At 35.8% G+C, this 288,358-nt stretch overlaps 2 protein-coding genes across 2 annotated transcripts; both read left to right on the top strand.

Annotated features, from left to right (window-relative positions):
* The first annotated feature begins 58,326 nt into the window (after positions 1-58,326).
* On the top strand, positions 58,327-158,463 carry SLCO6A1 (solute carrier organic anion transporter family member 6A1). Its single transcript, XM_059919083.1, has 14 exons — positions 58,327-58,660; positions 70,132-70,392; positions 74,687-74,872; positions 76,551-76,647; positions 82,979-83,100; positions 83,953-84,065; positions 104,396-104,540; positions 111,333-111,528; positions 132,039-132,192; positions 138,848-139,035; positions 150,589-150,653; positions 152,705-152,842; positions 157,103-157,249; positions 158,434-158,463. The coding sequence occupies exons 1-14, from the start codon at positions 58,327-58,329 to the stop codon at positions 158,451-158,453; spliced, it is 2,166 nt and encodes a 721-aa protein (XP_059775066.1). The 3' UTR covers positions 158,454-158,463.
* Positions 158,464-181,781: 23,318 nt separating this feature from the next.
* Positions 181,782-243,545, top strand: SLCO4C1 (solute carrier organic anion transporter family member 4C1). Its single transcript, XM_059919402.1, has 13 exons — positions 181,782-182,210; positions 185,278-185,541; positions 216,640-216,822; positions 223,211-223,307; positions 224,816-224,937; positions 225,894-226,006; positions 228,061-228,205; positions 228,624-228,819; positions 234,176-234,329; positions 238,045-238,235; positions 239,515-239,579; positions 240,942-241,079; positions 243,043-243,545. Exons 1-13 carry the CDS (start codon positions 181,856-181,858, stop codon positions 243,201-243,203), a joined length of 2,184 nt encoding a protein of 727 aa, XP_059775385.1. The 5' UTR covers positions 181,782-181,855; the 3' UTR covers positions 243,204-243,545.
* The last annotated feature ends 44,813 nt before the right edge of the window (positions 243,546-288,358 follow it).

The following is a 288,358-nucleotide window of genomic DNA, read 5'->3' as shown; positions in this document are numbered from 1 at the left end:
TCCCCAAAACTTTAGTCACTTTATGTTTCCTCTGGATTTTATGAGATAACCATTTCCCATTTCAGAGAGTGGGCATTTTTGGGGGATGTATTTACTTGTATCTGGGAAATATATAAAAAGAAAAATAATAGAGCTTTAGAATAGATGAGATGTTTTCCCATTATTAATATTGCATTGCACTTTGAGGAAAAGAGCTGTGTTGAAGAGTATGCAGTTCATTCAGAGGATGTGCTAATGACTATAAGAATTTATATGGCGCTAAAGGGGAGAAAAAAATCACACATTTTTAATAGATTTGCCTTATATTATATCCACATGCAAAGAGATAATAGTACCCCTTTGTTTTATGTATACATGAGTACCTTTTAATGGATGAAATAAGCTCTGCTAAATATTGTAAACGTGATATATTAAAAAAAAGAGATTTGCTGTTTGCTTCAGAGCTATGAAAATGAAGAAATTTCATCAGTGGTTATTATCTGGCCTATATGAGGGGAATAAACCAGATATGAGACTATAAAAACTGGATTGCGTTAATGGGAAGAGAATAGCAAAATTAGTGTATTAATTCTCATATATGCAGTTCTGTTATAGACTGCATTTTAGTTTTAGTTTGGTTTACTGTCATAGAATATACTTGCCTTTAATTATTCAGTGCTCAATGTTGATAAACTAGAAAATCTTTCTTATCTTAATTTGACATAAATCAGTACTTACCCCACTTTCCAATTCTTATTCTATTGAAATAAGTATGGGAGTTGTGTGATGTGAGGCAGTAAAAAGAACCCAGGGGTTTAGAATCAGAAAGACTTGGGTTTAAAATTTGAACCTGGCATTTATTAACTATGTAAATTTGGTCAATTTCACATGCAAAAGGGCTCATTTATATACTTTTATTGTTTATAAATGAGAGATTTATTTATAAATGAGAGCTGATAAAGATGTATGAATCTTAATTGTTGCAAAACTACTATGTTACTCAAGGTAGGGTAACTGATACAAATTGAAAAAAATTTTGGTGACTTAATATAAGCTAATTTCTTGCTTATGTCACAGACATAAGTCATTGGGTTGGGGGACATCTATTGGTTCTGCCATCCCCCAGTATATCAGAGTCCTCTGCTGGCTGAGAGACCAGAGTGAGCATGAGGAGTCATATTGGAGATTTTAGTGGGCCAGGCCTGGATGTTGCATAAATCACATCCATCCACATTTCACTGGCCAAAATTCAGTTGTATACACAAATAGGCTAGCTGTGGGCTTAATAAAAAGAAAGAAAAAATTCTGGTGGCCATCTAGCCAGGCTCTGTTTACTGACCTAAGTGACCTAGGTCAGTTTAACTGATCTAAGTAATCTACGCCAATTGACTTAAATCAGTTTTGCTTTTCACAAATATTAGGGGTTTTTGTTTGTTTGTTTGTTTTAAATAGACATCATTAGACTATAATTATAGTGATGTCTACAGGTTTTTAATCCCTGTTATGCTTATCTTTGTTTTCCTGTATTTAACATGTCTTCTATCTGTCCATTTTAAAGATTTTATTTTTACATGACTAGTTTTCGAGTTTGATTATGATGTTCTCTGGTGTTATTTGTCTTGTTTTATCCTGTCTTGGGTTTGTTGAGCTTCTTGGATCTGTAGATTTATAGTTTTCATTAATCTGGACATTTTGGTTCATTATTGCTTCAAATTATTTTTCTTTGCCCCTATCTTCTCTACTTCCAGGACTGCCATTATATGTGCATTAAACTGCTTGATATCACCCCATAGGTCACTGATACTCTGCTGTTTTCCAGTATTTTTCCTCTCCTTCGTATTCATAAATATTTTCTATTGCTACATCTTTTAGTTCACTTATCTTACTATTGCAGTGTCTAAACTGCTATTAATCCTTTTCAGTTAAATTTCATTTTAGATATTAAACTTTTACCTCTAGAACTCCATATGGTTCTTTTAACAAATTTTCTATTTATCTCATTATATTGATGTTTTTCTTCAAACACTTGTAGATAATTATAGTAGCTATTTTAACATCTTTGCCTTCAAATTTTGTCATCTCTGTTGTTTGTGTAACTGTTTCTATTGACAGATTTTTCTCCTGGTTATGGGTCACATTTTCCTGCTTCTTGTAATATCTAGTAATTTTTTGTTGGATGTAGGAGATTTTGTATTTTTCACTATTGAATGTTTAGATTTTGTTGTCTTCCTTTAAAGAAAGTTTGATTTTTGTTTTTATAGGTAGTTAACTTAGTTCAGTTTAGTTTGACCCATTCATGGCTTGTTTTTAAGCTTTGTTTAGATGGGTCTAGGGTTTTCTTTGTCCTAGAATATTTTAGTCCCACCACTAAGGAATTGACCTTCTGGATCTTTACTGAATGTCCCAAGGATCTACACTCTAGGTAGTTGGAACTCAAACATCTCCCAGTCCTGAGTGAGCTTTGGAATGATTTAACTCATAGATCTGCAGCTTCTCTTTTCCAGCCTGTGCAGATTTCTTGGGTTTTCTATGTAGCTCTTTCTTCTCTGGAATTCTGCCCTGCAATTTCCAGCTGTCTCAGTCACTGAACTCTGATTTTTGATTTCTTGAATGAGCAAACTGATTACCTTGCTGGGTATCCCCCTTTCTGCTCCAATGTTCAGAATATACCTCTGAAAAGAAACTGGTCAATTATAGGACTTAAGTCATTTGTTTTCTTTTTCTCAGAGATCAGATTTTTATGTTGCCTGTAGTCCAATGTCTGAAAATCCTTTAAAATATATCTATCTAGTTTTCTAGTTGTTTATGGTAGGAAAATAATTAAGTTACTGTTACTCTATCATGGCCAGAAATGGACATCTCAATTCAATCATTTTTGTGCCCATTATCTGAAATATATTATTAATGTTCACTTTTTAAAAAAAAATAAGATTTCCTTGTCTCTAAGGGCAGTCAACATATTTTTCTTTATTGCATGCTCTTGTACATATTAAATTAAAAAAAACTATACCTGACAGATTTGTCTGTTTAAATCATTCTTTCTTATAAACTCCTTTTACAACATATTCTTAACATTCTCAATTTTAAAAATTCTGTCTTTAATCCTTTTCCTTCTGCTCATTTTCTAGTGAAAAGGTGAAGTCATGAATAATCCAGACCCTTCCTTAAAAATACAATAATTATCAATTTGAGACAGACTTCTCATGGGTGCTGTGGTTACAAATAACGAAAAATGCACACAATTTCAGCTTCTAGAGTAGAGGATTTGCTTGTTTCTAACCCCAGTAGCAATCATTGTGGCCAATTGGTGTTGCTGCAATTCTAATCAATCATAAAGGGGATTGATAAAAACCAAATCAGATGTGCAGATGATTTTCTGCCTACCTAATGCTTTAAGATACTCTTCCAGTCCCTAGTTCATAATATGTCCTCCTTTAGAGTATTATATTAAATGAACCAGGTTATTGGTATTTTTAATTAGTTCATGTGTTAAAATGTTTAGCTCTATTTCTTTTTTTGTTATTGATACTCTGTATTTGTGCATATACAATGGGGCAGGTACTTGTTTCTGAAAAAAATAGATGAGTGGATTATTAAATATGTTTTCCTTTAATGGCCTTAATTCTTTAAAAGTATGTATTTACCTATGTTCTGGTTACAATATTCTGGTGGACCTGATGCAGATAAAGATTTGCTAGATTATGTCTATTTCTTTACATTGCATCTACTCCCCAAATGATTTGAGGTGACTAATATCAGGTATAAGATTATCCAAATACTTTTTGAATTCACTGAGCCTGTCATTAGTTTTCTTTTTTTCCTTTTTAATGAAAGAATACATGAACAAGAAACATTAATTCTACTAACACCTATTGAGTGCTGACTGTGTGGTAAGAACTGCTTTATATGGTTAGCAATGAATAAGAGACAGATTTTTGCTCTCATGGAGCTCACATTCTATTGCCAGGAGATGGAAAAGGAAAAACACACAAGCAAGCAAGCACAGGAACAAATAAGAAATTAAAGTAGCAATAAGGACCATAATATAAAATAAAATAGGGTAGGTTTTAAAGTGACTTCTCTAGAAGGTAAATACTCATTGAGGAAGTGAAAATTAAGCTGAAATGTGAACGACAAGAAGTTAAGTATGTGAAGTTAGGTGCAGGAAAATCTAGTGCAAAGGCCCCAAGGCAGGTGTGTTCCAATAACAACCATCCCTCTCCCCAAGCAAAAAGAGAAAGAAAAAGTGAAAAAGTTAGTGTGGCTGGGTGGAGCATTGTAGGACATGTGAAAGCAGGGACTAGATCTTATGAGGTTTTGAAATCTATCATTCAAAAAACTCTTCTGGACAGTTGGACAGTTTAGAAAATACTTTATTTTTAGAAGATGTTAGTGTGGAGTTTTGACTTTTCCATATGTGATTTATGGATACCATTTTCTTCTTATGGCTGCATTTTCTTGGGTTATTAATCTACAACTAATTTTGAATGTCTGGAAACTCTGTGACCCAATGAACACACTTAAATGTCTTTCCCAGTCACTTCTTGGCTCATTTGCACCTGCCAAAAGATGGTGAGCATTGGACAGCCATGAACCTTACTGATACTTATTATCCTAATCATCTTTCACACTGGATTAAAAGGTGTGTGATGAGGGACTCCAAGTTCCTTAGGCTGTAATCAAAGTTTGGCTCTTGTACTTTAATGAGAGCATAGCCAGTTAGTTTCTCTGCATATTACATATGCCCATTTGCAGTTCTAAGCTTCTAAAGGATTGGGACAGTTTAGCTCTAACTACCCTTAAAATTGCTGCCATAATGGCAAGTGTGAAGATGCTTATTACATTGCTGCTGCTGCTGAAAAGCAGAGATGGTCAAAATCCCAACAACTGTAATACCAGCTGTAAATGATTCTATATTAAGAAAGTGGTTTTTTTTTTTTCCCAGAACAACTATGAATGGAGAAAATGGAACATATTTTTGTGTCCATCTGTTTGTGGCACAGTTTAGAAAAATATTTTAAAGTGATTTGAGGACTAGTTTCTGGTACTCCTCCACAGTGTTTCAAGAATTTCATAATTTGGCAGCCATTTAGAACACTTTGGACACAGTTGGCTTAAATAGCTCATTTATATTGGTTCTAGAATATTCAAATATCATTCCAAAGGGCAACATTCTATTCCTGCATGCATACTTCTTAACCCCTGTTGTTAATGCAAAGAAACAAATGCCCACACACAGACAGACCCATATGAGCTATTTGCATTACCATGCTCTGGAGTCTGTGGTAATTTTTCTTACTTTCAGCTGACAACTTTCAGCTTATCAACAGATAACTTTGTATTGATGATGTCAACAATTAAAGAGTTAAGTGAAATTAGAATATTTGAAAAGAATGTCACCCTCTAGATAAACCATTAACAAGGCTTTCATAAAATCTTTGGTCTATGAACATCATGCAAGATTGGACAGCAATCCTAAAAATTGAATCTCTCATTTTCAGCTGCCAAAGGTAAATATTGCCTCAAGAAAATGTATTTAACGTTTTACAAGGGCAATAATGTTTCTAAGAGAAATTCAGTCTCCTCTTAGTATTTCAGCACAAGTGTAAAAGCTCACAGTCTGGCTCTGTCAAGATTCCTCATTTGTAAAACTTAACTTAATTCTTCTGCACAGAAAGAACAAAAGTGCTTTCAAAAGGTTTATCTGTGAAGGATCCAAAAATATCTTTGAGAGGATTTTAATTTAACTTCTGAGATTAACATTCACAGCTGTGATTTGGCAAGTGTTTTTCTCTTCCAAATACTTCATCACCTTTCTAGGGTTATGAAAAGTGAGTTTGAAAAAGATCTTATATGTGAACTTTGCCACCTTTCTTTAGTGTTAAGAGTGACTTTATATGAGAACAACTGGCTGAGGCTCTAATACAAATTTATCCAAGAAACTAAAAGCAGTCAAAGAATATTTGTTGATTTCCTATTATGAGTTAGGCATGATGAACAAGATAATATTCCTGCCTTGAAGTAGTTAATTATGTATTGAGGGGTTGGAGCATATAAAAGAAAAATCCAATCAAACGTGTGTGTGTGGTGCAGTCAGAGGGAAGGCTTTCTGAAGGAAGAATTTCTAAGCTGAGATCTGAATGATATATAGGGGTTGGCTAGAAGAGGAGTGTGGAAGCTGAAGGGAAGGGTGTCTCAGGTAAGACCAGCATATGCAATAGCCTGGGGTTGAGACAACATGGTCCGTTCTGAGAAATGAGGGTAGTTCAAAATGACTGGATCATCAGGTGCATTTTCTTAAGACTGGTGTCTTAACTCAGCCTGCTACAACAAAATACAATAGACTGGGTAGCTTAAACGACAAACATTTATTTCTCACAGTTCTGGAGGCTGGGAAGTCTAAGGTCAATGTGCTGGCAAATTTGGTTCTTGGTGAAGGCCCTCTCCTTGGTTGGCAGACAGCTGCCTTCTCATTTTATCCTCACATGGCAGAGAGAGGAAGCTCTGATGTCTCCTCCTCTTCTTATAAAAGTATTAATCCCATCATGGGGGTCCACCCTCATGACCTCATTTAAATCCAATAGCTTCACAGAGGCCCTCCCTCCTAACACATCACATTAGTGGTTAGAACTTCAACATGAGAACTTTGGAGGGACACAAACATTCAGTCCATAACAAATAGGATTTTTCTCATAGATATCAAAACATGTTAAATTATTAATAATTATTAAATTATTAACTATTTGTTATTAATTTAACAATAGTGTATAAGACCTTATTGCTAAGTGCTCAGTAAAAATCTTTGAGTGGAATAAGAAATCTGTAAAACAATTTCTGTTCCCAGTTCTCCTCCCCAGAAAACTTAGAACTAGAATTTTAGATGTTTTAGGTCTTCTTAAAGTAATTTCCCAGTACTTTCTCTGGTTTAGTGAGCAACAAATAATATTCCATTTTGACTGGAAAAGAATGTGCAGAGTCTGGAGAGGAATGTTTTTTTGAACCAGTACTCTGGATAATGGGCTTAAGTGAAGATCGGAACAAATTACCTTCAACTGCTTAACTTTTTAATTGGTCAAATAAAGATAATTATCCTCAGCTGTCTCCTTTCCTTCCTCCTTTTAATCTCTATTTTCCCTAATAGTAAGGAAAGCCGCAATGAAATGTAACTAGGCAAGAAAGCATAGTTTAGATCTGCTTATATGAAAAAACAAGGTTAGAGATTATATCAGTCAGAGTCCAAACAGGAGACAGTAACCACACAATAACTTGAACAGGGAAAGTTTAATATACTAATTATTAATTATAACAGAGAACTGACTATTAAGATGTCGAGAGAACTCTAAAGACTATCGAGGGCTAATTGGGAGTACCAAAGAAGGGACAAACTTGAAGGGGTGGCTCCTCCCCAAGGCTGGGATTCAGACCTCATTAGAGAAGGGATGGCTGTAGCCCACTAGATGGTTGAGAAGTTCATGGGGTTGCCTGGGCCAGAGCTGGCCTACATTCCTCAGGCAAGTAGGCGGTGTAGGTAGCCTGAGGCTGGGAGAGTGGATACCTAAAGGAGTAGAAGTATGGGTGGCACAAATCTTGGGGTATGTTATGTCTGTGTCATGAGGGTCTCAGCAAGGTGGTCACTGGACTGGGTTTAGAGCTGTGAGTTTACCAAGTGGCTCCATGCTTTGGGCATGTGCCAAAGGCAGGATGTCCACTGAATGTCCCCACCCATGCACCTCTGACTGTGGCATGGTAGGGAAAAGAAGAAACAAGCAGAACCCATATGAGAACCAGAAGGAAAATCTCCCTTCTCCTGTAATATCCTTCCAGTCCTCTCTATTGAAAAAAAAAAAAAAAAAAGAGGCTTAACATTGTGTTCACTGCAAAGGAGAGTTGCTTAGAGGGTCTAGCTCCATTGTCACTGATCAGATAATGAAGGATATCTTTGGAACTGAGAGGCAATAAATTAATAGCTGTCACAAAGATAAGTGGAAGATAAATTGGCAAAGGCAAATTATAATCTTAATTTTTCTTTGACTAAGGGAAATACGTAGATGTCTATGTATGAGACTGCTATTCCTCTCACCATGGCACCCTCTAGTACAACAGGCCTGGAATTTGATCCTGAGAAAATATTGCTATGGTGAAAACTTCCAGTGACTTTGGTGCTATTTTTCTTTATTCTGCCCCCCACCTGCATGTACATATACATACACACTTCACCCAAATTCTAATCCCAGCTCTGAAGTTATTAGATTAGTAATTCTCTAAGACCCAATTGCCGGTTTGCCAAAGTAGGAATTAAATATGTCCTCATAGTGTTGTAAGGATTACAGAACAATGCTTGTGAAAACACATTTTAGGCACTTAAGTAAATGTTTGTCAAACTCAGATCCTTTGTAATTTCTAACTCGAAGACTATACAATAGTATATAAATTGAAAGGATTAGAGCTGGGTTTTAGCTTCTATACTTGGAAGAAACCACAGAAAATCCTAACGGAACTGGCTTCAAGAAAATATTAGGAGCATATCTCTGTTTTCCAATTAAATTGACTTAGGCTTTGTAAACTGATTGAAACCACAGACACGTTTTCTAAAGGTCTCAAACTTCTATAAGATAAAAATTATTAATTGCTATTCTATTTACATAGATGTTTGAAAGTTATAGTTTAGAGTTGATCAATCAGTCAATCCCTCAATGTGGTTATTTTTAATAAGGTTTCCCCGTTCTGCTGAGTAATTACCTCTCTCATTGAATACGTAGTCCTAGGTAAACACACGCACACATTTATTCCAGTGAGCAGAAAATATTCTTTGTTGAAAATTGAATGAAGTTGTTTCCCTTCCAAATTCCAGCATCAGTCATATTCTCTGTTTTTTTACATCTTCCAGTTCTTGGTGCTTCCCAGTAATGTACCATATTATTGTAATCAAATTGTGCCATCTCTTCTACTTGGAATGTCATTGAAACCTTATGCATCCATCAATCCTTCACTGACAGTGCAAGCCAGAAGTGATCCCTCAGGCTTTTGACTCCTCCCTCACCCCCTAGAATGTGGTCTGCACGCTTCTTTCATGGGTGTTTTCCTCATGCTTGTAGGCTTGTATATATTTGCTGTGTCCAATTAAATGCTCTTGAATGAGAGGGTCAGTATATCCTTTGTGTAATACACAATGTAATATGGTATACAATAGTTGGTACCCAATGATATTTGATTATAATAATAATAGTAATATCTACAAGGTAAATGATATCAAACTGATTATAATAATACTACTATTAGCTATATTTAAAATTTTAATTTCTCAAAGCTAATACTTTCAGAGGGTTCAAAATTCAAAAAGTATAAAGAGCTGTATGATGAAAATGCTCCCTCCTCCTCCTTCCACTCAATTCCCCTCCAGATAGGTAATAAATGTTATTAAATTCTTAGCTATTTATACAGAGAAATTTTATGTATATATAAGTTTAAACATATATATATTTATCATATTTTTTAGAGCAGCATTGCCTCCTGCTTGTTTTTTTAATTGAGATAACATTGGTTTATAGCATTATATTAGTTTCATGTGTGCAACATTACACCTCTGATTACACTACAGTGTGCTCACGACCAAAAGTTTAGTTTCCACCCATCACTGTACAGTTGACCCCCTTTACCCATTTCTCTTCCCCCCCACCCCCCTTCCCCTCTGGTAACCACCTTTCTAATTACTCTAATTTTTAAAGGTATTCATCACTTTGCTTTTTCACCTTAACAACATATTTAGGATACCTTTCCATATAGCATATAAATAATTATAACTAACGTTTAGTGTTTATAATGTACCAGATTTTGTTCTCAATGTTTTACATGTGTTAACTTATTTAATCATACAATAACCCTAAAAGGTAAGTAGTATTATTATCCCTCTTTCACTAAAGGAGAAACTGAGGCACCAAGAATTTAAGTAAACTGCCCAAGAACACATGGCTAGTAAATAGCACAACTTAATATTAGAATACTGACAGTATCAGCTCTTTGGTTCATGTTTTTACCACTATGCTACACTGAAATTTGCAGAACTTCCTCATTCTTGTTTACAAGAGAGGACTGGATTGGATATTGGATATTTAACCACTGCCTTTTTAAATGCTTACTGGCACAGGGCCAGTCACATTGAATGACTGCAGGAGGCACAATTCACATGGAATTCTCTATGGATGGATCACACTAGGTGTTGCGTGATGTGGTTACCCTGGAAGGCACCTTCTAATAACTCATGAAAAAAATTAGGTTAAGATTGGTAATTTGCCCAAGATTACATAGAGTACTAGTAAGTGGTAGGATTAGGAACTGAACAGTATCTGCCTGACATCACTCTGAACCACTATACCCAGCTTCCTCAATTGCTTTCAGGCTTCATATCCTTAGCAAAGAGAAAACTTGTCTTTTAGGCTGTAGGTGATGTTGTAGAAAAAATAGTGGTGCCATCTCTGCTGAGTTTCCATTAAGATGATCATACAGATTCTCTGAAGATACCTCTTTACATGTCCACTACTCCCTCCTCAAACTTGCTTTATCTATTCCATTCCTATACTTCAATCATAAGAGGAGATATTTGAGGGGCTCATCTGGTTAAGACAAATGTTCAGCTTAAAATATGGATTCTGGAAACACAAGCTTTAAATGACATATTAGACCAGATGGACTTAGTTGATATTTATAGGACATTCAATCCAAAAACAACAGAATATACGTTTTTCTCAAGTGCACATAGAACATTCTCCAGGATAGATCATATTTGGGTCACAAATCAAGCCTTGGCAAATTTCAAAAAATTGAAATCATATCAAGTGTCTTTTCCAACCACAACGCTACGAGACTAGATATCAATTACAGGCAAAAAACTTAAAAAAATACAAACACATGGAGGCTAAACAGTATGCTGCTAAAAAACCAAGAGATCACTGAAGAAATTAAAGAGGAAATAAAAAAATACCTAGACACAAATGATAATGAAAACATGATGACCCATAACCTATGGGATGCAGCAAAAGCAGTTGTAAGAGGGAAGTTTTTAGCAATACAATCCTACCTCAAGAAACAAGAAACATCTCAAATCAACAACGTAACCTTACACCTAGAGCAATTAGAGAAAGAAGAACAAAATAAAACCAAAGTTAGCAGAAGGAAAGAAATCATAAAGATCAGATCAGAAATAAATGAAAAAGAAATGAAGGACACAATAGCAAAGATCAACAAAACTAAAAGCTGGTTCTTTGAGAAGATAAACAAAATTGATAAACCATTAGCCAGACTCATCAGGAAAAAAAGGGAGAAGACTCAAATCAACAGAATTAGAAACGAAAAAGGAGAAGTAACAACTGACACTGCAGAAATACAAAGAAACACGAGGGATTACTACAAGCAACTATATGCCAATAAAATGGACAACCTGGAAGAAATGGACAAATTCTTAGAAAAGTACAACCTTCTGAGACTGAACCAGGCAGAAGCAGAAAAAATAAACAGACCAATCACAAGCACTGAAATTGGAACTATGATGAAAAAATCTCCCAAAAACAAAAGCCCAGGACAAAATGGCTTCACAGGTGAATTCTATCAAACATTTAGAGAAGAGCTAACAGCTGTCCTTCTCAAACTCTTCCAAAATAAAGCAGAGGGAAGAACACTCCCAAACTCATTCTATGAGGCCACCTTCACCCCGATACCAAAACCAGACAAAGATGCCACAAAAAAAGAAAACTGCAGGCCAATATCACTGATGAACATAGATGCAAAAATCCTCAACAAAATACTAGCAAACAGAATCCAACAGCACATTAAAAGGGTCATACACCATGATCAAGTGGGGTTTACCCCAGGAATGTAAGGACTCTTCAATATATGCAAATCAATCAATGTCATAACCATTTTAACAAACTGAAAGAGAAAAACCATATGATCATCTCAATAGATACAGAAAAAGCTTTTGACAAAATTCAACGCCCATTTATGGTAAAAACTCTCCAAAAAGTAGGCATAGAGGGCATTTACCTCCACATAATAAAGGCCATATATGACAAACCCACAGCCAACATCAATCTCAATGGTGAAAAACTGAAACCATTTCCTCTAATATCACAAAAAAGACAAGGTTGCCCACTCTCACCACTATTATTCAAAATAGTTTTGGAAGTTTTAGCCACAGCAATCAGAGAAGAAAAAGAAATAAAAGGAATACAAATCAGAAAAGAAGAAGTAAAGCTTTCACTGTTTGCAGATGACATGATACTATACAGAGAGAATCCTAAAGATGCTACCGGAAAACTACTAGAGCTAATCAGTGTATCTGGTAAAGAAGCAGGATACAAAATTAATACACAGAAATCTCTTGCATTCCTATACAATGATGATGAAAAATCTGAAAGTGAAATGAAGGAAACACTCCCATTTACCATTGCAACAAAAAGAATAAAATACCTAGGAATAAACCTGCCTAAGGAGACAAAAGACCTGTATGCAGAAAACTATAAGACACTGATGAAAGAAATTAAAGATGATACAAACAGATGGAGAGACATACCATGTTCTTGGATTGGAAGAATCCACATTGTGAAAATGAATATACTACCTAAAGCAATCTACAGATTCAATGCAATCCCTACCAAACAACCAATGGCATTTTTGACAGAACTAGAACAAAAAATTTCACAATTTGTATGGAAACACAAAAGATCCCGAATAGGCAAAGCAATCTTGAGAAAGAAAAACGGAGCTGGAGGAATCAGGCTCTCTGACTTCAGACTACACTACAAAGCTACAGTAATCAAGACAGTATGGTACCGGCACAAAAACAGAAATATAGATCAATGGAACAGGATAGAAAGCCCAGAGATAAACCCACGCACATGTGGTCACCTTATCTTTGACAAAGGAGGCAAGAATATACAATGGAGAAAAGACAGCCTCTTCAATAAGTGGTGCTGGGAAAACTGGACAGCTACATGTAAAGGAATGAAATTGGAACACTCCCTATCACCATACACAAAAATACACTCAAAATGGATTAAAGACCTAAATGTAAAGCCAGACACTTTAAAACTCTTAGAGGAAAACATAGGTAGAACACTCTTTGATATAAATCACAACAAGATCCTTTTTGACCCACCTCCTAGAGCAATGGAAATAAAACCAAAAATAAACAAATGGTACCTAATGAAACTTCAAAGCTTTTGCACAGCAAAGGAAACCATAAACAAGACGAAAAGGCAACCCTCAGGATGGGAGAAAATATTTGCAAACGAAGAAACTGAGAAAGGATTCATCTCCAAAGTATACAAGCAGCTCATGCAGCTCAATATCAAAAAAGCAAACAATCCAATCCAAAAATGAGCAGAAGACCTAAATAGACATTTCTCCAAAGAAGACACACAGATTGCTAACAAACACATGAAAAGATGCTCAACATCACTAATCATTAGAGAAATGCAAATCAAAACCACAATGAGGTATCACCTCACACCGGTCTGAATGGCCATCATCAAAAAATCTACAAACAATAAGTGCTGGAGAGGGTGTGGAGAAAAGGGAACCTTCTTACTGTTGGTGGGAATGTAAATTGATACAGCCACTATGGGGAACAGTATGGAGATTCCTTAAAAAACTAAAAATAGAACTCCCATGTGACCCAGCAATCCCAGTACTGGGCATATACCCTGAGAAAACCATAATTCAAAAAGAGTTATGTACCACAATGTTCATTGCAGCACTATTTAAAATTGCCAGGACATGGAAGCAACCTAAATGCCCATCGACAGATGAATGGAAAAAGAAGATGTGGCATACATATACAATGGAATGTTACTCAGCCATAAAAGGAAACGAAATTGAGTTATTTGTAGTGAGGTGGATGGACCTAGAGTCTGTCATACAGAGTGAAGTAAGTCAGAAAGAGAAAAGCAAATACCGTATGCTAACACTTATATATGGAATCTAAAAAAAAAATGTTTCTGATGAACCTAGTGGCAGGACAGGAATAAAGACATAGACTTAGAGAATGGGCTTGAGGACATGGTGTGGGGTGGGGGGAAGGGGAAGCTGGGACGAAGTGAGAGAGTAGCATTGACATATATACATTACCAAATGTAAAATAGATAGCTAGTGGGAAGCAGCTGCATAGCACAGGGAGATCAGCTTGGTGCTTTGTGACCACCTAGAGGGGTGGGAAAGGGAGGGTAGGAAGGAGGCTTAAGAGGGAGGGGATATGGGGATATATGTATACATATAGCTGATTCACTTTGTTATACAGCAGAACCTAACACACCATTATAAAGCAATTATACTCCAATAAAGATGTAAAAAAAAGATATATGGATTCTGGTTGATTCAGTCAATTTGCTTTTCAGACCACACTTGTCCAAAAGAAAGTACAAGAGATGTAATGACAAACTTCTCTTAGAATTAAAAAAAAAAATTTTTTTTTCCGATCTGGTTCAGCTCTGATGGTCTTTGCCCGCTTTGAGGTTAACTCGTCTTCGGGTTACATCTGAGTGACTCATGATTCTGGGAATCGATGGAAATTTGTAAGTGCCTGAGCAGCCTTTTTAACTCCCCCTTCAACTTTTGAAAGGGATTACTCTTCTTGGGAAAAATGAGCAGATGGTGCCTAAAGCATTTGGCCAGATTTCTGTAACAATGCTATTACTTGACTCTGTGTCATCGGCTGGAGCATCTGTCGGGAGAAAGTGTTATGCTTTTGTGCTTCTCTCCTTTGACAATTAATCACACCTCTCCTCCATTTCTCACTGTTCAGCGTGTTGTCTTTTTCAAAACCTGGTGCTAGAAGATTTCAGTGACTCTGACATAATTCAAAAAAAGATACTACAACAGAATGTTATTGAGAGTCCTATGAGACAAAGAGAGACTGCACTAGAAGAGAGGCTGACATTTGTTTAGTTATTTCTGACAAGAAGACTATTTAGAGCCAGTCACTTAATCTCAAGGGAATTATGATCTATGATGACCTCTTAGTAAACAAAAAGACCCTAATATGCTATGAAAACTTCACAGCATCATTCTCCTCCATCATTCTGACTTATTTCCAGTCTATATTCAAATGTCTACACAGTGAAGAAAATCCATCATTTATTCTTTTTTAAAAAAATTAATTAATTAATTTATTTATGGCTGCATTGGGTCTTGGTTGCTGCGTGCGGGCTTTCTCTAGTTGAGGCGAGTAGGGGCTACTCTTCATTGCAGTGTGTGGGCTTCTCATTGCAGTGGCTTCTTTTGTTGCAGAGCACAGGCTCTAGGTGCGGGCTTCAGTAGTTGTGGCATGTGGGCTCAGTAGTTGTGGCTCACGGGCTCTAGAGCGCAGGCTCAGTAGTTGTGGTGCATGGGCTTAGTTGCTCAGTGGCATGTGGGATCTTCCCGGACCAGGGCTCGAACCCGTGTCCCCTGCATTGGCCAGTGGATTCTTAACCACTGCGCCACCAGGGTAGTCTGCATCATTTATTCTTGCCATGTGTCATTATTACTACATGAGATGCCTGTGTCAGAGATCAGGTGTCCAAATACAACAGTATTTGTAATTTTGTCTGGATCTATTAAGACAGTGATTTTAAATGCCCATGACTATGCTTTGGCCACAATGACAGAAGAAAGGACACAAGACACACACAAAGTTGCAACAGTCATAGCCATAGCAATGAAACCATTGGTCATGGATGTAGACATAGTGTGTTCTAGTAGAATACTGTAAGGCTCTTCAAGGATAGAATGGATAACTCCATTCCACAGGTTAAAAACCGGCTTATGTTTTGTATCCTAGGCATCCAGCAGTTCCTACGGCTTTCCAGATACTATCTCAATGGCCCTAAGCTCTTTAGCCAAAGTCATAAATTTTTAAATGTTTCTGCTCAGCACTGGTCCAGTCCAACTGAGGCTATATATGGATTAAGCTAAGCCAATGGGCTGTCCCTCTACATCAGAATTAGAAACTCAAGTGCTGTCCCTGGGAATAGGGCAAGGCAGATGATTCAGTTTTATTTATTTTTCTTCTTCTCTTTGTCAAATCCTATGTTTATTGTTGTTTTTGTTTGCTTATTTTTTTGAGAAGGATTTGATTTTCTTGAGCTGATTTTGGAATAGAGAGGATATTTATGAGAGGAAAACAAGAACAGGGACTGTCCATGGAAAATGTGGAAAGAAAATCAAAATGGAGTTGATATTGCTAAGGGAGCTTTTTAAAATGGAGCCAGGAGGCCACTGAGTAAGTGTGACTTATGAAATCTGACCCTTTGACCACTTACTGTCCTAACGGAGGCATCCGGAATATCTGCCAGAAACTCAAGATACTTATAGGACCCTCACCCTAAAACAACCTGTGACAACCATCCCTTGAGGAAAAATATTTTCTTTTTGTGTCAGAGTATAGCTTCATGGCTTTTGCCTTTGTAAGTCCCTGACTCTTTCTCTTCCCTGGAACACTCTTTTTGTTTTACCCAAATGTGTGTCTCCTGAATTACAATTCTTAAGACCCCAAATAAACTCTTCTTATTTGCAGTCTTCTGCATTATTTTGGTTGACAAAAACTAGTCTAGCATGCTATGTTAGAAAGCAAATGGACTTGTCTCCTATTCCTTTGTTCCTCAGAGACTTTACCAAAATGATGTGGAACTGTATCCTCTTCTCCAAGAACAGTGGAGGCTCTAGATTTCTGTACCAAAGGGATTAGGGGCACAAACTGGTTGGAATTATTGGAAGTAGGAAGCTAGAGAGCTTGCCTTGAAGTTGTACTTGCTCACTCTGATTTACTTATATTTTATGTTACAGACAAATGTAGCAAAAATTCTTAGATGCGTTTATGTTTAAGATTAAGAAAATGTCAACTGTTTATATCAAATAATATTAATATAAAAATTATAATCATTGTTTTTATTTGGAATGATTTTCAGGGATAGTGGATCTAGCAGAGCTAAGTTTCCCAAAGTTACCCTTTGGTTTTAATTATCTTCATGAGATCTTCCATATTGTTCTCACTTCCATCCCAACGCTGTCACCTGCTCCTCTGTGCTTCCACTGTACTTAATATACTTTTCTGTTGTAGCTCTTATCACTTAGAGTTGCAATTATTTCTTTATACCTTCCACTAGATTATTTGCTCTTCAAGAGCAGAAATCTTATCCTTTTCATTTTTGCATTCATGGCACATAGAATATGCTCAATGTCAATGTTGATTGAATCAGATATAGAAAATGAATGAAAGTTTGGATCAATCTCTGGGATGACAGTGTCCAAAGCTCTGCTTACCCCTTCCTCAGTGAAATTCATAAAAATTTAAAAAAAGAAAAATCAACCATTTAAATATTCTGGATGTGGTCCTAAGGACAAATAGCAAATGAGGAAACATCTATTCAACATCTATCAACGTTCTGTAAAAAGAAGTGAGAGTTTGTGATATTTGAACCAAGACTCCTCCCTCTTTTCCTCCCTCTCTGCTCAGCAAGGTGAAGATTCCACTCTAGACTGCTGCACCCAAGAACAGAGGACGAATTCTTGCCCCAGCTTCTAGTCAGAGGGCTTTTTTACCCTGGAGGAGCATGACTTCGGTGCTTCTTATCCTGCCCCTGGCTACCTGTTGCTGAGGCTAAGCTCTAGGTGATTGCTAATGAGAGGTGGGACTCCCATCTTCCAACCCTTTCCCACTTACGGAATGGAGGTACTACTTTGAGTACAGAGTGCTGAAAATACTGGGATCCGGATGGTACTTGCCCCAACTCATAAGGTAGTGGTTCCATGCAAGGAGACGCAAGCTGAGAGAACCTTGGCTGCTGCCCACCCTTCACCCCCATACTGAGTACTCAGCTTCTAGAGTGGGGTGGTCGTGCAGAGAGAAGCTTGTCATTGTTACCACCCCTAGCTCCAGAGCCCTGGCTAAGAGAGTTTGCCTGGGGGAGAATCAGTCCACAAAACATATAGCTCCTAATCTCTTCCCAAAGGAACTGACTTCATTCGCAACAGCATGGAAAAGTTCAAGCCTAAAAGCACTGTAAAGAACAGTAGAGATCTTGGTGAAAGGCAGTTGGGAGGTGACTCTTGGATTTAATGATGATAAAGCCTAGACTGTTGGCTGAAAAGTTTGCAGGAGAGAACTAGAGAATAAGATAGCTGGGAGAAGCCTTCTGGGGTTAGAACAAACATCAGATACTGACCACAGACTCTATCTATCTCTTTAAAGGAGGCACCATTTAATTGGATTAGTTTGTAGAACAATAGAGTAATCAGCTTGCAATTAATGGCATTTAACAGCTGGGTGTGGTCAGTGAAAGAGAGGAAGAAAGCCATACAAATACTGTCATTGCAGAGTGACTGTGGGCATACCTAAAGCTGTGCCTTCCTGAAAAGCAGCAACAGAATTGTAACATTGAGTATGTGTATGTGTGTGGTGGTGGTGGTGGCGGGGGTGGGGGGGTGGGGGGGGTATGCATGGGGACTAGACTATATTAAAATAATCTAGCCAGTTACTAAACAAATAAAAAAAAACCAAATGACAATAACAAGCCCCGGAATGGGGGTAATCAGTACCCAGAGTTTGAGACTGACCAAATATCAGATTTCATATATACTTTTCAGTCCCCAAATTTCCATTTTGTTCTTTTTTATTATCATTTTTACCTCCTTATTGATATTCTCTATTTGATTGAACGTTGTCATCATGCCTTCCTTTACTTCTTTAATCAAGCTTTCCATTAGTTCTGTGATCATATTTCTAATGGCTGTTTTGAAGTCTTTTATGTGAAATCTGATGTCTTTGATGCTGTAGGTATTCTTCGAAAGATATAGAGCCAAGAAGACAAAGCACTCTTATTAGAAAATGACCAGAAGAACTCATAGACAGGCTAGTTTTCTGTTACTTTGTAGCTGTTCGTAATCCAGTTTTATTCCTCTATGGCGCTAAAGACTACAATTCTATTACAATTCTCAAGGCCCAATTCATTCAAAAATATTTTCATATGCTGTCACACTGTTGAAGCTTTCCTGCCAACCTCTTTTCTTGGCCACCTCATAGGCTACAAAATTTTGGGTTTTCTCACACATGAATTAAATATGTGATTTCACTGAATATATTTTAAAATGTACCAACAAAGCATGATTTTTTTCAGGTATACTGGATGTCTTCCCTCTAGGAAACCCAAGTCCCATTACTCCAAATGAAATACAGATGGAGATTTCTAAAAAATATATTTAAAGATGAGATTTACTCTATTTATAAATATTAGGTTATAATGGTAAAGCTAGAACTAAATGTATTTATTATGTAACTTCCAAGTTGATGATGATACTTTTATATGACAAGAGAAATATATAACTTATATATGTTTATATGTAGGTATATATCTCAGAATGCTCTTCTATCTAAAATACTTATTTGATTTCTCATCCTTAAGAGTAAGATTCTTTTCACATATATATGAAAGACAGTATCCAATTATAAAAGAACAATATATGGTGATACTTGATATGTATACATCACCAAGATGTTGTTATTTCCCAGTTTGGAATTTTCATTATAAAACAAACATCATCGCTGTCACTTTAGTGTCTTTGAGACTCTTAAACAAATACATTTTTATTAGAAGGCATCAATGCACATCCTTAAACTATGGTAGAACAGAGAAAAAAACTTAAGATTTTGATGTTAACAGGGACTTTTATAAAACCTGGCAGAATTCTTCAGCGTGTTTTTAATCTTAATTGCTTTCTCATAAGCAATTTTTTTGTATGTCCCATTAATCGAATATTAAAATATTCAATATTAAGAAAACAAAACCCAATAATAATTGGACAAAAGTCAGTAAAAGTCACCATTTTTGAACAGTAAAAGTCACCATTTTTAGGTGTATATTCAATGACTTTTTACAAATGTCCATAATCATATAACCACTAATACAAACAAGGTATAGCATAATTTAATCTCTTTTAATGGTTTACCAGTGCCCCTTGCACTCAGTCCCTTCTCCCCACTCCCAGTCCCTGACAACTACTAATTCAATTTCTGTTTCTGGAGTTTTTCCATTTCAAGAATGTCATATGAATGGAATCATATAGGGTTAGTAGACCTTTGGTCCTGTCCAAAATATCCAGGACCAATGTCCTGCAAGGGAGTGGCCAAGTGCTAATAAGACTTTGGAGCAACTGGAACTTTCATATGTTGCTGGAGGGAATGCGTAATGGTATAGCTACTTTGGAAAACACTTTCGCAGTTTCTTATAAAATTAAACATACACTATTCCAGTCAATTTTCCTACAACTAGTTTAAGCAAATGGTTCCACCTAGTGGAAAGAAATGCTTATAAAATCTAAATTTACATCTGATTTAGAAGAATTGCAGCATATCAATTTTATCCTGTTTTTTTATTTAGACATTCTTTTTTAAAAAAAATTAATTAATTTATTTTGGGCTGCACTGGGTCTTTTTTGCTGCGGGAGGGCTTTTCTCTAGTTGCGGCGAGCGGGGGCTACTCTTCGTTGCGGTGCGTGAGCTTCTCATTGTGGTGGCTTCTCTTGTAGTGGAGCATGGGCTCTAGGCGCGTGGGCTTCAGTAGTTGTGGCACGTGGGCTCAGTAGTTGTGGCTCACGGGCTTAGTTGCTCCACGGCATGTGGGATCTTCCTGGACCATGGCTCAAACCCGTGTCCCCTGCATTGGCAGGTGGATTCTTAACCACTGTGCCACCAGGGAAGTCCCTATTTAGACATTCTTATTTTATTCTGAATCATTTCTATGTGGTAGTTTATGAGCTCAAGGTAAGAAAATCCCAAAGATAATCAAGTGTATAAAATAAAATATTTCCACATATTTTCTTTTTTTAAAAAAATTAATTAATTAATTTATTTATGGCTGTGTTGGGTCTTCATTTCTGTGCGAGGGCTTTCTCTAGCTGTGGCAAGCGGGGGCCACTCTTCATCGCGGTGCGCGGACCTCTCACCATCGCGGCCTCTCTTGTTGCGGAGCACAGGCTCCAGACGCGCAGGCTCAGTAATTGTGGCTCATGGGCCCAGTTGCTCCGTGACATGTGGGATCCTCCCAGACCAGGGCTCGAACCCGTGTCCCCTGCATTGGCAGGCAGACTCCCAACCACTGCGCCACCAGGGAAGCCCCACATATTTTCTTTTAAAAAAATATTATACACATATTTTTTATTGTGCTAAAATATAAAATTCACCATTTTAGCCATTTTTAAATGTACAGTTTAGTGGCACTAAGTACCTTCATATTGATGTGCCACCATCATCACTATCCATCTCCAGAACTTTTCATCATCAATTGAAACCTGTACCCATTAAATATTAACTCCCTACTCCCTCCTCCCCCCGGCCCCGTGGTCAAAAATAAATAAATAAATGGGACCTAATGAAACTTTTGCACAGCAAAGGAAACCATAAACAAGACGAAAAGACAACCCTCAGAATGGGAGAAAATGTTTGCAAATGAAGCAACTGAGAAAGGATTAATCTCCAAAATTTACAAGCAGCTCATGCAGCTCAATATCAAAAAAACAAACAACCCAATCCAAAAATGGGCAGAAGACCTAAATAGACATTTCTCCAAAGAAGATATACAGATTGCCAACAAACACATGAAAGGATGCTCAACATCACTCATCATTAGAGAAATGCAAATCAAAACTACAGTGAGGTATCACCTCACACAGGTCAGAATGGCCATCATCAAAAAATCTACAAACAGTAAATGCTGGAGAGAGTGTGGAGAAAAGGGAACCCTCTTACACTGTTGGTGGGAAGGTAAGTTGATACAGCCACTATGGAGAACAGTATGAAGCTTCCTTAAAAAACTGAAAATAGAACTACCATACGACCCAGCCATCCCACTACTGGGCATATACCTGGAGAAAACCATAATTCAAAAAGAGTCACGTACCACAATTTTCATTGTAGCTCTATTTACAATAGCCAGGACATGGAAGCAACCTAAGTGTCCATCAACAGTGAATGGATAAAGAAGATGGAATGAGTACAATGTTTTACTGAGTACAATGGAATATTACTCAGCCATAAAAATAAATGAAATTGAGTTATTTGTAGTGAGGTGGATGGACCTACAGTCTGTCATACAGAGTGAAGTAAGTCAAAAAGGGAAAAATAAATACCGTATGCTAATAGATATATATGGAATCTAAAAAAAAAATGGTTCTGAAGAACCTAGGGGCAGGACAGGAATAAAGACACAGATGTAGAGAATGGACTTGAGGACATGGGGAGGGGGAAGGGTAAGCTGGGTTGAAGTGAGAGAGTGGCATGGACTTATATATACTACCAAATGTAAAATACATAGCTAGTGGGAAGCAGCTGCATAGCACAGAGAGATCAGCTCGGTGCTTTGTGACCACCTTAGAGGGGTGGGATAGGGAGGGTGGGAGGGAGATGCAAGAGGGAGGGGATATGGGGATATATGTATACATATAGCTGATTCACTTTGTTATAAAGCAGAAACTAACACACCATTGTAAAGCAATTATACTCCAATAAAGATGTTAATATATATATATTGTTTAGAACTATGGAATATATTGCCTAGGTTTAATTTTACATAACTATATCAAGTATCTAGAGCATATTAACATTTTAACTTGTTTATTAATTTACAGAATACTTCTTTTCTATGGCATGTCAATTTATATAATAAACCACTCAGTGCCATTTTGTTTCAACTCTTAAAATAGCTAAATAAAGAGATGCAATTCCAGGCTTTTTGGAGAATGATTTCCATAACCTATTAATAGGAGAAACTCTATGTACATCAAGCATGGTTAGTTATGAATTGTGCGAGATTTTAACCATAAACCTTTACCCTGTTGTATATAATAATTTGTGTCCTTTTTGTGGTAAAAGTTCTGTGTAAAAGCTATAAATGATTTCTCATAGGCTACAGACTTATACTTCCTATGTGGCTACATTGGTGATCTCTGCTCTTAAGAAGTACAACTTAATGAGGACTCTGTCCTGTTCCAGCTCTTCTAATGGAAAGGAGTTTGTAACCTAATGAATTTATGTTTTACAACTTTCTTCCTTCAAAGGAAGTCAATGTACATTTCATTACAACATGCTTTCAACATTCTGGTGATGAAAGAGTCAATACTTGCTTTTCACAACTTACAAATGAGGAAATTGATGTATGTTGAAGTTAAGTGGTTTAACAGAAGTCACCCAGAGGTGCGGGTCTGACTCTCTTACTTGCATTTCTTTTCCACTCGCTCAAACCATGTTCTTCACACATTATAGATCCATAGCAATCTCTTATTTCGCTTTCTTAGCCCCAGAGTTTCTGATTACTTAAATTCTACAAGTCAATGTGCAATAAAGATGATGCTGATGAAGAGATTGAGTTTTCTGCACCTGTTTTATAGTGCAGTGTTTTGGAGATAATCAGCATTTTACTAAAGCTGTATGTTTAAATTTGTCCTGCTAAATATGACTTTTCCTTTTATTTGTGTCTGCTTTGTCATCAAAATCATCATCTGCTTTTTCCTGCTAGTAACAGAGGAAGGACATCATCCTAAATGGATTGAGTAGGATAATTTTATCTGAAGAAAAGTTCTTAATTGCACAGATTTGTGCAATAGTGACAGGAACAGATAAAGAAGTTCATGAACAGTTGGTAAACTCTTTGTGGTTGAAGCAAGTAACCCAAATTCTGATTGGTAGCTGACAGAGAAACTGGAAACTCTCTTGTGTTGATAGGAAGAAAATGACTCAGCCAGTATGATCCGGTTATGGTTCTCCAGAAGAGGGCACCAACTTCCAAGAATAGAATCAGAGGATAAAAGAATCTAAATCTATACCAAGATAAGGATAAAGTCAATTTTCTGGCCTTTATTGACTGAGGCTTTTTTCTAGGAAGGAGACTTTGAAAATTAATACCAAACTATAAATTATACTGCTATAATTTACTTCAAGTTTATTAAAGCATTGGGGTGCTTTAATAAGCAAATTTATGATATTGTTTTCTTGTTACAAATATCAGTCCTTTGTTGTTGTTTCCAAAAGTCATGCATGTAAGTACTAGAAAACATAACTTACTTAGTCTAAACCAGGTAGACTAGGCAATAAAGGCTGTACAGCATTTTCCCAAGCACCAGCTTGCAGTAATCTCATCATGAAAGGAATCATTTCATGAGCAATTCCTTTGAGACTTAACACTTAGAGAGTCAATTTATAGGGGCTCTTGTCCTAGTTACTGAAAGTTCCTTTCATTAATTTTTCTCTCATTTTTAAAGATTTGATTATAATGAACAACTGAGTAATTACTATTTTAAAACTATTTAAATATTGTAAATATGACACTGGGATTATTTTTGGTCTTTTATATTCCAAAACTTAAAACACTTGATTTTTTTCCTAGCTCTTATTCAGAATGGATCTTGGTACTGACCAGGTACTGTTTGATATAACATGAAGTCTTTGTGCCAAAATTCAACAAACATTTATGGGGCACCAACTCATTTAAGCCACTGTCCTGAGAGCAGGGGTGAAGTGCTAAGATTATTAAGCAATTTGAATAAATTTCTCCAGATACACGTACTTCTGATGTGATTATTTTTAACCAAAATAGTCAATCAATGCAAACAATCGATTAGTTCAACCTTACAATCAGGAAATCTCTCTCTTTCTTTTAAAAACGAATTAACTATTTGGCTGACTGAATTGACAGGTTATTTTTAGGTAAGTAACTAAATTGGGCCTTATGTGTAAGCACAACCTCAGTTGTCAGAACTCTCATTCTCAGTTGAACCAGGCATGTAGAGGCATTGACAGTTTTCTCTTTTCCTTTATGTTCTATCAGCTGTTGCTTTTCTTTCCTACATGGTCTGTGGATTTTAGTTTTTCAACGGCTTAGCAACTATTATCTAAGTTTACAGACCATGTACCTGTGCGGAGAACTCAGGTTCTAGGTGGTAAATGCCATACTAAAAATACAGTGACAAACAGAAAATATGAAGGTTATACTATAATTTCAGGAACATCAGGGTGAAATTCTCCAAAGTATATTTTAAGTTAAGGAATATTAAAAGTATACATTTGTTGTGGTTTTATTTTTGTTTCTTGTGTGATATTCTGGGCAGGCTTTTCTCTTTTTCTTTCTAGTTCATGATCCATGCATGATACCTATTTTAGCTTTATCTCTTATTTTTATCCCAATAAGTCAGGCCAAATTGAACATGTCGTTAAATTCATAAGATATAGTCTGTGTATCTCATTGTAATTTCTTACAAGTCTTCTTAGCTCCTGTGCTACAGTCTTTTGCTTTGCAACAAAACAAAACAAAACAGTAAGACATAAATAAAAATAACCTATATCAAAATTTATTTCCTTGAGGCACAATTTGCAAGATGATAAAAATTATGACATGCAAGAGGACTTGGTAAAATCTCATATAATGCTCTTCTCAGTCCTAGTGAGGAACAGTAACCGTTCCATAAATTCACTTTGCTTCCATCAGCATCCTTACGGCAGGTTAAAGAGGAAATATGCTAATCTTTAAGTTCCACAGTTTGCCCAAATAATTTGTTAAAAGGCACAATATTATTTGGTTTAGGGTATAGACTATCTAAAATATCACAGAGTGGCCACTCAGTAAACATTCTTAATGAGCTTGTTTTGAGAATAAGAGTTGTGCAGCCCCTGTTGGCCTGTTGTTTTCCTTGCCCAGGAGATACAGCCTGACAGACTCAGGGCAGTTAATCAGGAGATTTGTTCAGCCATTTGTCCTTTCTTCTGGGAGATAATTCACACCGCATCTCTCCACAGCACTTGCAGTAAGGCATACCAACTACAATCAGGTTGGGAGGCTCCAGTGTGTCATTCTGGCTGCAAACATTTGTTTCTACTTGGGAACGCATGAGGGGCAACAAAGTAGGAACCCTCGTTTGATCCTTCCTCAGATTGGGCTTTAGGGAGTTTAAGTCCTCCCCTGCCAGTGACCAAGAGTCACTGATTCCCTGTTCCCCTTTTTTCCTTAGTGTGATGGTTCTTTCAAACTTGGTTTAAGGATTCCATGGAGATGAGAAGATCAAGATAAAGGACTGGAAATTATACTTGAAAGGGTCTAAGTGGAAGAAGGACGTTTTTAAGAATCCAGTATTTGTCCCACATACAGAAACGTGGACAAAACTTAATGTTGAAGAAATTGTAGCAGAGGCTTCAGTATAACAAAAGCAAACAGTAAGATAGCAACTGGTTACTTTTTTTTAATTTTTATTTTATATTGGAGTATAGTTGATTTACAAATGTTGTGTTAGTTTCAGGTGAACAGCAAAGTGATTCAGTTATACGTATACATATATCTATTCTTTTTCAAATTCTTTTCCCGTTTAGGTTATTACAGAATATTGAGTAGAGTTCCCTGTGCTATATATACAGTAGGTCCTCGTTGGTTATCTATTTTAAATATAGTAGTGTATATATGTCAATTCCAAACTCCCAGTTTATCCCTCCGCCCATGCCCTGGTACCTTTCCCCTTTGGTAACCATAAGTTTGTTTTCTAAGTCTGTAAGTCTGTTTCTGTTTGGTAAATAAGTTCATTTGTATTTTGTTTTTTAGATTCCACATATAAACGATATCACATGTTATTTGTCTTTCTCTGTCTGACTTACTTCACTTAGTATGATAATCTCCAGGTCCATCCATGTTGCTGCAAATAGCATTATTTCATTCTTTTTAATGGCTGAGCAATATTCCATTGTATATATGTACCACATCTTTATCCATTCATCTGCCGATGGACCTTTAGGTTTCTTCCATGTCTCGGCTATTGTAAACAGCACTACGATGAACATTGGGGTGCATGTATCCTTTTGAACCATGGTTTTCTCTGGATATATGCCCAGGAATGGGATTGCTGAATCATAGGGTAGCTCAATTTTTAGTTTTTTAAGGAACTTCCATACTGTTCTCTATAGTGGCTTTACCAATTTATATTCCTACCAACAGTGGGGAAGGGGACCATTTTCTCCACACCCTCTCCAGCATTTATTATTTGTAGACTTTTTGATGATGGCCATTCCGACCTGTGTGAGGTGATACCTCATTGTGGTTTTGATTTGCATTTCTCTAATAACTGTGATGCTGAGCATCTTTTCATGTGTGTCTAGATGAGTCACACAGAATGTTATTTTTTATAGAGAAGCAATGCGAAGCTGTGTGAAATCTATAGTTCAGGTTTTAGGATGGTGGTTCTCAACCCTGGCTGCACATTAGAAATATCTGGGGAGCTTTTAAAATTCCTGATGCCCAGATTACACCCCACACCTATTAAATCAGAATTTTTTAAAGCTCTCTAGATGATTACAGTGGTCATAACTGAGAACCACTCCTTCAGGAATAAACTGAGTTGCCTGCAGTAGTATGTCACTTAGAAAAACAATATAGTATTCCAGAATGTGTAAAACAAACAACCCCCCAACCAAAGAAATAGGTAAATATCACATCTTAGACTTTTTTGTTAAAGAGGCTATTTCTGTGTGGTGGTGGTAACGGTTACACTAACACATTTGAAACCATCTTAGTAGTCAATATTACATTTAATGCCTTGCCAGTTCTACATTTGCCCTTGTTCTTCTGCTAGAAATAGTTAGGTAATTTTGAGCTTCAAGTTTTGTGATATTTCTAACACATGAAACATCTACATTGATTAAGCATATTGAATAATCAGTATTGTTAAAGAACAGAGTTTTTTATTAATTTGACAGGATTTTTCAGCTTGTAATATTAGAATGCACTTCTAGTAATTATCACTGGGTTATTTTTCATTAGAACTTGTGTTGTCTTTAATCAATTAATAATTTAATAGTATTTATAAGTATCCATTTGGTTAAGCTTGGGCTTTTGTGTTGGACTTGTTTAGGTACTTCTTTTGCCCATGTAAAAAATTAATAAACAGAAACCTCAATTAAACAGAGTTGGGAGACCAGAAGGGGGAGCGCTCATGCCCTCTGTTGATAGCAGAGCCCAACAGAAAGAAGAAAGACTCCTCTTCTTTCCTGGCAAGGACTCAGCCAACGAAAAGCCATAGATGTTTTGTTTGCTATAGCCCTCCCAACTTCCTTTTTTCCCTCTATAAAAGGCTTCTTCTTCCCTGGTGCATGAGGGGACTTGCATGCGGCTTGCCATGGTTGTAGACCCTAAGTGGTAATTCTCTGCTGCTACTGAATAAACCCATCTTTGCTGGAGAAATATCTGGCAGCTTATTTGTTTTAGGTCAACACCTTTCCTTTATATCTGTGAAATCAGGATAATATGCGTGACTAATTCATAGATTATAGGATTAAATGACAAAGCACATGAGAAGTGCTTTGCACGGTGCCTGATAAATAATAAGCACTAAGTAATAGCTATTATTTAATTTTAATAATATTATGCACATTGGGATAATCAGGAGTAAGTAAGGTTCTCATTTCTATATATCAAAGAAAGGAATGAGTATTTATTACATATTTTGAGTAGCTAGAATATATCCAACTTTGGGCCAGAGAGCTTGTATAGATTTCTCATTTCATCCTCTTTGTGTGAAGTAGATCTTATTATCCCAGATTTACAAATGGGAACTCTGATGGCAAGGGAGTTTAACAATTTATACTAATTTTATTCCAGTGAGCACATTTATTTAGCAACCACCTTAATAATGAGTCCCCCAAACCCCTTGCTCTTATATTAATTTAAATAGTAGAAAACGGTCATTGTATTGTATATTGTGGTCATTGTATGTTGTGAATTTTTTTTTTTCTTTTTGTAGTTCTCTTTGTGATATTTAAACTTGGAACCCAGGACAAGAAAAGTCCAGCAAGTATGGGAATATCTCTATGAGTACCATTAGGTGTTTTTTTTCCCCCTTTGGGAAACAGAAGAGAAGGGGATGTGGAAATGTTTAGAATTCAGAAAAGGGGCACCATGTATACAATAGACCCAGGAAACCCTGTACTGGCCAGAATGACCTAATCAGAGAAGTAGTTTGATTTCTAATTTTAGTATTCTTTTTTCCTAAGAAAAGTAGTTCAAATGGACCAATAATAATTAGACCTGCTTGGTCTTTTAACTGGATCTTAAATGAGCAAAGAGAAATAACAGTCCCTTTGTGCTCTGGCTCCTTTTTTCTCTTTCTACTTTGTCTTCCTTAAAAGAGAATATCCATCACAAGCAGGCTTATTTTAAGTAATAGGAGCTAGGAGACAGTATGTGCAGGGGAAGCACAACATGTGTCTAGAAGTGGGGTGGTATGGAGAATATTTTACTTGACCTAATTATGCTTTGAGGCCCTACTTTTATGCCAGTAGATTATTCTCCGTAAAAACAAGGTAAATCATTACTATGGAAGCCCAGTGTAGACTGGTTTTTGCCTAAGAGGCTCATAAACGTGGTACTCGTCACTATCCCATCTATCCTGAGGAAGAATATCCAGATGGTGAAATTCATTCTCCTGTGACTCCAACCGTGAATACTTTCTGCCATTTCTATCTTTTTGTTTTATCCACAACACCTAAATAATGAGGCTCTTTTCTTTACTAGTGCTAGTACTTGATATTAAAGGTTCTTAATTTAGTTGAAATTTGATCTCATATAATTCTTCAGTTAGTCCATATCTTCATCTGAGACATTCTAGAAAGCAGAGCCGGAAAAAAAGGGTTTGTGTGCCAGTGGTTATTTAGAAGGCAGACTTGAGGGGAAGGTCAGACAGGGAGGCAGGAGAAACCAAGATGAAGGTAAGTCACTGAGATGGTCAGTGCTGTAGGTAACAGGGCTCCATCCTTCTGAGGAGGGTGTAGAATACCTCAGAGCTGTCCCCCTGAGGGTGCGCCTGAGGAAGCACTTGCCGTTAGCTCTCATCCCCCATTGAGTGAGGCTTACCCAGTGTTATTACTCTCTAGTTGCCCTTGTGTGTGTGTGTGTGTGTGTGTGTGTGTGTGTGTGTGTGTGTGTGATGGGATCCTGCAGAACTTTCAGGGCACAGAATTGGAAAGGCCTGGGACTGGCACTTGAGACAAGACACTGTCAGTACCAAGTGAGTCAAAGCAAGCCCTTCGCTGATCGCTAGTGCCAAGCATGGACTCAGAGGTAAGGCCTAAGGAAAGTGAGGTTGGGCATCTGAGTTAAGGCACACTGAAACATTTTTGTGACAGACCAACCTGGATTTGAATCTGGACTCCATCACTTGCTCTGTGAGTCATTCTGAACCAGTTATTTATCATTGCTATGTTTCAGTATACTCCTTGCAAAATGAAAAAAGTATGTGCTTCATAGCAAGGCTCTGATAATTAGCACTACTGTAGGAAAAGTGTTTGGTGCAAATTGCCTGGAAGATACTAAGGCATATAGAAGAGGTGTTTTGCAATCACATCACATAACTTTAAAAAAGACTGATCAGAATTATTTCTGTTAAACCATACAGCAATCTTTACATTAAATAGGGCAAGCATTGTATTTATTTCATGAGTAAGAACCTTGATACACAGAGAAATTATATGGTTTAACTAAAATCTCTTACCTGCTAAGGGACAATGCTGGTTTTCTGCCTCCACTTCTAAGTGTTTAATTTCTTTCATTAATTTTTAGCAAATATTGAAACAGCTAAGTTAGTCTTCAGTTTGCAAATTATAATTTACTTACAAATACGATTTATGGGTCAAGGCTTAATTGCAGTGGACTAATATCTGTTTACTTACTGAACTTGGTGAGTAGCTCATTTCCTATCATTGATTTTACTGTTGAAAATTGGGCAAGGCTTTGCCATGTCATTTGCCCATGTCAGAGTTCACTGTAAAAGGGCCAGTTTAATTATCTCCACTGACTTCTAGCTCTTAATTAAATTACTGATTCCTGTAGTCTTCCTTAAATAAAGTTCTTAGTAAGCAATTTAGTTGTCAAATGATTCGGATTAAGTGTTCACATTTTTTAATATAAATTTATTTATTTATTCATATTTTTATTTTTGGCTACGTTGGGTCTTCGTTGCTGCGCACCGGCTTACTCTTCGTTGCGGTGCATGGGCTTCTCATTGCAGTGGCTTCTCTTGTTGTGGAGCATGGGCTCTAGGCACGTGGGCTTCAGTACTTGTGGCACGAGGGCTCAGTAGTTGTGGCTCACAGGCTCTAGAGAACAGGCTCAGTAGTTGTGGAGCACAGGCTTAGTTGCTCCGAGGCATGTGGGATCTTCCCGGACCAGGGCTCGACGTGTCCCCTGCATTGTCAGGTGGATTCTTAACCACTGCGCCACCAGGGAAGTCCCTAAGTGCTCACATTTAGACGTTATTTTAAAAAATACCTAAGTAACTGAAAAAAGTATATAAAAATAGCTTATAATTCAAAGAATCAGAGACAGAGTTATATAAACTTCATTAATCCAAAATTCACCATTTAACATAAATGTTGTTAGTGACCACAATAACTTTATAAAGATTATTCTTTGCATTTGTTTATTTAAGAAAAGTATACTGCTGCTCTATACCACAGCTTAAAAATAGCATCATATTCTCCTTTAAACATTTGTGTAGTGTTTATCATACTCCCAGCACTGCTCTAAGCTTCTTGCATATACTAACACATTTAACCTTCATAATACCCTTACAAGATAAGAGCAGTTATTATACCCATTTTATAGAAGAGGAAACTGAGGCATAAAGAGGTTAGGTGACTTGCTCAAGGTCACATAGCTGGTAAGTGGCAAAACCTTGTTCAAACCCTTGTGATATGGCTCTGAAATCTACCACTTAATCACCTTGCCTATTTCCTCACATGATTTCCTGAAAGAAAAAATTAGAATTTATAGTGAGTCTACCAAGCACAGGTAATGCTAATTAAGGGTAGGAATTTTTACTTCTCCCAAGACCCTATTAAGTAAATATATATATAGAACTTTCTATTGAAATGTTTAACAAGATATATGAAATGACTACTACAGATAAAATGTTCAGAGATGCTTGTGTTTATTTTATTTTGTCTATTCAGTTGTCTTGATCTTAATTTTCATATTCTAGATCATCTGTGTTATATTTTGGTTGCTAGAGGCAGAAGTTCAACTAAATTGGTTTAACAAGAGAATGAAATTTACTGGCAAATATAACGGATAATCTTATTGGGTAGTGCTGGTTTAAGACTGACTCTATCCAGGACATTTTTTCTTTTTCTCTTTCCATCTTTTGGCTCTGCTTTCCTCTATATTGGCTTCAGTCAGGCTTTCTGTATGTGGCATCAATATCGACCCTGGAAACACCAAAGTTACATAATCTTTAGAGCTCCCAATATTAGAAGGAGAGCTCCTTTCATCTAGAGTTTATATTTATTGTCAGAAAAGAACTGATTAGCTCTGCTTGGGTCAAGTGTCTGCTACTGGACTAATCATTAATTCCAGAGGCATGTGGCCAACCTGGGCTGGTTGGGACTGACACATTGTTAGAATCACATCAAATAGGTGAAAAGCAATTCCCAAAAGAAAAAGAGGATTCAGTTACCAGAAAAGGAAAAGCAGTCTGTGTCACTGGTAAGTCATGGCTGCTTGAGATTACAAAATCTTCAGGTCCCTTCTGATACTTCATGACAATGGCAATTATAATAGACATGGCTGGCCCTGTGTTCTTATTTCCCCAGAGAGCAAGATACTTAGGATGAATCACAGAGATTCTGTTCATTATTTACCATCTCCATTACAGGGTCAAAATAACATGTTTTTTATTATTTATGATTGATCCTAAATTGCTTGTGGTGATCTATGAAAGTACGCCATTTAATTTAAAATTAAAATACTATAATATAACTCTTTGCAGCACATATAATACTGTATATAAAACATGCCTAATGATATGTGTGAACTCACCTCTTCTTCTCTAGTCTCATTTTTTACTGTTGCTTTAGACTCACTTTATTCTAGTCATGGAAAAGTTTTGGAAATTCCCCAAATGTGCTCTACCTTTTATACATTAGCATGCTTTTGTGTGTTGCTCTCTCTTCCTGCCATATCAATCTTTGTCTGCCACACACACTCTTGATCTAAGGAAATCTACCCAGTCCACAGCCCTTAGAGCCTTGCACTGACCTAACTCCTATTCCTATTCCCTCCCCCACTGCTCCACAATAGCTTTTTAGACTAGGAAGGATGTGTGTCTCAATTAATATGGCAGCCTCTCTGTGAGAGAGGCGTGAATGTTATCCTTAAATTACATTTGAGGAAACCAAGGCACTGAAACATTACATGGAGCTGGTATATGACGTAGTCAAGATTCAGGCTGATTAATGTCCAAACCTACGTTTTTAATCATTATATTATATTAACTCTTATTTAATGATACTTATTGAATGAATGGATAAATGTTTATTGAGAACCAGCCCGAATACTATGCCACGACTGACTGGAAAAAAAGAGTTAAAATTAAAAAGAAATAAACAGAGAAAATTATAATTCAAAAAGATACATGCACCCCAATGTTCACTGTAGCACTGGACATGGAAACAACCTAAATGTCCATTAACAGAGGAATGGATAAAGAAGATGTGGTACATATATACAATGGAATATTACTCAGCCATAAAAAGGAACAAAATTGTGTCATTTGTAGAGACATGGATGGACCTAGAGACTGTCATACAGAGTGAAGTAAGTCAGAAAGAGAAAAACAAATATCATATATTAACGCATATGTGTGGAATCTGAAAAAATTGGTATAGACGATCTTATTTACAAAGCAGAAATAGAGACACAGACTTAGAAAACAAACCTACAGATACCAAGGGGAAAAGGGGGAGTGGGATGAATCGGGAGATTGGGAATGACATATATACACTATTGATACTATGTATAAAGTAAATAACTAATGAGAACCTACTGTATAGCACAGGGAACTCTACTCAGTGCTCTATGGTGACCTAAATGAGGAAGGAAATCCAAAAAAGAGGGGATATATGTATATGTATAGCTGATTCACTTTGCTGTACAGTATAAACTAACACAATATTGTAAAGCAACTATACTCCAATTTAAAAAAAAAAGAAATCAAAATGGTTTCACTCAAAAAGAAGACGGAGAAGGCAACACTTTCACATTTCATTGATGTAATGTCTTTGGTCAAAGCCTTTAGAGTAACATGAGGATAGTTTTGTAGAGCAAGATATATGTTTCTGGAAAAAAATTTCAATCTGTTAGAATCATAGCATTTCATTTAAACACACACACACACATATACACACAATCACCTTTCCAGTATGTCCTATGAATTCAATATATACATTTAATATTTAATTTTTTCCTTGAGGCAACAGTCAAACGCATGGTAACCTACATGCATTTATTTTTTCTTTCACAAAATGTCACTTAATGTTTGTTCTTTGACATTTTAGGAATAAGGTCTTCTGACAGTGCTGCTGAATCTGTGTCTGCTTTGGCTGGAAATTCAACTGTGTGTGGTGAGGTGTGACACACAGCTGTCTGAAAACTGGCATGTGGTTACTTTTGCCAAATAACACTAACTTTCAAAGCAAACACTTGAAATGGATTGGATAATAATTAAGATTCTAAGGAGTCTAAAGCAGAAACTAACACACCATTGTAAAGCAATTATACTCCAATAAAGATGTTAAAAAAAACAAAAGGTTCTAAAGAATGGAAGTAAAGAAGAGATGATGGGTTCATGCAAAAAACAAAACAAAACCAAACCCATATCACCCTTAAAAGCAAGCCTCTGTAGGAGCAGAATTTTTGTCCAAAAGTCAATAAGCTTTAGACTCCAAATAGCAGAATTGTCAGCATATACCATATCCAGGAGAACTTTTTCCTGTGTTCATTTAACAATTATCTTTATGAAATTCTAAATTTAATCTCATTTAAAAGATCATTATTCATCTTGATTTGTTGGCTCTTCCACAGTTAATGCTGGATATTCCTATTTTTATCTGAACTTTGCCAATAACCTTATGAATCTTTCACTGTCATTTCAAATGTATTATTCACTACCAAGAACTTCATTGCTTTTTCTTTATTCTTTAAATAAATCACTGTCTATTTTTGACTCTTCATATTACATATTTTGAGGTAAATTGCAAATAAGTAGTTAAAGAAGAATAATTTTACTTAGGTGCTTTTTTCATCATCTTCATCAAACTTAATATCAAGTCCTTAGAATCATGGTTCTAAACCCTTAACTTGTTAAAACTCAACATTTAAGGTCTCCTCAATCTGTTCACTTCACATAAGTTAAGGAGATATGAGAGAGACCCATGGACAATTGTCTCCCAACACTCAGGGCTCTTTTTCCACTAAGTTCTCCAATGAATCCCTCATTATTTGGCTAATTCACCCCACTGCAAAGATATACTAGTACTTGGTTGTCTGCACTATACACACACATATATTCCTATTTCACTGCACTCACACTCCTTTCCCTGTAGCATCATGGGTTTGTCCAGGGGACCATAGCAACAGGTGACAACTCCAAGGATCCTGTTAAGGGTTGAATTTTATCCCACCCCTCACCAAATTCATATGTTGAAGTCCTAACCCGCAGAACCTCAGAATATTACCTTATTTGGAAATAGAGTCATTGCAGATGTAATTAATTAAGATGAGGTCATGGGCTTCCCTGGTGGCACAGTGGTTGAGAGTCTGCCTGCCAATGCAGGGTACACGGGTTCGAGCCCTGGTCTGGGAAGATCCCACATGCCACGGAGGAACTAGGCCCGTGAGCCACAACTACTGAGCCTGCGCGTCTGGAGCCCGTGCTCCGCAACAAGAGAGGCCGCGACGGTGAGAGGCCTGCGCACCGCGATGAAGAGTGGCCCCGGCTTGCCGCAACTGGAGAAGGCCCTCGCACAGAAACGGAGACCCAACACAGCCAAAAAAAAAAAAAAAAAAAATGAGGTCATACTGCAATAGGGTGAACCCCTAATCCAGTGTGACTGGAGCCCTTATAAACATGGGAAATTTGGACACAGACATGCACAAGGAGAGAACATCATGTGAAAATGAAGGCAGAGATTGGGGTAAGGCTTTTGCAAGCCAACAAATGCCAAAGATTATGAACAATTAGAAGCTAAGGGAGAGCCATGGAATAGATCTTCTCACAGCCTCAGAAGAAACCTACTCTGCTGACACCTTGATCTCAGATTTCTAGTCTCTAGAACTGTGAGAAAATATATTTCTGTTGCTTTAGTCATCTAGTTTATGGTCCTTCGTTACAGAACCCTAGAAAACTAATACAGACAGACCCACACAGACTTTTTTTTTAAAAATTAATTAATTAATTTATTTTTGTCTGTGTTGGGTCTTCGTTTCTGTGTGAGGGCTTTCTCTGGTTGTGGCAAGCGGGGGCCACTCTTCATCGCGGTGCGCGGGCCTCTCACTATCGCGGCCTCTCTTGTTGCGGAGCACGGGCTCCAGACGCGCAGGCTCAGTGATTGTGGCTCACGGGCCTAGTTCCTCCGCGGCATGTGGGATCCTCCCAGACCAGGGCTCGAACCCGCGTCCCCCGCATTGGCAGGCAGACTCTCAACCACTGCGCCACCAGGGAAGGGAAGCCCCCCACACAGACTTTTAGAAGACCTGATCCTAAGGGCACTGACACTTGATGGGAATCTTAAAGCTGTTCTCCAACCTGAGCTCATATTACCTCCCCACCGCCGCCCCTTGCCCCCTGGACTCACAGTGTTACCATTTGGCGAATCTCCCAAACTCAGCAGAGCCTGTACCTACAACCTAACAGCAAGAAAGTATATCACTAATCTCAAATGGCATTTTTAATGTTAGGATTTTAGTGCTGAAGCAACTCCTCAGACCTGAACTATTAATATTATTTATGTGCCTCTCCTGAATTGCTGACCAAGTTTCCTTTGCTCTCAGCTCTTGTAAAACTCAGTCTGTCACAATTCTTCGCACTGCCTTCCTTTCCTGCATTTGATCTACTGGACTGTTCCTAAACCTTGCCTTAGTCATACTGTCATCACTGTATAGTAAGATAGGTAGCCCTGGTTCTAGTGATCTGCACATGAACAAGAATGTGCACAGTAGAAAAATGACAAGGTGGAAGAGCTGGGGTAACTTTTTTCCCTTCACAAAAGAACAAGGATTACTAATACATGGGTTCATGTGTGACATACCCTGTGTGTCCAACTTAAATAACTTGAACAAGAAGTTCCCTGTCTCTAGAATAATAACAGCACCTTATGTACATTGAGTTCCAACTTTTTGTGTCATGTACTGCACCAGGTACTTTGCCTATGGATTTCTAGTTGATCCTAGTAATGTCCACCATTGTCATCATTTACTGAGTACCTACAGTGTGTTTGCACTGTAGTAGGTTTTAATACACTTAGTTTTAATTCATACCAAGTACAAAGTCAGCCAGGCATTATTCTCCACATTTTACAGATAAGGAAACTGAAGTTCAGAGATGTAAAATATTTGCAGTGGCAAAGTGGGAATTTTGACTGACAAGATTAACGCTCTGACAATCTAGGACAAAGTTATAAACATGAAAAGACTACCCCCTCCCCCTCAAAAAGGAAATTTAATGGACCATAGAAGTCTTTACTTACATCGTTTATAGTCAAAGAGATTTATTGCCCTATTGGACACACTAGTGATCAATACTATCTCAAATCTGAAAGTAATAGAATAATGAGCTTGATTCTCTCTGTATATAACATGCTAAACTTTTAATGACACAGTTTCTCCACTTCAGGCTCAAAATGTTGTGTTTATTCCCTCTCTCTATCCCCAAGCATGGGCATGGTCATGGCCTGAAATGCCATGACAAGGGCAGACAGAATGTATAAGCAGTACTCACCAGTATGTGGCTCATACCGTTACTGTCCTTTTTCTTTTTTTCATTATCTCTGACAAGTGAGTCTTTACTAGAACTCTAAATGAGAGCTGATTTCTACCAAAAAATTTACAGTAGCCTGTTGAATTACTATTGAAATGCAACAGACTGTGGCTAAATCTACTGTCTTTGAGACTGTGGGAAATGGAGTTTCCTAAAGCTCATAAGGTTAATATTACTTGCAGTAAGATGATTTTCCCAGAGATGATGTTTTGCTATGGAATACACTAGATTTATGGCACAGTTCCAATCTAGGTTTTGGATTCTTTCTACAGACACCCTCTTATAACTTTATGAATCAAAACACAAATTCAGAAATTAATGGAAGCATGAACCTGAAGATCAAAATTCCAGAAGCCAGCTTGTCTTTTCTTGTCATGCAGAAAAAAAAAAAATTACTCTCAATGGGAATTTGGTTTAATTTACTGCTCAAATATTCAATTCTAAAGATTAATGACCCTTTAAATGGATTCTTTCTAAAGTAGTTCATAAAAAATTTGTTGGGAGATTGTTAAGAAAAATCAATAAATTAGATATGATACAAATGTAAGTAAAATGGTCATTCCTTATTTGAGAAGGAAAAATAGCAAGGAGCTGATCTACTTCTTTTCTTGTGAGCAAAAGAAAAAAAAAAATCTTCCAAGAATTGCAATAATATCTATTCAGGGATTCATATCTCCCAGAGACACTAATTGCACCTTTTCTTTATTTTTGCTCTTGAGACAATGGAACAAATGTGAAACAAGAACTGGAAAAGAGAGATGCTGATTTGTGTTCGTGTTTTCCTTCCTGACAGTTTTTCCTGGTGCCAGCGGGGAGGAAGTGTAAAAGAAGTATTTTAGCAAATAGAAAAACTGTAGGTTCTAAAAGTTATTACCAAAGGGTAGTACTAGAAAAACAGAGAAAAGTAAACCAAATGACATAATACTCCTGGTTACAAGTTTCTATGAATTAAATAAATATTAAATACATAGTATTAGATATTTAGAACAAGTAATCTTTGAGATCATTAAAAATTTCCTTTACTCTCACTTAACATTAATTTTTCCTTCCTAAGTTTTTCTATGTGGCTTTAAAGCAAGATGTTGTATATATGTATTTATTTGTATTTGTGGTATGTGTAAGAGGTATTCAAGATAGTGCCTAAGAATGTGGACTTTAGAGACAACTTGGATGTGAATCCTGGCTGTGTCATTTGGTAAGTTTGTGACCTTGGACAAGTGATGCTACATCTTTTTGTCCAAATGGTCTCATGAATAAAATGGATTCATAATAGCAGCTACTTCATGGTGTTGTTCTAAGGATAAAATAAGTTAATATGGTGGCCTAAACCAGGTGCATGAACACTTCAAAGAGCGTGGGCAGTTTTAAAGGAATCACTTTCCAGACCCTGAACTCAACAGTGCTGTGCCTGAGAACTTGTGGCTGGAAAAGGGGTCGTGTTAGAGCATCATGCCTGTTTTCTTCTCTTTTTTCACAACTCTTCTTTACCACATTCCAAAATAAGTACATTTCTTACCCATCCAGAATCTTACTCTGCTGCTTTCACTTAAAGTATAAATCCTCCAGTGCCAAATAAAGTGACTACATGAAATAGTGTTAGTGTTCAGATAGTGAGTGGCACCAATGAGTAAAATTATGTTTTTTTGAAAGTCTGGTGATTTCCAGTTCTCTGTCTTCAACAAAACTGAAGGAAGACCTAATTGAGTTTTCAGCCGATACATCGTTAGAAATAATTAAGGATAATAAGAACAGAGGATTCTTCCATTCCTATCTACCTCTGTCCGTGAACAAGTTTCTTAGCTTATGTGTCGTTGGTCACAATTTTAAAAATTATTTTAAATAAATAAACATATTATTTGCGTACACACACACGAATATGTATCTATTGAATTGGGTATGGTAGGTATCAAATTGCTTTATGACCTAGCCTCAGAAGGCAGATGGCGTCCCTCCGTTGTAGTCACAGCCCACCCATGTTCAAGGGGAAGATACATAGATCCCAACTCTTGGTGGAGAGCTGTGAATATCACATTGTGATGGAGCTTGTTGGGTAGGATGTATTTTTGCAATCATCATTGAAAAATACCTCATATTATGAAGGGGGAAATTCTACAATTTTAAAGGTGCAAGCAGTTCTTTTTTTTTCTGTAAATGGAGAAGCTTGAATTTACCTTTGAAGTCAGCAATCTTTATTTTAGACAAGAAATCTAAACAGTTTAATAGGGCTTTTCCTATGGGAAGCCAATATCCCATTTTGAAGCAAAGAGATATAATACAGTGAGCAGTGAAATTGCTCTGCATTATAAATAAAAGTTTTTTTTTTTTTTACTTAAAAATGGAGTCACATCTCAGAAGTCTGTTTCCTTTCAGAATAAAAAATTCCCTGTTTTCTCCTTTTCTGTAGTCCTTGGGGAGTCGTAGTCTTAAATTCTGGGCAGGAGGGTCATGCTGAAGGACACATACATCAAGAGCTAAATCTAATGTGGCAGGGGGCTGGGGACTAAGAGATGTCCACAAGCACTTGCATTGGAATGGCTTGACCAGGGGATTCTAAGTAGTAGTTATATGTAATGTCTGGTTTTGAGTTCTTTGATAATTCTGTCTTCTGATATCCCAAAACTTCAATAAAATTTTGGTTTATGTTACATTATATTGTTTTTTTTTCCTTTGTAGAATTAAGGGGATGGGTTTGTGTTAGGATAAACAACTTGTCCCGATTTCCCCAGGATTTTCTGGTTCAATACTGAAGTCCCATGTCCCAGGAAACTCCTCAGATCCAGGCAAATAGGGATGGTTGGTCCCTCTAGCTGGAGTCTACACTTGAAATTACTTGTTGGGAGTGAAGGGTAATAGCTTAGAGAAAGCTGGTTACAGGTCAGTTAGTGGTAACCTTCAAAGAGGTATGCCATATCTTCTTTGCTTGAATCAGGCAGCAATTTAGATATCTAGTAAATGTTAAGAAAAAGTATCCAAATCTTAGAACTAGGTAAAAGAGATTACTAGGTATCTTTTCAGTGTCATACTAATTATTGTCTAGCTGGTCCACAGAGGTATTGAGTCTCTAGGAGTGAATAACTTTGTTTTTCTTGCTATTTTAATAATGATTAGGATATTTTATATCTCTGTAGAAATTATTAACTTGTAGAAACTGATGCAGATGATTATTTTCTGATAGCAATACAAATGAATTTTGTTTAAGGGATGAAATGATTTCTGTCTTGTAAAAAAGATGAACCTCAGAAGTTGTACTTTTATTGCCCTGTAGGATATTAACTAGTTTTGTATTTAAATTAGCATTCTTATTTTACTATCTTTTCTATAAACCACTATAAATACTCTGATTTTTTCCGATTCTTTTTCAACCAGCCTCACCATCTTGCCGGTTCCCTCATTGATGAGGTAAAAAATATTTGACTTTATTTGGGTGGGTGATGCTTTTATTTTTCTGAAAATCATATTTGGATATTAGAGATTTGTAGAATGTGTTAATATTCCTTAAAAATATCCTAGAAGGGACTTCCTTGGCTGTCCAGTGGTTAAGACTTCACCTTTCAATGCAGGGGGTGTGGGTTCGATCCCTGGTTGGGGAGCTAAGATCCCACATGCCTTGCGGGCAAAAAACCAAAAAACATAAAACAAAAGCAATATTGTAACAAATTCAATAAAGGCTTTAAAAATGGTCCACATCAAAAAAAAAAATCTTTAAAAAAAATATCCTAGAAATTCTTGGAGGGAGTGAACCTGTAAAAGTCTGGGTTTCCTACATCCTCTCTGCCTCCCAGGGTTGGGGAGACAATGAATATGATGAAGAGATGGGGTGTTCCTACAGTGAAGAAGCCTTTCTGTCCCTCCTTCATCTTCACTGTCAGTCCCCCCAGCCTTCTTCCATCTCCCCTATCTGCAGAGTCCCTCCTCTTAGTTAGTGGATTCTGTTAATGTGGTGGGGTGAGGGATGGTGCAGATTCTTCAGAACATTCAAATCAAAATATCTGCCAGTCAAACCTTTCTCTTACCAAGATGGACCTCTTCTTAATGCTTAATTATACCACATTATGATCCCCAAAGAGTCTCTGTTACTTTCCTCAGTCTCACCAAAGATGCTTTCCTAGCAGGAAGTTGGCAATGGAATCAGAATCAGAAGCAAACTATATACACTCACCTATATGTATATGCGTATATTGTATATGTTGTCAGGGTCCTAAGAGGAAAACATAATCCAGAGACCACTCTACAGTTTTTTTTTAAAGAAGTTAATACCAGGAATTGGTTAAATAGGTTATGGAAACTAAACAGGGGACAGTGAGACACTGCAGAAATTAGCAAGAGAAGGAAGCTGCTCCACCCCTGGAGGGAGACAAGGAGAAGGCAGTGTTCCTGAAGCCCAGGGGCTGGAGTTAAATGGCAGAAACTGGATCCATGGGGAAGATGCAGCTGTTGCCAGAGAACTACCAAGGCAGAGAGAGAAGGAGAGAAATATCATGGTTTCTTCCTTCCTCCCACCTTCCCACTGGCCAAACCTAACAGAGAGCAGTGGATTACAAAGCCTGAGACTTGCAGCCTGCAGGTCCAGCACCCTTGCGAGAAGAGAATAGCAGGCAGAGGAAGAAGGAGAATGAGAGGAAATGGGCCAACACCAGTGCATTGTGTAGTGGGACACATAATAGGCCAACAAATGTTATATTTCTGTTCCTTTCAATTTTGTTTCATTGGCCTCTAGGCTCTTTATCTCACTACTAGAAGATGTAAAGAAAAGTGCTTTTATAACATATTCCAGGATCTTGAATCAGGTCAAAAACTTTCTAAGAATATGAAGGTCTGTCCTGCTCTGAATTTCTTGAAAATATCTGTATTTGAGGACAGTCAGCTTGGTCAAGCTAAATAAATGGTCACTGTCTCAGATCCTGCATTTACTTCAATACTTTTTCAGTAACTCTCTCTCTTGCTTGGCCTCCCAAAGATCTTCTTTCTCTATTTATGACTCATCCCTAAGAAAAAGAGAACTTTTACCATTGATTACTCTTCCTCTAATTCAATTGCTGTCCTGTTTCACACATACATAAGGAAAATACTGGGTTTTGTGGTGGTACTAATTCCACCCCCCTTTGCCTTTGAGTTCTGAATACATTAAAAAAGATACAGAAGTGCAGTACAGAGTAAAATATCAGCTGTACTACTGGAAAAGCTATATTGAAGAGCATAATTGCAACTTGAAAGTGAAATATTCTTCTTGTTCTTCCCACTGAATTGAGCTTACCATGTCATCATAGGTAGAGAGAACAGATAACTGCAGCCCAGTGTCCTGCATGTTCAGTGTCCTTCCCCTATTTTCACCAATTTGATAAATTAATCCTCCTTCTTGGGGGATAATCAAATAATGTGGTGATGGGAGTGACCAGAAGTAATCCTCAATGTTTCTTTCTGAGGAATATAGGAGACTTCTCTTTTTGTAGAAATGAAAGAAGAAGAGTAATAGATGTTTCCCCCAGTCAAATTACCACCTACATAAAATGTCAATCAATCAGTTAAAAGCTAATTGTGGGCCAGTTTAGCCCCATTGGTTACCAATTTGTATGTAATCAATCCCTGCCTTAAAATTGTGCACATCAGGTATTCCTGATTAAAAGAATTTTAAAATACCGATTAAAAGAGTTAAAATTTTTTCTTTAAAAATGTTTTGCTTTAAAACTCAAGTTTTACAAATATATTATGCACTGTTATAAAAGTTAGCATGGTATAAACAAAAATATACTGTTGTACCCTGAGTATAATCAGTAAGTCCAATTCAGCTCTCACAGAGTACTGGAGACATAATTAGGAACATTAAATCATTTTGTGGTTGAAAGTGATTGAAAATATTTTCCTGAAAGAAAGGTAAGTAAACAATGTAACAGCATGTTGAAGTCTATTTTAAATGTCTAAATCCTTTCTTTTAAACTTAATATAAAAATGAAAGTATATGCCCACTAGATGGCGGCAAATTAAATCTTTTAAAACGGTACCTCTGTTAAAGTAGAGGGGAGAAGCCCCTGCTGGCAGTCAAGTTGTTAGGGAAGAAGTAGGAATTCAGACAGAAACCATGACTTGTAAAATGCACTCGCAAGTCAGATAAATTCTATCAACCAAATTGTGATTACAGACTATCTATATTGGTCTCCTAAGGTTAAACTCTTTTTAACACCAATTCCTTTGAACACATATGTTCTAAGAAAATAGCACAGACAAACTGATCCAACTCCCCACAGTCTTCTGAGTTCTGAAAATACAGTCATTGACTGTGACAGAGACTGGCCCAATTTACAGATTCTAAGTAATGTTTGCCAAGATCACCCATGACTAACTCTAGCACCCCAAACGCTTTCTGTACACTTCCGTACCTCCCTCCTTTTGGCATTCATTCCCTCTTGCTTCAGTTAGACTTATAGAGGTGTTCCTGGTCATACTGGCTGATGAGCTTAAAGCTCATGTATCAATGAGACATGCTATTATCAAACTTACTAAGGAATTATTTTCAAAGTTGCTATAATATTGAAATAGATTTATTTCAGTAATGTAAGTCAAATGTTGTCAGTAGGGAAGAAGCGAACCATTAAATGTACGTTCTGACGAAGACTCTCCTTGACCAAACTTTACACAAGCTCCTTTGTAGCACTCTTTTCAACTAGTCTAAGCCACTCTTAGTAAAGAATCTGCTAAGTCATCATCCTCTACCCTTGATATTTGATCACTTTTGGTATCTCATCAAGTTCCTCATCTGCACCTTTGATGCATAAGTCCTTGGCCTTCCTTTAGCAAGAATCTTGTTAACAAGATACCCTTGATGCCTCCTTGGTAATTTTCCATCCACTGACACCATTCGTCTACTCTTTGGCTATAAATTCCCATTTGTCTTTGTTGTATTTGGAGTTGAGCTCAGTTTCTTACCCCTATTACAAGAGTCTTGAATAAAGTCTTCCTTACTATTTTAACGATTGTGACAATAATTTAATAATACATTTTTATTTTTTAATGTTTTACTTGTTTTCAAAACTTTAACATGCGATCTAGCAATTATTCTGAATGGCTTTAAACCTAAGTTATTTTTAAAGTGCTTTATTTCTAACAGGCATACATTTCTTTTTCTTCACCATCTCTCTTCTCATTCAGCTGTATATTACTTCACTTATTGACCTCTTAAATGATCTTCTAGTATCTTCAACCCCAATCCACTCAATCATCTTGAATTCCTAGGCTTCACTAGCTAATTAATAAAAAATTATATTCAATTTAACATAACGCATTCTTTTTTTTTTAATTATTTGCTTTATTTTTTTAAAATTTTATTTATTTATTTATGGCTGTGTTGGGTCTTCGTTTCCTTGCGAGGGCTTTCTCTAGTTGCGGCAAGTGGGGGCCACTCTTCATCGCGGTGCGCGGGCCTCTCACTATCGCGGCCTCTCTTGTTGTGGAGCACAAGCTCCAGACGCGCAGGCTCAGTAGTTGTAGCTCACGGGCCTAGTCGCTCTGCGGCATGTGGGATCTTCCCGGACCAGGGCTCGAACCCATGTCCCCTGCATTAGCAGGCAGATTCTCAACCACTGTGCCACCAGGGAAGCCCAACATAATGCATTCTTAATCGAAGGATCTCAGCTCTCCCAGATACTTCTGAGCACCCCTATTTCCACAAAAATGTCAATCAGGGAGTCATTCCCGGGTATCTACATATTCTTTTTTTCCAGGTCCTTCCCTGTCAGAGTAGTTTGCTGTTCTTAAAGCTGCTTCAGGGGACTTCCCTGGTGGCACAGTGGTTAAGAATCTGCCTGCCAATGCAGGGGATGAGGGTTCGATCCCTGGTCCAGGAAGATCCCACATGCTGCAGAGCAACTAAGCCCGTGCACCACAACTACTGAACCTGCGCTCTAGAGCCCGCGAGCCACAGCTACTGAGCCCACATTCCACAACTACTGAAGCCCACACGTCTGGAGCCCATGCTCCACAACAGTAGAAGCCACCACAATGAGAAGCCCGCGCGCTGCAATGAAGAGAGTAGACCCCCACTCGCTGCAACTAGAGAAAGCCGGCGCATAGCAACAAAGACCCAACACAGCCAAAAATAAATAAATAAATAAAAAATTTTAAAGTAAAAGTAATAAATAAATAAATAAAGTCATCCAGTCTGTGTTTAAAAAAAAAAATCTGCTTCAGGAAACCTTAAAACTCATTGTTACAACTTTTAACTTTCTTTCTAAATGTCTTAAACCTCATCTGTAATGTCTCTCACAGAAAACATCAGTTTAGGCTGTTCTGCTTCTTGAGAACATTATTACTTGTTCTACCACTTCTTTAAGGATAATCTCAAGTGTTGTCCTCTCACTGTAGCCTTTTGTGAGAACATCTGCTCATAGATTCCCCCCTCAATTAAGTCAACTTCTATCCATTGATTGAGATCTAACTTACAGAGGGCTACACATAGTAGGTACTTTTTAATATAAATGTTCATGATTCTAGTAACTTGATAAGTAATTATCTTTGTTTGAATATCTACAATATGCCAAGAACTGTGCTAAACACTTTTAGTATGTTACTTTTAATATTCACAATAATCTATTAAATAGTATACTATCCTTGCTTTACAATTGAGGAACTAAGGGTCGGAATGTTTAAAAGACTTACCCCACACATAATAACTAAGCAGAAGAACTAGATCCAAAGTCTATGTTTCATTCACTACACATAATGCTTCTTTCATGCCACCTACCATTGTTTTCCTTTGGGTTTAAAAAATTATTTAGTGCTTCATTTGTCCAGTCGTCAGGCTTCTAATCTCAGAAAACTAAAGAGACTCATGGGAAGCCAAAAAAAAAAGTAAAATTTAAAAACCTGTAATCATTGAGAAAAGCAGTACTTATAGCACCTACATTTTTAATATTTTTAGCGGTATGTTGCATTTATTTTCAGTGCAGAGACTGCAGATCTTAAATTTTGTGTAGAATATGTAGTAAGTTTGATTACATAATTATGGGAGGCAACATATTAGAAACTGTAGCAAAAAGTCACTACTCTTAAGCAGAGAGGAAGCAAGGATCATTTACCAAGGCTAAGCTAAGCAAATGACGGCAATTTACTAAAGGAGCAAACAGTTCTATATCCCTTAATAACTAAGGTCATTTCTGTGTTAAACCACTTTACAGTAGTTTGTACCATCATGTATATCTGCTTTATTGACTCATTTGGCAAAAAGAGTTTTATGAATTACTCTTAACAGGTTACTTTAGTGAGTAGTTCTTCCTATATACAAGTTTAGAGGTTTTAGCTGAAATAAATATTATATGGGGGATATTTAACAGCACCTCGTAAACATTCATTGTTTAATTCAAGCTGGTCTCAAAATATCTTAAGCTCTTGGATTGCTGAATTTATCAGGGACTGCTTTACTTGACAGCTATATTTCAGCGCCTATATTGAAATTTTATGCAATAGTCACTTGTTAACTTCTAGAAAATATGCAAAAGGATTTTAATATCCATACTTTTATAGATTCAAAGACAGTTTTTTCACATTTAGTATTTCCAAAATTGGGATATGTTTTATAAGTCTTATTTACATTTTCTATAAAAAGCTGTTTTAAATCAGCGATCTGTCTTTTAGGAAAATAGTCTACATATGAAGATGTTCATTTCAGAATTGTCAGAGCAAAAATTGGAAACAAGCCAATTTCATCAATATGGGAGTGCTTAAATAAATTATATTAAATTCATACAATGGAATTCTATGTAGACATTGTACCACCATATAAAGAGAATCAACATGGATTGTTGAGTGTGATGTTTACTGAGGTTAAATGTGCAAGGCAAGAAAGAGCTACTATTTCTTCTTAAAAACTTCGGCTACAGTTCTTGTAACTGAATGGCAGTGCCCCATTAGGTAATAAAAACCTTGTGATTAGACACTTCTCCACTTGAATAAGCACTAAGATTAAAAAAGACACAACTAAGTAATTTAGCTTGGCTTTAAAAAACAAATTTATTTATGAAAATGGAAAAAGCCTCATTTTATAGTAAATTATAAAAGATATAGAACACCAAAGCATCAGTTAAATAATTAATAACTAAAAGAATTATTGTTAATTCTGTGATTTAAATAAATTCTAGCCCTAAAATTACTTACAGACTTAACTTTTTAAAGCTAAAAAGGAACCTCTGTCATTGCATTCTCCATTACAGTAGTCATCAGCCACATGTGGCTACTGAGCACTTGAAATGTGGCCAGTACAAACTGAGATATGCTCTAAGTGTAAAATACACACTAAATACTGAAGATTTAGTAGGAATGAAAGAGTATAAAATATCTTATTATAGTTAATGGTTTTAAAATATTGATTACATGCTGAAATGACAATATTTTGAACCTATTTGGTTAAAGAAAATATATAATTCAAATTAATTTGACCTGTTTTTATTTTTTATGGTGGGTACTAGAAAAATTTTAATTACACATGTGCTGACATTTTATATCTATTGGACAGCACTGCTCTATAACTTTTATTTCTTAGAGACTTAGAAACTTCAAAGGTCTTAGTTCTGGCTAAAAGTAAAAAGAAGTTAGTAAGGAATCATTTATTCTTTTTGACACTCCTTTGGACTTAAAAAAAAAATTGTGATCAGAATAACAACCACAAAAAAGCCACGTGCAGAACTTCCCTGAGGACTTCATCTTTCCCTCAGGATGCAGTTGTGCTAATAAGGTGTTATTGCAATGACCTTCTAACATATGCTGTCTCGTACAGTGAAACGACATATCACTTTGTGACTGTCACCTACTGCTTTCAGTAGTGATTTCCAGACTTAACATTCGTAAGGGGCTAAATCATTTTTTTTCTCCATGGATATTTTAAACATCATTGGGTATTTAAAATATGACTACATGATCATACAGTTGTATTCTTGCATAAAGGATTACTCAGATGACCTTGGAAGCAAGTCAAAGATCAATAAATCAGAATCAGGGGAGGGGAGATCATCTCTGTCAGTTTCCTTGATAAGGTACTAGTGCTACCCAAGTAAGTAATGCAGCTGAGAATCTAGAAATATGCAGCTATTAAAGGGTAAAATGTTATTTGTAGAATCATAGCTGGAAGTCTAATATTTCTAGCTAAAAATGGTTCTTATAAAATCTTCTGTTCATGGAATGAATGTTCTTTGTTTTCTGCATAGGTTTCCCAGGGTAAATCAATCCAAGGACAATATTTCTCTGGTTTTATCTTTACCCTAGTAATATGCTCCATGCTCCTTTAAAGATTTCCCTAAGTATTACTAATAGTTTCCATTGGTTGTAGTCATTGTCCTCCTGTAGCATCCAATTTTTAATTAGTTAATTAATTAATTACTAATCAAATCTTAATAAAATTCTTCAAAGTGCTAAGCACTGTTCCCTCAAGATGTGTTCAGTTTGGTAGAGAAATGTATATACAAATACAATGAGATGCTTGTTTTAATGGAGATTTATATGGTCAAGGTGAAATTGTAGCATGAAGTCTTTGGGAAGTCACAATGAACTGAGTAGAACTGGAACATGAAGACCAAAGTCATAATAAAGTCAGTCAGAAGGCAGTAGTCAAAGCAGGAAGAGCCTTGCAAATTTCATTCTGAAAAACCACAGGTTTCCAAATAGTTTTTGAACTATGGAAACCTTTATTCAAATAAAATATTACATAGAGTCTCAGAGGGTAAAACAGGTAAATAGATTGCAGTACTGGAAATCCTCTTCTAACACTGGGTCTGAAGAGTTCCCAGGAGTTAGGAAGAAAAATAAATTACAGATGACTACCAAGACTTCAAACTGAGAGGGTGTTGGTGACATTCACAGAGTCAAGGAATACAAAAATACTGGCCTTATAGTCTTCTCTTTTCTAGATCTAGAGTTATTGTTGGCTGCCAAACTTCTATAAAGGTATTTTGAAGCTACAAATTTTTGAACACTATTAAGCTCCGTGTGATTTGCTTCCAAAAATGAAGTCCTTCTGGTCCAAACTTAGGTTGGGGCATAATACTGCTCTTACTCATGTATCTGCATCATTTTTCAAGAGGCAACTCCAAATAGGAATAGTATTCTTTCCTCTCTTTGGTGTTATACTACTATAGAGCTTCCTAGTGCCTTAGAGTTTCATGAAAAACTCCTTTAGTGTTTGCTTCCATTTCTTTCTTACTAGGACACAGTGCTATTTGGTGGGGGGGAGTTGGGGGAGAGAAGGGGCCAGGGTGTGATCTGAGTAATATACCTACAGCCTTTCTCAAAATCATCCCTGCTCTCTGACCTTGAGTCATTTTCCTTGGACTGATAAGCATGAAATTTTTCCAGGAACCTTCTTTATTGTTTGAATGAAAAGATAACTTAGTGGGATCTTAAAATGGAGTTTCCCAGACACACTCAGAACACAGAGAGAGTACACCTTAGATTGAAGTTGGTACATCTGTGACAGCTGAATATTGTAGAATATTTAAACTTAGAAACAGCTTTTATTTTCGATATTACATGGTAGAATGAGCATGAGCTTTGAAATTTGACCAAGACGTTTCAACCTTGGCACTATTGACATTTAGAGCTAGATAATTCTTTGTTGTGGGAGCTATTCCTATACATTGTAGGATGTTTAGTAGCATCCTACCCCTCACCCTGAGTTGTGACAAACAAAAATGTCTCTAGACATTGCCAAATGCCCCCCGGGGGAAAAATCGCTCCTTGTCAAGAACCCTTGAATTAGATCGAATATAGAATTCCTAGCTCCCTCCTGATCCATGTGATATTTTAAGCAAAGGGCTTAACTTTCCTGAGCCTGTATATCTGAAAAACTGAGTGAAATGCTAAATACCTAGCACAGTGATTGGCAGAGAGTAGGCACACAACAAATTACAGTTCTCTTTGCTTCCTCATTTTCAATTTTGAAAATCCAACAGGGTTATCCTAGATTCTAGAAATGGAAACATATCGTAACAAAGCAGTTTACCCTTTGTGTGGTAAATAATGAGACTTTATTTTAAGCTAGAAGTAAATCCCTGCAGTAAACATTGGAGAAAAGAACTGTGGTAATTTTGTTAACATTTTAAAAAATATTTTAAAATTTAAATCATTTAAAAATTTTATTTTAATATTTACTTTATTTTTAAGTTTAAAATTTGTATATTTTGTAGTTTTAATTCATTTTCATTTGTATTGTCACCTTTGATTTTCAAAAAAACCATATGAAATAAGTAGGTTAGGGAGAATCCCCATTTTATAAATAAAGATTCTTGGGTTAAGAGAGTTTAAATGACTTGTCAAAGACATAAGGTTAATAAGTAAGGAAGACAGATTTTGACCTAAGTCTCTGATTCCAAATGTAGTACGTTTTCCATTTATAATAATTACCTTCTACTAGATTAAATATGTTATTTGAATACAATGCTGCATATTTAGTTGCAGCACATATTATCTTTATTTAAAGATTTTAATATTAACTTATCATGTAATACAGTTCAAAATTTGAGGGGGATGAAGAGCAGACTGTATTTTTTTTTAAATGTTTCTTTTTGGTTGTTTTTAAATTTACACAGGTTGTACTTAATTTACCATGTAATAAATGTTATAGTTTGTTGTTTTTAAATTTACACAGGTTGTACTTAATTTACCATGTAATAAATGTTATAGAAAAAAATCAGAGATGTGGAATGGACTTTGTCCAAATGTACAATTCTCTGTACAAACTCATAGACAGGTTTCCTTTTTTTGAAACCTATGTCTGTAAGACAAGACTCTACAACAAAAGCATGCTCTTAATTATTGGGAAGGAGCTTCCAAATCACTAGTTAAAAATGCTTCTTCCTCAAGGGAAACCAGTCGGTCACTTGCATAGTAACAACTTTTAATGTTTTATTTGAATAGCTCTAACTTTGGTATTATTTTTATAAATTACCATTATGACACACTTGAAAGTCTTAGAACAGGTTTTTGAAATCAAATGAGAAATATTAGGAAACGGAATACTAAGACATTATGTAGAAGTTCAAAAAAAATCTTAGGTAAAAACTGTATTCCTATAACTTTGAAAAAGTTATGAAGGATGGAAAATAAAATGATATTTATTCCCAAAATAAGGACTGATGATAAAGGTCTAATTAGTTAATCTCAAAACTCACTGACACAAGAAAAAGATTATTGTGTTTTAATTTTAGTTTAACTAAAGGATTTTAGAATTCCCTTTGTGACTAGCTTGGGATCTATGCTACTTCTTTTATTAGAGAGGGAAAGGAGAGAGTTCCTTAACCAACACTACCTGGGAATTTCAATACAATAAAGATAAATTTGACAACTCTTATTGTAATCTGCATAGTTACTGGACTCATCTTGAAGCTTCTGGAGCTGAATGCCTAGAACTCTTTCTAAAGATTACTGCTGTCAAATGAAAAATGATCCAGAAAAAGTAGAGAGAGGAAGAAAGGGAAGGAAGGAGGGAGGGAAGGAGGGAAAAAGAAATAATTAAGGGTCTGGGTGAAGGCAGCTGATCAGTTTAGTTCTGAAGGATATATTCACTGAGTGTTTTCTGTACACTAAGAGTGTTTTGATGACATGTCTTTATGAGCTAGTGCAACTACCAACCTCATTATTAGTATTACATGTAAGGACAACAAGTAACATTCTGAAAGCTGATATTTCACATAATTCTGAAAGCTGATATTGCCCATTCAGGAGCTGTCTTTACCTACATTTCATTACTTTATCCTTCCCTTTCCACTTCATTTTCACTTTGTCTCAACTAACCTGTGACCAAAATATCAAATCAGTAAGAAGTATGGACCAAGATTCTATTGAATACTTCTTATTGGGTTCTTTTAGGACTTTGGTATTCCAGGGTATAGGGTTCATATTTACCGTTCAAAGCACAGGAATCAAGACCACAGGAGAGGGAAGCAGGTTTGCATTATGTTACGTGTCATAAGTAAATGTTATCCTTGAGGCTTTTCACCCTCTTTTTCTTAACAGGAATATCTGCAGTCTGTACCACATTTCAAAGTGATCCATAGAGGTGGCTACATTCTTGTATCAGTGGTTCTCAAACTTGGCACCCCATTGGAGTCACTGGGGAATTTTTAAAAATAATGATTCCTGGGCCTCACAACCAGAGATTCTGAATTAACTGGCCTGAGTGTGACCTGGGTATTGAGATTTTTATAAGCTTCCTAAGTATTTCTAATGTGAAGTCAAGGTTATGTATTTATGGTTTAGCTGGTGATCTGATATAGACTGTAGAATTGATGGAAATTTGCTGAGGCACATGAAATTCTAACCGATTATAAACCAACAAAATATTGAGTGTGTTCTTAAACTCCATTAAGAATTGTCTCTTCAATTACATGTGATAGATCAAGGATAGAATCAAGAACCAAATTAGTAGTCAGTGTTTTACCAGTAATGTTTGTCAATGAGCTCCCAGTTAGGATTGCTTTGTACAGGTTTTTTCAAGTACTGCCTAATTCTAGACTAACATTAGCCATGTTATTATTACTTTCAGAGGAAAGAGGTGAAGGAAAGAAGTGAATACAGTACTGATTCAGACGATGACCTCATAACAAAAGTTATGTTTTATTAAACATCTATCCTGCAACTAGGCCATGCTAGAAGTCTTTCTTGCCATCATGGAACCTACATTATTTCCGTAAAATTTTAGGGCCTAGTTTTGTTTTCATAGCTAAGCTATCTTTTGTACTAATGTATCAACGGTTACTTGAAGTGTTATCCCCGACACGTTAAATCTCCTTGCAGCACAGGTGTGAGAAACCCTGCAGTTAACCATTTTTTCCCCACTAGATGTTTAATAAAAGTCTGTGTATCTGTCGTGAACAACATTGACAAAACTTTAATTGAGGGGAAAGGAAGTAAAAAGTGAATAATAATATTTTAATAAACTATGCAAATAAAACACTGGTAAGCTTTGGGGACTTTTCTGGAAGTCCAGTGGTTAAGACTCCATGCTCCCAATGTAGGAGGCACGGGTTTGATACCTAGTCAGGGTACTAAGATCCCACATGCCCCACAGCACCGCCTAAAAACAAAACAAAACAAAACAAAATACTGGTAAATTTTTTAAAAGGGTATGCTGTCTAAACATAACTAATTTAGTTGTCTCGACCTTAAACCCTAAGGGGGAATTGTGTCTAGAGCACATACTGTGTTAGAGTAGTTTTAAGTCTGCAGAACCTCAGTTTGTTGAAACTTTCTATTAAGAAAACTTTAGGAGAAAGAAAAATATTCTAGGCCTGTGTTTTTCATTTAGAAGGTTGCTACCAATATTAAAAATTAATTTACAATGTATTGTTTATGAGTTTTTCAGTCATGCGTATGTTTGTGCTTCAGTCATACACACATATGCACACATACATATATACACTCATATACACATTATGGGTGTGTATATGTGTGTACTGAGTTGCAGTGTAAAATATGCTTTTTATTATAGGCTGTGGTTTAAAAAATTTAGTATACTAGACAAGCAAAAACTAGATGCTGTTCTAGTGCCATAGTTTTCTGCAAAAACAGAATTTTATTGCATTATGATAGTGGAATCTTAGCATATAAACAAATTCATTCTATACTCAATTATCCCTAAAGTTTGCAAATACTAGTAATATAACTGTGAGAGCCCTTGGATTTATTTTCTTAAGAAATATTATGAACACATATAGAAACAGTAATATCTTGTTTTTATTATTCTCTCTCTTTCTTGCAATTACTATACTGTTGTTCCCTCTTCTGTTTTCTGGAAGAGTTTGTACAGACTTCATATTATTTCTTTTTATTTCCCAGTTTTACTGAGATATAATTGACATATAACATTGTATTAGTTTTAGGTGTACAACATAATGATTTGCTATATGTATATATTGGAAAATGATTATCATGATAAGTTAAGTCAATATCTATCACCTCACATAGTTACAAATTTTTTTTCTTGTGATGAGAACTTTAAAGATTTACCCTCTTAACTCCTCAGAGAGAATTCTCTGGGCTCTCTTTTATAAAGACACTAATCCTATTCATGAGGGCTCTACACTACATTTATGAGGGTTTGCATTCATGACCTAATCACCTCCCAAAGGCGCTACCTTTAAATACCATCACATTGGGAGTTAGAATCTCAATATGAATTTAGGGAGACACAAACATTCAGTTTATAGCAAATTGTCAGTACAATGTTAAATAGAAATGGCAGGATTAGGCATCCTTGTTTTGTTCCTGACCTTAGGGAGGGAAGCATTCGTCTTTCACCATTTTAAATATGATTTGGAAGTTTTCCACAGATACCATTTATCAGTTTGAAGAAGTTCCCTTCTATTCTTAGTTTCTTGAGTGTTTTTTATCATGAAAGGGTGAAGAATATTTTCAAATGCTCTTTCTGCATCTGTTAAAATGACCATGTAGATCTTGTCTTTTAATGACATATTGTATTACATTACATACACATTTTTGAAAGATATTTTGCTGAATAAAGGATTCTTGGTTGGATCTTTTTTCTTTTACATTTTAGAGATATAGTTTCATTGTATTCTGGCCTGCATAGTTTCTGTTGTTATAACTTTTAAAAAATGAATAGCTCCATAAGTTATGTTTCTATTTTTTCTGACTTTCTTTAAACATCCCTAATTAGGATTGATTTTTACCAGCTTGACTATGGTATGTTTAAGTGTGTTTTTCTTTGTATTTATCTTGCTTGGAGTTTTCTGAGATTATTGCATATGTGGTTCTATATCTTTCATTAGTTCTGTAAAATTTGTAACCATTATATCTTCAAATAATTCTTCTACCTCATTGTTTCTCTCTGGTACCTCAATTATACATATGTTAGACCATTTAATACTAATTTCCAGACATTGTATATAAAAGAATATTGGAGACTGATGTATTTATATCTAGAAACAATGATTCTTCTTTTGTTCGGCTATTAGTGTAGGTTTGTCAATGCTGACAGAAGTAGAGTTCGATTTGGGTTTTGTTTTTCCTATATTTATCTTCAGTGCACCACAGGGTTAAAATTCTTCTAATGGGGACTGCAGCTACCTTATGTATCATGTGAAACCTGGAGTACTTGAAGGTTTTGGTCAGTGTTACTACTCCGTCCTCAGCTTTCAGGCACCAAAGATTGGGCCTCCCTTTCCTCTCATGACCCACTTATATTGGTGGAATGCTATTGCTTTTTACTCACGCAAAACTCATAATGGAAGCAGGGGTTAAGTTCCCCAGTCCAGCCTCAATCTTAGGCCCTGAGTGCCTGAGCTTCAAGGGTTGGACTTTGCCTTGTTTTGGTGGCAGTCCTTGGGAAGGAATGATGTTCTTGTCCCTCCCTCTTTGGAAGATAGTTTTTATTTCTACCCTTTCTTCTGGTGGTAGCCAACTTCTGGGTGGACCACAGGACAGGATGGTTTCCTGCCCCTCCCTCAATGACAAATGGCTTTTGTTCTGTCCCTCTCCCTGTAACATCTAAACTTTACCAGGGGTTTGGGGGGCAGGAATCTCAGAGGCAGAACCGCTTTTGCTTTGCATTCCAAAAGCGTCAGGAATACAGAGCTGGAGGGTACAAGGATGAGTGAGTATTCCTGCTTCTCCCTTAGTGGCAACCTATCACCATTAAATGCATTCTTCATTGAGGAGAGCACATTTATCCTTTTGAATAACAAAGATCTGGTAAGTGGGTGTAGATTCCCCTTGTGTCTGAGGTTCCTAAGGTTTCTAAACTGTTGTGCCAGCCTCACTTAGCCTTTACGTATTCATTAAAATTTCAGGTGTTTTCTTCCTATCTTCTTTTATGGTTGCTATTTCTTCCTTCTGTGCTCTGCCAAAGGTGAAACAGTTTGTGAGTCTCATCCTTCTTCCAAGGTGTTTGTATCCTTGGAATCATTTCACCTGGTTGCTTTGGGCTCAAAAAAGTGATAATTTAAAAAATTATCTAGCTTTCTTTTTGCTTTTTTCCTTTGGTTATTGTTGTTGTTAGAGTGGGGGTAACATTCAGTTTGGCTCTCTGTATTTTGAGTAGAAGTAAAAGTACTCGTACCATTTATTTTGATCAGAGCTGTCTTTTTCATTCTGCTCTCAGGCAGTGCCCAGTCTGGTACCAAAGCACAAGAATAAGAGTCCAACCTCTTTCCTACCTCCTAGGCTTTCTGTTTCCTTTATGCTTATTAATGTCAGGAAGCAATATGAAGGGAGAATCCTAGTTGAGTATGATGAACATGGGAAAACTAGGGCATTGTTCCTCTGTATGTAGTTACATATATTTGACAAATTAAGTTTCTTAGTATAGGCAAAATAACATTTCCATTCACCAATGGGCATATAGCTCTGCTGAAGAAAGCCCAGCCTCAGGTCAATGGTGGTGTCTCTGGTACCTTCCTCCGCAGTTCTCAGTGATTTTTTTCCCCTGGTCTACCAGCCCCAGTACCATTTTAGCAGCACAAAAACTTGTTGAAGAGCTGGGTTGTTTTTGATAACACAACGTCTAATCCAGGGGAGGAAAGATAGTTTCATTTCTCCTGGAAAGTCATCCTCCCCATACATATGTCCTGAATAACTTGTATTTCTGCCTAAGAAAAGAAAACCAATAAGAAATTGCATTTTTACATAAAAACACACGTTTCATATCCTGGTAATATTCTCTTACATTCTTTCTTTTCAGAAAGATTTTTGTGCCTGGGAAAGTACATTGTTTTTTAATCTTGCTGGTTTTCATCCATTTGCTCCTCTAAGTGAAGTGTTTTACACATAGAAATTATTGTCCTGGAAACTCTATCCCTAGTTAAGAACAGAAAGGATTATTATTTTCCTCCCTAAATAGGGGAATGGGAAAGTGATTTACTTTCCCAGGTACAAAAACAACCCTACTCTAATGGAAAGGAAGTTTCTTTTTCATGTCTTCTGATTTCTCCTGGTCATTTAACAATTTTCAGGTTGTTTCTAGCGAGATCATCCAGTTCAAAAAACACCACGATAAAATAAGTCTGGGTAAACTGGGAGACAGTTCTACTGTCCCATCATTGAACATTTCTCTTTCCTTGCTTCCTAACGAGAAAGTATTAAATAAGTAGTAGCATCCTTTGATGCTAGTGGATCAAAATATCTAATGGATCCTTTCCATTAGAGTTCCTCTGGCGGCCCCTGTGTGAGCAGTTAGCAGAATCTAGTCGTACTAGCTTTCGCTCCACCCCCTCCCCCTCCCCACGTGGAAGCAAAGAAGGAAACAGCCCTTAAGCTCTCCCAGGGCAACTGTCAGCCTCCCCGCGGGACGTTTGCCTCCTGCCCAAGGAGAAACGTTCCCTCTGGAGGTTTGGGTGGCCACCAGTTCCCCGACGTCCGTGCCCGGCAAGCTTTTCCGCTGAAGCAAGGAGAGCAGGCCGCACCGCGCCTGTGGGAACCGCAGCCCACGGCCCGCCCCGCCTGCGCCGCCCAGCGTCAGCCACGACCCCTGCCTCAGCGGGCCGCGGCGGAGCCATGCAAGAAGACCTAGTGGAAGTGGAGCCCCGGGCTGCGCTGGCCCAGCCTGCCGAGAACACCGTGCCCTCGGAGGCCGAGGCCGGGAAAGCCAGGGGAAAATACCCGCGCTTCAGGATCTTTACAGCTAGCCTGATCAAGTTCGGAAGTTTCAAAAAAAGGGAAAGAGACCAGGCTGGGTCCACGGCCCCCAGTATCAAGAAGGTACGGGAAGAACAGAAAGAGAGTTTGGAGGGGCCCTGCGGCTTGGGCTGTATGGCTTTTCCCCGCTGTCAGCGTTTTAACAACATCCGTTGCTTCCTGATTTTCTTCTGCATCCTGGTCACCTCTCAATGTAAGCCTGAGGTGGGGCTGGGTGGAGGAGAGGTGGTTCTGGTGCGGGCCAATGCGGGGCGCCAGAGGGTTGCCTACGTTGGCGAGGCGGAAGAGGGACGAGGTGCGTGGGCAGAGCCACGTGTGGTGTGGCGTCCCCGCTTCGTGTGGCGGTACTCTCCAGCGTTCTCAAGGTACGTCTGCAATCAAAGCAGGTTAAACGGGCCACCGCCTGGTTTACTTCACCTCATCAGGCACCTGATGGACATAATCCCCCCTCCGTGTGCGAAGAGGGCCTGGCCTCCAGATAGCCTGATGGAGGGAGGGTGGCGTTGAGTCATTGAACCGTTGTTTGGTCACCAGCCCTGAGAAGCTCCGTCGTCATTCAGGGCTGAATCACTTGGGAGATTAAAATAAAGTCGAAAACAGTATCTGTGATCACCAGGTTGTTTCTGCTTCTACCCACAATTTTGAGACACACTGGCCAAGCCACTTGTCTCCTGGATCTTGTTTCCATATGTGTGGATTGAAGAGGTGGAGTGGTACCTCAAACTATATCAGAGAAACCAAACTCAGAGGTGTTTATCTTTGCCCACACAGTTTGAAGAAGAGTGTGAATTTGAATGCCTTTAGAGGAGGCGTATATTTTCTACTTGGCCACAGCCCTCACCACTCCCATTACACCTAGATTCTTTACCATCCTGTTTACACGGTTGATATTGGAGTTTGCCAAACATGATCTCTTTTTGCTCTAAAATGCTGTGACTAAGTAACTTCAATAAAAAGGCTAAATATGATAAGTACCATATGAGAGGAACAAATAAATAGTCATCAGTTTGTCTTGAGAAATCATCAAAGAAGTTTCTTTGAGAAAGAAGCATTTGAATTATGCCTTGACAAATAGGTACAGTGATAGCTGGGGATGTAGAATATTTATTGAATAAGGAAATGAATGAAAGAGTGTTCTGGTAAATAAACACTCAGATGCAGGAAAGCCTTGTTTCAGAATGGTGAGTGACAAGTTTGGCTGGATGATGGTTTCACCTAACCACCAAAACCGGTAATTATATTTATTTTATTCATCGTGTCTCCCCAGGACCTAATATAGAGACTGAGGCAGAAAAGACAATAAATATGTATTGAATACATAAGTAAATTAAAAAAGAAGAAAAAGACAAATTGTGGCCACATTATGGAGGTCTTTAAATACCAGACTGAGAATTCTGAAAGGATACTAAAAGTTGTTTACTTCCCATCAATGTACTGGGTTAATAAGTCAGGTGCTTTACAAGCATCATCTCAATATAATCCCCCTATTCGGTGGGTAATGTGGAGCCAGTGAATGTTTTTAACGAGTGGTTGCAGTGAATGGTTTTTAGCTCTACTGCTTATTAACTGACTTCATACAGATCATTAGCACAGTTTGGGTATAAATACTGAGTCCTTCATTCATAAATGAATTTATGAATTTATTTAAATGAATTCATAAATGAATTCTTCATTTTCCATTTATCAATTCATTTATTTATTGTTGCATTTTAAACAATTTCAAACATACAGAAAGGGTGCAAAGGCAATACAAAGAATTCATGCCTCCCCTTCACCCAGGTTCTCCAGTTGTTTACATTTTACCACATTTGTTCCTTCACCTTTTCTCTCCTATACTTATAGACTTTTTCAGACATGGTACCCCATCACTGCTAAATACTCCAGTGTGCATCTTCCCAAAGTGAGGACATGCTCCTGCATAACCACCTTACACCCCTCCCAGTCAGGAATATTAGTGTGACACCAGCATCATGTTATGAATTCGTACCCCCACTCACATATTGCCAGCTGTCTCAATATTGTCTCCTTTTCCTTTTTGGTCCAAAATTCTATCCAGGAACACATGTTGCATTTAGTTGTCATACTTTAGACTTCCTCTTTAATCTGCAACAGTTCCTCATTCTTTCCCTGTTTCTTATGTCCATGCCAGTCTTAAAGTATATGGGTCTTTCATTCTCTATGTTGAACTTTGACATGGGTTTTTTTGATCGTTCCTTAGGACCAGACTCAGGCCATACCTGCCTGCCTGCCACCCTCTCCCTCTCTCTCCCCAAACCTGTGGTTTGCCTTTTCATTTTCTAACTGGTGCCTTTTTGATGAAAAAGGTGTTCACTTTTGTTGAAGTCCAGTTTCTTAATCTTTTATGGTTCATTCTTTTTGGTTTCTATCTAAGAATGTATTGCCTAGCTCAACGTCATGAAGATTTTCTGCTTTGTTGTCTTCTAGAATTTTTATGGTTTAGCTCTTATGTTTAGATCTCTGATCCATTTTGAATGAATTTTTTGTGTGTGTATGGAAAGGGTCAAAAATCATTTTTCTCCATATGGATACTTTATTCCAGCATGATTTATTAAACAGACTGTCTTTTGACCCATTGCATTACCTTGACACTGTTGTTGAAATTCTAATCTCTAGAGTCTTTTTCTAGCCTCTCTATTCTGTTATATTGAACTAATATGTCTAACTTATGCAAATGCTGTATTGCATTGTTTACTCTGGTTTTATTATATGTTTTGGAATCAGGTACTTTTCTGACTTTGTTCTTTTTAAAAGTTGTTTTGACTATCCTAGGTACTTTTCCTCTCCACATTAATTGTAGAATCAATTTGTTTAATTCTGTAAAACAACTTACTGGGATTTTAGTTGGGTATTCTTTGATTCTATAGGTTTGGAGAAAATTCACATTTTTTTTTCTTTTGATTTATTATAAGAAAGAATAAAGAAATTACTATTGCTCAAAACAGTCATTCTACTGGAAACCTCAAATAGCAAATTAGAATTATATATATATATAATTTTCTTTTTTTGAAAGATAGTTGCTAGGAGAGTAGATTTTCCAGACCCCAATGAAAGATTCATTTTGCAATCAACTTAAGCCTGTATATATATTTTTTAACATCTTTATTGGAGTATAATTGCTTTACAATGTTGTGTTAGTTTCTGCTATATAACAAAGTGAATCAGCTATATGTATACATATGTCCCCATATCTCCTCCCTCTTGCATCTCCCTCCCTCCCTCCCTATCCCACCACTCTAGGTGGTCACAAAGCACCAAGCTGATCTCCCTGTGCTGTGCAGCTGCTTCCCACTAACTATCTATTTTACATTTGGTAGTGTATATATGTCCATGCCACTCTCTCACTTTGTCCCAGCTTACCCTTCCCCCTCCCTATGTCCTCAAGTCCATCCTCTACAGAAAATTGACATCTTAACAATACTGAGTGTTCTGATGCCTGACCATGGTGTATCTATTTATTTAGGTCTTCTCTCCTGCAAGTTTGCTGTATTAATTTATTAGTTTTAGGAGCCTTTTGGCAGATTCCTTAGGATTTTTAACTACATGATCATGTCAGCTGTGAATCAGGACAGTTTTACTTCTTTCTTCCCAGTCTGTATGCTTTTTATTTCTTTTTCTTGCTTTCTTGCACTGACTAGGACCTCCAGTACAATGTTGAATAGAAGTTCTGAAAAGAGATATTCATTTATTTTTCCTGATTTTAGGTAGAAATCATTTAGCCTTTCACAATTAAGTATGTTAACTGCAGGGTTTTTGTGGATACTCTTTACCAATTTGTAGATGTTCCCTTTTATTCTTAGTTGGTTGGGAATTTTTATCATCAGTGGTGTTGAATTTTATCAAGTGTTTTTTTTCCTGTATCTATTGAGACCATGATATGGTTTTTCTTATTTATTCTATTAACATTATATATTGTGGTTTTGATTTTTGGATGTTTAACCAACCTTGCATTCCTGGGATAAACCCTTATTGCTGGCCTATTATCTTTTTTAATAGATTGCTGGATTCAATTTGCCAAAATTTTGCTAAGAATTTTTTTTAATGAGAGTATTGGTCTGTAGTTTTCTTGGAATGTTTTTGTCTGTCTTTAGTATCAGTTTATACTGGCCTCATTACATTAATTTGGATGCATTCCTTTCTCTTCTTTTTTCTGAAAGAGTTTATGTATGATTGGGTGCCTACACAAACTCTTTCAGAATTAGTTTGTCGATTTATTGCCTCTCTATATCAATATTAGTATCAGCTTTTTGCCTCTCAGCTCCAAACTCGTCCTTTTTGCCTGCTCTGTGAAAATGGACCTGGGCCCTTTAAATATTTTTCTTTACCAGCTGTCACAATGTTAAATTTTAACAGTAGAAGGTACTGGAGAGCCATCACACAGGAAATTTTACTTCTTGGTTCCAGTGTGTTTGCTTGGCAAGCTCCTGCAGTGTATACAGGTTTCTCTGTCATCAGGCTGTTGCAGTGCTTGCATCTTCTCCAGTATCCCTCTGCTGTAGTGCATGGTGGCCAGAAGCACTCAGTGGCTGGCAGCTTCCTTTGGCATCCCCCATGAAGAGCTTTCCCCAGCACATAGAAGGAGAACTACCACAAAGTTTTAGAGTATAGATTTCCTGCCAGTTTTGTTAGCATGGCACCACAGTGACTTCTTGGTCATTCAATAAGCCATGGCTATGCTCTCTTCAGCAAGGTCTGAATTTTAGCCCTTGAGTGCTCCCTTTCAGCCCTGGGGGAGTGGTTGTTCCTTATATGGGCTATTTCTATATTCTTTAGCATTCTCTTTACATCTAACTAGCTAATGCCTTGTTACATGAATCTCCTGTTATAGTTAATAATTCTTTATATTAAACTTTTCTTGTTCAAATTACTGTGTGGTTTCTCTCTTCTGATTGGATTCAGACTGTTATGGAATCGGTATCAGGAGTAGTCCCAGAAGATATACTCATAAAATTGTAGTTTTAGGATTGGTTTTGTTATGCCTTTAATCTTGAGTGAAGTGCTGAGCTCTTTGCCAGTGGAAGATGGGTAGTAGTTCTTGGCATGTAGTGGTATCATAATTAATCAAGCTGTCACCTATGCTTGATTGGGATGAAATGCCAAATGAAGCATGTACCTTGAAAGCCGAGTGGATGCTGTAGTTTACCTTATGGTAGTAATGATGACTATAAGGACTCTGGTGTTGGATGGAATCTTTTGAATGCCCTGAAGCACTTATGAAGAGAAAATGACAAACTTAGGTTTGTTAACTCTCAGCTCAATTTATAGTCTGAGAATTCAAGGGCTCCCATCAAAGCCCTGAAATAAGCTCTCATTTCTTTTAACCACAGAACAGATATTTCTGGAAATCAAACACAAAATTTAAATGTATGGATTGATGAATTATAATGACAGTTGAATTCAAAATCTTCTCGAATTTGCCCTGTGTCTTCCCCTATCTTATGTATTCAAGAAGAGTGTTAATTTTTCAGTCTGTTCAGTTTGTTACTTATTAGGACATAGTGGTAACTTCTAAGCTCTTTACATGTGGAACTGGAACTGTGTGTAAGTATTTGTGTGGACACATATTTTCATTTCTCTAGATTTATACCTAGGAGTGAAATTGCTCAGTCATACGGTACCTCTACAGTTAAATTTTTAAGTGTGCTCTAGGTTTTCCATATATGTACTTCATCGATTTGAAGAAGTTGCCTTTTATTCCTAGTTCATTGAGTGTTTTTATTATGAAAGGGGGTTAGATTTTGTCAGATGCTTTTCCTGCATTTTGATGTTCATGTGGCTTTTATTTTTTATTATATTAATTTAGTGAATTACAATGATTCATTTTCATATATTGAATTGAAATTAAGGAGGCCTATGGCTTTGGGCACTTAAATTTGGTGAAACATTCAAAATAATCATAGAGACAACCTATTTAAAGAGCTTTGTCTTGTAAAGTATTTGTCAAAGAAAGATTCTCTGAATTGAGTATTTTGTCTGAAATATTTCAGTACAAAAATATAACTGAAGACATTATTTAGTAGTGTTTTCTTTGAGCTTATGGGATACTTGCACACTTATAAAGAGTGTTTTTTCAATGAAAATATTATGATCTGCAGTAAAGAGTCATTTGGAGGCTTTAACAACTTCAAATTTATTAACTATTATATTGGAGATCTCTAAGACCTCACTCAGGCTAAATGATTCACTAGAAGGACTCAGAGAAAGATGTTATATTCATGGTTATGATTTATTATAGTGAAAGGATACAGATTGAAATTAACAAAGGGAAAAGGCACATGAGACAAAGTCCAGAAAAAACCAGGCCAAACTTCCATGTGTCCTTTCCCAGTGGAATTGATACTAGGGATATGCTTAATACTCTCAGCAACAACGTGTGATAACACATGTGCAAAGAGTTGCCAACCAAGGAAGCGCATGTGAGCCTTGGTGTCCAGGGTTTTTGTTTTTGTTTTTGTTTTTGAGGGGGTGTCAGTCCTCTAGGCATGTAGCATCTGTGTGACTGACCTCAGCTACTCAGATTCTATTACCCCATCCCTCACACCCAACAAAGAATGCATTCACCATAAATCATGTTGTTAACATAAACTGTCTGACCAAAATGGGACTGTGTGGCTCAAGGCCTCCAGCATATAAAAGCACTCTTATATGGCAGAATATTCCAAGGGCTCAGAGTCATCTCCCAGGAGCCAACCAAAGACCAGTCTTGAAGACAGGCCTTTTTTTGAGCAACCCAGGCCTGAGTTAACTCTTTACTGCAAAACTATAAAAAGCAACTCTGAATTACAATTAATTTTATAAGAACAATTAGAGATAAGATCATATTAAAATATATTCTTCAGAAAAAATATGAATTAACATTTTATTAGAGGTAAGTATGGCTAAAAAATTGGTTAAAGTATCTGAGTGTATAACAAGAATAATATCCCTTTATTTTGTAAATATCATGATGCATAATATAAAGATATTTTAAAAGTTTTGGACTAAATTTTTAGCTTCACTAATGTAATAAAACTAGTTGGTTTATAAATTACAAAAATTATATGATTTTTTATGTAGTACTCCATACCAGGCATTGAACCAGGAAAAATACAAACAAAACAACCCTTAAAGATGGGAATCTGGAATTGGTTATCTGACCTGATTGGGCTTGAAAGCAATGAAAAAAGCAATATTTGTGCCTGTGGAAAATGGTACACTGGAAGTCAGTGGCATGTAGTGACTTAAAAGAGTTATTTAAAATGTTGCCTGGGATAAAGTTCTTACTAGAGGCAAGACTTTGGGAGACAAATAGCTTCTGCAATTGAGTCCTAAGGTGGAACTTTTGACTACAAAGATTTTGGGGTTGATTGCTTCTCACTGCACTGAAAAATTCACAGAAAGAAAATGAGAAGTTTAGGGCATGATTAGAAATGCATGAGCTTTTCTGATGGTTCTGTGAGAATCTTATCACTTTTAGGCACATACTGCATATTTGGAACAGTACCAACCCGTATTCACACTTTCAGAATTACAACATAAGTTGAATTCATAAATTTATGAGATCACTTATGTGAGAGTTGGGGCATTGATTGGAGAAGAGTGGAACCCTGAGAATTGGGACAAAGGCATTTGGGTGGAATTCTGTGAATCCAACAATTGTAAACTCTGAAATCCTGAACCTCCTTTCCCAGTAGGAGCAACTATTCCTGCTGTGTCTCAAAAAGAAGCAATTCCTTGCTTGGAGACACTGAATTTACTTCACCTGAGTTAAGGGAATGCTGATTGCCCTCATGACCCACCCTACCATCCCTTATTGCTACTAGACTCATAGCTAGAATCAGATTCCAGCCTTCCCAGAATGACTAACATAAAATCTGTCCTGGGAGATAATATCTTATACACCCAAAATTTGCCTGCCACTTCAGTGATGTCTCTAGGGACCAACTGGTATGGAGTATGCAGGGCTACCTCTTCTCAAACGAAGGAAAAGTTTTTCATTTCTACCACCCACTACTAAGAAAAAACATAATCTTTGGTCAACTTGTGGTTTTTGGAAGACGAAAGTCTGCTGTAGTATAATGCTATATGAAGCATTATAGCCCTGAAAAACAGAGGAAAAAGGAAGTCCTTCCAGTGGGCAAAACATTGGAGAGTACATCTGATTGTATTGCCTAGATATCAGGCTGCCTTTGACTAACGGTTTGACCATTTGGTGACTAGGAAAGGGTTGGGTAAGTGGTATGTGTCTCTGAATGGGCAAAGTTATCCTACGTGAATGTTCACCAAAAGAAATCCATTGCAGAGGAAGCTCTCAATAATGAAGTAGATAGACAACTATCCTGTGAATATTAATCAGCCTCTTTCCTCTGCCATTGTATGTCTTGTTCAGTGGGCTCATATTTATAGTGACAATCACATCAAAGATAAGAGTTTATATGAGAGCTGAATGCAAGGCTTTATCTTCACCAGAGCTGATCTGGCTATTGCATTTTGGAGTGCCTGAATTGCCACCAGGAAAATTCAACACAATCCAGGAAATAACTCCATTCCCTAGTGAAACCAACCAGCTATCTGGAGACAGGTTGATTATGTTATCTGCTTCTATTATAGAGTGGGCAATAATTTCTCATCACTGAAATAGATATATATTTTAGATCTGGGTTCTTCTTTTATCACCACAGTTCTGCCAGAACAACTATAATTGGACTTAATGAATGCCTCATACACCATCATAATCATCTTATGTAGTATCACATTGCTTTTAACGAAGGAACTCGTTTTACAGCAAAAGAAGTACATCAAGAAGTTCATGTTCATGGAATTCACTGGTCTTACTACAGAGTTCAATAACCAGAAACTCTTGGCGTTATAGATAATTTTAATGTCCTATTGAAGACTCAGATGAGGCTTCAGCTAGGAGACAACAGTCAAAAGTTTGGGTACTGTCCTGTAGAGTGAGGCATATGCTTTATGATAGTAACCTATATATGTTATCTGAGATCAAGAGGAAGAAGAGAGGGTGAATTTTGGAAGGAGGAAGTTATAAATATCAACTGTGGTCTCATAACCGTTTAGAGACATAAAAACTGTAGCAACTATGCATTTTTCTCTTGTTTTAAGTGTACGCACACACAAACATATATACATTTGTGTGTGTATGCATTTCAATTTTTAATTTTTTTCTCTTCCTCTTTCCCTTACTATTTTATAGAAGAGTATTGTGGAAGATAACTTTGCAAATTTGTCTCTACAGAATATTCCTGAATTAGAAGAGGAATTAATACCCCAACCCCAGAGACGGACACAGTTACTGACAGGACATTCCTTGCCTTGGCCAATATCCTCCTTGGCCACATTTAAAATGAGAGTTGACAAAGTGAGAGAGTGGCATGGACATATATACACTACCAAACATAAAATAGATAGCTAGTGGGAAGCAGCTGCATAGCACAGGGAGATCAGCTCAGTGCTTTGTGACCACCTAGAGAGGTGGGATAGGGAGGGTGGGAGGGAGGGAGACTCAAGAGGGAAGAGATATGGGAACATACGTATATGTATAACTGATTCACTTTGTTATAAAGCAGAAACTAACACACCATTGTAAAGCAATTATGCTCCAATAAAGATGTTAAAAAAAAAATGAGAGTTGAAGAAAATGCTTTTAGGTGCAGCAAAGTTTCTATATCTTGTTTCTTGCTGGTTTTGGTCTGTTAAACTGCTGTGGTCTGGGTCTGATTATGGTTTCTTCTGCAATACAGTTCCCTCACAGATTTAGTTAGGCCTACATCTTTGCTTAATTATTTATTTACTTATACCATTTATACCTTACAATTTAATTTTTATGTTAAAGAAAACCCATTCAGGTTTGTGATTCAACTAGAAGAAGGGTTAAAATTACATTGAAATGGATATGGTGACTGATTGGACTGTGTGTCTCCCTTTTTGGGGAAAAAGTGAGAACATCTTTGTTTGTAAGAATGATAATTGCAACATGTTTGGCAGAAGCATGATTATGTTGCTATTAATTTGGTATGGAAGTTTAAATATGGGAAGAAGGGTGAAAATGTGTCCTAAGTAGTCCAGAGGGTGAACTCTTCAAGTTATTTGTTGGCCATGCACTCCATTGTTGCCCTTCTGGACTCACTCCTATTTCCAAGGGGACTGGCAGCCTGTAAACTACATTTACCAGACTTCCTTGCCAGCTGGCTTCCACTTAGGTGTTGCCAGTAAGAGGCTGTGGCAGTACATTTGCAAAAGGGGCAAGGGGAAGCCTCTCTCTTTTTTCTCTTTCTATTCTGGTGATGATTTTGGCAGCAGCAGCAATACTGGGTAAGTGAAGGCTCCTGGATTTATAGACAGGAATAAATAAAGCTCCATCAGCAACAACAGTGGATGATGCAGCAGTACAGTGTTCATGGGCACTGGCTCAAGCAACTGCAAGAGCAGCAGAAACAGCAGGTGACTATGAGATAGCTAAATTTCATAGCATTAATAGGTGTGTGGGTCCTGGCTTCCTACAAAGAGGTAGTGATTGCAGTTCCAACAGCAGTAGCAGCAGCAGTAGCTGTCACTACTCCAGCAACTTTAGTGGCATTTATATCATGAGTTTGTTTTTTTTTTTTTTTTTTAATAAATTTATTTATTTATTTATTTATTTATTTATTTTTAGCTGTGTTGGGTCTTCGTTTCTGTGCGAGGGCTTTCTCCAGTTGCGGCAAGCGGGTGCCACTCTTCATCGCGGTGCGCGGGCCTCTCACTATCGCGGCCTCTCTTGTTGCGGAGCACGGGCTCCAGACGCGCAGGCTCAGTAGTTGTGGCTCACGGGCCTAGTCGCTCCGTGGCATGTGGGATCTTCCCAGACCAGGGCTCGAACCCGTGTCCCCTGCATTGGCAGGCAGATTCTCAACCACTGCGCCACCAGGGAAGCCCTATATCATGAGTTTTGATTAGTAGCTATTTTTTCTTTTCACTCCAACAAATGTATTACTTTTGTAACCAACACTGATACCAATTTCTTTCTGTTTCAAATATTCAGTATGTTTATTTTTCCCAGTTGGATGCTGAGTTATAGAAATACACATATATGATACCATTTACTTACTATTCAAGAACATGACAAATTATACTCTATATTGTTAAAGGATGTATATATACGTTGTCAAAAATAGTGTTAAAACGGCTCAGAAATGGTAAACTCCAAATATTGGATATGGGTTATAGAGTGAGAGAGAAGAATGTGTTTAGGGAGTGCATGTTGGGTTTCAACTATTTTGATAATGTTTTATTTCCTATTCTGGATGGGAGATAAACAAATATTCATTAGATTGTTATTTATTCATTTTTTAATAATTGAAACATCATAATTAAAATAAAGATCAGTACTGAGATGATTAAAAAGAGCATATTCTTCAGTATATTACTCATATAGTTTAAAAATAGTTACAAAAATTCAATTAGCAAATATTTCATAGAGGTTAAGACCTATTAGTGTTTTAGAAAAAGAATTATTATGTATTTATAGATCTTAAACATTCAGAGTAATGTAAAATAAACTTAAGTCATTGCAAATTGTTTTGTTTTTCAGTGATTATAATGATGATATATTTTGTCTTTAGAAAGATAATTTAATGCATATTATTGCTTTCTTTTTTTCTTTTTACATTTTAGGTATTGTGTTTGGTCTTGTAGATCTGAGCACTGACAATTTTCAGAAGGAGAATCATCTGAAAACCACTGAGAATTTAGTGTTGTCATTGACCTATGATATTTCATCTTGCCTGGTAGTAGTGTTTATAGCATATTATGGAGGGAAAGGAAACATACCAGGATGGATTACAGTTTCCTCCTTTTTAGTAGGATCTGGATCACTTTTATTTGCTTTTCCATACTTTAGTGGTGGAAATTATAAAATGACGGTAGAAACTGAAGGTAAGGTTTTAAAAGATACTATCATACATCAAATCATTATTCATTTAAACCATTGGCTCTAGGAACTTAAAATAGACTGTGATATTTATCTGTCTGTACATTCATTCATCTATATTTATATGATCAAGTTTATTAAGCTAACTAATGGTAGCTCCCTGGTAACATGTATGTCATTCTCCCATCTTCTCATGATCATATACCCTTTCATCTAAGAGATGGGCCTAGTAAGATGAAAGAATATTTTGGATGATATTTGGGATAATATTTGGGATAATTATTTTGTGAAATTGGTTTTCTTTTATCAATTTTCATATATATTATAAATCTTTTGATTTATGTCTTCCACAGTATACTTAAATTGATCCCTTTATTTTGACCTCAACACACATATACACAAGTACAAAGACAAAGATAACCAAACTTACACAGACACACACAAAAAGTCAGAACTTTTCTAGCTACTTCTGCCATTTCAAAATGGGTGCTGCCCTTTGACACAGGACTTCGAATCTGGAAAGATTAGAGGCTTCTTTGCTTTCTTCATTGTTTTTTTTTTTGATTTATTCCACAATTTTTTGCTACTCCCAGTAGATAAAAAGGCTATTTGAAGTTCATAGCACTATTTCTGACACTTTTGTGTCAGGGACTTTCTTGTTATGTATAGGCTTATAAGAGTGTTGGAATGCATTTACCAGTTTTGGAAACTTTAAACTGGGCTTTAGCAAGAAATGATGGAAAAGGCATGAGGATGTCTCTATATGTATGTATGTGTGTATATACATGTTTATGATGTTTAAAAGTATGTTTGTGATGTGTGTTTATGCTGTGTGTTTACAATATACATAAAAATAGTTCATATTAAATATAATTTATATAATATATTAAGATATTTAGCAATATATACTATGTAATTCATATTATAAATAATATACTGATATGTATATGATATATATCATATAATTTATGAAATATATAATATTCACATATTTATAATCTTTATTATATTTGTAGACTATATGTAGAATAAATACATTTATTAATTTGTAGAATATATTTGTAATATATTTATTATATTTGTATAATGGACAGCTAATTGAATTAGAAGATGACTTATGGGAAGAAGGGAATGGATAACACTTTACTCCTATTCTTCCCTTAACCCTGTTCTGGTCAGAAAGGGTGAAAAGTTAGGAAGCACTGCTTGAGACATTAAAAATGCTGCTTGATGAGTACTCAGGAGTAATGAGAGTAGAAATAGTACAGTCTTTCTTCCTTTGTGTTGTCTTTATAGTGTCTAGATTCTGCATATTTTATTTTCTGCTTGTGATTAGGAACACGTAATTTATCTAACAACAACCATTCCGTGTATTTACTGGGTAACCCTATGCTTGTTGTTAGAGAAGCAGAAATAAAGTAAATAAATGGTCTTTGCAGGTAGAAGTGCTTATTTCATACACCCATCTATGCAGATATTTCACTCATTTTGTTGAAAAGTTTAGTTCTTACATAACTAATTTTCTACTCTATGTACGCACTTCAGTTTATGTATGTATATATTTTTAATTTCTGTATTTTCTTCTTTCATCCTTTTTTGGGGGGGGATCCTTCTCTTATTCTTTTCTGAATATCTCTCCTATTCTATTCTCTATTTTCCCTAGTTACCTGCCATACTCATCTTCCTGTATGACTGGCCTGAACCTTGGAGCAGTCCATTTATCACCACCTTACACTCCCTTTCTCTGCCCCCTCTACCCCATCTCAGTTTTCTGTACTAATGACAAATTGGTCTTAAGTCCCTATGCATCAACTAACATGTAGAAATCATAGTAAACCAAATCCTTGAGAAGTTAAAACCAATTTTCTCCTCTAGTTCATGCAAACAGTTGTATCACACTCTGATCTTTAGTTTCTAGATCTCTTCATATAATTGAACACCCAACATATCCATGGTTGCAGTGCACTGTCACGTTACTAAGAACTTCCTAAATATCTGTTATCTCACTGTCTGATTATATCCACTGATTCTTCTAACTCACTCATATAACATCAGTTATATGTTCAGTTATATAAAGAAACATCAGTTCTTTCCTTTCATTGGAACCTTTAGTGTATTGACGTCTACTTTCTCCCTTTATCAGATTCTCCTTGTTGTTACTTTCTTTCATTTGTAGCTTCTTTTATGTTCCTTAATATGACATGTTAGAATATTTCAGATATACTCTAATCATTATACTAAGCTCTCTGTCCCATTGTCCTTTCTTGTTCCTGGTCTGGAAAACTTTTGATCCAACCGTATACCTTTCTTTTGTATCTATACCTGGGCTGCTGATGAGTGTTTTAGAGAAAAATCACACAAGAGGGCAGCTTAGTCCCACAGTGAATTTGTTACTTTCAACCTCAGTTATACTTTCAAATGGATCCATTCCCCTGATCTTTTTTTCAGTTCCCTTCTATAATTCACAACAAAGATTTTTGATTTTCCTCGTGTCTTAGTTAGTTTGGGCTGCTATAACAAAAATATCATAGACTGGGTGGTTTAAAAAACAGAAATTTATTTCTCACCGCTCTGAAGGCTGAGAGTCCCAAGATCCAAGTGCCCTTCTTCACTTTAAAAAATCCCTTGTTTGGACTATAATTTCAAGAAGGGCACTAAAAGCTTAGTTTTATCCTACTGGTAGAAGACATTTGTTTTCAGATGTTGGGCAGCAGGAATCTCAGGACCATGATCCTTAGGAGAAGGGAAACAAGTTGAATGCTTTTTTTCTAGAAGGAGACAAGAGTAGTAGATTAGGGATGTACTTGATTATCAGGAGGGTGAAGGACCTACCTGAGTTTAATAATCATTCATTCAAAGTGAGATTTGCATCGTTGTGTGTTTCCCTCCAGCCTCATTCAACTTTGAAAGCGTAGGTGTAGAGTAGGGAGAAGAGTTTAATTTGACCAGGGCTGAAGTTTTACTAAGGGATTGCATGATATGAAAGAGAACAAAGGATTTAAAAGTGTTAAGATGATAATGAGAGAAGTAAGGAGATGAAGGGGACATTGAGATAGTGAAAAGGAGCAGGATCAATGGATTGATTATAGGTCCTGGTGAGTTTTAAGGATTGTAGCAACTGGGTTACTGGAAGGAGTGATCTGGAAAAATAGAGAGAGTTTGAGTGTAGGATGCTTACAATTAGGGAAGGTTTGTAGTTTTTGTTTCCGAAAGTTTAAAATGAGTAGCTAGGGTAAGTGGAATACAAGTACATGAACGGAGAGGAGTTCAAGGAACTAAGAAGCTAGGGTGTTGGAAATATCAGATTGATACTGATTATCACCACAAGTTAATATGTCTATGTAAAATTGAATCATCAGTATTTTGGATCACAATTCTAGAGACCTCCTCCCATTTGACGTGGGATCAAGTTTCATTCTCTGTGGATACTGAACCACCTGAAAATTTCCATTTGTGTACTATTTTGCAATCTATACTATTACCAGTTTTCCACTAATATTTTAAGAGCATTTGTTAAATTCCAATCAAAATAGACACAGTCAGAATGATCTAATTAGCATTACCTGGATCTACCAATCTAATGACAAATGTAATTCCAACAAACATTTATTTACTATTGATTTACAACCATGTGAATTTGAAAAAGCATAAGGAATACACTGTCACCTAAAGGGAATTTAAAATCTAGTACATTACCATATAATGAGTAACTCTAACAGAGAGAAATTTTTATTGTATAATGCCTTGTCTTTATGCACCTGTATTCTAGAAGTTAGTGGGTCTAAAATGGGAAACTATTTAGTGACACAAAGTTAATGTGAAGATTGCTGAAGAAGTGGATCTAGAACTAAACTCAGAAGGTAATCTTTAGTAATTCAGATAATTTAGGACATTAGAAATACTTTTACCCTGGGGTCAAAACTCAGGGGTACCAGATGCTAAATTTAAGAGGAATATGTGTGTATGTGTGTGTATATACATATATACATATATGTATATATATACTTATGCACACATAAGTAATATATACGTATAATCATGCATACACATTTATATTTGGATATAATATGCGCATATTTTCCAGTATTCCCACAAATTTTCTTTTATCGTTGCTTTTTTTCTGAGAACATGATTGATTATAGAACTACTACATTCAATATAAATGAGTGTTAACTAAAATAAAAGCATAATGGTGGAAATAGCTTATAAAAGGTAAAACATTTCATAGAAGATGCTGCATATTTGTTGTATGTTTAACTTTTGACTCGTTTAACAAAAATATAATTATCTTTTCAAAAGATATTTGCCAAGAAATGAAGATGGTCAAGGCTTGCAAGAAAGCTTCATTATCATTCCGATCAAAATATATGACTTTCTTCATCCTTGGGCAGAGTGTGCAGGGGATAGCAGCTATACCTCTTTATGTCCTTGGAATAACCTTTATTTATAACAGCGTTGCCACACACTCAGCTGGTATTTATCTAGGCAAGTTATTTCCCCTTCTAATATGATTTTTATATATTTTCATCCTATCAACCTATTTAGGCTGCGGTTCATTTCGCTAGGAAAAAAAATCTCAAATTACCAGATTAAATTGCTCGAGTAGTTGTATGTTTTAACTTTAAGGATATAGTGGGGTATCACTTCTCGGCCTTTTGGCTAAGATCAAGGATATAGTGGGATGTTGCTGCCATAATGTCCATAAGGGAATAGAAACATTGTTTATGCTTCCTTAGAGCAAGATTCAGTGTGGTCCTGAAATAATCATTACTGTACTAAGCTCTTTACGTACATTGACACAATCGTTTGGGGGAGCTTTGATATTTTGAAGTTAATGAAAACATAATCTCATTCATCCTATCAAGGAGAGGAGTGATGTGCTATTTAATTAACTACAGTGTAGTATCCTCTCTTTATAATATTTCATGCTAGTGTATCACACAATAAGTAGCCCTGGGGTACAGTAATCTGTACCTCTTTATATTGTAATAGCTTCTGGTCCTGGTATGTCATCTTCTTATACAGGGTTATCTAACTATCATTTTTGGAAAAATATTTAAAGTTGTTTTTACATACTTATTGTGAAGGTGACTTAACAAAAAATAACATTTTTCACTAAAATAATAATTTTTCCACCAGAGGTAAGGAAAGTCATGTCAATAAACTAAAATAGATAATATTTATATTTATGTTTGTTTTTAGAAAATAATTGCAGCCATTCATTACCGTTGGCTGATGGTGGCAACAAATCTGTTTGTTTTACTTATGGTTCTACTGAATAGCAGTTAAAACACATGTATACACTACAGCGAGTAGCTTACTTTATTGCTACCTCCTGCCACCCTGGCAGCTAAAGTGAAGGATTCAAAGGTGATGTTTATGTTAGAGTATCATCTTGCTTTAGTACCACAAATTAAACTGAAATAAGATCCGTTGAATTTGTATTAAATATACGTATATTTATTTATATTGCATTAATATATAGATTAAATAAGGTACAGTGAATTACAAAATTATCTGAGTTTTTCTAATATGTGCATTGAATAATGTGTATGATGATAAATTTTATGTGTCAGCTTGGCTAGGTTATGGCAACCAGTTGTTTGGTCAAACACCAGTCTAGATGTTTCTGTGATAATTTTTAGATGTGACTAATATTTACAATCAGTAGACTTTGAATCAAGCAGATTACCCTTCATAATATGGGTGAGCCTCATCCAATCAGTTAAAGGCTTTCAGAACAGACTGAGGTTTCCCAAAGAAGAAGCAATGCTGTCTCCAGACTACAGTGTAGAAACTCTGCCTGAGTTTTCCCATGCTGCTGGCCTGCCCTGTAGATTTAAGACTTAATTATGGACTCAAGACTATAACATTAACTCTTACCTGGATTTCCAGCCTGCCAGCCTGCCCTACAAATTTGAATTTGCCAGCCCTACAATTTCATGAACCACTTCCTTAAAATCTCTGCCTCCCTCTCTAACTCTCTGTCTCTGTCTCTGTCTCTCTGTTTCTCTCTCAATATGCTATTGGTTGTGTTTCTTTGGAGACTAATAGAATATTCCATGAAGCTTTCAGAAATAATCCATTGCAGTGAGATAATTTTTATCTTTTTACAACAAAGTTGGGTTATTTAGTTGTTTGATGTTCAGTATCCATTTTATAGGCCTTGTGGAAGCTGCAGGAATACTTGGATATGCTTTGGGGTATGCAATAGGAGCACCCTTAATTAAGGCCTCTGTGAACAGTACTTTTGAGAAAAGGTAGGCTGTTTTTATTTTCTCTTTTTTTTCTGTTTTACATTGTATAAAATATTTATTGGATAGATACTGTAGCTTATAAATATATATTTAATTTGTAATAACTGTATTTTTAAAATATGTAAATGTGACTGATATGCACATATGCATACATATAAATATATCTAAAATACACATTTTATCTTTGCTGTTTGAAATATAATTCAAAAAACAACTTATAATGACAACCATACTACTATTTCCACATATAGTTTTTTTTTTAATTGTGGTATAAAACACATAATGTAAAATTTACCATCCTAACCATTTTTAAGTGTATGATGTACACTTTAAGTGTAAGTAATGTTAACTATATGCATATTGTTGTGTAACGTATCTCTAGAAATTTTTCGTCTTGCAAAACGGAAACTTTATATCCATTATACAACAACTTGCCATTTCCCCCTTTCCCCCAGCCCTGGCAGTGATTCTTCTACTTTCTGTTTCTAAGAGTTTGACTACTTTAGACACCTCGTATAAGTGGAATCATGAAGTAATTGTCTTTTTATGACTGGCTTATTTCACTTAGCATAATGTCTTCAAGGCTCATCCATGTTGTAACATATAACAGTATTTCCGTCTGTTTTAAAGCTAAATAATATTTCATTGTATGTATAAACCACATTTTCTTTATCTATTCATCTGTCAGTTGACCTTTAGGTTACTTCAACCTCTTCTTGGCTATTGTGAATAATGCTACAATTAACATAGGTGTACAAATATCTCTTTGAGACTCTATTTTCAATATTTTTGGAATATATACCCAGAATTGTTAGATTGTATGGTATTTCTGTTTTTAATTTTTTTGAGGAACTTTCATATTGGTTTTTTTTAAACAGCCATCCTAATAGGTATGTATGAGGTGATATCTCATTGTGGTTTTGATTTTCATTTCCCTGATGATTAGTGATGTTGAGCATCCTATCACATACTTGTGGGCCATTCATACATCTTCTTTGAAGAAATATCTATTCAAGTCCATTGCATATTTTTAAAATCAGATTTTTGTTTTTGTTGAGTTGAGGCAGTTCTTTCTATATTCTGGATATTAGCCCTACTCCAGATACATGGTTTGCCAATATTTTCTCCCATTCTATAGTTTTTCTGTTCACTCTGTTGATTGTTTCCTTTGCTGTACAGTTTTTAAGTTTGATGTAGTCCCATTTCTCTAATTTTTTTTGTTGCCTGTGCTTTTGGTGTCATATCAAAAAATAATTGCCAAATCCAATGTCATGAAGCTTTCTTTGTATGTTGTCTTCTGGGAGCTTTATTGTTGCAGGTTTTATGTTTAGATCTTTAATCCATTTTGAGTTATTTTTGTATATATTATAAGGAAAGGGTCCAACTTCATTCTTTTGCACATGAATATCCAGTTTTTCCAGCACCATTTATTGAAAAGATTATCCTTTCCCTGTTGTGTATTCGTTTCATCCTTGTAAAAGATTATTTGTCCATATTTATGAGAATATATTTCTGGGATCTCTATTCTCTTCCATTGTTCCATATATCTGTTTTTATATCAGTACCATACTGTTCTGATTACTATAGCTTTGTAATATATTTTGAAATCAGGAGGTGTGAAGCCTCTGTCTTTATTTTTCTTTCTTGGGATTGTTTTGACTATTTGGGATCTTTTGAGATTCCATATGAAATTTTAGGATTATTTTTCTATTTCTGCAAAACATTCTGTTGAGGTTTTGATAGGGATTGCATTGAATCTGTAGACCACTTTGGGCATTAAGGGCATTTTAACAATATTCAGTCTTCAAATCCATGAGCATGTAGGTCTTTCCATTTATTTGTATCTTCTTTAACTCCTTCAGCAATGTTTTGGAGTTTTCAGTGTACAAGTCTTTGCCTTGCATGCTGCTCATTGTTAGTGTATAGAAACACACTTGATTTTTGTGTTGATGCTGTATCCTGCAACTTTGCTGAATTCATTTATTAGTTCTAACAGTTTTTTTCTTTGGAGTCTTTAGCATTTTCTAAATAGAAGATCATGTCATCTGCAAACAGGATAATTTTACCTCTTCCTTTCCAATATGGATGCCTTTTATTTCTTTCTCTTGCCTGATTGTTCTGGCTAGAATATCCAGTACTATGTTGAATAGAAGTGGTAAAAATAGGTAGGTGTCTTTGCCTTGTTCCAGATATTAGAGGGAGAGCTTTCAGTTTTTCACCATTGAGTTCAGTGTTAGCAGTGGGCTTTTCATATATGGCTGTTATTATGTTGGGGTAATTTCCTTCTATTATCAGTTTCTTGAGTGTTTTTACAATGAAAGGGTGCTAAATTTTGTTGAATGCTTTTTCTGCATCGAGATGATCATGTGCTTTTGTCCTTCATTCTGTTAATGGGGTAAATCACATTAACTGATTTTCATATGTTGAACCATTATTGTATTCCAGAATAAATCTCACTTGGTTATGATGTATGATTCTCTTAATATGTCGTTGAATTTGGTTTGCTAGTATTTTGTTGATGAATTTTCATCGTTACTCATCAGGGATATTAGTGTGTAATTTTCTTGTAGTATCTTTGTCTGATTTTGTTTTCAGGGTAATGCTGACCTCATGGAATGAGTTTGGAAGTATTCTTTCCTCTTAATTTTTTTGGAAAAGTTTGAGAAGGATTGGTATTAATTCGTCTTTAAGTGTTTGGTGGTACTCTCCAGTGAAGCCATTTGGTCCTGGGATTTTCTTTGTTGGGAGGTTTTTGATTATTGATTTGCTCTCCTTATTGGTTCTGTGTCTGTTTAGATATTTTATATTTTTATGATTCAGTCTTCATAGGTTATATGTCTCTAGAAATTTTTCCATTTATTCTAGGTGATCCAACTTGTTGGCATAAAATTGTTCATAGTAGTTTCTTATGATCCTTTCTTATTTCTGTGACATCAGTTGTAATATCTTCTCTTTCATTTCTGATTTTTGTTATTTGAGTCTTTTTCTTGGTCTAGCTAAAGGTTTGTCAATTTTGTTGATTTTTTTAAAAAAATCAACTCTTAATTTAATTGATTTTCCCTATTGTTTTTCCATTCTATATTTCATTTATTTCTTCTCTAGTCTTTACTATTTCCTTCTTTCTGCTATATAAATATGTATTTTTAAAAATTAATTAATTAATTTATTTATTTATTTTTGACTGCGTTGGGTCTTCATTGCTGCACGCCGGCTTTCTCTAGTTGCGGTGAGCGGGGGCTACTCTTTGTTGCGGTGAGCAAGCTTCTCATTGTGGTGGCTTCTCTTGTTGCGGAGCACAGGCTCTAGGCACGCGGGCTCAGTAGTTGTGGCTCGCGAGCTCTAGAGCACAGGCTCAGTAGTTGTGGCGCACGGGCTTAGCTGCACCGCGGCATGTGAGATCTTCCTGGACCAGGGCTCGAATCCGTGTCCCCTGCATTGGCGGGTGGATTCTTAACCACTGCACTACCAGGGAAGTCCCTAAATATGTATTTTTAAAGTTATATTTAATTATGTATTGGGAAGTGGTACTATAAGTGACTTATTGCCTTTTTTAGTTCTCTCATTAAGATAACGGAGTTAATGAAGGAGATAAAAATGTACCACTACAAGAAAACAGAAAGGTCCACCCTCCATTTCTGAAACTCTGGTTTTATATAAATGTAGAACTAATTAAAACTGAGGTACAGAAGCCAACTAGCTCCTCTTATTTATTGCCAACTTGCCAACTATTTCCATAGTTATTTATTGCTACAGTTAGTATGTGGAAGCTCTCCTCCTAGCTCCCCTGCCAGCTCATCTGGGTTCTTACCTAGCCATAGTGAAGTTTTGGTAGCTGGAAGGGGCAGGGTGGGTGGGCAGATAAAGTATCAGAGAATATGTGTTGGATGTATTTTTTTTGATTCTCTAAATTCACTTCCACCTTTCTAAAACCTTCTCTAGTCTCTTTTCTTCCCCAGGAGGCTATATTGAGAGCCTCAACATAATCCCTTGAACTCTGGATTTCAGTTGGATTTGGCCAATGAGAGGCACTGGCAAATGAGAGGGCAGGAGCAAATTAAGGCTAGGGTATTATCCTTCCAGTTTCTGCAGGGGTTGTACCCAGATTGGCTGTATCCCTATTCTAAAGACGACGCCTCCTTTGAGGCTTCTTTTTCCATTTATTAAGCACTGTTCCACTTGACATTAAGGCTTGTCATAACCGTTTGCTACTGTACTGCTGACCCCATAATTTTGTGCTGTACCCTGTTCATTTTTCTAAACTCTGCCGACATCACTGGAAATAGTCTTCTTGTCCCTCTCTCTTCAAATTATCTCAGATGAGTATACCATCTGTTTCCTATCAGTATTCTGACTGATACTAAAAATAGTATCAGAAGTAGCTTTAGGATTCCAGAACTAGGTTGTATATTTGTATGCACAGATAACCTCCTTGCTGGGAGTAAATTAAAGATAGTTACTAAAATGATCATAGGTTGTAGGATGGGATTAAGTCCAGGGACGGCAAGACTAGGAAATTAAATAGTTGTAGCATTTAATCACTGGAGGGACAGAAGTTATTTTAAGAGTTCTGGGTCATATGGCTTCTTTTAACAATAGTAGAAAATATTCCCAGGGAAAAGGAAACATTTAATTGTGTGACTATTAAGTTCTCTCATTGAGATGAGAAAGGGGATAGCCACTATATTACAACTCCACTCAACAGTGGCCTTGAAATCAGGAGATCATTCTAGTGAGTAGAACTTCAGGCTGGTTGTCCACTTAGCATAGAAGGAGGGATGGCCTGAGGTATAAATTTATACTAATTTATGGTTGGGTAGCCAAGGACTTAGAACAAGATAAAAAAAAAATAGGTAGCCAGGAGAATATGTGGATGAAACTCTTAGAACTGGCAAATGAAAAGGGTATGTACTTTGGAAGAGGCTCTTTAATCAGCTGGACAAGATGACCCATCCTGTTAATGTTAGCCAGCCTCTCTCTTTTTTTCTAACCACCCTAATTCTTCCTCAATAAGCTCATGTGAAAAGTGGCCATGGTGACAGTAATGGTGGCTTTGCATGAGTGCAGTAACATGGACTTCTTCACACTAAGGACAATCTCTCAACAAGAATATTTACTAGGGTATGAGTAGTACTACTGCTGAGCATCCAGTTCATCAGTAGTAGAGGTCAACCCTGAATTCCCGATACGACACGTTCATTGGGAGACAAGCTGTCATCAGGTTGATTACTTTGTTATTAGGTTGGCCCTCTTTTAACATAGAGATTTGTCTTTATAGGGAAAGATACTTATCCTAGGCAGGAATTTTTCTTCTGTACTATCTTAGTCCATTTGGGCAGCTGTAACAGAAGTATTATACACTGGGCTTACAAAAACAGAAATTTACTTCTTGCAGTTCTATATGCTAGGAAGTCCAAGATCAAGGTGCTGGCAAATTCAGTGTCTGGTGAGATCTTGCTTCCTGGTGTCCTTGCTTCTCCCTGTGTCCTTACATGGATGAAGGGGCAAGAAGTCTATCTGGGGTCATTAATCACATTCATGCAGACTCTACCCTCATGACCTAATCACCTCCCAAAGGCCCCACTTCCTAATACCATTACATTGATACAAAATAATGTCACAGCTGAGAAAATCCCCCACAAAATTATGGCCTGAGCATTACTGAAGACAAAGAATGTTGAAACTGCAAAACAACTGTGAGTAAAAAGGGAAAAATCAACAAATCCCAGCAGAGGATCCTTCACATTTCCATCTCACCCTGCCCACTGCAAGGCTTTGTAGTTTGCAAAGGCCGACCAAGAAAAACCACAGGGAAGACAGAAGACAAAGTTCTATCAAAGCGTGATTAGGTATGATCACTAGACGGGTAATACACACTCAATCTGAGAGTTCAGAGAAGGGAATATAAGAAAAAGACTACCAAGTATATGTGATTTAAAGGGTCACATACCCAGATAAAGTGTTAGTTGTGCAACTTAAAGGGCCAGGCTTGTCCTAAAGAATTGGGCACATGATTTAAAGGGGCAGGAATGATTTCAAAAAAGAGATGAGATTTAGAGTGATAGTCTTCTAAATGCATAGCTTCTGTTGGAGAAACAAGTTAAAAAGGAACAAAGAACTACTCTTCGCCACCTGAATGGACAGGGGAAAAGTGGGGAAAGGAAAAAATTTAGTATCCTGCAGGATAAAAGAGAACCACATAATTGGAGAGCTTACAACCACTCAATTTCAGCAAAACAACAAATTAACAGAAAATGCTCTTTCTTTCTCTGCTTAATCATGGCTTTGTTTGTAATAAAATATACAAAGTTGAAAATTTTCATTTTCTCTATTAAAGTGTTGAAGACAGTGATGATAATGAACGCTGGCAGCAGAGTTGGTGGATTCATTTTGTTATTATTGCAGTGATTGCATGGTCTACATTAATACCATTTTCATGCTTTCCACACGGTATTCGAGGTGACTATAAAAATATAATTCATTAAATTAAAGGACAGTATATTCTTCATCCCTACCAATTCTCAGAATATGGCTGAACTGCATTTCTTTCTGTGTACATTTCATTCTGTCATGGACATACAGTGACATGTGCTAGTATTATTTGAACAAATAAAGCCGCATGTAGCCAAGTATTATTTTATTTATGTACCAGACTTTCATTAGTACATATTCTTTGCTTCTTGTCATTCCTCTTTAAAAATGCTTTATATCTAAAATTCAGAAGTTTTCTTAAAGAAAGAAGCATATTTAAACCTATTTACCTATCATGATTTAAGGCATGTGTTACCCCACAGAATTGTTATAAGATAGAGTAATAACTATTAAAATTCTTTTGGAAACACTAAAATATACATGTAACGTTAGAGAAATCAAATACTCTCCTAATGGTAGTACATTTCATTGGCACAAAATATTTTTAGTAATATCAAAGTTTGTGCTTTTATATTTTAGGGCTATGCTGTCAAATACTGTAGTCACCATATGTGGCTATTTAAGTTTTAAATTAAATTAAAAATCCATTTACTCAGTCATAAGAGCTACATTTCAAGTATTTAACAGCCACAGTACAGCTAATGGCTACAGTATTGGAGAGTACAGATATGGGAAATTTTCCTTATCACAGAATGTTCTTTAGGACAGCACTATTTTAGAAGAATGTGCCTTTTAGTTAGATTGACTTTAGCATGTTCAAAAACAGCTCACTTGCCATTTCAAGACGAACTGGGTGTATTGGGATGTGTATGTATGTTTATAATATGTGTTTTAGTTATTTGAACATGTCATAAGATTCTTTTACTTGTTAACGTACAGGCACAGCGAGGATAAAAGCCGGAGAACATAAACAGCCTCATTTGCTGGACAGAGATCAAACAAAAGATCAGGAATTTGCAGCTAGTATCAAGGATTTATTTGCTACTTTTGGGGTAAAGTAAAATATTTTACATAAACAAGCAAATTAAATTAATATTTACAATTCTTTTGTAGTGGATTTAAGAAAATAACTATAAAGTGTTCAGCTTAAATCTGAGTGGAACTTTTGAAGTCTTAATTAACCTACTCATTTTATAGGTAATGGAAAATAGGACCCATTTCACCTAAGTGGCATCACCAAGAACTTGATTAGTGTCAAAGACTGGTACCAAGTATTTTTCTTTCTTCTATTGCTTTTAATTTGACTTTTATATTATATTGAGTTTATTTTCTCCCTGCATAAATAAATAACCCATTTAATAAGATAACAGAGGGGGCTTCCCTGGTGGCACAGTGGTTAAGAATCCACCTGCCAATGCAGAGGACACGGGTTTGATCCCTGGTCCGGGAAGATCCCACATTCCGCGGGGCAACTAAGCCCATGCACCACAACCACTGAGACTGTGCTTTAGAGCCCGCGAGCCACAACTACTGAAGCCCTTGGGCTTAGAGCCTGGGCTCTGCAACAAGAGAAGCCACCGCAATGAGAAACCCACTCACCACAAAGAAGACCCAACGCAGCCAAAAGTAAATAAATTAAATAAATAAATTTTAAAAAAAGATGACAGGTATTAACATTATCTTTTTACTATATTTAAATAACTTAGAAAAGAACTTTAGAAGTTAACAAATCTTTTCAAAAACAACTTTTTTTTTTTTTTTTTCATTTAGAAATGTTTATCTTTATTTCAGAATGACCTATAGGACCTTACCCAGATAAAGGTCCTGTCAGCCCTTCTCACAGGTTATGACTGAGTTTTGCTTCTATGGACCCACCAGTCAAAGCAGCAAAACTAATGAACATCTTATTTTGTGGAAAATAATCTCATCTCAGTATCAAATGGAGAAGAACTCTTCATTTTCTGGGTGAGAAACACAGCCTACAGTACAGACATAGTGGGGTTAAAAAAACCCAACTTCTAAATAGTGATTCTATATTCAATTTAACCAATTTAACCACTTCTCCTATTCATAGCTTCATCCTTTATGTTGTCTGAAGAACTGTGTTTCTCACATGTAGGTTTTTATCAAGTCATTTTCCACAGTACTTGGCAGGTGAATTTCACACTCTTTCAGTGGAACTTTGAAGACCCTTCACAATACCATCAACTGAATTTTCCTACCTCATCTCAGAATTTTATCCCTATCTCCCCCACTTGCTCTTTCCTGGACATATTGGGTACTTTTATAATTATCTACCTTTGTAGATGCAAGTCTCTCTACTTCAAATGTTCTTCTCTCTCTTCTCCATTTGAGAAAACCACTTTGTCAAATCTTACCTTACATTCCTGGGCAAAATGAGTTTCTCTCTCCTTAATGCTTTCATAGATGTTTGTTCAAAATATCATATCATATAAATGTATATATTGGATGTGTACAGATAGTACTTTTTATTATATTAGTTTAATTCTTCTTAAAATGAATAGATTTGTTGTATAAAATCAGAAATTTTGTTTACTTGTTTTCATTCAAACACAAAAGTGTTTATTTTTTATCAAATCATGAACTCTTCCCAGTAATGGATTATATTTCATTCAGATTTTTATTTAATTCTAATTTTTACAAAATATTTCGTGTGTATATTTTAACTACTGAAATAAATTGGGTATAACTTTTTCACATTGTTAAAAATTAAAATACAATTGTTAAAGTACACTTTTCAGAAAATTTAAACATGATTTTTTTTTTTTTAAATTATTGCCAGGCAAGAAACAAAAACAAGCCAATTCCAATATTTCTTTCTTGGAAACAGAGTGCTTTGATTGCTAGTATTAGGATACAAAATAATATAATGTCCAGTTAACAGTCTTAGACTTCTGACTAACACCTGTCTGGGTGGGTAACTAGAAGATATCTTAATCTTTTTAAAAGTTTATTAGAAGGGACTTCCAGAATGTCAGAGTGAGGAGCTTAGAAATTCTTAAGCTCCAAAAAATAGTAATTGAAACTGGCAAAATTGTCAACAACCATTTCAAAACTCTGGAAATTAGGATTACACTTTGAAAATCACTGATTTATCAAAGATTTTTCTACTTACCCTAATTCTGAAAGCACAATTACAGAGCAGGTTCTGCATATGTCGTTGGCTTATAAACTTAGTTTCTGATAGGTGCCTGTCCTAGGACGAAGGAAGGTTACAAAAACCATAAATCACCTTGTGATATTCCTAACACACTGCCACGAAGTGGCCAAGAGCAAAACAGTAGTCAAAATGAAGTTTCCTTGCTTTGAGCCCACCTGGACTTTATATAAACAATAATTTGAGAAATTCTCATTTTCATTTATCAAGTACAAATTGGTGTGTAATTTAAATGGAATAACTTGTTACTCTTTTAAAAAGTTAAACTATTTTTTTTGTTACAACCTGATAGAACCATACCCATCTAATTTTTAAATGATTATAAGTTAACAGTTGTTGAACCCACCATTTAAAATGGTTCTTAAATAGTTTTGGGGACATTTATGTGCCTTAGTTGCTCTTCTATAAAATAATGGTAATAGTAGTGCATATCTTATATACATACTTAGAATTAAACATATTAATAGATGTAAGGCGCTTAGAACAGTGCCTGGTGCATAGTAGTACAATATAACGGATTGTTATTTTAGTTTTTCTTATTCATCTCTTTTTTTTTTTTTTTTTTAATGTCTGAAACATTTATATTAACATGTTTCCATACAAATAACCCAATGAAAGTTTAGTATTAGTTGTTTTGTTTGTTTTTTTATACTGCAGGTTCTTATTAGGCATCAGTTTTATACACATCAGTGTATACATGTCAATCCCAATCGCCCAATTCAGCACACCACCATCCCCACCCCACCGCAGTTTTCCCCCCTTGGTGTCCATATGTCCATTCTCTACATCTGTGTCTCAACTTCTGCCCTGCAAACTGGCTCATCTGTACCATTTTTCTAGGTTCCGCATACATGCATTAATATACGATATTTGTTTTTCTCTTTCTGACTTACTTCACTCTGTATGACAGTCTCTAGATCCATCCACGTCTCAACAAATGATTCAATTTCGTTCCTTTTTATGGCTGAGTAATATTCCATTGTATATATGTACCACAACTTCTTTATCCATTCGTCTGTTGATGGGCATTTAGGTTGCTTCCATGACCTGGCTATTGTAAATAGTGCTGCAATGAACATTCGGGTGCATGTGTTTTTTTGAATTACGGTTTTCTCTGGGTATATGCCCAGTAGTGGGATTGCTGGGTCATATGGTAATTCTATTTTTAGTTTTTTAAGGAACCTCCATATTGTTCTCCATAGTGGCTGTATCAATTTACATTCCCACCAACAGTGCAAGAGGGTTCCCTTTTCACCACACCCTCTCCAGCATTTGTTGTTTGTAGATTTTCTGATGATGCCCATTCTAACAGGAGTGAGGTGATACCTCATTGTAGTTTTGATTTGCATTTCTCTAATAATTAGTGATGTTGAGCATCTTTTCATGTGCTTCGTGGCCATCTGTATGTCTTCTTTGGAGAAATGTCTATTTAGGTCTTCTGCCCATTTTTGGATTGGGGTGTTTGTTTCTTTGATATTGAGCTGAATGAGCTGTTTATATATTTTGGAGATTAATCCTTTGTCCGTTGATTCATTTGCAAATATTTTCTCCCATTCTGAGGGTTGTCTTTTCGTCTTGTTTATGGTTTCCTTTGCTGTGCAAAAGCTTTGAAGTTTCATTAGGTCCCACTTGTTTATTTTTGTTTTTATTTCCATTACTCTAGGAGGTGGATCAAAAAAGATCTTGCTGTGATTTATGTCAAAGAGTGTTCTTCCTATGTTTTCCTCTAAGAGTTTTATAGTGTCCAGTCTTATATTTAGGTCTCTAATCCATTTTGAGTTTATTTTTGTGTATGGTGTTAGGGAGTATTCTAATTTCATTCTTTTACATGTAGCTGTCCAGTTTTCCCAGCACCACTTATTGAAGAGACTGTCTTTTCTCCATTGTATATCTTTGCCTCCTTTGTCATAGATTAGTTGACCATAGGTGCGTGGGTTAATCTCTGGGCTTTCTATCTTGTTCCATTGATCTATGTTTCTGTTTTTGTGCCAGTACCATATTGTCTTGATTACTGTAGCTTTGTAGTATAGTCTGAAGTCAGGGAGTCTGATTCCTCCAGCTCCATTTTTTTGCCTCAAGACTGCTTTGCCTATTCGGGGTCTTTTGTGTCTCCATACAAATTTTAAGATGATTTGTTCTAGCTCCGTAAAAAATGCCATTGGTAATTTGATAGGGATTGCATTGAATCTGTAGATTGCTTTGGGTAGTATACTCATTTTCACAATGTTGATTCTTCCAATCCAAGAACATGGTATATCTCTCCATCTGTTGGTATCATCTTTAATTTCTTTCATCAGTGTCTTATAGTTTTCTGCATACAGGTCTTTTGTCTCCCTAGGTAGGTTTATTCCTAGGTATTTTATTCTTTTTGTTGCAATGGTAAATGGGAGTGTTTCCATAATTTCTCTTTCAGATTTTTCATCATTAGTGTATAGGAATGCAAGAGATTTCTGTGCATTAATTTTGTATCCTGCAACTTTACCATATTCATTAATTAGCTCTAGCAGTTTTCTGGTGGCAGTTTTAGGATTCTCTATGTATAGTATCATGTCATCCGCAAACAGTGACAGTTTTACTTCTTCTTTTCCAATTTGTATTCCTTTTATTTCTTTTTCTTCTCTGATTGCCGTGGCTAGGACTTCCAAAACTATGTTGAATAATAGTGGTGAGAGTGGACATCCTTGTCTCGTTCCTGATCTTAGAGGAAATGCTTTCAGTTTTTCACCATTGAGAATGATGTTTGCTGTGGGTTTGTCATATATGGCCTTTATTATGTTGAGGTAGGTTCCCTCTATGCCCACTTTCTGGAGAGTTTTTATCAGAAATGGGTGTTGAATTTTGTCAAAAGCTTTTTCTGCATCTATTGAGATGATCATATGGTTTTTATTCTTCAATTTGTTAATATGGTGTATCACATTGATTGATTTGCGTATATTGAAGAATCCTTGCATCTCTGGGATAAATCCCACTTGATCGTGGTGTATGATCCTTTTAATGTGTTGTTGGATTCTGTTTGCTAGTATTTTGTTGAGGATTTTTGCATCTATATTCATCAGTGATATTGGTCTGTAATTTTCTTTTTTTGTAGTGTCTTTGTCTGGTTTTGGTATCAGGGTGATGGTGGCCTCATAGAATGAGTTTGGGAGTGTTCCTTCCTCTGCAATTTTTTGGAAGAGTTTGAGAAGGATGGGTGTTAGCTCTTCTCTAAATGTTTGATAGAATTCACCTGTGAAGCCATCTGGTCCTGGACTTTTGTTTGTTGGAAGATTTTTAATCACAGTTTCAATTTCATTACTTGTGATTGGTCTGTTCATATTTTCTATTTCTTCCTGGTTCAGTCTTGGAAGGTTATACCTCTCTAAGAATTTGTCCATTTCTTCCAGGTTGTCCATTTTATTGGCATAAAGTTGCTTGTAGTAGTCTCTTAGGATGCTTTGTATTTCTGCAGTGTCTGTTGTAACTTCTCCTTTTTCATTTCTGATTTTATTGATTTGAGTCCTCTCCCTCTTTTTCTTGATGAGTCTGGCTAATGGCTTATCAATTTTGTTTATCTTCTCAAAGAACCAACTTTTAGTTTTATTGATCTTTGCTATTGTTTTCTTTGTTTCTATTTCATTTATTTCTGCTCTGATCTTTATGATTTCTTTCCTTCTGCTAACTTTGGGTTTTGTTTGTTCTTCTTTCTCTAGTTTCTTTAAGTGTAAGGTTAGATTGTTTACTTGAGCTTTTTCTTGTTTCTTTAGGTAGGCTTGTATAGCTATAAACTTCCCTCTTAGAACTGCTTTTGCTGCATCCCATAGGTTTTGGGTCGTCGTGTTTTCATTGTCATTTGTCTCTAGGTATTTTTTGATTTCCTCTTTGATTTCTTCAGTGATCTCTTGGTTATTTAGTAACGTATTGTTTAGCCTCCATGTGTTTGTCCTTTTTACGTTTTTTTCCCTGTAATTCATTTCTAATCTCATAGCGTTGTGGTCAGAAAAGATGCTTGATATGATTTCAATTTTCTTAAATTTACTGAGGCTTGATTTGTGACCCAAGATGTGATCTATCTTGGAGAATGTTCCGTGCGCACTTGAGAAGAATGTGTAATCTGCTGTTTTTGGATGGAATGTCCGATATATATCAATTAAATCTATCTGGTCTATTGTGTCATTTAAAGCTTCTGTTTCCTTATTTATTTTCATTTTGGATGATCTGTCCATTGGTGTAAGTGAGGTGTTAAAGTCCCCCACTATTATTGTGTTACTGTCGATTTCCTCTTTTATAGCTGTTAGCAGTTGCCTTATGTATTGAGGTGCTCCTATGTTGGGTGCATATATATTTATAATTGTTATATCTTCTTCTTGGATTGATCCCTGGATCATTATGTAGTGTCCTTCCTTGTCTCTTGTAACATTTTTTAATTTAAAGTCTATTTTATCTGATATGAGTATAGCTACTCCAGCTTTCTTTTGATTTCCATTTGCATGGAATATCTTTTTCCATCCCATCACTTTCAGTCTGTATGTGTCCCTAGGTCTAAAGTGGGTCTCTTGTAGACAGCATATATATGGGTCTTGTTTTTGTATCCATTCAGCCAGTCTATGTCTTTTGGTTGGGGCATTTAATCCATTCACGTTTAAGGTAATTATCGATATGTATGTTCCTATGACCATTTTCTTAATTGTTTTGGGTTTGTTTTTGTAGGTCCTTTTCTTCTCTTGTGTTTCCCACTTAGAGAAGTTCCTTTAGCATTTGTTGTAGAGCTGGTTTGGTGGTGCTGAATTCTCTTAGCTTTTGCTTGTCTGTAAAGCTTTTGATTTCTCCATCAAATCTAAATGAGATCCTTGCCGGGTAGAGTAATCTTGGTTGTAGGTTCTTCCCTTTCATCACTTTAAGTATATCATGCCACTCCCTTCTGGCTTGCAGAGTTTCTGCTGAGAAATCAGCTGTTAACCTTATGGGAGTTCCCTTGTATGTTATTTGTCGTTTTTCCCTTGCTGCTTTCAATAATTTTTCTTTGTCTTTAATTTTTGCCACTTTGATTACTATGTGTCTCGGCGTGTTTCTCCTTGGGTTTATCCTGTATGGGACTCTCTGCGCTTCCTGGACTTGGGTGGCTATTTCCTTTCCCATGTTAGGGAAGTTTTCGACTATAATCTCTTCAAATATTTTCTCTGGTCCTTTCTCTCTCTCTTCTCCTTCTGGGACCCCTATAATGCGAATGTTGTTGCGTTTAATGTTGTCCCAGAGGTCTCTTAGGCTGTCTTCATTTCTTTTCATTCTTTTTTCTTTAGTCTGTTCCGCAGCAGTGAATTCCATCATTCTGTCTTCCAGGTCACTTATCCGTTCTTCTGCCTCAGTTATTCTGCTATTGATTCCTTCTAGTGTAGTTTTCATTTCAGTTATTGTATTGGTCATCTCTGTTTGTTTGTTCTTTAATTCTTCTAGGTCTTTGTTAATCATTTCTTGCATCTTCTCAATCTTTGCCTCCATTCTTATTCCAAGGTCCTGGATCATCTTCACTATCATTATTCTGAATTCTTTTTCTGGAAGGTTGCCTATCTCCACTTCATTTAGTTGTTTTTCTGGGGTTTTTTCTTGTTCCTTCATCTGGTACATAGCCCTCTGCCTTTTCATCTTCTCTATCTTTCTGTAACTGTGGTTTTTGGTCCACAGGCTGCAGGATTATAGTTTTTCTTGCTTCTGTTGTCTGCCCTCTGGTGGTTGAGGCTATCTAAGAGGCTTGATGGGAGGCTCTCTTATTCATCTCTTTTTAATTGTGTAGTGTCACTGTGTTTGGTATTTGTATGGTCAGGCCACTCAAGGTGGTTGTTCTCTGGCTCTCTGTACATTCCTGTGCTCTACCAGTGCCTGCTTCACCTAAACCCTACTCACCTGACTGACCTTTCTACACACTTGCCCCAGGCCCAGCTAGTGATTGTTCTTATCAAAGGGGTGGTGAGGGGCATGCCGCTCTGCTAGTTTCCATGGTAACCTGGTGAGCCAACCTGACTCCCCCTATAACTGGCAGTCCCCGCCCCTCCTCCCCACCCCCGCACCCCCCAGCAAAGCCTGCTACCATGTCTTGTCTGCTGGTCTGCTGCACACGATGAGATGTTGCTCCAGGACCTTGCCTCAGACATGTAAGCTCCCCCATCCATTAAACCATTGATGTCTCTGTCACTGACTCCAGGCTCTTTCTTCAGTCTTAAAGCTGGGCAGGCACTGGCCTTATAGGCTTGTGGGGTGCAGCCCAACAGTATTAAAGATAAACTAGTAACTAATATCCATGCCTTTATGGAACTTATGGGTCTCAGATTTAAAAAAAAAACCCACAGATTAAAAACAACTGATTAACAACTGAGTAGAGAAGATTGTGTGAAACCTGTTTTAGATGAGGGGTAAAGAAGGCTTCACTGAACAGGGAGCCTTTAAATGGAGGAACCTAAAGCATGAGAAGGAGTTAACCATGTGAAGAATGGTCGTTAAGAAAATTCCAAGCACAAGGTACACATGTGGAAAGACCTTGAGGAAGCAAAGATTTGGGTATGTTTAGTTTAGAGAAGACCTTTGTGTTGGAGCATAGTTACTTGGTGGGGAGAGTGATAGAATGATAGGTTGGAGAGACATTCAGGGGCTAACTCATGTCTTTGTGGGACAGGGTAAGAACTTTAGATTTTATTTTTAATGCAATAGGAAGTCACTAGTTTAAGTAGGGGAATAATATGAACATAATATAAATTTTGTTTTAGGAACTTTTAAACTTTGTGTAAAAAATGGATTAGAGTGGATTAAGAATTGAAAAGTCAGTACAATTTGAGTGTTGTTTCAGGAAGTTTTCCTTATGTGCCATAAAAAGTTGAATTTTTTATTCAGCTGTAGCATATGAGGACTCAATTTCAGGAGCCAATTAAAGAACCACTTGGCATTCATAAAATTCAGGGCTACTGATAATAATTTATGTAGGAAGAAAAAAATAGGCGTTCTAGGAAGCAACATGATCTGAGCTTCTGGAGCCATTACAAAGAAAGAAAAATAAAAAGCCTAAAATATGGGAAGCAAATGTTCTAAAATCCAGGTACCTTATAGACATGTAATGTTAAGATTCAATAGAAAAGCCCATGCATCTAGGCTCTTGCCTTTAACATTATAGCAGGCTTGAGTTTCAGAAAGAAAACAGATAACGGGCCTACTAGATTTTAAAAATTTGCAGTGTTTGCTTTCTTTCATAGTTTAGCACCTGCCAAAGATGAGTTTCTTAGTAGAACATATCTGTTAAGCCATGTTGGTGAAATTAAAGTAGAGCATGTCTTCCCTGATGATGCTTGTGTTTACTTGTGAGTCAGTCAAGCAATGAAGATTATAAAGGAATTCATGTAAGCAAGAGCAGATTTGTGCAGTGAGTAATGGTTATAATCTCTCATCAAGTAAGGGCTAGAGATTCTATGACTTTCTGGTAATGAGTAGAAGGTAGAACTAATTGTGAGTTTATGCTTCTCTGTGATAGATCTAATAGGCAGAGAGATTTTCCTTGTTAGGGTCTGTTACTTTCACCTAAGCCCAAAAGTCAGGTCGCACACTAGAGACTGACCACCAGAGAGTAGCATCCTAGTTTCCTTGGTGAAAAGCCTTAGAGAGAGCCAGCTATAGCCTTCTCTTTGTGTCCCACATATATATTCAAGAGTTAAGAAGGCTAATGGTGAATCAGGTCTCCCCTTATCCATAGGTTCTGATCTGTTAGCAGGCCTAACTACTAGTAGGACCACCCAGTGGAGACAGTATATAGCATTTACTACTGTTGAGACCTTATACTGATACAAGTATTTCTTTGATTCTGAGATACGCTTTTTTCCCCTTGACATTTTAACATCTTTGAAATTGGTAGGATCTTAAACTGATGGAATCTTGAAATAGCTGTAAGTCAGAATGTAATTGTGACATAGTAGATATTGCCTGATATAGCAAACTTGGTCATGACTATTCATATTATTATTACTTTGAGTTATATACATTAGTGGTGCTGTCCATATTGAAAGAAACTTCTCTTTAACTCTTCAAAAAGCTAATGCAATATTTAAGCATTGAATTTTAAAGTTAATATATATGTAGAAAGACAGAAACAGCAACAGGATATAATTTTTGATACTAGTAAAGCAAATACTTGCTGTTGTAGGAATGATCACTAGTTCACATTTTCTTGCAAAGAAATGGCCAAGTGTTTTGTGGGACTAAAGTAAAGAATTCCCACAAGTAGAGATAGCTTTATTGTTCTTTTATTGAGATATCTGCAAAAGGATTGCCTCCCACATGCCAAGTTGTGTAGCTGAGTCAGGAAAAATTGGCATTATTTGCAAATGATCTGGATGATAATGGGTTAATATCCAAAATATATAAATACCTCAGAAAACTCAGAAAAATTGACATTATATCTTCTTAATAGATATAATGTATTTCAAAAGCTGGTTAGACTGCAATCTGAGTAACGTAGGACTTTCCTTAAGGCATTGTACCATAATGTGAGTGGTAGTGATTTTTTTTACTTAGAAGTACATAAAATTATGGTGTCTCTTACAGTAGATGGCATTGGCATTTTAGATTCAATGAAATATGGTATTTCAACCTTTCTGAGCCTCACTTTCTTCAGCCAAGAAATTGGTACAATAACGGTGCCTTCCTCATAGGAATGTAAAGTGTACAGATCAGTGCATAGCCCATAGTAAAAACTCAATAAATGCATAAATAATATGAATTGAGATATTGAGATATTTCTGATTTTAGATTAGGGAAGGAAAATGCACAAAAAAATTAGGGGAAAATGTCATGACAAGATTTTCCTTTATCTTGATAAGAAATGTGGGTTATCAACTATAAAATAAGAAAATTAAAAAGACTAGTGTGAGGAACTTCATTTCCTAAGGCCTATTGTCTTTCTCCTCTATTAATCCTGTAGTTCAGTACCTCCTGGTTCATGACACTTAGTTGGTATTGTTTGCTTGAAGTCCAATGACTGTTTAGAAGCTCCTGATATAAGGACTAATGGAAAACCATTCCAGCAAACAGATCATTCCAGCCAGTAAAATATATCACCATCATTATAAGACTTACTAATAGTTGGTTGAAATACACACCTCCTGATTTTCTACACATAGTTTTTGGTTTTTTTTTAAAGTCTTCTTTACTTGTCATGAGTTTTTAATAAAGGGAGCCAGAGAAGTGGGTATTTTTAAATGGATTCTCCCTACTATTACTGTATTTCTTGCTTGGTGTGATATATTTTAGAAAATTCAACAAGTAAGGAAAGAAAAGAGTTTTATTAAAATGTCAGTAAAGATAATTTTTATAGCTTATTATTTTTATTGAAATGTAGTTGATTTACAATATTATATGGTTTCAAGTGTACAGCATAGTGATCTAATACTTTTATAGATTATATGCCATTTGAAGTTATCATAAAATATTGGCTATATTCCCTGTGCTATATAATATATTCTTGTAACTTATTTATTATATACATAGTAGTTTGTACCTCTTTATTTGCTACCCCCTCTTGCCCCTCCCCCTTTCTCCTCCCCACTGGTAATCACTAGTTTGTTCTATCTGTAAGCCTGCTTCTGTTATGTTATATTCATTTGTTTGTTTTAGTTTTTATATTGCATATGTAAGTGATACCATACAGTGTTTGTCCTTCTCTGTCTGACTTATTTTACTAAGCATAATATCCCCCAGGCCCATCCATGTTGTTGCAGAAGGCAAAACTTTGTTGATTTTTTTTTTTTTTTAAATTAATTAATTTATTTTTGGCTGTGTTGGGTCTTCGTTTCTGTGCGAGGGCTTTCTTTAGTTGTGGCAAGCGGGGGCCACTCTTCATCGCGGCGCGCGGGCCTCTCACTATCACGGCCTCTCTTGTTGCGGAGCACAAGCTCCAGACGCGCAGGCTCAGTTGTTGTGGCTCACGGGCCTAGTTGCTCCGCGGCGTGTGGGATCTTCCCAGACCAGGGCTCAAACCCGTGTCCCCTGCATTAGCAGGCAGATTCTCAACCACTGTGCCACCAGGGAAGCCCTAGGGTCAGTTTAGTATTCACGATTTCTTTTTGTTTTTTTCTGTCTAAAAAGTTCTTTAACTCCCCCCAAATCTGAATGATAACCCTGCTGGGTAGAGTATCCTAGGTTGTAGGTTTTTCCCTTTTAGCAGTTTAAATATATCATGCCACTCCCTTATGGCCTGCAAAGTTTCTGCAGAAAAATCACTGATAGATCTATGGGGGCTCCCTTGTACACGACTCTTTATTTTTCTCTTGCTGGTCTTTAGAATTCTCTCTTTATCTTTAACTTCTGCCATTTTAATTATTGTACGTCTTGGTGTAGATATCTTTGGGTTCATCTCTTTTGGGGCTTTCTGTGTTTCCTGTACCTGGATATCTGTTTCCTTCTTCAGGTTCAGGATGTTTCCAGCCATAATTTCATCAAATACATTTTCAACCCCTTTCTCTCTCTCTTCTCCTTCTAGGACTCCTGTAATGCAAATGATAGTATGCTTGATGAAATCTCAGAGGTCCCTTAAACTGTCCTCATTTTTAAAATTTGTTTTTCTTTTTACTGTTCTGATTGGGTGATTTCCATCATTCTATCTTCTAGATCACTTAGGCATTCTTTTGTATGCCCTAGTCTGCTGTTAACTCCTTGTAGTGTGTTTTTCATTTCAGTTCTCGTATTCAGCTCTGATTCTTTTTATAATTTATTTACTTATTTATTTATTTGGCTGTGTTGTGTCTTCGTTTCTGTGCGAGGGCTTCCTCCAGTTGCGGCAAGCAGGGGCCACTCCTCATTGCGGTGCGCGGGCCTCCCACTATCGCGGCCTCTCTTGTTGCGGAGCACAGGCTCCAGATGCGCAGGCTCAGTAATTGTGGCTCACGGGCCCAGCCGCTCCGCGGCATGTGGGATCCTCCCGGACCAGGGCTCGAACCCGTGTCCCCTGCATTAGCAGGCAGATTCCCAACCACTGCGCCACCAGGGAAGCCCTGATTCTTTTTATACTTTCAATTTCCTTGTTGAAATTCTCACTGTGTTCATCTATTCTTTTCTCAAGTTCAGTTAGCATTCTTATTACTAATGCTTTGAAATCTTTATCTGGTAAATTATTTATTTCTGTTTCATTAATTATTTTTTCAGAGTTTTTTTCTTGTTATTTCATTTGAAACAAATTCTTTTGTCTTCTCGTTTTGTTTAACTTTCTCTTGAATGTCTATGAAATTAGGTAAAACAGTTAACTCTCCCAGTCTTGCAAGGGTGTCCTTGTGTGGGAGCATCCCTGTGCAGTCTGTGTGTTCCCAGTGCCTTTGGTGGGAGAGCTGGATCTAAAGTGTGCATGGGTCATGTATTTTGCCAGGGTACACTGGCAGCTATCACCTTGGTGGGAGGTGGGGCTGGAGATAGCATGGCGAGAGCCAGTCAGGGGTGAGCCAGGGCTTCTCCTATGCTCAGTGGCCATCCTCACACTATCTGGGGTGAGATTGTGTCCTGAGGTGCTGGAGGAGAAGCTCTGAGAATTGGGTCTGAGCTGGTTCTGTTCCCTGTAGGTGTGTGCTCTCCCCCTTCCCTGCAATGGCACCTTCGCCCTAGAGGGTAGTAGTGCTGAAGCAAGAGGGGCCAGAGCAGGTGCCCAGTGTGGGCCAGGGCATGTGCCAAGGTGGTCTCTGCACATCAGTCAGTGTTCCAGACAGCTCCCGATCCACCAACTTCCATGAGTATCAGTCATGGCTACCCTCACCCCATTCAGATGCAGTGCTGGGTCCAAGTCGGCTATGTCCTCACCAAGTGTGCACTGTCCAAGACAGTGGTAACCTTCACCCTAGTGGGGAACTGCGCTGGAGCTAAAGGGGCTGGGGTACTCGCTGGGGTGGTGATAGGAAACCAGCCAGAGCCCCAGGCAGTTTCAGTCTGCTTCCACCATCTTTTTTGGGGCGTGAACAAGCATGTGCACACTCTTTACGAGTAGAGTCTCAGTTTCTTACAGCTCTCATGTAAGTTCCACTGGTCTTCTAACCAGCTATGAGGACTTGTCTTCCCACTATCAAATACCAGGGCTGGGATACTCAATATTTGGTTCAAATCCCTCACTCTCCAGGGAGGCTCTCTGAGCCCATAATAATCTCTCTCCTCTTCTCTGTCCCCTCCTAGGAGTGTAAGTCCCGACCTAATCATTCTCCTCCCTTCCTACTTGATTCTGTGTGGATAGTTCTTTACAGCCTTGGTTGTAGAAGAGTCTTTCTGCCAGTCTCCAGTTGTTTTCAGTGAGAATTTTTCCACATGTAGATGTATTTTTTGATGTGTTTGTGGGGGGGATGTGAACCCAGTGTCCTCCTGCTCTGCTATCTTGATCTCTTCCCCAATTTTTATACTTTTAAAATAGATAAAATAGACATAAGTAAAATAAAAGATAAAAAGCTAGAAGAGACAAAATATTTAACATTTTTATAAAGTTATAATGTACATGAGGTGAAAAGTTGTAACTGTAAAAGTAAATGGGATTAAGCTTGAAGAAAAGAAAGTAGAACAGTGAATAAATTTAATATCTATTTAGCTATAGCTATAAAAATATAATGGACTAGAAACATATTTTAAAACAACAAAAACATAACACTTGGAAGTGAGGGAAATAAATCATGAAAAAGAAAAATTAATGAAATTAACACTCGCTGCAAGCATGTAAGGAATAAAATTTCATAGGGGAAAAGCTCCTTTTAAATGTGTGGAGCAGAGAGATCAACACGTTCACCCTCCTTTTCTTCATCTCATGCTTGTCTCATCCCTTATTACCCAGGAAGACATTTACATACCAGGACTCCAATGAACAAAGAAGTGTCAATGAGTATTATAATATGAAAGAACTTTGTGACTATAAAGGACCAAATGAATATGAGGTATTCTTCATTGCTTGTGTGACTGCTGATAGATGACAGACTATATCAAAGAAGATAGTGTCCAAATTATTTAGATATTTTGGTAGTCAAATATTGGTAGTCAAAATATTGACTTTCCTTTGAAGGCAAATTAATTACTATTGTAGAAAACATAATCAAATATATCACTTGTATTTATGTCAGGACATTATATACTGGTTTTAATCTAGAGTTGTCTGCTAGGTTTTACTTAAAATAAATTGGTGTTCATGGAAGCAGACTAGGTAAGATTCCAGCATGGGAAGCTGAAACATTTTTAAACATGCTATAAGCAAAAAGATAACCATTACTTATTTTCTATGGCAAATTATAGCTGTGTACCATAAAGAATCAAGACCAGAGCAGGTGAGAAGTTAAATAATCAGGTAAGACGCTTGAGAAGTTAAAAATTTATTGGTGTCCTCCTCAACTTACGTTTTCCTTCTATTTGTCCATAGACACCAAGGCCTTTTTTACTGGCAGGATCAGTGTCTCCCATCATGCAACCTGGATTAGGGTAGGAAGTAGATTAATGCTTCTACCTCCTGAAGGAAAAAACTTCCAGAATTAATTGTGACATCATATGACCCATCTTCAGGAACTGTTTCCTCTCTGCAACATTCCTCTACAGCGATTTCTTCATTAACATTTGTATCCCACTGCTACTTGATCCCTCTCCTGAACCTCAGCCTACTTTTCTGAGGCCTCTATACCTAATACTTTATATTTTGTTGGTCCTGCTCTTGTTTCAGACTCCAACTAAGTAAGCACATATAGAAGTACCTAACTTAGTTTGAAGTTCCAGACCAGCATGAGCCTCCTCTGGTGTAGTAAAGACCCTAGTTGTTGGCAGACTCTGTGATGGACTAGGGCTAAGATCCACAGTACTGCAAGATATGGCTGTTGCACAGAACTGTCTCCTACTGTGCGGAACTAATTCAGTTTCTCCCTTTGTGTATCAACAACTACCAGAATTAAGCCTAATTTTGCTACATGAAACCACTTGGATACCGATTTGTATATCTGGCCTGCTTCTTTGACTCCTGTATTTTATATCTAAGAAAAGAAATGGGTTGATTTTTTTTAAGCAGGATCACCTGGAAGAGAATCCATGGTATTCTGAGTATTTGCTATGCTCACAGTCCCTTTCTGAATAAAGTGCCCAGAAGTGTTTCCTTGTGCATTAGTTGCCTTGCTCTGTATGATATATTCCAAATGTCCTAGCCAAAAGTAGATCTGGGATCAGCACTTGAGTCCAAGACAGTAATCTTTAGATTTCCCCAAAACCTATTAAGTATCATATCTTGAGCACAATGACCAACAGAGACACCTTGCTGTAAACTAATCTAGTCAGTTCCTCTCTCTTGGGGAGTATATACATAGGAGATAGAGAGGGAAACTCAAGCAACATAGCTTTGGTAAATTGACATAGAGAAAATGAATGAGCAAAGACCATTGAGATAAAGAAGAAAATGGAGAGAGAATAGTCAGTAGCCAAAATAGAAGCAGACATAGACACAATAAGCTGACAGAAAGAAACTGAATATTTGGGCCTTTGAAGCAATCAAGATAAAGCAATGGAACTCCCACTACTAAGCAGACAAGATAGGCTGCCATCTTATTCTGAATGATGGTTCTATTTCTTTACGAGCGCTGAATTGTTTAGCTACTGAGAGAGTGTTTGGGCTTTCTTACTTTCTGTGTAACATTATGATAAGCTGCATCAACTGAATTAGCCACTGAGTCTGTTCATTTTAATCCTAAACAGCATAAACAGAAAAATTATCTCATGCATTGGTTCTCAGATTAACATCATCATCATCATTTGGGAATTTGTTAAAAACGTGAATTCTTAGGCCCCATTCCAGACCTACTGAATCAGAAACTCTGGAAGTAGGACCTGGCAATATATGTTTTATAACTGCCCTCCAAATGATTTAAGGCTAACTCAAGTTTACAAACAACAAATTTAGTAATCTCATGTGATTACTCTTATTTTATAAATTATGAAACTGATGTATATTCTTTACTGGGCACCTACTATGTGCCAGAAATTATATAAATTATTACATATATGCAATTCTCATAATTACCATAAATATAGGTATTATCATTTCTACTTTACAGATGATGAACCAGTAATTTAAAGAGGATGAGTAACTTTTCCAAAGACATGTATGTCTTTGGACACACACACACACACACACACACACACACACACATATATACAGGTGGCCGAATTGAGGTTAAGAATATAAGAATACCTCATGTATTTTACTCTCAGGCCATTGCTCTATCTACTATTACATAATACTTGCTGAAAATGAGATATGTAGAGATTGTGATTTGCTTATTGTTACTCCAAAAATCAGTTGCAGAGCCAAGACAAAAAACCAGATTTTCTGTTTCTTGTTTTGCTTGTTATATCTAATACAGACTTCCATTTCATACAGAATCATGGAATATTGCTATAACTTTCATTAGAATAAGGACTGTGCTTAATATTCAATTCTCAATAATTATTATGAATAAATCAACATTTGTGAACTAGAAGGACCTATAAAAGAGGTATAATCCACTAATTGAGCAGTATCTGAATGTGCAACATAAGAAATATAAAATTTTAAAAAATAAAATAAAATATTCAAATAAGACTATTCATAAATAATTATCTATGTTTAAAATTAGATAAAGTAAAAAGTAATCACAAAACTATGAATAATTCAGAACTACTCAAGAACTTCATGAAAAAATTTAAAACTCATGTAACAGTATTAGAGGAGACTAGGATAAGTTGAGAGATATACAATTTAATGGATAAAATGACAACTTTCATATATGTGATTTCTTTCTCAAATAATCTATGGATTCAATGTGATGTAATCACTATGGCAACAATTTTATTTTTTTAGTAAATGACAAATTGATTCTAAAATTATTATGGCAGAATAAGGGCATGAATAGGTAAAACGAAGAGTGTTGATCCTCGTACACATTAAGACAGGCTATAAAGCCTTAGCAGTGAAAAAAAAAAAGGTAGCATTTTCTCAGTACAGATAAATAGGCCAGTGGAACAGAATAAAGAACACAGCTACAGATTAATGTATCTAAGAACTTGTCATATGATAGAAGAGGCACTTCAAGGATAATTGTTCGATAGGTGTGATGACTAACTTTGTTCTCTATTTGGTGAAATGAAGTTGGCTCTCTACTTAATGTTATGCAAAAAGGTGATTTCTAGGTTAATAGAATGTGACTAGAAAAAACAACAAAGTTAATGTTTAAAATGAAAGAAATACCTTGTGACATAGAGGTAGGAAAAGGTTAGACAAGATTCCCAATAGCGTCAAATATGGGCTTATAATTTATGGATTAGATTACATTAAGTCAAAGATTTCTATTCAATGAAGGAAGCTATAAACAGTTGTAAAAGGTGGGCGACAGATACCTAAATCCAACAAGAGATTAATATTTAGAATAAACAAGGAATTCTTGGAAAATCTACACAAGGATATCAGGAAGCCTAATAAACACACAAATAGCCAGTTCATACACACAAAATAGTCCTAAATAGCTAAGAATTATATCAAGAAATGCTCAGTTGTATTGGAAATTAGGGAAATACAAAATATAGCATTGTAATAATATACATTCATCAGCATGGAAAAATTTTGAAAGCCAGCCAATATTAAAGTGTTCGTGATTATGTGGGGTGTGCCAGTTATTATTGCTACATGACAAACCTCCCCAAAACTTAGTGGCTTAAAATACTAGAGCATCCGTTTTGCTCATGATGCTGTGATTTGTGCAGGGCTTACTCTTCTCAGCTCTACTTGTGGTCAGTTGTAGTGAACTAAGTCTGGGGGATGGAGTCATCTGAAGACTTGTTCACTCAGATATTAGCTTTTGATCCTGGCTCTTTGCTGGAATGCCCACACATCGTCTCTCCATCTGGCCTGGGCTTTCTCATAACATGGTAACCAAGTTCCAAGGCCAGAGTCCTGAGAGAGTGAGAGTTCCCAGCAGAAGTCATATTATCCTTTTATGACCCAACCTCAGAAGTCATGCAGCATTACTTGCTTTGCTGAGGCGGTCGTAAAGCCCTTTCAAAGTTCAATGCCTCTTTCTTGGAGAATAGCAAAGTTCTGGAAGGGGATGTGAAGTCAGAAATATTGATCTGGGCCTCCCTGGTGGCGCAGTGGTTGAGAGTCTGCCTGCCGATGCGAGGGACACGGGTTCGAGCCCTGGTCTGGGAGGATCCCACATGCTGCGGAGCGACTAGTCCCGTAAGCCACAATTGCTGAGCCTGCGCGTCTGGAGTCTGTGCGTCTGGAGCCTGTGCTCCGCAACAAGAGAGGCCGCGATAGTGAGAGGCCCGTGCACCGCGATGAAGAGTGGCCCCCGCTTGCTGCAACTAGAGAGAGCCCTCGCACAGAAACGAAGACCCGACACAACCATAAATAAATAAATAAAATAAAAAAAAAGAAATATTGATCTGATGAATTTTAGAAAATATCAGTTGCTACATGAAGAAAATGGAACTATCTTATATTATGGTGGGAATATAAACTGATAATTCTGGAGAAAAGATTTGGAGAAATAATGGAATGAAGTACACCAAATTCCAATGCCCTAGCAATCCCTTTCTAGGATATGTACTTCCAAAGACACTCTATCCTATTTCCTTAAGGGTTGCACAGGGATGTTTAATGTAGCCTTGTTTGTGCCAGTAGGAAGTTGAAGTCAGCCTAAGCATTTAACCCTATGGGAGTGGATAAATATTGTGGAATTACACTATGTAATGTTAAATAGCACTCAGAAGATGAATTCGATGAATATGCAGAAAATGATTAGATTTTAGAAATTGTGTTTAGGGCTAGAAAAAGAAATTTTAAGTTTGTTAAAAAATATATACAAATATAAAACACCACTAAATAGTTTCAAAGATATATACATATCTAGGAAATCCAGAAATTAGTTTGAAGGTTAATGTTTTAGTTCTAGCAGTTCTAGCAAACTGCCAGATCCCCAAATAAAAATTATCGGTGGTATGGAGATCAAATAACAAATAAAAATGGTTAAAACACTACATGTCTTTTATGGTATGTGTATATTGGTGAATTTTAAATTTATATTTCAATTTTTATATACATATATATGTATTTTCAGTTAAGACTGAAAAAGCTAAACTTTTTGTGGATTGGTCATTAACATGTGAGTGGGTATATCTATTCCTCTTTACCTAACAAAATAAAGTAATTCATATGTAACATTTCTATTTCAGATTCTGATCAAGAATCCAATGTTTGTGTACCTATCCCTGTCCAGAGCTTCAGAATCTTTAGTTATGATTGGAGCATCTGAATTTTTGCCTATATACATAGAAAATCAGTTTATATTAACACCCAGTGAAGCAACTACACTTGCAGGTAGACATTTCCACTCGTACTCGTTATGAAATTTTTATGTAAAGTTTTCTTATATGTATTTATGAACTATTTCAAATAAGCAGAAAGTAGAAGGAGTAGTAGCATTTGCTTAAACTTTAAATATCTAAGTACTTCTTGCTGAAATTTTTAAAATATGAGCACTTTGCCATCATTGCATCAATAGTTTTTTGGTTTTTTTTTGTTTTTGTTTTTTTAAATTTATTTATTTATTTATGGCTGTGTTGGGTCTTCGTTTCTGTGCGAGGGCTTTCTCTAGTTGTGGCAAGCGGGGGCCACTCTTCATCGCGGTGCGCGGGCCTCTCACTATCGCGGCCTCTCTTGTTGCGGAGCACAGGCTCCAGACGCGCAGGCTCAGTAGTCGTGGCTCACGGGCCCAGCCGCTCCGCGGCACGTGGAATCCTCCCAGACCAGGGCTCGAACCCGTGTCCCCTGCATTGGCAGGCAGACTCTCAACCACTGCGCCACCAGGGAAGCCCATCAATAGTTTTTAACACATAAAACCTTGTAAGACTTATGTACCTCTTCTTTTTTTTTATAAATTTATTTATTTATTTTTGGCTGTGTTGGGTCTTCGTTGCTGTGCGAGGGCTTTCCCCAGTTGCGGCAAGCGGGGGCCACTCCTCATCGCGGTGCGCGGGCCTCTGACTGTCGCGGCCTCTCTTGTTGTGGAGCACAGGCTCCAGACGCGCAGGCTCAGTAACTGTGGCTCACGGGCCCAGCCGCTCCGCGGCACGTGGGACCTTCCCAGACCAGGGCTCGAACCCGTGTCCCCCGCACTGGCAGGCGGACTCTCAACCACTGCGCCACCAGGGAAGCGCCTGTACCTCTTCTTTATCCCATTTCTCTCCCTCCCTCCCCATAGGTAACAACTCTTCTAAAGTTAGAGTTCATCCTTCTCTCACATTTATATATTTTTACCTCTTATGTACCTATTTACATACAATCTGTTTCTAAAATTCATATATCATTTTGTATGTACTCTTCTGTCACTTTCATCTGAAATTATGAGCATCGATTCATGTTGATCTCTATTTAGTGCATTTTAACAGTGCTGTGGGATTCTATTTTATGAATACTGTTTATTTATCCATATTATATAAAAGGATATGAAGTTGCCCCCAACTTTTTCACTTTTCCAAACAGTGCAGTAACAAATAGACTTGTACATGTCTTCTTGTGAACATTTGTAAAAGTTGATCTATATTTAGACATTGAAGAGGCATTGCTATTGTGTACATCAATTTTACTAGATATTGAGAATTGGCTCTCCAAAAGAGGTTGCAAATGGAACTAAATGTTTTAAGGTTCCAGCATTAATGGAAAGATGGTAAATGTGATCATTTATTTTATGCTATAAAAAGTCAGAGATGCATACTGTAACTTGCAGGTAACCAGTAAAAGAATAGTAAATGAGTATATTTATTTGAAAATTTTTACTAATAATTTAAAAAAATAAGAAAGGAAAAAAAGAAGGAACATAAAACATGTGGGCCAAATAAAAAACAAATGTTAAGGTATGCAAAAACATTGACTATCAGCCTATTATTGAGTAGATTTTGTGATAAAGGGCACACCATTGTCAGACTGTGCATAGTCCAAAAGCCAAACATGACACAGTTTCAGGGGCCATGACAGATTTTTCCACAGGTATACCACATTGTTTGACACTCTGATTAATCTAATTAATAGAGATAGGGACTAAACCCATTCAATTTGTTTCATAGAGTATTTAATTAAGGCTCATATCAACAGGACTCCAAAGAACAGGATAAGGCCACTTGCAGTATTGGCCTCAATCATGCTGGCAAATTCCTGGACCAAGCCAGCTGAACAAATTTCTTGGCCCTCAGGGTCTACCTTAGAAAGCAAGATGGCTTTCTCCTAAAGTTTCCGTATTGACCTTTCCACTTAGCCTGAGGTATTAATCCAAGCATAACAGAATGCATTAGCAATTGCATATATTTTACCCTGGCCTGCAAGGATGAAGTTTTGGGCAATTCTGTCATCCATAACAATGCTGATCAGTGACTGAGGCTGACCAGAGTGCTTTCCAGGGATGAGGTGTCATTGATTATTTCAACTAAAATTAGGGACAAATTTTGTACCACCTTTTCTAGTTGGATTACTCTTAGAGTAATAAAGATAACTGCCCTCAGGGTACATATAAATAATGTATCAGTAGTCCCTCTGGAAATCTTCCCTGAGTAACCAAAAGTAAGTGCATTTAAAAGAGATTTCCACTGTCTACTGAGGGCTACTGGTGATCTACTGGTGGTGTTTCTTTAATCATTTGAAGATCTCTGTGACCCACCCCCATGGCTTGAACACACCAATTCCAGTTGACAAGTAAGGCTTGTCAAATGGTTAGTGGTGAGTCTATTTTGGTTCATCTCAAACTGAGAATATCAGTCCACAGAATCACAAAGTCTCTGTGGGTCAGAGCTTTGGTTGTGACAAGGGACCAGCAGTAAGCTAAGAATTGCTTTTAAATGTACCTGTTTCAGGGAGTCAGTGAGTCCTATACAACCAACGATGCTTCTGAGTGGGGACTTCCTCCCTTTTCCATAGACTCCAGCAAACAAAATCATCAGTCATGGAGCCTTGAAGCTCAAATAGGTCATTAGGTTTGTGGTACCTCAAAGTAGGGAGCATACCACAGCTTGCGGATTGGCATCCAGTGCAGGCCTCTGGGTTAGCTGGTATACAAGACCAAAGAGAATGCCCAAGTGAATCGGCTACTGTCTCTAATACTCAAGAATCCAAAGTGATGCTAGGCTGGCTTTTGGTTGGGGGAAGGGAGACAATTTTTCCTTAACTTCCAGAGTGATAGAGCATTGTGATTTTGTCTGCAGAATCCCCCCAAAACTCGATGAGCAGACTTCTGGATTTTGTTAGGCTTGATCAGTCACCCTTGCTGGTGATGGTGTGCTAATACCAGAGTCAGAGCCATTGAGTCAGGCTTCTGACCCTACAGCCAACTGAATAGCATCTATCACTGAAAGCTTTGGGCATCATAGTGTAGTGGTAGTCACAGTAAATCCTGACCTGCCCCCTTGTAGTAAATGGAAGAGGAATTTAGGTACTCCTGAGGGAATACTGCAAATGTATATTTGTGGCCTTGTAGCATGAATGAGAATTAGTCTTTTTCTTTGGGTACTAGAGGGATGCAAAAGAAGACTTTGGCAATGTCCAGGACAGCGTATCCAGTGCCATCGGTCTGTGCCAAAAATTTAGTTACATCACAGTGTATGGAACATCCAGGGCTATAGGAACAATGGAATTCAATTGGTGGTTAATCCACTGTAAACCTCAAGCCCCTGGTAACTTTTATTACTGAACATAAGGTCTGTTGAATTGAGATACTGCAATTCTTACTACTTCTGCTTCATGTGAGTCCATAATGAGAGTTGGGACTTTCCTTTTTCCTCCTGAGATTCTATGTTGTTCCTGTTGGACCATACTTGAGGAGCAGGGGTAGCAATTTATGTATTCCAGTATCACTTTTGGAATTTAGAGCATATACAGTACAAGCCTAAAACAGGTAAAATAATTACCTATTTTATATTTTGAAATTGGAGCCACAGCATTTGTGTAGTGAAGCCACAACAAAAGTGCTCTAAAAGGGGATCTATCTTGCTTATCCAAGCATGTTCACTATAGAAATATCCTAGAAAATATAAAACAAAAAGCAGTCAGTACTTCTACTTGTAGGATATACAGCATCAGAGGGTAGTGGAGAATTGTTGCCCAATAAATAGAGTAGTAGTTATAGTACATTTAAATAAAGACAAATCTTGACCTCTACCTCACTACATACATAGATACCAATTCTAGATGGATTGCAGATCTCAATGTGTATGTAAAACAATGAAACTTTTTAGAATAAGGCATAGGAAAATATCTTCATGGCTTGGAGAAGACAAAGATTTATTAAACAGGACACAAATTACATAGCCATAAAGAAAAAAAATGTGCTATTACATTAAAATTAAGAACTTCTGTTCATCAAATGTCAGCATGAAGAGTGAAAATGCATGCAAAACAACATTTTCAATAGAAATATTCTACAAAGTGTTTGTGTCCAGAATATGTAAAAAATCTGACAATAATAAAAAGGCAGATAATCCAATAAAGATGGACAAAAGACTTGAACAGACATTATATAAAAGATGATATCAATTGGCCAATATTCATGTGAAAATGTGCTCACCTTCAGTGGTTTTTCAGGGAAATGCATATTAAAATCACAATGCAATACTATTACCCATTCACCAGAATTGCTAAAATGAAAAAGAAAGATATATGTTGGCATGGATGTGGAGCAATTGACATTTTATCCACCACTGTGAGAATGTAAATTGGTTTATCATTTTATAAATCTGTTTGGCAGTATCATAAAAATCTGAACTTATACATATCCCCTGACCCAGGAATTCAACTCCTAGTTATATACCCAACATAAGTTCTTCTCTTAAGAGTATACCCAACAGAAATGCAAACATTTACAAAAGGACATATACATGAATTTTTAAAGGAGCAGCACAATTTGCAACATCACAGTGAATAAATAAGTTGTGTTGTATGCATATACTAGAATGCTATTCAGCAATGAGAAGGCATGAACTATTGTTATATACAAAAACATGGGTGGATTTTTCAAACATCATGTCCAAAAAAAGAAGCCATAATGTATGCATACTTTATGATTCATATTTTATAAAATCCTATAAGTGCATGAAAGAGCCTCTGGCCTTCTGGTAATGTTTGATTTTTTTTACCTGGGTGTGGTTGCGTAGTTATGTTCACTTTGAAAATTCATCAAATGTGTAATATTGCTTTGTGTATTTTTCTGTACACCAATAAAGTATTTACATAAGAAGTTGATTGGAAGTTCTGTGCTTTGCAGTTGAATTTTCAACTGTTTTGTGTCCTTTTAGGGTAGTCTTTCAAGGACCCAGCTATTTAATTTTTGAACTCCCAGTGTCCAGTATTTTCTTATTGCCTAGGGCAATAAGCCTGACAGCCAATACTTTCTCAGCCGAGTTGTGTTCTCAGTTTTCTGCTCACAGATGTAATTGGTTTTCTTAACTCTATAGTTGTTGGGTTCAAACTGAATAAACCTAGGGTTGTCTAGCATTGTGGGTAGGGATAGGAATTGGGGATCAAACATTTTATATAGACAGCCATCCAATCCTCTTGTTTTTTAAGTCTACCTCACTCTTGCTTTCAGTCATACCTACTGCCCTTAATTTCCGAGATTATGAGGTAAAATGTGGTTTACTTCTTCTTGACTTCTTAACTGCAGCCTTGTTGCTCACCCTCTGATTCACTTCCAATTCCCACAATTTTCTTAATAAACATTGCCACTACACTATTTGTACTTTTTTGCTTTCTAATAAATGAATTTGTCTGTAATTTCTACCTTTTAACAGACACTCGTATAATGTTTGCTATGTGACTATACACTGTTCTAAGCACTTAAATATTAACTCATTTAGTTCTCCTAACAAGTTATAATGGAGGTATCGTTAGCTATAGATTTTCTTTAGTAGCATCTCATACATTTAGATGTAATTTGTATCGTTGTTCAGTTCTAAGCATTTTTAATTCTCATCAGCATATTTTTACTTAAGCCATGAATTATTGAAAAGAGATTTTTAGTTTGTAGACATAGGCTCTTATTTCTCTTTTTAAATAACTGCTTGTTCAAATCAATTAATACTTTCCATATCTTTAATAGTGTTGTTAACTAAGTCTCTGTCTCTGAGAAAGCTGAGTTAGAACACTTTGTTTACAGATTTTTAATTTTCTTGAAATCTAGGCAGTGTTTACATAATTTATTTTATGCATTGTCATTAGGTATATACATGTTCATGATCTATATTTTCATGGTACATGTTTTTTCACTGCTTTATTTTCAAGCTTTCCTTTTTTAAAAATATCAAATTTGATATTCTGTCTTTTTAATAGTTGTTTTATCCATTTATCATTTTAGTAAATTCTGACATATTTAAGTAATTTTTAAATTTTTAATTGTACATTTTGTTTATTACACTTCTCTTTTGCTTCTTTTTTTCCCCCACTATTCTGTCCTGTCTCAATGGACTCATTTTTTATTCATTTTATCCCCCTCAGTTGGTTTAGGAAATTTTCACTACTCACTTGCAGTTTACTAACCCCACTCCTCAGGATTGTGTATGTGTGTTTGGTCTAGTTTATTAATTTTATCTTTTTAAAAAATTAGCTATAATTATAATTCTTTTGCAAGTTACAGGCTCTCTGGAAGCTTTTACAATTTACACTTTAATCTTGATGTTATGAAGTTTCCTTACCTTATTACCTTATGTGATTTAATATTTATTTATTTTTACTCTTTCTCAGTAATTGGAGTGCACTTTTATTCCCAGGACTAATATTTCTTTAATTATTGAAATTTCTCATTCTTAGCTACAAATTTTCAAATGTTGTTCCTCCGGTATGCCTTTTATTGTATTTCTCACAACTGCTGTAAAACATTTTGTGGAGCCTCTTATTCTAGGTCCCTTAGGCCTATAGCTTCAGCCCCACTCACAAATTTGTATTTCTCTTAGGGTTCAGGGTTTGTTGAGGTATTTATTAATATCATGCCTTTAAGTTTTGTCTCAGTCTCTTAGTTAAATCTATGTTTGCTATATGTTTAGAGCAGAGGGGATTGCCTCAAAGTATGAATTTTCTGTACTGTCTTTAGCTGACTATTTTTTAACTGTGTTTTCTCTTCCTCCTTTCTTTTAGGACTTGTTTTAATTCCAGGAGGTGCTCTTGGCCAGATTCTGGGAGGTATCATTATTTCCAAGTTACAAATGTCTTGTAAAGGCCTTATGAGATTTGTAATGGTTACATCTGCTGTAACACTTGTACTGCTTGCATTTGTAATTTTTGTACACTGTGATTCAATACCATTTGCTGGGATCACTGAAGATTATGGCGGGTAAATATAATTTTATATTTATGAGATTTTTACATCTAATCCCAACGATAGATTTCTTAGTCGATTAACAGTTATTTATCCAGTAACCCTAATATGCTCATATCATTCTTGGCATTATTGAACATGTAAAAGAAACATAAAGCATAGTTCACCTTTCACTTTAAGGGCAGAAATATCATGATAGCTTGTGGTATGACTGCTTATGCATTCATATAGTCTAAAGAAACAAAACATAATGAAATGAATCAGAACCCAGAACAAGAAATCTGTATTAAAGTGAGTAGCAACTAGGAGACCATACTAACTGTCTGTACAAAGCCAGTCTTACCTTTGTTTTTGAATTGGTATCTCTGCCTTCTTATCAAAGAATGGAACTGAAGACATCTGAAAGTATGCATGAGTAATGTCTCCTTTAAGTTAAACATGCAAAAATTCAAAGAACTGGGCAGAGATTGATGTTAAAGAAGAGAAACAGAACTGGAATTGGAAACCAAAGGACTAAGCAAGTAAAATAAGTAAAGAAAACAAGACTTACACTTGAGCTACAATGAAGTGGCTTATGGCAGACCAATGCTTCTACTGAGAACACCTAGAAAAGCTGAATAACATTTTAAAAATGTGTTTAAAGGCATCAGACAGTTGTTTAGGCAACTAGGAATTTAAAGACCAAAATCCTGGAGAAAGGCAAACCTTGTGAGGAGAAGCAATCTTCTGCAGTTACTTTTTACCCTGAGTATATTTACTATTTCTGGACATTGGCAAGAAGCTGGCAATTCTGGCAAAGTGTCTGGGCAAAAAGCATCTAGTAAGATGACAAAAAAACTGGCACAAATTTTTGACTGACCTTTGAGCCTAAAGAGACAAAAATTAGGACATGGAGTGAGACAGGATATCAGTAAGGAGAGAGGTAGACAAATGAGATAACACTCTGTTGGGGTTTCACTCAATACATTTGCTGAATTATGAAGCTAAGAGGCTGAAATCAAGTAGAAATCTTGTAAAAAGCAGAGAAAAATTTCACCAGTCTTGTGATGCTCTATAGATAAGAGTTCAACTTTAGATTGTGCGGTTGGGGAGCAACCGTGGTGAATACCATGTTCTCAACTGATACCTCTGTAAGGTTAAGACCTAAGAGTGAGGGCCTCCCTAAAGTACTATAACCCAGCCAGGAATTAATTTGCCTCTAATTGGATTAATTTGGTCAGCCAGTGCTGTAGCAGCAGAAAGGCAGACTTAACACTCCGAAAGAAAGATTATGTCATACAAAGCTATAAGGTGTTGTAGGCAAGGGTCTTGCATTAAAAAAAATACCCAGCAGGCCAAAGACATGGCCAAAAACCCTTAGATAAAACAGACGATAGAACAGACCATAGGGGATCCAGATATTGGCATTATCAAATAAGAATGTTACAATAGTATTTATGGGTGCAGTAATACAGATAACTGTGAATTTCTCATCAGAAACCATGGGTTCAGAAAACAGTAGAACAATATCTTTAGTCCTGAAAGAAAAGAACTGCTAACACATAATTTATTATCCAGTGAAAATATCCTTCAAGAAAGAAAATGAAAGAAAGATAGTCTCAGGTGAAGGATAATTAGTAACATTTGTTGTTAGCTCTAAAAGAAATGAGATTTTGGAATGATCAGACTGGGAACATAAAATAACTATGATTAATATTCTAAGGGCTCTAATGGAAAAAGTGGACAACATGAAAGAAGTATAGGTAATGCAAGCAGAGAAATGGAAACTCTAAGAAAAAAATCAAAAGTAAATTCTAGAAAGCCAAAACAACACTATAATAAAATGAAGAGTCCCTTTCATGGATTCATCAGTAGACTGTACAGAACTGAGGAACATATTAATGACTTTGAAGATATGTCAGTGGAAACCTTTCAAACTGAAAAGCAAAGAGAAAAAAGAATGCCAATAACTGGAATAGAATATCCAAGAACTGTGCAGCAGTTACAAAGATGTAACACATCTGGAAGGACCAGAAAGAGAAGAAGGAGACAAAAGAACAGAAGAAATAGGTGAAGTAATAATGGCTGAGAATTTTCCATAGTTAATGACAGACAGCAAACCACAGATCTTGGAAGCTCAAAGAATACCAAGAAGGATAAATACCAAAAAAAATCTACATGTAGGCATATCATATTCAAACTGCAGAATCAAAATCGAGGTCTTGAAAAAAAGTCAGAGGAAATAAAACTTATAGAGGATCAAGGATAATTTACAACAGACTTCTCTTCACAAACAATGCAAGCAAGATGAGAGAGGAATGAAATATTTAAAGGACTGGAAAAAAAAAGTCAACTTAGAATGCTGTATACAATGAAACTATCTTTGAAAAGTGAAGGAGATATAAAGATATTCTCAGATAAACAAAATATAAGGGAATTGTCACCAGTAAATCTGCTTTGCAAGAAATGTTTAAAGAAGTTCTTCAGAAAAATGAAAAATGACATGAGTTAGATGTAGATTCACATAAAGAAACAGAGCATTAGAGATGAATAAATAAAGGTAGACTATGTTCTTTTATTTTTATCATTTTAATAGGTATAATAGATAACTCTTCAAAATAATTATGGCATTAAGGTATTCAGTAATTATAGTTTATGGATAGTGAAATAAATGACAGCAGTCTTATAAAAAGGGAGGGAGGAATCGGGAATACTTTGTTATAAAGTACCTGAACTACCAATGAAGTGGTATAATGTTATTTGAAAGTAGACTTAAATAACTTGAAAATGTATGTTGGGAATTCTAGGGAAAATCATTAAAACGTTTTTAAAAAGAAGTATAATTGCTATGCTAACAGATGAGAGAAAATGAAATCTCATAAAGTACTCAAAACCAGAGAAAGCAGAAGAGCATGAATGATGAAAGCAAGAAAGCAAGCAAGCAAGAAAAAATTTTTGGTGTATAATTCTTCATAGTAGTCACTTATGACCTTTGTATTTGTAGTGTATCAGTTGTAATGTTTCTGCTTTCTTACAATTTCATTTATTTGACTCCTCTCTTTTTTTCTTGGCAAGTCTAGCTAAAAGTTTATCTATTTTATTTATCTTTTAAAAAAACAACTCTTAGTTTTATTGATCTTTTCTATTGTATTAGTCTCTATTTCATTTATTTCTGCTCTCATCCTTATTTCCTTCCTTCTACTAATTTTGGACTTAGTCTGTTCTTTTTCTAATTCCTTGAGGTGTAGTTAGATTGTTTATTTGAGATCTTTCTTTTTTCTTAATGTAAGCTTTTATTGCTATGAACTTCTTAAAATTGCTTTTTTTACTGAAAACTAGTTGATTTACAATATTAGTTTCAGGTGTACAAAATAGTGATTCAATATTTTTATAGATTATAACCCTTTTAAGATTATTATAAAATAATGGCTACATTTCCCTGTGCTCTACAATATGTCTTTATTGCTTATTTATTTTATACATAGTAGTTTATATCTCTCATTCCTATACCCCTATCTTGCCCCTCCCCTCTTCCTTCTCCTTACTGGTAACCAGTAGTTTGTTCTCTGTATCTGTGAGGCTGTTTCTGTTTTGTTATATATATTCATTTGTTTTATTTTTTAGATTTCATATATAAGTGATAACATAGAGGCATTTGTTTTTCTCTATTTAACTTATTTCACTAAGCATAATACCCTCTAGGTCCATCCATGTTGCGCAAATGGTATTATTTCATTCTTTTTTATGGGTAATATTCCATCATATATATATATATGCCACATCTTCTTTATCCATTCATCTGTTGCTGGGCACTTAGGTTGCTTCCATATCTTGGCAATCATAAATAATGCTGCTATGAACATTGATTGGGGTGCGTGTATCGTTTCGAATTAGTGTTTTTGTTTTCTTTGGATATATACCCAGGAGTGGAATTGCTAGGTCATATGGTAGTTATACTTTTAGTTTTTTTGAGGAAACTTCATACTGTTTGCCATAATGGCTGAACCACTTCTTAGAATTGCTTTTGCTATGTCCCATTAATTTTTGGTATATTTTCACTTTTATTTATTTCAAGGTATTTTTACATTTCTCTTTTGATTTATTCTATGACCAATTGGTTTTTTAGTGGTATGTTGTTTAATCTTCACATATTTGTGAATTTTCCAGTCCTCTTCTTGTAAATGATTTCTAGTTTAATACTATTGTGGTTGGAAAAGATGCTTGATGTAATTCCAATCTTCTTAAATTTATGAAGACTTGTTTTGTCATGTAATATATGATCTACACTGGAGAATATTTCATGTGCATGTGAGAAACATGTGTATTCTTCTGCTGTTGGATGGAATGTCCTGTAAGTGTCTGTTAAGTCTGTCTGTTCTAACCTGGAGTTTAAGTTCAATGTTTCCTTATTAATTTTCTGCCTGGATGTTTTATCCATTGCTGAAAGTGGGACATCAAAGTCCTCTAGTATTATTGTGTTGCTGTCTATTTCTCCCTGTAGGTCTGTTAATATTTGCTTCATATGTTTAGGTGTTCCTGTGTTGGGTGCATAAATATTTACAAGTGTTATATCTCCTTGTTGGAATGATCCCTTTTCATTATAAAATGACCTTTTTTGTCTCTTCTTGCAGTCTTTGTCTTAAAGTCTGTTTTGTCTGATATAAGTATAGCTATCCCAGCTTTCTTTTGGTTTCCATTTCTATGTAATATATTTTTCCATCGCTTTACTTTCAGTCTGTGTGTCCTTACATCTGAAGTGAGTCTCTTTTATGGGGCATATATATATATGGGGCTTGTTATTTTAATCCATTCAGATACTCTATGTCTTTTAATTGGGGAATTTAGTCTATTTACATTTAAAGTGATTATTGACAGGTATGTACTTATTGCCATTTTGTTAATTGTTTTCTGGCTATTTTGTTGTTCCTGTGTTTCCTCCTTCTCTTGCTCTTCCTTTGTGATTTGATGATTTTCTTTAGTGCTTAGGTTCCGTTCTCTTTATCTTTTGTGTATTTTCTATAGGTTTTTGTTTTGTGGTTACCATGAGGCTTATATAAAACATATTTATAACAGTCTGTTTTAAGGTGATAACAACTTAACCTCAAATGCATACTAAAGCTCTACATTTTTCTTTCCTCCTGCATTTTATGTTTTTGATGTTAAAATTTATATCTTTTTACCTTGTGTATCTACAAACAAATTATTGTAGTTATATTTATTTTTATAACTATAATAACTAGATGAACTTTATCTATAACAATAACCTTATCTATAATTATAATGACTAGATAAGCCTTATTGATCAACCAGGCCTGAGTTCTTGGTTGTCTATCAAATCTTTGTGATTGTTCAGGCTGTCTTCTTTGTTTTTAGTGGCCCCCAGTAGTTGAGGGCGTACCAAGACCTGTCAGTGTCCCAAAGGGGAGGATTGCAGCCAGCACTTAGATACAGGCAGATTGGAAGCCAGATCCTCAGGCAGTAGAGGGGAGAATACGTAGTTAGGATGCTTTTAGAGAGAAACTGGGAGATGGGCTTTTTTTGCCTGCTCCCTCTGTACTAAGCCTGAGTGTATAGCTGCAAGTGGAGTGCCCCTGTGCCCATTAATAACTGCTTTTTTGTTTACAGTCCTTTGGGACTCATGAATACAAGCCTCACTGGCTGTCAGAGCCAAGTGATCCAGGGACCTGTTCCTTGGGCAGCAGTGACAAAAGCTGGGGTGCCAGACATATGTACGTGCTCCTTCCAGGAGGACTTGCCATTCGTAGTGGGCTGGAGTGAGAAGGCAAAGGTGGTGTCTGATGTCTTCCCCAGTCTCTGGGGAGGATCACAGTCAGCTTCCAGATGCCTGCGAATATACAACAGACAGTACAAGGTTTGTAAAGCCTAAATATTTGCTATCTGGCCCCTTACAGAAAATATTCATTGATCCCTAATCTAAACCTACCTATTCAAAGGCAGCAATTGTCAGATTATTTTAAAAAGTAATCCCAAGCTAAATTCAGTCTACGTGAAACCTACGATAAATAATGACATGTAGTTTAAAAGTAAAAAGATGAAAAAATTATAACATACAAATGCTAAATAAAAGAAAGCTGAAATAAATATATTAATATCAGACTTCAGAATCAACAAAATTATAGGGATAAAGAGACATTACAAATTATGAAATGGTCAATTTACAAAGAACAAACAATTCTACTTGTGTATGCAGCTAACAACAGAGACTCAAGATCTAAGAGGGAAAATCTAGTAAAACTGAAAGAAAAAGAAGATAAATTCAAAAATATACCTAGAAACTTTATTACTACCCTCTCAAGGGAGTTAAAGAAGTACTGAATAACACAATCAACTTGAACTAATTTATATTCATGGAACACTTCAGTCAACAATAGCAGAATACCTATTCTTTTTGAATACAAATGAATTATTCACCAAAATAAGCCATATTTTGGGTTATAAAACAGACCTGAAAAGTATAAAAGACTGAAATTATACAGAGTGTGTTTTCTACCACAGCAGAATCAAACTATAATCAAAACAGAAAAGTAATGAGACAATCTCTAAACACTTGGAAACTGAATAACATACTTCTAAATAATCTGTAGGTCAAAGAGGAAGTCTGAAGAGAAATCAACAGAAAATACATTGACCTGAATGAAAATGAAAATACCACATATCACAATTGTGGGACAAAACTAAAACAGTATTGAGAGGGAAATTTATAGTACTAAATGCATATAATTAAAAATAGGAAAAGTATCAAGAATCTAAGCTCCCACCTCAAGAATTTAAGAGCAAAATAAACCCAAAAGAAGCAGAAGGAAGCAAATAATAGATACAAGCAGAAATCAATCAAACAAAAACCTGGTTCTTTGAAAGATCAATAAAATTGACACATCCCTAGCAAGATTAACAAAGAAGAAAAGCAGAGAACACAAATTACCATTATCAGGAATGAAACAGGCAGTAACTATCCCCAGAGATATTTAAAGGATAATAAGGGACTACGAAAAATAACTCCACACACATAAATTTGACAGGTAGGGGCTTCCCTTGTGGTGCAGTGGTTGGGAATCCACCTGCCAGTGCGGGGGACACAGGTTCGATCCCTGGTCCGGGAAGATCCCACATGCCACAGAGCAACTGAGCCCATGCACCACAGCTGCTGAGCCTGTGCTCTGGAGCCCGTGAGCCACAACTGCTGTGCCCACGCACCACAACTACTGAAGTCCGCACTCTCTAGAGCCCATGCTCCGCAACAGCGGAGGCCAGCGCAGTGGGAGGCCCGCGCACCGCAACGAGGAGTGGCCCCCACTCACCGCAACTGGAGAAAGCCCGCACACAGCAACGAAGACCCAACACAGCCAAAGATAATAAATAAATAAAAATAAAATAAATTAAAAAAAATTTGACAGGTAATATGGACTAATCCTTGAAAACTGAAAAAACTCACCCAATATGAAACAGATAATTTGAATAGTTATAAAAGGAATTATTAAATAAATTGAATCCACAGTTTATAAAGTACCCCCCAAACATATTCTGGCCCAGATGATTTCACTGGAGAATTCTACCAAATATTTAAAGAATTAACAATGATTCTACACAATATCTTCTAGAAAGTAGAAGAGGAGGGAATACTTCCTAACTTGGTTGATGAGGCCAGTGTTATTTTGATAGCAAAGCCAAAGACAATACCAAAAAAATGGATCATACAGAACAGTATCTCTCATAAACTTAGATGCAATAGCCTCAACAAAATGTTAGCAAGTTAAATGCAACAATGTATAAAAAATTAGTCCTTTTGGTGCCTAACATTCATCATCTTTTCTTTTGGGGCTCATTCAGTGTACATGTAAGTCAGGGCCTTGCCTCCATCTAAATCAACCAAAGGGAGTTAAATACTACTTTTTTAATCTTCCTTACATCAACAAGTATATGAGTTAGGCTCATATGATTGGACTGCTCCCTTAAGATTTTGATTTTTGAGAAAGTAACAAAAAAGCCCATGGTCAGTGAGAGATTACCTGCAGCCTCCAATGCAAAACTGAGTACTGCAGTGCATTAAGTCCTGGGGGTGGGGGCATGGGGGACATCTTGCTAAGAAGATTAGTCCTATAATGTAATCTTGCTTGCCTTTTTTTGGGTTCTTGATGGTTTTCAGAATCTACTTTTTGAGGCTTCTTCCTCATTCTATGAGCTCTTTGACGTTCTTTCAATAAGTTCATTCACTTTATCCAGAATTAGTTTATGCTACCTGTATTGGTTCAAATATATAGTTTATAAATGAAAAATGATAATCTTAAAAATGATTTTGAAATATAGCCACTTTTTCAAATTATTAATAATGTAAAGTAAGACCCTTTGATTTCATTCTAAATTTATATTTAGAAACTTTTCTGGACTTCCACTTTTAGCCAAGATGGAATAACACATTTCCCCTACTATAAAAACCAACCAAAAATAGAAACAGTGGTTTTCATGACAGAGGAGTCAGTCAGTGAAGGACAGTGATACATGAGAGGTGGGAAACATTTAAGGTGAGCCTTATAATTCCTCCAGCTTACTGCCTTAAGAGGGTTTTGAGGTCATGGTACAGGAAGGGGGAACCAGACAAATTCTGGCAGACTCCCTGAGTTGAGGCATTTGAGCTGAGAGTCCAGAGAAACCAATACAGCTAGAGTTCATAGGATGGTGTACCAGAAGACATAACATATCTGCAGAGGATTGCTCTAAAATGTAAAGCAGAGTACTAATTAGCATATATGTGAGGAAAGTACCTGAGTCTAAGGAACCAAAAAAATCAAAGGAAACAGTACTCACCACTCACACATGGTTGGGATTAGTACCTGTTCTGATCAGACTGGAAAACCTCAAAAATCACAGAGCACACAGTATACAGAAGGATCTTGCCACAGTAGTGGGTAATAATTAGCTCTAAACTGAGCACTACTCTGGCTCTACCAATCAAGTCTTGGAAGCAAGAGCCCAAAAAGATAAAACATTTACCTGTAAATTAGCTGCATTCCAGACCAAAGCTTATTTATCTAAATACAAAAATATTTAGTTTCCAAGATGGTGAAATTTACAAGGCCTAATATCCATTAAAAATTATAAGAAATTCAAGTCAGCAGAAAAACACAACCCATAATGAGGAACAAGAACTCCATTCATCAAAACAAACCCATAACTGATGTGTATGTTAAAATTATCAGAGAAGAATGTTAACACGACTATTATACCAGTAATCCACATGTTAAAAAAGTTAAGTAGAAGACAATTTTAAAAACCCAAATTCAACATATAGAAGTAAAGACTAGAATTTGTGAGAAAAATACTCTCTATGAGATTAATGATAGATTAGACATTGCAGAAGACTAGTGAACTTGAAATCAATAGCAATAAAAACCATCCAACAGAAAACGGAGAAAAGAGAATTAATAAAAATGAACAAAGCATCACTGAGTTGGACAACTTCAGGTGCTATATGTGAAGGTGCTTATATGGTTGAAGTCCCCAGAGGAAGAAGCTTGGGAAAAGAAAAATATCTGAAGAAATGATGTCCAAAACATTAAAATTTCATGTGACCTATAAATCTACAGACTTAAAAAAATCAGACAAACATTAAGTACAAGAAACATGAGAAAAATTACATCATGGTACATAATAATCAAATTGCTCAAAATAAGTGTAAAGTGAAAATATTAAAAGTAGTGAGAGGTGGAAAACATACCTTAAATATGAAAGACCAAAGATAAGGGTAACAGTTGATTTTACATCAAAAGCAATACAGGTAAGAAGAGGGTGGAACTATTTTTAAAGTACTGAAAGAAAAATGTCAACCTGTAATTCTACACAAAATCAGAATATCTATCAAAAATGAAGGAGAAATAATTTTAGATATTAAAAATGTAAATAGTATTCAATCAACAAACTTATACTACATGAAGTATTAAAGGAAGTCTTTCAAGCTGAAATAAAATAATACCAGATTAGGGACTTCCCTGGCAGTCCAGTGATTAAGACTCCACACTTCCAATGCAGGGGTCACGGGTTTGATACCTGGTCCGGGGATCTAAGATTCCACATGCCGTGTGGTGCGGCCATAAATAAATAAATAAATAAATAAATGCAATGCATGATTTGAACTGGATAATTTTACAATAAAGGACATTAAAAAAAATACCAGATGAAAATATGAACTACACAAAGCAAAGAAGAGCAAAGGAAATTGTAACTATATAGGTAAATCATTTTTTCTTATTTAAATCTCTTTAAAAACAATTGTTTAAAACAGATTAACATGTAATATGGGTTTACATGAAGTGCTATCATATCATATGTTGGTAGCCTGTATTAAGTAAAAATGTATAGTGTAAACCCTGAAGCAACCACTAAAAAACAATGAGTCATAGATAATAAGCCAACACAGGAGTTAAAATAGAATTTTCCAAAACTGTTTGATCTCAAAGTAGGCAGAAAAGTGGAAAAAGAGAACAAAGAAGAGATAGAATAAATAGAAAACAAATAGAAAGAGGATATATTCAAACCTAACCACATTAGTAATCACACTAAATGCAAATGGTTGTAGTATCTCAGTTAAAAGGCAGATAATCTGCAGTTTAATTTAAAAAAAGCAAGACTATATGCCGCATGAAAGAAATGCACTTCAAATACAGACACAAGTAGATTATGTGTAAAAGGATGGGAAAAGATATAACATGTTAACAGAAGTCAAAAGAAAGCTGATATCAGTGACCAAGTAGATTTGAGAGCAAACAATATTAGCAGGAAAAAATAATGTCATTATGTACTATAAATTGGCCAATTCATCAAAAATTAATAGCAATCCTAAATGATTCGGAACCTAATGAAAGAGCTTTAAAATATGTGGAGCAAAAACTTACGCACTGCAAGGAGAAATGTAGAAATTCACAAGTGTAGTCAGCTATTTCAGTATTCCTCTCTTAGTAGAAGTAGGGAGAAAAAAAAAACAGTGATGATAAAAATGATTTGAATAACACTGTCAACCAACTTGACCTAATTGACATTTGTAGAACATTTCATGTAACAAAGGAAAATATGCTTTCTTTTCAAGAATGCATGAAATACTTACCAAAATAGACCATATTCTATGAAATAAAACTCAGTAAATTTAAAGGATCAAATAATAAAATGGAAGTAAAATTTCTGACCATGATGGAATTAAATTAGAAATAAATTAATAAAAAAAGATTTCTGAAAAAGCCCCAGATATCTGGAAACTGAAAAAACCTTCTACATAAACTTTGGGTCAAATAATTTCTCCTAAAGGGAAATTGTAAAATATTTTGAAGTGAATGAAAATGTAAACACACATTAAAAAATTTGTGGGATGCTGTTAAAGCAGTATGTAGGGCAAAATGTATAGCATTAAAAGTCTGTATGAGAAAAGAAAAAAGTCTCAAACCAGTGACATTTGTTTCTACCCTAAAAAACTATAAACATCAAAGCAGACTGATTGTAAATTAAGTAGAACAAAGCATGCAATTGAGATCAGAACAGAAATCAGTGGAGTAGAAATGAGAAAAACAATGGAGAAAATCAGTAAAATCGCAGGTGTTATTTTGAGAAAATTGATGAAATTGCTAAACCAGTACAGAGAGAAAATTACCAAAATCAGGAGTTAGAGATCTGTTGTTAGTATAGGTTCTACTAATATAAAAAGATAATAGGTTAATATTATGAACAACTTTATGCCCATAAATTTAATAGCTACCATGAAATGGGTAAAACCTTTGAAAGACAAAAAACTCACTTAAGAAGAAATAGCTAATTTTTATATCTAGCAAATAAATCAAATTTGTAGTTAAACACTTTCCCACAAAGAAAACTCCAGGCCCAAATGGTTTCACTGGGGAATTCTACCAAACATTTAAAAAATATCTGTTCTTACACAAATTCTTCTAGAAAATTGAAAAGGAATGGATACTCCCTAACTCATTCTATGAGACCTGCATTATCCTGATCTCAAAACCAGACAAAGACATTGTAAGAAAGGAAAACTATAGACCTATATCACTCATGAGTATAGATGCAAAAATTCTTAACAGAACTTTAATAAATGGAATCCAATAGTATATTAAAAGGAAACTAAATTATGATCAAACAAGATTCATATAGAGATGCAAGGATAGTTTAATAGTTGAAAATCGATTGATACATAATCTACCATGTTAATAAACTAAAAATGAAAAAAAATTATAATCTCAATAGATGTCAAAAATGCTTGATAAAGTGCAACATCTATTCCTGATCAAGTAGAAAACTAATAATGGAAGGGATTCTATGAAAATGTACAGCTAACATCATACTTAGTGATGATTATAGACTGCATGTTTGTGTTTCCCCCTCCTTCCAGATTCATATGTTGAAGCCCTAATCCCCAATATGATAGTATTATGAGATGGCGCCTTTAAGAGATAATTAGGGTTAGGTAAGATCATGAGGGTTGACACCCCATGATGGGATTAATGTCCTTCTAAGAAGAGGAAGAGACCAAAGCTTTCCCTCTATCGACTGTGTGAGGATAACAATGAGAAGGTGATGTTCTGCAATCCAGGAAGACAGCCCACACCAGACACCAAAGCTGCCTGCACCCTGACCTGGACATAGCTTCCAGAATAGTGAGAAATAAATGTCTGTTGTTTAAGCCACGCAATCTATGATATTTTATTATAGTGGCTTGAGCAGACTAAGACGATGAAACATTGACTAACCAAAAATACAAGGATATCTGTTTTTAATACTTCTATATTAACATTGTTCTAAAGGTTCTAGCTGTACAATAATGTAAGAAAAATAAACAAAAGGCATTACAATAGCAAAAGTAGAAGCAAAACTGTGTTTATTTGAAGTCAACACCATTGTCTATGTAGAAAATCCAAAAAACACTATAACTAATAAAATGAGTTTAGCAAGTTTGTAAGATCAAGTCAACCTACAAGAATCTATGGTATTTCTATATGCTAACTACAAATGCAGAAATCAATATTAAAAATAATATTGTTAATTCCCATAAGGCTATCAACTGACTTTTCAGCAGAAACTCTGTAGTCCAGAAGGGAGTGTCATGAAGTATTTAGAGTGATGAAAGGGAAAAAACTTACAAACAAGAATACTCTACCAAGCAAGCCTTTTATTCAGATTTGATGGAGAGATAAAAAGTTAGATAAGCAAAAGCTAAAATTCTTCAGCACCACCAAACCAGCTTTACAAGAAATATTAAAAGGACTACTCTAACTGAAAAAGAAAAGGCCATTACTAGAAATATGAAAATAATAGAAGGAAAAAACTCATTGGTAACAGCAATATGAAGGAAAGACAGTAAATCAACCACATATAAAGTTAGTAGGAAGACTAAAAGACAAAAGTAGTAAAATTATATCTATCTGCAATAAGTAGTTAAAAGATACACGAAAAGATGTAAACTAGGTCAAAAACAGGAAACGTGGGTGCAGCAAAAATGCAGGATTGTTAAAATGTGTTTGAACTTAGATAAATAACATAAAATAATGATGTGTGTGTGTGTGTATACCTACCTCACGGTAACTACAAATCAAAAATCTGTTAGTTACACACACACGGAAAAAAGGAATCGAGACATTAACATTAAAGTTGTAGACATAACATTAAAGATAGTCATCAAATCACAAGGGAAGAGAACAAAGGAAGAGAAAGGAACAAAAAAGACCATAAAAACAATCCCCAGGGAGGAGCTTCAAGATGGCAGAAGGGGAAGATGTGGAGATCACCTTCCTTCCCACAAATATATCAGAAACACATCTACATGTGGAACAACTGCAGAACACCTACTGAATGCTGACAGAAGACCTCAGACCTCCCAAAAGGCAAGAAACTCCCCATGTACCTGGGAAGGGCAAAAGAAAAAAGAAAAAACAGAGACAAAAGAATAGGGACGGAACCTGCACCAGTGGGAGGGAGCTGTGAAGGAGGAAAGGTTTCCACGCACTAGGAAGGCCCTTCGTGGGTGGAGACTGCGGGTGGCGGAGGGGGGAAGCTTCGGAGCCACGGAGGAGAGCGCAGCCACAGGGGTGCGGAGGGCAAAGCGGAGAGATTCCCGCACAGAGGCTCGGCGCCGACCAGCACTCACCAGCCCGAGAGGCTTGTCTGCTCACCCGCCGGGGCGAGCGGGGGCTGGGAGCTGAGGCTCAGGCTTCGGAGGTCAGACCCAAGGGAGAGGACTGGGGTTGGCTGCGTGAACACAGCCCGAAGGGGGCTAGGTGCGCCACGGCTAGCTGGGAGGGAGTCAGGGAAAAGGTCTGGAACTGCCAAAGAGGCAAGAGACTCTTTCTTGCCTCTTTGTTTCCTGGTGTGTGAGGAGAGAAGATTAAGAGCGCTGCTAAAAACAGCTCCAGAGACGGGCGTGAGCTGTGGCTATCCGCGCGGACCCCAGAGACGAGCATGGGACACTCAGGCTGCTGCTGCAGCCACCAAGAAGCCGGTGTGCAATCACAGGTCACTATCCACACCTCCCCTCCCGGGAGCCTGTGCAGCCCGCCACTGCCAGTGTCCCGTGATCCAGGGACAACTTCCCCGGGAGAACAGACGGCGCGCCTCAGGCTGGTACAATGTCATGCTGGCCTCTGCCGCCGCAGGCTCGCCCCGCATTCCCTACCCGTCCCTCACCCCGGTCTGAGTGAGCCAGAACCCCTTAATCAGCTGCTCCTTTAACCCTGTCGTGTCTGAGCGAAGAACAGACGCCCTCAGGCGACCTACACGCAGAGGCGGGTCCAAATCCAAAGCTGAACCCCAGGAGCTGTGCGACAAAGAAGAGAAAGGGAAATCTCTCCCAGCAGCCTCAGGAGCAGCGGATTAAATCTCCACAAACAACTTCATGTACCCTGCATCTGTGGAATACCAGAATAGACAACGAATCATCCCAAATTTAGGAGGTGGACTTTGGGAGCAATGATATATATATATTTTTTTCCCCTTTTTCTCTTTTTCTGAGTGTGTATATGTATGCTTCTGTGTGTGATTTTGTCTGTATAGCTTTGCTTTTACCATTTGTCCTAGGGTTCTGTCTCTCCGTTTTTGGGTTTTTTTTATTACTTTAAAAATTTTTTGCTTAGTAAATCATCATTTTTTATTTTTATTTTAATAACTTTATTTTATTTTATTGTATCTTCTTCTTTCTTTCTTTTTTTTCCTCCCTTTTTTTCTGAGCCATGTGGAGGACAGGCTCTTGGTGCTCCAGCCAGGCATCAGGCCTGTGCCTCTGAGGTGGGAGAGCCAAGTTCAGGACACTGGTCCACAAGAGAACTCCCAGCTCCACGTAATATCAAATGGCAAAAATCTCCCACAGATCTCCATCTCAACGCCAAGACCCAGCTCCACTCAATGACCAGCAAGCTACAGTGCTGGACACCCTATGCCAAACACCTAGCAAGAAAGGAGCACAATTCCATCCAGTAGCAGAGAGGCTGCCTAAAATCATAAGAACGTCACAGACACCCCAAAACACCCCACCAGACGTGGACCTGCCCACCAGAAAGACAAGATCCAGCCTCATCCACCAGAACACAGGCACTACTCCCTTCCACCAGGAAGCCTGCACAACCCACTGAACCAAGCTTAGCCACTGGGGACAGACACCAAAAACAACGGGAACTACGAACCTGCAGCCTGTGAAAAGGAGACCCCAAACACAGTAAGTTAAGCAAAATGAGAAGACAGAGAAACACACAGCAGACGAAGGAGCAAGGCAAAAACCCACCAGACCTAACAAATGAAGAGGAAATAGGCAGTCTACCTGAAAAAGAATTCAGAATAATAATACTAAAGATGATCCAAAATCTTGGAAATAAAATGGAGAAAATACAAGAAACGTTTAACAAGGATCATACACCATGATGAAGTGGGGTTTATCCCAGGAATGCAAGGATTCTTCAATATATGCAAATCAATCGATGTGACACACCATATTAACAAATTGAAGGAGGAAAACCATATGATCATCTGAATAGATGCAGAGAAAGCTTCTGACAAAATTCAACACCCATTTATGATAAAAACCCAGCAGAAAGTAGGCATAGAGGGAACTTTCCTCAACATAATAAAGGCCATATATGACAAACCCACAGCCAACATCGTCCTCAATGGTGAAAAACTGAAACCATTTCCACTAAGATCAGGAACAAGACAAGGTTGCCCACTCTCACCACTATGATGCAACATAGTTTTGGAAGTTTTAGCCACAGCAATCTGGGAAGAAAAAGAAATAAAAGGAATCCAAATCAGAAAAGAAGAGTAAGGCTGTCACTGTTTTCAGATGACATGATACTATACATAAAGAATCCTAAAGATGCTGCCAGAAAAATACTAGAGCTAATCAATGAATTTGGTAAAGTAGCAGGATACAAAATTAATGCACAGAAATCTCTTGCATTCAATACACTAATGATGAAAAATCTGAAAGTGAAATTAAGAAAAAACTCCCATTTACCACTGCAACAAAAAGAATAAATTATCTAGGAATAAACCTACCTAAGGAGACAAAAGACCTGTATGCAGAAAATTATAAGACACTGATGAAAGAAATAAAAGATGATACAAATAGATGGAGAGATATACCATGTTCCTGGATTGGAAGAATCAACATTGTGAAAATGACTCTACTACCCAAAGCAATCTACAGATTCAATGCAATCCCTATCAAACTACCACGGGCATTTTTCACAGAACTAGAACAAAAAATTTCACAATTTGTAATGAAACACAAAAGACCCTGAAGAGCCAAAGCAATCTTGAGAAAGAAAAACGGAGCTGGAGGAATCAGGCTCCCTGACTTCAGACTATGATACAAAGCTACAGTAATCAAGACAGTATGGTACTGGCACAAAAACAGAAATATAGATCAATGGAACAGGATAGAAAGCCCAGAGATAAACCCACACACATATGGTCACCTTATTTTTGATAAAGGTGGCAAGAATATACAATGGAGAAAAGACAGTCTCTTCAATAAGTGGTGCTGGGAAAACTGGACAGCTACATGTAAAAGAATGAAATTAGAACACTCCCTAACACCATACACAAACTCAAAATGGATTAAAGATCTAAATGTAAGGCCAGACACTATCAAACTCTTAGAGGAAAACATAGGTAGAACACTCTATGACATAAATCACAGCAAGATCCTTTTTGACCCACCTCCTAGAGAAATGGAAATAAAAACAAAAATAAACAAATGGGACCTAATGAAACTTCAAAGCTTTTGCACAGCAAAGGAAACCATAAACAAGACGAAAAGACAACCCTCAGAATGGGAGAAAAATATTTGCAAATGAAGCAACTGACAAGGGATTAATCTCCCAAATTTACAAGCAACTCATGCAGCTCAATATCAAAAAAGCAAACAACCCAACCCAAAAATGGGCAGAAGACCTAAATAGACATTTCTCCAAAGAAGATATACAGATTGCCAACAAACATATGAAAGAATGCTCAAATCATTAATCATTAGAGAAATGCAAATCAAAACTACAATGAGGTATCACCTCACACCGGTCAGAATGGCCATCATCACAAAATCTACAAACAATAAATGCTGGAGAGGGTGTGGAGAAAAGGGACCCTCTTGCACTGTTGGTGGGAATGTAAATTGATACAGCCACTATGGAGAACAGTATGGCGGTTCCTTAAAAAACTAAATATAGAACTACAATACGACCCAGCAATCCCGCTTCTGGACACATACCCTGAGAAAACCATAATTCAAAAAGAGTTATGCACCGCAATGTTCATTGCAGCACTATTTACAATAGCCAGGACATGGAAGCAACCTAAGTGTCCATCGACAGGTGAATGGATAAAGAAGATATGGCACATATAAACAATGGAATATTACTCAGCCATAAAAAGAAATGAAACTGAGTTATTTGTAGTGAGGTGGATGGAGCTAGAATCTGTCATACAGAGTGAAGTAAGTCAGAAAGAGAAAAACAAATACCGTATGCTAACACATATATATGGAATCTTAAAAAAAAATAAAATAAAAGAAGGTTCTGAAGAACCAGGACAGGAATAAAGACACAGACGTAGAGAATGGACTTGAGGACATTGGGAGGGAGAAGGGTAAGCTGGGACAAAGTGAGAGAGTGGCATGGACATATATACACTGCCAAATGTAAAATAGATAGCTAATGGGAAGCAGGCACATAGCACAGGGAGATTACCTCAGTGCTTTGTGACCACCTAGAGGGGCGGGATAGGGAGGGTGGGAGGGAGACACAAAAGGGAGGAGATATGGGGATATATGTGTATGTATAGCTGATTGACTTTGTTATAAAGCAGAAACTAACACACCATTGTAAATTATACTCTAATAAAGATGTTAAAACCAACCAACCAACCAACTAACTCATAGAAAAAGAGATCAGATTTGTGGTTAACAAAGGCAGAGGGTTAAGGGATCGGGAATTGAATGAAGGCAGGCGAAATGCACAAACTACCAGTTATAAGGTAAATAAGTACTAAGGAAGTAATGTACAACATGACAAATATAATTAATACTGCTGTATGTCATACATGAAAGTTGTTAAGAGGGTAAATTCTAAGAGTTTCATTACAAGGAAAACATTTTTTCTCTTTAATTTTGTTTTGATATGAGATGATGGTTGTTCACTAAACTTATTGTGATAATCATTTCATGATGTATGTAAGTCTAATAATTATGCTGTACATCTTAAACTTATACAGTGCTGTGTCAATTATATCTCAATAAATTCTGGAAAAAACTTAAAAAATAATGTTAATACTATCAAACAAAAAGAAATACTGTAGAAGAAAAGATTAATATATAAGACTCTATGGCATTTTATATACTACCTACAAACAACTTGAAATTGATATTAAACAACAATACCATTAACAATAGTATCAAGAAAAAGAAATTCTTAAGGATAAATATGATAAAGATGTAAAAGCCCTATGCACTGATTACTGTAAAACATTGCTGACAGTAATTAGAGACCTAAATTTTTAAATGAAGAGATAGCCCATATTTGTGGGTTACAAAACTCAGTATCTTTAAGATGTTAATCCTCCCCAAATTGATGTATGTATGTGATGTAATCACAATCAAAATCCCAGCAAGCTTTTGTTTTTAGATATTGGAAAAATGACTTTTAAATTCATATAGTTATGCAAAGGATCTAGAAAAACCACAAACAATTCTAAAGAACAAACATGGAGGACTAACACTATTTGATTTCAAGACTTATTATAAAGAAAGTAGTATTGGTGTAAATATAGACCAATAAGTCAGTGAAACAGAACGGAGAGTCCAAAAGTAAGCACACACATATATAGATAATTGATTTTTGATAGGGTGCATATGCAATTTAGCAGAGAACATACAGTCATTTTAACAAATGATGCTGGATCAATTAGATATCTATATTTAAACAAACTTTGATCCATATCTTATACCATGTAAATAATTAATTCAAAATGGATTGTAGATGTAATTGTGAAATATAAAATTCCAGGAATATGAGGAAAATTTATGTGAACTTGGGTTCAGCAAAGATTTCTTAGTTATGACACCAAATATGTGATACATAAAGAAATGTATTGATAAATTGGACTTCATTAAAATAAAAAGCATCTGCTCTTTGAAAGATCCCATTAAGGTAACGCAGAAACAAGCCATAGACTGTGAGAAGATATTTGAAAATCATAAATCTAACAAAGAACTTAGATTCTAAAACATATAAAGAACTTTCAATGCTTAGTAATATGCACAAAAATGGGCAAAAGATTTAAACAGATATTTAACCAAATAATAGATACAGATGGAAAATAAGCACATGGAAAGATGTCCAGCATCAGTCATTAGGGAAATACGTATTAAAAACCACAATATGAAGTTACTGTGTCCTTGTTAGAATGTCTAAAATTAAAAAGACTGACTATTCCAAGTGTTGGCAAGGAATATAGAAAGCAATTGAAATCTTACACACTGCGTGTGAGAATGCAAAATAGCACAATCACTTTGGAAAACTGTTTGACAGTTTCTTAAAAAGTTAAATGAACACCTACCATATGATCCAAACATTCTACTCCTTAATATTTATCCAAGAGACATGGAAGCATATGACCATACAAAGACCATGTAAAGACCAGCTGCATGAAAGAAGCCAGACAAAGAAAGTGCACCTAGTGCACTATGAAATTCCAACTAATGAACAGTTTCAGAAAGTAGATCAGCAGATGCCATGGGGTGGAGGAATTACAAAGGAGCATGAGGGAACTATTGGGGGTGATGATTATGTTTGTTAACATGATTGCAGTGATGGTTTCACAAGTGTATGCAGATTGTATGCTTTAAAAATGTACAGTTTATTATATATCTGTTATACCTAAATCTGTTAAAATTATTTGAATAATCATATTTTATTGATCTCATTGATATCTTTGTGTATACATTAATAAGGATAATACAGTTGTATTATAATTACATTCAATCTCTTCTCTTACAGAACAGGGCAGTTGGGAAACCTGACAGCTCCTTGCAATTCTCATTGTAAATGCTCATCTTCATTTTATTCTGCTACATGTGGAAGAAATGATATTGGATATTTTTCTCCTTGCTTTGCAGGTTGTACATATTCTAAAACATTAAAGAATCACAAGGTAATTATCTTTTTCTCTGCTTCCTCCTCTCCATTAAGAAGTGCAACTTATAGATGATGTTTATATTTTACTCCTGCTCTCTATAAAATCGTTTCCCCCTCTTATTTTCCCCTTTCTTAAATTTTTCTTAAATTATGGCTTCATGTGATCACAATACATAGGACTTGTGAGAACTGGGAGTGAAGTAGGGACCCAGGTTTTAAAAATTCTGTGTTCCTCCCTCCCCTCTCTTTGTCTAGTCTTTGCGAGGGGAAGAGAGCAACAAAGAGGATATTTCCTGACCCATGGGTGTTATAGCATCTTCCTTAGCAGGCAATGAAGTACTTTATTAGTACTTTATTTATTAGTACGTACATAACAATATTCTTTTTCCTGTTACACACAGATCATTTTATTACAGTATATTAGCATGCCTGACCAACTTTAGTTCCTCGTTGTCATATTTTCACTGGCCTACTATTTAACAATATATCTTCAGTTTTTAATTGAATATTAATATTAAAAAGATTATATACCCTTTAAAAAATCTTTCTTCTTAAATGTTTAAAATGATTCTTTAAAATTTTTAAATTTAAAATGGTTATTTATATGTATTATATATTTTAAAAACTATTACATGTTTTAAATGATTTATATATTTTAAAATATATTTTAAATGATATTTAAAATCTTTAAAATATATTACTGTGGGAAACTTTAAATGTAATAGAAAACCAAAATGAACTCCCATATGTTAGTTACCCATCCTCAACAATTTATTAACTTATGGAAAATCTTAATTTACACTCCTGTTTACTTCCTCTCCTCCATTTTATTTTGACAAGTAAATGATTTTTTAAATCTCATGTTGTCACCACAGAATAAAGCAGAACTGCTTGACCTTGGTGTTTTGATCCATGGGATATTCAAGAGCTAAAAATGCCAGCCACTATATAGCTCCAACCCATCTTTCTTTTTCTGGGGAATCCCTTTTAGGGAATTGTTTCTATTTCATAAAAAGCTTTATAATTTCCTTTCATTTCTCTAAGGAATAATTAATAACGAATAATGAAATAATTCACAAAATAGTGACTCAAACTGTGTGATAACATTTGATGCTGAATAAAATTTGAAAGAATAAAATATTTTTGACAAAAATTAGATCTGTTACGAATTACCCAGAACAATTAGCCTTGAAAGAAATAATGGCTCTGAAGGAAAACTGACAATAGCAGAAGTTATGATTAGTACAATTTGATACAGATGAAACCAATTAATGGATAAAATATACATTAATTTCAAATGGGAAAGAACTGATGCCAGTAAAAATAATTTCAACAAAATGAAAATTAGAGAAATACCATATACAAAAAATTATTGTGTCTAAATTGTGTTAATGGAATTCCCTCTGGAAAATTTTTTTCAATGAAAATATGTCAACTTTGAAATAATTCTGATTAAATGTTCGTATTCAAAATATAAGGGTCAAATGTATTAGAATTGAGTGCTCTTCAATTACACTTATGCAAAAGTTTACAAGAGGAGTGGTAGGAAATACTACACCTTTGAAGATTCCTAAGTTTCTATAGAAAATCACAGCTTTACCAAAACTGAAAATAGATACCGGCTCTTCATGTTGATAATATTCCAAGTGTTTTGCCTCATTGAGACCCACATATTCTTATCCATGCTATCAAGATCTTCAAATTTCCTTATACAGATATGAAAGAAATCTTGGGCTTTTCTTCATGATCTTCTCACTAGGACTAGCTCTTTTCAGCAGCTGATATGGCTTTCAGTATAAAATAACAGTATCAGGGGTTTTCTTCCAGAGACTGCTGTAGTCCAACAGGAGCCTCATTCTACATATCTATAGAGAAGGGAAGTCAGTCTCGTCCAAAGCATTAAGGATTACAAGAAGCCAGGCTTCAGGATCTCTTCCAGTTGAAACATCCCTAGAATATTTTAACTTCATTTACTGATTTCCCACCTTTGTGTTATTTTTGTCATATATTTTATTTCTCCATATATTTTAAAGGACACATACTGTTATTGTTGTTTTTTGCACAGTCAATATGCACTTATATTTACCCACTTCCTTGCATTTCCATGTTTTCATATGAGATTTTTTTTTTTTTTCCTTAAGAACCATATTTCACTCTCATTTCTGAAAAGAAAAACTGTTTTCACTTGGTATGGAATTCTGTATTGGCAGTGATGCCCGCCCGCCACCCCACCCCCTGACCGTGCCCCGGCGTTTGAAAGATGTCATTATATTGTCTTTATGTCTCTGGCTGCTTAGCTGCTTTTAAGATTTTCTCTTTTTTTTTGACTTTTAGCAATTTTACTTTGATATGCCTGGATGCGGTTTTCATTATATTTATTTTGCTAGGGTTTCACAGAATATCTTTAGTCCATGGATTTATGTCTATCAGTTGGAAAATTCTCAGCTATTATTTCTCTCTCACTTTCTCCTCTTTTATTGGTTGTGGAGGAGGCACCAAATATTAGTTTAATATTGCTGCATAACAAACTACTACAGCCTTAGTGTCTTTAAATAATACCTATTTATTAGCTCACAGGTCAGAAGTCTAGATATGGCATTGCTGGTTCCTCTGCTCGGAGTCTCACAGACTGAAATCAGGGTGTTGGCTGAAATACATTCCTTTCTGGAGGCTCTGGGAAAAAATCTACTTCCAAGGTCATTCAGATTTTGGGCCAAATTCAGTTCCATTGGGCTGTAAAAAATGAAGCCCCTATTTCCTTGGTAGCTGTCTGCTGAGGGCCAATTTTAGCTCTTAGAGGCCACCCCCATTCTTTGCCACATGACTCCTTCCATCTTCAAAGCTAGCAACAGAATCTCCCTTATGACATGCTTTGACTCTCTGACTTCAGGAAAAGCTCAGTTCCTTTTATATATTATCTAATTAGGTGAAGTTTACCTCTGTTTCTTAAAGTCAGTTATGCCATGTAACATAACTTAGTAAGGGGATTAAAATCCACCAATTCACATCAATCTAGGGATTTTGCAGGTTTATAAAATAGCAGGGTGGGAATCTTAGGTGCCATCTTTTTTTTTTTTTTTTTTTTTTTTAATGAATTGACATGTTTTTATTTATTTATTTTTATTTTTGGCTGTGTTGGGTCTTCGTTTCTGTGCGAGGGCTTTCTCTAGTTGGCGGCAAGTGGGGGCCACTTTTCATCGCGGTGCGCGGGCCTCTCACCGTCGCGGCCTCTTCTGTTGTGGAGCACAGGCTCCAGACACGCAGGCTCAGCAGTTGTGGCTCACGGGCCTAGTTGCTCCGCAGCATGTGGGATCTTCCCAGACCAGGGCTCGAACCCGTGTTCCCTGCATTAGCAGGCAGATTCTCAACCACTGCACCACCAGGGAAGCCCAGGTGCCATCTTAATATTCTGCCTAACAGCAGACTACAAATAGACCTTTCCACTGTGCCCCATACTCTTTTGCTCTTTTCTCTATTTTGCATCTCCTTTTATCTGTTTGTTTAAATGTAGATATTTTCTGTTGACCTGTCTTCCACTTACTATTTCTGTGTTCTGCCGTGTCTGCTTTGTTGTTAAACCCATTACTGAGGTTGTAAGTTTACTCATTGTGTTTTTCCGTTCTAACATTTATGTTTCTGTAGAATCCAAGTCCCTGGTGAAATTCCACATCATTTAAGATATTTTATCCATTTACCCTCTATTTTCTGGAAAATATTAATCATAACTATTTAAAGTTCTTGCTATTAAGTCTACTATCTGTAGTAGTCTACTTATATTTGTTCTTCTAATTTTAAGCCAATTATTCTTGTCATTTTGCATACCTTGTAATAATATATGAAATCCTGAACATTATATATGAAAAATATATCTTAATATAATTATACAGTTGTCTATTTCTCTCTTTATTTTGACTTCATGTATTTTAGACCCTCTTATTGTGTGCATACACATTAATAATTGTCACAGCTTCTTGATGAATTGTTCCTTTTATCTTTACAAAATGTCCCTTTCTATCTCTGATAATACTCTTTGTCTTGAAGTCTGTTTTATATATTAAACAGTCACTGTAAGCTTTCTTGCTGTTTTCATGGTTTATCTTACTTCTATCATTTTATTTTCCAACTGTTCTTGTCTTTATGTTTAAAGTGTCTCCTGTAGCCAAGGTATAATAAGCTTTTGCTTTTTCCTCAATTCTGTTAATGTCTGTCTTTCAATTGGAGTTTTTAGACAATTGACATTTATTATAATTATTGATATGGTAGACTTAGATCTATCTTCTTTTATTATTTGAATTGAATATATTTTACTATTTCATTTTAATATAATTTTTCCCATTTTGGTTGTATCTCTTTGGATATAACTCTACAGTTCTTCAGCCCTTCCAGAGCCTAATATCTTGTGATCCTACCATCTGTTCACTAAACTTTCTTCACGTTTTCACTTTTCCCCTTAGTCATCTTAGGTTCTATGGTCTGCAATTATTTGTTGTACTCAATATCTTTTTTCTGACCTCCAGATCCACTTTTCACCTTCTCTACCCTCCTCACTGTTCCAAGAGACCAAACTATAGGATGAGAGTTCTATTATCATATATAATCTATTCTCATATAGACTATGATAATAAGGAGTCTTGATAGAAAGTCAGAAAGATGGGGGGAAAAAGTGAAGTCGTTGTGTTTATTTTCTTGGTTCCCTCTCTGAGCCATGGACTGACTGCCTCCCTTGCCTGCAAGTCTTAATTTCTTTCAGGGAGGCCTTCTCCATATGACTTTCTCCTTCTGGTAACCATTCTTACCCTAGGACCCTTCAAATCTACTTTCAAAATACATGCTAGATCTGACTATCTTCATCATTTTCTCTGATACCCGGGCCCCAGTCACCAATGACTTGCATCTTACTTCAAGAGCTTTTTAACTGTTTTCTCTGCTTTTACCCTTGCTTGCACAGTTCAGTAGCCTCAATGTATCAGCTAGAGTGATCTTTTAAAAAATGCCATTTATACATCTATCCCTCTAATGGTTTCACATTACTAAGAATGAAAACTGAAGTTCTTAAATTGCTCTTGCGATTACCTACCAGTTTCTATATAAATCCTTCCCTCATTACTCCAATTTTATTTTCTCTTAGTTTCCCTCATGTTCACTCTGATTCAACCAAATTTTTCTCCTTGCTTTTCTTTGAATTTGTCAAGCAAGCTCCAGTCCCAAGGCTTTTCAATTTCTGTTTTGTTTTTCCCACCTGGAATATACTTCTTTCAGGTAACCACATGGCTCACTCCCTTACCTTCTTCAAATCTCTGCTCAAATATCACTGTATCATTGTAGCATTACCTGATCATGCTAAATTCACCCCTATAATCCCTGTTTTTTTTCCTTACTTTATTTTTTCCTCCATAGTATTCATCACCATGTGCTCCATTAAAGGTTCTTTTTTTAAAAAAATTGCCTATCTCATGCAAGTAAAAAATTTCCTACATGAGGGCAGGGATTTCTATTGTATTGCTTACTATGTTTTCACAATACCTAGAATGATGTTTGGCACATAGGCATTACCAAAAAAATATGGTAGAATGAATGATTTGCTATTTAGATATTTCTATTTTTGTTTAATATATCCAGTAACCACTTAGCAGCTTCCCTAAACAACGACATGGTTTTTGTACCATCATTTTCTGAATCACCCAGGTTCAAGCCATCTTTATTTCCTCTTATTCCTTCACTGGTAACTTAGTTTAATATTTCTACTGAATTTTTAAAATTATTATTATTATTTAATTTAGAATCTTTTCAATAGATTAACAAATTGCTAACTGGTCTCTGTATCTCCAACTCTGTTTAGTTCTTCTTAGAAAATATCACCTATTCATCTTCCTTGAGTTATCCATAATAACATAACAACCCCAAGTTTTCATTCGTTCCCATTAGGGACTACATTATGACTTATGTTGGCTTTAGGCACTTTTGCCTTTTTAAACCCTTTCCTTCACTTAAAAAAAGAAAGAGAGAGAGAGAGAGATTGATTTAATGTACAACTGCATTGGCATAAAGACAAATATGATCCAGGCTGGATGCATTATAATATATTCATTATTATGATATTTATTTTTTCTCTGATTTTAAAAGACACTAAAATTAAAACCTTTTTTTTTTTGGTTCTGAAAGTATTGTGATTCCTAGGTACACTGTGCCTACTCTGCCTAATAGATAACAGCCCTGTTATCATCACATACAAAATAAAGTCTTGCCTTTGCAGCATAGTTCTAAAACTGTCTACGATTGGGTAACTCCGTATTTCAAATCCCAGCTAAAATTCTACTTTATTCATTACATTTTCCTTATTTGTCCTTAATCTATATCTCTCTCCAACAATTATTTGTACAATTAAATGTAAATATTTTTAGTGAAATTTCTTAAGTTAATAGAATTTTTCCTAAGTAACTACAATTATATATACACATATACAATTCTTTGTTAGGTAAAATACCTTGATCTTATTTATCATTAGTGGTTCATTTGTAAATTATGAATGGCAGATTTAATATAAGGATATTTACTAATAAAACTGCCTAGTCTCCCTGCAGTTATTGATTTAATTTTTATTTTACAATTATAAGAGTTTTTGTCTTATGACTATATTTCTAAAAGATTGTTTCCTGTCTTCATTTTCATAGACATATTACAATTGTTCTTGCATTAAAGAAGGATTAACAACCTCAGATAATCAAGGTGATTTTATTGACGCTAGACGTGGGACATGTGATTCAAAGTGCTATAAATTACCTTTGTTCGTTGCTTTTATCTTTTCTACAATTGTATTTTCTGCTTTTGCTGGTATACCAAGCATCCTGACCATCCTTCGGTGTGTATATGTTATTCATAATCATTATTCATTTAATACATATGAAAGACAAGTTTAGGAAGGTTTTAGAATATTGTAGTAAATGATTTATGCTTTTGTTTCAAGATAGCAACTGCTAGAGGGGAAAATTGTTATATTTTCAAAATTCATGTATATGCTTAATTCTCTATTTTAACTAATTTATTTGCATAAAGTATGTATATAGATAACATTTAGTTTAACTTAAAACTAAATTTATTTACTTAATTTAACACACCTGAAAACTTCATAAATATAGGAAAAAAATCTTAATTATAACACATGTGATTACAATGTTGATTCATTGGTTATAGATGTTTATTGACTATTTACTTCTATATTACCAGTTTGACTATGAGAAAACATCAGTGTCATCAACAAAGGAACAAAATAACTTCTAGAATTTTGGAATTTCAATACATAAGTTTATTACTATTCTAACTTAAACCAACATTTGTTATTCATTTGTTCTTCCTGAATATATGAGATATATTTAACATTTGTTTTTATCATAGTAGCAGAATAATTGGTCATTATTTTCAAATTATTTTTTTCAAAAGGCTAACATAAACCTTTAGGTCATCAGGAGCAATTTGTTGTCCCCTAGGAAAACAGACTAAAAAACATGAATAAATATATGCAAAAAAATCTGAGTTGGGCACATATGGTCTCTGACTTCAATGAACTTGCAGTTTAGATGGGAGACAAAACTTTAACATATCAATACAGTGAAGCAGGTTTTTACTTATTCACCTAGATCTGGCACTGAAACTACAAAAACTAATAAAATATGGACCTTGCCTTCAAGCTGCTTAGAGTTTACTAGGGGGAGAAAAACACATAAAAAGGAGTGCAGGGAGTACTTAGAAATGCCTTGATTAAAGCTTGTACAGATTGACCTGGGAACAAAGTGGAGAAAATGGTCATTTTTATCTAGGATGATTTGGAAATGCTTATAGACAGTGTGGCACTTCAACTTGAGTTGTGAAGATAAGTGATTTCTCATAATGCAAGCAAACTGGCGGCAAGTTCTTAACAGGAAAAATTAGTAGGAAAAGTAGAGGCAAAAATGTGTGAAATATCTTGGCAAGGAGTTTGTTATGACAAGAGTAGCATGATTGTAAATTGGACAGGGAGATTTGAGCTTGGTAGGGGCCTGGTCATGGGAGGCTTTCTTTGACATGTTAACATGAATGATGTTATCCTGTATGTACCTGGAAGCCATTGAAAAGAGTAAACCTCAGAAGTAAAAGTTATCAAATATGTGTTTTAGATAGATTAGTTTGAAGATAGTGTGGATGATGAAGCTGATAGGGGAAAACTGGAAACAAAGGAAGGTACTTAGGAGACCAGTTTAGAATTTATCTCTATTTAGAGATAGAGATAATAGAACATAATAGAGAAATATTTAGTTTGGATCAAAGGGCAAGGTTATTAATTTGATGTTCCTGGTATACAATGTGGAAAAATCTAGAATTATGTCCAGTTGTCCAGTCTGGGGAACTAAATGAATGATAATGCATTAACTGAGATAAGAAATTCAAGGAGAAGAGAGAGCTCAGATTGAACATAATCAGTACAATGTTGAGCATGCCTTATTTAAAGCTCGTGTGAAACTTCTGAGCAAATATTCTCAGCAGTGAGATGAGAAAGATCATAGTAATATTCTAGAAGTCTAGTTCTGAATCTTCTCATGTCTCCTGGTAACTGTAGAGAGCAATAAGTAGAATAAAATATAACATGCATGCACACACACATAAACACACATGCACACATATACTGTTGTTTCAGTATAATTATGAGATCAACAAAAAATGACAGAGTTGTAATTGCATATAAATATTGCCAAAATTGAAGTAGAACAAGGAACCAGCTTGTAGATTCATAAAGATGTTACAAAGAATAACAGGGAATGCGGAGAGGGTCTCAGGATTGACAGATCTCAAATATCTCCAGCATATATTTCTGCTCAGGAAGAGAGGGTTGTACCTTAAGATGGAAGTTCTGGGAGTAGGACCGAGGTAGATAAGTCAAAGCAGAGTATTTTTGGAAAGAATGGGAAAAAAGTTTTGCAAAATGCCTAGGAGGTCCAGACATAGCAGATCTAAAAAAGTGCCAGCAAAATACCATCTACAAATGAATACATAACTTTGGAAAACAATAAACTTAGTATAAAATAGTCGTTTATTACTGGTATGAAGGAAATGCAATTCATTCTTATTGCTTTGACCTTGTATTCTGCGACTGTGTTCATATTAATTTCTAATAGTTAGTTGGTAGATTACTTCAGATTTTCTATGTAATAATGAACAAAATTCACCACAACAAAGCTGCAAAGAAATAAAGGCGTTATTTGGCGTTTGAGAATTCCAATTCAGGAGACACTGATCTGAGCAAGAGTTGAAAATGTGTTCCAAGGAGGAGATAAAAAACAGGGGTTTATAAAGGCAAAAAAACCAACAAGATTGCAAAAGTTGTTTCAAAAGAATTATGATTGGTACTGGCAAGCCAAAGCTATTTTTATCTTTACATGATTGGTTGCTAAAGGCTACCACTAGAGGGAGGGAAAAGTTTGTTACTGTGACAGGTTGCAGGTTTTCTTGTAGAGTTCTTGGAATATTTGTGGTTTGGCCCAATTCAGAAGTTCATAGTTCCAGCTGGTGAGGATGTGCATAAGCCCTGCTTCCTTAATGGCCTTCCAGCTCCATTTTAAAGAGCTCTCTTAGCAATACTGACTACATTCTGAAGTTCCTTTTTCCACAGTACATAATCACAATCTGCAAATAATGATTTTTATTTCTTCTTCTCTAACGCTTATACATTTTTTTTCTCTTGCACTGATTAAGATATCCTGTACAGTGTTGAATAGAAGTAGTGATGGTATACTTGTTTTTTATGCCCATCAAGATGAAGGTTTTTGGTATTTTATTGTTAGATATAAAATTTGCTGTAAATTTACCCTTAAGTGTGGTACTGGTACCATCTATCAAAATAAGCCAGTTTGTTTCTATTTCTAGTTCACTAAAACTTTTTTTTAATTAATAAATTTTAAAATTTATCAAATGCATTTGATGCATCTATTAAAATGATTGCAATATGATACCTCTACTTTATTCTAGGAATAAATTGGATTTAGTCAGTTGCTTGATTCAATTTGCTGATACTTTGTTTAGAATTTTTGCATCTATATTCATGAATAAGGTTGCCTTATAATTCTCCCTTCTTATTAATTGCTTGTTAGGCTTTGGCATCAGTGTTACTCTGGTTTCATAAAATAAGTTGAGAAATATTTCCTCTTCTCTTAATATCTGGACTAATTTATGGAGGTATGATATTATTTTTAAATTGAATCTTTGGAAGAACTCACTTGTCATGTACCTGGGCCTAGAATTTCTTTGTGAGAATGTTTTAAATTAAAAATTGAATGTCTGTGTGTGTGTGTGTGTGTGTGTGTGTGTGTGTGTGACTAACAAATCTTTCTGCTTTTATTTTTATAATTTCTATCATTTTACTTCTATGTTTTTAGTATTTTTATTTTATTCACCTATATCTTCTGTCTATTGGTATATATGCCTTTTCTATCCAAGTATAAATTTAGCTGCATCCCAGAAGTCTTGATATATATTTTTACTCATACTTTCAATTCAAATATGCCTTTCAATGTATTTTTCATTTAAGCCATGTGTCATTTAGAAGTGTACAGTTGGTGCAGGGTTGGTTCCTTCTGATGGCTATGAAGGCAGGGTCTGTTCCAGATATCCTTGGCTTGTAGATGGCTATCTTTTCCTGAGTCTTCACATTGTCTTCACTCTGTGAATGTCTGTGTCCATATTTTTTCTTCTTATAATGACACCAGTTATACTGGATTAGGGCCTACCCAACTGACCTCATTTTAACTTAATTACCTCTGTAAAACCCTGTATCCAATATGATGGCATTCCAAAGTACTGGGAGTTAGAATTTTGGCATATAAATTTTGGAGGGAACAGAAATCAGTCCATAACAGTAACAAACCATCCCAAATTTAATCACTTAACAACAACAATTTATCCTTATCTTTCATGGTTCTGTGAGTTGACTGGGCTCAACAGGGTAGTTCTTGCTTAAGGTTTCTCTTGAGCTTGTGGTCAGATGGCACATAACATTTGAGTTACCTGATAGCATGACTGGGTTAGATTTCCTAGATGGCTGACAATTTAGGCTAAATTTTGCTAGGAGCCTAGGTGGGGCTGTTGATTGGTCATAGAGGCTTCTTTATGTAACTTAAACGTCTGCTAACAAAGTGCAAGAATTCCAAAAGGGAACATCCCAAGTTTTAGTGTTCTAAGAGACCCAGGCATAAGGTACAAGGCATAAACTGCAAGGCTTCATTAGACCTAGGCTGAAAGTCCAAGAATGTCACTCTTCTGCATTCTATTTGTCAAAAAAGTCATGTTTCAAAAAGAGGGTGATTAGATTCCATCTCTTGATGTCAGGAGCAACAAGCATGTATCGGGGGAAAAGAGGAACCAATGATAAGCCATGTTGAGTGATTATTTACCACAGTATCTTTCATTGGTTTTGGAAAATACTTAACTATTCTTCCTTCAGATATTGCTTCTGCTCCATTCCTTATCTACTCACCTTTTGGATATCAGTTACACATATTGTAAACCTTTCACTATATCCATGTATCTTTTATTCTTTTTTACTTTCTGTTTTCATTTGCTTTTATGCTCTGTGCTTCAGACTAAAGTTTTTTCACTGATCTCTACTCTTATGTATTAATAATATTTCCACCTGCTTTTCCAGTTACCTGTACTCTAGTTTACTAATTCTACCATCCCCTATGTCTAATTAGTTGTTAAATTCACCTATGAGTTCATTATAATTAGTGTACTTTTCTGTTATAGAATTTTATTTCTTTTTAATAGATTCTAGTTCTCTGATAATATTCTCTATCTTGTCATCTGTTTTCTTGGACATATTAATCCTCTAAATTTAAAATGTCTGTCAGATATCTAGTATCTGAATATTCTATAGTACTATTTAAATTTCATTTTTTTTCTCTTGACTCTGTCTCTTATAACTCCTATAATTATTTTTAATCATGTGAGATTTTGTGTACTAAAAGTAATAGAGACTCTGAACATTAATAACTCCAAAAATATTTTACAATAGCTTTATTAAGGAAGGTAGAATATGAACAGTTCCCTGTAAACCAAGCAGGAATTTAGCTGATTTAAGGAGAGGTTTAAGTTTTTAAAAGACCTTATCAATTTTCAGATTGTCTTTTACCCTAGAGTATAGTCTTTCAAGAGGTCCTGATTGAAAGGTATGTTAAACATAGGATCCTTCACTTTTGGTGACATTTGAACTCCAGTATTTGTCTACCCAGTCACAGTAAAACTTCCTAGAGCAATATTACCAGTTTTTTTTACATTGTATTAGAAATAATAGGACTTCCCTGGTGGCAGAGTGGTTAAGAATCCGCCTGCCAATGCAGGAGACACGGGTTCGAGCCCTGGTCTGGGAAGATCCCACATGCCGCAGAGCAACTAAGCCCGTGAGCCACAACTACTGAGGCCCCATGCCACAACTACTGAAGCCCATGTGCCTAGAGCCTGTGTTCCGCAACAAGAGAAGCCACCACATTGAAGAGTAGCCCCCGCTCTCTGCAACTAGAGAAAGCCCACACGCAGCAATGAAGACCCAATGCAACCAAAAATAAATTTATAAAAAAAGAAAAAAAGAAATAATAGCCAGTACATTTAGCTAACTATTTGGTAAGGTAACAGCGTATAAAAAATAGCAGATATATTGAGCTATACACACACACACTCACACACAAACAAATTCAGTTAAAAAAATTTAACGTATATTAACTGAAAAATAAAAACAAAATAAGGTCTGTAGTCTGGTTAACAGCAGTAAGCCAATGTCAGTTTCCTGGTTTTAATATTATATTACAGTTATATAAGATTTCACCAGTTAGGGATGCTGGGTGAGGGTACACATGATGCTTTGTACTATTTTTACAACTACCTGTGAGTTTCAAAATAAGTAATAATCTCAAAATAAAAATAGTTTCAAAATAAAATGAAACACACTTGAATGTCACAAAAACTGACTTGAACAATTTGAAAAGATATATCTCATATTATTGACTAGGAAGACCTAACACCACCAATATATCAGTTCTCCTTAACTTAATTCATAATTTTAATGTGATAATGAAAATACTAATGGAATTATTGAACTATAAAACCTGATTCTAAAGTTTTTATGGAAAAATAAGCAAGAGTAGCTTGGGAATCTGAAACAAAGAAACACAATAACAGAGGCTTAGCCTCATAAGCTAAAATGCACCATAAAGTCTCAACACTGAAGAAATATAATATTGATTTATGAATAGACTGACATTAAGTCTAGAAACAGATCTCAACTCATATAGGAATTTAATATAATGGAAGTAAAATTCTAAATAAGTGCATCAAAAATGGACTTTTAAGAAAGTGGTTTGGGTAAAATGGGGATAGACTTTGGGGAAAAAATTATATCCAGAGCCCATATGATACACCAGGAAAAATTCAAATGGGACAAAGATTTAAATGTAAAAAAATTAAATAATACAAGTGGTAAAAATATCAGCTAATTTCATTATTATTTTTAAAAGGGGAAGCTATTTGTAACTGTGACTAAAAAATCTAGAAGTTGGGCTTCCCTGGTGGCGCAGTGGTTGAGAATCTGCCTGCCAATGCAGGGGACACGGGTTCGAGCCCTGGTCTGGGAAGATCCCACATGCCACGGAGCAACTGGGCCCGTGAGCCACAATTACTGAGCCTGCGCGTCTGGAGCCTGTGCTCCGCAACAAGAGAGGCCGCGACGGTGAGAGGCCCGCGCACCACGATGAAGAGTGGTCCCCACTTGCCGCAACTAGAGAAAGCCCTCACACAGAAACGAAGACTCAACACAGTCATAAATAAATAAATAAAAGAACGTGAATTTCTTTAAAAAAAAATCTAGAAGTCATAAGGGAAAGACTGATAAATTTTACTCCATAAAATTAAAAATAATAAGCAAAGTCAAAAGCGAAGCAACAATGAATTTATGCAACTCATATTCTATAAAAGATTATAGAATATAATAAGTATATTCCTCTAATAAGTAAAGCTCTCCTAAGATTAACATCCCAATAGAAAAGTGGAAAAGCATCAAAGACAACAAAATACAAATACAAATATGAAAGGATGTTCAGCCATATCTACAGCAAAGGTCATAGAATTTAAAATTTGTATGTGATAGTATTTCTTATGTACCTAGTTGACAGGAATAAAACATTGATAATAGATCTGTTTATGTGGCTGTATAGAAAAAAGTACTTTCGTATATTGCTTGAAAGAGCACAAAATGGTGCAACTCTGATGAAAAGAGTATCTTTAGTACTTAAAAAAATTGCAGATATGTTTACCCTTTATGCCAGCACTTGTACTTCTTGAAATCCTTTTTGCAGATATCCTGCAAAAAAATATATTTACATCCGTAAGGCTATCTATATTACATACAACCACATATTGTGTATTTAATATATACATGAAACAACAAACACTGGGAAAAAACTAAGTGTGAAAGAGTAACAGACAGGTTGAGTAGATGATTTCATTTTTGCACAATGTAATATAATGAAAGTGAAAACAAATAGGGAGGAGCTCTATGTTCATATCGGAGGGGATCTTAAGAATATATTGTAACATGAAAAAATCCGGTACAGAACAGTCAGTATATTGGGTTCACCAAAAAGTTCATTCAGGTTTTTCCATGAGATGTTACAGAAAACCTGAACAAACTTTTTGGCCGACCCAATAGTTTGCTACTTCCTCTGAAGAAAAAAGAGAGTATAGCGGTATGCATTTATAATCATTTGTATTTTCATAAAGAAACACTGTGAAGGTATAAACAAGAAAGTGATGAAAATGATAACCTAAAGGTGTGGGATAGAAATGAGAGTAGATGAGAGCAGGGGTATAAGCAAGCATGTCTCTCCAGCATGTGCTCTTTGTATAGCTTTCCAAAATATAATCATACTTCAAATTCAACAGTTTAATTTCTTTAAAAGTACAATAAAAGTCAAAGCCAAATACATAAATTGTGAAATCATTATCAAGTGATAATGTCATGGAAGTGGTGTAGGATGGAATAGCATTGCAGGCCAATGCTCCTACAGAGGATAATTAGAAAAGCTGGGTTAAATTAAAAATCATATATTTAAAGGCACAAAGTGGCAGAGGACTAGAGGGATTAAAATTCCAGAGAGAGCAGAAGCTTTTAGAGATGAAATAGGGATCTAAAGCTGTCCCTGACATTCTTGTCAATTCTTGATGAGGGCTAGGTGCTGACAACATGGACTAGGTCTAGGTAGTGTCACACTAGGGGGCAAGCAAACTGGCATAGTTTCTGGTGACCAAATGGGGCCAAGAATGACACCATTCTTTTTCCTCTGGAGAATTCTGATGAAATCTGAAGCTGTGTGAGGCTTAAGTCTAAACAGAAAAGTATCCATATCATGATTTGTCAGTTCTCGCTCCATCAAGGTGATCATTAAGAAAAATTAGTTCTTCATTTCTTTCCCTTCCATCCCTCATTATTTAATTAATTAATTATTATTATTATTTTTTTTTATTTCTTGTGGCACATGGGCTCTAGAGTGCAGGCTCAGTAGTTGTGGCGCACAGGCCCAGCCGCTCTGCAGCATGTGGGATCCTCCCGGACCAGGGATCAAACAGTGTCCCCTGCACTGGCAGGCAGATTCTTAACCACTGCGCCACCAGGGAAGCCCCCATCCATCATTATTTTAATATGTGTATGTATTCTCACCTGTGATAGTTACCATGGATTTAAACAAGACGGTGGATGAGCACTTTAAGAGAAAAAGGTGAAATAAAAGAGGAACAGAAGTGACCAGATTCCTGCTTCTCTGATGGACTTTGGAGGGTGGCAAGATAGAAAAAAAAAAAAAAAAAAGTAGTTTCACTAATAAGTTTTCAATTGTAATATTAAAACATACTGCAAAGAAAATGTAGAAGCTTGCCAAGAGAGAATTATGGGACAATCTAAATCTAAATCCCCTCTCTGAGGATTCAGAGAGGGTGTCCTTAAAGAAATCGCATTTAAGCTAAGCCCTAAAATATGGGGGATGAGAATTTCACACAGTGGGAACAACGTATGCAAAGACTCTGACTCTGAGTGCAAGAAATAGCTATATAAGAGTGTTGTATGATAGAATGTCGTAAACAAAGAGGGTGGTAAAGGCAAAAGGTGTGAGGTGGCATGCAATGAGACTGATGAGCCATTGAAGGTTCCTAGTGGGTTAGTGAAATAATCAGAATTTTACCTTAAAAAAATCACTGTGGCTGTATGTGGAGAGTGGACTGCAGGGATAAAAATGGTTGTTGGCAGATAAGTTAGGAAATTGTTTTATTTTCTTCAGGCAAAAAATACATGCTTGGAATAGGCCAGTGGAATTAGAGATGAAGAAAATCAGAGAGAGATATAAAAAGTTATTTATAAAAATCACAGTATTTTATTATTGATTGTCTGTGGTGAATGAGGAAAAGAATACTCTTTCAAGCATGCCTCTTTCCAGGTTTTGGGCTTGAAAACTGCATGGGTGATGATTCCATTTCTTGTGACAGGGAGCACCAGGGGAAGAGCAACTTTTGTGTGTGATAGGAACTTAAGTCTAGAACTCAAGAAAGATATGGACTGAAAATATATATTTAGAAGTCATGAGAGATATTGGAAGCTGTCTTTTACATCTTGGAAGAGTACTAACCAATATTTTGTTTATTCCATGAAATTCTTAAACCATACCATCATAGCCTTACTCCTTAGACAAAATACCAAAAAAATTTACTTTATTCTTAAAACATAGTAATGTTTTTCACTAAAAAATTGTGTTTTATGAATATTATTTCTTGTTTTGCTGTTCATTTAACTGATTTTGGAAAATTATGAGAATCATTCATCTTTTCATCTTCTCTTGTATATCAGAAAGAAGGTTATAATCAAACTGAAGATACATAAATATTTGTTAATAATTATGAGTTATTGTTAGCTCTTTATATACTTCAGAGAACACCATTATCATACTGCATATAAAAAAACTGCTTATGCTAAATGAAGCAGAATACTCAATTTTAGTTAGGCATATGACCCACATTTCTATTTTATACCAAAAACTTTATCCTAAAGTGTGGTTCTAAAATGTGACACTTTACTTCCTTTATATGTCTTTAATGAATCTGCTCATAATAAAAGTTAAATTATTTTTCATTTAAAAACATCATTATCTTTTAAGAATTGGTAAATATGTTTTCATTTCCTAGTAGTAAATATTTGAGGAAAGAACATATATTTTTACCAGGTTGATACAGGTGGAATTATCTCACTTTTTACAAAATAGTCATAAAATACTGAACATATGCTACATTTTAATAAATTGAGTCATTTTGGATGACAATATTGGTCATACTTGTTTATTATTCAAGTTCTGGAACAAGGAAATAAAGGGTAAGCATAGGATTTATTTAAAAATATCCATTTAAAATGTAACTTTTAGTTCTTTACTTTCTAAAATGTTCAATGGTTGATTATTTTTTGTTGTATTTTAGTTTATTTTCCAAAATACTAATATGTGATGTTTATACATTATTTTTCTTTTTAAAACAAATACTTGACCAATACAAAATACAGAAATCTTCATTCTTTATATTTGAGAAAGTTATTTCTTATTTATTTTAACTTTTGAATAGTGAGGGTAAAAGTCAGAGGCACCCTCAAATTAGGACAATTCAAGTAAGGTTGAATAAAGTGGCTATTTAAAATGCAGGCAGGGTATAAGGAATCCCAAAGTATAGTGCAATACTTCAGGTCTGTTACTACCCAACACCCAAAGGGAAACAAGGGTAGGAAGAAGAGAGACCTGTAGAGGGTACTGCTTTGCCTAGTGACCCAGTCAACTTGGGTAACTGCAGAGAGGGAGTCTGGGAATGAAGACCTTGACTTCACTTTCCTTTCTCACTCTGGAGCACCCTATTGGCATAACCCAATCAGTAGCCAGAGGCAAGAGAGCCTATTGATGTAGTCCATTTAGGTCAGCCTCCCAAGGCAGAGAGCAAGGTAGAGAAAGGTAGAGAGTAAGTTTCACAGGGACAAAAGGAAGAAATCTGAAACAATGGATGTGCACCACAGAATGAAGAATGAGAAGTATGAAAGGTAGTGCTAAATTTTTTTCAGCCAAGGCTGGGGCAGAGAGTTTGGGCCATAAATGCTTCCTCCTAGTGAAGCGCAAGTAGCTTTGGAATTGGTTGGCAGGGGGCAGAATATGGAAAAATGGGAAGAGTTGCAGTTAATTCACCCAGATTGCACTCTGTCAACTGGCCAAAGATCCTTAGTCTAATGGATGCACAGGGAAAAAAATTACCCCTGAACCTAGCAGACATTCTCTACGGCTAATAATAATGATGTTTTCATGATATCATTGCTGTTTGCTTGCAGGATTGTATCTGACAAACAACGTTCTCTGGCCATGGGTGTGACCTTTGTGATTTTGAGAATATTTGGTATGGACTTTTGGCAATCTATTATTACATTGAATTGAATTGTTTCTTTTTTGATTTATACATGTGTGAACATGTATATTTAGAATTTCAAATGAATAATTATGATAAACACACAAAACAAGTGAATGGAGGAGCTGCTTTACAGAATTTAGGAGACAATACTTAGTGTAAAAAGATAATACTTAATGTAAAGCCTATCCTGTCATATATAATATGCATTAATATTATATTCAGTTAGAAGAGAATCTTTTTGATCAGAAGTATATTCTTCAAGCTTATACAAGTGGTTTGGTAAGCTGAAACAAAGCACATATAAGCACAGAAACTATATTTTACATTGCTTGCATGTTTGAGACATTAACCTAGACTAGTGCTTTAAAAATTTCTCATTACCAAAGACACTGAATCTGATGTTTTAAAAGATTTATATCCAAAGAACAAATTGGTTTTGCTGAGGGTGATGCACTGTGTACTTCAGGCTTTCTTAAAATGCAAAAAATAGCTTTCAAATCCACATTATGACTATATTAGGACCTCTGATTCAAGAAGTTGATTAAAATTATCGGTGGGGTAAGGAAACAAGATTAGACTGGATTGAAGACTGAAAGCCATATGATAAATGGAGTCAAGAATGTAGAAAAATTGAAGTGTGGCTCTAATGGGGATCAGAGAAATTGTTCTATAGCTAGATCAATATGCAGGGTTTAAATTAGCTGTTTTAATTGAGAAAAATTAGAGCATATTTTTATGGTCAAAAGTGATCCAGTGGATAAGGATGCATTCTTAATGGAGGAAGGAGCATAAGAAATAGCAAGTGCACATTTTCCTACCTCAGAAAGGAAGCCAGTGAGGCTGATGCATTTTTGAATGGGAGAGGGTGGAATAAGGTGATGATATTTTAGATACAACTGTCTCTAGATCTTTCAGGGTTTTGCCATCAGAGAATTTAAGCAGAGGGTAGATATTATCTGATTTACATTTAAAAGATAACTCTGCTGCTGGAGGGAGAAATATTTATCAAAGATAAATGTGGAGGAAAAGAAAAAGGAGGCTTTTGCTGAAGTCTAAGTCAGAGTTATATTAAATTGGATTCTGGAGGTTGTAATGAAAAAGAGAAATCAACTTATCCAAGGTGTATTTGGAGTTGGTGTTACAGAGGTTTATCATGGATTAGAAAAAATATGGTGGGAAATAGAAAAAAATGAGTAGTAGGCCTAGGTTTTTCACTTTGAACAATTATACACAGAGTACCAGCACTCACTGAGATTGGGAAATCTGGCGATGGGCAGTGGTCTTTGACAGGAATTAAAAAGTCATGAGGCATGAGCACTCCGATAATTTCTTAAGGAAGATGGTCAATCATTAGATATGTTAGTTCTGAAAACCCAGTTCTAATGTCTTTGGAGTGGCATTTATTTATTTATTTTGTTTTTAAGACTGCATTCACTTTTACCTGAAAGCAATACTGTTGCTGAGGAAATGTCTCTATGAGTATATAGAGATTTCCCTCAGGCAGCACACAACTATTCCGCTGCATATGAGGTCTTCTGAAGCTAGGGCTGCTACAAACATGCCAAAGCGTTTACATTTTCAGTTATTTTCTCAATATCTTGATACATAACAGGCATACATTGCATTTCAAAACTAAATTTTCAGTCATTGAAAATTTCACAATTTGAAATCTTAGGAGGTATATTGAGTTCACAAAATCAATATTTAGTATCTCTGTTTTAAATACTTTCTCCTGTTTTTCATTTAGAAATTAACCAAAATGTTGAGACATCAACTAAATAACAACATGCATATCATTCTAAGAAGATGAAAATCTGCTAGCTTTTTTTGTATCTACAGGGATAAGGATTTTCGAAAACACTCAATTACGTTTTCAGTTTTTAACAATCCTATTGATAAGCAACTTCTTAGATAACTTTAAATGATATGTTTACAGTGATGATGACTAAATATATAAGTTTATGTTTAGGATAAAAATCATTCTGATCCCAACCTACAGTGTTTTCATGGTGAATTTACAATCATTGCGTTTTTCATAGGGACTATACCTGGACCAGTAATTTTTAAAACAGTAGGAGAAACTTCTTGCATCCTTCGGGATACTGAGCGCTGTGGAAGCATTGGAAGTTGTTGGATCTATAACAAGACAAAAATGGCCTACCTATTGGCAGGAGTATGTAAGTGATATCTATTGAAGAATGTCAAGAAGTAAAATTGTTTTTATTTATTTATTTAAAAAAAATTTTAACATCTTTATTGGAGTATAATTGCTTTACAATGGTGTGTTAGTTTCTGCTTTATAACAAAGTGAATCAGCTATACATACACATATATCCCCATATCTCTTCCCTCTTGCGTCTCCCTCCCTCCCACCCTCCCTATCCCACCCCTCTAGGTGGTCACAAAGCACGGAGCTGATCTCCCTGTGCTATGCGGCTGCTTCCCACTAGCTATTTTTTTTTTTTTTTTTTTTTTAAACATCTTTATTGAAGTATAATTGCCTTACAATAGTGTGTTAGCTTCTGCTTTATAACAAAGTGAATCAGTTATACATATACAATATGTTCCCATTTCTCTTCCCTCTTGCATCTCCCTCCCTCCCACCCTCCCCATCCCACCCCTCTAGGTGGTCACAAAGCACCGAGCTGATCTCCCTGTGCTATGCGGCTGCTTCCCACTAGCTATCTATTTTACATTTGGTAGTGTATATATGTCCATGACACTCTCTTACCCTGTCACATCTCACCCCACCCCCTCCCCATATCCTCAAGTCCATTCTCTAGTAGGTCTGTGTCTTTATTCCCGTCTTGCCACTAGGTTCTTCATGGCCTTTTTTTTTTTTTTTTTTTTTTTTTCCTTAGATTCCGTATATATGTGTTAGCATACTGTATTTGTTTTTCTCTTTCTGACTTACTTCACTCTGTATGACAGACTCTAACTCCATCCACCTCATTACAAATACCTCCATTTCATTTCTTTTTACGGCTGAGTAATATTCCATTGTATATATGTGCCACATCTTCTTTATCCATTCATCTGTCGATGGACATTTAGGTTGCTTCCAGGTCCTGGCTATTGTAAATAGAGCTGCAATGCACATCTTCTTTATCCATTCATCTGTCGATGGACATTTAGGTTGCTTCCAGGTCCTGGCTATTGTAAATAGAGCTGCAATGAACATTAGAGAAATGCAAATCAAAACTACAATGAGATATCATCTCACACCGGTCAGAATGGCCATCATCAAAAAATCTAGAAACAATAAATGCTGGAGAGGGTGTGGAGGAAAGGGAACACTCTTGCACTGTTGGTGGGAATGTAAATTGATACAGCCACTATGGAGAACAGTATGGAGGTTCCTTAAAAAACTACAAATAGAACTACCATACGACCCAGCAATCCCACTACTGGGCATATACCCTGAGAAAACCATAGGTCAAAAAGTGTCATGTCCCACTAGCTATTGATTTTACATTTGGTAGTGTATATATGTCCATGCCACTCTCTCACTTTGTCCCAGCTTACCCTTCCCCCTCCCCATGTCCTCAAGTCCATTCTCTGGTAGGTCTGTGTCTTTATTCCCGTCTTGCCTCTAGGTTCTTCATGACCTTTTTTTTTTTTTTTTTTTTGATTCCATATACATGTGTTAGCATACGGTATTTGTTTTTCTCTTTCTGACTTACTTCACTCTGTATGACAGACTCTAGGTAAAATTGTTTTTAAAACCTTACGGTTTAGAGTAAGTTATAGTCATAATAAACTAAGAACAAATGGATACTTTGATTATTAAATAAGCATATATTATTATATACAAAATATTTTAGAAACTAAATTACTATAGAACTGATGTAAATATTTGAGGCATTGCATTAACTACACAATTGTTTTATGTTATTCCTGAATAAAGGGTGATGATTAGCAGAATTTCAATTTGGGAAACAATTTTGCCTGTATACATATACAACTAAGTTGCTTGACCTTATGGCCCTTTCCATTTCTGCAGTAAAAGAGATTGGATAATTTAAAAAAGAAATATTACACCACTGAAAATTATCAAAATACTCTTACCCCACTTAAATGTAAATTTCACATCGTCTCTTTTGCTCAGTGATAAAACAGGGCCGACATATAGCAAACATTCAGTATTGTTGAATAAATAAGAGATATAGAAAATTGGGATGCTATAGTGATATGGTCAAAGTGTTGGGGAAAGTCTAGATATGCTTGTATTACTTCGGGAAATTCACTAGATCTTCTTGTGAAATGAAGATGTTGGACTACATAATTTCTGAAGCCTTAATCAGCATTAACATTCAGTGGTTTTATTGTATAGATACTTTTGGTGTGCTAAATATTTAAAAGTGTTTATATGTTTTGTGATTTTACTGAGTGGGTTCAGTAATTCAAAGAACCACATAATGATAGACTCTAATATTTAACAGTAACAAATATCTGTTTGATAAACAGTATTCAGCAATGCCTTCTAAATCAGAAGTCAATTGTCCAGTGAGCTTATTAGTCAATACTGAACAGTAAATAAACTTTAAAAAAATTTAAAAAGTAAAAAATGGCATTTAAGAAGTCAAAATTAATTTCTCAGAGATAATTCAACAAAACTAGGCATTATTCTTAAGAAAGTCTGCTGAACCTTTTAGTTTTCATTTTAGATATAACTGTAATATGCTTAGCTTTTTTCAAACACAGCATATAATTGAGAAAATTGATGAACTATTAGAAATCCTACTAGGGAGCTACTAAAAGGGATAATGATAATACAGAACATAGGGAATTACAGTCAGAAAGGGCAAATACAGGAAACTGAAATAGGAATATGCATTTGCAGCAATTTAGTGTAAACCAGTATTTAAATTTTATTCCATGAGTCATTTGAATCAGAATCACTTGGAGTGCTTGCTAAATATAAGTTCTGAGGTCTTTATTTAGAATACCAAGAATTAGTGGTAGGAAATGTATATTTTTAATAAAGCACGTCAGGTGATTTTTATCACAGTAAACTTTGAAGACAGCTATGTGAGAGATCCTGGAGCTGCACTGTCCAATATGGTAGACATTACCTGCACATAGCTATTTAAATTTAATTTAATTTAATGCAATTAAACATTCAGTCCTTCAGTATCAACAGCCAAATTTCACTTGCTTAATGGTCACATTTGACTATTCTATGGGACAGTGAAGATGTAGAACACTGCCATTGTCACAGAAAATTCTATGCGTACCACTACTCTAGAGCAAGGCTTATTCAAGAGGGATGCATGAGCCCTAGGAGCCCACATTAAACTTTAGTATATTTTTGGAATCCTAAAATTCTGTTTGTACAATTGTATGTCTTCTATAAAGGAAGGCTGTAGCATTCATCAGATTCTCAAAAGTTTTATCAACTCAAAAAAGTTAATAAAAAATTTATTTTATCAGTCTATCAATCACCTGTGGAACCAGCACTCAAAAGAAGCTATAGAAATTTCTCCTATGCCCCTGGCTAGTCAATTTCCCTCCCCCACAGATAAACCCCTTTCATATTTCTATTAAAATATATTGGTTTTGCCTGTTCTAGAAATTATGCAAATGGAATACAATACATGCTGGTGGGGTTTTTCACCTGTCTTGCTTAATGTTATGCTTTTGGGAGATTCATCCATGCTATTCTATAGCAGTAGTTTGTGCTTTTTAAAAATTTCTGAGTATTGTTTCACTTTATGAATATGCTATAGCTTATTCATGCTCTTATTAATGGACATTTGGGTTGTTTGCAGTGTTCAGCTGTTATAAGTAAATGCTTGAAGTATTGTATCATTACAAATAACTCATTAATGTTTCCTATTTTGTCTTTGAAACCACTATAATTGATAGTGTCAGATAATTGATATTGTTGCTGTAAAATATTTTTTACTTTAATGATCAGGGTTGTTTGCATCCAAAGTTCAAGTACTTTTATATAATTCCTGTAATGTATTAACTTTCTGAAACTTGAAAAATGAAAATGAATTTAAAAACTTACATAGTCAATTAATTTTTCTAAAATATTTCTGTTGGCATTTGGAAAATGATGAATATTTCAAGGAGTAAAGCTGCATGAAGTGGTTTAAAAAGGTTCCAGTTTCTGCTGATAATTAAGTTTTGAAAGTAGAAATATATTTTTATGTTTTAGAATTAATACATTCTGTGAAATAGTAACACACTTTGCATTTGTCTTGGGCTATTTGTTTAAGAAGTCTAAAAGGTTTTATAAGCATATTTTTAAAATTTCCTTTAAGTAACTTGACATAAGTTTATGTCATTAATTGCATTCTACAATTGGAAAATTGGTACCTTTATAGATGAAATATACTTACCTTTTCTTTGGTAAATGGCTCTTTCCACAAACATTTTTGCTCTAAATAAATTGACACATCTGATGGCTGTATTTTTTTCGAATTCAGGTTTTATTTGCAAAGTAGTTACTATCTTCTTCACTGCTATTGCATTTGGCCTATATAAATATTTACCACAGGAAAACAGTGACGTCCTGCCTACAGTTGTGAAGAATCTAAAAGTCAAAAAAAAGGAAAGAACTGGATCATCATTATGTAAGAATTACACATTGTCAATCTATCAATGGTATATTATTAAATATTAATAAAATTTAAAATGATTTAATATAACTACATGTTTAATAAGTGAATGTGATTCATGTGATCTTATAAGCTTTATTATATTTTGAGTATAAATATAATAATATAGTCTCTGTGTTTTGCACTTTTAAAAGATATTATAAGATACATATTTAATACTTTCAATAGAAAGGTAATACTTTGAAAGAAAAGCATGAAGTGGAAATGGGAAAATACACATAAGTTAATTCTGACTGCAATGATATCTTATATATTAGTTATTGGTCTTTGGTTATGTAGGCTTACTTAGGTTTCATATAGTTTATTCTTATTACTTTTCATTTGGGCTGTGGATATTTATTTCGCAATAATTTTTCAAAGTAATATTAGATGTGCCAGTCCAGTTCATATAATAAAAATTTATATGAAGGTCATATTTATTCTCCAAAAGGAGACATTTTAAAATTAACATTTATCTCTGTTAATGGAGAGGTTTCCTCAGAAAATTTCTCTGGTCAATTGGCCAGTTTGCTATATATATTTTCATGCTTCTTTAATTTTAGTAGACATAAAATTCAATTTGATCATATACCTCTCTATTTTTACCTTGACTTGAATTTTATTGATAAAGACTACTGGTACCTAAGTTGATATCCATTTTTGTGTTTTTATATTTAATTTTATGATTAATCGTAATTATTTCACTTAAAGAAATGTTCAAATTCGGATGCAGAAAATGTGTCAACCATTTGTGGAATTCTTCTTAAGCTTAAATGTGTTTCTATAGAAAAATTTTGATATAATTATTTCATACATGATTCTACATCTATCCAAATTATATAGCAATTTTCCAAATATTGAAATAAAAATCAAATTGTTCTGAAACAAAAACTTCTCTGCAGTGTTTCTTTTGTTCTCTTGGGAGAATGAATAACTGACAAAATTTCTTCTTTGTTATTTACATTAGTCAATGACCCTATGTGTAAGGGCAGACATTGCCCTATTGGTCTTGGCTGGCAGAAGGAAGTGTGAAGCAGGGAGTATTCATATCTTACTATACGTTTTTCTTACCTAACTTTAACATGCATTTATGAAAATCTATAAACCAGTCTTTATGTGAAACTCTGCTTGACAGTTTGACTCTTCTCTGTTTGAACCAGCAGGATGGCAGAATATCTGAGGATCAGAGTGTGAAAACAGAATCTTTAAAGATTCTACAAGATCTGTTGCTGTGCCCTACTTTCAGAAAAGGGACATCACATGTGATGTTTACCGAAGTAGTAGAAATGTATCTGTGGTGATTTGTATTTGCATAATAAAGTACATTCTTATAAAGCATTTCTCATATGTTTTTAATGTATGTAGGATTTTAAACATCAATGTACAATATAGGTTTATCTAGAATTAAAGATTAATAATTTCAGGTTATTTATATTCTTTCTTAATATTCTATTGTCTAAAAATATTATTTGAAAATTTATGCAACTAGGAAATAAGGTAAAACAATAATATTCAGATCCAATTTGAAGGTTCTTATAATATATTTCTGTGTGTATGTGTAAATATCTACATATTTTCTTTTGCTTTTTTTTGGAAAACAAACCAGCAAAGGTATAATAAAGATTATAATAATTTGGAGAGTAGTGTTAAGACTTAAATTTGCGCATAACTTTCTGCTACAATAGACCATGTGTTTCTATGTCACAAACTATTATAGTTCATAGAGGATTGATAGAGAAAATATAACCCAAAGTCACTGGTTAACACCAATTTAGCAGGTTTTCAAACAATCAGAGGAAGCTTTCTCACTACTAATGAGAAGACCTTAGAAGAAGTCTTAAAAAAAAAAAACAAAACAGCTAAAAATCCTATTGAAATACCTTCCTTTGGAGTCAGTTTTGAATGTTTTAATGCTAACAAGGATCATTACACTTTCTATGTTAACATATCTAGTGAAGCTGCAAGTGCAGATGAAGAAGCTGCAAAGACACTTTTAAGTATCAGATTTTAAATTTTTGATGAAACTGTTCTCTACTGAGAATTCATGCCCTCAAGGAACTACATTTCAAAGGAGGGAGGTGAGCCCCAGCATTTAAACCTACAAAGGACTGAGTGACTGTGATGCTGGGTGAAAATGCTATGGAGATTTAGCTGTGCTAAGATTTATTAAGATGTCTTTGTTTTCTTCGGATATATACCAAGAAGTGGAATTACTGGATTATATGGTAGTTCTATTTTTAGTTTTTTTAAGAAACCTCCATACTGTTTTCCCAGGGGCTGCTCCAATTTACATTCCCACCAACAGTGTATTAGAGTTCCTGTTTATCCACATCCTCACCAACATTTGTTATTTGTAGACTTTTTGATGATAGCCATTCTGACAGGTGTGAGGTGATAGTTCATTGTGGTTTTGATTTGCATTTCTCTGGTGATGAGTGATATTGAGCAACTTTTCATGTGCCTGTTGGCCATCTGTATGTCTTCTGTAGAAAAAATGTGTTATTCAGGTCTTCTGCCCATTTTTTAATCAGGTTGTTTGGTTTTTTGATATTGAGTTGTATGAACTGATTATATATTTTGGATATTAACCCCTTATTAGCCATATCATTTGCAAATATTTTCTCCCATTCAGTAAGTTATCAGTGGTTTTCTTTGCTGTGTAAAACCTTTTATGTTTAATTAGGTCTGAATAGCTTATCTTTTTTATTTTTTATTTTGGCTACATTGGGTCTTCTTTGCTGCGTGGGCTTTCCCTAGTTGTGGCGAGCGGGGGCTGCTCTTCGTTGTGGTGCACGGGCTTCTCTTGTTGCGGGACATAGGCTCTAGGCACGCAGGCTTCAGTAGTTGCTGCACGAAGGCCCTAGAGCATGCGGGCTTCAGTAGTTGCGGCGCACGGGCTTAGTTGCTCCACGGCATGTGGGATCTTCCTGGACCAGGGATAGAACCCGTGTCCCCTACATTGGCAGGTGGATTCTTAACCACAGTGCCACCAGGGAAGTCCGAATAGCTTATTTTTTAACTTTTGTTTCTTTTGCCTCAGGAGACAGATCCAAAAAAATATTGCTACGATTTATGTCAAAGAGTGTTCTGCCTGTTTTCTTCTAGGAGTTTTAAGATTTTAAGGCTTACATTTAGGTCTTTAACCCATTTGAATTTACTTTTGTATATGGTGTGAGAAAATGTTCTAATTTCATTGTTTTATGTGTAGCTGTCAGGTTTTCCCAGCACCATCTATTGAAGAGACTATCTTTTATCCATTGTATATACATGCCTCCTTTGTCATAGATTAATTGATCATAAGTGTTTGGGTTTATTTCTGGGCTCTGTATTCTGTTCCATTGTTCTGTGTGTGTGTTTTGTACCAGTACCATGGGGTTTTGGCTACTGTATCTCTGTGGTTTAGCCTGAAGTCAGGGAGCATGATACCTCCAGCTTTGTTATTTTTTTTCAGAATTGTTTTGGCTATTCTGGGTCTATCGTGGTTCCATATAAATTTTAGGATAATTTGTTCTAGTTCTGTGAAAAATGTGATGGATATTTTGTTAGGGATTGCATTAAATTTGTAGATTGCTTTGGGTAGTATGGGCATTTTAACAATATTAATTCTCCCAATCCAGGAACACAGGATATTTTTCTATTTCTTTGTATTATCTTCAATTTACCTTATCAGTGTTTTATAGTTTTCAGAGTATGGGTCTTCCACCTCTTTGGTTAAGTTTATTCCTAGGCATTTTAGTCTTTTTGATGCCATTTTAAGTGGGATTGTTTTCTTGCTTTCTCTTTCTGATAGTTCATAATTAGTGTATAGAAAAGCAACAGATTTCTGTATATTAATCTTGTATCCTGAAACTTTATTGAATGCATTTATTAGTTCTAATAGTTTCTTTGTGCAGACTTTAGGGTTTTCTATATATAACATCATGTCATATGCAAATAGTGACAGTTTTACTTCTTCCCTTCCAATTTGGATGCCTTTTATTTCTTTTACTTGTCTGATTGCTGTGACTAGGATTTCCAATATGATGTTAAATAGAGGTGGTGAGAATGAGCTTCCTTGTCTTATTCCTGATCTTAGAGGAAAACTTCCTGCTTTTCTGCTTTTCTCCAGTAAGTCTGATGTTAGCCGTGGGTTTAGTCATAAATGGCCTTTATAGTGTTGAGATATGTTCCCTCTATACCAACTTTTATGAGAGTTTATATCATGAATGGATTTTGAATTTTGTCAAATGCTTATCTTGTCTATTGATATGATCATGTGATTTCATCCTTTTTTTAATTTTGATTTGCAGATATTGAACTATCCTAGCATCCCTGGAATGAATCACACTTGATCATGGTGTATTATCCTGTTTATATATTGTTGAATCCAATTTGCTAATATTTTGTTGAGGATTTTTGCATCTATATTCATCAGAGATATCGGCCTTTCTTCTTCTTCTTTTTTTTTCCAGTGTCTTTGTCTAGTTTGGGTATCAGGGTAATGATGGCCTTGTAGAATGAATTCGGCAGTATTCCCTCCTCTTCAATTTTTTGGAATAGTTTGAGAAGGATGGGTATTAGCTCTTCTTTATATGTCTGGTAGAATGTCCCTGTAAAGCCATCCAGTCCTGGACTATTGCTTACTGGGAGTTTTTTAAATTAAAAATTCAATTTCACTGCTAATGTTTGGTCAGTTCAGGTTGTTTATTTCTTCCTGATTTGGTCTTGGAAGTTTGTATATTTCTAGAAATGTTTCCATGTCTTCTAGGTTGTCCAATGTATTTGCATATAACTTCTAGTAGTATTCGCTCGTGATTTTTTGAATCTCTGTGATATTGGTTGTTAATTCTCTTCTTTCACTTCTTACTTTGTTTATTTGGACCCACTTTCTTTTTTTCTTAATGAACCTAGCTAAAAGGCTATCCATTTTGTTTATCTTTTCAAAAAACTGGCTCTTGGTTTCACCGATCTTTTCTGTTGTTTATTCTCAGTTTTATTTATTTTCTTTCTGATCTTTATTAAGTCCTTCTTTCTGCTGACTTTGGGCTTTGTTTGCTCTTCTTTTTATAATTCCTTTAGATGATAGGTTAGGTTATTTATTTGAAATTTTTCTTGTTTCTTGAGGTAGGACTGTATTGTTTTAAACTTCTCTCTTAGAACTGCTTTTGCTGTATACCATAGATTTTGGAAAGCTGTTTTTCCATTTTTATTTTTCTCAAAGTATTTTCTGATTTCCTCTTTGATTTCTTCATCGACCTATTCTTTTTTAGTAGCATGCTCTTTAGCCTCCACATGTTTGTGTTTTCCATTTTTCTTCCTGTAACTTATTTCTAGTTTCATACCATTGTGGTTGGAAAAAATGCTTGATATATTTCTGTTCTCTTAAATTTGTTGAGACTTGTTTTGTAGCCTAGCAAGTAATCTATCTTAGGATTAGACTAAGCTAAGAGAATTCAGCACCACCAAACCAGCTCTACAACAAATGCTAAAGGAACTTCTCTAAGTGGGAAACACAAGTGAAGAAAAGGACCTACAAAAACAAACCCAAAACCCAAAATCTACCACTCTGATGGGGAATGTTGATAACAGAGGAGCCTCTGCATGTGTAGGACAGAGGACAGAGTTTATATGGGAAATCTCTGTACATCCTCTTATTTTTTTTTTTTTTTTTTTTTGCTATAAACCTAAAACACAGCTCTAAAAAATAAAGTCTATTATAAAAAAAAAAAACTTACTCTTGTCGCATCAGACTTTTTTTTCCAGGTAATTACCCATTTTTCCTTCTTTTCCGTCTGATATAACTCTTATAACATTTATTAACTAAAGACACTTCTCTGATTATTTCATGCTAGGTGTAGCTAGTTATCCCTTTATGTGTATGATTTTATCACTCCAAATAAATGTTATGCTCCTTGAGGGAAGGGATTTTTCTTCATTCCTCAGAATATTCTTTCTTCTGAGTACATGCATACCTTGCTCTCTATATGGCTGAAAATAAAATATAAGAACAAGTTCATTATGTAGAAAATGTTCAAAATGTATTTTTCCTTTCACTTTGCATCCAATATTCTATAATTTTTCTTTCATTCAGCAGTACTGACATTATTATTCTATTTTTGATTAATGTACTTAAAACTTTTTGTTCTAAAAGCATTGGAAGCAACAGGGAGCATTTATTTTAAGGAGAAATAAATTATAAGACTACCTAGGAAAACAGGATTCACTTGCTTCAAAAAGTGATACTGAAATGCATATGGCAATGTATTACTGAATTCATTTTTCTTCTTCTTGTCTCTAAGACTAAAAGGAAAACATGTTGTGTTACTTTGTTCCTATGAATTGATGAAAGGAAGTTTCTACAGTTTTTTAAATGTAAATTTTTTTTTTTTTGGCCATGCCACCTGGCATGCAGGATCCTAGTTCCCCGACCAGGGATCGAACCCGTGCCCCCTGCAGTGGAAGCTCAGAGTCTTAACCACTGGACTGCCAGGGAAGTGCCTTAAATGTAAATTTTATATAAAAGTCATTGTTTAACATAATAGGCAGTATGCCAAAGCTGCACATATGTTTTTCATATCCTACTTTGATAGGCAGAATGACAGCCCCTCAGAAATGTCCATGTCTTGTCTCTGGGGCCTGTCAGTATGTTAGAGTATGTGGCAAAGGAGAATTAAGGTTGCAGATGGAATTAAGGTTCTAATCAGCTGACCTTAAAATAGAGAGATTATCCTGGATTATCCAGGTTAAATGTAATCATGAGAACCCTGAAATGTGGAAGAGGGAAGCAAAAGAGTCAGTGTCAGAATGGTATGATATGAGAAAAATACAACTGCCCACTTCTTGCTTCGAAGATAGAAGAAGGAAGGGGACCATGAGCCAAGGAATGCCAGCACTTTGATTGTAGTCCAGTGAGACCCATTTTGGATTTCTGACCTTCAAAGACTAAGGTAATACATTTTTGTTGTTTTAAGTCACTAGTTTGTGGTAATTTGTTAAAACAGCAATAGCAAACAAGTGTATCTATCATACTTGTCCTCACAAACGTATAGGAATGATACTGTCACAGAGATAATATTCATCAAATATTCTATTCCCTACCCTCACTTACATTTTCCAGTCCCCTTAAAGTTAGATGTTAGTTGTTCTGGCCAACAAAATGTAAGCAGAAGTGAAATGGGTCACTTTCAGATCAGATTCTTTTCTACTGCCATGTCCATATGGTTTATTTAGATGGTACAACTACAAGATGGCACCTCCTCAGTCAAACTGGGCCCCTGAGAGCCTATGTAAAGCACAGAAAACACTCTCAAATCCTATTTGAACATGTAGTGGAGCTAGAAATAAATTTTTTTTTATTACTTTAAGCCACCACAGTTGGAGTGGTAATTTGTTACTGCTGTTTGACATAGTTTATCCTAAAAAAAAAAAATACAGATACTAAATATAACTTAGTAAAAATATTTCTGTCAGGAACTAAGTTTCTCTAATTTCTAGAGTTCTGGCTTAAAGATAGAACTTACAGAATTTAGAAAACTTCATGGCTAACATTGCCCTTAGACTGTAACATCTCATCTATACTTTTAGCACACAAGATTTCCAATTCTAAATTGTGCTCTCTGGCCAGTGACTGGAATGAAGACCGTGTATCTTATTGAAAAGAGTCATATGTTCTTTATGGATTATGGTCAATAGCAGAATAAGATGCAGTTATACAAAATAAAGAGGTTGTTTTATTTTTGCTCAGAGGTAATCCGTAATCCCACCTCCTCATGGAGGTGCCTGGGACAAGAGTCTACAGTAATGCCTGGAGAGGAGCCAGTATTTTTCTCAAAGAATTTTGAGCCTCTCATATGCCTGAATAATACTTCTGTGGCAGTTCAGAGTTACCTGAGAACTAAAAGTTATGGTTTTACCTTAGCTGAGAGATGTTTTAAAGGCAACTTGTTGCTATTTGACCTAGTTAATTACAGAAGAACTTTAGTGTAAATCTGTTTTATAAGTGAACCAAAGATGTCCCCTAGGTTGTTTATTTCGCCACAGCAGACTATGTCCTGTTAGCTCAAAAGGTCATTGGTGCCAAAGTAAAATTTTTACACATTGTTTTCAACATAGCCCAAATAAACAGAATTTAGTCATTTTGAGTCTGACTGCTTTGCATATCTTGTGAAGCTATGCCCAACATCTGCTAGCCATGGATAAAATAAACCCTATAGCTACAAAAGCAGAGCTGCTGCTGCCCTTTGGAACTCTCTGAGCCAGATTCCCTACTGGTCTCCTGAATGACATCCCCTAGACATGTAAGCCCCCTCTCCCCTGGGAGTTCACTTGTCCCTCCATCCCCTTCTAGATAGTGCTTTAGGCTCCAAATACTATCATGCCATGAGGGACTTCCCCCACATGCAAACCAGTCAAAGTGTTACTGAAATAATGCTCATATGTACAACAGCCACTTCATGGTCATATCTTTTCCCTTGTTCAGCCCTGAAATCCCTCAAACTCACTGCAGAATCTTATAGAATGTCTGATTTTGTCTATCATTGCTGGGCTCACTAAATGTTAATTGCCAAAAGTACCTCCAAGTAGCTGTGAGAATTCACTAGTTAAATGGGATTACTTAATATTATCCATTTGTATTATGGTGAGTAATCACTCTCAAAAACTCATTGTTTTACTTTGACACTATTAGATATTAAAGCCTATTTTTTTCTTTATTTGGCAATAGGCTCAGATGCTTTTTAAAACTTTATTTTGTTTTAGACCAATTTCATTAACAGAAATATAACTGCTACTCTAAGGGACCTTGTGAGCACATTATAATGCAGTGATTAAGATCATAGTCTTTGTCTCTGATAGAGCAGGGTTTGAATTCCAGTTTTGTCACTTAATTATGTAAATTTGGGCAAGTTACCTAACTTCTTTAAGCAACTTTTCTCTTTGCAAAAACAGGAATAATAATTGTATAGAACCATGGGTCTTAGTTATCTATTAATGTGTAATAAATTAATCTAAAATTTAATGGCTTAAAATATTTATCATCCAGTTTCTGTGGGTCAGGAATCTGGGTGCAGTTCACCTGGGATCTGTGGCTCAGGGTTTCACAGGGCTGGAATCAATCTGTCAGGTGTGGCTTCAGTCATCTCAAGTCTTACATAGAGAAGAATCTTCTTCCAAGTTCAATCATATGATAATCATACTGTTGTTGGTAGGATTCAGCTTCTAAAGGTATGTTGGACCAAGGGCCTCAGTGACTCCACCAGCTTTTGAGCAGAAGTTCTTTGGCATGTGGGCCTCTCCATGTGGCTCATATCATGAAACTAGCTTCATCAGAGCATCAAGCAGGAAGGGCCCAAGAGTAAGTGCAAGCCAGATGGAAGTCGCAGTGGTCTATAGCGTAGTCTCAGAATTGACAGCTCATCACTTTTTTAAAAAAAAACTAAACTACAACTTTATTCATATTTCAACAATTTTTCCACCCTGGATCCTATTCAGGGTTGTCATGTCTCCTTAGTCTCTTTGATCTGTAATCATTCCTCAGTATTTCCTTGTGTTTCATGATCTTGACATTTTTTTGGAAGAACTTCTAGTTATTTTGTTATTTTGTAGGACTGCCCCTCAATTTGGATTTGTTGGTATTTTCTCATGATTTTGTTGAGGTTTTACATTATTAGAAGGATAACACAAAAGTGATTTTCCCTTTCCATTGTATCATATCATGGGTACATGATGTCAGTATATATTGGCAGTGTTATTAACTTTGATAAATTGGTCAAGGTTGTATGCATCAGGCTTCACTTCAATGAAGTTACTATTTTTTTTTATCAACCCAGAACCACCACCACTTTTGACATATTCTATTTGTTAGAGACAAGTCGCTAAGTCCAGCCAGTACACACAAGGAAGGAGATGATATAATGGCATAAGTATCAGGAGGTAGGGTTCTTTGGGAGTCATTTCAGAAGTTGCTCATCATACTATGAAAGGTAAGGTAAGTAAATGTCCATCAACAGATGAATGTATAAAGAAGATGTGGTGTATATATATATATATATATACACAATGGAATATTACTCAGCCATTAAGAAGAATGAAATAATGCCATTTGCAGCAACATGGATGGACCTGGAGATTATCATACTAAGTGAAGTAAGTCAGACAGAGAAAGACAAATATATGATATTGCTTATATGTGGAATCTAAAAAAAAAAAATGATACAAATGAACTTATTTACAAAACAGAAACACAGACTTAGAGAACAAACTTATGGTTACCAGGGCATGGGGAAAGGGCATGGGGAGGGGAGGGATAAATTGGGAGTTTGGGATTGACAAGTACACACTACTATATTCAAAATAGATAACCAACAAGGACCTACTGTATAGCACAAGGAACTTGGCTCAATATTCTGTAATAACTTAAATGAGAAAAGAATTTGAAAAAGAATGGATACTTGTATGGGTATAACTGAATCACTTTGCTGTATACCTGTAACTAACACATCATTGTTAATCAAGTATACTCCAATATAAAATAAAACTTTAAAAAATAATAATAATAAAAAAGAAAGGTAAGGTAAGGATATAGTAGGTAAGGTAAGGATACAATAATGCACATAAAGGACTTAGCATGTTACTGTGTAAATGGTAGCTATCATAATGATAATTATGATAATTATTTTGTGGCTCTCTTTCAAATTGATTCATTTGACAAATGTTTATTGAATGCTTATAATGTTAGAAATGGAAATACAAAACTATTTGGTTTAGGGGAGAAATAATAATAAACAGGTAAAGAAAATATTTGTGAATTTTTTTTAAATAAATTTATTTAGTTATTTAGTTATTTATTTATGGCTGAGTTGGGTCTTTGTTGCTGCGTGCAGGCTTTCTCTAGTTGCAGTGAGCCGGGGCTACTCTTCATTGCGGTGCGCAGGCTTCTCATTGCGGTGGCTTCTCTTGATGTGGAGCACAGGCTCTAGGCACGCAGGCTTTAGTAGTTGTGGCACGTGGGCTCAGTAGTTGTGGCTTGCAGGCTCTAGAGCGCAGCCTCAGTACTTGTGGTGCACGGGCTTAGTTGCTCTGCGGCATGTGGGATCTTCGCGGACCAGGGCTCAACCCCGTGTCCCCTGCATTGGCAGGCAGATTCTTAACCACTGCACCACCAGGGAAGCCCAATATTTATGAATTTTGATGAATGATATAAGGAAAGCAATCAGGACAAGGTGATTGTGTGTGTGTGTGTGTGTGTGTGTGTGTGTGTGTGTGATGATTGTTTCAATCAAGACAGAGAAAGCCTACTTGATATGATACTTATGCTGAGATTGAATGTTGAGAAAATATCAGCTTTACAAGATTCTGAAAAGTAATATTGTAGGCAGAGATTAGCAAGTTCAAGGACAATGAGGCAGAGAAGAGTCTGTCATGTGAAGGAAATAGGAGAACCTTATGACTAAAGTATACTCAGCAAGGGGTAAAGTGTTACAATGTTGGTGAGGTAAACAGGGGCTAAATTATATAGGACCTTGTAGGCTGTGGGAAGGATGTTATTTTATTCTAAGTATGATGGAAAGGATTGTAGTGTTTTATGAAAGATAATGATAAAATCTTATTTTTAAACTTTTATTCTAAATTTATTCTAAATTTATATTTCTACAAATTATAGAAAACTTGCAAGAATAGTGTAAAGAAGTTCTGTATATGTGTGGTGAAAATTATAACAATGCCAGCTCTCTCTGATTGAATCTATTGTCTTCAAAACATCTAAAATGGTATACTGGCCTTTACTTTTCTAGTATTCAAAGAAGACAACATTTCTGTACCTACTATATAAGGACAAAGAATCATTATAATTAGGTTATTTTCTCTTTAAATATTCAGATAATAAGTGCAAAAATGTTTGGAGACTATTGAAATTATCACTAGTGTTTAAGTTTGGGACAGTCATAAAATGGCACCTACTGACTGGTAGGAAACTATTTTTCAGATCAGTCTGGTGTCATTGCAAGTATCCCGTGGGCAACTTTATTTTACTGTTTGAATTTCACCTTAGGATTTTTGCCTTTACTCTTGACATTTTTTTTTTTTTCTGGCAAGGAAATATAATATAGGTACAAGTTTCTGAACCATGGACATTTTAAAGGAATGTGTAACTGATCCAAAACTTTGACACCAACAAGGATGCTTGAATATTATGGCACATACATGGTAGTACCTAATTAACACTTGTGCCTACAGTATCTCCATGCTCATAGCATGCCATTCTTACTGATTTTTTACACTTGCTTTAGAAAGTGTTGCATGGCATTCATTCAATATACCTTTTATATTCAGGTTCATTATTTGGGAAAGTATTTGTTGGTGTACAATTGTATGTGCTTTACTGTTTTATGACTCATCCCACTCCATGGATGACCTCAAAACTAGGTTGTATTTCATCTGGCTTCTTTCTTGTTTTCTTCCCACCCATATCTCACAACTGAATCTTTCTTTCTTTGCTAACATGTACTTTGAATGCCTTAGACACAAATAGAAAACAAGAGTCATGGTAAACAGCACACCGGAAGTCCAAGAAATCTATTGTCTATTCAGTCAAGGAGTGCTAAGAAAGGAAGGTGGTCACAACCAACAAACATCTTAGCTGGTGAGCTCATGAATGGTTCTAGTTAGAATAGAAAACAGTCCATTTATTTGCCTGGCCAAGGCCTGGAAGTAAACATAAGGTTGCTAGGTATGGGAACAGGATAAGGGGAAGGAATAAAAGTGGTTTAGTAGAAAGACGACAGAATTCTAAGTATGGCTCTGACACTAAATAGATGTTAGATGAAACGAATTTTAATTAAGTTTATATTCTTATCAGTATTTTATGAAATTACTGGATACTGAGTTTTACCATCATTAAATTTCAGATTTGGAAAGGGGTTCAGTGGTTGGCTAATCCAAATCTGTAGTATGAATGCCTCCCACAATATCCCTAATAACTGACCAGCTAGCTCCTTCAGTGAAAGAGAATTCAGTACCTACTGAGGCAATCTATCCCATTTTGTATAGCTCTAATTCAATGGGTCTTAAACTTTTTTGTCTCAGGACCCATTTATACTGTTAGAACTAACTAAACATCACAAAGAGCTTTTTGTTTATATGGGGTATATCTATTGATAGTGATATTAGGAATTAAAATGAGGCATTTAAATAATTAGTTCATTTAAAATAGCAACAATAAGCCCATTAGATATTAGCATAAATGTTTTAAAATTTTAATAATTTTGAGCTAGGCACAGAAAAACAGCTACTACATGATCTCACTTATATGTGGAATTTTTTAAAAAGTTTAATTCATGGAGACAGAGAGTAGTATGGGACCAGGGACTGGAAGAGGTGGGGGAAAAGAGGAGATGCTGGCCAAAGAGTACAAACTTTCAGTTATAGGATGAATAAATTCTGGAGACCTAATGTACAGCATAGTGACTACAGCTAATAATAATGCATTGTGTACTTGAAATTTGCTAAGAGAATAGATCTACAGTGTTCTCACACACAACACACACACACACACACACACACTAACTGTGTAAGGTGATGGGTTTGTTAGCTTGATTGCGGTAATCATTTCACAATGTGTATATATATATATATATATATATATATATATATATATTAAGTATGTTGTACACCTTAAATATATACCATTTTTATTTGTCAATCATACCTCGATAAAGTTGAAAAAAATAATTATATTTTTAAAAAATTATAGTGAGAAGAATGAAATGGTTTTATCTCTTTTCAAATCTCTTTAATGTCTAGCTTAATAAGGGGTTCTTATGTCTTCTTTTTTGTGATATGACACATCAAGTAGCCTTTGGAAAACTTCACTGTTCACTTGCATGAAAATGGGAATCTAAACGGCAAATAACATCCTAGTATTATTTAAATATAGTTGTGAACTAGCAGACCCCCTGAAAAGGTCTCAGATTGTGCTGGGACTCCAGATCACATTTTGAGAACCATTGCTCCAATTATTTATAAAGGATTTTCTTTATTTTGAGCTCATATTATCCTTCTATTTGAAAGGTCCTTGTACTAATCTCAAGAATCATAAAGAATAAGTGTGATCTCTGTTTCAAAGGATCCCCTCACTCAAATAATTTATGACAGCTATCTTGTTATCCCTGTATCTTTCCTTCAGGATAAACTTTCATAGTTCTTTCAACTAATTATCGTGTGAAAATTTTCAATTTTCCACCTTAGTTATATTGAGTTGGCCAAAAAGTTCATTTGGGTTTTCTGAAACATCTTCTGGAAAACCCCATATGAACTTTTTGGCCAACCCAATATTATCCTTGGGCCTACTCCCATTAGTCAGTTGTTCTCTTCGTGCATCAATTAGGGTTGAATACAATATTTCAGGATAGCCTGAATGGTGCAGAGAGGAAATCTTAACCTGGATTTCACACTTCAATTAATGTCTCAAATTAATACATATTTGATCCATATTTTAACTAGCTGATGTTTAGTCCAATCTTTATTTTACAATTTTGATTTAAGTGGATTTATAGAATTTTTTAAACCTATGTCATCTTGTTAGATATGGATCATGGTTTTAGTTTGTGGATCCTGATGCTGTTATACAAAGTATTCATAATATTTATGGCAGATATAATGTGACGTGTTCACCAAATTGTTTTATTTTCTTCCTGGGCATACAGCACAACTACATACTGAGCTCCTGTTGCATCTAGGCATAGGACTGAGTTTTGGTCAGTGGGATATAGGCAGAAGTGCCCTATGATCTGTTTCATTGCTGGCCAGAGACATGCAGTGCAAAGGTGTACTCTCTCTCTAATTGACTTGTTGCAAAAAAAGACCTCAGAGAAAACAAAAAGTGGATCCCTGAGTCCATCATTTGAAGGAGACATTCCAGGAGAGCCTCCTAAAGAGGAAAATTCACACTGAACCTTCCATGAGTCAGAAAGAAACTGTTATTTATTGCTCTACGCTCATTGAATTGTTTGATAGCCTACATATTCTCATCTTCTATTAAAATTCTCTATGGTTGACATTAGTCTGTTATTCAATCACTGTTTTGCCATAGTCATTCAATCAAAAAGGACTGTACTACCTCAACAATACTAAGAGTACTAACTGTACTGTCATTTACCCCATATTTATCACATCCACATGAATATAAGATAATTTTTGGTAGATGGTACAGTGAAATTTAGATAAATGATGAGTGATGCTGGCATCATAGACTAAGTTGGGATGTATTTCCTTATCTTTGATTTTCTGAAAGGGTTTATGTAGAATTGGTATTAGTTCTCCCTTAAATGCTCAGTAGAATTCACTAGGGAAGTCAATGGGCCTGAGGTTTTCTTTGTGGGAAGATTTTTAACTACAAATTGAATTTCTTTAATAGACCTAGGCTTGTTTAGAGTATCTATTTATTACCTCTTAAGAGTTCTCTTGTAATTTGTCTTATAGGTATTTTGTTCATTTCATCCAAGTGTCAAATTTGTAGGCATAAGGTTATTTATAACTGTATCCTTTTAATATCTGTAGAATCTGTAATATCACCTCTCTTGTTCCAGATATTGGTGATTTGTGCCTTTCCTCTGGTCAGTCTGGCTAGAGATTTATCAATTTTTTTAATCTTCTAAAAAAAATCAGTTTTGGTCTTATTAATTTCTCTATTGTTTTCCTGTTATCTATTTCATTAATTTCCTCTCTGGTCTTTATTAGTTCCTTTATTTACTTTGCATTTAATTTGTTCTTTATTTTTCAGTTTCTTACGGTAGAACTTGAAGTCACTGATTCGAGACCTTTCTTCTTTTTAATACAAGCATGTTATAAGCACTGCTTTAGTAGTATCCTACAAATTCTGATGTTTTGTTTTTCATTCAGTTCAAAGTATTTTCTTATTTTCCTTTTGATTTTGTTTTTGACCTATGGGTTATTTGAGCTGTGTTATTTGGTTTTCACACATTTGGAAATTTTCCAGATATCTTTGTTATTGATTTCTGATTTAATTCCATTGTGATCAGAGAACATATTTTGTATGACTTGAATCTTTTAAAAATTATTGAAACTTTTTTCATGGCTCAGGATCTGGTCTATCATGATAAATGTTCCATGTGAACTTTGAAAGAGTGTGTAGCCTACTGTTATTGGCGAGGAGTTCTATAAATTTCAATTAGGTCAAGTTTGTTGATAGTGTTGTTTAAGTCTGCAATACTCTTGATTTTCTATTCTATTAATTATTGAGAGCATAATTGAGAGCATATTAATTATTCTGAGCATAATTGTGGATTTGTGTATTTTTCCTTGCAGTTCTATCAGTTTTTATTTCAGGCATTTTGATACTCTATTTTTAAGTGATTAATTATTTGAGATTCTTAAGTGCTGTTGATGAATTTACCCCATTATCACTAAGAAATAACCTTCTTTATCTCAGATAATATTCTTCACTGTGAAATCTATTTGCACTGTTATTCATGTATCCATTCCAGCTATCCTTTGATTAGTATGGGCATAATATATCGTTTTCAATCTTCTACTTTTAGCCTATTAGTGTTTATATTTAAACTGTGTTTCTTGTAGGCAGTATTTAATTGGTTTTTGCTTTTTGTATTCGACCTGATCATCTTTTCCTTTTATTTGCAATGTTTATCCTATTTATATTTAGTGTGATTATTAATATAGCTAGGTGTAAATCATCACCTTGTTACTTGTTTTCTTTTTCTCTTATCTATTTTTGTTCCCTTTGATCTCTTTTCCTGCCTTCTTTTAGATTAATTGAATATTTTCTATGATTCCACTTTATTTTTTTTCTTGGCTTTTTTATTGTTGTTGCTATTTAGGAGGCTGCTCTAGGGCTCATGGTGTAAGTCATTATCATATTCTACCTTTGACATGATATCACTTCACATATAAGACATTTACAATAGCATACTTCCATTTCTCTTTACCTGTTCTTTGCATTATTGTTGGCATACATTTTGCCTCTACACAACTTATGAATTCCACAGTACTTCTTTATTTTTGTTTAAACAGTGAATTATCTTTTAAAGCGACTGAAATAATTTTTAAAAAATCACACATATTTCTCCATGGGTCTTGAGCTCCATCTCCTCATTTCTGGTGTTCTTTATTGTTTTGCATAAGTCATTATTTTCACTTGTTATCATTTTCCTTTAGCCTGAAGGACTTCCATAACATGTGTGCAGGTGCTCTGGGTGATGAATTATTTCTGGGTTTTTTTTTTAATGTCTGAAAACTTCTTTATTTCACCTTCATGTTGTCTTACTGGCCACTGTCCCTCTAATCCCTTCAGATGGTTCTTTCCCTGGACTAGGATAGTTTCTTCCCATACATGTGCTCTCTGCTGAATACTAGAGGGAACCCTCTGCATATCAACTCTGTCCAGCTTTCTCCTCTCCAGTACTCTGTCCTACACATTCTAGTTGTCTTGGACCTTCAGCTGTGTCTCCTCAACCCAAGAGAGTCTGATGGGTTTTTTATGGATCTCACATCCTGCCCCACCCTACCCGCACCATCAGTTGAAAACTCTCTCAAGGCAATAAACTGCTCACCTAGTTTGTTTCCCATCTCTCTGAGATGATTGTCCTTCATTACCTGGTATCCAGTGTCTTGAAAACCTTTTTTTTTCCTTCATATATTTTTTCTATTTTTCTTTATCTTTTGGGTGTTTCAAGTTGAGGTTAAATCCAGTCTCTGTTACTCCATCCTGCCTGGAAGTGAAAGTCCCTTCACTGACTGTTCTTTTAATGCCAGTTTTTTGTATTCCATTTTTCATAGTTAAAAAAATTTGTCTTTATTTCACCATTGCCTCAGAAGTTTTTACTTCTTATAGTTCTTATAGTTCTTATAGTTCTTCAGTATTATTTTCTTTTTCTAGTCTAGCAAATTTTCATCTCCCCTGATAAGCTGGAGTATGGAGATCCTTGTACCTCTTCATCAAAGAATAGACAGTTGATTCTGTGAATTTTCTCTGATACTCACTTAAGCAATTCTCTATTTTCATATCTCTTTTGTAGAGTATAAAACATTTGTCCTTGTCCTATAAGAGCATACTCTGAGAGCTTTCACAAGTTGTAAAGTAGAAATGTAAACGTTTTGTTTTGTTTTACCTATGTCTACTGCCTTGAACTTTGTTCATTAAAGCTCTTATTTACAAGTAAATTATTTTGCTAATTAATAGCAGCCTGCTAGCTCCGTCAGCCTCACACCAGACTTCTCCCAACTCCCAGTAAATTGTGAAAAGATTATTGTGAAAGAATTTATGAAAATTCCTCACTCACCGCTATCACTTTATCTGTTATTGGCCTATTTTCTGCTTCTGACTGCATTGAGTTTTTGGGTGTATTTGACATTAATCTTGCTAGAAGCGGACTGCTGGAACAAATGAAATCGCTGTCTTGTATAGTTTTATAAATCTAAATTTTAGTAACCTTCATTATCTCCTTTCCTTTGTTAAGAAATGGATAGTGGTTAAATTGTGGATGTGATGGGACTATCAAGAGTGGCAGGATGGCTATTTCTCTATTCAGTAAAGATGGCATTTTGTTATGATTATGACATTGTGATTGTGTATATCCTATAGAATCATAGCATGTTGAAGACTGTTTCCAGGCATCAAAATCAGACCTTGAGTAGAAAAGAAATATGTTTTAGAAATAATATCCTAATTACTAATTTATAGTAGGTTAATTTCTTCTAGTTTAAAGCATTTCTTGAAATATAAATCCAATTATGCTTTCTTCACTATATCTACTGTTGTGATATTTGATCATAAGTATGCTTTTATAGAGTTCATAGTGTTTTGAGTGAATTATAATAACAATCACTTAGTGAAAAGCTTAACTTGGTACTATACAGTAAATTTTATACTAGTAGTTCATTTTTCACTTCCTACTGAGTTTGCTTTCTTATGGGATTATTGTATTAAATGTTTACATGTTTTCTTTTTAAAAATCATGATCAGTCATGTTTATGGATGTATCTCTTAATGATTTATGATCAGTATTACTAAAAGAAAAATGCAGGTGCATTTCTCCTCAATATAAATATATTTTTCTGTGAAACTGCAATTCAAAGCAGTATTAAAAAAATCTATCAGCATTAAATTTTTTCTTAAGATATAATTTGTGTTTTTTTAAAGTATTTATTTATTTTTGTTTGGTTGCGCCAGGTCTTGGTTGCTGCAGGGAAGCTCCTTAGTTGTGGCTTGCCAGCTCCTTAGTTGCAGCACGTGGGCTCCTTAGTTGCAGCAGGTGGGCTCCTTAGTTGTGGCATGCAAACTCTTAGTTGAGGCATGCATGTGGGATCTAGTTCCCTGACCAGGGATCAAACCCAGGCCCCCTGCACTGGGAGCAGAGTGTTATCCACTGCGCCACCGGGAAAGTCCCTATAATTTATTTACTTTTTTTAAATTTTAATTTTAATTTTTTTATTTTTAAAAAAAATTTATTTATTTATGGCTGTGTTGGGTCTTCATTTCTGTGTGAGGGTTTTCTCTAGTTGTGGCAAGTGGGGGCCACTCTTCATTGCTGTGTGCAGGCCTTTCACTGTCGTGGCCTCTCTTGTTGTGGAGCACAGGCTCCAGACGCGCAGGCTCAGTAGTTGTGGCTCACGGGCCTAGTTGCTCCGCGGCATGTGGGATCTTCCCAGACCAGGGCTCGAACCCGTGTCTCCTGCATTAGCAGGCTGATTCTCAACCACTGCGCCACCAGGGAAGCCCTTTTTTTAAAAAAAAATTAATTAATTAATTAATTTATGGCTGTGTTGGGTCTTTGTTTCTGTGCGAGGGCTTTCTCCAGTTGCAGTGAGCGGGGGCCACTCTTCATCGCGGTGTGCGGGCCTCTCACGATCGCGGCCTCTCTTGCTGTGGAGCACAAGCTCCAGACGCGCAGGCTCAGTAGTTGTGGCTCATGGGCCTAGTTGCTCCGGGGCATGTGGGATCTTCCCAGACCAGGGCCCGAACCCGTGTCTCCTGCAGTGGCAGGCAGACTGTCAACCACTGCGCCACCAGGGAAGCCCAATTTATTTTTAATTATACATTTTCTAGAGCATTTAAAGTGAAGAATACTAGAAGGATCACTTAGATTGCTTCATTGCTTTTCTGCTTTTATTTAGTTAATATAAGATCTAGTGGTGTTAATAAATATTTAATGTTGGGATTTTTAAAAAAATTTTTTCTGGTGTTGCTTCCTTCTTTTTTGTTTGTTTTGCTTTGTTTTTTTCTTTTTAAAAAAATTTTTATTGGAGTATAGTTGATTTATAATGTTGTGTTAGTTTCTGCTGTACAGCAAAGTAAATCAGTTATACATATACATATATCCACTCTTCCCATATAGGTCATTACAGAGTATTGAGAAGAGTTCTTGGACTATACAGTAGGTCCTTATTAGTTATCCATTATATATATAGTATTGTGTATATGAATGCTGAAATTTTAAATTATCTCAAAAATATCTGCGTTTGACCATCTTTCTATTCAGGCTTCCTCAAGATCCCTCCAATTTTAATATTCTATGAGCCTCATAGTGTTATACTGCTAAAGATTTCACATCAGTCTGAAACTGGAAGGGAACTAATAAAGTATTAAAAGCAAACAGAAAAGAATATGATAAAATACTCAAATAGGCATATAAGTACATTTTCACCCTATAGGCATACCTACTTGGAAGGCAAAAATATAATCCTTAGAATGCTTTTAAGCATGGAGTCAGAGCAAGGGGAGTTGGTGGGATAATCTTGAAAGCTTCTGTCATTAAGCCACTTTACCTAGGTTCATCCAGTTCCTGATAGGGCAGACCTACTGCACATCCCAGAAAATGAAACCCATAGGCAGGGACATCTGCTTCTGTGTACATTGGTGGAGTTCTACTTTAAAATCTGGATACTGTTCTTTCTCCCATTCTCCATAGTTTAAAAATATAGCAAATGAAATTTGCTAAAAAAATAGCAATTTATTAATTACTTCCTGAAACTTAAGATGGTATTTTGACTATGCTCATTAGATTTACCCTAGGTTGAACAAAGAATTTTAAAATGACAATTTTCCACAGAATTATCACAGACAAAATCCATAAAGTTGTTTTGTTTTGTCTTTGTTGCAAACCTGAACTTAAGGGAACAGGAAAGTAGTGTTGATAACAATTTCATGAAGACCAAGAAGTACTCAGCACGGGGCTTCTCTGGTGGCCCAGTGGTTGAGAATCTGCCTGCCAATGCAGGGGACATGGGTTTGATTCCTGGTCTGGGAAGATCCCACATGCCACGGAGCAACTAAGCCCTTGCGCCACAACTGCTGAGCCTGTGCTGTAGAGCCTGTGAGCCACAACTACTGAGCCCACGTGCTGCAACTACTGAAGCCCGCGCGCCTAGAGCCCATGTTCCACAACGAGAGAAGCTACCGCAGTGAGAAGCCTGCACCGCAAAGAAGAGTAGCCCCCTCTTGCTGCAACTAGAGGAAGCCCGCGTGCAGCAACAGACCCAACACAGCCAAAAATAAATAAATTAAAAAAAAAAAAAAGTACTCAGCACGAAGAAATAGCGCTTTTGCTAATCTTTTAACAAAATTCTACTCTTCCTCACTGCAACAGTGGAGATTTCTCCTTAGACAGTATGGATTTAAGTGCATAAAGATTATGCTACTTTGATTTCGATAGTCTGAATTTGTTCACTCAAAGCTGCAAAGTAGTCTTAAACCATGAATGTATTTACATCTCATCAAAGCAAACTTTGCTGATTGGTTAAATTAATTCATATTTCATAGATAAAATGGTGATCATATCTATTTACACATTTAAACACTACTGTAAGTTTATTTTTGTCGAAACTTTTTTCAATAGAAGGCCTAGGAGGATTACATACCAAGCCTAATTTGAATATCTGCCAAATCTGGGGAATTCAGAGCAGCATTAGTCTTCTAAATCTCATCAATACGAGATAAATAGGAGTTTTGATCTCTCAGAATTGCTATGCAATAATCCTAACCACGAAGACAGGCTGTAACAATTATAAGAGAGAAAATGCAATGTCCAGGGAAGATACCTAACTGAGAGAACTAAGTTCAAATCCTTAATAAGGTTGGCTATTTATTAGCTATATGACACTGGAAGAGTTGCTAATCCTCTCTGGAATGTAGTTTCTTTACTATGTAAAGTGAAGATGATAATAGATACTGCTCTTGTAAGGATTAATAATGGGATATATAGCAGACATTTAAAAAATGTTAGCTCCTACTTCTGCTCTTTCCTTAGGTTCTAGGCCAGTCTAGACTTTTTTTGACTGTGAGGGAATAAAGAACAGAATGTATGTCTGTTCAAAATAAGATAAATGTTTTATATCTTAATCCCTCAACTCAGTAAAATAGGTGTATATAAGTGAAACAAAATTTTCACAAAATAGTACTTGTGAAAATGTACTGTGTCATGCACTGTGTATTTTTTTTCTTCTGAATTCTACTTTATTTCATTAAAAGGTAATAGTGTTTGGAAAATATTCCTCTAGGCCACTTTAAGTGAGCCTACTGTCTACAGTTATAAATAAAAACATCTTGTTTCAGGATGAGAGGTAAACCTTCCATCACCATACTCTTTTCTCTGGGTTTAAGGCTACACTTGGATATGATCATCATATGCTACCAAATCATTGCTATTTGAGAGGTATTAGCACTGAATCTAGAAGTAGCTTCTTGGGCAGGCAACCAGCCAGGTGTTAAATGAGGATAGGAAGACTTGAAAACTATCTCTAGAACTTGATAGCATGATTAATTAATATTTAGTGAAGTACTCTAACTTTCGATGAAAGGACCCTTATAAATAATAGTACTAACGTACTGAAAATATCATATACCATATAGTATCCAGTAATATCTGAGACCTCTATTAACTTTGCTAAAGGTAGTTCAGACATATTGTTTGAGAAGTTTTACAACCAACAATTAGATTTGAGGAAGTAGTTTCCTTAACAATCTGCAGTCTTATGAAGCATAACAGCTTTGTGTTATGTAGTCCTGATTACATAGCAAAAAGAAAATATTTGTGGTTTTTATTATGTTCCTTATTGGAATAAATAGTTCATTTAGGGAAAGATAAACATTCCAGGACCATGATATATAGTTTTAAAAACGTCTCTGTTTAAAATATATTACTTTGGGATGTATTAGTATACCTTCAGAAGGGGACAGAGAATGGGTCCTTTGAAAATTTAATCATACCATGATCATGTCACTCCTTAGCTCCAAACCTTCTTATTTTAATCACAATAAAAGCTAAAGTCCTTATAATAGCCTACAGGGTCTGGCCCCAATCACTTCTCCCCCACCCCACCTGCACCCCTTTACCTGCCTTCAACTCCAACTGCTCTCCAACCATCTCATTCCACCGCAGTCACACTACTTCCCCAATATACCAGGCTCCCTCCCTTAACTTTCTTCAGTTCTTTGCTCAAATATCACCTTCTCAGCGAGGCCTTCCCTGACCACCCTCTTTAAAATATTGCATCAAATTCTCCCCCTTCCCTTAACACACACGCACACTTTCCAGCCTGTCCTTGCTTTACTTTTCTCCATAGCATATGTAGAGATGTACTACATATTTATTACTTATTGTCTGTCTCCCATTAGAATGAAAGCACCATAAGGGTAGGGGTGTTTGTCAGTTTTTGTGCACTATTGTACCCCCAGAGCTTAGAACAGTGTTCGGCACTCAGGAAATAAATATGTTTTGATGAATGAATGAAAGGATGAATGAATGAATTGTAACTACAATTAGCATAATGGTTTCAGTTCTTCAAAGTGTTTTTCTTATTTATTCCACAGGTAGAAATTATTTACACGACTATCACTATTGTTAATCTTAAGATAGGCAATGTACAGCAGAAAGAATATTATATATATGGCTTTAAAGTTTCTGAGTTCCTATTCCTTCAGTTTGGGGGAAGTGAAAGCTAAAAAAAGGGGTTCTGTCGTGGTGCTAATGGCTGCGGTGTTGAAGGGCGGCTGGGGATTTCGTTTCTAGGGAGGGTTACAGGTGAAAGTCTTACCACGTTGCTCATGGAATCCAAAGTATTGTACCTGTGGCTGCTTGATTCTTGGAGTCCAGACCTAGCCTGGTTTGGTAAGCAGCAAGGGAAGAAAACCGCCGGATATTTTCTTGAACGATCCCCTGATGCAACTGTGTTTACCGCCTTCCCGGCAGCACCCAGGGGGAACTTTAGGGCCAGGAGACTCTCACAGCCTTTATTTGGTTCTCAGTCCCTGGGCTCTGGGAAGCAGCGAGGTGGGCTGAGGGCCCTCTCCCCTTCACGTGGCGGCCGCCGGGCCGCACGCCCACGCGACAGGTGAGGCGCGGCGGAGCGCCAACTACACAACGGCGGGGCCAGACGCCCGCGTTCTGCGCCGCCGGCGGCCGCGAGTTGGCTGAGGAGGGTCCCGGCGGCGGCGAGAGCCCCTGCAGACGGACGCCCGGCAGGCGGGAACTCTTCCCGCACGGGGGCGCTGCCACCTGCCCGGAGGAGGAGCCAGAGCGGGACCTAGTTTTTTGCGGCTCCGGCGCACGGGAGTCGGGAGAACCCACCCTGATCATGAAGGGCTGCAAAGGCATCGAGAACCCGGCTTTCGTCGCCTCCAGTCCGTACAGCCCGCGCCGTTTGTGTCCATCGTCCTCTTCCGTCGAGGTCTCTGTCTCGTCCACCAATCCCCTGAGAGAGGGTTCGCCGCCGCAGGAGCCGCAGGAGCCTCAGGAGCCCCAGAAGTCCCCGGAGCCACCTCTTTCTTCAGTAACTCCTCCTGGCTCCCAGGAGCGGTCCGGGCCAGAGTCACTGTCAGAGTATGAGGAGGGGCCCTGCGGGTGGGGGAACTTCCAACCCCAGTGTCTCCAGTGCTGCAACACGCCCCAGGGCTTTCTGTTTCACTATTGCCTTTTGGCCCTCACGCAAGGTAAGGTCCAGGGCCGGCTCGAGAGGGCGGGGGGCCAGCGGGGGGCCGGCGGGGAGGAGAGGGCAGGTGCGCCGCGAGCCCGAGGGGTCGACGCGCCGAGCTAGGTGGCCCCAGGCTTGGGACTTGGAAGCGCTCGCACCGACGTCAACCTACGAGGTTCAGGTATCTACATTTTAGCTTCTCTTTTATGGAAACATTTAAAACTTGCCATACAAGCTTTTTCTCTTTAGTGTTCTACCTCAGTCTAGCCGATTCGATTCCTACAAAGAAGATGAGTGGAGCCTTCCTTCGGGAACCTTTTGCTGGGGGGTGGGGCGGGGGAGATCCACTGTACGTTACAAAAACATACATTTTGCTAAACCCCCTTATTAAAAGGATTTTTTTTTTTTTACGTTGTTTCTGGAAGAGAAGAATTAATAAATTTGCAGTTGAGGTAGGGTGGTTCTCGAAGGAGAAACTTGTTGAAAATATATGGTATCGGTTAGATCTAGGCATTCGTATTTTGTGAGTATAGTTTGAGTGTATTGGATGCACACGTGGAGCCCAGTGAGTAAATCCGCAAAGGCTTCAGGCGTTGTTAACTGGTAAGGCAGTTTGTTCAAGGATCTCTTTTAGATTCTCTCGGGAGTTACTGATAAAGTCCAGGTTTATACCCTCAGGAGTTTGCAATCTAAGCCTGATTTGGAGGAGTGAGTAGAAGGGCCGAGGGACAATGACTCTCCTGAAAGAAAGCATGCGGGGAATGAAAGAAATGGGAAGTTACACTAAGGCGACAAATTAAGGAGGGGGGCATTAAAGTGCAGCATCTTCAAGGACATGCTGATGGTTAGCTAGAATTTGATGGTATGTAGATATTTTTTGGTCACTTGAGTCATAGTTTAAAAAATATTTTGTAAAGAGGCAATCAAGGACTGATTGAAAGAAATGTAATAAAAAAAAAATTGGGGGAGGAGGTGGGTTGAAATTGCTCTTTTTTAAGATTAACAGAAGACTATATCTAAATATACTCTTCCTGTTCTTATTCCTGCTCCACTGTCCTAAAGCAACTCAGTGTCCCTTGCACAGGTTAGGTGCTGAGTAAATATTTGTTGATTGTGAGTCTGCAGCTCTTCTACTAGCAACAGTTTTGTGCTAAAGAGTTACTTCCTTTTCCACCTTTCTTGTCCCCACCAAAGTTGGCCTTCTCTCAACATCTTGATCTCAGTTGTCCAAAATCAGTGATTGTGAAGCATCTTAGTGTCAAGGGAATGCAAAGTTCAAAGAAATTGGACACAAGTAAAAAATTCCTTGTCTTGTGTATTATCTTAAACGTATTCTGAAATTTCAGTATGATTCCAGAATATATAATTTTGCATTTAATATAAAATATTGTTTAAAATTATTATCGAATATAATTGAAATTCTTAGAGAAATGTGTCAAGTTTAGCCTGGAGCTACTCTACCTAGAAATCTCCAATTTCAGAAGCGTAATCTGAGATGAAAGTGACCCAGTAAGTTCTTATTTTGGTTTAAGTCTGAATGGCTGAAAACATTATTTTTGTGTTTTTCAAACAAGATCCTTCGGAAGACCATTTCCATGATATAGTAATAGGTGATTAATTGGTAAAAAAGACCCAAAACTTGTCAAGTGAGTTTACTTAACCCAGCACTTCTCAAAGATAAACAGGATTTCTCTTAGCACTTAATTGCCTAAGGTACCTCATAGCTTCATGCATTTACAAGAGACAACATAGTATGCAATGTTTCATGAAATTTCTTTTTTTTAAAAGCAAAGTTCTTGGAACTTGTGTAGCATAGAATTCACATTGAGATCATAGGCTTAAAGTGCTATATTTCCATAAGAGTTTGCAAATTTGCTTTCTTAGAAAAATTTTTACCATAAAAACAGTGAGTTCTAATGACTGACTTTTAATCAGTATGGCAAGTGTGTCGGAAAGTTGATTTTAGATGGGAAATTTTCAAATTCTCAGACAACCTTATCTCCTTATAAATGTGTCATTCCTAGGTACCTTAGAAATTTTATCTTAAAACATCAAGAATTATAAATTGGCTTATAAATTTATTAAACTGGCATAAAAGTAAAAATCATGTTAGGACTTTTAAAACTTATATAAATTTTCTTGAAATACATTCCTAGTTACAGCCTTGATAAAGCAAAATTTGAAGAGATTATAGAGATCATGACTTGGATATACTCTTTCTATTAATTAATGAATGAAAACAATTCATGGTAGCCTCTCAAGTAAAAGGAATAATCAGTTAAAAACTTTGTAATTTGATCAGATGCTTTTTATTTTCACTTTATAGTAATGTTTAAACTTCTGTGTATTTAATCTATATCCAAACAGAACATTTTTGTTGTCAGTCAAAATTGGATTTTCAGCTTTTCCTTGTTTATCTTGTATTCCTTCATCATGGTTATAATGAGCAGATGAAGTATAAGGGTTTTTTATTTTTCTTTTTTCTGTTACTTTGCCTATTATTTAGAATGCCAGGGGTTAAAATAAGACTTTTAGTTTGTTATTTTTGCCCCAGGAACTTTTAAATATAACTTTAAAGAGTGCTAGAAGAAAATAGAGGTTTGAGAACTCAATTTCACCTTTCTTAAGACTAAGTCAAGGATCTCATGTTATAAATATGTTTAAAGATTGAGTAATTTGAGCAGTTTTAGTATTTGACCTCTCAATCACCTGTACATTTTGTACTCTTTCAAGCGAGGTCCATGGGACTATGCTACACCTCGAAACTCTCTAGCAAACCAGCCTCATGAGACTTTACCAGTCTTTTTGTCACTTAAAGAAAAATGAAGTTAGTTATAATTCAGTATGTGATAAGCATCAATTTTATTTAACATCTGAAAATTCACAAGTGTATAATTTAAAAGCGAACTGATTTGTAAAGGAAATATGTTTGGCTTGCTTAGCTTTGAAACTTTGAGATTTTTAAAATTGGTACATTTAAAAATATCAAAAGAAACAAACAATCAAATTTTAGTATGTCGTTAATAATCATAATCTATATGGTAAAGTTGTAATAATGCACTTAAATTTCCTCTTCTCTCTTTTAGGTATGGTGGTAAATGGCCTAGTAAATATTAGCATTTCCACTATTGAGAAGCGCTATGAATTGAAGAGTTCCCTGACTGGCTTGATATCATCAAGCTATGATATCGCATTCTGTTTGTTGTCTTTATTTGTATCATTCATTGGTGAAAGAGGACACCAACCAAGATGGCTTGCATTTGCATCCTTTATGATAGGATTGGGAGCACTTGTATATTCATTGCCAAAATTTTTTAGTGGAAAATACCAATTCGGGTCCCTTTTTGAAGGTAAGTTTCTGTTGTGTTTTGCTTATTTTAAGAAGTAGTATGAAACTATGTTATACTGCAACTCTATATTGAAGCTCACTTGTATGGGTAAATAAGGTAAGGGCTAGTCTCTTCCACTGCTCACTGCTTTGTTATGATGTGAATTGTGTTAGGAGATTACTGAGACAGATTGCACATTATTCATCCCTTCAGTGGCTCTCCAAGTTTTTAATCCTCGAATACTCATTCCCCATATTATACACAATCTTCCTCAGAAAAGACATGACTTGTTTTGGTTTACAGGTGGTGTGACTTCACTGGGGTTCTAAGATCTAGTTTTTCCCTTTATGGTTTTATTTACTGTGCTTATAGCTCTGCACCCTGGACATGTTGACTCCTGATTTGAGAAAGAGAGGTAAAACTTATAGGAGTGGGGCTTTTCCTGAGAACTGAAACTAGCTTTACTTTTGACTCTAGTTTAGAGACACAGAACTTCACGAGTTACCTAAAGTGTTGCTCTGGTCAGTACATTATTTAAAGGCTCAGAAAGGAAGTTTGATTATTTATATTTCTTCCCTTTTCTTTCCCCCAAAGAATCCTTTTTAATGGAAAAACGATTATGGTAGAGCCCAAGAAATGTGCTAATGAAAGTAGACCTTAACATTTTTTGTCCTTCCTGAGACTTTTAATAGCAAGTATTGAAATAAAATCAGAGGGCTACAAAATCTGAAGTTTTGATAGGTTAGGTAAATGAAGAAAAGGCTTATAGTAAGAAGAAAGGAGAACTGGGGCCTCCTGCACAATAGGCATTATTTTTAAAAAGTTAAGATTGTTATATTTGTATTAATTTTGAAAATTCATATTAAAGTGTTAACATTTCCCTAAATCTATTTCCCAATTATAGAATGACAACAAATGGGAAAATATTTTCAATAACAAAGTATATATCATGCAGCATGGTTTTAGGAGTGCACTTATTTAGAAAGCAGACTTCATTTTGGGAATAAAAATAGAATATGCAAGCATATGGCCCAAGAGAGGATGTTTTAAAAATGTGATACAGTTTGGAATGAATTGGATACGGTGAATGTGTTATCAGTAGAAAGAACAGTTACTAGATTCTAGTATATTATCTAAGATTCCACAGGATTTTATCAGGCCAACTTCACATACTTTCTCTGGGGGTAGATTTGGGAAAAACACATGTAGGCTTTAGTATAATACCTTTGAAATCTTAATTTCAAAGAGGAAAGGGAAAAGCTGAATTTTAGCCTGTCACACGAGAAATACGAAACTGAGTCTATGATAGCAAAAATATTATTGTGTCTGTAGTATTTAGGTGTTGATCTTTGTACTGAATCTAATCCCTCATTTTTCCAGTTGATCAGATGCCCTGTTTGTTCTTAAAGTATACAGACTTTGTTAAAAAAAATCTTTGACTCTCTAAACTAAAACATAAACACTTAGTCCAGTGCAGAAGCCTGATTCGTCCTCAGCCGTCTTCTTAGCTTCTTCTCTTGCCATACGTGTGTTGAGTTGCAGCCAGTCTGAATAATTTATATTTACTAAAGGGAAATGGCCACAAATTAAGGTGTGTTTGTGGCCAGAGATGAAACCAAGAAGGTTGCTGAAGCCAGGTTATCGACTTTTAGTACATTATTGTATATTGTGCAGGTTTTCACCAAATTCATATTGATATTTTTCATTATTTTAGTTGAGGTAGATTAGGTAGAGGAATTGGCTGATCTGTAAAATTTTTACACTAAATTAAGACTCATAATTTAAATAATAGTTTATCTGTGGCAAATAAAAGCAAAAACTCAGGTTGCCCTTACATTATTCTGCCATTCGTTATGATGAATATTTATTGATATGGACTATACATGATGCTGAAATAATAGCAGTGAAACTGTTTCATGCCCTCTGGATTTTATATACTAGTGGGAGGAAACACAAAATAAACAAACAAGATAACTGAAGATTGAGGTGAGTGTATAACAGAACAAGTAGTGTGAAGTAATAGTGTACAAAAGGGAAAATTTGTGGGCAAGGAAAGGCCATTGTGATTAAAAACTGGATAATGAGGACCCAGCCAAGGAAGATGATATCCAGGCAGGAGAAAAAATGATCACGGGCTTTGGAGCAGGAAACAGCTTGGCTGGTTTTCGGAATTGTCAGTTTTGGCCAGCATGATCAAAGCGAGGGAGAATGTGGCGTGAGATGAATTTGAGAGGCAGGTAGACCGCAGTGTGAGGCATTTGGATTTTCCTTCAAGTGCAATGGGAATTCATGAGAGTTTTACACAGGGAGGTACATGATCTTATTTATGTTTGTTTTTTTTTTTTTTAATTTATTTTATTTTTGCTGTGTTGGGTCTTCGTTTCTGTGCGAGGGCTTTCTCTAGTTGTGGCAAGCGGGGGCCACTCTTCATCGTGGTGCGCGGGCCTCTCACTATCGCGGCCTCTCTTGTTGCGAAGCACAGGCTCCAGACGCGCAGGCTCAGTAGTTGTGGCTCACGGGCCTAGTTGCTCCGCGGTATGTGGGATCTTCCCAGACCAGGGCTCGAACCCGTGTCCCCTGCATTAGCAGGCAGATTCTCAACCACTGCGCCACCAGGGAAGCCCTATTTATGTTTTTAATTGATCATTTGGCTTCTGTTGTTCTGAGGGACAAGAGTAGGTAGGAGGAAATCACCCAGGAGGTTTTTACTGTAGTTCAGGTGAACAATAAAGGTGGTTGGGATGGGGTTGATAGCAGTAGAGATCTAGAGGAGTGATTGATTTTCAATGTATTTTATTTTTATTTTTTAATATTTATTTATTTATTTCTTATTAGTCATCCTTTTTTTTTTTAAAATTTTTTATTTATTTATTTTTGGTTGTGTTGGGTCTTCGTTTCTGTGCGAGGGCTTTCTCTAGTTGCGGTGAGCGGGGGCCACTCTTCATCGCGGTGCGCGGGCCTCTCACTGTCGCGGCCTCTCTTGTTGCGGAGCACAAGCTCCAGACGCGCAGGCTCAGTAGTTGTGGCTCACGGACTTAGTTGCTCCGTGGCATGTGGGATCTTCCCAGACCAGGGCCTGAACCCGTGTCCCCTGCATTGGCAGGCAGACCCTCAACCACTGCGCCACCAGGGAAGCCCAGTCATCCATTTTATACACATCAGTGTATACATGTCAATCCCAATCTCCCAATTCATCACACCACCACCCCACCACCCACCTTGGTATCCATACGTTTGTTCTCTACATCTGTGTCTCAATTTCTGCCCTGCAAACCGGTTCATCTGTACCATTTTCTAGCTTCCACATATATGCGTTAATATATGATATTTGTTTTTCTCTTTCTGACTTACTTCACTCTGTATGACGTCTCTAGATGCATCCACGTCTCTACAAATGACCCAATTTCGTCCCTTTTTGTGGCTGAGTAATATTCCATTGTATATATGTACCACATCTTCTTTATCCATTCGTCTGTTGATGGGCATTTAGGTTGCTTCCATGACCTGGCTATTGTAAATAGTGCTGCAATGAACGTTGGGGTGCATGTGTCTTTTTGAATTATGGTTTTCTCTAGGTATATGCCCAGTAGTGGAATTGCTAGGTCATATGGTAGTTCTATTTTTAGTTCTTTAAGGAACTTCCATACTGTTCTCCATAGTGGCTGTCTCAATTTACATTCCCACCAACAGTGCAAGAGGGTTCCCTTTTCTCCACACCCTCTCCAGCATTTGTTGTTTGTAGATTTTCTGATGATGCCCATTCTAACTGGTGTGAGGTGATACCTCATTGTAGTTTTGATTTGCATTTCTCTAATAATTAGTGTTGAGCAGCTTTTCATGTGCTTCTTGGTCATCTGTATGTCTTCTTTGGAGAAATATCTATTTAGGTCTTCTGCCCATTTTTGGATTGGGGTGTTTGTTTTTTTAATATTGAGCTGCATGAGCTGTTTATATATTTTGGAGATTAATCCTTTGTCTGATGATTCATTTGCAAATATTTTCTCCCATTCTGAGGGCTGTCTTTTCGTCTTGTTTATGGTTTCCTTTGCTGTGTAAAAGCTTTGAAGTTTCATTAGGTCCCATTTGTTTATTTTTGTTTTTATTTCCATTACTCTAGGAGGTGGATCAAAAAATACCTTGCTGTGATTTACGTCAAAGAGTGTTCTTCCTATGTTTTCCTCTAAGAGTTTTATAGTGTCCGGTCTTGCATTTAGGTCTCTAATCCATTTTGAGTTTATTTTTGTGTATGGTGTTAGGGAGTGTTCTAATTTCATTCTTTTTCATGTAGCTGTCCAGTTTTCCCAGCACCACTTATTGAAGAGACTGTCTTTTCTCCATTATATATCCTTGCCTCCTTTGTCATAGATTAGTTGACCATAGGTGTGTGGGTTTATCTCTGGCCTTTCTATCCTGTTCCATTGATCTATATTTCTGTTTTTGTGCCAGTACCATATTGTCTTGATTACTGTAGCTTTGTAGTATAGTCTGAAGTCAGGGAGTCTGATTCCTCCAGCTCCATTTTTTTCCCTCAAGACTGCTTTGGCTATTCAGGGTCTTTTGTGTCTCCATACAAATTTTTAGATTGTTTGTTCTATTTCTGTAAAAAATGCCATTGGTAATTTGATAGGGATTGCATTGAATCTGTAGATTGCTTTGGGTAGTATAGTCATTTTCACAATGTTGATTCTTCCAATCCAAGAACATGGTATATCTCTCCATCTGTTGGTATCATCTTTAATTTCTTTCATCAGTGTCTTATAGTTCTCTGCATACAGGTCTTTTGTCTCCCTAGGTAGGTTTATTCCTAGGTATTTAATTCTTTTTGTTGCAATGGTAAATGGGAGTGTTTCCTTAATTTCTCTTTCAGATTTTTTCATCATTAGTGTGTAGGAATGCAAGAGATTTGTGTGCATTAATTTTGTATCCTGCAACTTTACCAAATTCATTGATTAGCTCTAGTAGTTTTCAGGTGGCATCTTTAGGATTCTCTATGTATAGTATCATGTCATCTGAAAACAGTGACAGTTTTACTTCTTCTTTTCCAATTTGTATTCCTTTTATTTCTTTTTCTTCCCTGATTGCTGTGGCTAGGACTTCCAGAACTATGTTGAATAATACTGGTGAGAGTGGACATCCTTGTCTTGTGCCTGATCTTAGAGGAAATGCTTTCTCTTTTTCACCATTGAGAATGATGTTGGCTGTGGGTTTGTCATATATGACGTTTATTATGTTGAAGTAGGTTCCCTCTATGCCCACTTTCTGGAGAGTTTTTTTCATAAATGGGTGTTGAATTTTGTCAAAAGCTTTTTCTGCATCTATTGAGATGATCATATGGTTTTTATTCTTCTATTTGTTAATATGGTGTATCACATTGATTGATTTGCATATATTGAAGAATCCTTGCATCCCTGGGATAAATCTCACTTGATCATGGTGTATGATCCTTTTAATGTGTTGCTGGATTCTGTTTGCTAGTATTTTGTTGAGGGTTTTTGCATCTATATTCATCAGTGATATTGGTCTGTAATTTTCTTTTTTTGTAGTATCTTTGTGTGGTTTTGGTATCAGGGTGATGGTGGCCTCATAGCATGAGTTTGGGAGTTTTCCTTCCTCTGCAATTTTTTGGAAGAGCTTGAGAAGGATGGGTGTTAGCTCTTCTCTAAATGTTTGATAGAATTCACCTGTGAAGCCATCTGGTCCTGGACTTTTGTTTGTTGGAAGATTTTTAATCACAGTTTCAATTCATTACTTGTGATTGGTCTGTTCATATTTTCTATTTCTTCCTGGTTCAGTCTTGGAAGGTTATACCTTTCTAAGAATTTGTCCATTTCTTCCAGGTTGTCCATTTTATTGGCATAGAGTTGCTTGTAGTAGTCTCTTAGGATGCTTTGTATTTCTGCAGTGTCTGTTGTAACTTCTCCTTTTTCATTTCTAATTTTATTGATTTGAGTCCTTTTCCTCTTTTTCTTGATGTGTCTGGCTAATGGTTTATCAATTTTGTTTATCTTCTTAAAGAACCAGCTTTTAGTTTTATTGATCTTTGCTATTGTTTTCTTTGTTTCTATTTCATTTATTTCTGCTCTGATCTTTATGATTTCTTTCCTTCTGCTAACTTTGGGTTTCAATGTATTTTAAAGGAAAAAGAGATGGGTCTTTCTAGTGGATTGATTGTGAAGAAGGAATGACTCCTTCATATTTGGTTTGACCAACTGGAGCCATTTACTCTAATGTGGAAGACTGGGTTAGAAAAGAATTGGGAGTGAAAATCAAGAATTCAGGTTTAGACTTAAGTGTGAGCTGCATACTATATATCCAATGTTGCAATGTATATTTTTGGACATGTACGTTTATGTAAATGTGCAAGTCATTCTTTAGTCTTCATTCCTTGAAATGAAAATACTGATTTGAAGGGTTTCCTCATTCTAATTTTTGATAGATAATGGCACACTGACTTTTAGGAAGGGATTTACCAGTTACTCTCCCACAGTCAATATATGAAAATGTCTGGTTGCTATTTTGAAATTTTTACATTATTTTTTATACTTGTCTGCTCAAGTGAATTAACCCACTTTTGCAAATAGGGGATCCTGTAACCAAAAATCTGAGTTATTTATCCAACTCTAAGGAGAATATAGAGGAAAACTGGAGATTTAAGTGAGAAAAGGAAAACAAATTAGTTGAAAGCTTTTTGTAAATAAATTAGAAGCAAGGAAATGTATAATCTTCTTAGGTAACATTACATAAATAACCTAAAGAGCATAACATTAAGAAATCATATTATTAATTGAAGTCATACATGTAATTTAATTTGAAACTGACATTGAGAGAATTAACATATTCCCTTGTGTGCTTTTTTTTGTTGCTGTTGTTTTTTTGAACTTGAGGTAAACCAAACTCAGGCTCAGTTTGGATGAAATAATCTCTGTAAGAGGAGATTAAAGTAATGTAATATAGTTTGTAAGTAGAAGAAAACAAAATATGAAATATGATAAGCATGTATAATTTCCACAGGTGTGAGAATTGCACAGAAGGAGGTTAAGAGTTAGCAAACAGGTAGAAAAATGTGTTTGGAATCAACTTGAATTTTCTATTGTTCTATAAAAAATAAATTAAGTAGGTTTGGGAAAGTATTTTCTTAAGGGAAGTTTTAATGGACACATAAGGTTTAGACGTGATTATCTATCTTTGAATGGAGATAACATTTATCAAAGAGAAGTTTTGCTTGTTATCGGACAAACACACGAAAAAGGAAGAATTAAATTTAAGGGAGAAAAATGCTTCTAAGGGCTAATTTTGGTATGTGTTAACCTGAAGATAGAATAATGTCATAAAACATTTTCAAGTAAATCATATTTGCCACTCACTTTTGATATATTTTAATAGACCATTAACATAACACATCATATTTTAATATAACTTTTAAATATTTTAAAAAATGTAATAAATGAATAAATAAATCTTTACCACATAACATTTTGTTTTCATCCAAGCACTTTTTAATTTCCTTTGGATGAGTTAATTTAATGTTGGTAAACAAAATAACCTTTTCTTCTCTTTGAAACTTTGCGACAGGGGCCATTAGTAAATAGCAATACTTAGGAATTGTAGAGAAGTAATTACTAAATCCAGTAAAGCTCTTTTTCTTTATTGACCAATAGTTGGATAAATTTTCCTAAGTTGTATTATTTTCTTGTTTCTCTTTTCCATCCCTTTCTCTCGAAAGAATTAGCTCTCAACACTTCCCTTTTGCTTCATCACTGAATTTCTAATATTTTAGAAATGGTATTTCAGGGAGAATTCTGCATTAAAGGACTTTGGTTACGCAGGCTGACTACCTAAAAATGTTGAACTAGGAAAATGATTAGAGTGGGACTCAAAGTCAGACTTAATTTTTAGTTAGTGTTTTGTCTTTGTCTTGTATTCTTAAGGGTTTTTTGTTGTTGTTGTTTAATATGGAATGCTTGCCTAGATTGGAGAAGACATAGGGCCAAGAATCTTAGAGTTTTTCAACCACCAGTTCAATACAGGTTGCTTTAATTTTGCTTGGCCTCTGGGAAATATGTGTCCAGTTTATTGTTTACTTATTTTGTAAAGTCAGTTGTGGGCATAGAGAGAAAGGTTTCTTTTCATTTCAGGATTATTGCTTTATATTTTCCTTTAAAATAGGAGTTTCACAACCATCATGAAATACTACATACCTTAACGTAGCCAGTTTTGTTGAAATTCAAATGACCTAACTTTTGAAATAGAGGAAACTCACTGAGAAAAATAAGTACGAAAGCATGTGTCAATGAGATGTTAGCACAAACTCTGTTCTGCCCACGGTTATAATTTGCAGATAGGTATAAATTTTAAAATGAGTGGCCTTGAACAAGAGAAAGTAATGTCCCAACATTTCTCAAAATACAATCTGCCAAGCAGAGTTTCTGAAGGTATTAAAATATACAATGGAATATTACTCAGCCATAAAAAGGAACGAACTTGGGTCATTTGTAGAGACGTGGATGGACCTAGAGAGTATCATACAGAGTGAAGTAAGTCAGAAAGAGAAAAGCAAATGTCGTACGATAACGCATATGTGTGGAATCTAGAAAAAATGGTATAGATCATCTTATTTGCAAAGCAGAAATAGAGACATAGACATACAGAACAAATGTATGGATACCAAGGGGGAAAGGAGTGGGGAGGGAGGAATTGGGAGACTGGGATTGACACATATACATTATTGATACTATGTATAAAGTAGACAAATGATGGGAACATACTGTATAGCACAGGAAACTCTACCTAATGCACTGTGGTAACCTAAATGGAAGGGAAGTCCAAAAGGGAGGGGATATATGTATGTGTATGGCTGATTCATTTTGTTGTGCAATGGAGGCTAACACAACGTTGTAAAGCAACTATACTCCAATAAAAATTACTAATAAAAAAAAAGAGTATGTTAAACACGGGTTCCGTAGTTCAATGAGTTTGGGAAAAGATGAAAGTTAAAGAGGCGTCTCTATTGCATCACTGTAAAAGTGAATGCATTGTGTGCCTCTTTAGTTAGGGAATATGATATGTATAGTTCTGAACTTATTGACCAGGAACTCCATTGATATGCTTGTCCCTTTTACCCTGCTTCCATTGCTTACTTTACATTTTCTCCTCCAGATTAGTGTTTCAGCGAACAGGCTTTGGGAAAATCTGCTCAATGCTGTCTTATGTCTAAGTATGTGATTTTGAAGCCCTTGTTGAATTTAGAAACTTCCTTATGGCCAGCACCTAGAACAGCGTGTGATAGATAGTAGGTACCTGAGGAATGTTTGTTGAGTTGTCAAATATATAAATGAACGACTGGATCCCTTCAACGGAGGCATATTAGGAGTCTGATGAATTGTCCTTCTGTAGAAGGCAGTAAGAGTAGGTAATGGCAGATAAAGGCGATCTGGGATTCTCTGTTCACATTTTCCATAAACTTGGCTTTATGGAATAAACATATTCCATAAAGAATAATTTTCTTTTGGCCACTGACTTGGGAAGAATTGTAAGTTATCAGAGGCAAAAATTATTTGCCCTAAATGATCTTTATGTGTAAGATTTTGGATCTGAAAAATTTGCAGTATGAAAAAGGAAGCTAAAATGAGAAGCATATTCAGAAATAGAAGCAAAATGCAGTGATATTCTATTTTTGGTTTTCATCTTAATTACTTGCTAAAATATTGATTTCACTATGTATCTACTGTACTTCTAAAGTGGTGATAAAATGTCAGAGTTATTTTTTGATAGAGTGTTAGTAGTGATTACCCTTATTTGTCTTCATGTATGAAATAAAAGGAAATGGCTCTGGTAGGACATTCAAGTGGACCATAGGCAAAGTTGTGTCTAACCAGGTATAATGTATGGGAGGTAATGATTAAGCAATGCTTTTTGCTTACCTCAGAAAGGTTGGTAAAAATGTGGTTTGTGGTAAGAAAGAAATGAGGAAATTCTTTTTGCTTAGTCACTGTTCTTAAAAACGCACAAATAGCCAATGTGTGTTTTAATGTATTTTTTCTCTTTTATTTTAATGCTGTTAGCACATTACATTGATGAAAGTATGCAGCAATATAGCAGGAATATTAAGATCAGACAAAACAATTTAAATTTTTGCTCAAGCACTGTATGATAGAGCTTTGTGACCCTGGACAAGTTTCTTCAACTGTAAATCATGATGGGGATAGTAACTGCTAGTTCATAGGAAATTATACACAAATAGTGATAAGGCAGTGCCTGGTGTGGGTAAGTGCTCATTAAATAGTAGCAATGAATAAAAATGATGTTCATGATAATTAAGTAACAGCTATATTAGTGTAAAAAAACTGCCTTTCTTGGTTTGTTTACTTATTGTCAAGGGTAGTTACAAGATAACAGGAACAACTAAAAATCTTTCAATGTGATACATATATTTTTTTAGGTGCCACTTGATATGACATATCTCAAAAGTCTGGCTAAACACTTTCAAAGTAATATATTAGAAAAGGTTTTAATTAGCTATGTTTCCAGGATTGTATTCTTTTTATGAGATAAGAAAATAAATTTATTTGCTGTAGCTCAGATTAATTGGAGCCACTCAGTATGACATATTAAATATTGCCTTTTAAATAGCCAAGTTGCCTCTTTCTAAATATTTTAAATTTTTTTCCTAATTTTAAACATGATATGTCCCTTTGCAAGCCAATCAGAAGATAGAAAAATACAAACAAAAATGGAATAGAAGGGAAAAAAATGGAATATATGGAATAAAAAAGTAAGGAAATAAAAATTTTTTATAACAGCGCCTAGATAACACTGTCATTATTGTTCAGCCTTTTTAATGTATACACACATTCATACATGTATTCACAAATAGTTATGCATAATTACACTTTTACATTACATAGTCATTAACACACACTCATGCACACACATTCTCACATCCTCTTACTAACCTTTATACATATTCATACATCTTTACATCACATTTTCACATATACGTTCAAATGCACATTTTAAAGAAACAAGATTTTGAACTTACGGTTATCTACTTTTTTTTTTAACTTAGAATATATATTGGATATTGTAAATATTAAAAAAGACAACTACGGAATATTTTTATTTTATTTCATTTTATAGATAATCCATTTAATCAACCCTCCTTTGCTGTGATTTTTATTAATACATTTTATTTTTCTGATTAGAAAAGTTCTGGTCATTGCAGACAATTTGAATAATACTAAGAAGTACAAAGAGAAAAAAACCCAATTCATTATTATTCTTTTCTCAAGGAGAACAACTTTGGGATTGTCTTAATATTTTTATTGTGCCTATTTCTTGTAGAGTTAGTATAATATTTTTCATAGTTTGCAGCATGTGAGCATTCTTATTCTTGCATAGCATTCCATTTTATATTTTAATGATTCTCATAAATATTTACATTTTAAAAGTTTTCCATTATAAGTCACCTCATGATAACATTTTTATGTTTCAAGATTTTACTATATTTTGGGAGTTATACAGTATTTAACGTTTTGGAGTTGGCTTTTTTCATTCAGAATAATTCTGTGAAGACTCATCAGGGTTGAATTTATCAGTTGCTCATTCCTTTTTATTGCTAACTAGTAAGTATTCCATGGTATGGATTTACCATAGTTTGTTCAACCATTCACCTGCTAAAGGACATTTGGATTGATCCCGGTTTTTTGGCTATTACAGATAAAGTTATGAACATTTGTGTACAGATTTTTGTGTGAACATACTTTTCAGTTCTCTGGGATGGATGCCTAGGAGTAAAACCAATGGGTCATGTGCTAGTTCTCTACTTAGTTTTTTGAGAAACTACTGTTTTCCAGAGTGTACCAATTTATATTCCCATCAGCAATGTATGAATGATCCAGTTTATCTGCACCCTTGCCAGCATTTGGTGCTGTCATTATTTTTTATTTTAGCCACTTTGATAGGTTGTAGTAAAATCTTATTATGCTTTTAATCTGCATTTCCCTAATGGCTAATGACGTTGAGAATCTTTGCTTGTGCTCATTTGCCATCTGTTTGTCCTTCTTGTAATATCTTTTCGTGTTTTTTGCCCATGTTCTAACTATATTGTTTACCTTTTACTGTTGAGTTTTGAAAGTTACTTATGTATTCTAAGTACTAGATCTTTGTCAGGTAGATGGTTTGCAGATATTTTCATCTCGTTTGTAGCTTGTCCTTTTCAACCTCGTAACAGGGTTTTTCACAGAGCAAAAGATTTTAATTTGGGTGAAGTTCAATTTATCACTTTTTTCCTTTTGTTGTCGAGTCTAAGAATTCTTTCCCTAGTCCTAGATCCCAAAGATTTTCTATTTCTTTTCTTCAAAAAGTTTATAGTTTTCCATTTTCCATTTAAATCTGTGATACACTTTGAGTTTATTTGACTCTCTTTGTATTTCCAAATAACATTCTCTGTTTACTCCTTTTAAAAACAGAAATGTATAACTAATGTATTTGTCACAATAATCATTACCGGTTGGAAAGGGGAAAATACACAGGAGTCACTGCTTCGGAGAAATCCTGAAATCCCACTGGGAAGCTGTCATGCTTGTTCCTTGAGTAAACTCTCCTTCTGCTTCTTGGGAGGGGCTTCATAGTTCATTGGTCTCTGTTGGTCTTTTTTAAAAATTATCCTTGGCTATATTTAAAGAGGGCAAATGGAGAATATATTACTTAGATGCTTAGAAGCTGTTATCAACCTGTTTCTTGCCTGTAGAAATTTGGGAACTAAGGGTCATTTTAACACTCATTCTGTCATAATCTCTCCTAGAAGAGGTTAATGGTTCATCTGATAGTGCAGATGTTTCAAAAACTAATTGATTCGGGTATATATGCCAATAATCACACTCATAGTTTTGCATTATGTCTTGTCTTTCTTAACCTCCTGTCTCTCTGGACTTAATTAAGTTTATCAGACTAATGGGAGAGTCATACCCTTAGGTACTTTTCCTTGAGCCATATTTTCCAATTAAAAGTATTTGTTTGGGGCCACCTTAATCCATTCAATGGCATTAACGGGGAGTGGGGCCATAGCCTTGATTTTATCTACTCCACAGGCTGTTTTAGTTAACCTTTGTTGCTCAAAGGCTTTCTGAGTTCTGAGTTCTGGAACAAGATAAAGTTCTTGCAGCAGGTATGGACAGTGTTTATGACAGTGTTTATGGCAGACAGGGAAGATGTAGGAAGCCTCGGGCATGTCTCCAATAGGGAAATCCCAGTGAGGACCCCTGGGTTTTTGTAGTAAGACCAAGCTTTTCTGCCTACCTATTCTCCCTTTTGAGAAGCAGCTATTGGTTTGCTCCTTAATGCTGGTAAACAGGATTATGAACACTGTTCAGCCTGGACTCCCCATCGTGCAGTGTATGTTATCTACTGTAACAAATCATAAAATTAGACATGTGAAAATTAGACATCTCATTGTTAAATGAATTGGTAGATGCAAGCAGATTTGGAAGGCACAAATAACTATATAGGCAGGTATCTCATACTACTAGCCTACTTGTTTTTATTGACTTTCACTTTCTTCTTTTTCAATGGAGAAAGGTTATTATAGGCAGATGTTAGCATGGTCTTACTACAAAAACCTAGATGTCCTTATTAAAAGGATCTCACAGAGTTCCTTGTGGCTGGCTAACAGAGGAGGAAGAGATGTAGCCTGGTTTACAGTAGGTTTTTGCTGGCACCCACCAAAGATGAACATTCTGAAGAAAAACCCCAGTCAGGCATGTCCCTAAAAGGCAATGGTCAGTGGAAATTTTCTTGATAGAAGGGAAGCCCTGAGGTACAGATTTATATTGATTCACGCACAACACTAATAGATAAGCTGGCCAGTCAGAAGCTTGGAAGAAAACAAAAATGAAAGTTGTTTACAAGGTAGGAGGAGTTCCAGCCAAGAGATTTGTAGTATGCTTCTGGGCATGGGCCTAGAATGTAAAGCTATTTTTGCCACATGTTAATACTCACTTGAGGGCATCCTTTGTAGAAGAGGCTCTCAATCAGGAAGAAAAGATGGTCTGTCCAGTGAGTGTCAATCAGTGTTTTTCCCCAGCCACTGTGGTGCTTGTGGAATTGTCCCATGTAAAAAAAATGGCCATATAACATTAAAGGAAGCTAAACATGGGTTCCAAAAATGCCCTTTCCCTCATAATGGCTGGTCTAACTACCTGTACTGCAGATTGATTGCTCAGTTTACCAATTGCAGGGGCCAGTCCTAAGAGCAGTGATTTGGTAACATTCCCTAGGGCAACCACTATACCCCAGGGCAACGAAAAAATATATATCCTGGTTGCAATTTGTCCTCCTAAGACAAGTAAATATTCTAAATGTGAATTTATTTTCACTGCCTGCAATACTTCTACCAATACTCAGTGTTGTTTGACTTACAAAATGCCTTATTCATTATTATAACCTATACAGCATCACTTCTGATGAAGAAATTCATTTGCAGCAGAATTATGGTAACAAACTTCTGCTCATGAAATTCACTTGTGTGTCTTACTATGTACCTCAACACCCAGAAGCCGCTGACTCGGTAGAATAGTGTCTGTTGTGTTATAACTTGCAGAATAAGATTTCCTTCTCTACAGAATATGGTATATGCATTAAATAAGGCAGAAACCATTCTGCGTTGCTGGGTCCTCCATAGCCAGCATACACAGGGTAGTGAACTAGGGCGTGGCAATGGATTGGAGCCTCTTGCTACTGTACGTAAAAATCCACCTACAGAATTTTTGTTTCCTGCCTTGGTCTTCATACTAAATAATCAACAGGAAGAGAAGATGGTCACTGAACTGACAGAAGTGATGGATCCTCGTTACAAAGGGGAAATTGGGTTGTTTCTAATCAGAGGCAAGGAGGAGTGTATTTTGGACTGAGGGAATTCACTGCGGTGCCTCTTAATATCCCCAACCCAATAGTACTTGTTGAAAAGAAAACTGTGGCAACCCAATAGAGACAGAATAGCTGAAGACTTGTAAGGACTTTGTAAAATCCCTCACCAACTAAGGGATAGGCAGGAGGTAAAGGAAACATGATCTGGATGATAGAAAAAGAAGTGATTACAGACAGGAGAATTATCAAGCTTGTCAGTTGTCTTACTGCTTTATTAGAATAAGCCTCACGGACTGTATTGCCCTGCACTTTTGCCTTCCGGCTTCTAGCTGGGTTCAGCCAGTGGGAGTTTGCATGTGGGGAAGAAGGAGGTTCTTGTGCTTATTTCCCTGGTGTGCTCCCCACAAGACCTAGTGTGGGAGTTGCTGTGTGTCTCTACCTAAGGCCACGTTGCTGCAGGGTTTCGGTAACTGCCTAGTAGCACCCACTGTTTGTTCCCTTAACTCTGCCTTTGTAAAAAATCCACGCATAAAACAATCCACATCCATACAAAAATTTTAAATTTGCTTCAGTTATCTCTTTTGTCTGTACTTAACTACTGCAACCTTAACTAATACGTAAAAATATCCATACACATATTCTAACTTGAGTCTTTTAACAAATATTTTGATTTAAGTAAGTTCCTCCTTACAAATGACTGCTGTTTTGAAGTGAAATTGTGCTAATACTTCATAACAAATTGGGAAACTTTTTATTTTCTTCTCTATATTGGAACAATTTAAATAACACACAAGGATTGATTGTTTTTGATGGAGCTTTGATATAAATTCTCCAGAAAAACAATTTTGGATATGTTGATTTTAGAGGTACACTTTTGATTCCCATTTCAATTTATTCCAGAATCATAGCTTCATTCAAATTTTATATCATTTATAGTCAATATTTTTATTTTAAGAGATTTTCAAATTTCTTGGTATATGATTGTACATAGAATTTTCTAGTGTTCAAAATATTTTATATGCATCTGTGGTCATTCCTATTATATTCATGATGTTGGATTCTGGTTTTCATATCTTTTAATGAGTTAATAGCCTGGTAGGTCAGGAGTTTGTATTTTAGAGGCCATAAGGAGGTTGACTGTTAGATCTTATATCAAAAGTTTTTGTCTATCTTGATAGTCAGAAGCTCTTACAGAAATGTTTTGAATTCACATCCCAAATTATTTAAGCAACTGATTAATTTTACTTTATGTCACCGTTAACCATGAGATGAATCTCTTAAATACATAGGCTCTTAAATCTTAGAGATTTTGAAGTTAATCCAATCCTGACTTTACTCATCTGTAAATGAGGAAAATAATGGTATCTCTTTCATAGGATTTTTTCTGGGGATTAGAGAAGATAATGTATGCCAGTGAAGGACCTTGCATAAGATAAGCACCCCATAAGTATTACTACTATTATTATTGCTATTAACATAAATGAGGATAAGATAAAAGTAAGGTATGGTAATCAAGAACCTAGTGAGTCATACAGGCTTATTGTCACTGAATGAAGAAAGATACTAGTAAATGAAGAAAGGGTTTCCTTTGGACAACTCAGGTGAGAGCTTTTAATAGGAAGTGGAGTTTTAGCTAGACTTGAAAAATGGGTATGGTATCAGTAGGAAAAGCATATGATATGGTCATTATAGACAAGGAATATATTATTGAATGCTTTTTGTGTTTTAAACTTGATGACTAGAAAGTGAATGTTATGAACACATATGGGAAAATCAGGTAGAGAAGTTGGTTTTGTGGTGAAGATTGTGAATTTTGTTTTAGATTTTGAGGTAGAAATTTGGCATTAGAAATATAACACCGGATCATAAGACACTGGACGTTCAAAATTGAGATTTGGAGCCATCCTCACAGTTTCTACATCTGTGAAGGTATATGTTCACTCCAAAGGAGATGGGTAGTAATAGAAAAGGTGGGAAGCAAAATCCTGAATCTTGGCACTATGAATCATTAAGCGATCACTGATAACACTAACCCTTTAAGATTTATGTCTGTCTATACAGGGGTTACATTTAAATTTTTTAATTACCTAGGATTGTTTTGTTTTACTTGACACCTTTGTCATACTTCAAACCAGTATTTTTCAAAGTGTGTTTTATGGAACACTAGTTCTGTGAGCTGTTAGACATCAGTGGAGAAAAAAAGCAACTTGAATATACAATAAATAATGTATAAAACTTTATCATATTACATATAAATGCATGCTTATTAATCTAAGAGGAGAAGTGCTGTAATAGAGTGTTTCCCAAACTAATTTGACCAAAGCATCCTTTTGTTTATGGAAATTCTCAGAAGCCTAGGGTTCTATAAATAATACTTGGGGAAATCTTCCTTTGTACCTCTTTAGATGATGGTTCAGCTCATTAAATTATAGCTCAAAGATCATGGAGTGTATATTGGAGGATCAGAAGAATAGGAATCAGATTATTAGGCTGTGTTGCAAAATCCGATTATGCAGAGCATGTGATTTTGGGCTTCAGTTTCTTCACTGGTAAAATGATTGCAGAAAGTTGTAAAGATTAGGCTAGGAAGTGTATGTGAAAGCTTATAGTTTTTTTCCTCTGGAACAATACAATGTGAGTAAAATAGGGTAGATTTCATTGTAGTTAAAGATTAATATGTTAATTGGCACAAGGTGTTATTCATTTTTGTGACTTCACAGTTTCTCTTTTTTACTTTTGTAATTTGATCATTGCCTTTTAGGGAATTTCTTATCCATTCTTATGTTATTTAAGTTCTCAGTGGCCTTTTTCCACCTGTGTATTCTGAAATCATTTAGAAGTGCTCGTGACACTGGATATATAATATACTGCTCATATTTTCTACCAAGAATATTCTCAAGAGTCCATATGTCTATGAAATTTGGAGTCTCTTCAAAGTCCAGTTGAAGCTCTATCTTGGTGATGACTGTTGATGTCATGTTTCCCTGGCACCCAGTTATGCAGATTGAAGTATATAGATTTACATGCATATTAACATTTTAGGGACATTTTCTTAAACTACATATCTGAGTATTTTGTTCCATGATGTTAGTTTTTTTTTTTTCTCTCAGATACTTCAATTATGTGTATGTATGATCTTCTTTGGCCACCTTGTATCCTTAGCATTTCCTCTGCTTTTTTTCTTTATCATTCATTTTACTCACTTTTCTAATTTCTGTATTACGTGCCTGTTACTGTGTTTTCTCAATTCATTCACCCTTGTACCCCTTTCAGTTTTATCTTCCTTTCCATGAGATTTTAGTTTTTCCCTTTTACTTTCTTCTCTGAGTTCTACCAGTGCAAGCTTCATATCCTCTTTCTTCCTCTCACCACTTCTTTTCTAAGTTATTTCATTTCTGCTTTGCCATGATGATGTGTTCACATTTTTCACCTGCTCCATGAAAATATTTTTGTGGTCCGTGTCCTAATCTTAATTTTAATGAAAGCATGTTGGTCTTTTTTCTTACAACATCTTTGTATGGATGCCGTGATAGTTTCTTTTTGAAAAATCACTTTATTGGTTGAGTTAGGTTCCCATGGGAGGTGAGCGATCAGGTCAGCGTCCAGGTGGGTTAGCTGCACAGGCAAAGGCTCTCTCAACTTTTCAGCACCCATAAATATAGAGTCCTAAATTGTCTGTGAGATTCCTTGTGCTGCCTCTTCCCACCCACGCTCTCTATTTTTATGAACCAAAGCAGCCCTAGAATTCCCTGCTGCCACCTGGCCTATCTCCTGTTCCTGTATCAGTTGTCTCAGGCAAGGGAAGTCTGGACTTGTGAGTGTTGCTCCCCACCTTCAAGAAGAGTGTTTTTTCCCCCTCTTTCTCAAACCTGCCACCAGCTGCCTGCCCTTAGGTCCGGACAAGAAGGGTCTTGCCCTGAGCCCTGTGCTTAGAGGGACCCATATCCCAGACACTGAAACTCAAAGATAATTTGTTCTTCTCTTGAAGTTTTGTGAGAAAGATTTTTGCAAGATTGGTACACAGGATAAGTGAACAGAGGTTATAGGAGAGGGAGGTAGGGATGAGCTACCATCTCCAGGCCAGAAGCTGCTACGCAGACTTGGGGACGGTCAAGTTTAAACAAAAGCAGCAGCTCCTTCTCCCTTTTCAGGGCAGTGGTTAGAATATGGGAAGTGGAGCCAGGGGAAGAAAATTACAATCACTTCCTGGGAAGAGAGAAAGAGAGGTTGCTTTTCATTAAAGTTAGCCACCTCAAAGTACCTGAGGCAGGTAATTAGGCAGACCGGGTTCCCCAGAAAACTGTGCTTCTCAGGAGGCACGGGCACCTCCTGGAAATACTGTCAGAAAAGTGTGGCTAGGGGAGTGGAATACCATCTCAAGACTGCAACATCCTTCCCTGCCCCTGGCAGCAGGATGGACCAGAGGAAAAGGTGGTATCTTTAAACTTATAGGTGTTGAAGGTAAATGCTTGGCGGGGAGCAGGCTGTGGACCTCTATGTGAGGGTGAGGGCTGCACTGAGCTTGATATTTAACTTCTAAATATTCTGGTATATGGATTTTCTTTTGCCCTTTTGCCTTTTTGCCTTTAGTTCCTGCGCATGTTACTGGGCAGGACTAGACACTGGTTTGTTCATTAAGTAAAATTCTAAGCCTTAATTTTATTGGCAACACTCCTCTGTGTTCATAAACAACATAGAAGCTCCCTCTTGTGGTGTATTGTCAAATCACATGCCTTTAATTTAGCGTTGTTAAGTATTTTGTCAGAAATTTTTTGATTTCACGTTAGAAGTTGAAATTCGAGGTTCAGATAGTTTCCTTAAGCAATAATACCGCAGAATTCACATAGTGGGTAAATCTATCTTGTAAAGCTGTATTATAACAGACACAATTTAATAAATTATTTAATATTACTTAAGATGAATAGTCTTCTTTAGGTCCCCATGATGCATCTCTGAATGACGTATTTCGTGGTAAGCTGAAATGTACCCTGTAGTAAGTGTTTTTTTTGTTTGTTTGTTTTTTGTTTTTAAAGGAAAGGTTAATTCCATGAGATTTTAAATATGTTAAATATTTGTCTTTTGCCTTTATATTTGGATAACAGTGTGGCTGAGTGTAAAATTTCTGAGTCACATTATCTTTCACTGATTTTTTTTGTCATTCCTTTACTGCCTTTATGGGATTAATGTTGCTTTAAAGAAGTCTGATGCCAGCTAAGGCTTTTTTTTTTTTTTTTCCTCTGCCTAAGTGACTATCTTTTTTCCTGACTGTTCAAAGAAGCCTTTCTTCATCTTTAAAATTCAGTGACTTTTAGTGTTGAAAGTTCTGCATCAAAATTTCCAGGGTTTTTCTATGCCTTTTAAAATTGTAGATCAGTCTTCATTTATTAAGTTTTACCTTTGAATATATATATATATATATATATATATATATATATATATATATATTTTCTATTCTGATTGATTATGCATGTTTATTTTCTTTGTCTGAATATCATTTCTATAATTTTCTCTCTAATCTTTTAAGTCTTAGGTTTTGTTCATTTAATTTTGTTTGTATTTCTCAAGCCTTTTCTGTCTGTCCTTGTAATTCTCACAGTCTCTAGTCTCTCTTTTGTCCATTGCAATGTGACTTTTATTTCTGTTTGGGAATGTTTTTCCAGAGTTCTTTCAGCCCATTTTTTTTCCGTTTTTTAAAATCTCTTATCTCACCACATTCATGAGTTTATTAAATCCCTGTTTTCACCTTTTGATTTTAGGAAGCAATTGTTCTCATCACTTTAAAGGACGGCAATATGGTAATTGTTCTGCTATGCATTTGCTTTTCTTTTTTGGTTATTATTTACCTTTGAATGAAGTGAATTATTCCTTGGCCAGCTTTTTGTAAGATGTTTGTATTAACTTTCTATTGCTGCATAGCATATTACACAAACTTACCAACTTGAAAAAGCACAAATATATTATCTTACACTTTCCATAGTTCAAGAGTCTGGCACAGCTCTGGGTTCTCTGCTTAGAGTCTCAAACTCAGGGTGTCAGCTGGCTGCATTCTCATTTGAGGCTCTAGAGAATTCTTTTCCAAGCTTATTAAACTGTCGTGAAATATCAGTTTCTTGGAATTGTTGAACCGAGATCCCCATTTCCTTGAAGATTGTCAGTGGGGGTTGCTCTCAGCTCCTAGAAGCTCCCCACATTCCATCTTCAAAGGCAGCAAAGGTTCACAGAGCCCTTTTGCTTTAAATTTCTCTCGTTGCTTCTGCCAGCCACAGAAAGCTTTCTGCTTTTAAAGTGCTCATGTGATTAGATTGTTGAGCACAGCCAGATAATCTCCTTTCTGACTAATTCAAAATCAACCGATTAGTAACTTAAGTTAGTTAATTAGTAAGGCGAACTTACTCTGCAGAATCCCTTTTGCCACTGTAACAGAATCAGGTGTGATGGTGTCAAATTCACAGTCCCAGGAATTAGGATGGGGAATCTTGGGGACCATTTTAGAGTCCTGCCTAACATAGTATGCATGCAGGAGAGGGACTGGAACTCTGTCTGGACAAGTGGGGATTTTCTCTGGTTGAGACAGATGTTCCTTCTGAATAAATTATTTAGCTTTTATTTCTTCCCCACATAGAAAAATTGCTGTTCAGATTTAGAATTTTTCTCTGGCACCATGCCTCTATAACATACTGTTCCTTGTTCTGTCCCACCTTGCTTGCTTCTCGATGATGCTAGGTAGACAAGCATTCTTCATATAGGATGTTCACATTTATTTCTAAGTGTATTTAGTTGATCTTTCTTACTATACATTGGTATTTCTTCCATCATGTCATCTAACTTATGCATGTGAAGCTTATTTATTTTTTTGTATATTCTTTTTTTATCTCTTTCAAAATTAATTTTATGTTTTACTACTTTACTAAATTCCTTTATTGTTTTTAGTAGTTTTTCCATTGGTTCTGGAACCACTTAAGTGTTCCAAAAAGACAATTATAATTTCTGCAAATAGAAATTGTTTTACCTCTTGATTTCCAATTCATAGGCCTCTAGTTCCTTTCTCTTTCCTTCCAATACAATATGAAAAGTTGCAGAGTTAGGGCACATCCTTGTCTTACTCCTGATTTTAGCAGTCTGTATGTGTGCATATACATACACGTGTATGTATACACACTTATATACTTTTATATGTTTGATCATGTTAAAGAAATGTCTATTCCTATTTTATGTTGACATTTGTCAGTTTGTCAGTTGTCTACTTGAAATCTATGAAACTGATCATTTGATTTTTCTAATTAGATCTAATATGTTAAATCTTAATAGACTTCCTAATGTGCTTCTTTAAAAAGACATGCTGTATTTTTTATATATGTTGTTGGATTTTGTTGCTAATATTTTGTTTATGATTTTTTTGCGTTGATATTCAGATATGAGATTGGTCTATGGTTTTCTTTGGTGTTGTTAATCTTTTTCACATGTTATTATCAATTTGTAATCAGTAAAAATATTTTGGTAATTTTTATCTTGTTTCTATGTTCTGGAATAGATTAAGTAGTATTAAGTTTATCATTTATTATTATTGTCATGATTATTATTTATATATAAGGTTTTGGTAAAATTCATCTCTGAAACTATCTGGGCTTGGTAATTAACCATTTTACATTTTCAAATTAATATGCTAGTAATTTGTTCTAAAGTAGTCTCTTGTGATCTTTAAAAAATTTCTTCTCTTCATAGTTTATTTCCTTTTTTCATGTATTATTTGTATATATGTAATTTCTCCTTCTCATTATGTTAGCCAGTGTTTTATTTTACTGATTATTTAAAAGGATTTATTTTTGTGTGAATTGTATTATTACATTTTATTAATCAGATTTCTATTGCTTTGTTAATTCTTTTTTTATATAAATTTATTTTGTTATTTATTTTTGGCTTCACTGGGTCTTCATTGCTGCACGCAGGCTTTCTCTAGTTGCGGCGAGCGGGGGCTACTCTTCCGTTGCAGTGCACGGGCTTCTCATTGCGGTGGCTTCTCATTGCGGTGGCTTCTCTTGTTGTGGAGCACGGGCTCTAGGCGTGCGGGCTTCAGTAGTTGTGGCTCGTGGGCTCTAGAGCGCAGGATCAGTAGTTGTGGCACACGGGCTTAGTTGCTCTGTGGCATGTGGGATCTTCCTGGACCAGGGCTCGAACCCGAGTCCCCTGCATTGGCAGGCGGATTCTTAACCACTGCGCCACCAGGGAAGTCCCCCCTTTGTTAATTCTTTATTGCTTTTTATTAGAGATGCCTCTTAATTGCTTGCTTTTTTGAGTATTTCTTTTACCTAGATATTCTTTTGCATGTTATCTTCTCCATCGATATTCTATGATAAACTCGTCTAGTGCCAGTGTTGTTAGTGCTGGGGGCAACTCATTAATGTGCAATTTATTTTTATATGTTTTTTATTTTGACTTCTTTTTTTGTTTCAATGACATGGTTTTCTTATAAGAACTACTTTAGTTATAGAGTATAAATTTCGATGTGGTTTGTTTCTAGTATCATTTCTGAGAAATTTTGTAATTATAATTTTTTGATCAAAGAATAGTTTAATAGAGTTTTTAATTTAGTTTAATAGAGTTTAACAGAGTTTAATAGTTTAATAGAGTTTTTAGTTTTGAATTCCATATAGAAGGGCCTTTTCATTTTCTGTTGTCTTAAAAGTTTCTAGCTTTTTTTTTTTTTCCATTTTGGTCATAGAGTATTATTGTTATTTACTCTTTGGATTGTATACAGATATTTTTGTTGCATAATATTTGGCCAGGTTTTTTTAGAATTGTCCATGGTACTTAAAAATGGAAGACACAATGTTATAAGAGACTAGAATTTGACATGTTTTCCTAAATTCAGTGGTACTAATTATACTGTTTAGGCCTGCTCTATCATTGCTTATTTTTAACAATTTGCTGTCTTGGACTGGGAAAGATGAAAATTAGTCTGCTGTTTTAACTTTTTACATCTATTTTTGCATTTCTGGTAGTATCTGCTTAATAAAAATTGCTGCTGTATATTTATATTATTTATTTATTTACTTTTAATTTTTATGAAAGTTTAAGCCTTTATTTGTAATTGGCTGTTTTATTCTATACTTTAAAAAATATTAATAAACTTGCCTTTTTAGAACAGTTTTAGATTTACAGAAAAATTATGAAGATAGTATAGTTTCCATATATACCACAACCATTTTCCCCTATTATTAACATCTTACTTTGTATGCTACATTTCTTATGATTAATGAATTAATATTGGTACATCATTTATTAAATTTTCTACTTGTTAACTGAAGTCCAAAATTTATGTAGATCTACTTAGTTTTACCTAGTTTCCTTTTTCTATTCTAGGATCTGATCCAGTATACCTTATTACATTTAGTTGTCATGTCCCTTTGGCTCTTCGTGGCTGTGATAATTTCTCAGATTTTTCTCTTTTTTTTTTGATGACCATAGCAGTTTTGAGGAGTGCCGGTCAGATATTTTGTAAAATGTCCCTCAGCTGGGATTTGTCTGATGTTTTCCCTGTGATTAGACTGGCTTTATAGGATTTTCAGGGGGAGGACCACACAGGCAAAATGCCATTTTCATCACATCATATGAAGGGTACATGCTATCAACATCACTTATCACTCTTGATGATAACCTTGATCATCTGACTCAGGTAGTATTTTTCAGGTTAATCCATTGTGAAGTAACTCTTTTCCTACTTTCTATACTATATGATTTGGAAGAAAGTCACTATGTGCACCCAACATTTCAGAAATGGAGTGTTATGTGCCATCTCTTTTGAGGATGCAGTATCTACATAAATTACTTGGACTTATTCTGCATTAGACATTTGTCTCTTCTTCCATATTTATTTATTTATTCAATTATTTTTTTTCAGTGTGGCTGCATGGATTTATATTTTACATTAGATTATAATCCAATGTAACTTCATTTTGTTGCTCAAATTATTCCAGCTTTGTCTACCTGGAGTTTTTTTGGTTGGCTCCTGTGTACCTTTGATATACCTCCATCATTGCAGATATTTTTGTTTGTTTTCTTTATTTTCTTGCACTCTGAGGTGCTGCAGGCTCATCCTATATATTTCCTGCTCAAGTCCTAAAATCAGCTATTTCTCCAGTGGGCCCTGGTTTCTTTAATTGTGGAATGGGAAATAACTTTATCATCTAGAATACAGTGATTATATATAGTTACTTTTGCCTTTAGTCTTGCAGACTCCACTCATTCCAAAGTTACTTAGGTCAGCACCCTTACCCCCACTCTCCTTAGTGAGGTTGTTTCATACATTTGTATTACAGTTAGATCCTTTTGTCACATTCTGCCTTTCCTCCTGGAAACTTTTGGCCTCTTAAATGATTTTTTAAAATTTGTGTAAAGTTCACTCTTTAAAGTACTATAAAGTTCAATGTATTTTGACAAATACTAGTCAAATATATGACTAGTGTCGTATATCCACAATCAAACCGTCATATAGAATAGTTTCACTACCCTAAAAGAAATCCTGTGGTGCTTCATCTGTTCAACCCTCCCTCCCTTCTTCCCTTGGCAACTATTGCTATGGTTTTACTTTTCCAGCTTGTCATATATTTGGAATTATAAAGTATGTATCCTTTGTGGACTGGATTCTTTCACTTAGCAATAAATATTTAAGATACATCCATGCCTTTCTGTGGCTTGACATCTCATTATCAATTTTTATCAATTCTAGGAAAAGTAAAAGAAGGAAATTATTCAGAAGTAATGCAGAGAGAGTAATATATTGGATACAGTAGTTTTCATAAGTAGATCTTAGGCCTTGTTTATTTGGGAAAAATGATAAAATAAAATCTGTTAACTGTTACAGAGCCTTTCATGTAGTACTGTAAAATGGGATACAGCCGGGCTGAAATATTGATACCCACAAACCTTAGACAGCTGAAGTACTTAAAACAGATCTGTGGAGAGGGACTGCAAAGATCCGTGACATGAAACTGATTATCCAGAAATAAACCCATACATAGGAAATCTAACAAACTATGTACTCTTTGGTTAATCCAACACAATGCTGTAATCCCTGTCTTTTCCCACTAAAATATATTACATATGAGTTAAAAAATAAAGTAGTAAAAATGCTAGGATAAAACCCAACATAAATAAATTTATATGTAATCATGGAGAAAGGGAAGACTTTTATTAGTCAGATATCAAACTCAGAAGCTCTGAAGTAAATTTGAGAAGTTAGTTCACAGAAAAACATGCAGGTGGCTAATAAACATATAGAAAAATGCTTAAGTTCACTGAAGATTTTTTCAAGAGTGTTACTGCATTGCTAATGGGAATGCATATATTTATAACTCTTTGTTATGGCAACTTGGCAAATCAAATATAAATATTTATACACGTTGACCCGGTAGTTCCACTTTTTGGAACGTGTCCTACAATAGGCTTGCACAAATATGCCAAGATAAATTTTAAAAATATTCATCACAACATTGTTTTGACCTAAATGTATGTATAATATAATATTAATAATATATATTATTAATTATTAAATAGAAGTTGGGAGGGAGATGCACGAGGGAGGGGATATGGGGATATATGTATGCATATAGCTGATTCACTTTGTGATACAGCAGAAACTAACACAACACTGTAAAGCAATTATACTCCAATAAAGATGTTAAAAAAAAAAAGCATACAAGCAAACTTAAAAAAAAAAAAAAGAAGTTGTGGACTTGGTAAATAAATCACATTTATGCTGTGGAATATTATAACAGTACCAACAAAGAAATTTAAATACAGCTTTAAGTTCCAACATCAAGGATTTCTAGGACATAAGAAGTGAAAACTGGAAGTTGTTGAATATAAGGATAGTATGTTTAGTATGATCATACATATGTAAAAATGTAAATGGATATAAAACATATGAATGTGTGAGAAAATGTCTGAAAAATGATCAAAGGAACTGTTAACAGGGGTTATTGCCTTCATCTTAGTGACATGGCAGAGCGTAAATAGAGGCAGTCAGAGGTAAGGGAGAGCTTGGATTTTTTCTTGGTATTCTTCTGTTTTATTTAAAATTTATTTAAACAAGAAGGCTGAAACCCATTGATTACTTCCTCTGGGAAAAACAAAAAAACACCAAAACCCCGCAGAATACTCTTATAATCTAAAGGTCTACCAGATTACTACAGAAAGATATTTTCCTAAAGGCAATTTACCTATTATAAAAAGGAAATAGGAGAAAAATAGTAAACCAATAATGCATGTACGTATGTTCAATTTTGCAAAATGAACAATTTGCAAATAACAAAGCAAATAATAAGAGATTGTTAGTCTAATCTACTACCTCCAGGAAAGTGAATATTGAAACCAAGAATTATAATTCAAATGTTTGACATGACCAGGGAAATATCACAAATAATGCAGACCTAGCCCAGTTACAAATATAAATAAATTATCTGCCAAAATATCCATCAACCTCTTATAACATGAATATATACAGTATTATAGAGTATATTTTATTTATTTATTTATTTTTGGCTGTGTTGGGTTTTCGCTTCTGTGCCAGGGCTTTCTCTAGTTGCGGCAAGTGGGGGCCACTCTTCATCGCGGTGCGCGGGCCTCACTATCGCGGCCTCTCTTGTTGCGGAGCACAGGTTACAGACGCGCAGGCTCAGTAATTGTGGTTCACGGGCCCAGTTGCTCCGCAGCATGTGGGATCTTCCCAGACCAGGGCTCAAACCCGTGTCCTCTGCACTGGCAGGCAGATTCTCAACCACTGCGCCACCAGGGAAGCCCTAGAGTATATTTTAAATACAAAATTTTAAAAATATATTTTTATGCATAGAATTTGCATCTGAAAATTTGATGACAGTGAACCAGTTAAAGAATATTCAGGATTGGTGCTTTAGGGGCCTTATGTCTCATCAATCAGGAAATAATAAATCTTGATCTGATATCAAGGAAATGAAAATAGAATTAGCTGAGGCCATTGTTAAAATGAAAATTCCTGGATACTACACCAGATTCAAAGGGAGAGGGTTGGAAATATATTTTTAACAAATCTCTTAGTTCATTAATATTATATGATGAGTTTAGGAAATATGGATTTACTTTAATACCCAGGCTTTGAATGTGATTTTTTAAAAAGATTTTAATCAAATCCTAAAGATAACCATTTTTCAGGTATCTAAATTGGAAAGGAAGAGGTAAAATTATCATTATATGCAGATGACATGATATGATATATAGAAAACCCTAAAGACTCCACACAAAAACTTCTAGAACTGGTAAAAGAATTCAGCAAGGTAACAGGATACAAGTTTAACATTGAGAAATCTGTTGCATTTCTTTACACTAACAATAAAATATCAGAAATGGAAAGTAAAAAGACAATCCCTTTTAAAATTGCATTAAAAAAAATATAATACTTAGGAATAAACCTGACCAAGGAGGTGAAAGACTTATATGCTGAGAACTATGACACATTGATAAAGAAAACTGAAGATAATTTAAAGAAATGGAAAGATATCCCATGCTCTTGGATTGGAAGAATTAATATTGTTAAAGTGGCCATATTACACAAAGCAGTCTATAGATTTAATGCAATCCCTATCAAATTACACATGATATTTTTCACAGAACTAGAACAAATAATACTAAAATTCATATGGAACCATGAAAGACCCAGAATTGTCAAAGCAATTCTGAGGAAAAAGAACAAAGCTGGAGGCATAACCCTCACAGACTTCAGACAATACTACAAAGCTACAGTAATGAAAACAGTGTTGTATTGGCACAAAAACAGACATGGATCAATGGAACAGAATGGAGACGCCAGGAAAAAACCCACACACCTACGGTCAATTAATCTTTGACAAAGGAGGCAAGAATATACAATGGGAAAAAGAGTCTCTTCGGCAAGTGGTGTTGGGAAAGCTGGACAGCCACATGTAAATAAATGAAGTTAGAACACTCCCTCACACCATACACAAAAATAAACTCAGAATGGCTTAAAGACTTAAATACGAGACATGACACCATAAAACTCCTAGAAGAGAACATAGACAAAACATTCCCTAACATAAATTGTAGCAATGTTTTCTTAGGTCAGTCTCCCAAGGCAACAGAAATAAAAGCAGAAATAAACAAATGGGACCTAATCAAACGTATAAGCTTTTGCACAGCAAAGGAAACCATAAAGAAAACAAAAAGACAACTTACAGACTGGGAGAAAATATTTGCAAATGCTGTGACCAACAAGGGCTTAATTTCCAAAATATACGAACAGCTCATACAACTCAATAACAGAAAAAACAACCCAATCAGAAAATGGGCAGAAGACCTAAATACACATTTCTCCAAAGAAGACATACACATGGTCAATAGGTTTATGAAAAGATGCTCCATATCACTAATTATTAGAGTAATGCAAATCAAAACTACAATGAGGTATCACCTCACACTGGTTAAAATGGCCATCATTTAAAAATCTACAAATATCAAGTGCTGGAGAGGGTGTGGAGAAAAGGGAACCCTCCTACACTGTTGGTGGGAATGTAAATTGGTGCAGCCACTGTGGAAACAGTATGATGGTTCCTTAAAAAACTAAAAACAGAGTTACCACATGATCTAGCAGTCCCAGTCATGGGCATATATTCAGAGAAAACTCTAATTTGAAAAGATACATGTACCCCAATGTTAATAGCAGCACTATTTACAATAGCCAAGACATGGAAGCAACCTAAATGTACATTGATGGACGAATGGATAAAGAAGACTCCATACATAAAATGGAATACTACTCAGCCATAAAAAATAATGAAATAATGCCATTTGCAGTAACATGGATGGACCTAGAGATTATCATAGTAAGTGCAGTAAGCCAGAGCAAGAAAGATAAACACCATATGATATCATTTATATGTGGAACCTAAAATACAATACAAATGAACTTATTTATAAAACAGAAACAGACTCACAGACATAGAAAACAAACTTAGGGTTACCCCCCTTAGGGAAAATAGGTGGGGGAGGGATAAATTGAGAGTTTGGGATTAGCAGATACAATCTATATAAAAATAGATAAACAAAAAGGTCCTACTGTATAGCACAGGGAACTAAATACATTCAATATCCTGTAATAAACCATAATGGAAAAGAATATGAAAAAGAATATGTATATATATGTATAACTGAGTCACTTTGCTAAACACCAGAAACTAACACAACATTGTAAATCTATACTTCAATAAAAGGAAAAAAAGAAAAAAAAAAGATAATTTTTCCTTTTAAAATATTCAAAAAAACATCCTATAGGCCCAAAGATTGCTTCGAAATATAAATGTAATAAAATAGTTTGACCTGTAAAAAAGAAGTACACATAACTTCTAAATATTACTGCTTTGTAGTGAATATTTTTTTAAATTAATTAATTAATTAATTTTTGTCTGCATTGGGTCTTCGTTGCTGCGCGCGGGCTTTCTCTAGTTGCGGCGAGTGGTGGCTATTCTTGGTTGCGGTGCACAGGCTTCTCATTGCGGTGGCTTCTCTTGTTGCAGAGCATGGGCTCTAGGCGCACGGACTTCAGTAGTTGTGGCACGTGGGCTCAGTAATTGTGGCTCACGGGCTCTAGAGCGCAGGCTCAGTAGTTGTGGCGCACGGGCTTAGTTGCTCAGCGGCATGTGGGATCTTCCCGGATCAGGGCTCGAACCCGTGTCCCCTGCATTGGCAGGCAGATTCTTAACCATTGTGCCACCATGGAAGTCTCATGTAGTGAATATTGAGAATTACTGTTTTGGCCAAAATATCCTATAGTCTAAGTACACTTTTCAAATGTGTTTAACATGCTGATAGTATCAATATGGTGGTAACAAAAAAAAATCTTTTTAAAGAAAAAATCAGTACGGTGGTCATATTGTATTTATGACTTGTAAAAAAATCAAGTCTAGTGTTTTTTTTCCCTTCAATTTGAAAACTATCCTTCCCTGGCACCACTTGATTCACTTGTGTTTACACAATTTGTTATTTTTGGTTCTTAAGTGATGTTTCTCAGTTTTGTTCTGTATTTTCTAAATTTTGATGTAATGTTTCATAAATTTTCTTTAATAATGTACGTATTTAAAAATATTTTAAGTATAATCAAAGTGAAGTGATCGGAAGAAATAAGGAAGGTTATGTTAGGCAAGTATAATTTGTAAGATATTTAAATTATTAGGTAAAATTTTGATAAATTCACAATTTTTTTTTCCCCTAAAGATACATGCTTAACACCAAAGAATAAAACCAGTTGTACTGCTTCAAGTTCTTCACTTTTCTACTACTTGTATGTCTTTATTTTGGGACAACTATTGCTGGGAACAGGAGGAACTCCTCTTTATACCCTAGGAACAGCCTTTATTGATGATTCTGTGCCCACCCACAAATCTTCTCTCTATATAGGTAAGTTTGCTTTCTAATGTAAATGTCTCGGTGTCATTTTATCTTACTGCTTGTTTAATTTATAAGTAAAGCGTAACATACACTTATTAAGAAGTTGTGATTTCATAGGTATTTACATTTGATAAATGCAATATTACTTTTTTTGTTTAATTATATGCTGATGTATCATATCCTTCAGTTGAATGCGGTTATGATTTTTATTGACATCCTGCTCTGTTTCCTGTGGGGGGCATGCCAGCCTTCCTGGAAGTGCCATCCAAGCAGTAGGCTGTCTAGATTGCTGGAATGTACCCCAGGCTAATTTACACAGGTGTGGGGATAGAGCTCTGCTGTTCTACTGACTTACTTCATCCTACATGGACTTGACTAGAGTCAACAAAAGAAACCACACAATGGTACTCAGAAACTCCTGTGGAGTTCTCCATTTCAGATTAATGCTTTTTATGTATGACTCAATTTGTTTCCTTTGTGAACTAATTCTTAGCAGTACAAGTTTCTCTTAAATTCCATCCCTGAAGTTCCTGGTAGAGTTAACTAGACCATGCATGGCCCTACATCCAAATTAATGTGTAATTTATTTGCACATGCATTTTCACTTTATCAGTCTATTATTCTAATGTAGGGGACTTAGTCCATTTGGACTACTATAACAGCATACCATAGACTGTTTGGCTTCCAAGCAAGAGAAATTTATTTGTCACAATCCTGGAGGCTGAGAAATACAAGATCAGGGTGCCCATAGATTTAGTATCTGGTAAGGGCCCATTTCTTGGTTCATAGACAGCTGACTTTTAGCTGTGGCAGAAGGGACAAGGGAGCTCTCTGGGGCCTTCTTTTAAGGGCACACTAATCCCTTTTTGAGGGCTCCACTCTTATGACCTAATCACTTCCCAAAGGCCCCACCTCCAAATACAATTACATTGGGAATTAGGTTTCAACATATGAATTTTGGGATGACACAAACTTTCAGTCTATAACAAAGACCTATTGCCGTAGTCACTGGAAGTCAAATGTGTTCAATGCAACCCTGATAGAGGGTACTAATCTCTTAGGCTCATCTCTAATATGGAAACCACCGCACTTCTACCTGTTTTCTCTACTTGCTTTGCTTTGGTCTCTCCGCAAGATCTGATGCTCTCTCTTTACACGTTCTGGCTGATCTGTACAACTTCTCCATTTACTAACTTAACAGTGCTTTTATTTCAGTTAGCTACTAGTGATGCTTTTCACTCTTCCCAGTTCACAGATTTTCTTTCTGAGGTCCTCTTCTAATCAGTACTTCTCATAAAACAATTTCAATCTTTATATTTTAGTAACACACAAAATATGAAGTTATTCAAAAATTATTTAAGCATGGGAGGGTGGGGTGAAGGCCCACGAGACCATCCCAGATTTGAAATTCTCTAGGACTTGACAGTTCTCAGGGCTATGATTTATCACAGCAGAAAGATACAAAGCAAAATCAGCAGAGGGAAAAGGTATATGAGGTGAAGTAGAGACAACCAGCTGCAAGCTCACAAGAGTCCACTCCCTCCTCATGGAGCCCTACGGATTGAAATTAATTCCTCCAGCCAGGAGCTGTGACAACATGTATGAAATGTTTTCTACCAGCTAAGTTCATTAGAGATTCAACGCCCAAGGATTTTATTGGTAGTTGATCACGTAGGAACCCTCTGCCTTGCACATAGAAAATTTCTAGACTCTCAGAAGGAATACAAGTGTTCAACAAAACCACATTGTTTATACAAACAGTTTGAGCACAGTGAGCCACCTTTATTAGTTAGGGAACTGTGGCATCCCTCTGGACATTTAAGATCCCAGATGCCAGACGAGAGCCAAACTTGCAAGCAGGTCTTTCTAAAGATAGCAGCCACAAGGCCTGCTACCTTATCTCTTTCTTGTACTGTAGGAATTCATTGAATGGTAATTTTTGAGAGTAAAGGAAAAAACCAAAAAGTAACAAAACTGGGAACCTCATTTTAATTTTTTTCAATTTCAGATAACTGATACTTTTCATTGGGTAATTAGGTTTTGTTGATTGAAATCCTTTCGTATGCTTTTTATATTTGTATACATTTCCCCATTTCCAAAATCTTCCTCCCTTTTTCTTTCTTTTAAAATAGTATATATTACTGGTAGCATGCCTTCCTCTGTGTGAAACAATTTTATGTAACAAGGCAAAAATGGGCAAAATGAAAACAGTCAAAATTTGCTACCTATTAGAATGAAGGAAAAAAGTGGTTACACAGCATCTCTAGCCTCACAACCTTTTCCTCTTTAAATGCTTTTTTGGGGTTTACAATTTTTGTCCTTTAATTGAACTTTTAATTTCATTTAATGTTATTTTGTGTTTAAATCTTTCATCTTAATATGTGCTTCCTATCTGCTCTACACTCATTTCTTGCCCTTTTTTTCTTTCTTTTTGATAATTTAATATTTATTATTTCATTTCTCCCCTCCATTAATTTCCTAGGTATATGCTCTTTTACTGTTCATCTGCTAATTACCTTATATGCAAACTTGATTTCATGAAATTCTAATGTTAATTGATACTTTTACCACATTCCTAATCATCACATAGGTCTTAAAACCCTTTAAATAGGGGCTTCCCTGGTGGCGCAGTGGTTGAGAATCTGCCTGCCAATGCAGGGGACACGGGTTCGAGCCCTGGTCTGGGAAGATCCCACATGCCGCGGAGCAACTTGGCCCGTGAGTCACAATCACTGAGCCTGCGCGTCTGGAGCCTGTGCTCGGCAACGAGAGGCCCCGATAGTGAGAGGCCCGCGCACCGCGATGAGGAGTGGCCCCCGCTCTCCACAACTGGAGAGAGCCCTCGCACAGAAACGAAGACCCAACACAGCCATACATACATACATAAATAAAAAGAATGTAAGCAGACAAGAATAGCATTAAAAAAATAAAAAAACAAAAAACAACCCTTTAAATTTATTCCGTTCCCAACATTTATTCAGTTATTTCTGTGTACTGTAATCCCTTCTATATTTAAATTCCTGAAATAAGTATTACTGTTTTATTTAAAAATATTGATCCACTCTTATAAACATGTTTACCTTTTTTTATTGCTCTTCTTTCCTTTGCTACTCTGAGTTTCAGTCTGGGATCATTTTCCTTTAACTTGAAGAACAGTCTTGAGTTAATTTACTGGAACAGTCTGCTTGTGATGAATTCTCTTAGTTTTTCATCTAGTTTTTTTTTTTTTTACCCTTTTCCCTGATGAATATTTTCACTGGGAATAGATAATTAGTTGGCCATTAATTTTCTTTCAGCACTTTAAAAGTGCTATGCTACTGTATTCACTTCCACTGTTTCTTATGTATGTTTACCATTTTTAAGATTCTTTTCTTATATTTGATTTTCATTTGTTTTATTTACTCTGAGTGTATAGGTGCAAGATTCCATTTATTTCATCTGTTTTGAACTTATATGACTTCACGAATATATTGCTTGATATTTTTCATTGGTTTTGGAATATTTCCTATGATTATTAATATAACTTCTGCCCTATTGTCTCCTCTCTTGGGACTCCAGTTACTCCAATTACATGTATGGTAGGCCTTTGTGGATTTTGTTTTGTTTTTTTAATGTATTCTTTCTCCTTTACTATCTTTTCTGTATTTTTTCTGTGCTTTTTTTTTTTTTTTTTTTTAAATTTTAGCACCTTGAAAGCTTTTTTTTTTTTTTTTTTTATATAGCTACTTTTATTTTATTTATTTATTTATTTATTTATTTTTTGGCTGTATTGGGTCTTCGGTTCGTGCGAGGGCTTTCTCTAGTTGCGGCAAGCGGGGGCCACTCTTCATCGCGGTGCGGGGACCGCTCTTCATCGCGGTGCGCGGGCCTTTCACTATCGCGGCCCCTCCCGTTGCGGGGCACAGGCTCCAGACGCGCAGGCTCAGTAGTTGTGGCTCACGGGCCCAGCTGCTCCGTGGCATGTGGGATCTTCCCAGACCAGGGCTCGAACCCGTGTCCCCTGCATTAGCAGGCAGATTCTCAACCACTGCGCCACCAGGGAAGCCCCTTTCTGTGCTTTTTGATAAATATTTACTGACTTAATAATATATTTTCCAGTTTAGTTAATACTCAGTTCAGTTCTGAGTAATCTGCTGTGGATCCATTTCATTTTTATTGTGACAAATGTATTTTATAGTTCTAGAATTTTTTTTCAGAATCACTCTGTGTGTCTTTTAATAACTTTCCAACCTCTGTCGTACATGGGAACACTACAATCTGGGATGCCCTTTATCTAATTTCAGGGACTGAGTTTATTTGAAGCTAAACTGCACTTACTCTGTGAGCCAGTCTACTTCTAACTCATCCTTGCTTTTAGAGTATAGCCTCGTAGGTGCCAACTTAGAATGTAGGACAGGGGAAGTTTATAAGCTCTACTCCCTAAACTGCAACTTTTGTTTCCCTACTTCCTAGAGACTAGCAAAGGACAGTTTACCCTCCCTGTGCCTCTTATAGAATTAGCCACCATACCCAGGAAAAAAAATCAGTCCCAATTTTTGTTGAATCTCTCTCTTCTTAAGAATCGTGAAACAGTGGTCCTTCACTATTTTTATCTGCCTTATATTTAAAAATAATTTTTACAGTTTTTAAAAGTTTTTCTTAGTGGGCAATTTGGTTGGAAATACTAGTCTACCATAGTCCATCCACCATTACCACAATTTTTAATTTTGGGGTCATAGCAAATTCACCTTTCATCAACTGAAAACTTTAAATTCTTTGCTTTCTTGATATATTTCTTTTATGAACATATTTGTGAACATATGCAAAGCATTCTTTATTGTTAACCGAGGAGTAATTGCTGAGGACTGAGAAAGCAGGAGATGTAGATAGTGCTATTCAGTGTGAATTGCATAGATCCGTGCCAACATGAAGAACGTCAAAAAGTGAAAATAAACTTTTAGAAACTTTTATAGCAATTTTTTTTTAATAGATCTATTTATTTATTTATTCTGGCTGTGTTGGGTCTTCGTTGCTGCTCGCGGGCTTTCTCTAGTTGCGGCAAGCGGGGGCCACTCCTCATTGTGGTGCTCAGGCTTCTCGTTGTGGTGGCCTCCCTTGTTGCGGAGCACGGGCTCTAGGCGCGCGGGCTTCAGTAGTTGTGGCCCACAGGCTCTAGAGCGCAAGCTCAGCAGTTGTGGTGCACAGGCCCAGTTGCTCCACGGCATGTGGGATCTTCCCGGCCCAGGGCCCGAACCCGTGTCCCCTGCACTGGCAGGCAGATTCTTAACCACTGTGCCACCAGGGAAGCCCTATAGCAATTTTATACTTCCACAAAACTTATAAGGTATCCTTATAAATGTATCAGTCTAAACCGTTTTGGAAATAATTTATAAAAAGATCTATACCAAAGATAATTTGGGAATCATTGATTTCCAGCATTTTTAATCATGTACTTTTAGCCATAAAATTTTTTGAGCATGAATCATATATATATATATATATATATATATATATATATATATATATACTTATTTATTTATAAATTATATACTTAAAATTTTCTACCAATACATTTTTTACATTTAAAAATATAGTTATAATATAAATTAGGGTAGTTGATAGATAAATAAAAGTTCTTATATGTTTTCAGATCATCTTGAATGACCTGTACTTTGGAGCCTTGATCTAGTACATAAGTCATTTTTACCATTGATGTATGCTTCACTTTGTGTATGGTATATTCCTTTTCTTTTGTGTATGAGAATGAGAATCGCAGTAATTAATAAAAAAATTCAGAAGGTGGTAGTATATGAAGATACTGATGCATGCATAATTTTTTAACAAAAAGTAAAAAGTTATATATGACAAAGTTTTAAATATCGGAGAAATAAGGTCAGTTTAATTCTGTTGCAAGTTAAAATGGGAGATTCACTAAGAGAAGGAGTTTAATGGTTTACTTTTAGAAACAGACTAATGAACCAGATCCAGGTTTTAAATCAGCTTAAAGCATAAAGAATGCTTTTGGAATGTGTACAGAGTATAAAAGGCTTCTCATTTCACTTTGTTTTCTTCTGTAAGAATTGTAGCCGGTAATTACTATCACTGTTCACAAAGGGTAATAGTAGATGAACTACCCCTGCTGTGAGTTAACATGATATAACTTTCATAAATTTATAATTATTGGATTTGTTGCCATCATTATTGTAGTCTAAAAAATTTGACCTTGAATTATGTATTTTAAGCTCCTTGACAAGTGATACCACTCAAATGGCATTTTTTAGTTAAAATATGTGTAATTTTCATATAATTCTAATCATTTTGTTCTTCTATAGTAAAATATTTCTCTTTCTTCACTTGTCAGACATTCAAAGCAAAGTTGCACAGATGACCATTTTCATTGTCTTTGTTCTTTTTCTAGGAATTGGCTATTCCATGTCAATTTTAGGCCCTGCTCTTGGCTATGTGTTGGGAGGACAGTTGCTAGCCATGTACATTGATGTTGATTTGGGACAAAGGCAAGGCAATATCTATTTTTCTTTTATTTAGATTTATATTATTTTAATCATGTTAGTACCATAGATGGAATATTTTTATAGTATTTCTTCAGAATATCATGAAGGATTTTTCAGGAAACAAAACTGAATACACACAATTTTTATGTACTGTTTTGGCTGCATTGCTTCACAAATTAATGCCACACCATCTCTTGGTATAGTGTATTTATTCACAAATAAGGATGCTTAATAGTTAGATGGTGAAATTTTTCAAAATACATAACCAGTACCCTGTGCATTGTTCAAAAATAATAGTTTAATTAAAATTAGGTGTGCTTTCAGTATATTTAGCTGTAGGTAGATAGCCTGAAGAGTCTCAAGAGTTTATGATTCTCAGACTAAGTGCTATAGTAGCGCTGATAATATCATAGAGATCACAATTGTTCAGCTTTAACACTGGAGGATAATAATAGGTAATGTTTATTTATCCCATACTGTGTTCTAGACAACATAGGTTTTGTGTGTAACTTTATTTTACATGCCATTTTATTTAATCCTCTTAATAATCTTATAAGGTAGTTGATACACAGAACTTGGTAAGTGGCCAAGGCATGAAATGAAGTAGATCTTTTTGACTCCAAAACCCCCTTCTTACCCACTTACCTTCTCCTTTTCCTGAATAGAGAAGTTAGTGGCCTTTGCTGAGGCCATACTTTCTCATTTTACTGTAACTACACAGTCCTTTGCATGACTGTGAGCAATGAATAAGAAAATGTGGTCACAGTACGTGATTTGTTCTTTAGCTGTTAGTCCTAGGTTAATCTTTTAGAGACTATAGGTTAATAAAAAATTTCAGAAGGTGGTACAATACAAAGATACTGATGTTTGTAGCCCTAGGTTAATCTTTTAGAGACTATATAAAAAGGTGTACAGAGAAAGCCCTTCAGCAGAAAGCTGGGTTTTAATTTCAGTGGAGTGAAATGAGTTGTAGAAATGATGTGTTTTGGGGAAGAGCCTGTTGATATAAAAATATGACAACCATTATAACAAACTGTTAACATATTATCACTTTCAGAAGAATTTTACATTCAAATGAATGCCACAATTGGGGCATAGTGTATGGGCTTTTAACAAAAATCAGTGATTTGCTGTGAGGTGTATTTAGTATTCTATACATATACTAAATATTATAATATTCAGAGAAGAAAAATGTAGCCAAAGTTAGATAAAGAATGTTCAGAAATTCCATGCATGCTTTCAAATAGTCAACATACATATATTTACTATTAAATATTTAAAACTTGTGTTGTATTTGCCATGTGGAATACTTTGTAAATCATTATTCTTAGAGCTCTCATTTATGCCTGCTATCCATTGTGATTCTTCAAAATGGCTCCACTTGAAATTTTGGATAATATAATAATATTTCTCTATATATGCATTTGAATTATAAATTATATAATTATCGTGACTGAGTTTTAATTAACAAGATAGAGTTGACTTTTACCTCTTGTTTTTCTGTCATATAGCATTGATATCGCTGAGGATGATCCGCGATGGCTGGGGGCATGGTGGATTGGATTTCTTATGTCTTGGATCTTTGCCTGGTCTTTGATAATACCTTTTTCTTGCTTTCCAAAACACTTACCAGGTAAAAATATTTTCTTTAAAACCAGGGAGTTTTATTCCAATTCTAGGCCAAGTATTGCTTTCTACATGATTACTAAGAACCCTAGAAAATTCACTATTTTTTTTAATAGAATCTCAGTTGTCTGCCTATGCAAACTTTTGAATATCTGTCTTTATTTTAGGAAATATTGGGTAACAATCTTAATATTCATGTTTTTTCTTTATTTTCATTTAATACCCAATAAACTGTACATAGTCACCTCTTTATTAAATACTAAATTTGTATCTTATGTGTTATCTGGAATCTTGCTTTATGTTTATGTGAGATATAATATCTTTTAAACTATTAGTTTGTATTCAGTTAGTAACTTCAAGAGCCAATTGGCTTTAAATTATTGATGTTAATTATTTGTTAATGATAGTACATGTACTTTTTTTTCAATTGTCACCAAGGTCATGCTTTTGTATACTTATTTTCACCAAATTTCAATACTAAAAATCTGTCCAAAAAGAAAAGATGAATAGAAAAGAATATCTATTCCTTTCTCTGTGAGATTTTGTTTCTTTATAATCATGTGGTTCATATACATATCTATAGAAGTATTTTTCTCCAGGCTGAAGGCACTTAGTTGTTTCTGTTATATGTAACAGAATAGATGTAACAGGATAGATGATTAACTTCTGGAAATGGGCAGAAGAAAAGTAGGCAGAGTAGAAGTAGATGGACTCGTTGATTTCTTTCTACCCTGGGCCATCCAACTTATGAGTCTATGTATTGACTGTTTTCTCAGATTTATTCATGGTACTATTATTAAAAATTAAAGACATGATAATAGGTAGTAAATATTATTTCATCTAAAAAACATGTTAGAATTAGAGTAGAAGAGAAAAGCTTTAAACATTCTTTGTTTAATGCATAAAGGATGAGAAAGAATCATTAGAAAGCAAGTAGAGCGGGTAAATTTACTATTTTTTTAGGTACAGCAGAAATTCAAGATGGAAAAACTTCCCAGATTCATCAGAGTAATTCTTTACAACATACAGATGGGAATTTTGGACAAAGTTTTAAAGATTTTCCAGCTGCTCTAAAGGTAAAATAACACTGTACACACACACACACACACACACACACACACACACACACACACCCCTATACACACATATATATGTAGATATATGTATATATTACAAATATATGTAAACAGTATATCCATACACACAAATATTATCATAATGCACTCTTGCTTGCTTATTTACTATAGTTCTAGCTCTTATAAAAACCTCTTCAGATTTAATTGTATTGTGCTTTGAGTAAATGAAAACTATTCCAGAGTAGATTGGTTGGAAGAACATGAGTTATCTTACTGGCAATTTCAATATTCAGTGGCTCCTCGTTAGCATGTAGTCCATTATCCCATGCCATTTCCCTTGTGTAATGGATGGATCAATTATCATTGAATTGTAAATATGTTTTTGAGAATGCCAAACCAATATTTTTCCCTTGTGAAAGAAGTGGCGGTTAGTGGTTACTTGTTTTGAATTTGAGGTTAAAGAAACAAAAGTGTTATGGTCTGTTTTATTGAACTCGGCAGAGAAGTATTCTTTCTATTTAGCATCATAAAAGTTTTGTACATAAGGGAGTTTATAATTTTACCTTTTCAAGATTTGAACTTATTTACTTTTCATTATTTTTTTCCTCCTCAAATGAAAGCCTTAAAATGTTTTTACTCCATTCATCCTACTTTTAACTCTCCTTCCTCCTCTTCCATACAGGCACATTCTTGTGTTTTGCTGAAATTGTTTATAATTTTTAATTCTAATTACTGTTATTTTCTTTTATAGTAGTTCTGTTCTATTTCATATATTTCTATTTAATTTATTTTATAAATTCTTATATGTATCAAGAGTCATTACTGACCAAGGTTTTTTTTATCCTTATGTTCTCGTGCTTTGAGATCTTGATTCTGATTCAGATCTCTAAAGATACAGCATTTTATTGCTGGTTTTTCTCAGATAGGATGCCATCTAAGCATCCTTGAATGTCAGAATGATATTTCTGACTGGATGGATACTTTCAGATCATACTCCTTTAATTTTAGTAGTCTGTAGATGTTGTTTGGCTCTTTTCTAGTTAAATATGTTGCAGTTGAGAAGTTTCAAGCTAATGTGATTCTTAGTTATTTCTATCTGCAAATTTGTAAATTTTTTCATTTCTCTTTGATTTCAGGAAATTCACTAGTTTATTCCTAAATATGTATCGTTTTTCCATTAATCCTTGCTTGGAGTCCATTATCTTTTTCAGTCTGAAAACTTAAATATTTTCTACTCATTATTTTAAAAAATTATTGCATTTCTTCATTCAGGTACTTTTTTTCCTTTTGTCACTATTGTTATTCCTATGTTCGATCATCTGGCTCTGACTTCTAAATGTCTTATCTTGCCTTTTTGTGACTCCTTTGTGTGTGTGTTGCTCAGTTTTATGAAATTTTTTTGCATTGAATATTCTAGAACTATACTTTGTGGTTTTTCACTTTATGGTTAAATATTGTGAAATAACTGAATCACTATACTCCCCTCTGGTAGATTAATAAGGTTCTGAGAACTCCAGCAATATAGACCCTTATTGAAAATTGCTTAACTCTATACCTAAGGTTCTTAACTACCGAGAGCAATACTTGTGGAGCAGTACCAAAAGTTTGATATTTAGAGACCACTCTCATCTTTCCTCACAGTCAATTCTTCATTTACTGGACATAGAAATTCAGAACACAATTAAAAAAAATCGAATATGGGGTAGGTTTATTGTATGGAGATATATAGTAAGACTGGGGAAGAGAACTTTCCAAGCCAGCTTTTACCTCCTTTCCCTGGTCCCTTGCATATGATCAAGGCACATTCACCCTACTGATTAATCATCTGTCAATTTTCTAGGTGCTCCATGTATAAATTTTCTCAACATTGTATGTATAAAACTATTAGTGATCAGTATTTATACTTTTATGCTAAAGAAAATGCTGAAATTTTACAAATAATTATATTGTGTGTATTTAAAATGTGCTATTTCATCATGGTATCTACCATTCTAATGCTGCATTTTGGAGTATAATCATAGTTATTCATTTGGTGAACTGTATTTTTTCTTTAGAATTTGATGAGGAATACTGTCTTTATGTGTTTAGTTCTATCAACTTGCTCAGAAGCCTTAGTTACTACTGGATTTGCTACATTTTTACCTAAATTTATAGAAAATCAGTTTGGATTGTCTTCCAGCTCTGCAGCTACCCTTGCAGGTAAAACATTTTCTTTGTTCTAGCTTAATCTAATAATCTTACTTTACCACATTAGATATTTATTAAAATAGCATAAAATTTTGGATAGCCCACTCCTTGAAGTTTAAACTTTACACTGATTTTGATAAAAGTTTCCAATTTTCTGACATTAGACAATCTATTGTATGAATTTGAGAGATACAAATTCTATATACAGAGCTAAAGCGAATATATATTAATCTTAATATTCAAAACATTAACTTTATTAATCTCTTACTTAATATAACCGTTAACTCATTTACTCATGTTGTTTCTAAATCACATGAGTGCTTTCAGATGTTAAAACCATAGTACTACTTGCTTTTGATGTTTTCCAATTGTTGGTATAAGTTACTCAGTATACGTGTATGTTTTCTCACTGTGTCTTCTTTCTCATTAGGGACTGTTTTAATTCCCGGAGCTGCTCTTGGTCAGATTTTAGGTGGTATCCTTGTTTCGAAATTCAAAATGACGTGTAAAAACATAATGAAGTTTGCTTTGCTCACGTCTATAACTGCACTTGCACTGACTTTTGTATTTGTTTATGCCAACTGTGAAAATGAGCCATTTGCAGGTGTATCTGAATCATATAATGGGTAAATATATTTCACTGCTTTTTGATATTAATATCAGAGGAAAAAACTATGTGTGTATTTCCAAGTATATGCTTTCTTAAATAAAATGATAAGAAATTGGCTTTTTTAAAAAAGTTGGAAGGCTGCTTTTCCTATGTAAGAATATGTAGTTTTTATTTTTAGTTTCAGTAATTGATATCATATTAACAGTTGGATATTTTTTCAGAAAGAATTTAAGAAACAACTATTCTATACTGAGTACTATTCTCAGGGATACAAAGATTAATATTACAGAATCTTTGTCCGTAATGGATTCAACATCCTAGGGAGAATTTCACATTTTATGTTCCTATTGATTTAAATTTTAAAACTCCCTATGGTGAAATTCTCTTATTAGATGGATTGAAAATAGGCTAGTAGAGAAATTAAAATGAAGCTAGAGCTAGGTGATACTAATCACTGTTGTGTTTACTTTAGAAGTTCATGTTTATTATAGAGAAATAAATAACTTTTTGTTGTTATGACCTGTAAACATATTTCTACCTATAACTGGTTTGACCATTTTATCTTTCTTTGCCTTGTTTGTTTTGCTTTGAAATCCTAAGCCACAAGTAGAGGATCAGGCTGTAGGACATTGCCCAGCAGTGTATTTTATGGCCTACGGTGCTGCTTTAATTGTTTGAATATATGTCTTTGAGACTGTTGAAGGGGATGGTGCTCCAGGTTAAGGACTCTCTAATTTTGTATTAATATGGCATTCAGATAACCTAAATAAAGGGAAAAGTTTGTTTTGAAAAGTTTGCCAATAACATTTATCATGATTTGTAGCTACTGTTCATGTCTGTCATTCTTTTATATTAATGAAAAATGTTCTAAAGCAGTGTTTAGTCCAGCTCCATTACATTTGTTCAACAATTCATCGACTGCTTCCTCTGGCAGACTTTTATGGCAAAATTCCTACTCTAAAGGAGTTTCCAGGGTAGCAGGATAGATTGGGAAACAAAACAGTGAATGAACAATGAATTAGGTGGTGAGAGATATAAAAGGCTATGGAATTAAAAAGAGCTTTTCAGTTTCTTTAATTAGATTTAGGAATGGCTTCATGGCATAATAGAGAAATAGGGCTAAAATATCCTCTAAGTATACAAAAAGCTTGAGAGAGAAAGATTTGGGAAAGAGGGAATGGCAAAGGAATATGTTAAGCCAAAGCATAAATGCTAGAAAGTGAAGGCTAGATTCAGGGACCAGTTTGAATGGCACTTAGGTCATGTGTCTGGAAATAGTAGAAAGATACCTGGAAAGGTCGAAAGATAGATAGAGGTAAGTTGTGCAGAACCTGACTGACACCTATAAACTTCACCCAAATGTACCCCAAGAAACCACTTTTTTTGTATGTTCCTTTTAGAAGTACAGAAACTTCTGGATAGTTTAATACTACTCTATCACCTTGATGCACAGGTGATGTGGATGTGAATCCATCTGATATTTTCTACCTTAAACAAGAGTCACTACCGGATGAGTGGCCTTAGCCTAATCAGGAGGGAAAGCAAGTGAGGTGGTGTCAGTTCGAGGTGCCTGTGGGGGCTGGACATCGAGAGATATCACGATCTGGGACATAGAGACAGAGCTTAATTACATACACATTCTTAGTGGTGAAAAAACTGAAAGTGAGTATACACATGTACACACGCACATTCACACACACGGGATGTGTGTGCGGGTGTGTGTAGATTCTATTAATAAAGAGATAAGGCTTGAAGTCACAATGGAGGTGTGAAATTGTCAGATCATTTTTCTCTGTGGTCCCAGATTCTTGATTTAGCTATGTGCCCTGCATATTAAAATGTCCATATCGGGCTTCCCTGGTGGCGCAGTGGTTGAGAATCTGCCTGCCAATGCAGGGGACACGGGTTCGAGCCCTGGTCTGGGAAGATCCCACATGCCGCGGAGCAACTAGGCCCGTGAGCCACAACTACTGAGCCTGCGCGTCTGGAGCCTGTGCTCCGCAACAAGAGAGGCCGCGACAGTGAGAGGCCCGCGCACCGCGATGAAGAGCGGCCCCCGCTTGCCACAACTAGAGAAAGCCCTCGCACAGAAACGAAGACCCAACACAGCCATAAATAAAAATAAATAAATAAATTTAAATAGCACTTGGCAAAAAACAAAGAGAGGGAAGAAAAAATATAGTTATTAAAAAAAAAAAGGTAAAAAAAAAAAATGTCCATATCATGGACAGCTTAGTCATAATAACCTTATGCAAGAAACATGTGTATAAGAAAAAGTACAATGAAAGAACAGACTGAGAAGCTCAAGGAATAACTCCTTAGTGAAGTGGGAGAAAGAGAGGTTGTGAAGTTGCAGGGTTTGTAGTAAGTACACACAATATTTTTTCCCTATCTGGCCTATAGCTAGAATTTCATTGCTTATCTGAAACAGCGCCTTAAAGAGGCATGTCTTTCAAGGAGTTGCAGTAGATTTAGGGAAATCTTTGCTTATTGTAGAAACATAATTATAGAATAATAGTTTGGATTCACATAAGACATTAATGTTTAAATTCAGCTATTCGTGATAAACATGTTTCTCATATATACATATATGTATGTATAAACACACATTTATGTGTATTTTTAAAATTATTAAATATATTTTGTGTATAATCAAAATGATATATTTTAAATACTTTTAATATTCAATTTTTAAAAATTTAAGATATTTTATACATTTTAAAAAGAATATGTATATGTTAAGAAAATTTAATAAACTTCACAGGCATTGGCTATTTTCCTGGTAATAGCTTCCCCTTTACTTTATGAAATAAACCTTTAGAAAATGTGTAGGCTAAAGTGATTAACCCTTGATAATAAGGAATATATTCTATATTTCTTTGTTTCTACTGTAGTTTGCCTCAGACTGTCTTAAACTTTCATGTTCTTAGTAATCATTTATCAATAATATGGGGATTATATATTGGAAATTTTTAATTTAAAAATTATTGTATAGAGGCTATTTCTAGAGTTGCAGGGACAGTTTTTCTGTCACCTTATTTCTACATCTATATTGTAAACTAGATGTGGGCAGAGACTATCCTGATTGCTTTCATGAATGGAATCATGCTTGATAAAGACATCTAGCAGCAGCCTGTGGAGTAGATTTGAAGACAGAGAGACTCTAAGCAGAGAGACGAATTACTTAAAATTTACTCTTTGATCATCCTTTCCTTCAAACTCCCTACTGATTTGTTCCCCATTTGTTTTATATCCTTCTCTTTAATCTATTTCCTTCATGAGCTTCTTGTTCTCCACTTACTCCTTAAGTATCATCATTTTGCAACATAGCAGTTATTATCTTCTGATACTTAAATCGCTCATTTACTTTTTTTTTTTTTTTTTTTTAATTCCTTTACTGTTTTTGATCCCCAGTGCAAGAAACTTGGCTTCATGGTTGCAGGGAATTTTATTCCTCCCTCACTCCATCTTCCCTTCCTCCCTTCCTTGCTTTCCCCCTCCCTGCCTCCCTCTCTCCCTCCCTCCCTCCCTGCCTTCCTTCCTTCCTTCCTTCCTCCCTCCCTCCTTCCCTCCCTTCCTTCCTCTATCTTTATTTCTATTTCTTTATTATTTTAGATATATTTCCACCACTTTGAGTCTAGCACATGATTGGAGCTCACTACGTATTCATGAAATAAATGAACTCCCAAGACCTCTCTGTACTCTTCCCACTCTTTATATGGTTGATCTTATCATTCTCAGAGTTTCAGCTACCTCTATATGCAAATGGATATTAAGATACCTGGCTCCAGGCCAGATTTCTTCACCAAATTTGAGACTCTTAATCTCAGTATGTATAAAACCATACCCATCACCTCTTCCCCAAAACTAGTTCTTCTCTACCAAAATGCCAAGTTAGACACTAGGAGTCACTCTTGACTTTTCCATCCTGTTCCTATCTTCAGTCAACCAAACACCAAATCATACTGATTCTACATCCAAAATATTTCTCAAATCTGTTTTTTTTTAATCAAAATTCTATTTTAGTTCTCCTACACATTATCATAATTTATTGCCTAGGGTATTGTAACTAGTCCCCTTCCTCCAAATTCAAACTCTGTATAACTGCTAGGGTTATTTCTTTAAAATGTACTTTTCACATTGCCACTTTTCAGTCTAAAATACTTGATTACCTTTTCAAAATAAGTTAAAGCCCATTGTTTTTAACAAGGCCCATGAGGCTTTCAACAATCTGGTCCATGACTCTTTTCCAACTACATTTCCTATCACTCTCTGCCTCAGACATCATTCATATTTCTCCATATAGAATGCTATTTCTCACCTTTTGACTTTCATCAGCTTCTCTGAAGTACCCTTCACCTTCCCCATTTACTCAGCTAACTCTTACTCATTCTTTAAGACTTATCTCAGGCAGATGCTCCTTCAGACCCTCTTATCTAAACTTTGGCTTGTTTTAAGTGTCATTCCTCAGTGCAGATATCTAAAATACACTTTGTTGATATCTAGAACCACAGTCTATAACCATATTAGTGTATAAATTTGTGTCCACTCTACTCCTAGACTGTGAAATCTTTGAGAATGGTGACTGTCTTATCAGCTTTGTAGTCTCAATACCTAGCATAGGGCCTAGCACTTGCTCAATATATATTGGTTTAATGAATAAATAAATAAGGGATTGGAGAAGTATCTTTGCCTAGGGTAACCCTTTATATTTTAAAAGATGTTCCTCCTATTAAGAGGCAGCATGGAACAACACCGAGCCTGGCAACCAGGAGTATTATATTTGGAAAAGAAAGAAAAGTAAATTAGTTTCTCTGGGACTCAGTTTTCCCATTGATAAAGTGAGTATGCTGAAGATTACAATTGTATTCATCCTTCCAGGTTTAAAATTTCACTCACATCCCAGGGAAATTTGGCAGTGTCTGGATACATTTTGGTTGTCACAACTAAGGGGATGCTATTGGCATCCAGTGGGTAGAGGCCAGGGATGCTGCTAAATAGCCTACAATCCACAGAACCAGCCCTCCCTCACCCCCCAACCAAAAAAAAAAAAAAGAAAGATAGAAAAAAAAAGAATTATCTGGTACCAAATGAGAAACTGCTTTATTTGCTTACTCTGCCTATGTTTTTTAAATCATTGACAGACGTTATATTATACAGCTATTGTTTCTACTGCCTGTCTCTTCCACAAGAAGTTAATTAAGCTCTATGTGAAAAGGCAGACATTCTGTTTGTTTCAGTTGTTCAGTAATTAAATGAAGTGTTGAGTGAGTGAATAAATGATTGAATGGCAAGATATAAGAATGCTTCTGAACTGTTCATTAAAAGTTAGAACATAGATAATTTACCCATCTTTTATTTCTTGTTGACAGGACAGGAGAACTGGGAAACTTGACCGCTCCTTGTAATGCCAATTGTAACTGCCTGCGATCATATTATTATCCTATCTGTGGAGGAAATGGAATCCAATATTTTTCTCCCTGCTATGCAGGTTGTACAAATTCTGTTTCCAAAAGACATCCAAAGGTAACTTGTGTCTTTACCTTACTTTACCTTACTTCCTTACATACCTTAATGAGGCAGTATGTTTGTGTATTTCTGGATGCCCTTCTTTATCCCTCTAGTGGTGTCATGCTGTGCCTAGTCTTTCCTTCCTGGCCCACCTCCTCCATTCAGAAGCCAGGCATAAAGTTTCAGTCAAGTAAAATGAATAAGTTCGAGAGATCTGCTGTACAACATTGTACCTATGTCAACAATAATGCATCGTACACTTAAAATTTGTTGTGTTCTTACCTTAATTTAAAAGAAAAAAAAAGGCCCCTGACCACTCCAACTGAAAAAGATTCTTCTTCCTTTATACCTCACATTCAATTACTGTTGAAAAATCAATTTAGCAGTTCCTCACATACATCTTTATAACATCACTTCTGTTATAGAAGTGAAATATTATTTACCTTTTTACATTGTTATATTTTTTCTCAACTATACTTTATGTCGCTCGAAGTCAGGGAACTTCTCTTATTCTTACTGAGTACAGTGTATATAATAAAAACACAATAAATATTTGTTGCTTTTAATTGATACACCATGGACACATTAAAAATATATACAAATCACTAAACCGTTCTCAAATGCAAGTTTACTTCTAGTTGTGGATTAGAATGCATATCAGGACTTCCCTGGTGACGCAGTGGTTAAGAATCCGCCTGCCAATGCAGGGGACACGGGTTCTATCCCTGGTCCGGGAAGATCCCACATGCCGCGGAGCAACTATGCCTGTGTGCCACAACTACTGAAGCCCACGTGCCCTAGAGCCCGCACGCCACAACTACTGAGCCCACGCACTGCAACTACTGAAGCCTGCGCACTCTAGGGCCCGTGCTCCACATGTGAGAAGCCACCGCAATGAGAAGCACGCGCACTGCAATGAAGAGTAGCCCCCGCTTGCTGCAACTAGAGAAAGCCCGCGCGCAGCAACGAAAACCCAACACTGCCAAAAAATAAATAAAATTTTTAAAAAAAGAATGCATATCAGTTTACCTAAATATGATTTCTTTTTAATACAATTAAATGGTTTAAGAAAATCCAATAGAATTTTGTTGTACTACATCTACACTCTAAAGATTTTATCTTTGTTAAATTTAATAGCCTGGGAAGAAATAATATTCACATTACTAGTAGTACATAATAGGTAATGTTATGCATTAATAGATAATGTGATAACTTTAAAAAGACCTGAGGGAAATATATAATATGATATAAGAGACTACAATGAATAAGGTATGTAAGAATTATATGACAAAACAGCACAATCTTGGATATTTGAAATATGGATTAGTGAAATGGCATTCCTTTTTCTATATAAAGATAAGTTTAAGATTGCAAGAAAAGATTTTTACATAAATAAATAGAAATCATTAATTGAAATAATCTGTAACAGTACTTCAGATTTCTTTTAGAACCAACACAGATGTCTGTATGTGTGTGTGTGGTTATACACATTTATATGTTCATATACACACATAAATATATGTCTGTGCATATGTACACATATCTTTAATGATATTGTGTGTAATAAATACATTGAACATTTATCTCAACAGAGATGTAGGATTTCATCTTTCTGCTGGGGGTAAACCAGAATGTGAGAAACAGTATACATTTTTTTTCATATTACCTAGCTTATAGATTTAAAAATAGTTGTCTAAGAACATTGAAAAATATGCCAGAAAAAATGTGGTGAATCATAGCAGACTTAATAGACTTGGTTGACATGTGCAGTTTTAATCCTTGGAGTAAAACTAACTAGATAACTACCATAAAGTTCCTGTGAAAATTTAATGAAAGATTTTTAAGATCCAAAAACTGAGGGTTACCATACCTTCAAACCAGTGGACATCTGGGGTTGCTTTAGTTTCAAAACAGGTTGAGAAAATTAGGTGTTTGTGTCAGTTATAAGGACTCAGATTCCACAAGTGAGCATAATACATATCATAGACTCAGAACTACCTGGAAGGTAAACTATTCCTTTGAGAGGCAGATGAGTGGGTAGCATTTTCCTGTATATAAAATATCAATCAATAAGTGCTATTGACTAACTCTAATTAGAAGATTATGACAAGGAATTAAATTAATGGAAGGGTTTTACTCACATAACAAAATGTATAGACACAAATACCATCCTGCAGAAGGAAACCAAAATAAATGAATAAATAAGTAAATAAGTAAAAAATCTAATACCCAGAGCACACTTGAAATGGTATTGGTTATTCTGACATGGTTAATTCGATATTTATATTTGGCACCAAATATTATCATTACCATTTTAAACAATAAATTGTCTTCTAGGGATTGTTTCAGAAAAGCAAGTTATTTTGACTTCCAAATTTTCTATTTGACCTGGCTTTTTTATGTCCAACTAGTCCATGAAACAACTCATTTTTTCACAGGATTTTTTAATGAAATATATCAGATAGGCAAAATGCATTGATAATAATGTAATAAATATGCACATTTGTTCACAGAAATAGAATATATTTCCTACCAGTGATCTGAACTACAAAAACAGATGTTGACTAGCAGCTAGCTATATTATAGGCAAATGTATACTTTTTTATGTAAGAGAGTTGTAAAGCTTCATTAAGATACAAAATACTGTTTTCAGTTTTCCTTCTTAAATTTTTTAAAGGCTACTTTATTTCATTATTTGACATATCGGATTGCTGAGTATGTAATATTTCATTTTAGGAATGTCACCTGCATATTTTGAGTTTCCTGAATCAGTACCAGTGGTCTCTGGCCTTTGGGACAGTAAAAGCACCACTTCACTTTGACTTCTCTAGCTCTGCTCTGACTTTATTGAGGCCTTAAACATATAAAAAGATTTGTAGTAAGGATGGAGTTGAGATGTAAAAAGCCTTTAAAAAATGATTATGCCTAACTTTTCAAATACCTGAACTCTTCTCCTACAAAAGTAATACTTGTGATTTTTAAACATGTTACTTTCCAAAATTTCATATTATTAATTTATATGTATACACATATGTGCATATATATGTGTATATAAATATATTAAATAGTTAATATGTTAATAAAAAATAGCCTTCAGGATAATGTAATGACTTCTAGTTTTTGATTATCATAAATATGTCATCTTAAGAAGGATCCAGTTTGCTTTTGGTAAAACAATTCAAAAAGTTCAGAAAATTATAGTAAAAAGGTTTAGTTGAAAGTAGTTTTTTTTTTCCCCAAACTCTTGTAATGTATTAGTTAATTTACTGTGGCAATTGTTAAAATTAGAGTGTTAGTTCTTTCAAACTAGCATAGATAGTGAGATTGTCACTATGCATGCTTTTCTTTGTGTCCTAATAATGGAAAAGAAGAAAATTAGCAGGAAAACTATTTGAACAATTGTGATCTATTGAAAGCAGCCTAGAATGTGTGAGATCATCTAATTGTTATATTCTTGTCAATTTGTTTTATAAGACATGAATCAATAACAGGTTACAAGTTAAAATAATGGACACAAAAGTAAAATACAGATTATTCTACTTTGTAACTATGGCCCCTTGTTTTCACTTGCTTGATTTCTTAAGGATTATTACTGTTTCTCATCACTATTTGTTGTTTATGAATTAAGATTGTGTAAGTGTTTGCCATGTCTAAAACTCACATAATTTGCGATGATAAAATATGTTTTGAAGATAAGCACTTTTAGTATGTTTATGTCTAATATTTCCAGGTATATTATAACTGTTCATGTATTGAAAGAAAAACAGAAGTAACACCTACTCCATCAAGTTTTAGTTTTGAAGCTCAAGCTGGGAAGTGTTCAAGTCAATGTAAAAACTTGCCTGTATTCCTTGGCATTTTCTTTGCTGCAATTGTTTTTACCTTCATGGCTGGTACTCCTATAACTGTGTCTATCCTAAGGTATGTGTTATATTGTGAAATTTGCCATCCCTAAGCCAACATGTTGAATGAAAAAAAAAATGGACTTAGGGATTTATTGGGGGTTTATATTGACTGTTGGTTCCAATACTAATTCAGCCCTTACAAGAGCATTAGTTCTGTGGCATTGGGAAAGCTACCTCATTGAACCCAAGATATTTGAGGCTTTAACAAGATCATGGTTGTGAAAGTGTCTTAACATTGCCTACTTGGCATGTACTCGATGCTAGTTTCTCTGCTTCTTTCATGAGGCTTTTGTTGTAAGCTGGAGTTATAATCATTTGCATTTGAGTATGATGGAAATGGCAGTGCATTCCACATGTGTCAGAATCAGAATGATGTGCATTCTGTCTTATACAGTAGGTGCTGTGATATTAAACCTTCCTGTAAACAGTAAAATATGCTGGCTGTCTCCTGGCTCTTCAGTGTTTTGTGCCTTTCATTGGCTCTTCTTCCTTCCACACCACTTTGTAAAAATATTTCCTATTTGCCCTTCCATAAGCTCATCAGCCTTTCGATATCTTTCCTAACAAACTAGCTTTTTCCGTCTTCAATTTTTGTTCCTTGATACTCACTGCTTTTTCACATACTTTTTGACAAACAGAAGCTTCAGAGATTTTGTCTAAAAACATTAAGTAGTCTGTTAACATAACACCTATTACATCTATGTCACTTTTTACCTACATATATATTTTTTAAAGACTACTTGATCTCTTCTATCTCCCATCTAACTCTTTTGTGTGCCAACATCATGTCTCATTCATCTCTGAGAGTTATTACTTAAAGAATTATTGTTGAATCAAATTGAGCATCAGAAATTGTTTTACACTACCTCCAATTTGTAACTGTAACTCACAGGTATGATTTCTGTCTCAAAGTTAATAAGAGAATAAGAATTATTTGCTTGCAACTTAAGCCATATGACTTGTAACTTATGGGACAGTCAAAAAGAAGTCTTGTTAATGAATGTCTTCTCTTCTTTACATTTGCTAAAATTCATACATATTCAATACATTTGTTAAAACTCATTTGACTCTTTTTTGGTATTATTTGCAGTATTTTAGTTGAGATAACATTTTTCTTCTCTTATAATTCCAGAAAGGTTGAACTGTATATAAGCTGTTATAAATAATTTGTTTATTTCATGTGTATAGTATTTGCTTTAATCTAGAAATGCTAAGCTGTTATAAAAATGAATTTGCTCAAAGAGTAAATATACTCTACAACCATTTTTTGTCTTATATGCATTTAATATATCCAGGTGTGTTAATCAAAAGCAGCGATCTCTAGCATTGGGAATACAGTGTATGTTGCTTCGATTATTAGGTATGCCATTTTTCTTAATGCATTGGTAACTGTTGGTTATTTCTATTCATTACTGTTATTGATTTATTCACTTATAGTACGTGCCAAGAAAACAATTAGTTTAACTGCAGTGGAACTGCAATTAGTTTCTGCAATTGTCATTGAAGAAAGCTGTTTTCCACTATTCAAGATGTAGTATTATTTATATATCACATAGGAAAATAATGACTTTACTTTTCACCTACCTGATTGGTTAACTGTTGTTTCCAATTCTGTTGCAAATATTACCCTGAAGAGTATATTATATTTATTTAAAATATAACATATGGTCATCAACACATTTCTAATAGAGCAAGTAAAAGACATGATTTTTTTTCTATTCATATAAAACCTATGACTAACATAAATTATGATAAAATCTTATTTATAACTATTGTAATTCCTTTTCCTCCCTGTATTTAACTCCATTTAGGACATAATTATGTTACATTAGCATTGAAAAATGATGAATTTATGTTTCAGTAAAAACTGTGCTGTGAATATTGTGTCTAGTTAAGAATTGATGGAAGAAATAATTTATGCCAGAAAATTTTTAAGGTTCCAGATGTAGGAAGAATAATAAGGCAGAAACATGTCTTACACGTAATTATATGTGTGTATAATTTTATGTATAATATTATACCCATAATATTAAGATTATTTATAAAAATAAAAATCAAAAGCAGGAAACATTAGAGATCCCCTAGACCAACTTTTCAGTTTTTTATATGAGTAAATTAAGGACCTGAGAGATTCAGGGATTTGCCCATAGTTGCACAATTAATGGTGAACTAGGCATGTTAGTGTGAATGTTTGTGTGCATGTACATATGTACATTCCCATGCACAGTCATGTCACTGTATGTATGTGTATGTATACATAAATATGTATACTCACACACCCACATTAGTTTACATGCACATGCACACACACCCACACACACACGCATAATATATATGCTGTGGTTTAGGAGACTTATTCTGTGCATCAATAATTTATTTTGATTTTTTTAAAGTATAATAGCTAATTTCAAAGACATTTATTAAATTAGAAAAGCAGTGAATTAGAATATTTACTTAACTAAATATTAACCCAATATATGACAGAGATGTTTATTAAAATAATTTCTTGAATTAATTAGAAATATATAATAATTATGTATAATTATTTGAGTGTTTTATCTGTGTTTCTTATATTCCTATTACTTGTACATGAACTGATTGATTTGCATATGGGCAGATTAATACCTATTTTTATAAAATATATACATAATCATATATAAAAAAATCTGTAACTATAAACTATAATCTTCACTTATGTGTATTTCACGTGTAATTCTTCTAGGCACAATACCTGGGCCTATTATATTTGGCATCACAATAGACAGCACATGTATTCTCTGGGATATCAACGAATGTGGAATGAAAGGAGCTTGCTGGATTTATAATAACATCAAGATGGCCTATATGTTAGTGGCCATAAGTAAGTGGTGACTTTTTGATATCTTTAGAATAAATGGATTATGTCAAGAGAAAAAAAATCTTATTGTTACTTACTTAGGTTTTGAAATGTTCAGTCCATGCTTTTGGATTATCCTATAGTCCTGAAGCCGAGATCATTTATCATAGCATATTATAAAAGGTCTTACCTGGAGTCTGCAAGGCTCAGTCTAAAATAGAAGAGAGTAACATTTTAGCTTTCATTGTATCACATATCATATAATTTTCTTTTAACAACTTCTCTCAAACTTTTTTTGGAAAGTATAACAAAAAGCTAAAAGAGAATTCTAAGAAACTGAAATGATTGTCATTTAGGCACCTGGGCTTTGGAAAGCACATAGAGCTGAGGTAGGGAAGTATTTTTTGGCTCTAAGGCACGTTGTAAGAAACCTTTTTATGATTTACAAGGTTAGCCATGATGTTTAACCCTTTTTGCCTTTGGTAGTCTGTCTTCCATAGTCTTGGTTAAGCAATCAATGAAAATTAAGAATAAGGAAATAGATCAATGCATCTAGTTCGAAAGAGTATGATAAAATTTAAAATTTAAAAAAACAACCTAAGAAATTAGAGTATTTAAAAATAGAGAAATTCTAGATATAAATACACACACATACAGAGTTGACCCTTGAACAACATGGGTTTGAACTGCTCGGGTCAATTTATAAGCAGATTTTTTTCAATAAATATGTACTGCAGTACTGCACAGTCTTCGGGTTGGTTGAATCCGCCATCTGGAACCGCAAATACAGAGGGCAGTCTGTAAAGTTATATGAGGATTTTTGATGCATGGGTTGCCGGTGCCCCTAACCCCTGAGTTGTTCAAGAATCAGCTGTGTGTGTGTGTGTGTGTGTATTTAAAATAATGTGTGATTTTCATTGTGATTGTGGTGTGATTATTTTCGCACATGTATCAAGATAGCTTGTTTCTCCTACATGTGTTTAAATCCATAGTATGCTGTCTGAATTTATAATGACAGAATAATAAATTATCCACTGAAGAAATAAATATATAAATCTAGAAAAATAATGAGAAGACAAATATTGACTAGAATAGGCAAAATTAATCTTCCCATCACTTTTACCTGTTAAAAAACATTTTTTATTCAGTGTATTTTTATGCTTAAAAATTTATTTATTGGTTATGTTTGTACTTTTTGACCAAAAAATATAGATAATGAATTGTTCCTTTACCTACTCTGTAGTGAATATGAGAATTTTTTTCCCCAAAACATACATACCTTTAAATATTCCAAGAACATTGTAACAGTAGTACCTATGTAATTGTTCTTCTTATAAATCTAGAAATGCTTAGCGCAGTGAGTATTCCTGTTTTTCAAATACACAGTTTGAGTAAAATATTAATGATTAACACAAATTAACTACTGCAAAAACCATATTGTGAGGTCATTTAATTTATTTGGCTGGCACTTTGATGCTTGTACTGTGACCAGAACTAGTTTTTCTTCAAATAACTGAGCTTAAAATCAGAGTTCTTTGAAGACAAATTGAAGCCTGTGAAGAGTATTGAATGTTATATATTCCCATAGAAGCTTTCTTTTAAGAACTCCAAAGCCTTTTTTATTTTTAGAATTACTTTTCATCATGGACATGAAAATGTTGCAACTTACTATTCAGGTTCAAGGATGTCGTAAGCTATTTTTCCTTGGTTAAGAATGTATTATTGTAACCAAAAATAGAATAATTACTGTACATTTTCATTGTTTAGAAAGAAAATAAGGACTAGTTCATTGAATTATGGACAAATGTTCTATTGAAGAATATCAACTTTCTCACTAAAGTTTTAAAAATTTAAAACATAAAACTAATTGCTTATATACTTCTCTTTAAGTAGTGAGTTTCTACTCATGAAGAATTTTTCAATGAGAATTAATTTTTGTAATAATTAAAGGCCCAAATGCATGATTTATATTTGTTTCTATATTTAGGTGTTACTTGTAAAATTATCACCGTTTTCTTCAATGGGCTTGCAGTCTTTCTGTATAAACCGCCACCATTAGGCAGGGACGTGCCATTTCAAAATCAGAATTCAGTTGTGACTACGGTTTCATTAGAATGTGATCTCAGCAAAGCAGGGCATGACGGGTAAAACAGCAAAAAAGAAGATTGAAAATTGGCCTCCATTTGTAAGAATACACATTGTCACTGCAGCATTAACTATACAATATGGACAATCATATTTTAAAAATTGATATTTTATAATTAAATGTGTTTTCTGTATATGTATGGACTCTTAATTTGGTTTTGTTTTAATATAAGAAACAGACCTGTGCCTTCAAGGCCCATCAGAAGCCTCAAAACACACACACACACACACATATACACACAGAGGTACATCTAGGTACGAAATCCCCAACTAATAAACTATACTAGAACCATAAAACCAATGATTAGTTTAAACTTTACATTTTAAAAACAAAGTGATGTTTCTATCCCTCTTACAACTTGTTTTATCTTAATTATCATTGCCAATAGTTTGGGCTTTTTTAGAAAATTTATGGTGTAAAAATTTAAATTCATCAAGTTTATGTTCGAAGTTTCAAGAACTGTTATTGAATGACCATGAATTTAAAACCATCTAAATAATATTATTTGATTTTAAATATACATATACTAATCTGTCCTTGATTTATTACAGAAAGCTACTGAACTATTAGAATATTGGTTAATTACCTTCTTTGTGTCCCAGTACATAGTGAATTCAGAAATATTAGCATTGTATGCACATATCTTCACTTTAACTCAAGAATTCCAGAAAGTGATTTGTTGATATTGCTGATTTTTAACACTTACCTCTTATTATTCTATGATAGTATTATTCAATTACATGTCTTCCAGAGGAATGTGCCAGCTTCAGTAAAGAAAAGTGCCAATTAGGAAAAGATCTCTTTTTTTTTTAATGGCTTATATGCATTTTATTGATATTCTTTGAAAAGATTTCTTAATGAACTATTGATCAATGTTTGTATACTCAGTACTTTAACTTTTCTCATTTTAAAAACTGATCACCTAGTACATTCCTTATAGCACTTCAGTAGTGCTTTGCTCATAGTAGGCATGTATTATTGTTGTTTGATTAAAACATTGAACTCTATTCTTTAACTGATCCACTTATTTAAAGATTAAGTATTTCACATATATGATAACATTATAATTCCATGTTTTCAGATCAGACTTAGGCCAACTTTGTCTACTCAGAATGTGTAGGAGATGGATCAGTGAACATCAATAAAAATAACTTCTACCTGGTCAAGAATTTTACTGATTAAGAGAAGTGCTGAAGTTTATACCCATTTGAAATTTCATAAAATAAGGCTACTAATTTAATAAGATTCATTATCAGCTTTTTCCTAGGTTAGCTTTCTACAAGCAGTGTTTTATATACACTGTGATCAGAATAACAAACAGAGTAAAGGCCTGATAGGAGACCAGGATCAGAAGCATTAGTACTTCACAGAGTTTAGGAGATTATGTTTGGTGGTAATTAGTGGCCAGTGATGATTCAAGAAATGAGTAGCATTTATAAATTGAAATGCAAGAAGGAATGAATTAGAGTTAGGCAAGCAAGCACACTTGAATATTAGAGAATTATAGGAGCAGTGGGTCAGGAATCAGAGGGACAGACCTACTTAAACCAGGAACATATAAACACCAGAGAGTGAAGCCAGATTGGTGGTCAAAAACCCAGGTATTTGAGAAGCAGGAAATTCATTAACAACCAAAGAGACAGTTCAAGGTAGGCAGGGGAACAAACACGTGATACCTCAATTCAGAAGCAGTCTCCCTCCCACCCAGGCAGACACATTTTAAATTCCTCTTCCAGCCAAGGCTAAAAGGAGATTTTAGGCTTTCTATATCCTATACGTGGAAGCAGGGAATTGAAACATTTTCTAGCTGTAAAATAACGGCAAATCCTCAGGAACTCATTATTAGAGATATGAAACAACAGAAAGAGAGGAAACAATAATTATAAAACATATTAGCCTAAAGCCACTTAATTTAGAGGAAAGAAAAAAAATCACCCCACTCATAGATATAGTTCGATGAATAAGTCACTAAATAATTGGCATTCATAATGATTTTTAGTTATCAAGGGTTTCATTGTATTCAGCATACTCAATTTTAAAGATGATAATCATTTTTACAAAGCTTTAAATGAAAATGATTAAAGTGAAAATAATTTTGGCACTTGAAAGAAGTCAGACTTTTATTTATAACACATATTTACAAAGAATACCTCCTCTTATGATAGGGCAGTATAGACACTACTGTAATTTATAAACATTTATACTTTTGGATTTACCTAGATTATATGAGTTGGTATTATGCTACTTTTAGAACATAATTTTTCATAATATGTATTTTTCACAATTTATAATGATTTTTAAGTAAGTTTGAATCTGTAAGTTGACTATGGTGATTTTTGTACATAATTGGATATATGTCTTAAAATTTAACATTTGGATGTTCTTAATTGTAGGAAATACAAATGTAAAACTCTTATACATGGAAATAACTGTATATAATTGTTTAGCTATGTAAAGTGACAGAAAATACAAGTAAAATTGTGGCTCTTATTTTTTTTCAAGATTTTCTGTATTATAAATAATTATCTAAAATGTATATTTTTAAAAAAATATCAAAATGTTTGTATTAGTTTGTTTTAAGTGTTTAACCTTATTAAATGTCACAGGTTTTGAAATATGATTTGTCTCTGTTTATGTATACACATACATTTGATGGTTGGGAGAGGGAAAATCAGAGTACTTTTGAAGTCGGTGAATCTAATTTAATTAATCCAGTGATTTCTGCTATCTCAATGGATGTATTTAATTCAATATAAGCCATTCATTATGAAATATAGTCTAAAATTCTTTCATATAACATTTTCCATGTAAGACAGATGAATATATAGGATTTATATGAGTAGGATATATGTTACAGATGGTTTATTGTGAAGTATCTGACACCAAAAGTAATGTGTCTTGGAAAGGTTATATTTAATTCATCTTGGGTTATCAAAATTCTCAGTACAATATCTTTAAAGAAATCAAATTGGACATTAATTTGAGATGTAATATTCTTTTCCCCTCACTATAGCACATTCAGGTTCCTTTAGCCTTTTTGTTTGTACCCCAAACAATAAACATTAACATATGTTACATGTGAGTGATGAAAAATAACTAAGAAATCAAAAACAGATCTGGTAAATTGGATCAAAACATTTTAGAATTTTAACTAAAATGAATATAGCTTATAAAGATTATCAAGAATTGACATTCTAGTTTTTTCTTTTTAGATTTAACTTGTCTGAGTTTATTTTTTTAGTTTTATTTTATAATATTTTAGGCTCTTAAAAAGTTGTAAAAATAATACAATTCCCCTATAAGCTTTACTCAGCTTCCCCTAATGTTGACATTTTACATATCCATAGAACAATGACCTAAACCGGGAAATCAGTTAATACCACATCTGCAAAAGGGCATGGCAGAACTATTTACTATGATGGCAGTATTAGTCTTATTTTTGAATTGTTGAACTATGCACATTAAAATGGTGCATTTTGCTATATGTAAATTATGCCCCCAAAGAGTTGATTTGCAAAGAAGAAATGATATTAGAAACAATGTTAAAAAAACAACTATTGCTGGATGTTTCGAAGTCAAATGAGAAAGCCTAAGAGAATCACGCTAGTGATGAGGGTATTTCTAAGAAAGGAGGCTGGTATCTCCTCCTTACTTGGATGTTTGCTGAATTCAGTCCCTCCCGTCAGAATGGAGTATGTACCCCAACATGTTAAGGCAGGACAGGAACGCAGAATTGGGTTCCTGGCTTAAGCTGAGGGATCACAATGCAAAGAGAGGAAGCCTCAGAGGGTTTGCTGCACTCATAACATCTGAAGATGAGAATTTCCCATGCCATGAGATCATGAGATGCCATGAAATGCGACATTCTCCAGCAGCCCTGATGGGACTCTGCCCGAAAGAGCTGCCTGCTGTGAGGACCTACTACAGGAAGAAAGTAAGGTGGGAAGGTCTGTAAGAAATCAACTCAAGGGAGCGTAAACCTGCCTGGGAATTGATAATTTCAGATGTCAGTATTGACCCACAATTGCACCCCATTGTTAAACCAGCTTTTGTAGACCTGCCATAATGGAGGGCATGGAGGTCAGCCAGGGCTAGTCAAGAGAAAATTATGTAGGTCCTGGTGGTGTCAGGTTTTCGCCTCTCTTCCTCTATTCCTTCCACCCCTTCCTCAGTGCACAAGAATACAGAAGATGAAAAGGACTACAGATCTCCCTTGACTTGCAACAGGGTTATGTCCTGATAAACCCACTGTAAGTTGAAAATATTGTAAGCCAAAAATACGTTTAATACACCTATCAAACATCATGACTTAGCCTATCTTAAAGATACTCAGAACACATATTAGCCTACAGTTGGGCAACATCATGTACACGAAGCCTATTTTATAATAAAGTGTTGATTTTATTGAATTCTGAATTCCACAAAGTGAAAACAGAATGGTTGTATGAGTACAAAATGGTTGTATCGGTTACCTCAGTGACCACGTGACTGACTGGGAGCTGCGGCGGCTGCTGCCCACGTGGCAGCAGAGTATCTACAACATATCGCTGGCCCGGGAAAAGATCAAAATTCAAAAGTCGAAGGACAATTTCTACTGAATTAGTATCACTTTCCCACCATTCTGATCTCAGAGAGACGGCAGTGAGCGGTCCTGAAGAGAGATCTTAGTTGCCTGCCCAGGAATTGAACCTGGATAGCCTGGATAAAAAGCAGGAATCCTAGTCACTAGACCGCCAGGGGCTGGAGGCTAGAAGCAAAGTGGCCCTGGCTCTTTCCCCCATTTGAAAGCAAGAATGTTTCAAGGAGGCAAAAACTGTAAAAACAGGTGCAAAGTTTATTATTAGAGACACAGCACAATGTATGGGAGAGCACACAGAGAAACAGTTTAAGACTGAAGCTAGGCAGAGATACACACCCAGAGGGAAAGGGTGTGGGCGTCCTCTCTACTGAGGAGGAGCTCAGTAAGTCAGAAACCAGGCAGAGATACACACCGGGAGAGGAGTGTGGGCGTCCTGAAGGAGGAGCGCAGTAAAGAGGTGATTTAAATCACTTACATAGGACAGTCCTTCCGGGTCTTTGTTTACTTTGGCCAGTTATCTTGTTTCTTTTTCCCCACATCTGACCTGCCCGAGGATCCTCCCCAACATGCATGCGCAACTTTTTCCTAAGATGGATCCCACCGCAGAGGCCTGTTGGGTGTATGTCCACACTTATTATGGGGTGGCGCCCCCTCCCTTTTTGGCCCCCAAGGAGCCTTCCTGCGCATGTGCAGACAGGGAAGTTTTCCTTGACCTCAGGAGTGGTCATCTTCTCTCTTTCCTTGAGCAGAGCTCAGCTTCTGCCACTAGCTTTGTCTTGGAGTGTCTGGGTGAGAACACAGCTTCAGTTTTACTCCACTTGACAGACACCAGCTGTCCAGCCCAGGGCCCCATCTATCTCCTACCTCAATCCTAAAGTTGAAAAAACGGTAAGCTGAACCATCGTAAATTGGGGCCCGTCTGTAGCGAGGAATTTAACCTACTGCTCTTATTAGGACTCTTTTCCACAAGTCAGTTCTAATTCGGGGGCCAGAGAGAAATGGAACCTTTCTGATACCTAAAAATGGCCACATAGCTATGGAATCTATCCAAGAATGTTTTCAAGGAGTAGAGCTAGCAGATCCTGCAGAATGTATTTGAAGGTAACAATGGGATTAAAATGTTGTTTTTCATGAGTTTCACCTTTTTGAATTACTATTTTTGTATCCTCCTTTTACTTATTCAAAGGAAATAAACATTATGTGTTTAGTATATTTCTTCCTCTCTAACCTGTGAAAATATTTATTTCTTAACTTTTTGAAATTCATTAACTAGTGTTTGGGTTGAGTTGTTGGCTAAGATGACTATAATTGAAGTCACCTGTGGAACATTAAAACACTGTTCAAGCCCCATCCAGGACCAATTAAATGCGTTAAAAATTTCCAAGGTGATTGTTAAAGTGAAATCAGGGCTGGGAACTTCTGAATATGAACTAACACATTGAGGAAGATGGGGGAAGAGCATGAATCACATTTTGTGCTCAGTGATTTAATTATGTTTTCTTATTTCTAATTTTGGTCTCTAAGAAAATACAAGTTTGGTTTGAAAGTAAAGGAGAGAGAAGAAATAATTGGGCAATTTTGCTGCTGGGGCTTTCTTCTCAAAATACAGAAGCATGTGTTCTCTGGGATGCAGTAAAGTGAATTGAGGAAGAAAGGGTGCCAGTAAGTTGGAAAGCAATGGAGAGAAATTACCTGTTCTAAATTTTTCCTAAGGCTATTCCTTTCAGAAATAAAAAATTAGAGACAGCACTTGATGAATTCCTTTTCTTGTATTAGCGAGGTACTTCAGTAATAATGTGGACCTAACATTTACTACAGCCTATTTCATGGAAGGATCCAAGAATCGTGGGGTTGAGTGCATGGCATCATGTGGTGATGGGACATGAGAAATTCTGATAAATAAAGTAAAACAGAGCAGATTTGACATAACTAAGTGGAGAGGCAAAAGACACTGACAGACATAAAACAAAGACATCCTGGCACATGCTCCTCAGCAATATTCCTGAGATCTTTCAAAGAATATGGAAAAAACTGATCCATCTGTTTTCCCAATGACAGGACACTGGCTGGTCTTTGCTACTTGTCAGCAAAGCAGAAGCTTGCCTAAGGAAAGGAAAAAATACATCACCGATTCAAATGTATCTGATTTTTTTCCTTCTCCTCTCTCTTTCCCTTGCTTTATATACATCCTGCTTTTGCCTTGGTTAGATTAAATCAGGTTATTGTTGGCTTTCTTCTTTCTATAATTAAGTGGTGTAATGATAATTACCGTAGGTCTTTTTTTTTTTTTTTTTAAAGATTTATTTATTGATTGATTGATTGCTATGTTGGGTCTTCCTTTCTGTGCTAGGGCTTTCTATAGTTGTGGCAAGCGGGGGCCACTCTTCATCGCGGTGCGCGGGCCTTTCACTGTCGCGGCCTCTCTTGTTGCGGAGCACAGGCTCCAGACGCGCAGGCTCAGCAGTTGTGGCTCATGGGCCTAGTTGCTCCGCGGCATGTGGGATCCTCCCAGACCAGGGCTCGAACCCGTGTCCCCTGCATTAGCAGGCAGATTCTCAACCACTGCGCCACCAGGGAAGCCCCTACTGTAGGTCTTTGACAAGGAATTTGACGTTCTGAAAATTATAAGCAGCAAAACTGTTGGGTAACACTACTCATGAAAACACTTTAAAAAAATATAGCAAAGATCAGGTAAATTCTAGTGAAAATGAGGCTGCTCTTGCTTATTGAATATATCAGTTTTGTTTATCTCTTGGGTATGAGGAAATGAGCTGGACATATTACACATTTTATACTCATTACAGTCCTATCAATTGTTTCACATGTGAGACAACTAAAGCCCTGGGAAATTAAGTTTTCAAGGCCAAAAAGCTAATAAGTGTCAGAGCTAGAACTCGAATCCAGGTATCTTTGGCTCCAAAGCTTAGGCTTTTTCTTTTTTATTGGAACATGCTGAGGTTAACTTAGAATTAAAAAACAAACAAACAAACAAAAAACCTCAAACGCATATTTTAGTTAGGTGATTACCCAATAGAATAATAGAATAATAATTCTAAAATTATATTTATGAAGTTATACTCGGTAAGCAAATTTAAAGCACTTAGACATGAAAATAAGCTGGTCTCCAGAAAAAGTGTTAAAATCCTTTCATAGCCTTTCCAGGCTTGCAATTTATATTTTTACCAGCAGGTGGTAGTGTTGGCTTGGCTACTACAGTAAAGGTGGTTTGCTTTTTGAACCTTTTCTTTCTTTTTTTTTTTTAACATCTTTATTGGAATATAATTGCTTTACAATGGTGTGCTAGTTTCTGCTGTATAACAAAGTGAATCAGTTATACATATATATATGTCCCCATATCTCCTCCCTCTTGCATCTCCCTCCTCCCACCCTCCCTATCCCACCCCCCTAGGTGGTCACAAAGCACCTATCTCATCTCCCTGTGCTATGCGGCTGTTTCCCAGTAGCTATCTATTTTACATTTGGTAGTGTATATATGTCCATGCCACTCTCTCACTTTGTCCCAGCTTACCCTTCCCCCTCCTCTTGTCCTCAAGTCCATTCTCTAGTAGGTCTGCTTCTTTATTCCCATCCTGCCCCTAGGTTCTTCATAACCATTTTTTTTTTTTTTTTAGATTCCATATATATGTGTTAGCATATGGTATTTGTTTTTCTCTTTCTGACTTACTTCACTCTGTATGACAGACTCTAGGTCCATCCACCTCACTACAAATAATTCAATTTTGTTTCTTTTTATGGCTGAGTAATATGCCATTGTATATATGTGCCACATCTTCTTTATCCATTCATCTGTCGATGGGTATTTAGGTTGCTTCCAGGTCCTGGCTGTTGTAAATAGAGCTGCAATGAACATTGTGGTACATGACTCTTTTTGAATTATGGTTTTCTCAGGGTATATGCCCAGTAGTGAGATTGCTGGGTCATATGGTAGTTCTATTTTTAGTTTTTTAAGGAACCTACATACTGTTCTCCATAGTGGCTGTATCAATTTACATTCCCACCAACAGTGCAAGAGGTGAACGTTTTCTTGATGGAGGATTCTTTCTGGCTCTTTGGTAAAAATTACATTTTCATTTTTTCATTTCCTATCCTTTTAGTAATTTTGCCAGAATTCTTTTCTTATGCAGATCATTGGAAATACTTCCAGTTAGAAGTGACACTATTCAGTAACTAACGAGAATTATTTGGCAAATGCAGCAGAACGGTTTTCACTATGCTGACTTCACCCGGTTAGAAATACGACGGCACATATTTCTGATTTCATGGGTTTTGTCTCCAGATATTGACCATGAGTGAATTTTTCATACTATTCTATATTTTATTTTAAAATACCAAAAAGCTATTTAAATTATCTTTCATAAAAGGAATTTGATCCTTAAAAAGCATAGAAAAAAAAAAACCCAAAATAATAAATTTCAAAATTTTGTTCAGATTGTCTTTCCATTGGTAAGCATGAATTCTGTACATCCTGAAATTATTAACATTCTTTTACTGTTATGCTGGCATTTCATCCCATCAGTATCTGTAAGACCTTCTCAAAATCGAATTAAAAAGAACAAATCTGAGATGAGAACATAAATAATATGCTCTCATACTTTATACTTGCTATTTAAAGGAGATATCAGTTGTATTTATAATTCTCAAGCCCTTTTTGGCTAGCCAAGAAATGCATTATGTTATATGTAGTTTTCTTACAAAACTGCCTCTTAAGGTTTTCTTTTTAAGCCAGTAGGGGCTTTAGTATGCAGTTTTGTGACTAAAGTTTCTCTCCTCAAAAGTAAAGCAATTAAAGGTTTAAACAAAAAGTCAGAACATTCAGCTTCCAGAAACATTTATTGACACTTAATGCCAGGAACTCTAAAAATTGAGGGGTGAGGTGGAACGGAAAAGAGAAAGAGAAAGAGATTGAGAGAGAGGCCCTCTGTCTGTATTCCTTAGGGGCTTGTGGACTTTTGTAAATAGAACTGTATTTAACCAATTATATTAAAATACAGTTCAATGTTATCACCAGGCATTTTTTGTAGAGGAGTTTGACGTCAAGCATAGCACGGATAACGTGGAAACAGAGCCCCTCCCCTCTCACCCCCCATTCGCAAGCCAGTGCTTACGGTTAATAAATCTATGGGAGTGTAATACGGTGTTCAAACTGTTATCAGAACACACAATGGGAGCGACACAACAAGTCATGCAGGGCAGTGACCGCTGTGTTAGTGATTCAGAAGGTGATGGATTGATGTAACGTTACAAAGCAATGCCTGATCACAAATGATTTGCACCGCTCTGTGCCCCAACTGGGTCAGTTAGAGCTGTCTCCATAATGGAACAGACATTTCAAAGCCCTGATTGTGCATCCCAACCTCATTTTCCACAGGTGATAGTGCTTTTTGCTTTTCAGAGAAGACAGAGACTATTAAATAGGACTGTTCTCAGCTTCTGTTTACATCTCGTTACAACCTGTTTACAAATTAACGTTTATCTATCTTTCATTCCATTTCAGTGGAAAAGAGGTCGTTTTTTTTTTTTTTTTTTTAATATTTATTTATTTATTTATTTATTTTTGGCTGTGTTGGGTCTTCGTTTCTGTGCAAGGGCTTTCTCTAGTTGCTGCAAGCAGGGGCCACTCTTCATCGCGGTGCGCGGGCCTTTCACTGTCGCGGCCTCTCCCGTTGCGGAGCACAGGCTCCAGACGCGCAGGCTCAGTAGTTGTGGCTCACGGGCCTAGTTGCTCTGTGGCATGTGGGATCTTCCCAGACCAGGGCTCGAACCCGTGTCCCCTGCATTGGCAGGCAGATCCTCAACCACTGCGCCACCAGGGAAGCCCCAAAGAGGTCGTTTTTAACAGTTATCTACCAACCTAGTCCCTTCATTCTATTCTGAAGCCCCCTGATCTTCTTAGGACATTGCTCAATTTCCCTCTGTTCTGTGGAATATATCAATCTCTCTCTGTTCCCATTTCTTTCACATCTAAAGAGTTCAGAGTTCCCCCTTCTGTAGGACATTATCTTTCTCCCTCCTGCTTTCCAAATGCCCAAGTCCAGCACTGATCAGCCATTAAATATTTAGCGTTTTAGTGGACACCTCTTTTGGGCTAAATCACAGGCATCATAAACTCAATTTGTCAGCAGCTGAACTCACCATCTGCCCTGCCCTTCCCTCTTTTCTTACCTCTCTCCTTTTCTCTATTTTGATTGATGACTGGATACAGCTGAATCCCAGACACCTGCCTTTGCATTGTAAATCTGTCAGCATCCTTTTCTAAATCCATAAACAATCCCTATCTCTACAACTGATTATAAACTAGCAACAAATAGTGCATATGACTATAATTTCGAGGAAAAAGAATAACATACAAACACAGTTTTAGATTTCTTCAATAAATATGTATTGGGTCATACTATGTGAAAGTAGAAAAAACAAAATGCTATGTCTACATCTAGAGTAAATTTTTATTTCTTCATTATCTATATGTATTGTCAAGAGACAATTGAATTTTAGACAATCAAGAATGATTAAACACTAAATTTAATTTCTTGGCTTAATTTTTATTTTCAAACATTTTATGAATGTATAATTTAATAATCTGAAATATGAATTACTTGATGATATAAACTGTCAGTGGAAATGCTTATTCTCTTGAATTCTTATTTTCCAGCTCCACAGTGCCCAGCTGGTTGGCCAGAGATGGGAAAAAAACTATGAAACAAAATCAATGATTTTGAATATTTTAAAAATAATTTTATCAGGCATTAGGGTATCAAAGCAAAAATTCCTCTAGCAAAGTTAAACAGGAAAGGAAGACTTTATTCAAGATTGTTGCAATAGGAGAGAGACAGACACCAAACTCAGTCTGAACTCAGCTCTGCAGAAAGAAAAGGTGGTGTGGTTTGTAAGAGGTGGGGTGAGGGGAAGATATAGGCCATCTGTGTTTGCCAATGGGCTTTATTTAACCCAAGGAAAAGTAAACTTTCTCTTCTCTTCATGAATGAGATAGTTTTACAACTCAGAGCAAGGAGCCCACTGAAGTTAATCTCCTGTCCTTACACAGAAATGGGTGAGGGAGGGATGAATAGGGCTGTTATCTTCCTTGATAATGCATTTCAAAGGAAAGGCTCCTAAGTCCTTGAAAAAGACATCCCAAGGTTGTAAAATAGGCAAGAAGCTTTTTTAAAAGTTTGCATCTCAAAGGGGCAGAGAAAATTTACACTCACCAGTTTTCTAAAAGTAAATATTCTAGGAAAAGGGAAGTCAGGGCCTAGAGTCAGGAAGAAGCTTTTTTAAGATCAGTCAAGCGAGGGAAATGTTGAGGATGTATTTGTCAAAAGGATACAGATTCTTTGACTTCATTTCAATCTTCCTTAAATCCTCTCTGAGCACATTTTATATAGCATATTTTTATAGTTGCTTGGTATTTCATTTTGGACTTAGGGACTCTGTAATATAATAGCCCTTCATACATTTTAGTCTGACTTAACCTTTTATTTTTTAATTAAACAATACATCTGTCAATGGATTTGTGTTTTTACTCAAAGAGTGTAACAGAGCAGTTAGTTGCTAGGAACTGAAAAAAATAGGACCAATGTCTGCTGAGGACACTGTGGCTTATTTTGACTCTTTAAAATTCTGATATAAGAAGAATACACATAAAAGACTGCTGTGAACAGAGCAGGCAGAGATAACACAGGCTCAGACACTAAGCTAATTACTTACAGTAAGTGGTTTGAATGTGGGCCAGTAAGAGACTGGGGAGTAAGCATATTAAAGCCACTATAAAAGAAGACATGAAATGAGACAAAAGAAATGAGGGATGAAAATGTAACACATGGAGGGAAAGTCACATAGGAGATTAAGAAAATTACATTGCTATCGTGTTTCATTCCAGTTGAAGTGAATGACCTTGGTTGGCAATGGTTCATGAATCCAGTATTATAAGAGAACACATACACATGAGTGGTATACAGGTTAGTCTTTTTTTTTTGGTCTTTCTCTGTTTCTTTCCTTTTCCTTTTTTTTCTTTAAGGCTTAGATAATTAATTACATTGCAGGTTTACAATCTGTACACATGAAACCTTAAAGAATAGAGATGCAGTAGGCTATGCTTATCCAGGTGAAGACAGACTTTTCCAATGTTATAGCCTCTTCACCAGTCAAAACACTGCTGGATTTACACATTAATAGCTGTTTAATTGATGAAATAATGCGTTGTCAGGGCTTTTTCTCAATTTTCAGTGAATTGTTAGGCCCAAGAAGTCTGGCCCTCTGTTGGGTGGATGTCTCCATTTTGGTGGAAAGTAATTTTTTCATTAATTCATTCTCATGCACATATAAATGTGAATAATATGCTTTATTATTCCTATGACAAGATAGCAGTGGGACTTCCCTGGTGGTCCAGTGGTTAGGACTCTGTGCTTCCACTGCAGGGGGCACAGGTTCCATTCCTGGTGGGGAACTAAGATCCTGAATGCCTATGCTACGTGCACAGTGTGGCCAAAAAAAAAAAAAAAAAAGAGAGGAGAGAGATATATATATATATAAAAAGAATTCACAAAAAAAAAAAAAAAGGAAAAGAAAAAAAGATAACAGTGGTCCCTGTCATTAGGGAGGGGAAATAAAACTTAAATTTGGTGCCATCTCTGATCTGTCCTAGATAAAAAGATTAAGATTATCTTAGAATTATTCCCATTTTAATGAATATGGACTTAACTCTCAGAGAGTGGGAGGGAGCAAATATCTTCCTTTCTATCATTTAAGTTATGAGGAAAAGAGGCATAGACTGAGGTGAGTTTACTGTACTCCTATATTACACAGTAGTTTTGCAGAGATTAGGTACTGATCCAGAGGTTCCCAAACTTTCTTAGTTCACGGCAAACTTAGCATCTCAGTAATTTTTTTCATGGCACATCTAGACCCAAAGAAACAGCTAACAACTGTGTTTATTAACTAGATAGGAAGATAGGTCCAAAATTTAATAACTATTTATTTCCTAAAAGTTTAATAGTTATTTGAAAAACACAACACACATAAATTTAAAGAACAATTATATTTTTATTTCATTCTTCAATAATCACAATTGCTAATGTGTGCACCTGTTGGACACTGCACACCTTCTCAAAGCTTGGAATTGGATTGGACACTGTCATCCTTGTTTCCTTTCCTACACTGATATTCACAGGTACTTGCTTTTATTATCATAGTGATTGCTGAAAACCCATCTTTGCAAATAATATCATCTAAAGGAATATAGTACAATCAAATATTAAAACTTTGAATTTCTCAAGCTGGCAGTTTGTACAGAGTACAACAGATACTGAGTAGAGCTGTTTTCTTAAAAACTTTAAATATCCCACTGGGCCTTTGTGAGTTTGCTGTGGCATACTGGGGTGTAAAGAGCAAATACAAATTAAAAATTAGATGGTTAATTCTCCCTGGGGGAATAAGGAAAGAGACTTCTTTTCCCTCCCTTTTCTAAGAGCATTTAATACTTTAGAAAACTTGTAGCTTCCTTCTGTCTTCTCCTGTAGGGAGGAGATTTTTAATTATATTTCTCTAAGATTTTGGGCTTAGTTTCAGAATATGATCCTAGATGCAAAGTTTGTAGTCTTCCATGTTTTTACCTGGTTCAAATATTACAAACAAGTTATGATTATCATAGATTTATACTTATAGACATTTTCACTTTTTTACATGTTGAAGAGATCATTCGTATCCCACAACATTACCACAACCTTCTACAAGTTAGAAGGCAGATATCACACTCCTTTTTAAAAACTGATTTTAGAGACAAAGAAGAATCTAACAAGGATTATGTGAGTTGCCAGAAAAAGGACAAGGTTAGTATCTAGAATGGGTATGACAACTATTTTTTTACATTATTTTAACAAACTCAGAGTATGTGGTTTACCTGAGAGTCTAATTCAGCACCTAAATTTCAGTATCTCATCACACTTTCCACAACTTCATGAAAGAAGGTTTTTTTTTAAAAAAATGACTAACATGTACCGCAATGTTCATTGCAGCTCTATTTACAATAGCCAGGACATGGAAGCAACCTAAGTGTCCATCAACAGATGAATGGATAAAGAAGATGTGGCACATATATACAATGGAATATTACTCAGCCATAAAAAGAAACAAAATTGAGTTATTTGTAGTGAGGTGGATGGACCTAGAGTCTGTCATACAGAGTGAAGTAAGTCAGAAAGAGAAAAACAAAAACTGTATGCTAACACATGTATATGGACTCTAAAAAAAAAAGGTTCTGAAGAACCTAGGGGCAAGACAGGAATAAAGATGCAGATGTAGAGAATGGACTTGAGGACACGGAGAGGGAAGGGTAAGCTGGGACGAAGGGAGAGAGTGGCATGGACATATATAAACTACCAAATGTAAAATAGATAGCTAGTGGGAAGGAGCCGCATGGCACAGGGAGATCAGCTCGGTGCTTTGTGACCACCTAGAGGGGTGGGATAGGGAGGATGGGAGGGAGACACAAGAGGGAGGAGATACAGGGATATATGTATATGTATAGTTGATTCACTTTGTTATAAAGCAGAAACTAACACACCATTGTAAAGTAATTATACTCCAATAAAGATGTTAAATAAATAAATAAATAAAGCTCTAACCCAGCCAGGAAAAAAAAAAAAAAAAAAAAGACTAACAAAGAAGAAATATGGTTCAATTATGAGAAAAAAAATCTTCCTGTGTGTTAAAATTTGTAAGACATTAGAAATCACATTCAAGTAAGGTCCTGGAACTTTCCTTTCAGGAGACTATACTTTATTGATATGTTCTGTACTAGTTTAAATTATAACATTTTTATATGGCTATTGACACAAATCAAATAATCTTTCCATCCCTTCACCATTCTTTTCTCGATTTCCCCACCCCTCACAATCTAACTCCCCTAATTAATTAGTGTAATAGAGCATAGGCTTTCTAATTTTTTCCTACATGTAGGCACACACACACACACACACACATTCACAGAGGGTTTTCTTATTTATTTGTCAATTTAATTTTATAAAACTGTAAAATGAATCTTACACTATTTTCCCCCCTTTCATTTACTGTATCATGGGCAACATCAATGCCTCTCTAGATAGATGTAACCTAGTTTTTAAACAACCTCATAGATTTCTAATGTATGACTCTCATGATTAATTTACTCTTTCTTTCCATATTATGAAAAATAATATGACAGGCCAATATCTTTAAATGGGTTTGAATGCAGTAGAAGATGCATCAGACATAGGAGATAAATTTGAGTCTATCAGTTACCAAGAGATAAACAATTGTACATGGTGGTATACAATACAGTCTTTCTGGTAGATGTGGTACTTTAGGACATAAAGTGATTTTAGAACATAAAAATGAAGGAAATCAAAAGAAAATAAAAAGTTTTCTTTGCCAATATTTTTGAAACCATGTCATCCAACTTCATAGACCTGAGATTGAAATCTTAGAAAAATTCCTAAGGAATAACAAATTTTGAGCAGAACCTTAAGGGGACAAGATTATATTGGAATAAAGACTAAATAGTGGCGTTAAAAATCATCCAGTAGTAATCACGGAAGAACATACTAATTTTGAAAAAGCATGAAAGATACTCTCCCTTGCAGGACAGTGTTTGCCAAAAATTGACCACAGAGCATTTTAAAAAACATAACACAGGTGGAGCCCCATAATGATTTGACTTACATACATCATGAAGTGATTATCACAGTAAGTTTAGTGAGCGCCCATCATCTCATATAGAAACAGAAATAAAGAAATAGGAAACAAGTTTTTGTGTTAAGAACTCTCAGAATTCACTCTCTTAACAACATTCAAATGTAACAGTTTTGTTAATTATATTTATCATGTTGTACATTACATCCCCAGTACTTATTTATCTTATAACTGGAAGTTTGTACCTTTTGACCACCTTCCTCCAATTCCCCCTCCCCTAACCCCATGCCTTTGGTAACCACAAATCTGATCTCTTTTTCTGAGTTTGTTTGCCTGTTTGTTTTTGAAGTACAACTGCCCTGCAACACTGTGTTCATTCCTGTTACACACAGTGGTTTGGTATTTCCGTACTTTTCAAAATGATCACCTTGGTAAGTCTAGTTATCATCTGTCACCATATAAAGATATTACACAGCCACTGACTGTATTCCCCAACTGGACATTTCCTACCCATGACTCATTTATTTTGTCACTGGAAGTTTGTACCTCTTAATCTCCCTCATCTATTTCTCTCCTCCGCCCAGCTCCCTCCCCTCTGGCAGCCTCCTGTTCGTTCTCTGTATCTATGACTCTGTTTCTGTTTTGTTATGTTTGTTCATTTGTTTTGTTTTTTAGATTCCACATATAACTGAAATCATACAGTTTCTGTCTTTCTCTGACATTTCACAAAAACTCTTGTTTTTATTAAGCTTTCAGCACTATTTGACCTTTCAAACTCTGTGTATATATTACGTATACAAAGATTAAAGTTAAAAATCTCTTGATTCATACGGGAAAACCGATTGCTTTTGAAAAACAGTTGACCTACGAAGAGTTTTGTGGGTTTTTCAATGGAATGTCTAAAATTTTCCTTCAGTACAATTACCTAAACTTTGATAGAACTTTCATACTGTATCCTCTCATTCTGCTTCTCCTGTGTGTTTATGAAAAAGATGCACAGAGACTAATGGATCTCAAAGTAAAACACACAGTTTGAAGATTTTCTGAAATTTTTTATTTGTCTAAAAATTTGGAATAGATACATTATGTCTGCATAGGATGCCAGAATAATTAGCTAAAAAGGGAAGAATTTAGTCAGTCAAGGGAATGCAAAGAGTCTTTTGACTCTTTGCCAAGTGTTTTCCATCTTGTATAGATACAAATTAAGTGCATTCTAGCATTTATACTAATGAGTTTTAAATGCATTTGCTATGGAATGGTTAAATAGACCTCCAAACTTCTGCGCGCGCACACACACACACACACGTACACACACACACTTTTTTTCTTTCCCTCATAGAATTCAAATCCTGAGTTTTAAAAAATTTCTTGACCACAGTAATAGAAATACATGGAAATAGAATACTTCATTTTTATGCTCAGAAGCACAACCTTAAATTTATTTGATTGAATACTGACAGCTTATGGCAGGAAAATAATCAGGAGTTGGTGAGAAAGGCAAGTTTTGTGATTTGTTCACATGGGATAAATTTTAGCTCAATGTGTGCATTAAAGTTATGTGCTCCACAACTCTGTTAATAAAAAAAGTGTGTAAGTAACATTAAAATTGAAAATCAAAATAATCATTTTTCTTCGTTACTGATAAGCAGCCTTAAGCTCTAAGGCTGAGAAAATGAGAATCTATTAAAATCATCACTGAATTCACATAATATCTAGATATCAGAAGATTTATCATTAAACTAATAAAAAGAAAACTGTTCATTATGCTTCTAAGATACTATCATGCGCGATAATAAGCCTAAAGAATCTCCCCAAAAGGACCTCATAGTCTTTTTCCTCTTTCTACCTGCTGGTACATTTCTGACATGCTTTGATTGCATCATATTTTCTCTAGTCACAGAAATGCAAGGCATCTGGACTTGAAGTTTGATTCTGATCAGGAGAGCAACCCTTGCAATCCCAACAGTGGCCGACTTTGCAGTGGCAATGTTATTACAGGTTATTTTTGAAGAAGGAACAATTGGAACAGCATTTTTATTAAAAAAAGGCAAGGGAAAGTCATTTGGACCAAATGACTGTTACTATGGGGTATGTGATAATGAATACAATAACTAAGTTTACAAACTAGCTTTCAACAGAATACTTATTTTCAATCACTTGGAATTAACTAAAATAAAACTTAGTTTTGACATAACTTTTTCACATTTGTTCTTAGGCTTTCCAGAGGGTATTTTTTCTGAAAGTTGAAGAAATATTTATTCAGCAATCTTTGAAAACTCAAGTCTCAGGAAACAATGTCTACTTTTGTAAAAATTAGTCTGCACATTTCCTCTTATAGCCAATCCTACATCAGTGATGGATGAAACTTAATATTGCAAAACCAAATATTCCATAAACTTTTGGTACATCTCCAAATTAATATTAGAAGCAAATTATCTTGGATAAAAAATTCTAATATTGCAGAATTGGCATAATACTATTAGTTTAATGCCAATAAAACCCAATTCATTAATATCTGGTTCCTCCTCAACCTTTAAGCTTGTTCTTTTTTTAGGGGGCAGCTCTTTTTGTCTCCTAGATGCCAATTTTTCTCCTGTTCCTAGCCTTTTTTTTTTTTTTGGCTGCACCGCGCAGCTTATGGGATTTTTTAGTTCCCCAACTAGGGATTGAACCCGGGTCCTCGGCAGCGAAAGCATGAACTCCTAACCACTGGACCACCAGGGAGTTCCCCCCCAGCCTGTCTTCTTGTTTATGCTGTATAATACTGACCCAAATCAGTTCTCAAGTCCCAGACACACGTTTTTGATTGTTTCATTAGCATCACAAACCCAGTGCTACCAAAACTGGGTTTAGAGTCTACACACTGCTCTTTTTCTGACTATACTTATTCTATTACTTGCCTCAAGTCACACAAATTCAAACCATCGTAAATACTTTGGACTCTTTACCATCCTTACTGCACCAGGATACTGTCAGTGCCCAGCTACCTCCCTCAGCTTACCCCAAGTTGCTTACACACAGTCCGTTGTCTTACTTGCTGGCATCCTGAGGGAATTCTCTGGTCATGGAAGCAGGTTTGACCCAGGTATGGAGCAGGATGGAAATGCCAGGGAGTTGATTGCTTATAATTTAAACTAAAATGTGTAAAATATACAGACTTTTGAAAATCCTGAAGTTAGTCACCTAAAGAAGTTTTTCTCTGATTTTGCAGAGACTATGTAATCACAATTTTATATACTCAGCTACTGATTTATGGAAATATTAGAGAGAAATTTGCAAAACATTTGTCAGGAAATTAAATGTCAAAGTGTCCTCATAGTGCTAGCATAAAACATGCATTTCTTTGATCATACTGTTTGTTCTTTTAAAGAAGATGTAAAAATCCCTGCCTTAAATCATAAAAATTACATTTCTTGTCACAGAGATCTAGTGAACGGGTCCTCTATCCACCTACTTCCCATACCAGGGCATTGTCTGCCAGTGATTTTGTTCCACGGCATATTTATTACGAGCTTGCTATTTTCTATACAGCTTATCCATGACCTGTTAGTAATCTTTCCCTAAGCAATAAAGCAAGGTCATGACTAGAACGATGATGGAGCACCATGAGCTGAGAGAAGGGAAGCATGGTGGAACTTGATGCAGGTGCCTTACACAGTCTTCTAGCCCAGGTGACTTTGAGTCTTCCTGTACTGAAAGAACACTGCTGTTGCTGGCCAGTCAGTGCTGAAACAGTTCTGGGTTCCTGGTGGAAAGTCTCCCCATGGCCCAGGCAGGAAGTATGTAAGGGACCCCTCATAAATCATTGTCAGGGACAGAATGCTAGTATGTGCCAAGTTTATTGGTCATGCTTTAAGTTCTGCAACTGACCCAGTCATGAATGTGCCTCAGAAACTTAGGGCAGAGAACACGTCATATATTTCTTTGCATGCATTCAAATCACTTGTCTCATAGTTGCTACTTCATGAATCAGTAAAGTTTAGAAAAATTCAGAACCTGTACGCTCCTGAAACCAATCAAAGTGTCTTCACGTATATTAACTCCTTTAGTCCACAGAACCTTTTGAGATGGGTTTAATAAATGAAGAAACAGAGATTTGAGAAGGTTAAATGACTATTATTCAAACTAACCACTATAAAATGAATGAATGAATACACTTTAGAGCTGTGTCGGCATAGTAACGTGAAGACGTCACTTTCTCTTCCCTGCACACAACACACATGAAAGGTATCTTTTATGGGGCAGCCTTAAATCCAGTAAATAATTGTTCTGAACAGCTCTGTAACTAAGCATAGTTCAGGAAATGAGTTTTAATACTTAGAAATAGTAGCATACATCATAAACTTTACTGCATACTAACAGAAACCCTGGGTAAGTAAAAGACCACAGGAAATCATTTAGATTATTTCACATTTGACATTTTTTTCCTGATAAACTGAAAGAAATAGCAATATGAGGTGCAGCAATTGTAATCACTATTTACCTTTTATAACTTTCACTTCTCTTCACAAAATTAATCCAAAATGAAGTTGTATTACATCAAGGATAACTAACCCAGCCATTGCCACACACAGGGAATTTAGAATGGAAATAGGAATGCTACTTTCTCTGCCAGAAGCCTTTTCATCTTCCCCTAATCTCCAAGTGACCTTTTCCCTACCCTCTCAGTCCATTCTCTTGGCTTTTATTGCTTCATATGACAAATGTGAAGAGTTGGAAAATGTTGAAAATTCTTAGAGGTACTCTGCAGGACTGTTGTCTTCTTAGAAGAAAATTCCATTACTTTGACTTCTTTTTCCTTAGGTTTACTTCTCAATATACTACTTCCCAATATTGAGGATCGTAACCCTCTGGAAGATTTGGCTCTTTCTCTCCCCACCTCATCACACTTAAAATAGTCTCTTTATGAGACTAACATTTCTCAAAGGAAAGAGGAAAGGCTTGGCTTCAACAAGATTTTGTCTTCCTACCCTGCAAAACTCTCTTAGCAAGAAAATACTAAAGATCTGGCTACAGCCTTGAAATTGGAGAAGAATCTGTTTTTCCTTATCCCTGAGAACAGAATTGCTTGAAAATTCCAAATTCAAAACTTGAAAAGAAAGGTCTGATGATTTGTCTTTCTTTTCTCATGATTAGACACATTATACTCTGTGGAATTATGTAGTTAAGAGGAATAAATATGAGGAAATGGAGATCTTGATTAAGGGTACTCTTTTATTTTTAATTAACTATGCCCTTAAATAAAAGGAATTCTTTTTTTTATTTTAATTTTTTATTTTTGGCTGCATTGGGTCTTTGTTGCTGCACGTGGACTTTCTCTAGTTGCAGCGAGCAGGGGCTACTCTTCGTTGCAGTGCATGGGCTTCTCATTGCGGTGGCTTCTCTTGTTGTGAAGCACGGGGTCTAGGCGTGCAGGCTTCAGTAGTTGCAGCACGCAGGTTCAGTAGTTGTGGCTCACAGGCTGTAGAGCACGGGCTCAGTAGTTGTGGTGCACGGGCTTAGTTGCTCCGCTGCATGTGGGATCTTCCTGGACCAGGGATCGAACTTGTGTGTTCTGCATTGGCAGGTGGGTTCTTAACCACTTGTGCCACCAGAGAAGTCCCTAAAAGGAATTCTTAAATGCAGTCATCATTCTTGATTTAATGGTGAGATTTAAAGGATTTGTTAAGAGTGGCCATAGATCAGAACCTAGATGCTTGCATGCCACTCAACCTTCAATTAGGCTGAAATTATGAGAAGAGATATGGATTTATATAACTAAATGTGGTATTATCATAACAATATAGTATAAGTTTTTGTTTGTAATAATAATTGCCATAATAATACGGTATTTATTTTTTGTTTTGAATATTTGGTCCTGTTCTTTCATATACTGTTAGTTACCTGTAAGTTTAGGGATCCAGGGATCTGTTATTTTTATTTTTCATAATATTCTGATGGCTTAGAAAAATCAAGTCAGAATCTCTGCTTTCAGGAATGAGCCGTCTCTTCTGTGGCAAAAAAAAAAAAAAAAAAAAAAATCAATAAGTAAATAAATAGCAGGGGTCTTTGCAAAAAGTTTGTTATAGTCATAAAATTACAGGACATGGGGTTTCTGGGAAGTTCTTGACATCATTGACTAAGCCTTTAAAGGTACATCTTAATAGAGAAGCTTTAGAAATAATGAAAAAATAAAACAAAATTCTAGCTATAAAGCATTGTCATACTTCCAGTTTCTTGTTGCTTATCTCTGTCATTGATATTTTACAAGTCATCTGGAAAAATGGATCTTAATTTCCATCTTCAGTTATAATATTTTAGAAACTGGCCCATCGATGAATAATTAAAGAAAGATTGCCTTTAGAATGATATGAACCAACTTTGTATTTTCTTCCATAACATCACAATGGTACAAAGATGACATGGGAGAGCCATCAGGAGTGAGCACCAGACTCGCTTAATCTAAAGCAAGGCCAAGTGCCTTCTTAGTGCAGCAGGCAGTACGTCAGTGTCATAAAAGCAAGACCAAGCCTGCTGAGAAATGGAAAAGCTACTTTCACCAAATCAAACTTTGTCTCTCAGTTTAATGTATCATCTAGCTTTGATTAGAGTCATGTACTTTACAAATCCATTTGATCTTCCCTAGTATTCCTAAGTTTGCATTTTATCATTTGAAATTTAGAATGGAGAAGCTAGTATTAAGAGAAAGTAAAGCAAATTCCTAAGCTTGCAAATAAATCGAGCTATTTGAATATTTTTTCTTCTTCTGTGGCTCACATTGTTTGTTCAATTTTTCTCCTCCTATTAGAGGGAAAAAAGCCCTGTATCTATATAAGCCTTGTATCAGTCTTTGATCTAAAGATGAAAAGTTGCGTAGGGATTATTTTTCTATGTTGATACGTAGGCAGGATGCAGAATTGCGAGGAGTAGGCATTAGACTAACATCCTTTTTCCACAAAATAAATTTTCAAGGAATAAGAAATACTCCGTGTGAAATTGTATAATAGGGTGGAATATTTATTTTTGATACTGATCTGCTCAACTTAAAGTGTCTCTTTACTTCCTATAATTTGTCTGGCTTTGCTTGCAATGCCTTGACTGTAAGGTAAAACACAAGTCTCATGTCCTCCCTCTCCTCCCTTACTATTATTAATTTACAAGACAGTAAACTCATTCAAATTCAGCAATTTAACTGTTTCTCTACATAATTTGGTAACATTCTCTTAGAGATGATTCGATATTTTAAAAAAATATTTTTGTCATCCCCAGCTGTTTGCCAAGATGCCTTCTGGTACATGAGACGTGGGGCTTATGTGACCTTATGGTGATGTCAGGAGACAAGGTCTGTGGAAACAAGTGATTTTTCTTATGATTTTCTCTGATCTCTGCTGTGGAGTGACTAGTCCTATATATATATTCCTTGAATTTGTGATCGCTGTGGTGGTTCCATGAATGTTTGGGCTGTTAAAAAGATAAACTGAGGCATAATACAATTTTTCAGAGTTTATTTGAGCAAAAATTGATTCCAGTTGGGCAGCTCCAAACCAGAAGTGGTTAGGAGTGCTCTACTGACAGGAGCTTGGGGAAAGATTCTTATGGAGTAAAGGTGGACACAAAGAAAGGAAATTATTGATTATCTGTAGCTTAAAGCCTATTGTCTGTTTGTGATTGGTTGTCCTTAAGTTTCAATTTTGTAACCTTGAGGCATTTATAGGCTTAAATTTTGGTTTGCTTACATAGGCGGCCAGGGCATTAGAGCCACTTCAGTCTAATGGCCTTTCTTGTTTAATTAATTTAACACGGCATTGTGCTGAAACTTCCTATTGGGTGCACGGCCCCATGAAGTCCCTACACATAGCATTCTCTTGATCCAAGCATCCAAGTGCATGCTTCTGATGGTATCCTGTGTCTATCTCTTTACCAGGGTGTAACAAAACTGATGTTCCTCCACAGCACCCCAGCTGGAGGGGAGCCAGAAGGGGGGCTACCTTAGGCTATCTCTCTAACTGCTTCCCTCTGCCAATACTGACATAGGATTCCAGACGTGCCAGGTTGAACATGGCCACATGCAAAGCTTCCCTAGAGCAGAGATATCCAGACTACAGCCTTAGGTCTAATCCACCTGCCACCTGATACTGTAAAGAAACTTTTATTGGTCCACAACACTTATTCATTTATGTGCTGTCCATGGCTGCCTGCATGTTACAAGGGCAGAGTTGAGTAATTGCAGCAGAGATGATATAGGCCACAAAGCTTCAAATATTTAATATCTGGACCTTTACAGAAAAGATTTGTTGACTCATGCCCTACAGCCTTGCAGCCTTTCTCTGAGTATCCCGGGTAAACATGTCACCATCCTCTCTCCCCCTCTCCTACTCTCAGGATCTACCATTCCCAGCAGGAATTTTCCAGAAAGGAAAAATGAGGGCATAGGTTGACCTTTCTTACCACCTTCATGTCTCCTCTTTTTATCTCAAGGGACTCAGGGGACTTGGGGGCACTTCCCATTCTCTTCTTGTCTTCTAGGAATTCTCTTAAATCAGTCTCTTCTTTCTGTAATCGTATTTAATTCTGTTTCCTTTCTTGAGATCCTACCGGCAGGTTGGCCTTGGGAGGGAGAAATAAGCTTACAAACAGCAGAGTGTAAATCAGGAGGTATTCAACAAACATTGTACTTGTTTCACGTGGCTCACTTTTCCTACTTATATAAATAAATGACAGTAAATAGGCATTTGAAGAGTCGAGTGTTACATTGTTTTTCCTAGTAATGCTAATACTCACATGAATTATTTCTCTTTTTCTCAAATTAAGTAAAACATTATGATTATGAATGATCTAGATAAGCAAAAAATAAATCAGAAAGACATATTAAGAATAATACTGTGGTATTAGCAACCAAGTAGACTGCTCAAACTCTGTTTATACCACACATAGACTTCTATCAGCTCCTTTATTTCCATTCTTCACACGTTTGGATATATATTTATTCTATATTTATTTCTGTCTATCAACCCTAAATTCTATAGTTCCATACACTTTGGGAGTGGACATTCAACAACATTTAGGGTCATTATATAATAATATAATATATCTCAGTGCTCAGAGGATAGTAAATATCTTTATTCATGTTTGTTTTTGACTCAGAACATTTAGGAAACATTTGAATTAGGTTTTCCTAGTAGCCACGATATGTACTTATTTTTCACTATAATTTTACGTTACTGTGAAGATCAAAGCCACCATCCACAGATATTAGGTCTAAGCCACATTCTTTAAATTAAATACATCTTTAGCTAAATACATCTTTAGTGAATTCTTAGGAATTTTGTGTAGCATTATATTTTTAAAATCTGTAATTTATATTCTCCCATAAACATTTATATATTAATATACTTCCTACAAAAGTGGATTCACTGATTTTCTATTCTTATTCATAGGCATAGGGTTTGATCATTTGTGCCTCAGAAATTATTCACACAGCATCTTCTTTGTATGCTTGAAATTATATGTGTTACCTGGTTTCTAGACTTTCCATGGGCTGATCAAGAGCTGTTTCAATTTGTCAGCCAAATGTTGTATCTTTGTTTCCTTCATGATAATTCAACTTACAATGATTTAAAGACTTTGAGACGTTTGTACTCAGTAAGGGTGAGTGTGCAGCAAATTTATGAGGATTCTGATGATCCCTAAATTCTGTGTTTATCGTGTGTGTGTGTGTGTGTGTGTGTGTGTGTGTGTGCATTCTCGCATGTGTGGGAGCATACATGCAGGGAGCTCCAAGGATAGCAAGAAGTATTGGTGATGATTAACTGAGAGGCCCTGAAGCAGAAGCCCACCTTCCTCCCCTGTTCTTCTCTTCACAGTTGTACTTATCTAGCCAAATACCAACCTTTTTAAATCCACATTTCTACCCACTCAGTACCTGCACCCAACCAGCTAAATGTAGCTGGGGAAAAATATCCAACTTACTGGTCTTGTTTTTAATTTATGACCATAAATCTCAAGTGAGTCCTTGGGACTGTCCAGCAAAACTATTACCTAGTAGGGAAAGAGAAGTTGAAGATGTTGAGGAACTATGGTATAATTGGTAGAGGTTCTTGATATTAGAGTAGATGGTATCCATTGGTCATGTGATGGGCAAGATGTGGGCAGGAGCATGGATTCCTCAACCATATTTACAGAAGAGTTGGTAGGGTATCCATGCTGTCTCTTACTTCCAAGAAAACTGTTTCCCCTATTCTCATCTCACTCCAAACCTCTACTCACTCTCCCCATTCCTAATCTCAGCTAATTTAATCTCTTATTTCCCTGGAAAAAATCTGAGCAATCCAAAGAAAACTATCTTATCTTCCACCTGCAAATCTGCACACCTACTTGTGTCACTATGTATTTACTCTGCTTTCTCTCTTGTTACTTTGGTTGAATAGTCCGAGCTCCTAACCAAGTCTGCCCGTGATGTGACCAGTGGCTACTATGCACTCTAACATCAAGAACCTTCTGTAATTATCTCATAACTCCTCAGCATTTTTGATTTCTCCTTCTCTACTGGGTAAATATTAGCTATATATTATACAGCAATTATACGTATGCATATATATATATGTAATATATTATTTCCCATTAAAAATAATCCTCCTAGATCCACATGGCCCTCTAGCTACTTTTGCTTCATCCATTTATAGCAAAAGTCCCCCTAAGACATTATATATTCTCATTCTCTCCCTTTACTCACTTCCTATTCCCTCCTCAGTCCCCTCCAATCAGTTTCACTTCCATTTTTCCACTAAAATTGCTCTTATGTAAGTGCTCTGTGATCTCCATCTTTGAAGGCCAATGGACCATCCACAGCATTCCCTTACTAGACCTCTTAATAACATTTAACACCATTGATCTATCTCACATTTTTGAAATATTTTCTTTCCTTGACTTCTGGGCTACAACATTCTTCAGAACCCTGCACACTTTTCTTCTTACCCAACTAGTAGCTCCTTTTCAGACTCCTTTTCTGATTTCTTCCTCTCCTGAATCATTAAATATTGGAGCACCTGGTACTCATTCTTGCACTTTATTTTTTAATTTTTTAAATTTACACTCAGGTCCTGGATGACCTGATCTGATCTCACACATTCAAATACCATCTCTATACCTGTAATTCCCCACTTTATATCTCAGGCACTCATTGTGTTGCTGAACTCAAGCTTCAATAACTATAAATGCCTTCTTGACTTCTGTACTTGAATGTTTAATAGACCTCTGTATCAAACTTCATTATCCTAAACCCCTTTTTTCCCACAAACTTGATAGTCACTCAGTCTCAGTAAATGACACCTTCCACATCACAACCAAACCATGTCCAAACCACGAGCAATACTGTCAATCTTAATCTTCAAAAATATACCTTGAACTTGATTAACTCTCAAGTCTTCCACTGCTGCCACCCTGGCCCACACAACAGAGCTTCTCACCTGGAGCAGTATTTCAGCTCAATTTGGTTAATTCACTATAAAAACTTCAAGTAAATCTGCTAACTGAGGAGTAAAGAGTGAGGTGAAAGCAGGAAAATAAACTTGGAAGGGACAGTCATTTGTGATGACATTTATTAACTTCTGATGTTACATATATGAGAACTCACCAAACAAGATTGTTTTTATGACTTGGATGACTATAGATTGAAAACTTTTGGGTATTACCACAAACCCTAGTAGGATTTAAGACCACAATTCCATGCAATAATAATTTTCTGTGTTCTAAGTGATTTAAGTTGTAGAGTTGAGGGGAAGAAATACTACTTCATCTACATTACATTGGGGAAGATAAGACCTCTAGACCTAAATATAATAAGTAAGATGCAACAGTGGGCTATCACTTTAAAGTTTGTATGAATTGTGGGCCATCAATCTATGCATTTAATGAATAAATTTCTACTTTTTTAGGATAACTTTCCCACTATAAAGAATAGCTTCACACAATTACACCCAGTGTGTAATACCTGCATTTTATGAAAAGCTCTGATATACTAGGCTGCCCCCTCACTCTGATGACAGTAATGGTTCTGATCCAATCTACTTACATCCTCATACTTTTACACATGTCACTTTATTCTGGATGATCTGTCTCTCTGCTGGAAATGAGTCAAAATAATGAGAAACACAAAGCCCTCTTTACTAGATCTCTGATGAGGTTTTGGATTGTTGAGGTGAATCATCCTGATGTCTGGCCCCAGGCAGAGGTGGAGAAATCAATGAAGGAGAACTTCTGAGAATGTCCTGAAGACTCTCAATCCCTTCCAGGTATATGGTCTGCTCTGAGTGCAATGAGCTAACAACTCTGATTTTCTTTCTTGACTTTATTTCCTCCTATAATCTTAAATGATGTGACTCATTTAAAACTATTTCACTTCTCATATATTTCTCCTTGACTTCCTTAGACTAGAAAGTGGGAGGCAAGCAGCATGAAAGAAATAAAACTGAAAAGCAAAGTATCTGTTGAGAACTGAATTGCAGGTAACAAAACAGTATCTCCAACATTGTGAAAAATGAGTACATATTTTGCTCTAAAAACTAAAGAGGAAGAAATTTCATTATTGTAATAGCTCATCCCTGTGGCTATTACCATATGTACTATAAAAAGTAACTACTTTAACCTCATATCTTAATGTTATTTCCAATTAAGAAGCTGCTTATAATCATCCTCCATGTAGTAAAGTACTGTACGCTTCATCTGTCCAGTAAGTACTTACTTATACATTATTTTATTTCACTTTAATATTTTGTTTTATATCATTCAACACACAAGAAAATTTCACTGTTAAAGTAATTCAATCATAATTTATAATGGAAAGTGCAGAAGTCTTTAGAAAAATATAAATAACCCTATTTGGTGAATTCAGATTTTATTATTTAGAGTTTAACATAGTGGTAAAGACCATGAAAGGTTTTCAATCATTAAATCATCCCTAAAATGGAAGAGTAATGTTCATTTTCCTTTAGTGATCTTTTTCTTTAGTTGTTTTATTTTGGGTCCTCATGATTTGTATTTTTAATCCTTTAGCTCCCATAGAACCTCTCATGTTTTCTTTTGCAGGTTTTCATGGTCTCAGGTTATTCCTGCCCAGAACTGTGCAAGGTCAAAGCCCTTTTTTCTTCATAGACTCAAATTAGGAAATGTATGTAACAAAGGTTCTCTCTTTGCATCTCATCACTTCTTTTCTCAGAGTGCCACCTTCATGCCCTCAGGCTTCTTCCTTGGATGAGAAGCCTGGCCTCAAGCATCCCTGGGTTTGTGTCTTTTTAGTGCACGTCCTGAGCGGAAGAAGCTTTTTTCCATCAACAGCAACAGAAAATTCACCAGGGCGTGATTCCATTTAACCTGGTTTATGCTCCTTGCCCAACTCTTGGCTGTGTGTGAACTGCAGGGTGAGGTGCCTTGCTCGTATCTGTCCTCCACGGACCATCTGCACAATAAGAATCCCTGCTGCTGCACAAGTGTCATTACGTGTTTATGAGTAGCTTCCTTTGCCCCTAAGGTCACCCTGTGTAAGCGGAACAAACTTCTTCTTGAAGTCCAGCTTTGGTTTCTTTATGCGCTATAGTTTAGAGAGAGAGGAAGTAAAGGATGCCTGTGGGTGTGTTTGAGGGGTAGAGGGAGGAAGAGAGAAGAGCAAGGAGGAAAAAAGAGAGAAAAGACAGTATGGCAACACCAAAGAACCGATAAAGCAATAAGGATTGCATGGCAGCAAAGAAAGAAATGACGGAGAGAGAAAAAATAGGAATTGTCGACAGATTCAAGATATAGGCCCCGGGCTTCCCTGGTGGCACAGTGGTTAAGAATCCGCCTGCCAGTGCAGGGGACATGGGTTCGAGCCTTGGTCCGGGAAGATCCCACATGCCACGGAGCAACTAAGCCCATGTGCCACAACTACTGAGCCTGCGTGCTACAACTACTGAAGCCCATGTGCCTAGAGCCTGTGCTCCACAACAAGAGAAACCCCCGCAATGCGAAGCCCGCCCACCGCAATGAAGAGTAGCCCCTGCTCGCCGCAGCTAGAGAAAGCCTGCACGCAGCAACGAAGACCCAATGCAGCCAAAAATAAAATAAATAAATGAATAAATAAATTAAAAAAAAAAAAGATTTATGCCTGTCTCAGAGCTCTGTACCTTGGCAAAAACTTATATGTCCCTGGAAGTTTTGATTCCATTTTGAAAAATATGACTTTAGATTAAAAGCATTGCTTATTTGGAAGAATAGGAATGAGATTTTACTAAAATCATTTTTGAATATTGCTGCTTGACTGGGTGTAATTGAAAATGGTTATTATCCTATAAGTGTTTCATAATGTGTAGTGAAATGAGCCATGAACTCCACCCCTTCAGCTCAGTCTTATACCTCTCTTAGCTATGAAAAGCAAAGCCCCAAGTGCACTTTGTGCTGTTGGTTTTAAAACCACAAAGAAAGAGGAAGAAATGGTCTGCAGATCTGATACATATGACATGACAACATATAAATCAATTATCCCTCTCAAATTTAACCCAACTGTAAAATCAACAAAACCATTCAAAGGGGTTGAGGCCAGGCATCACTTAATTGACTTCATTCCAACTATAAGTGGGTTCTTTGAGAAGCTAGTAGACACATTCTTATTTGGTGGTTAATATGAACTCAGTTTCGATAACTATAAATGTGTTGCCTCATAGAAAGGAGACTGGGAGTCGTGTGGCATTTGGCTTTATTGACATATTGACGATGACATATGATGTACAAATGTACAGTGAAACATATTGCAGTAAGATTTTTGGCAGAGTGTTCCTTTCTAAATATCAAGCTGAAGCTTACAACGAAGTTTGCATTACAACATTCTGCTGTGAAACATGAGCACTGCTTAGTTCAGGACTGCTATAAAACAGTCAGATCTAGGATATTAAGGAGGAAGCATATAAGACAGTTATTTCAATAGATTATCATTTGATTATTCAATTATTAAAATTTTTAAATTTCAGGACAGTTTTAGATTTACAGTATTTTGCACAAAAAAATTTGCAAGTAAACCAGAGGGTTCCCATAGATCCTCCATTCACTCTTTCCTATTAGTATTTGAAACTATTAAGGTACATTTGTCAAAATTAATGAACTAATATTGTGACATTATTATTTATTAAAATCTATATTTTACTCAGACTTTCTCAGTTTTCTCCTAATGTTGTTTTCTTTACCAGGATCATCCAGTAGTCATGTTTCCTCAGGATCCTCTACTTTTTTTTTTTTTAACATTTTTGTTGGAGTATAATTGCTTTACAATGGTGTGTTAGTTTCTGCTTTATAACAAAGTGAATCAGTTATACATATACATATACCCCCATATCTCCTCCCCCTTTCGTCTCCCTCCCACCCTCCCTATCCCACCCTTCTAGCTGGTCACAAAGCACCAAGCTGATCTCCCTGTGCTATGTGACTGCTTCCCATTAGCTATCTATTTTACGTTTGGTAGTGTGTATATGTCCATATATACACTACCACTCTCTCACTTTGTCCCAGCTTACCCATCCCCCTCCCCGTGTCCTCAAGTCCATTCTCTAGTAGGTCTGCATCTTTATTCCTGTCTTGCCCCTAGGTTCTTCATGACCTTTTTTTTTTTTTTTTTTACATTCCATATATATGTGTTAGCATACGGTATTTGATTTTCTCTCTGACTTACTTCACTCTGTATGACAGACTCTAGGTCCATCCACCTCACTACAAATAACTCAACTACGTTTCTTTTTATGGCTGAGTAATATTCCATTGTATATATGTGCCACATCTTCTTTATCCATTCATCTGTTGATGGACACTTAGGTTGCTTCCATGTCCTGGCTATTGTAAATAGAGCTGCAATGAACATTGTGGTACATGACTCTTTTTGAATTATGGTTTTCTCAGGGTATATGCCCAGTAGTGAGATTGCTGGGTCATATGGTAGTTCTATTTTTAGTTTTTTAAGGATCCTTCATACTGTTCTCCATAGTGGCTGTATCAATTTACATTCCCACCAACAGTGCAGGAGGGTTCCCTTTTCTCCACCCCCTCTCCAGCATTTATTGTTTGTAGATTTTTTGATGATGGCCATTCTGACTGGTGTGAGGTGATACCTCATTGTAGTTTTGATTTGCATTTCTCTGATGATTAGTGATGTTGAGCATCCTTTCATGTGTTTGTTGGCAGGATCCTCTTGATTGTGATATTTTCTCAGAATTTCTCAGAATTTCCTCCTTTGATGACTTTGACAGGTTTGAGAATTAGTGGCCAAATATTTTGTAGAATGTCTCTCAATTGGGATATGTTTATTTTTTTAAAAATCAAGATAAGACTGGGGTTATGGGTTTGGGGGAGAAATACCACTGAAGTAATGTGGCATTTACTTCACATTTTATTAAGATAACATTACAATTGATGTTACCTTAATGTTATTTGTCACGTTTCTCTTTGTTTTATTTTTAATGCACTCTGCCAGTCTCTATCTTTTAATTGGTGTATTTAAGTCATTTACATTTAAGATAATTATTGATATGTTAGGGGTTAAGTTTGCCATTTATTTATTTGTTTTCCTTTTCCCATTCTTCCGTTACTCTTTTCATTCCTTCTTGTGAGTTAACTGAACATTTTTTAGGATTCCATCTTGATTTATTTATAGTGTTTTTGAGTGTATAGTTTGTATAGTTTTCTTAGGGGTTACACTGAGTGTTACAGTATGCATGTGTGACTTATCAGAGTTTACCAGTATCAACGCTCTACCATTTCAAGTGAAGTGTGGAAAACTTACTTCCACTGAGGATGTTTTCTCTTTCCATTTTTAAGTATCACTGTCCTGAGTATCAGTTGGTGTTAAAATTTGTATCTTAGTCATCACATATGATTTAGAAAACTCATGAGAAGAAAGATAGTCTATTGCATTTACCCATTTTTCTGCTCTTTCCACTATTCTTTCTTTCCTGATGCTCCAGGATTCTTTCTTTTATCATTTGCTTTCTCTTTGAAGAACTGTTATAGCCATTCTTTTGTGTGGGGGGGGGATTCTTGTGACTTTTAATTCTTATTATACTAATGTTTTACATAAGTGTGGGGAATAAAGATGGGAATGGAGTAAGGGAAAGGAAGAAGTGAAAAGTATCTTTCAAGTTCCTTGAACTATTGAAGCATGTGCTAGGGTGAGAAAGTTCAGTAAAAGTATCACGACCTTATCACCACAGAACTTTTAATAGAGATGTGTGACAGAGACATGGCAACTCTTAGCTCAGGTAGAAGTGACTCTGACAGAATTAATCCTGCGTCAACTTGGCATACTTGGAACACTGGGCACTGCAGCTGTTACACAGTTGGGCAGATGAAAAGTCAGCTGTCCAGAATCTACTTCCTAGCATGCAAGTAGGAGCATGTGTGTCTCTTCTCTGGTATGAGTATCTCTTCCTCTCCAGCAGATAAGAGACACTCCACCAACTTTGTAGCAATGAGAAAACTGTTGGGCAAGACTCTTAGAAAAGAGAAAGATTTCTTATTTTGTATTGAAGTATAGTTGATTTACAATGTTGTGTTTGTTTCTGGTGTACAGCAAAGTGATTCAGTTATACATATACATATATATATTCTTTTTTATATTCTTTTCCATTATGGTTTATTACAGGATATTAAAAAGAAAGATTTCTTTTTTATATTTTCTGGTGATGTTGACTGACTGAAAGTGACATGCCTCCTGTGGGTACTGCACATGCCCCCTGCACACAACACCACTTAAGGGGTGGGCAGACCACCTAAGCCACCCTTCCGGCTGACCCCCTGGACACACCCCTACCCTCACCCCGTATAAGGAATAAGCTCCCCCACTCCCCCGGGGAGCCAGAGAGCAAGGGAAACTGTTTCTTGCTCTGCTCCCCCCTGCTGCAGCAGGGGCCCCAATAAAGCTTTGCCTGAATTTCTTGCCCAGCCTCTGGTCAATTTCTATTGATTAAGGAGGCCAAGAACCCTGGTAAGTAACAGTGTCAGGCGTGGATGATTGGTTTATCCTCGGTAGTGAGATTATACAGCTGAGTAAGGGCTGGGTCTAGTGAGTGAATATAGATTTTAATTTTAATTCACAGCAAATGATGGTGATCACAGATTAAGCACCTTAGTTTGCACTTCCCCTGTACCTGAATCATCTGCTGCTGTGAAGCTGAGCTTTAGAGGAGAGAGCTGTATCCTTAGGTAACTTCTCTGATTGCCCTAGAACTGCAGTTTGCTCCAATCTAAGGTGTGGTTTTCTTATTAGAGAAAGTAAGTATTCAATGCTAACTATGAGACTGAAACTTTTACGACATAGTGGTGACAGGTGTTTTGGTTCAGGAACAGGCTGTTTAACAAGTCAAATGCATATCATTCCATCTCAAGCATTAACTTTTTTTAAGCAAGAGAATTCTATTTTTTTTTTTTTTCTGACTTGAAATGGTGCTTTCTTCTATATTTGATTTCTCGGTTTTCTTAGTACATACTAAGATGTACTAAGTACATACGTCTTCAAAACTTTCCTCTTTTCTGGGAGGTTTTCTCGGAGGCAACTTTTAACGTTCAGCACCTCCAGGTGGTGCAGCTTCTCCGGGCGAAGGGAGGCGGAGACCCCGCAGCTGATCCTTGTTGCGGCGGATGGGCTTGTTCCCGTGGGTGCGCGGCGCGGAGAGCTCAGATCCAGCCTGATGGACGCCGGCGGCAGGCCGGGCCAGGCCGAAAGACGAGGCCACGTTGCAGCGGGACAGCGACTGCGACCCGGCGTTGGCCCCGGAGAGGGGCGAGGACAGGTGGGAGGTGGGCGAGGCGGGTGGCGGCGCTGGGGCGGGAGCGCAGAGCGCGGGGCGCGGGGCGCGGGGCTCAGGGTCGCTCCTGGGCGCCCAGGAGGCCTCGCCGTTCTTCAGTGGTCGGTCTTCTAGCGATAAATTCTTTTAATTTCCTTTGTCTGAGAATATCTTTATTTCTCCTTTCTGGTTGAAGGATAGTTTCACTAGACCTCGGTTTTTGTACTTTCCTTTCTTCCAGGATCACACTAGTAGCAACTGCTGTGAAACAAACCACGCCACAAATTAGCAGCTTAAAATACCAAACATTTATTTAACGATGGTTCTGCAGGCTTGCAGTTTAGGCTGGACTCTGCGGAGGACTTCTTTTCTTTGAGCTGGGTTTCCTCGTTTATCTTACACAGTTACAAGTAACTAGACAGTTGTGCTTCTGAAGGTTGGTTGGCTGAGAGCCTGGGCACCTTAGCTGTTCTCCGCGTGTCTCATCTTACGTGTGTGTCATTCATTAAAGACGTTAACGTGGCAGTGGTGGGCACCCATGAGAGAAAATTTCAAAAGTTTCTGGAGGATTAGGCTTGGAACCGGCACAGCACGTCTTCAGTTGCATTCTCTTGGCCAAAAGCAAGTCCCAGATCCACCTCTATACCCAAGGGTGTGGGACACGATTCCACCTTTAATGGGAGGGTCTGCAAAGTCCAAATGCAAAGGGAGTGGGTGCAAACGGGAAGAGTGGAAAACTGGGGGCATTTTTGACATCGGTCTGCCACAAATATGTTAGAACGCCAAGTCTTGCCGGCAATTGTAGGTCCTTGATGTCAGAAATGTTTTACTCATAGGAAGGTTGACCTGATACAACTTAATCCTCTGTTAGAGGTGGAAGTCCTACAACGATATTTTTAAAGCATGAATTTTGGAGGAGGTGTCACAAGTTCAGAAAAAACAACAGTAAAACCAGCGAATCAACGAAGTAGTAATTAATCAAAGCTTATTTTGCACACACCGAAAGGCAGTTCGTGAACCAGGAGCAAACTAAAAATTGGAATGAGGCTGAAGGGTATATTGTTGTAAAGCAGCATAGTAAGAAGGCTGTGACTTTGATTATTCACAGTGATTGGTTATGATATTAGAATCTTAAATGATAGGGAATTGGTTAGTGGTTACCTCATATCAGTCTTGGGAAACTGTTTAAGTTTTGCTTATGATTTCCAGAGGGACAAACAAGTAATGACCCAGTTCAAGGTAGTCTTGCAAAATAAGCTAAATTAAGCTGTTTATATGACTAAACTGGTTTTGTCTGCTCAGGGAATTTTCGAGGCTGGTCTCATTTGTTTTCGATTTTAACAGTGGAAAGATTATTTGCACTTGTGGAAAAGGTAGCCATCTACATCATAAGACTGTAAATGATATAAACTGTTTGAAGTAAAGTTCAGAGCACTTTTGATTTCCTTTGTGTAAGATGACAGTGAGAATTAAGATAATTTAGCAACAGCTGCCTAATCAAGATAGAAATAGAGAAGTAACAAGGATATGGCAACCATTGTGAGAAAGAGTATACATGGGGAATCACGATGAAGCCATAGATCTGTGTCCAGCATCATGACTAAGTAAATAAACTTACTCATCAAAAAACATGGTAAACACAAGGGGGAGGTAGAGTTCTTTGTAATGCTAATGCACATGTCTTTTGCTATTGAAATGGAATTGTTTTCTAAGGGTAAAGATCAATGACAATGCACATCACACAGTCTTAAATTTAGTCAGCCTGAATTCAACACTATATTTCTGATGACATTTTTCTTATAATATGTGACAAGACAGCTGTTTTTTTTTTTAATTTTTGAATTTTATTTAATTTATTTTTTTATACAGCAGGTTCTTATTAGATATCCATTTTATACATATTAGTCTATATATGTCAATCCAATCTCCCAGTTTATCCCACCACTACCACTGCCCCTCGCCGCTTCCCCCCTTGGTGTCCATATGTTTGTTCTGTGTCTCAATTTCTGCCCTGCAAACCGGTTCATCTGTACCATTTTTCTAGGTTCCACATATATGTGTTAACATACAATATTTGTTTTTCTCTTTCTGACTTACTTCACTTTGTATGACAGTCTCTAGATCCAACCACATCTCTACAAATGACCCAATTTCGTTCCTTTTTATGGCTGAGTAATATTCCATTGTATATATGTACTATATCTTCTTTATCCATTCATCTGTCGATGGGCATTTAGGTTGCTTCCATGACCTGGCTATTGTAAATAGTGCTGCAATGAACATTGGGGTGCATGTGTCTTTTTGAATTATGGTATTCTTTGGGTATATGTCCAGTAGTGGGATTGCTGGGTCATATGGTAATTCTATTTTTAGTTTTTTAAGGACCCTCCATACTGTTCTCCATAGTGGCTGTATCAATTTACATTCCCACCAACAGTGCAAGAGGGTTCCCTTTTCTCCACACCCTCTCCAGCATTTGTTGTTTGTAGATTTTCTGATGATGCCCATTCTAACTGGTGTGAGGTGATACCTCATTGTAGTTTTGATTTGCATTTCTCTAATAATTAGTGATGTTGAGCAGCTTTTCATGTGCTTCTTGGCCATCTGTATGTCTTCTTTGGAGAAATGTCTATTTAGGTCTTCTTCCCATTTTTGGATTGGGGTGTTTGTTTCTTTAATATGGAGCTGAATGAGCTGTTCATATATTTTGGAGGTTAATCCTTTGTCCGTTAATTCGTTTGCAAATATTTTCTCCCATTCTGAGGGTTGTCTTTTTGTCTTCTTTATGGTTTCCTATGCTGTGCAGAAGCTTTTAAGTTTCATTAGGTCCCATTTGTTTATTTTTGTTTTTATTTCCATTACTCTAGGAGGTGGATCAAAAAAGATCTTGCTGAGATTTATGTCAAAGAGTGTTCTTCCTATGTTTTCCTCTAACAGCTTTATAGTGTCCAGTCTTACATTTAGGTCTCTAATCCATTTTGAGTTTATTTTTGTGTATGGTGTTAGGGAGTGTTCTAATTTCATTCTTTTACATGTAGCTGTCTAGTTTTCCCAGCACCACTTATTGAAGAGACTGTCTTTTCTCCATTGTATATCCTTGCCTCCTTTGTCATAGATTAGTTGACCATAGGTGTGTGGGTTTATCTCTGGGCTTCCTATCTTGTTCCATTGATCTATGTTTCTGTTTTGTGCCAGTACCATATTGTCTTGATTACTGTAGCTTTGTACTGTAGTCTGAAGTCAGGGAGTCTGATTCCTCCACTCCATTTTTTTCCCTCAAGACTGCTTTGGCTATTCAGGGTCTTTTGTGTTTCCATACAAATTGTGAAATTTTTTGTTCTAGTTCTGTGAAAAATGCCATTGGTAGTTTGATAGGGATTGCACTGAATCTGTGGATTGCTTTGGGTAGTATAGTCATTTTCACAATGTTGATTCTTCCAATCCAAGAACATGGTATATCTCTCCATCTGTTGGTATCATCTTTAATTTCTTTCATCAGTGTCTTATAGTCTTCTGCATATAGGTCTTTTGTCTCCCTAGGTAGGTTTATTCCTAGGTATTTTATTCTTTTTGTTGCAGTGGTAAATGGGAGTGTTTCCTTAATTTCTCTTGCAGATTTTTCATCATTAGTGTATAGGAATGCAAAAGATTTCTGTGCATTAATGTTGTATCCTGCAACTTTACCAGATTCATTGATTAGCTCTAGTAGTTTTCTGGTGGCATCTTTAGGATTCTCTATCTGTAGTGTCATGTCATCTGCAAACAGGGACAGTTTTACTTCTTCTTTTCCAATTTGTATTCCTTTTATTTCTTTTTCTTCTCTGATTGCCGTGGCTAGGACTTCCAAAACTATGTTGAATAATAGTGGTGAGAGTGGGCAGCCTTGTCTTGTTCCTGATCTTGGAGGAAATGCTTTCAGTTTTTCACCATTGAGAATGATGTTGGCTGTGGGTTTGTCATATATGGCCTTTATTATGTTGAGGTAGGTTCCCTCTATGCCCACTTTCTGGAGAGTTTTGGTCGTAAATGGGTGTTGAATTTTGTTGAAAGCTTTTTCTGCATCTATTGAGATGATCATATGCTTTTTATTCAATTTGTTAATATGGTGTATCACATTGATTGATTTGCATATATTGAAGAATCCTTGAATCCCTGGGATAAATCCCACTTGATCATAGTGTATGATCCTTTTAATGTGTTGTTGGATTCTGTTTGCTAGTATTTTGTTGAGGATTTCTGCATCTATATTCATCAGTGATATTTGCCTGTAATTTTCTTTGTTTGTAGTATCTTTGTCTGGTTTTGGTATCTGGGTGATGGTGGCCTCATAGAATGAGTTTGGGAGTGTTCCTTCCTCTGCAATTTTTTGGAAGAGTTTGAGAAGGATGGGTGTTAGTTCTTCTCTAAATGTTTGATAGAATTCACCTGTGAAGCCATCTGGTCCTGGACTATTGTTTGTTGGAAGATTTTTAATCACAGTTTCAATTTCATTACTTGTGATGGGTCTGTTCATATTTTCTGTTTCCTCCTGGTTCAGTCTTGGAAGGTTATACCTTTCTAAGAATTTGTCCATTTCTTCCAGGTTGTCCATTTTTTTGGCATAGAGCTGCTTGTAGTAGTCTCTTAGAATACTTTGTATTTCTGCGGTGTCTGTTGTAACTTTTCCTTTTTAATTTCTACTTTTATTGATTTGACTCCTCTGCCTCTTTTTCCTGATGAGTCTGGCTAATGGTTTATTAATTTTGTTTATCTTCTCAAAGAACCAGCTTTTAGTTTTGTTGATCTTTGCTATTGTTTTCTTTGTTTCTATTTCATTTATTTCTGCTCTGATCTTTATTTCTTTCCTTCTGCTAACTTCGGGTTGTGTTTGTTTTTCTTTCTCTAGTTCCTTTAGGTGTAAGGTTAGATTGTTTATTTGATATTTTTCTTGTTTCTTGAGGTAGGATTGTATTGCTATAAACTTCCTACTTAGAACTGCTTTTGTTGCATCTCATAGGTTTTGGATCATCGTGTTTTCAGTGTCATTTGTTTCTAGGTATTTTTTGATTTCCTCTTTGATTTCTTCAGTGATCTCTTGGTTATTTAGTAACGTATTGTTTAGCCTCCATGTGTTTCTGTTTTTACGTTTTTTTCCCTGTAATTGATTTCTAATCTCATAGCGTTGTGGTCAGAAAAGATGCTTGATATGATTTCAACTTTCTTATATTTACTGAGGCTTGATTTATGACCCAAGATGTGATCTGTCCTGGAGAATGTTCCGTGCGCACTTGAGAAGAAAGTGTAATCTGCTGTTTTTGGATGGAATGTCCGATATATATCAATTAAATCTATCTGGTCTATTGTGTCATATAAAGCTTGTGTTTCCTTATTAATTTTCTGTTTGGATGATATGTCCATTGGTGTAAGTGAGGTGTTAAAGTCCCCCATTATTATTGTGTTACTGTCGATTTCCTCTTTTATAGCTGTTAGCAGTTGCCTTATGTATTGAGGTGCTCCTATGTTGGGTGCATAAATATTTATATTTGTTATATCTTCTTCTTGGATTGATCCCTTGATCATTATGTAGTGTCCTTACTTGTCTCTTGTAAAATTCTTTATTTTAAAGTCTGTTTTATCTGATATGAGTATTGCTATTCCAGCTTTCTTTTGATTTCCATTTGCATGGAATATATTTTTCCATCCCCTCACTTTTAGTCTGTATGTGTCCCTAGGTCTGAAGTTGGTCTCTTGTAGACAGCATATAGATGGGTCTTGTTTTTGTATCCATTCAGCAAGCCTGTGACTTTTGGTTGGAGCATGTAATCCATTCACATTTGATATGTATGTTCCTGTTGCCATTGTCTTAATTGTTTTGAGTTTGTTTTTTCAGGTCCTTTTCTTCTCTTGTGTTTCCCACTTAGCAAAGTTCCTTTAGCATTTGTTGTAGAGCTGGCTTGGTGGTGTTGAATTCTCTTAGCTGTTGCTTGTCTTTAAAGCTTTTGATTTCTCCATCGAATCTGAATGAGATCCTTGCGGGGTAGAGTAATCTTGGTTGTAGGTTCTTCCCTTTCATCACTTTAAATATGTCATGCCACTCTCTTTTGGCTTGTAGAGTTTCTGCTGAGAAATCAGCTGTTAACCTTATGGGAGTTCCCTTGTATGTTATTTGTCGTTTTTCCCTTGCTGCTTTCAATAATTTTTCTTTGTCTTTAAGTTTTGCCCATTTGATTACTATGTGTCTTGTCGTGTTTCTCCTTGGGTTTATCCTGTATGGGACTCTCTGTGCTTCCTGGACTTGGGTGACTATTTCCTTTCCCATGTTAGGGAAATTTTCGACTATAATCTCTTCAAGTATTTTCTCTGGTCCTTTCTCTCTCTCTTCTCCTTCTGGGACCCCTAAAATGCGAATGTTGTTGCGTTTAATGTTGTCCCAGATGTCTCTTAGGCTGTCTTCATTTCTTTTCATTCTTTTTTCTTTATTCTGTTCCGCAGCAGTGAATTTCACCATTCTGTCTTCCAGGTCACTTATCCGTTCTTCTGCCTCAGTTATTCTGCTATTGATTCCTTCTAGTGTATTTTTTATTTCAGTTATTGTATTGTTCATCTCTGTTTGTTCTTTAATTCTTCTAGGTCTTTGTTAAACATTTCTTGCATCTTCTCGATCTTTTTCTCCATTCTTTTTCCGAGGTCCTGGATCATCTTCACTATCATTATTCTGAATTCTTTTTCTGGAAGATTGCCTATCTCCGCTTCATTTAGTTTTTTTTCTGGGGTTTTATCTTGTTCCTACATCTGGTACATAGCCCTCTGCCTTTTCATCTTGTCTGTCTTTCTGTGATTGTGGCTGCAGGATTGTAGTTCTTCTTGCTTCTGCTGTCTGCCCTCTTGTGGATGAGGCTATCTAAGAGGCTTGTGCCAGTTTCCTGATGGGAGGGACTGGTGGTGGGTAGAGTTGGATGTTGCTCTGGTGGGCAGAGCTCAGTAAGACTTTAATCCGCTTGTCTGCTGATGGTTGGGGCTGGGTTCCCTCCCTGTTGTTTGTTTAGCCTGAGGCAACCCAACACTGGAGACTGTCTGGGCTCTTTGTTGGGGCTAATGGCGGACTCTGGGAGGGGTCACGCCAAGGAGTACTTCCCAGAACTTCTGCTGCCAGTGTCCTTGTCCTCATGGTGAGACACAGCTACCCCCCACCTCTGCAGGAGACCCTCCAACACTAGCAGGTAGGTCTGGTTCAGTCTCCCATGGGGTCACTGCTCCTTTCCTTGTGTCCCAATACGCACACTACTTTGTGTGTGCCCTCCAAGAGTGGAGTCTCCGTTTCCCCCAGTCCTGTCGAAGTCCTGCAGTCAAATCCCACTAGCCTTCAAAGTCTGATTCTCTAGGAATTCCTCCTCCCGTTGCCCGACCCCCAGGTTGGGAAGCCTGACATGGGGCTCAGAAACTTCACTCCAGTGGGTGGACTTCTGTGGTATAAGTGTTCTCCAGTTTGTGAGTCACCCACCCAGCAGTTATGGGATCTGATTTTATTGTGATTGTGCCCCTCTTACCATCTCACTGTGGCTTCTCCTTTGTCTTTGGATGTGGGGTATCTTTTTTGTGAGTTCCAGTGTCTTCCTGTCGATGATTGTTCAGCAGTTAGTTGTGATTCCAGTGCTCTCGCAAGAGGGAGTGAGAGCACGTCCTTCTACTCCGCCATCTTCATGTTTAGTCAAGACATTTCTTTATAGTGGCCCTTTATAAAAGTAAATTTAAAGTCATTTTTCTTATTAGATTTTTACAAATATACAGCTTATTAAAATATTTGTGAATTATGTGTTTTGAAATTATCACTAGTAAAGAAATCTAGAATATTTGTGAAAAATAAAAACAAATATAAATATATGCTAGTGCATACAATGAGAACAAAAATTTTAAAGTGTCAACATGGAAGGGAAAAGCATCAAATGGGAAAACTGAAATCAATCTTAATGTAATTATTATAGTAATGAGAGTATAAGTGGTCCACACTTTTTTGCTTGATAGTAAAGAATCTCAGATTTGACTGTTTAAAACCAGTGTAATTCAACAACATGGCATTTGCAAGCTAGAGATCTTGACAAAAACATTATATACCAATGAAAGATATAGTGAACTGAATTCAATTAGACTAAAATTAAAGAAAGCATGGATAACAAGTAATAAAGTACAATAACAATAATCATTATGTAATAACAAATAGAAGTACTAATGTTGAATAACATAAAATCAAAATATAGAAGATGAAAATTTCTATAAACAAAACAAAGAATTTATACAGGTATATAATTGTAGTTGGAGACTAAAAAAATTGAATCTGTGACTGGTCATGTAGATAAAATTTAAATGAGAACCTGCCATATAATAAGCACCAAAATAATCTTTATGTAATTAGTTTGATATAAATAATTCAGTAAATAAGCAGAACCACTAGATGTATGTTGTATTTTATGTGGTGTAATCAATACAAATTTCATGTATTCATGGAATATTTTCCCTAAATGCCAAATGTTACATACTAGGCCTAAAAGAAAAGTTCAATAAATGATTAGAAAATATTGAAGTAAAATATAAACCAGAAAAATTAAGAAACTCTCGTAAACACATGGGGAAAGATGATGGAGCTGATTAAAGGAATCCTATTCCTTACTTTAATATTTTCCAAGATCATTCCAGATGGCCAGCATTAATTAAAATATATTTTTGATAATAGTGTGAAGGCACCACTTTCCATCACTAATAATTAAAAAAACTAAACTGCAATGAAGATTTTTGATGGAAATTTATACAAAATCTCTAATTTTTTAATGAAACACAATAAAAAGGAAAAAAAAACTTGTGTCTTTAGAGATCAGTTAAGTACACTTTTGCAGGTGGGAAGTGAAATTGTGATTTTTACGAAGAAAATCTTAGACAAAGAGCAGCGATGAGAAGGGATACTGCCATAGAATGAAAAGAAACATGTAGTTTTAATCAATTTCAGTGACTCTATGTCGCCTAAACTACAAATGACTATGATTGTGAGGTCAATTATCAATAACAAGCAGAAATGTATTATTAAAAAGATCAGAAAAATCTAATTGGAAAAGGAATAGTTTTTAATATTAGGTGGGGATGAGAATTTTTCTGTTTTTTTTTTCCATAATCATGGAATACAATTTCTACTTCTTTTAGTCTATGCATTTAGACATAGCATAAGACAATTTGGAGGCTTAGATGTTTTTTCCTACTTCCCTGAATTATTTGGTTGAGTGGTTCATATTTAAATATAATATGTCTTGAGTAAAATTTGAAAAAGTGGTTGTCTAGTCCATGTGGAATTTGCAAAACTGGGATGGCCTTTTGAGATTGGGTGGGGGAGAGGGTAGAGGTGAGAAGCAGACTGTTGCTTCAGTCAAGAGTTGAGAATCATAGTAAGATAGGTTTCTGTAGTTTCCTGCTGGGGTAGGTAAATTCACTCTTAACCTTCAATCATACCTGCCTTTGCATGTCATTTTAGTGGTTATCTGTGGTCAAAGTCAAATTTCTCCAACTTGCTTAGGTTGTCATCCTGCCCAGTCTTGGCTTTATTCTTTTTTTTTTCTTTCAGTTTTATTGAGATGTAATTGACATACATCACTGTATAAGTTTAAGGTGTACAGCATAATTATTAGACTTAAATACATCATGAAATGATTACCACAGTATGTGTAGTGAACATCCATCATCTCATATATATAAAAAATTAAAGATGTAGAAGAAAAATTTTTTTTCCTTGTGATGAGAACTCTTAAGATTTATTCTTAACAACTCTCATATGTAACATACAGGAGTGTTAATTATATTTATCATGTTGTACTTTACATCCCTAGTATACTTATTTATCCTATAACCAGAAGTTTGTACCTTTTGACTGCCTTCATCCAATTCCTCCTCCCCCACTCACTGTCTCTGGTAACCATAAACCTGATCTCTTTTTCTATGAATTAGTTTGCTTGTTTTTGAAGTGTAATTGACCTACAACATATGTTAGTTCCTGTTACACAATATAGTGATTTGATATATCTATACATTTCAAAAAGAGCAATAAGTCCATTTAGCGATGTCTCCATGCAAAGATATTACATAATTATTGACTATATTCTCC

Source organism: Balaenoptera ricei, chromosome 3, assembly GCF_028023285.1.
Source record: "Balaenoptera ricei isolate mBalRic1 chromosome 3, mBalRic1.hap2, whole genome shotgun sequence".
NCBI lineage: Eukaryota > Metazoa > Chordata > Mammalia > Artiodactyla > Balaenopteridae > Balaenoptera > Balaenoptera ricei.
Note: the sequence above shows the minus strand (reverse complement) of the source record. Positions and strands in the feature narration are given on the sequence as shown.

What these genes read in the sequence shown, in the direction of transcription:
- SLCO6A1 (XM_059919083.1), top strand. Translation starts at nt 58,327, where the DNA reads ATGCAAGAAGACCTAGTGGAAGTGGAGCCCCGGGCTGCGCTGGCCCAG. An exon ending in TGAAGCAACTACACTTGCAG is followed by an intron (nt 104,541 to 111,332) that starts GTAGACATTTCC and finishes CCTTTCTTTTAG; the next exon opens with GACTTGTTTTAATTCCAGGA. An exon ending in TGTGATTTTGAGAATATTTG is followed by an intron (nt 150,654 to 152,704) that starts GTATGGACTTTT and finishes CGTTTTTCATAG; the next exon opens with GGACTATACCTGGACCAGTA.
- SLCO4C1 (XM_059919402.1), top strand. Translation starts at nt 181,856, where the DNA reads ATGAAGGGCTGCAAAGGCATCGAGAACCCGGCTTTCGTCGCCTCCAGT. An exon ending in CTCTGCAGCTACCCTTGCAG is followed by an intron (nt 228,206 to 228,623) that starts GTAAAACATTTT and finishes CTTTCTCATTAG; the next exon opens with GGACTGTTTTAATTCCCGGA. An exon ending in ATAACTGTGTCTATCCTAAG is followed by an intron (nt 238,236 to 239,514) that starts GTATGTGTTATA and finishes TAATATATCCAG; the next exon opens with GTGTGTTAATCAAAAGCAGC.